Consider the following 288,358-nt stretch of genomic DNA (forward strand, 5'->3'; position numbering starts at 1 on the left):
TCACAGATATGTCCATGGTGTCACCAGAAATTGAGAAGGAGTTAAAGAAAACTTTTGTATAGTAGCCAAAGAGTGTGTTTCTAAAAATACCTGTAGTAGTTGAAAGGGATCTCTATCATAACTCACTGGTAGGCCTCTGGGTGCAGAGAGAGTGAAAGGACTGATCACTCTAATAATTTTAATCATTAAATGATATGTCCTCCCCCTCCCCAGGATTTGGGGGTTAGCTATGAATCTGCTCATTAGTTGTTCTACACTAGAGGAATCATTTTTTTCTCAGCCTCAACGCATTTTCTTACTACAAAGTGCTATCATTACATGAAATCTATGTATTGTCTAACCATTCAAATGCTATTAATAGTAAAGATTTGCTAAGCACACAAAATAGCAAGGGGATACTAAGATGCTATGAGTTATAAGGAAATGATCAGTCTCCTATCTGTCGTACTGAGTATAGCAAAGCTGGCATAATTTACAGTACTTTACTGGGGTTATAAGATAGCCATTGGAAAATACATCTGAAAGCAGTATATAAATACTATGATGTTTATTATTAGGCAATAGCTGTTGCTGTTATTATTAATGCATATAGAAAAGAGGAAACATTTATTCAGTGGATGTATGTTTAGATGTATCAGATCTCTTCCCCACAAGCTATTGCAATTTTGTTTTGTTGTAATTTAAGAATATGGAGAAAGATATGTTAAAAGAACTAAGGTTATAAGCATCAATACTGTTTAATAACATCCCCCAATATTTGCATTGAAAAAATAAGATTGTAAAACACTATAAATAACATGTTAGCAAATGCCTGTAAAACTGCACAAACAAGATTGTTCCAGAGTGAAATATTTTATTTGTACTTGGAAGTAAGAAAGATAAAAGCAAATGTCATTGTGAAAAGCTGTGCTGGATTATGTCCTAATGTACTGTAATAATCTTGTTCTGAAAAATCAGGCAGCTATGCTGAAATACACAATGCATTCAACAACTTTTGTCATACTGTATCAATTTTTTATATTCTTAGACTTTTGACAACTTCATGGCATCTTTTCCCACTATTTAACTTTGTTTTACCAAGTCTCTTTGTGTTTTAACAAGACATTGCCTTTCGTGAAATATGCATTTGAAAAGACTGTGAAATGTTTTAGACTACAAAGTGCACAATGCAGTGAGTTACTACAAAACAAACGGGGCATGAAATTAACTGCATATAAAAGGCTTACGAGTACAATTTATGCATTGCATTTTCCATTCAAAACATACCAGCAAAAAATCCCAGGCCTTAACTGAAGAAAACAAGTAGAATAAATACAAGTAGAAACATAAACTAAACCAAATGAAATGTGAATACTTTAACGTAATTTCTGTGGCAAACATTTATTTAGGATTCCATCTAATATCTGAGGTCATATTCAGAACCCCAGTTCCACAGTTTTTGTACTCTGCTGGTGCTTCTTTACTATTTGCAAAACTAGCAATAACATATTGTATACTTACGATGTTTTATAAAGGTAATGTAAAATACTTTCATGGATTTTTTTTCTAAGCTCTTTATTGGATATGTTTTCAGGGACTAAAATAATACAGAGTAGCTTTTCACATATATTGATATTGGTTCACTAATATTGGTTTGCAGTTCCAAAATCAAATAAATAAATTCCTAGTACCCCCAAAGAGACTTCTGACTGTGGAAAACCAGAAAAGTGCCATCTGTAGCATAGACTATTCTTAACTTTGTGCAACATCAATATGCTCCTTTAACAAATCATTTGTCACTGATCAAAAATGTAATATACATTATTTGTTTGTTTAAGCCTCTTATTTTGCAATTAACTTTATGCAAAGATAACCTTTAAGCTTCCAAGTTTTCATTTTCTGCATACTTGTGGGTAGAATTATTATCAGAAAGGAGGTCAGGGTATGGTGGCAGCCAGTTTTCATGACATGCCAGTAAATTCTGTTTCTAAATGCCTCTTCAGTGAACTCTACTTGCTGCAGCATTGGCTTCCAGGGCTTGGATTTTATCCATCTTGAAGAAGGACCTAGTGCAGCTGTGGATGGAAGGATGTGAGCTGCATGGTCACTGAAGCAAACACATTGCCAGAAGGGGGCTAAAATGGCATATGTATGCATCTGGGCCCCAAAGCTGATCGACTTGTTTATGCAATAAAGGAAGCGGAATCAAATAAGTATCATGAAGCCTTCATCAAAGTTTATTCTCCATCTTTGGATTAAACAGATGGGCCTTTTACCCTTGATGTATTTGTGTGTTTCGACATCTAAGAATATTTAGCAAGCAAGTTGTCAATATACTAATAAAAATGAGAAAGCAGAACACAGGTGTTTGAAGCCTATATATTGTACAAGTCCGCTACTGTATAGTATAGTCTTTATTGTCATTATACAAAATAAATACAATGAAATTGGTTTGAGGTCCACTATTCAAAATTCAACATTTAGCTGCAAACCTAAATGTTTTGTCCTATGCTCTGCAAAATGAACCATAGTCAGACCCATAAAATGAATAGAAATGTGGTACAGAATCTGCTAAGTGTCTATGGTCCTCCTGAAACCTCATACATATGGATGTACCTAATTCTGAGACACCACACACACACACACACACACGAGGAGAGAAAATAATATCAGGTTTGACAACCCAGTGCTCCCTCTGGCTGCTCTGGGTTAAGAATAATTCTGGGCAGAGATCAGCAGTGTAGCTATTGGGGGTCGGTTATTGGAAAGGAGGTTGACAAAAGAAATAGGAGGCCAGAGTATGTGAACGGGAGTTGTGGGTTTTGCCTGAGCCAAGGTTTGGAGCACTTCTGTTTCTGTTTCTCTCTTTCTCTCTCCTGGGCCGTTCACGTCTACTGCTACTTGCCTGACCAACGGGGGAGTGGCTGGTGATGCTATGAAGCCTTACTAGTACTGACCTAATGCAACATCTCATACCAGCCACTTCCTGGAAAAAAATGTGTGGTGACCCTGTATTCTCAGAATGGTAACTTTTGACCCAGTTAATGTGATCATGTGCTTTGGAACCTCAACCAAAGAGATGTGTCTGAATGATTGTGTGAGATGGGACAATAGCCAATATACCCAACTTCCTCTCTCTTGAGCATTCACAAACAGCATACAGCAGCTACAGAGAAGCTTTCTTACAGCTTTGGCTAAGTATATCCTTGCTCCCATTTAATCACAGCAAAATAGTCCTAACCTGAAGAGAGCAAAAAAGATTTGTAAGGTTAAGAAATATGTAGCATTTCCTATTAAATTGCAATTGATCAAAAAGCATGGAGAAAAAAATAGTGGCACTGAATAAAAAGGACACAGAATAATAGCACAAGTCTAAATAAAATAATAAGGTTTGCTTCATAGTTTAGAAGTAGTTACTTCATTGGATACCATCAGTGGAAAATACCACACTCAGGTTTGTACAATATTAAACTAAAGAGCCAATCAATCCAGTTGGTAAAAGACAGTTTTATACATTCCATCTTCTTACACACCACTCAAAGGTTCAGGAGATCAGTTATTCAACAAACTGACTCTGTTCAGTTTAGTCCACGCTTTCTATTGCCATGACTAAATATGGTGCAGTTTTCACCTCCTAGACAAGTAGAAAAGAGAATTAGGCAATACACTGGCTTATATCCTTAGTAATTAAAGTTTTAGAATGACAAAACACTATATACATTAAGAATGCCATGCCAAGTACAGTTTATCCAGAGCTGGGGGAGATATGGAGAAAGGTAATATAGCTATCACAAAAACACATACTTGATGGAGAAAAATACCTTCTGCACCAGTCATAACAGCTGTACTATTATTGTGCTAATGAAACTGGTTGTACACAAGACCTTGATAAAGCATTTTGGTCTCTTCTATATACAGTATTTTCTGTTTGTAATATAATATATGGGTCAGAGGGTTCCAGATGAGCACTGTATATTCTATTTAAATATTTCTTTTTCAAAATGTGTTTCAGAGTATTTTTTTAAAAACACCCAATAATCTAGCTTACGTTCATATTTTCAACAGGAGCCCCAACTGATGACTCTGTTATTCTGTATGATGGACCAGAAGGGGTTTGTCATTCCTCCCCATGCTGAGGTTACTGGTGATGCTGATGCTTTCCAAAGTAGTTCAATCCTCCTGAGAAAAAGCCACACGATTGAGTTCTGAACCAGCACTGAAGCTGCATCTTTCTCCCCATCACCAACTATTCCATTTCAGTGGGTTGGATACAATTAAAAGATCGGTCCTCATCTGTGAAGTCTCAAATTCTTTTCTTGCATTGGTCCTGAATCAAACTGACAATCTTTCTCTCTTTGCCTAAAATACCATGCCCAGCTTGGCTTGTTTCTGTGTCACTTTCTATTTACTTTCACACTCTCTTGTCCTATTAACTTGGTTGAGGATGCTGGTTTAATTGCTTTCTTTGTGACTTCTACGAAGCTACCATTATTTAGAAACCCTTTCTTGACATTATTCTATGCCTCAAGCTCTCTTGTTTTAATCCATCAACATACACTTCCCTGCATCTTCTTATTAAACTAAGACAAATGCCCACAAGCACACCAACACTCTGTCCTGCTCACTAAGGACTAGCATAAATAGTAGAAAAGTACATTGCCTAAAGGTTTTCTGTGAAGAACCAGAACTAAGACTAATAGGAGATGATATTCTACCAGTTTCAGCTGAATCCAGGAAGAGGTGCCATAAAACATGGATATACAATACTGGAGAAAACTAGTAACAACCAGGATGTGGTTAAAAATTGGACTAGGTGGGCAAGACTCAGGTTTTCACAGAACCAGGTGAGTTTAACTTTGTCTTTTTCAGTCCAACTTTCTTTAGAGGTTTAGTGTGGTGGGGAAACAACAGGCTTTGTACTGCACTTAGGCATAAGTAGATGCTAAATAAAAATACTAAAATACTACTACAACCTATAACTGGAGAAGGGAATCTGAGTTAAAAGCAGCATTAATTAAAGAGCTCCAGCAATTAGAACCCATTTCTTTGAATCCAAATTCAGTTGTAAATATGATGATTCGAGGCCGACCCTAATGCTTACTTGACATGCTAAACTTAATTCACCCTTATGTGGGCAGACAATTACATCGACACAAAACTTGTTCTTCCATTACCAGTACTTATTTCTCAGCTATTACTTCTCAAAGGAACCTTCCACATAATCCCCACAACCAGCAGCCCATTGGGACAGTGAAAGCTGTGGTCCACAGTCTCTGGGGGAAATGAAGAGGCAGCTCTTCTGAAGCCCTAAGGATAACTTGCAGTGCCAATGAGGCAGGAAAGCTCACACTTACCCATTTTCCATCAAGCGTTTTTCCCAGCGTTAAATTATCCAATCTCTTCCTTAGTCTCACTCGAGGATTCCCTGGCAACTTCAGCCTACCAGGCAGATTCCCCAGAAGGTGATTGGTTCTTCGTTGTTCATCGGTTCCTTGAAAAGGTTCGGAAGAGCAAAAATTGGGCCCCATCGCAATGAAAACGTGGCTACAGGGACCACCTAAGCTGGGCCTCGAGAAGCGACGGATCTCCCGCCAGCCTTCCAGAAGGGCATCTCGAACGCGGTTTCTCCTCGTCCCGCAGCCGCTTCAGCAGCGCCTCTTATCTGAGGCCTCCTTTTCCCCTTCTTCTCTTCACTGACTTTGCGCCCTGCCCTCCGAATAACTTGGGACATTTAGGAATATCCTAAAAAAAAGAAAGAGAAAAGAAGACCTCGTGTTAATGAGAGTGTTGCAGGAAGGGACAGGCCCATCTGGGTAGGTCGGTGCTGGGTTGCATTGGTCCAGGACCTCCCTGCTCTGCTTTTGGGTGTCCGTAATCCAAGAGGTCAAGAGTTTTTGGCATTCCTGGAACACCCATCTTAGGGTGTAGTTTGGTTCTTCCCACCCATACAGAAGTTCCAAAAGAAATTATGCAGAGGATTGGGACTGCTGCACCTGCCTCTGTGTAAAATAAAAACATAAAAAATAAAAACCAGAAGGAAACAAAATTTGGTAAAGTGAATAAAACGGACAAAAGGAGTGAAGATGAAAATGGGCCACATCTGACTTGGGGCTGTGGAGAAAAAGAAAAAAAAACCAGAACAAATCTAACAGCAACTAGATCAGTGTTGGCAACTGTTCCATTCATCCAATGCTCATTTCTATCTCAGAAGAGCATATGTTGCTTACTACCCTTTGCTTCCCAAGGCCCATAATTTTGATGCAGGGTGTCTCCACCTGTAAGCTAGGAATCCACTTTCTCTGTCCCTTTTGAATTTTTTTCTTTCTTGACCTACATTAAAGAATGAGCAATATCAGCTCCAGTCTCTGGCTCTGCTGCTGTCCTGTGTCTGCAGATTGAAAACATATTTACTCCAAAGCAGACTTTTTTTTTTAATACAGACTTCATATGCCATTTCGTTTAGTACAACATGAGACCAGAACAAACATTTTAGAAGTAAAGGTGCATAATGGTGCAGTCTTTTAAATACCCTTAATCTGGCTAATCATATTTTTTAAAGTATGAATAAGTCATAATTAGCTTGGTTGAATCAAGGGCAGCAAGCAAACATTGTGATTTAACACAATTCAATACTTTGGCTTCAGTCTTTGTGGAATAAAGGCTCCTAACAGAAGGTCAAACATGTATGACATAAAGAAAAAGCTAAAGAAAAGTACAGCTCAGAAAATTTCAGAACTCAGATGGTCTCTGGTGGAGGTGAGCAATGAGGAATAACAGGATAAATTCAATTATTTCATTTTATTCATTATATCTCCTGCCTTTTCTCAAGCATTCCAAAACACTTTATATAGGGGACCAAATTAAGAACTGTATACAGTACATAACAGTCAGTTTGTTGTAACAGTTAAACATCAGGCTAGAAACTGAGAAACCATGAATTCGAGCTCTCCCTCGTGTGTTTGTTTGTTTGTTTGTTTGTGTGTCCGTGTGTGTGTGTGTCCTAAAATAGTACATTTCTCTGGCTGAAAATCACTTGAACTTCGATATCGACAGCCTAGTCAATCACTATACCATCCTAATTTCTAACTCCCTGCAAATCATACTACATAGCAACTATGGCACATCTAATGGCCTCCAAGCAATCCTATACCACACATGGTTAGCCAGAAGTAAGTATTGAGTTAACTTGCTATTTGGATTACAGTATTTTTGAGAAGGAGGCACTTGGCCTTTGCCCAGATCTGAGGCAATGGGAAAATGGAACATTGTCCTGCCTGACTGGCCATTTCCATCATCATTTCAACAGCATTTGGACCCTGTTGTCTCCTGAGCCTTGTCTCACCCTGACTTCTAGCACAGACAGACCGTAGGAATGGCCTATCAGTTGGGATCAACATGTGCATGTGAGTGAGGACGGGTGTGCGGACTACTGTCAAATCAAGGAAGGCAAGCAGCCAGAAAAACCAACTCCAGTGTCAGACTGAGAGACCTGGCAGCTGCTTGGAGGGATGGTCGGGCAGAAAAGCATAGCATCGCAGCCGAGAACCTGCAGGTAAAATTAGACTTCAGCAGAATCTTAACGTGAACTCAGCTGTCACTTTTGGCTTAGCCAAAAAAGAAGCCCTGATCTCGACAAGCATCTTGAGGAGGTATGCAGGCAGTGCATCTTGGGAAAGTCATGATTTAGCGTCTGGGATTGACATGACAAATAACGTACCAATGAATGAGCAAGCTTTCTGATTTGAGAAGCAAAGCATCTAGAAAAATAATGCCAAGGAAACAGAGTGAAAGAGGCAATGTCTGCATTGTTTGATGGCTAAATGCCCCACCCAATTAAAATATCCTGGTTGCTGACACATTTGCACCTTATTTTAATTTAGTTGGGCCTCCTTTTTCCCCCTCCTTATGGCACACACAACAAATCTGCCAAGTGTAGGCGATGTTTAGCCAGCACTTGTTTAGATAGCTTTCTTCTTCTCCAGCTTCCTAAATCTGACAATAATATTGATATTGGCAGTATCCTGTGTAATCTTCCCCCTGCGGGAAACCAACGACAAGATTGTGGAAGACTGGAGTCTTTTGATTTTCAGCAGGCTTCTTTCTCCCATCTTCCCAGCTCCAAATGTGAGACATCTGAAGGAGGAAATCAGGAACTGTAAAAGAAGTGTAAGTAGATCTGAAAGGCCCTTCCAGCTCACAGTCTGTCATTCTCAAGGAACCATTCACTGAGTTTTCACTAACTTGGGTAATATGACAGATAGCTGAGATGTTTCTTGTAATGGTGGCCTTTTCTTCTGGGCTGTATTCTGTGGCTGGAGAAAGAAAGGAGGGCAATATGGGTTGAAAAAAACACAACTTTTGGTGATCATGTGACTCAGGCAACTGGATAGAATAGCAATCTTGAGGGGAATTTTTTTTTTAGCTACTCATCAGTGGCTAAATTTAAAGGGGGGGTTGATATATTTGGCAAAAAAAAAATAGATTTCACAGATAAATATCTTGATACACCTAAAGGAAACTTCAGTATGAGATTCTCAGGAAGGCTTTCTTTAAGCTTGAGCACTTCACATGGGATCTTATAATCTTCACAGTGACATGCTATTGCTTGCTGAAGACTATAGGAAAGATAGTACAAACCACTGGTATGAGGGTGTATTCCAGGATGAGGAAATTATCAGTGCTAATTTTGAAGTGTAGCAAGAATTGAAATAATTTGGTGGGATTTAAGGTAGTTAAAATGTACTGCATTATAATGTATTTATAGCACTATGAATCTCGGAACTGTGTATCTCCTTGAAACAACAGGATTTAAACATGCTTAATTTTTGCTGGTTGACAACTCTCTCTCATATAATTTGTTAATTCACACTCTTTACCATTTACTTCTTTTGCAGTGTTTATTCATCAGGATGAATAAGAGAACTGTGTGAGTAAGACTCAAATCTACTCATGATTTAGACTAGCCAGGGCTGAGTATCGAAGGAAAGCTTAAACATTACACATCATTTACACATTACTTCTTAAATGAAATCTCAATTCTAAAAGAAAATGGCAGTAACAACTATTGTTATTTCAGATGGAAAAATATATCCTTATTCTTCATATATAGCTCAAATATATCTCATTCCATATAGGTATTAGTGTACAGGTATGAATAAATGATGAATAGGATACAATATATAAGATGAAAAATGGCAGGGAATAGATATAAACTGTAGGCTGAAATAATGAGGGATTTATATGGAATAGGATTTTTATATTTCTTCTTTTATAACTCTTGAACTGCTGAAGAATTTATAGGATATAGCTGTTTAATATATTGTACCTCTTACATTAAAAATATGCTAAGTTTCTATATAGAGAAGTCTGTATTTGTAAGGTGTGCATAAAAACGGTTCCACCACAAATGCACGAACGACAAAAGCGCGCCTGACTAAACCGCGGTGACAAAACCGCGGTGACAAAACCGCGCCGACGAATGAGCGCTGAAGCGCGCCGACAACAGCGCACCGACAGAAGCGCGCTGTGACCTAACCCTAAAAATAACCCTAACCCTAACCCTAACCCTAAACCTTACCTTAACTTAAATCGCGCTTCTGTCGGCGCGCTGTTGTCGGCACGCTTTTGACATCGCAGTTTTAGCGCCGGTTTTGTCGGCGCGCTTTTGATGTTCGCGCTTTTGTCGGGTCACGCATAAAAACCAGTCCCTCTCTCTAAACCCAATCTACCTGTTGTGGGGAAAATAGGAGGAGGAACAATTATTACATATATTCACAACCCTGAATTATTTATAAAAAGTGGGATGAAAATAAATATTTAAAATAAAGAAATATCATTGTATAACAACATGTAAATAAAATGAGAGAGCCATTCTGATAGGGATGTGAATATTAATCTTGCCTTGAGTATAAAGCCAGCTGCGTGATCTTGGGCCAGTCTCTATCTCTCAGCTCTAGGAAGCAGGAATGGCACTCCACTTCCCAAATCTTGCCAAAAAAACCCAGCAAGGACTAATCCAGGCACTTGCCAGGAGTCAAAAATTGACTGACCCCCATGAACAAAAATAAATAATGTGAAGGAAGCCATGGTTTGAGCCTAAACACATGAATTATGTCTCCATTAGCAATCAATAAAAATTAACTACCGGTATTAGAATTAAGACTACGCCCAAGTTCCTATTTATTCCTAAGTATTTTCTCTTTTTTTTGGCCCTGGGCTTAGTTTCATATCATAGAAATGTGAAAAGATCAAAATAAAACAGATAAGATGGCATTTTCTATGCCAGTCAACTGCTTTTAAAATGGGCTATTCTAGAAGCGGGTTTTTCTTTTTCTAGAATTCCACGTAATTCTGCCTCGATTCAAACGGTGCAATTTTTAGTACCGTGTCCTCTGAAGCCCTTGCTACTTAGCACTAATTTATCTTGTAAAATCGGAAATAAAAATTAAAAGAACTGCCTTCTGTGATAATAAAGGTGGGGGAGTGATGCAAAGTTCCTGTTTTGCTCTAACCCTTGTGATTGAAGGTTAATTTATATTATTGTTTATTTTAGAAAAGGATTATTACTTCTGGCTCAAAACGGAAAGTGATCCGAAGAGCTGTAGTATTTTGTTTTAATCCGACGCATACGCGCATCTTGCATCTATTTGAACTCCTAATTCTTTTAAAGCATCTCTCCCTTTAACGTCCATCGGCCGATTGCTCGGACGAAGGAAAGCTTTTGAAACGGAGCCGAGGACGGGAAGAGCCATCTGTATACCGTGCGTGACAGAGTTTATGTTGGTTTCTCCCGTCCGTGACCGCTTGGTTCCGTAGTCCTGCAAATGTGCAGGCTTATCCTGCTTCTCGCGGGTGCCTTAATTGCGTGGGCCAGGAGCCTCGACAGCTGCCAAACAAGGAAGAAAGTGAACCAAGGCTTATGATTTGATCCTAAACAGATGAATTGTCTCTCAGAGCTCCCCCCCCCCCCCCCCGTCTTCACTTTACAGGTCAATGCGAAGCCGAGTGGGTGGCTGAGTCGGTCCTGCCGCCCGCCGGCTTGGTGAAGTCTTTACTGCTATTGCTGCTTACATCTTTGCTCTCTCCACCGAACGGAGAAAAAGAGGCTAACGCATGCGCAGGGGCACCTCTGACACCAGTGATTCCATCCACCATATCCCTTATCCTCTTCTCTATTATCCCAGCTTCGTCTAAAGGAGGAAAAATAGAAAGTCCTGTCCGGGCTGAGATTCTCACTGTTGGCTTTGTCTGGGAGATGCAGCCACCTGGAAAGTTTGATTCTGCAATAGGGCAGGGGGACCCAAGGAGATGAGGCCAACATCAGTGGGATTTGGGGAACAGCGATAACAATAGCACTTAGACTTATATACCACTTCATAGTGTTTTATAGCCCGCCCAATCTGGCTCCTCATTTTACTGACCGACCTCGGAAGGAAGATAGAAGGGTGAGTCGACCTTGAGCCAGTCAGGATTGAAGGAATGGAACTCCTGACAATCTCAAAGGTGCTTTTTCAGGAGGCAACTTGGCTTCCTTGTTTTTTTCTTCGAAGACATTTTGCTTCTCACCCAAGAAGCTTCTTCAGTTCTGACGGGTTAGTGGGGAATGGAAGGATTTATATTCCTTGCAGACAGCTGGTCATTTACATCCTTTCAAAGACCCTCGTCTTTGACCACTGTGTCGTCAGCGTCACCTCACCTGAGTATTGCTCCTGGTTCCTGTAGTCTGCAATGTTTTTCCTCTGGAAATCAATTCCTACTCTAACACCATTCCAAGGGTGTTTATCCCAAATTGTATAGCTAAAAGTCTGTAGAGATTCTCAGTCATTCAGGTCATTGTTGTATCAAAGGTCAACCAAACCTACAATGTGAGCAAGCCTGCAATACTGCATTCTAACCACTGCACCACCTGGGAAGGTGGGAGTTAGAGCAGAACAATGCCAGGGCCCCTGCATTCCCATGCAGAGTTAAGTGTAGTCTGCCTTACAGATAATCCTTGAATTATAACCACGACTGAGCCCAACATTTCTGTTGTTAACAAAGGCAATTATTAAGTGAATTTTGTCCCATTTTTTGACCTTTCTTGCCACAGTTGTTAAACAAATCACAGCAATTGTTAAATGAGACATGCAGTCGTTAAGCACATCTTGCTTCCCCCATTGAAGCAACATTTGTTTGTTGGAAGCTGGCTGGGAAGATTAAAAGATCACATGACCCTGGGACAGTACAACTGTCATAAATACATGCCAGTTGCCAAGTGTCTGAATTTTGATCATGTGACCACAGGGATGCTGTAATGGTCGTAAGTGTGAAAAGTAGCCATAAATAACTTTTTTTCAGGGCTGTTGTTCACTAAATGAATGGTTGTAAGTCAAGGACTACCTATATTTTCAAATAGCAATGGTAGGATTGGGCCCTGAGACTAGACTTCTGGGCTTCTTTGACTAGAAGTGAGCCGAGGTGGCGCAGTGGTTAGGGTGCAGTACTGCAGGCCACTTCAGCTGACTGTTATCTGCAGTTCAGCGGTTCTAATCTCACCGGCTCAAGGTTGACTCAGCCTTCCATCCTTCCGAGGTGGGTGAAATGAGGACCCAGACTGTGGGGGCGATATGCTGACTCTGTAAACCGCTTAGAGAGGGCTGAAAGCCCTATGAAGCGGTATATAAGTCTAACTGCTATTGCTATTGCTGAATTTAGTGTAACTTCTAAAACTGCCCAGGTAGGAGGCAGCAATCAGCTGCCCTTGGCTGATTGCAACAAGTTGAAGAAGAGTTGTTAGTGACCCCAGAAGTTGGTACTTATTAAGTACAGTAAAAGTTAGATTTACAGGTCTCCAAAGACTTGTTGATGTTTGAATAACAAATCTCCCATTAGCTAGGGATTATATATCATCAGAAAAATATAACATGTATTTAAAATACATAATTTAATATCTTTTCAGTTGAATGCATAAGTACACAATAAATCAGTTATATGAAGGAATGGTCTCATATAGATATTTCAAAAGTTTGTTATCTAACATTATCATCTCCCCATAAGTGGAAATTGTGTCCCATATAATGAAACACATGACGTAAATACTGTAGTTTTTAAAATAAATTCAAAATTGCACTTCCAGTTAAACATCAACTTATTTTGCGACCAAATGGTTTGCAGTTTAAAATATTGCTACTGGAAATGAAATTTGGGTACTATTTTTTAAACCAACCTGCCACCTGCCTGCAATTTGGTAGTTCGAATCTTACCAGGCTCAAGGTTGACTCAGCCTTCCATTGTTCCGAGGTGGGCAAAATGAGGACCCAAATTGTTGAGGACAATATGCTGACTCTAAACTGCTTAGAGAGGGCTGTTGTTTTTGTTGTTGTTAGTCACAAAGTCTTGTCACAAGACACAAGGCTATCTGGGACTTCAGTTATACCACCTGTGGATTGCATCTCTGTTTTTTTCTGGTTGATAAGTTACAGTGATATTGAGGAGGGGAATTCCAAAACAGGCAAGGATTAGTGACACAAATAAACATTTTAAAGATGATAATACAAAACATTTGTGAATGAAATAAAGGTAGTGGAAATGTTTGGATTCTTGAAAACAATGAACATATTAGGAGGTAACATACTGGATGCCCTTGGCTAATCCTAAACAGCTCAGATGAGGTTAAACTTAGATTTGAGAGTGAGGAAAACCCAGGGTTGAAAGATAGAGAAGTTTAAAAATGAGTAGATGGCAAAGGTGAAACAATTCTGCATGGCTATTTAAAAAAATCCTCCAGTAACACTAATATATTCATGTAGTCACGAGTTTGACTTGAGGGAGGTTAATTTTTCTTTAATGGAGCAAACTTCCATTTTAGGAGTAAATTTAATGTAGCAATCACATTGGTTTGATATTTGATATTGAAAGAAAATGAAATGAATTATCGTATTCAGTGAGTATGTGTTTATAAGGCAGATGCCATCATTTAGAATAAAGAAATATGATAAAGCGACAGTACACGTAACGTCCAATTTCACGGATAAGCAAAAAGAGCCCAGTGGGCTAATTTATCATTTCCGCAAGCGGAACTTGTCTGCCGCGGAACTGAGCGGCTAGCAAGCGACGAGCCGCCGGACGAAGAGAGAAAGAGCACAGAGCAGGGAGTGAGGTCGCCGCTCGTATGGGTGCTGCTGTTTTTGCAGACTCCTTCCTGCTGCTAAAGCTGTTCCTGTTCCTGTTCCTGGAAGGTGGGGGTAGAGGAAAGAAGAAGAAGAAGAAGAAGGAGGGGAGGAAGAAAAAAAAAGGTTTGCCCTGGCCACCGGCAAGCAGGAAAGAAAAAGCGTTCCCACCTTGACCCCTCTACATGGCAGGGAATTTCTGGCAGAGTTCGCATTAGTGAGTTGTCCTTGCAGTCTGAAGCTTCTGGGGAGAAGGGAGGGAGGGAAGGAAATGCAGGCGCCCGGGGCCGGGCAGTTGGGGGGGGGGTGTAAGAGGCTTTCTCAGTGTTTTCTCTGTAGGAAGCTGTTTTCTCAGTGCAGAGGGTGGGACGGGTATCAGTGTAGTGGGCTGTTGCTGTATGACTGGGAGAGAGATGCCTGTGCAGATTGCCTTTCAATTTTTTAAATGTCTGTCTGTCTATCTGTCTGTCTCTCCGTGTCTCTCTCTGTGTCTGTTTAGTGTTGGAAATAACCCATGTTATAAACATAATGTACACATAATGCATAATGTATGTGTGTGTAATTATATATACATACATACGCATTATGTTTAGAACATGGGTTCTTTTTAACAAGTCAACTTTTATCTTTTTTATCAATTCTAACCAAAAAAACCTGGATGTGTGTGACTGTGTGTGTATAAAGAAAAACTGAGGTTTTTTTCCCCAGCTTGAACATATTTTATTTACATTGAATGTTCTGTAATACTTACAGAAGTATTGACAAGTACTTATAAGTGCAAGTCCTTTGACAAAGAAAAAATACATACTGCCAGCTGCATATAGTACAGGACAGGTTTCTGTAGAACCTCCACTCCCCATCCCAAGGGTTTTGTGTTACTATAAATATTGATTTCCCCTTCATTGTAGCAGTGTGGTTCTACACCCTAACCTGCTTTTATATAATATCTTTAATATTTTCTTTGGTTCTTATTATAACTTTTGTACAAAATGAAGATTTACTTATTAAACTCATATGGAAGCAGATAAAATGAAAAACAAGTGTTCTGATCACACTGGGTTTAACATGAGGAAAGTATTGGCATGTGTATGTTTCTTTCCAAAATAGTTTACCGTTATTAAAATACTTTTGCACAAATGAATATTGTTCTAATTCACATGCATAGCACATTATGTTAAGGTGATTAAATTGTAATATTGTACTATGAAAGTGAAGAATGGCATACAGTAATCACATTGAATAACATGATTGTAATTCAAATATTTTTGATGCAATGTTATTTCTGAGTAACATAAATTGGAATCCTATCATATGGGAAAATCTTTAGGGGTATTTGTTATGACGGTAAGATTCTCCTCTTTTTTTGCTGCTTGAGTATAATTTGCAACCACTATTTCTAAAGAAACCAAGATTCATGGAGAATATATGAAAGTGTTGTATCTAAATATAACTTAAATGTGTTTTAAATGCTAGCTTTTTAAATCAGAAGCCAGACTTTTCTGTACTAAGAAGACAAATATACCTAGAATGAGTAATACCTAAAATATATACCGCCATATAACTCAAAATCATAGTATTACAGAAATGTTATTTGTAAAAGAGTTAGAGATAGAAAGTGGGGTTTATACAACATTTGTATGCAATTTGTCTGTGGAGATGGGTGGTCAAGAAATATGAAATATAAACAAAATAAATTAGAGCATTTAGAACTATCTAAAATTCCTGAGGCAACTTAAAATAATTATTGTTATGTATTAGTCTTATATACTGCCTTTACTTTAAGAGGTCAAGACAATTTATACAAGGTTCTCCTTTCATTTTATCTCGTCAACAACTATCCTGGACTGTTGTGAGTGAGTAAGTGTGTGCATGTATGCAAATAGTTCAAAGTCATTCTGTATTTGAGGGTAGATCTGAACTCTATTTGGACATCTATTACATCATCCTACTTTTCACATCATATATGTAAATACAATAACAAATTATCAGAAAAAGGAAAAAATTATTAGAACAAATTCACTATTAACAAAGAGATTGATTATAATCTTTGGATTATAGAAGGTCACATATAAAATGTTTTTAGTTTGAAATGATCGCCAAAGTCTGATAGTAGTTTCTTATTTCCCAGGATTTTGTTGCTGGCCTGTTATGGAGCTCTCAAATTCTGGTGGCAGCAAACATTGGGGAAATATAAGCATCATTGGAAGAAAAAAATTAATTCTGAATACTTTTGACTGAATATGTATCTTTGACATCAGGCCATATAATAAAGGATAAAAAGTGTTTTCTTTTTTCTGTGTTTACAATTTCTGTGTTACAAATATCTAAAAGTGGTCTCTCCTTTCTTTCTTTGTAGTTTACAATGGATTTTGGATAAACAAGATCTGCTGAAGGAACGCCAAAAAGACTTAAAATTTTTAGCAGAAGAAGAATATTGGAAACTACAGATATTTTTTACAAATGGTAAAAATGATGTCAATGAATCATTGATATATTCTGTGTGTATGCGTATGTGTGTGAGAGAGACGGGATAGATGAGTGAGATTGTCCTTATTTTTTAAAATACAATGATTTAACATTTTTAGAAGAAGCACATGTTGCCAAGGCCCTTGAACATGCTCCTATTAGACTCTTACTTGGGTTAAATATAACATTGATCAACATTTTTTTCTAAAGTTAGAGATATATTTTATTTTTGGAACATTACAATTCTAAACCATATGTGTTCCCATTCATATATAGGTCTTTCCTTGTTGTGGAGAAAGTTTTAATTTGCTTGAAATGGTCTTAGACCTAACTTTTATTCTAAGATTTTGGTATTCTTTATCAAAATGATGGAAAACTAAAATGGCAATTGAGGTTTTGGAAAAGCAAAATAATTTTCTAAAATGGTTTGGTTTGGTTTATTGGATTTATATGCCGCCCTTCTCCCAAGGACTCAGGGCGGCGTACAACATTTAAAAAAACCCACATATTACAAAAGTTAAAAAAATTAAATAGAATATCCCAAACAAACCCAATTAGGATTAACAATAACATTTTTTTAAAAAATTCAATTAAAATTAACAATGATCAATAATTTATTTTGTTTTGTTCAGGCTAGACTGGCTTGCTGGAAAAGCTAACTTTTTAGGGCGTGTCGGAAAGACCGGAGGTTGGGGATTATACAAAGCTCCGAGGCCAGCTCATTCCAGAGGGAAGGCGCTCCCACAGAGAAGGCTCTCCCCCTGGGGGTCACTAGCCAACACTGTCTGGCCGACGGCACCCTGAGGAAGCCAACTCTGTGGGATCAGACTGGACGGTGGGAGGCTACCGGTGGCAGTAGGTGGTCTCGCAGGTATCTTGGGCATAAGCCATGGAGCGCTTTAAAGGTCATAATTAGTACCTTGAATCAGGTCGCCTAAAAGGGGGTAACACGGGAGCACCTAGGTGCCCCCATGATAACCCGCGCTGCCGCATTCTGGACCAGTTGAAGCCTCCGGGTGCTCTTCAAGGGCAGCCCTATGTAGAGAGCGTTACAGTAGTCCAGAGAGATGATTAATTTCAGTAGTTATTTTGTATTGAAATTCAAGGAGGTCATTACTTTCCAGTCAGAGCCAATAATAGAAAAGATTGATAAATACAATTTAAGCCTGCATTTTAATACAGTACTTGGGTCTCATTGAAACTTTATTTTATATAAATATAAAATTCATGTGCAGGGAAGATTTGACTTTAATTTGTTTAATAAGAGAGGAAATCATGCTTAAATATTTAAAATAATTAAAATGTTAGAATATATTTTGGCTCAATCCTACAGCTAAAGTACAGCTTTCATATTTATAAATCAAAGTACTAAAATTTTATAAATCTTCCTAATAAAGGAAGTTAAGTATGCATAATTAAAGCTCAAAGAAGCTGCAAATCTGTCTTCTTAATATAGAGTTACTGAAAAATTTTGCATTCATCAAGCAATGCATGTACAAACTGTGTGTACACCTTATTTCCTTACAGGGAGTATGGCAGTAATATTTTAAAATATGCATATATATTCACAATTGGACTTTTCATAATGTGTCTGAATAGTCAAAGTTACTTGTTACAGTCAGAATCAGTATCCTCTGTGTTGGAGCTGGCAAGGTGAGATGGGGGAAATTAATAGTTGCTTTCTTAAAATTAAGAAATAGTTGTTTTGTATTTAAAATGGTTCATATTTGTAGAATCTTGGAAATTATTCAAAATGTAAGCAATGAAAGAGTACTGATATATGGACAACGCTATTATAATTCTGTTGCCCAAGTGTTCTATTGGTTTCCTGAATATCCTGTACTTTAAATAAAATCCCTGCCTCCACTGATCATTTCAGATTTATCCCAGTTAAAAAAAAAAAATTAGCTAACCACCTTGTGTACAAAGGACTTGCTTGGCTGTCAACCTTTATAATGAGCATTGATGTGTGAATTATCTTGGAAATGGCAGGAATATGATAAAGCATTGCCATGTTCAAATTATGAATGGATGGAAGGATTCTGGAAAAATATCAAGTAACCATCTTATGTTTTGTTTTGTCATTCTGTGCCTCTACCTCTGCTTGGTATTTTGGATGGATGTTTCCAACATGCTTGGAACATATCCTTTGCTTGGAAAGCCAAATGAGCTACCTGTACAGCTGACACCATGGTGGCTTTCTAGCCAACTGGCAGATAGAGCTTGTGTGGAGCAGCTGACAGTTTTTTTTCCTGATCTACCTTCCCCCGGTACCCTATTCCCTTTCCATAGATGAAATATGTCATATTTCAAGCACCTGCTGCCTTTGCCAACTCCATAACTGTGTTGAAACTGACAGCTTAAGTCATTGGACAAATATTTCTTTTGCAAAGTATTTAAATGCTGTGTATGATAACTGATAACTGAAAGCTTTGCATTTCACACAGAGTGAAGTTCCTAAGTTTCTGAATAAGAGTGAGTTGAGAATTGCATGAAGTTGCAGATAATAGACTAAATTATTTTTTCCCAGGTGTAGATTACACCTCAATATGCCTTGCATCTGTTTTGTCATTTTTGGAGAAGTTGAATAATGCCTCAGAATTAGCTACAAGGGCTGGAAATACCATCTGCCTGAATTTAAACAAACTCTGCTTAGTAGCCAATCATAGAAAAATGCTGGCATTATTCAGTTTCATATCTTACTATATACATTTTAGAAATCAGATTTAATAATACCAAATGTGCAGTCTCCTTTGAATTGTTCTTTGCATCAGAAATATCAAGCAGTGATTTAATGTTAGTTTTTCTAACTACAGTTTCAACTACAGTTGCTTTATGGTATTATCTATTGTGTCACAGTCTCAATTTGCAATCTTCACCTATAAAATAAAATACAACATATATTATTTCACCTTTAGGAAATGGGCCGATGAATGGGCTTTCAGTACCAAAAAAAGTATAAGTACATAATGTAACAATACATTATGGAACTTTTTGCAACTCAGTGGGATTCAGTTTCAGTAATTGTTGCAGAATACAAAACTGAACTACTAAGATTTAACTCATTTTTAAAAATTTTATTTTAAGTTATTCAGGCGTTAGGTGAACATTTGAAGCTAAGACAACAAGTTATTGCCACTGCTACTGTCTATTTCAAGAGGTTCTATGCCAGGTAAGATCATGAGCTCAATACAGTTTCATTTTTCCTATATAAATGTTTTTTGTGAATATAAGGTCTCTTTTCAAAAGTGGTATGATTAGTAATTTTCCCTTCTGTTTAAAACTATATATTTAGGTATTCCCTAAAAAGTATTGATCCAGTGCTAATGGCTCCCACATGTGTATTTTTGGCATCCAAAGTAGAGGTAAGTAGGCATTTTAGCATTCTCTTGGTCTTAATAAGCACACTATCAAATTTAGCAACTGCAATCCTTTCCAGCAGTTTTGTTGTTGGACAAAGTGAAATGGTCACTAAGTGAACATGTAACTAACACACACACACACACACACACACTGCAGAGTGTGTCTACAAAGATGTGTTTCTTTTTTACCCTCCCTACCTTTTCCTCCCTCACAGAGTGGAGAGATTGCTTAAACTAGCTATCGTTTCCTGAAATATTTTTCTTCAAGTAAAAGCATGTCCTTTAAAATTCTAACTGCAAGTTAACAATCTCAGCTCTCTGACCTTAATTCACACTGAAGGCCTTTGTTGTCAGCGGCATGAAAATTCGTGGTCAATACATGCATTGCTTGGAAATGAATTTTTATTACTGTTTATTACCATCGTATTTGTGAATGGTCACCAACCAGGATGGTTGCTAAATGAGGAGTGGCTGTAATTAGCACATTTAATATCCTTTTTCTGATAGGATTTTTCTGTTAGGCCTCCCCCTGTTCTAGCCTCCATAGCATTTTGTTGGTCATATCAGTCAGTTGATCTTTTCTGACTCTTGATCAGTTGGGCTTTCAGTGCTTGCTTTGCAGGTTGTTTTCCTGCCTTTTAGCTATGGGGGATTAACATGAAAATGCTTTCTGCCAATAGTAAAGCAGCCAATGGAAATTGATGAAAGGAAAGAAAATAGCTTTCTTTTCACACAGACAAAAATGTGTTTATTGTAATATAATCTTTGCATCCACAAAATACTGTGATTTTGACTAAAGAAGAAAAATTGGCAGAAAGGCAGAGAAGTGTTGCATCAGCTCACATGAGATATTGTGGAATTGGATGATTCTACAAGGTTGCCAGTTAGAACAAAATGTGCCCTTTCTTTTTTTCTCACAGATCAAGAGCACACACTCCCTGTAATCTCACATAGTAATTAAAGTTTGACATTTTGTTAACGGGTGCTTCTGGAATTGTGTATTTACCACCATTATTTTATTTTTGATGTTCTAGGAATTTGGTGTGGTTTCGAATACAAGATTGATATCTGCTGCTACTTCTGTATGTAAGTGGAATTTTTTGTAAAGTTGTCATCTTTCAAAGGAATTTTAAAATCAAATATTGCTTATAGTTATCGTATTCAGACATATGGAATGGCACATACTGTATGTATGTGTGTACATGAAAAACTAAAAATTATTAAGCTGTGCTTATTGTATTGCACGATACAATATGATAAAATGTGATACAATACAATACTATTGGGTAGTATTGTATTGGGGAGAGCCATTTGGTGTAGAAGCTAAAGGCATCAGGCTAGCAACCAGGACACCATAAATTTATAAAACCAGCTGCATGACCATGAACCAGTCCCTCTCAACCCTAGGAATGAGGCAGTGGCAAACAACTTCTGAAAAATCTTGCCAAAAAAACTGCAGGGATTTCCCCAAGCAGTTTCCAAGAGAACTAGACATGATTGAAGAAAAAGGATTATATTGGTACAGTATTTAATTTTTCTAAATGAATGAATGCTTCTTTACCATTTGATAATATTTGAAACTTGCAGAAACTGATAAACATTGTGTAAACTGGTTCTAATATATATTCCAAAATATTGAAACAGAAATATTTGCTTTGTCTCTATTTTGTATTGTAAATTTCTATAAAATATTGCTATCAGATATAAAAAATATGTATGCTTAATAGTTAACTCTTGTTCTTTTGTGCTTTCAAAAAATCCCTGCATTCAGCATCTAGTATTTTATTTAAATTAAGGTGTAGAGAGAGAAATCAGTATGCTAAATTAATTTTAATTGCTTTTATTTTAAAAAGCATTCTTGAATTTTCTTCGTTGCAGTGAAAACTAGGTTTTCGTATGCCTTTCCAAAAGAATTTCCTTATAGGATGAACCATGTAAGTATACTCTTAAGAAAACATTCCTTGCCTTAGCACTTCCCTTCCTCTGCAAATGATTTTGAAAAGACTTTTACATTTTTACTGTATGTGGAAGAATAGGGATGTTGAGAATATATCAAAGCATTATTTCCAGACAGTGACAGGAACTTTATGTTTTGCTATGCTCCCAACTATTTTAAATTGTTTTTAAAAAGTAGAAAATTGAAGTTTTTTAAAAAGGGTCTTGCTATTGTGTCATCAGCTGTGGCTGAGAGACTCTAGGAGTGTGATTTGGAGAAGAGGAAAACCTAAACTAGATTACTATCCGTTAAATGCTCTACGTGGGGCTGCCCTTGAAGAGCTTTCGGAAACGTCAAATGGTGTAAAATACGGCTGAATGGCAAAAAATGGTGCCGGCTGAATGGCATATGTAACACCACTACTCCGTGAGCTGCACTGGCTTGCTGATGTGTTTATGGGTGCAATTCAAGATGCTGGTTGTCACCTTTATAGTTTTACATGACTTGTGGCTGGGTTATCTTATGAGCCAAGGTGGCGCAGTGGTTAAATGCAGCACTGCAGGCTACTGCTAGATCAGCAGGTCAGCGGTTCAAATCTCACCGGCTCAGGGTTGACTCAGCCTTCCATCCTTCCGAGGTGGGTAAAATGAGGACCCAGATTGTTGGGGGCAATATGCTGACTCTCTGTAAACCGCTTAGAGAGGCCTGAAAGGCCTATGAAGCGGTATATAAGTCTACTGCTATTGCTATTGCTATTGCTATCTGACGGACTATCTTTTTCCAAGAGTTTCTACCCATTCAGTCTGATCCTACAGACAAGTTGCAAAGCCCGTCAGCCAAAAAGTGTTGACTGGCGGGAACAAAAAGTTGGGATTTATTCCTTATGGAATATTCTCCCCTCAGATATTAGAATGGTCCCAATCCTGTTAGGTTTTTGCAAAAGTTGAAAAACTTGCTATGTGTACCCAGGCTTGGGGCTGAGACTGTGTTTAAGAGCCCCATTACTTGGCTTTACTAATAGTTGATTAATCTTCATGGCTGCTGTTTGTATTATTTATTTTGCGGATGTTTTTTGTTTTAATGGTTTCTTTTAATTATTTTATAATTTTAGAATTGTAAACAGTCTAGGGTCACTTGGTTGAGTTGGCAACTATAGAAACTGAATGAATGAATTTGATTGCAGACATGAAAAAAATATGATAAATCTGTTGACCTCTGTAAAAGAGGTATTTGCTGGAGTACAAATTGTACAGTATCTCCAAAAAGGAGTTTCTTTTATTGAAGTGGAAATTTCAAATGTAATTGCTGCTGACAAAAAAAGTTTTATGTTTTCGTTCCCATGGTTTTCCAAGTTTAGAATTTTAATAGTTTAGATCCAGCTGATCATAGAACAGGATAATCTATGATGCACGTTACATACGTTTTGTCCATTTAATTCATACATTTTTTGTTCTTTACAGATATTAGAATGTGAATTTTATCTGTTAGAGTTAATGGTAAGTTCATTTACTTTGTACATTCTGTTCGATCTCTTGTATAGGTAGTCCTTGAATTATATCCATTCATTCAGTGACTGTTCAAAGTTACAGTGACACTGAAAATATGGACATATGATGGGTTCCTTGAAGTTCTGATGACCACAGCACATTCCCCTCCCTTTCACATTGTGATCCATCACATTGGATACCTTGTGTGTCATTGTAACATCACAGAGAGTTGGGGGTCATGTGATCACCATTTGTGACCTTCCCTGCTGGCTACACCAAGCAAAGTTTATGAGGAAGCCAGTAGGGAAAATTGAAAGTTACTTTGGTAAGTCACTCCTGCTTTTTCTCCCATCTTTAGCACACCCCTACCCATGTGGAGCCCCTCCAGCCTCCTGCAAATTGTGCATGGCCTGTGCATGACCTGTGCAGGCCTTCCCTGGCTCCCGTAATTCAGACACAGACTGTACTGACCTATCCAGGTCCTACTATGATTTCCTCCTATCCCCCCTTGGTACTCCCATGCTTCTTACCTCTTCCTATTAATGATTGAGGAATTTTGGGGTTATAATGGCAACTGGGACTGCCTGGGATTGTCATCACTGAACAGGGTAGTCATGTGATGTTGCACTTTTATCAACTGCATCATTTTGTGGCAGCAATCCCAGTCTCTATTGCTGTTGTAACACAAATAGTACAAATATAATTCCTTTGCATAATTATATGTTGATCATATCTGGAATATTCTATCATCTCCTGAAATGTTGCTACTTTTTGCATGTGTCTGTACTGGGAGGAAAGAATTTTGAGATGTAATGGGCTAAGTCTAGGAGAATAATCTCAGAGAAAGGATGAAGAGTTACAGATTGAGGAAGTGGTGTACTATTTCCTATTTTTTATGTGAATCCAATACATGAAGGTAGAAAGAACTGATGCCAGGTTTTTGAGAAGAGAAGGAATTTATATATCTTAAGATTGCATGAGAAAATAGTGTCCAATGTATCAACTGAAGTAGCTGGCTTGAAGGCCAATAAGCATACAGATTTGTTTACAAGAAAGTGTCCTGCCTTTTGTTTTAAATAGGAAAGCTCTTACAAAGGATACTCCACCCTGAGAGGAATTTTGGAGTTCTAGTGGACAATCACTTAAATATGAGCCAGCAGTGTACTGCTGCTGCAAAAAAGCCAACACAGTCCTAGGGTGCATTAACAGAAGGATAGTCAAGATCACATGAAGTGTTAGTACCGCTTTATAATGCCTTGATTAAACTATATTTGGAATATTTCATCCACTTTTGGTTGCCACAATATAAAAAAGATGTTGAGACTCTAGAAAGAGTGCAGAGAAGAGCAACGAAGATGATTAGGGGATTAGAGGCTAAAACATAACAGCTGCTGGAATTAGGTATGGCTAATATAATGAAAAGAAAGACTATGGGTTACATAACAGCAGTATCCCAATATCTAAGGGGCTGCCAGAAAAAAGAGTGGGGTGGTCAATCTATTCTCCAAAGCACTTAAAGGCAGGGGAAGAAATAATGGATGGAAACTAATCAGAGAAGCAACCTAGAACTAAGTATAAATTTCCTGACAGAAGAATTAATCAGTGGAATAACTTGCATTCAGAAGTTATATATGGGTGCTCCAACACTGGAGAGATTTGACAATAAATTGTCTGAAATGGTATAGGGTATCCTGCTTGAGCAGGGAGTTGGACTAGAAGTTCTTTCCAATTCTTATTCTGTTGATGTTACTCAAGCCAAACTTTATATTTACAAAATAAGTGAAACCACTAAAGGTTGATACTGTTTTCCCCCCACTCAGATTCTCTTTATATATTAATAGGATCCTCATAAAGCTTCTTATATACTGTTATTCTGTAATAGAGTGCACTGTGCCAGTGTTTATTTCCAGTGAGTGTATTGTTGGCAAATCGGGTTTCTGTGTGCTGCAATGTGTCAGCATTTGTGTCTCAGAGGGAGATAGAATTTGGTAAGCTGCCAGTCAGTCTAGAGAGGAATTACAGGTGAAACTCAAAAAATTAGAATATCGTGCAAAAGTTCCTTTATTACAGTAATGCAACTTAAAAGGTGAAACTAACATATGAGATAGACACATTACATGCAAAGCAAGATAGTTCAAGCTGTGATTTGTCATAATAGTGATGATTATGGCTCATGAAAACCCCAAATCCACAATCTCAGAAAATTAGAATATTGTGAAAAGGTGCAATATTCTAGGCTCAAAGTGTTCCACTCTAATCAGCTAATTAAGCCATAACACCTGCAAAGGGTTCCTGAGCCTTTAAATGGTCTCTCAATCTGTTTCAGTAGGAATCACAATCATGGGAAAGACTGCTGACGTGATTGTTGTGCAGAAAACCATCATTGACACCCTCCATAAGGAGGGAAAGCCTCAAAAGATAATTACAAAAGAAGTTGGATGTTCCCAAAGTGCTGTATCAAAACACATTAATAGAAAGTTATGTGGAAGGGAAAAGTGTGGAAGAAAAAGGTGCACAAGCAGCAGGGATGACCGCAGCCTGGATAGGATTATCAGGAAAAGGCCATTCAAAAGTATTGGGGACTTTCACAAGGAGTGGACTGAGGCTGGAGTCAGTGCATCAAGAGCCACCACATACAGACGGATCCTGGACATGAGCTTCAAATGTCGTATTTCTCTTGTCAAGTCGCTCCTGAACAACAATGTAAGAAGCGTCTTACCTGGGCTAAAGAAAAACAGACCTGGTCTGTTGCTCAGTGGTCCAAAGTCCTCTTTTCTGATGAGAGCAACTTTTGCATCTCATTTGGAAACCAAGGACCCAGAGTATGGAGGAAGAATGCAGAGGCACACACTACAAGATGCTTGAAGTCCAGTGTGAAGTTTCCACAGTCTGTGTTGACTTGGGGAGCCATGTCATCTGCTGATGTTGGTCCACTGTGCTTCATTAAATCCAGGGTCAATGCAGCTGTCTACCAGGAGATTTTGCAGCACTTCATGCTTCCTTCTGCAGACGAGCTTTATGGGGATTCTGACTTCATTTTCCAGCAGGACTTGGCACCTGCCCACACTGCCAAAAAGCACCAAATCCTGGTTCAATGACTGTGGGATTACTGTGCTTGATTGACCAGCAAACTCGGCTGACCTGAACCCCATAGAGAATCTATGGAGCATTGCCAAGAGAAAGATGAGAGACATGAGACTGAACAATGCAGAAGAGCTGAAGGCCGCTATTGAAGCATCCTGGTCTTCCATAATACCTCAGCAGTGCCGCAGGCTGATAGCTTCCATGCAACGCCGCATTGAGGCAGTAATTGCTGCAAAAGGGCCCCAAACCAAGTACTGAGAATATATGTATGCTTATACTTTTCAGAGGTCCGATATTGTTCTATGTACAATTCTTGTTTTATTGATTGCATGAATATTCTAATTTTCTGAGATGGTGGATTTGGGGTTTTCATGAGCTGTAAGCCATAATCATCACAATTATGACAAATCACAGCTTGAACTATCTTGCTTTGCATGTAATGAGTCTTATCTCATATATTAGTTTTACCTTTTAAGCTGCATTACTGAAATAAATGAACTTTTGCACAATATTCTAATTTTTTGAGTTTCACCTGTATTTCTGTGAAGCCAACTACTGTCTTTGTAATAGATGGCACAATAAACATCAGAGAAGTACTTAACATGTTGAGTATTGTGGAATGATGATGATACTTTTAACATTCTTCTTAAATGCAATTCCCCTAGGACTGCTGTTTGATAGTTTATCATCCCTATAGACCTCTACTTCAATATGTACAAGATATGGGCCAAGAAGACATGTTGCTGCCTCTTGCTTGGTAATGAAGACAAGACTATTTAAAAAGTCCTTTAGCCTAAATAGAAAACCTATGAAAATTATTGACCTGAATAAAATTGTTGCCTCGGGAATCTGCTTAATCCACTTAGGAAAATGCATAAAACATAAAGTTGTTTAATTTATTGATTTGAAAGGAGTGGGGTGGGGGTGGGGTTGACCGAAATATCATTTTTTTATGAATGAAGATAAACCAGCAGATCTTCTACTATTCATTCTTATAGTCTGAACATATAACTGAAAAGCTCGTGATGAAGCTTGCCTTACTGCATGGAAGATGAATACACCTAATATCTCTGCAGAGTTCTGTTATTTGAGGGAAAGAATGCCCATGCTCCACATAGAAAAAGACATAGAAATGAAATATATTGAAATACGTCCTCCTGCTCAGATTATACTCATTACATCAGATACTGTATTTAAAGTGGAAGTAAGCTCATGTCACGGTTTCATATTGTTTTGACTCCATCGTGTGGAGTCATGAATGACAAACTTGCTGATCTGTTGCTTTTGTCTGTGCAGGAGGATAGTGAATGACACATACAGAACTGATCTTTGTCTGCTGTACCCTCCTTTCATGATAGCCCTAGGTATGTAACATGTTGTGTAGTGTATCATTATTTGAATGGAATGGTTCAAGATAGAGTTGCATTCATGGCCATTTTCATAGAAATTGTGGTGTTATAATGAAAACCTCAACTATTTCATTTTTCAGTTTATAACTGAACTTTGTCCAGACATACAATAAAATAATGGTAAACTGGGAAACTATTCAACTATACATCCTAATTGAGCATTAATAATTATATTTGTAGAATGGTATAATTGAAAATCCAGTTTGGAGAGGGAGACAGTAGCACACAGAATGTGTTCTGACTGTGTTTTTCATTTAATAATGTAAAAGCACTTATACCACTAATTTTATGTCTTAATTTTGCCTTTCAACTATATGCTTTTTTTACAGCTTGTCTACATGTGGCTTGTGTTGTCCAGCAAAAGGATGCTAGACAGTGGTTTGCTGAGCTCTCTGTTGATATGGAGAAGGTAGTTATGTTTTGTTTAATAATTACAGATTTACCGAAAGTAACTTGTCTAGATTGTTACATTATTATGCCATTGGAACAAAATGGATAAGATGAAAGCTTCTTATTGGCCCAGCATCCCTTGGTGAAAAATTGAAAAACATATAAAGAATTTAAAAAGATAAAACTATTCAAGGTAATATTTCTATATCAATACCAACAAGATACTGCATAGTAATTACAAAATATTTTTTTTGATTGCATATTCTGTGTTGGGCACAGATGCTTTTGATTGAGCTTGATGTAGGATTGAATGGGTGCAATTATATAGTTGGTCAATAATATAAAAGCCACTATAAGTGCTTTATTCCAAGATCTGGAATTTACTGGTGGTCTCCCATCTGAGTAATAATCAGTCCAGATACTGCTCTGAGCCCAGTGCTGCCATTTGTTGAGACTAAATGGCAATAAATACGGTATTCTCTGTCTAATCATGTCCAATTCTAGGGCATAGTGTTCATTTTGTTTCTTGGTCAAGGGGGCCCACATTGTCCAAAGACCCGTTTCATGGTTATGTAGCCAACATGTTTATATGCCAAGTCTTTGGAACGCTGTTACCTTCCCACCAAAGTGGAGCCCATTTTTCTACTCATATTTGCATGTTTTCAAACTGCTAAGTAAGCAGGAGCGGGGTCAAGGAATCGGAGCTCATGCCGATTCCATGGCACTGGGGCTCAAACCCAGACTGTCAGCTTTCCAGCTGATAAACTCAGCATTTTTAACTGCTGAGCCTTTGCACCTAACTTCTAAATAATAGGTTTAAGAATGGGTGAGTGAGGGAAGTGTAAAAAAGTACAAGGGACTTTTTATGACATATGGTGGACCTGCCTGGAAACACAAAAATATTGGACAAAAATTTGGAAATGGGTGCAAGAAATTACAGGAGAACAGATAAAATACAAATTCTGCTGGGAATAATCAAAGGGAAATATACAAAGAAAATTAAGTACATATTAACACATCTGCTAACTACAGCTAGATAACATTTGCCCAATGCTGGAAACAAAATAATACCCCCTCGGACGAATTAATGATAAAAAAAAACTTTGGATTGTGCAGAGATGGACAAATTAACACTGAAATTAAAAGATAAAGAAGAGTCGGAATATTATGAAATTTGGAACAATTGGTACAAATGGCTACAAAACAAGAATAACATTAATTAAGCCGAAAAACACTATATATAAATATATATAGGACTCTGTATAAAGGTGTGTAAATATAGAAGCAAAATATTATATTCATGTACAGGTATGATGACATAACAATGTTGATATAATGACTAAGGTGTTGTAGAAGGGAAAAATAATAAAAATCTGCTACAAAAAAAAAAAGAATGGGTGCGTGAGATCATGAGTTTACATTAGACTGAAAGAAAAAGCTATGCTAATTTAAAATAATAACAAAAACTTTATAAAATGAATTTTAAGATTTAGAAACTAGGGCACTAAGGTAAGAAGTGTTTTGAGGATAGTTTGCACTTTTTTTTCTTCAAAGGATAAAAATAATAGTGGTCTGAAAAATGTTTTCATGATAAACTCCCAGATTCCAGGAGATTTTCAAATCTATCTTATGTTGAAGTACATACTTATTGCAATCACCATAAATCTACTTATAACTATTTTTCATCTATTTTATTTAGATCTTAGAAATAATCAGGGTCATTTTAAAATTGTATGAACAATGGAAAAACTTTGATGAAAGGAAAGAAATGGCTACAATTCTAAGCAAGATGCCTAAACCCAAACCGCCTCCAAATAGGTAGGTTTTCAAAATATTTTCATTTGAATAGATGATCCACTGTAAAACAAGAATAATTCATTTGTAGATAAAATAATTTTAGACTTTGATGTAGCCTTGCTGTTTAATACAGAAAATGCATCTCAGCATCTAGTTGGTCCATTTATTCACTAGACTTTTTGTACCCATTCTGTTTAACACCCCACTCCCCCCCCAAAATACTCTGCAACCCTGGAAGGCCAAAATATTTTTTTTTCCTGGGCAAAAATAGAGTACTTTGCCTTTGAGTTAGGGCGGTACTTCTCCATAGTGAACATAAGTAGCCAGCATTTTCCAGGGAATCTTGTTAATGAGCTGCTTTAGCAGTCAAATTCATTTTAATAGGTTAACTTTATAAAGCAATGGCTTATTTATAATAAACTCTATAAAGCAATGGCTTATTTGTACTGAATATATAGAAGCTACTGTATTTTTCAAACTATAAGACGCACCGGAGTATAAGATGCACCATGATTTTGAAGAGGTAAATTAAAAAAAAAAGTTTTTGCACTCTGAGGCCTCCCAAATCCTTTGCACACCTCGTTTTTTGCAAAAAATAAAAAAGGGGGGGGATGCAGAGCTTTGGGATGCTTGCAGAAGTGCTGTGGGGAGGGGCAAAAATGAGCGAAAAACCAGCCTCTTTTTCACAAAAATGGGCCTTTTTTGCAAAAAAAGGGGAGGGGCATACAGAGCTTTGGGAGGCTCTTAGAGTGCTCCTGGGGGCTGGAGGGGGGCAAAAACTAGCAAAAACAGGCCTTTTTTGCAAAAATAAGGGGGGCATGCAGAGGCTTTGGGAGACTTTTAAAGTGCTCTTGTGGGCTGGGGGGGCTCTTTAGCTCTTTTTTGCCCTCCCAGCCTTCAGGAGCACTTTGCAAGCCTCCCAAACTCTCTGCATATCCATTTTTGCAAAGGAGACAGGGTTTCAGTAGGCCAAAAATGCCTACACACCCAGATTTTCACCCTCTTTTTTGAGGGGGAAAAGGTGCATCATATTCCAAAAAATACGGCATATAGCAGAGTTCTCCAAACGTGCCAAATTTCTGAACTTCGTCTCCCAGAATTCCCCAGCCAGCTATGCTTTTTAAATTTTAAATTTGGAAACCCCCCGCTCTATAGTATACTTCCAAATCATTTTTGAAGCGTACATAGCCCTACCAGCAGTCAGTTATTGATATTGCTGAATTAAAAACAGCAGCCAGACCAAATGAGGATAGATGTCACCCCAAATATGATCTTGAAGGCCATTTCATCCTTCTTTATGTTATATTACAACAAAATGTTATGCAATCCTGAATATCAAAATAAAATTTTGTACTACCCTGATTTAAATTATATTACCTAATTAAATTAAATTATATTAAATACTAAAGTAATGCCATATGATAAGATATGCAGTGTGCCATTACAAAGTGGGAAAATTAGGATGAAGTTTCAATGGCAAGGTTGAAATCTGCTTGCATATTAATCATCAAAGGACACATCTTCTTCATGACTTGTTTTCCTTGTTAGCATCTGGAAGGAGGCTTCATGGTGTCCAAACCAGATAATTTAGATTCAGTCAGTTTTGTTCCATATAGTATCAACAGAGTGAACTAGTTTCCTTAATAAAGCGTATGGGTAGACATATACTTTGAGAGCAGGCAACAAAAAATCATTTTTAATGTATGCCAGTGTGCTCACAGTAAACAAAATGACAATCAAGATTATCTTAATTTTAAAATCAAATGTTTGTAATAATTTTAATAATATATAATGTAATACTTTCCTGCTTTGTTTCAAACAGTGAAAGTGACCAGGGTCCAAATGGAAGTCAGAATTCTAGCTACAGCCAGTCTTAGACATTCCAAAGAAATGAATTGTGGACCACTTTGGATTAAGACACATTGGGATCTTTTCATGTGTGGAAGACATGGACAGAAGGTTTCAACAATGTCTTTTCAGATAGAACACAATGTTTCTATCAAGTGTACAAAAGCTTTTCCTTAAACACACCCCTAGTTGAATTGTGATACAACAGAAATCAAAAATTTTGGATATAAATAATGTAATTCAGTATGGACAGACTTTAGTAAATGTTGTTATTAGAAAGAAATAGTGGTAAGTTAAACAAACTCTGTCAACACAAAGATGGATAACTGAATGGATCTTTCTTGCAACTATACTTGTTTAACACGGAATACAAGAAATGACTTGAGAAGTTGGGATTTGAGATCCTAATTTTCTAGATATATGGATGTTTTAAGAATGCACTGCTGTAGTAAATGCCTTAGGGAAGAGAAAAAAGAGGGGGGAAATCTTAAAATGTATACAATGTTGCATTCCTCATCCGAAGTTTAAGGAGATACTCTACAATACCTGTAGTTTGCTAGAGGAAATCGAGGATACCCCCAAAGTGCAATATATATAATGAAAACTGTGGCTGTTTTAGGAAAGAATGTGCTGTTAAGTCCCTGACATATTTTGCAATCCAATCAAGTAAATCTAACCTATTTGAGGTTATAATGGAGAATATGTTCTGCTTTCCCTGTTACTAGGAATGGCTTGTCTCTTGAGAAAACAGAAGCATTTGAGGCTACGATTCCATAATAAAATATAATAAATTACTGTACAAATTAACACAAGAATCATTCAAAGAAAATATGTCCCCTTTTTTTAAACTCAAGGGCCATATGCGTATTCTTTATTCAAACTTCCCTACTTAGTCGCGAGTCCTGAAATCTTCATGGACTATTTGTTTGGGACCCTAAAATGAGTTAACAGTAGCCTCTCTTTCAGGCTAAAGTAGCTCCCCCAACATGATGCCTTCTGGCTGTATTAGATTTCAGTTGCCTTCAGGCCAGCTAACATGGCCATGTTAGTGGAGGATTAGGGAGATTACAAAGTACAACGCATAGTGAAGATGCCAGTTGGGAAAGGCTGCTTTAAGATGCCTTTCACCCAAGGGAGCATTATTCTGCCATGATACAATCAAAGGAACATTGGTTGAAAAGAGTATTGTCAAATGGTGCTTGTTCTAAAACTTGATCTAAAAGCAGCAGTGCCTGCCTCTACTTGATATGTCACTGAATTAAGGGTAACCAAAGTGTTTTTGTATGCAAACGCTTGGGCTCTCTGCACTTACGTGTTGGAAGTTATTTTTTTACAGAGTGTTTGGATACTGAGTTACAAAAACAATTGTGAGAATTTTTTTTTAAATTTTAGCTTTTTCATGTTCCCTTTTCAGTTTGGCCAATTTTGTTGATGCTCGTCATGTTGTCCCACACATTTGCTTAACAGAATTGCTTGAGACACCACATCTGTTGTGTTTTGGAAATTACTTTGTTAACGTGAGGATTTCAACTTTATTTGTAATATGGACTAGCTGCCTAGGAATAAAACAATGGACATTAACAACATTGACTATTTTATTTCAGAACCATAAGCAATAATTCTTACAAGTACTGCATCAGAACACATGGGCATATCATAAATGTTTAAAAATTATAAACAAAATATTTCACTGGAGTGCCTTATCACAAGTGGCAAGTAATGTGTTTGCCTTTTCTCTCTTTGGCTATGAGAAGAGAAACACACACCAAAAGTTGGAAAGCCAACCCCAAATGATTTAACAAAATTTTACCAGTTTCATTATCTTAACATGGGATTATAATGGTCCTCGTACCATTTAGCATATAGCGCACTATACTGGAAATCCGAGTTTTCATGTTATGTAATCTCTCAGCAATTTTCCAGAAGTTGTTTATGTAGAAATAGATTGTGTTAATTCCACTTTATTTCACTTAAATATTTGTGAGGCGTGCCTCATTCAAAATTCAAGAAAGGAAATCCCCAACTCCATTATTTTAGAGAAAATGTACTTTTACTGAATATGAAGTGATAGCATCACAAGTAAAGTAAGGTTTAAGGCTAAAAGGCGTGAAATTGTACATATCAAAAGTTTACCCAAATCCCTCCCCCCAACTCCAAGGTAAATGTCCTATATGTAGCCCCCAAGGGTGCCATGTGGGGTGCATCTTCAGGTGGCCTCATCCATCTGGTATGCAGGGACGGTTGACCTTGACCAGACCAAAACAGGACCATTCAGCATGTACAGAAGATGGTGAGAACATACCTCCTTCGTCTTGAGATATCACCTCCAGCACAATTCCCCTCCCAAATGCCGAAACCCCCTCCCTCCCCGTTACTATGGCAGTTGATTGCAAGCAAAGTGATATAGAAGCTGACATTCGGCCCTCCTGTACAAAGATGTTAGTCCTGGAAGGGAAATAGAAAACACATAAAACAACAGGAAAAGATAAACATCAGTACAATAAAATTAAGGTTTATCAGGCTATTTAGAATGAAACATTTGTAAAGGCTTTGGGGCCCTGACATCTCGCTTGTTCACCCACTCAGAGTGGGAAGAGGGGAAATGTTTCCAAGCAACTAAATATTGTATTTTTCCCCTATGTTTCCTAGAATCAAGGATTTCTTTGATTTCAAAATGCTGTTCTCCCTCAACAGGAGGGGGACAGGAGGAGGGTTATGGGCCATTTGGAGTGAAGAGGATGTGATAAAACCTTATCACCAATGTGGTATTATTTTGGCTTAACTTTCTTCTTATCAGCTTGTTTCTTATGCGCTTGATGAGCTTCATCTAATGCTTTTCAAGTCACAGGCGAGATGACTTGTAGCTGTTTGATCCACTCGGATAGGGAAGAGTTTTGTGCTTCTCCCTGGGGCAATTCAGGGATAGGCATAAAATTCTGACCAAAAACTACTTTGAATCGGTTAAACCTGGTACTGCTATGTGTAGAATTATTGTATGAACCTCTGCAAAAGATAATAGGTTGGCCCAATTATCCTGTTGATAATTGACATAGCACCTGAGGTACTGCTCCAGAATTGAGTTAGCGGTTCACAAGCCTCATTAGTCTATGGATGGTGAGTGGAGCTTGGACCTTGGGCAGAGCCTAACATTTTTAAGAACTTCCTCTAAAAGTGGGAGGTGAACTGGACCCCTGTGAGATAATGCGTTCAGGAACACTATGTAACCTATAGACATGTAGGATGAACAGTTTAGCCAGTGTTTTCGCGTTTAGCCAGTGTTTTCGCTGACGGAATCTGGCAGCAGGGCATGAAATACACTTGTTTGGAGAACAAATCCGTGACCACCCAAATGACATTATTGCCATTACTTTCTTGTAGCTTGACAGTAAAATCCATGGATATCGCCTTCCAAGGGGCACCAGGTCTGGCAACATTCTGGAGTAATCCATGAGGTTTTCCTGGTGGTCTCTTTGCCACAGCACAAACAGGATAACTAGCAATGTAGGATTCTATGTCTTTTTTAAAGAAGGCCATCAAAATTGTCTTAACCAAATGTAAAGACTTCCTGAACCCAAAATGTCCAGCCGCTTTTGAATCATGAGCCTGTTGGAGGTCAACGCTTTCAAGACTAGCAGTCACATGCAACTTGGCCCCCACCCGTCAAAGCCATCCCACATGGTGAATTTGTTTGAGTGGGATTTGAACCAGTCATCAGATGCTCCTTCAGATGTTTTGTTAGCTCTGTGGGTACGTCTAGGTCAACTTTTCCTTGACTTCTGGTTACTACTGGAGCCCCTAACTGCTTGGAAGCAATGACGGGATGAATCACCTCCAGCCTGGTACTGTTATACTGGGGTAGCCTGGATAGGGCATGTGTCATAAAATTCTTCCCTCTCAGAGTAAAATTTAACCAATTAAAGTGTTGTGAACTTGCTTGGTGACAGTTTCCATGGCGTTTTCATAGCCTTGAGGTTCTTGTGATTTGTCCACACTTTAAAAGGGTGCTTGGCTCCTTCGAGGAAATGCCGCCACGTCAACAGGGCCCACCAGACTGCAAAAGCTTCTTTTTCCCAAATTGCCCACCTCCTTTCTGTCTCGGTTAATTTCCGGGAGGTGTAGGAGCAAGGCTGTAAGGTTCCATCAGCATTTTTTTTGAAGTAGTACCATGGCTGGCTCTGGGTTAACTCCTCCCTCTGCCTTCTCAGCCCCTTCACATGCTGGTAAGGTGTACCTTTCACACACTCTTCGACTCTCAAAAGCTTCATGCAGGAAATGTAAAGCTTGGGTAAGCAATAGGTCCTCCTTGTTGGCTTCCTGCCAGACAGCCTCTGCCCACCAGCACTGGATGGCTGTAACTCTAAAGGGATCTCCTCCGAAACATCCATCCATCCAACTCCCAGTTTCCCAGTTTCTCATCAAATTTCAGTTCAGCCATCTACTCCGTCTCTTCCCAGCCAGCACGAGTCAGGGGAGGAGAGGATCAAGCAGCACCGAGGTCCTCCAGGTCGCTGAATGGGTTAGACATGATTTTTGGCAGTCCCCTCAGTAGTTTCAACTCCGGGAGATCTTTCTTAATGTTAGGTGTGCCGCCTTCAAATTTCAAGAAAGGAAACCACCAATTCCATTGTTTTAGAGAAAAGGTACTTTTACTGAATATGAAGTGATAGCATCACAAGTAAAGCAAGGTCTGAGGCTAAAAGAGCCAAGGTGGCGCAGTGGTTAAATGCAGCACTGCAGGCTACTGCTAGATCAGCAGTTCAGCCGTTCAAATCTCACCGGCTCAGGGTTGACTCAGCCTTCCATCCTTCCGAGGTGGGTAAAATGAAGACCCAGATTGTTGGGGGCAATATGCTGACTCTCTGTAAACCGCTTAGAGAGGGCTGAAAGCCCTATGAAGCGGTATATAAGTCCACTGCTATTGCTAAAAGACGCAAAATTGTACATATCAAAAGTTTACTCAAATCCTCCCCCCAACAACCCGAAGCTAAATGTCCAATCCCCCCTATGTTGGATGCATCTTCAGGTGGCCTTATCGATCTGGTATGCAGAGACAGTTGACCTTGACCAGACCTAAAGAGCACCATTCAGCATGCATAGAGAACAAAATTCCCTCTTCGTCTTGAGATACCACCTCCAGCACGATTCCTCTCCCAAATGCAGAAACCTCCTCCCTTCCAGTTACTATGGCAGCCGATAGCAAGCAAAGCAGTATAGAGGCTGACAATATTATTTATTACTAAATGTATTGCAATGATCACTTGTAAGTTTCTTAAATCTATTTCAATTAGTTTTTCAAATTTAACCCAAAATTTCCATAATGTTAACCAGGTTAAACATTTGAAGTGTATCTCAAGTGTTTTTCTTTGTTGGCAAAATATCTCTGTCTTTGGCAAAATATCCCTGTCTTATTATGCCCAGATGCCTTTCATAACTTGATTATAATAGATTTAGCCATCATCCTCTCTGAATTTTCAGAATACCTAGTTTGTGTATTCTAGATATCATTTCTTCTTTGGAGATTCACGCTCCAGCCATTCCTTGTAGCCACCAGGAAAATGCTGAACTCTGAAAGCATATAAGACAGCTTTTGTAACACTTCTTATTGCACAAACCACTTTCAGGAACATTATCCTCTTAAGAGTACGCTGATCACAGATGTAGGAGAAATATTCTGGCATAGTAATCTAATTTTATACCAAGTAAGAGAACAAAAAATCCCATGCATAATATCTTCCTCAAAGAGTAAACAATGTTTAATAGAGATAAAGTAGTGAGAAAGTTTGAATCACACTAGTTAAATACTTTTGGTAATCAACCACATAATAAAGTAATTTTGAATAATAGCAAATATAAGAATGTAGATTAAAATATTTCTTTAGTTCTTAAATGAGACATTCTTAATACGTGGCCACTCTACTTGATATTGGTTAAGTATGATAGGATTTTTAAACAGATTCTGGCTTAGAATACTTTAATCCAAATGTTGAATTTTACAGGGTTACAAACATTTTCTCACAGTACTTCGAAGTTTGTTTGTTTGTTTTTTAATCGGCTAAGTAAAAAGCTGAATACTGACACCCTCTTTTAATTGTAGGGTAAGAATCATCTAGAAGCACTGTGTTTGATTGATATTGGATTGATATTCCTTAAAATATATTAAACCCAACTGGAAAATGGGATGCCTATATGAGAAAATAAATTGATGCAAATGTGAATCTTACCACAAGGTTTTAAACACCAAATTATCTTTGTCCTGAATGAAGTACATGATGGCATTATTTTTCCTTCTACAATCATATTGGTGGGGGTGAGGGATAATAACATTTCTATAGAATCAAATGGTTTGAATGCAAATTAGTGTTTGTTGGGCAAATTTGATCTCTTAGTAGATTTGGTCACTCCATATACATTTTTCTTATGTTTAGCTTTTCAGATATGTCATTCAGAAACTGTCAGATGCTATTTATTGGATCAATCCTATCCATTGCATTTTAAGAGAAAAATGCTAAATAATAAACACTTTCCCCCTGATTTCTATGTTTCCTTTTAAGTCCATAATATTTTTAAAAACAAACTAGAAACAATTCATTTGCAATAAAACTACACACACACACACACACACACACACACACATTTATACACACCTTTCCTGAATGCTTTATGCTTACCTGCTGAAGCCCAATGATTTTGCATCAGCTAGAGCCTGTTTGCTTCTCACTCCAACATAACAGGAAAACACTACATGATCTGATTTAGAAGGCATATCTTGATTGTATTTCTCTTTAAAAGATGCTGGGTCCATCTGTAAAGCTTTTGTAAGTTCTGCCACTGTAAAAAAAAAAAACCAATTGATTTAATTGGTCTTTTTTATGACACATTGGCTGGAGTGCCATTTTCATGCTAAGCATCAATTGAGTCATTACATAGGGATCCCATGTGCCACAATGGCACATGTGCGCCTATACACACAGACACACACACACACACACACACACACAAAGTTACATCACAATGCAAATCTTGTCCTTTTCTATTTGTATCCCAATGCTGGACACAAGTACACAAGTGACAGGACCTGTGTATGTATGGTGCATACAACGAGCTGGACTTTTGTTTTTCCCCTGCTCTAAATCACCCAACAGCAACTTACATGGAATATCGATTGAGCCAGGAATTTTTCCATACTCTTCAATTTCCCATTTTTCTCTAACATCAATAAGCCGGATGGCCTTTGATTTCAACAAATCTTTGAGCTGTTGATAGGAGACATTGTGATCCTCAGCTGTGGAAAAGTGGCAAACAATTTGTCTCCTGGTTTTTGGATCTATAAAATAAGTAAAGAAAAAAAGTTAACAATAATGTTACAGATACTGACATGATCATCCAAGCACTAATTTGCTTCTAAGTGCTGCTGGGCAACAACACCAGCTAGGTAATCAATGCATTGACCAAGCACTTAAATGGACAAGCAGAGTCCAGACATACTGTCTGTATATTTACCCCAGAGCACTTTTCCAAATCACATGAATTTCATATATTATTCCTTTACTCTGCTCAAAGGCAGCAATTTAGGATATGTTTTACAATAGAAAAACTGTGTTGGCTTAACCCATAAAGTTAAAGTATCAAACCACATGTTGGTTGAATAAGACAGACTGGTTCCTATGCTATTTTAATCAATCTGGTTTGATTTTGGCTTAATCTTTGTGTATTGTAAACCATTGTTTTTGTTTTAGCAAACTATGTGAACGTAGTGGAGACATAAACCAGAGGAAATCATTCCAATTCTCTTAGAAAAGTCTTTGACTTTTTTTTATAAAACAAAGAATACCAACCTTTATGACCGCTTTGTCAGACCATTTTGTCAGACTTATACCATTTGAGGAGCTAAATAAATTAACTTGTGTATTAAACAACAATCCATCGCTTACTTAGCATAATATGAATATTGGGTTATAGTACTTGTTTCTGTGTATTACTACAGTTCTTATGTAATATTCAAAAGTATCTTCTACCATAAGACCACTAGTCAGAACAAGAGGAAGAAATTTTACAAATGAGGAAGTCAGGCTGAAAAACAGCAGGGAAACTGCCAAACCCACTAAGGTAACATTAGAATTTGAACCGGACCCCAGTGACACGCCACTGGAAACTACACGGGGTCTCAGTCTTAAATATGCTCGTTCTGTCCACTTTACACTGATGAAGTTGCTACGGTACTAAAGCAATTGAATTCTTTAAAAGTTCAGTATTTTTTTTTCAGGAAGCAGGTACAAACAAGTTAAAGCATTTGCCCATCACTTAGCAATGAATTTAGTAATCCAGGAAGCAAGCAATCTCTTCTACACTCCGATTCTCCCAACCCCGCTGGAGCACTTACAGCCTGAAGGGTAAAGACGACCGATGCCAGCCACCGATTCAAATCTATGCAGGACGCTCTCATGGTGGCTCCATGTCAGCTGGCTTATCTTTCGTCCACCGCAGCCACTTAGCCTACTTGCAGCCGGCTGCGTAATTAAACCAAAAGTGAATTGACCCAGCCGTCTCCCAATTCCTTGCATGGTTCCTACTGCTGCGGAGCTCTCTTGCCTAGCTTATAAGGCCACCACCCAGTTGGGCTGGGCTTCCCGAATTTAGTAGGCGAGGCCCCTTGGTTCCTCTTTCCCAAGGAGGTGCATCTCTGCTTGAGCAAGAAATGCTAATTGAAAAAAAACAGGTTTACTTGCAAAGGATAAGATTATTCCTCTGACTGGAACCCAATTGCTCATCCAAAAAGCCAGCGTGGTTGTTGCAGGGCGAATGACAGTAATCCTGTTTCAAAAGGTTGAAGGGTTCTCTGGACAGTTAAAAAAAATAAATTAAACTGAATGTGATTTGCGGCATGGTTTGTAAAACGTGATATATACTGTAGTTTAGTTGGTATGGCAGCTACCAAATCTGGGTTGCAACAGTTCAGGTGACCAGGAAATGGAAACAAGGCATGGAATACTGAAGCTCTCTGCCAAAATCTGATAAGATACTTTAATTGGAAAATGAATATGACTTGGAAAACAATCCAATACGGGAACCAAAGGCTGACATCACAAGAAGCCATAATGTGGCTTCTTTGGATTTGTGTGATTTCAGACATCTTGCAATGCAATCCACCTCCCCCAGGAATTAATAGAGATCCTTTGCTTTTTGCTAAGTATATTTAAGAAAGCATTCCATGTAATTTGACATATTGCCTATGGAGAATAAATACTAGCTAACCTAAATCTCCAAAAATATCAATAGTATTATTTTTTCTATTAGTATTACACTATTATCTAGAGTTTTCTTTTATAAACTGAACTGTGATCATAAGCTTTTATGGAAAGGTATGGATATTACAGAATTCCTGCTATACTTAGAAAAAATATCACCCACATTCGTACAATCTGTATTCATAACACTAATGAACAAACCTTAACTAGCCAAAGATTTCAAATTTCATTAAGCTTTATAAATATATCAGCAAATTAAGATTATGTTAGCACCTCTTGACTTGTTTAAGGAATATTTCAATATTTGGGCACCCATGTATCTACTACTACCAGTGAGATTCCAAGCTGACCTTTGTGCAACAGCATTAACAAGGTTTCTTCTACAAAAATATTTCAAACTGCATTGATCTAGCACATGGATGTCAAACTCACAGCCTGGACTGGATGTATCATGCACTTGCCACGCCCACCCCGTTTAGCAAAGGGGGGAAAAGTCACAACACGTCACATGACGTGACGGCACGAGTATGACACCCCTCTGAAAAATATGATCAATTTTCATAATAAAGTGGGAATTAATTGATACTGTTCTGCTGTTTATCAAGTAATCTTGACCATTTTTAAACAGCACTGTTGCACCCACCTTCACTCCCTCGCTGTGTGGACAGATGGACGGATATTCATAATACTAGGAAAGTATTTTTGCAGCTATCTGAATGGCTTATGTTAACCTTAGATTTCTATATGCAAGACTTATTACTGTTTAAAACTAGTCATGTCATCTGATAGCTATTTAGTAACAGTAAAGCATTTCATAAATTCTTTAGCAACCGTGAATGAAATAGAACGCATCAAATTTAAAGCAAATGTAGATAATTAAGAATTTAATGCTGGAATTTGCCATTGTTCTTGTTCCAAAAGAATATGTTTTCACTGCGAACCAGATATTGTACCAAAATGTGACAATGATGTCATTCACCCATTTTGCAAGTGAATATATTGTTATTCTGGGACATTTTGCCTGACCGTCTTATTAAGAAATTGTTTTTGTGGCCAAGTCATTACAATTAGCTTTTTAGTGGAATCAGGTAAGTAGCTACTAGAATGCATCGTAAGTGTCCACTGATATGAAAGGGATTGTTTAAAAGACTGTTAGCCTGATCTATCAAGTGATTTCTTGCATCTGCCAGTTTCTAGTGTGTCCATATTGCTTCTGTATGTGCATGATTTTTTCATGGACATTAAAATTATATGTCTTAAGCAGTTATTTCTTTGCCATCAGGAAAATCCATTTGGTGCTACAATTCTATGAGATTTTGTATATTTTTTATTTATTCATTCATTTGATGTTTAAATCACTGCAATACTGTGACGTACTGTGATTTACAGTAATATTATTACCAGTGGTGGGTTTCAAAATTTTTTACTACCTATTCTGTGGGTGTGGCCTATTTTGTAGGCATGGCTTGGCAGTCATGTGGCCGGGTGGGAGTGCTTGGTGGTCATGTGACCGGGTGGGCATGGCTTGGTCATGTGACTGGGTGGGCATGGACAATTCACTGTCCATTTTGCCAATTAAGTCCATTAAACAATACACAGTACCCCCCTTTTCTCTTCTTCTTAATACATGAAGTTTTTGCTCTAGGTTTTTTTTTTTTACTAGAGGGAAGAGGTTGGCAATGCCTAGGGATTTCTGGGAATTTCTCCTCTGTGTTACAGCACCAAAATAACCAAGATGATATAAGGTCGTCTGCTGTGCCGTTTCAAAGCTGCATCTAGTGCCAGGGTTTGTGGTCCTTCCTTCCTCTCCTTTTTCTCACCCTTCCTCCCTCTATCCCTCCCTCCATCCATCCATCCATCCATCCATATCTCATTCACTTTCCCTTCCCTTCCCTCTTTCTTCCTTCCTTCCCTCCCTCCCTCCCTCCGTCCTTTCTTTCTCTCTTTCTCTCTTTTTCTGTCTCTTTCTTTTTTCTTTCTTTCACTTTAAGGTTTGATGAAAGCAGTCACAAGCTTAGGGTGAATTAAGTCTTTCTCCAAAACTTAAACCAGGATTCCAACAAACACCTCTAGGTCAGCATCAAACTCAGGTTTCGACTTTTATCCAGAGCCCACCAGCTTCAAACATTTGGACAGACCAGGTCTCTTCAGCTTAGATTTCCCAATTAGCCCTGGCAATCAGTAAACCATGGGTGTGTGCCACCTCTGAACCCTCAGCCACCCTTGATACTACAAAAGGACTCCACTATATGGGCTTTGGGAGAGTGGCCAGTGGTGGGTTTCAATTTTTTTAACTACCAGTTCTGAGGGCGTGGTTTATTTTGTGTGTGGGGGGGGCTTGGCAGTCATGTGACTGGGTGGGTATGGCCAAGTTAGCGGTCCATTTTGCCAATTTAGCAGTCCATTGAACAATACACAGCAGTCCCCTTTTTTCTTCTTTTTAATACTGCATGAAGGTTTTCCTCTAGGTTTTGTTTTACTAAGGGGGAAAGGCTGGCAAAGCCTGGGGATTTATGTGAACTTCTCCTCTGTGTTAGAGGCACCAAACTAATATAAGGTCTCCTGCTAGAGCAGGAGGTTGGACTAGATGACCTCTGAGGTCCCTTCCAGCCCTGCATTGCTGTGCTGCTTCATAGCCTCCTCTGAAGCTGAGTCTAGTGCCAGGCTTGTGGTCCTTCCTTCCTCTCCTTTTTCCTTCTCTCCCTCCCCCACTCTATCCATTCTTCCATCCATATTTCATTTACTTTCCCTTCTCTCTTTCTCCTTTCCCTATTTTCTTTCTTTCTGCCTTCCCTTCCTTCTTTCTTCTTTCTTTCTTTCTTTCTCTTTCTTTCTTTCCTTCTTTCTTTCTCTCTCTTTCTTTCTTTCTCTCTCTTTCTTTCTCCCTTCCCTCCCTCCCCCCTTCCTTCTTTCCTTCCTTCCTTCCTCCTTTTCTCCGTTTCTGTGAAGAACCCCAGAAGGTCGTTGGTAGGAGGAAGAAAAGCCAGACATTTTGAAACTGAGAACATGCCTATTGTACATTTGGCATTCTTAGAGCTCCACTACTGATTAGCTTAACCTGACCAAGGATCGCTAGTAGCACTTTCAATAAGCTCTGAACTCAAGCTCCGTGCCAGAGGTCTTCAAATTTGGCAATTTTAAGACTTGTGGACTTCAACTACCAGAATTCTTCAGCCAGCAGACCTGAATTCTTGGAGTTGAAGTCCACATGTCTTAAAGTTGCCAAGTCTGAAGACCTCTGCTCCATGCACTTGGGGATCTCCAAACGGTGAGGATTTCTTTTTCTTTCTTTTTTGTTCTCCCTTGAACCTCCACAAGCCCATTTTTGCTCCCTGGGGGCTGCAGGGAGGCCTGCTAGGCACCCCCATGTCCCATTTTGGGCCTAGCAGGCCTCCCTGAAGCCCCCTGAAGCCATAATGGGGCTCGGAACTCCTGGAAGGGGCGGGGGAAGGTAAGGTTGCAAGCCTGGAGGGGATGGTGGTGGTGGGGATACGCAGCAAGCGCCAGGGACGGGGGAGCTAGCGAGATTTACCTGTAGGCAGAAGGAGGCAGCTCAGCTGGGGTGCAGGGGTGCTTAGGCAACAGGCAAGGTGGCTTAGGCAGGCAAGGTGCCTGGGAGATGGGGAGTGACTGGGTGGGGTGGGTGGGTGGGGTGAGTAACAGGGAACCGGTTTGGGGGGTGTGGTAGGCCTGGGTCACTGCTGGTTTCAGTGACTCAGGCCACCAAACCACTACCAGTATGGCTGAACCAGTCTGAACCAGTAGGAACCTACCTCTTTTCTGTATATTCAGTATACAGACTATTTTTAAAAACTTACACATAAATAAATAAGCCATTGCTTTATAGAGTTGACCCATTAAAATGAATTTGACTGCTAAAGGAGACTCATTTTAATCTGACTCGCATTAACAGGATTCCCTGGAAAACACTGGCTACTTATGTTCACTATGGAGAAGTAAGAGAAGCAAACTACTCTATTTTTGCTCAGGAAAAACAAATATTTTGGCCTTCCAGGGTTGCAGAGTATTTTTTGGGGGGAGAGTGGGGTGTTAAGCAGAATGGGTACAATAAGTCTAGTCAACGCTTAGCCCATTTATTGTTATCTATACTTCCCTCTGCAGTAAAATGCAAAATCAAATAATGATGTAGGGAAAATAATAATTTATACCAAATTTCAATGGAACAACCATAGGCACTACAAGGGCTGAAAATGCAGCTGCCTTGTTCTTTACCTGAGTCAACCAAAATAAAAATAAAATGAGGAGCAGTCAAATTGCATGTGACTCTCAAAAATACCAAACATCGTCTATGGATGTTGAATAGTGATGGCTTGCTTTTATCTGAATGAGGCATGGCAGGCATCCAAGCTGTTCCAATTTCAAATTTTTCATAAGAAAATTTAAGTGTCCCATTTTACTTACAGTAATCACAACTTAAATTCTTTTTATGACTGCATCTTATGATTGAAAAATCATAATTAATCAATCCCTGTTAGATCACTAAACCAAGAGAGTAGGTATGGAATGAATAAATGAACCAACTACACGCTGAGATGAGTTTTCCATATTAAACAGCAAGGCTACACCCAAGTCTACAATTATTTTATCTACAAATGAATTATTCTTGTTTTACAGTAGATCATCTATTCAAATGAAAATATTTTGAAAACTTACAAAATCAATTTCTTAATAAGAGAGTCAAGATTACTTGATAAAGAAACTGCAGAACAATATCAATTAATTCCCACTTTATTATGAAAATTTGGCAGGGGTGTCAAACTCATGCCGTCATGTCATGTGACGTTTTGTGACTTTCTCCCCCTTTGCTAAACAGGGGGTGGGGGTGGCCAGTGCGTGATACATCCAGTCCAGGGTGTGAGTTTGACATCCACATGCTAGATCAATGCAGTTCGAAATATTTTTGTAGAAGAAACCTTGTTAATGCTGTTGCACAAAGGTCAGCTTGGAATCTCACTGGTAGTAGTAGATACATGGGTGCCCAAATATTGAAATATTCCTTAAACAAGTCAAGAGGTGCTAACAGAATCTTGACATGCTAATATATTTATAAAGTTTAATGAAATTTGAAATCTTTGGCTAGTTAAGGCTTGTTCATTAGTGTTATGAATACAGATTGTATGAATGTGGGTGATATTTTTCCTAGGTATAGCAGAAATAGTAATTCTGTAATATCCATACCTTTCCATAAAAGCTTATGATCACAGTTCAGTTTATAAAAGAAAACTCTAGATAATAGTGTAATACTAATAGTAAAAATAATACTATTGATATTTTTGGAGATTTAGGTCAGCTAGTATTTATTCTCCATAGGCAATATGTCAAAATACATGGAATGCTTTCTTAAATATACTTAGCAAAAAACAAAGGATCTCTATTAATTCCTGGGAGAGGTGGATTGCATTGCAGATGTCTGGAATCACACAAATCCAAAGAAGCCACATTATGACCTCCTGTGAAGTCAGCCTTTGGTTCCCGTATTGGATTGCTTTCCAAGTCATATTCATTTTCCAATTAAAGTATCTTATCAGATTTTGGCAGAGAGCTTCAGTATTCCGTGCCTTGTTTCCATTTCCTGGTCACCTGAACCGTTGCAACCCAGATTTGATAGCTGTCATACCAACTAAACTACAGTATATATCATGTTTTACAAACCATGCAGCAAATCACATTCGGTTTAATTTCTTTTTTTAAAAAACTGTCCAGAGAACCCTTCAACCTTCTGAAACAGGATTACTGTCATTCGCCCTGCAACAACCATGCTTTTTGGATGAGAATTGGGTTCCAGTCAGAGGAATAATCTTACCCCTTGCAGGTAAACCTGTTTTTTTTCCAATTAGCATTTCTTGCTCAAGCTGAGATGCACCTTCTTGGGAAAGGGGAACCAAGGGGCCTCGCCTACTAAATTCGGAAAGCCCCGCTAAAGGGGGCGGTGGCCTTGTAAGCTAGGCAAGAGAGCTTGCAGCAGTAGGAAGCATGCAGGGATGTTGCAGACGGCTGGGTCAATTCACTTTTGGTTTAATTACGCAGCCGGCTGCAAGTAGGCTAAGCGGCTGCGGTGGACGAATGATAAGCCAGCTGACATGGAGCCACCATGAGAGCGTCCTGCATAGATTTGAATCGGCGGCTGGCATCGTTCCCCTTTACCCTTCAGGCTGTAAGAGCTCGGGCAGGGTTGGGAGAATCGGATTGTAGGAGGGCGTTCCCTTGTTTCCTGGATTACTAAATTCATTGCTAAGTGATGGACAAACGCTTTAACTTGGGTGCTTCCTGGAAAAAAATACTGAGCTCTTAAAAGAATTCAATTGCTTTAGTACCGTAGCAACTTCATCAGTGTAAAGTGGACAAAACGAACATATTTAAGACTGAGGCCCCGTGTAGTTTCCAGTGGCGTGTCCTCTTGAGTCCGGTTCAAATTCTAATTTTACCTTACTGGGTTTGGCAGTTTCCCTGCTGTTTTTCAGCCTGATTTGCCATATAAGCATGTTAGCCACATAACCACGAAATGGGTTTTTGGACTCCCTTGGCAGAATGAACACTGTGTCCTTTTTTACTGCTATTTAGTCTCAACAAATGGCAGCACTGAGCTCAGAGCAATGTCTGGACTGATTAATACTCTGATGGGAGGCCACCAGTAAATGCCAGATCTTGGAATAAAGCATTGAACATGGCTTTTATATAATTGACCAACTATAATTACACCCCATTCAATAATATGTTTATTTTAAATGCGCTTCTTGTTTGTACAAGTTCATCAATTTAGATTCTACTGTAAATATTTTATTTCTGTAAACAATTTTGTTAAAATCAAGTTGCAAATGTTTTAATGTAACAATCAGAAGTGGGTTACGTAACCCACTTCTGATTGTTATATTAAAACATATATTAACCTAATATATTTATAAAGCTTAATGCAATTTGAAATCTTTGACTAGTTAAGGTTTGTTAAATAGTGTTATGAATACAGATTGTATGAATGTGGGTGATATTTTCCCTAGGTATAGCAGGAATTCTGCAGTATCCAAACCTTTCCATAAAAGCTTATGATCACAATTCAGTTTATAAAAGTAAACTCTAGATTATATGGTGTAATACTAATACTAAAGATAATACTATTGATATTTTCAGAGCTTTATTTAGGTCAGCTAGTAATTATTCTCCATAGACAATATGTCAAATTACATGGAATGCTTTCTTAAATATACTTAGCAGAAAACAAAAGATCTTTACTAATTCCTGGACCTGGGGGGGGGGGGGCTGTCTGTGCATTGCAAGATGTCTGGAATCACACAAATCCAAAGAAGCCACATTATGGCCTCTTGTGAAGTCAGCCTTTGGTTCCTGTATTGGATTGTTTTCCAAGTCATATTCATTTTCCAGTTAAAATATTGTTGGGAGAAATGTCCTTCTGGATTCAGCTCCAAGTGGGGAAAAAGACACTGGAAACATGGAGGCTACTTGGAAAGATGGTTTAATGGTGGACAGAACCACATGGCTTGAGGTCCTAGAGAAAAGTGATCACATGGTTCAAAGCCACGGCTTTCTTTCCCAGTTACTCAGAGGCTTTTGTATATGCCGCCCTCCTCCTCCTCCTCCTACAAATGAGAAGTGTCTCAGAGAAGCTAGATTTCTCTGGAAGCTAAATTGGGAAGTTGAAAACCTGGAATGGGGTACAATCATGCTTGATTCAAAGGCTTTAGCTTTGGATCGCTGCGCTGCCACCCAAAAATACCGTTACAGCGATCTCTGCAGAGCCCACTTCACCTGCCCCTTCTCAGGCTGTTTCCGGTGGCAGAGATCGCAGTAACAGCGTTTTGGGAAGGAAGCAAAGCGATCAAAGGAGCTTGATTGTATCCAATTCCAGGTTTTTAATTTCCCAATCTAGCGCCCTTAGAAAAGCCTTTGTGGAGAGGACTGTTCCTCTTTTCTTCCTCCACCCACACCTCCCATCTGCCTGGATCTGTCATGCAGCAACCAGAAATGGTAGCTGGGAGCCTGGCACCTGCTTTTGCACCGAGACTAAGGGTTGTGAAGAGGGCTGTGAACAAGCCCGTTTTTTCAAGGAGGCAGCCTGGCCAGGTTGTATTCTTTGGGCTTCCCTTCTGCCACTCAGGCACCACCATGAGGAACCGTTAATCCAAGTGGAAGGGATCCCCACCCCTCCTCGCCCAATGGGCCATTCCCGGTCAAGCGTAGCAGCAGCTGTTCAGCAGCTCCCCCATGTCTTTCTCTCCTCACTGAAGAGAAGAAGCAAGCCGACTGCCGCTCCTTCGGCAAAGCAGCTCTGCGTGGTTGCCAGTCAGAGGGAAGGGGGGAAAAAATAAAGCGCAGAGAGATATGTTTAGTCCTGCCCTGCCATGGAGAGGGGTAGAGAAAAGCAGATTTGAGATTGATAAAAGCTTTACCCTTTAGGATGATCAAGCCCCCACACATCATGTTTTGCCCTCCCAGGACGACTTTGCAGGCCTCCCAAACTCTCTGCAGGCCTCAGTTTTCAGAGGGTTTGGGAAGCCTGCAGAATGCTTCGGGGGACCGGGGAGGGCAAAAATGTTTTTTTTTAAATTTACCTCTTTAAAATCTTGGTGCGTCTTATACTCCGGTGTGTCTTATACTCTGAAAAATATGTTACATGCCAGAGGATGTTTTAAGAATGCACTGCTGTAGTAAATGCCTCAGGGAAAAGGGGGGAAAAATCCTTCAAATGTATACAATGTTGCATTCCTCATCCGAAATTTAAGGAGATACTCTACAATACCTGACGTTTGCTAGAGGAAATCCAGGATACCCCCAAAGTGCAATATATATAATGAAAACTGTGGCTGTTTTAGGAAAGATGTGCTGTTAAGTCCTTGACAAATTTTGCAATTCAATCAAGTAAATCTAACCTATTTGAGGTTATAATGGAGAATATGTTCTGCTTTCCCTGTTACTAGGAATGGCTTGTCTCTTGAGAAAACAGAAGCATTTGAGGCTATGATTCCATAATAAAATATAATAAATTACTGTACAAATTAATACAAGAATCATTCAAAGAAAATATGTCCTCTTTTTTAAACTCAAGGGCCATATGCGTATTCAGACTTCTCTACTTAGTCGCGAGTCCTGAAATCTTCATGGACTATTTGTTTGGGACCCTAAAATGAGTTAACAGTAGCCTCTCTTTCAGGCTAAAGTAGCTCCCCCAACATGATGCCTTCTGGCTGTATTAGATTTCAGTTGCCTTCAGGCCAGCTAACATGGCCATGTTAGTGGAGGATTAGGGAGATTACAAAGTACAACACATAGTGAAGATGCCAGTTGGGAAAGGCTGCTTTAAGATGCCTTTCACCCAAGGGAGCATTATTCTGCCACGATACAAACAAAGGAACATTGGCTGAAAGATGGTGCTTGTTCTAAAACTTGATCTAAAAGCAGCAGTGCCTGCCTCAAACGTATTTTTCAGAGTATAAGATGCACCTTTTTCCCTCAAAAAATGGGTGAAAATCTGGATGCGTCTTATACTCTGAATACAGCATTTTTGGCCTCCGAAAAATCCACACCCTTTGCAAAAATGGCTGTGCATAGCCTTTAGGAGGCTTTCAGAGTGCTCCTGGGGGCTATGGAGGGCAAAAATGAGTGAAAAATAGGCAGTTTTTGCTCATTTTTGCCCCCCCCCAGCCCCAAGAGCACTATATAAGCTTCCTAAAGGCTATGCATGTCATTTTTGATGAAAAATGGCCCGCTTTTTGCTCATGTTTGACCCCACCAGTCCCCAAGAGCACTCTATAAGCCTCCTAAAGGCTATGCATGCCCTTCCTTTGACCAAAAAAAGAGGCCTGTTTTCGTGAAAAACGGGCCTTTTTAGGGAGGTCTGCAGAGTGCAAAAACTTTTTTTAATTTGCCTCTTCAAAATCTTGGCGGGTCTTATACTCCAAAAAATACGGTACTTGATATGTCACTGAATTAAGGATAACCAAAGTGTTTTTGTATGCAAACGCTTGGGCTCTCTGCACTTAAGTGTTGGAAGTTATTTTTTTACAGAGTGTTTGGATACTGAGTTACAAAAACAATTGTGAGGAATTTTTTTTTTTTTTAGCTTTTTCATGTTCCCTTTTTAGTTTGGCCAATTTTGTTGAGGCTGGTCATGTTGTCCCACATATTTACTAACAGAATTGGTTGAGACACCACATGTGTTGTGCTTTGGAAATTACTTTGTTAACTTAAGGATTTTAACTTTATTTCTAATATGGACTAACTGCATAGGAATAAACTGCATAGGAATAAAACACTGGAAATTAACAACATTGACTATTTTATTTCAGAACCATAAGCAGTAATTCTTACAAGTTCTGCATTAGTACAAGTACACATAATGCATTTTTAAAAATTATTAAAAAATTAAAATATTTCTCTGGAGTGCCTTATCACAAGTTGCAACTAATGTGTTTGCCTTTTTTCTCTTTGGCTATGAGAAGATAAACATACACCAGAAGTTGGGAGAGCCAACTTCAAATGAGTTAACAAAATTTTACCAGTTTCATTATCTTAACATGGGATTAGAATGGTCCTCATACCATTCAGCATATAGCGCATTGTACTGGAAATCCAAAGTTTTCATCTTATGTAATCTCTCAGCAATTTTCCAGAAGTTGTTCATGTAGAAATAGATTGTGTCCCTAATTTAAAAGTTGCATATGGAAACCTTATCACAGAAACAATACGTAGGTCTCTAATCATTTCCCTCTGCATATACAAAAATAAAATTTCTTCATAATATTTCTGCAAATATTTAATATCTAGAGATAGTTGAAAGTCAAGAACAACAAGATGAACTAAGGCTTAATTCCTGAATATGAAGTTGAAAGAAAAATACACGTCCTTTCTATTACCTGGCTAAACATTTTAATGCCATTTTCCCAAGGGCTTAACATTTTTATAGTACATTTTTGTTTCATTTCCAAAGATACACATAGTTTCTCATGTGATGGGCAGCTATATAAATTTTGATTAATAAATAGCTACAATTTAATTCCACTTTATATTACTTAAATATTATTTATTACTAAATATATTGCAATGATCAATTGTCTATTTCTTAAATCTATTTCAATTAGTTTTTAAAATGTAAACAAAAATTTCCATGTTAACCAGGCCAAACATTTGAAGCGTATCTCAGCTTTTTTTCTTTGTTGGCAAAATAGCCATGTCTTAATACGCCTAGATGCCTTTTATATCTTGATGCACTTTATTAAATAGAATTAGCTGTCACCCTCTCTTCATTTTCAGAATACCTAGTTTGTGTATTCTAGATATCATTTCTTCTTTGAAGATTCATGCTCCAGCCATTCCTTGTAGCCACCAGGAAAATGCTGAACTCTGAAAGCACACAAGACAGCTTCTGTAACACTTCTTATTGCACAAACCACTTTCAGGATCATTATCTTCTTAAGAGTAAGGTGACTAGAGATGTGGGAGAAACATTCTGGCATAATAATTTTATTTTATACCATGTAAGGGAACAAAAAAACCCATGCATAATTACTCTTCCTCAAAACGTAAACAATGTTTAGTAGAGATAAAGTAGTGAGAAAGTTTGAATCATACTAGTTAAATGCTTTTGGAAATCAGCCACATAATAAAGTAATTTTGAATAATAGCAAATATAAGGATGTAGAATAAAATGCTTCTTTACTTGTTTTTAAATGAGATATTCTTAGTACTTGGTCACTCTATTCTATTTTGGATATTTATGCTAGGATTTTTAAATAGATTTTGGCTTAGAATACTTTAATCCAAACGTAGAATTTCACAGGGTACAACCATTTTCTCATAGTACTTCTAAGTTTGTTCTTTTTTTTTAAATTGGCTAAGTAAAAAGCTGAATAATGACACCCTCTTTTAATTGTGGGGTAAGAATAATATAGAAGCAGTGTATTTCAATTTAAAAATGGATTAATATTCCTTAAAATATCTTAAACCCAACTGGAAAAGGGGAAGCCTATAATAGAAAATAAAAGTGATGCAAATGTGAGTCTTGCCACAAGGTTTTAAATACTGAATTACCTTTGTCCTGAATAAAATACCCCGTTTTCCCAAAAATAAGACCCCTGGATAATTAGCCCAATTGGGCTTTTGAATGCATGCGCTAAAATAAGCCTTCCCCGAAAATAAGCCCTCACTGAAAATATTGTAACACAGCAGCAGCCCTGAGGTGATCATATTCGCTGCCTCCTGCACCTTTAAAATAAGGCCTAGTGTTTATTTCTGATGGAGGGGGTTCAAAAGAAAATAAGACACTGTCTTATTTTTGGCGAAACACGGTACATGATGGCACTGTTTTTCCTTCTACAATCATATTTGGGGGGGGGCAGGAATAAGAAAATTTCTGTAGAATCAAATGTTTTGAATGCAAGTTAGTGTTTGTTGGGGAAAAAATGATCTCTTAATTGATTTAGAACATCCATAGTACATTTTTTCTTAGTTTTAGATTTTCAGATTTAGATTTAGATTTTTACTTTATTTGTATGCCGCCCTTTTCCCTGAGGGGACTCAGGGCGGCTCACAATTCAAGGGAGGGGAGAACAGACAAGTTACAAACATGAAAAACCATACACCGTTAAAAAGCACAACAGTCATACCATTCGAGTGGGGTTGCAAGTCTTTAGCCCCAGGCCTGTCGGAACAGCCAGCTTTTAAGGGCTATGCGGAAGGCCTGGAGGGTGGTGAGGGTGGTGAGATGAGTTATTCAGAAACTGTTAGCTGCTATTTATTGGATCAATCCTATCCATTGCATTTTAGGAGCAAAATACTTAAGAATAAACACTTTCCCCATGACTTGTATTTCTCCTTTTAAGTCCAGAATATTTAGAAATCAAATTAGAAACAGCTCATTTTCAATAAAACTACACCAATTTATTTATATATATATATACACCTTTCCTAATTGCTTTATGCTTACCTGCTAAAACCCAATGATTTTGCAACAGCTATAGCCTGTTTACTTCTCACTCCAGCAAGACAGGAAAACATTACATGATCTGATTTAGAAGGCATATCTTGATCGTATTTCTCTTTGAAATGTTCTGAGTCCATTTGTAAAGCTTTCAAAACTTCCCCCACTGTAAAAAATAAACAATCTCCATTGATTTAATTGGTCTTTTTATGATGATCCATTGGCGGGAGTGCCATTTTCATGCTAAGCATAAAATTGAGTCACTAAATAGGGATCCCATGTGCCACAATGGCATGCGCACATGCGCGCGCGCACACACACAGACAGAATTACATCACAATGCAAATCTTGCCCTTTTCTATTTGTATCCCAATGCTGGACACAAGTACGCAAGTGACAGGACCTGTGTAGTGATGTATGTTTTGTTGCCCATTTTGTTTTACCTCGACTTCTCTGGATGATAACAGTTGGCCTGCTGCACAAATCCAAGTCCAGAAAGTACTGCACATAAGATAATTTCATGTTTCCCCCCCTTATATACAATGAACTGGACTTTTGTTTTTCCCCTGCTGTAAATCACCCAGCAGCAACTTACATGGAATATGGATTGAGCCAGGAATTTTTCCATGCTCTGCAATTTCCCATTTTTCTCTAACATCAATAAGCCGGATGGCCTTTGATTTCAACAAATCTTTGAGCTGTTGATAGGAGACATTGTGATCCTCAGCTGTGGAAAAGTGGCAAACAATTTGTCTCCTGGTTTTTGGAACTATAAAATAAGAAAAGAAAAAAGTTAACAATAATATTACAGATTCTGACATGATTAATCAAAGCACTAATTTGCTTCTAAGTGCTGCTGGGCAACAACACCAGCTAGATAATCAATGAATTGACCAAGCACTTAAATGGACAAGCAGAGTCCAGACATGCTGTCTGTATATTTACCCCAGAGGAGTTTTCCAGATTTGTGATTTTTTTTTTTTTTGTGATTTTATTGAGATTTGTAGGCCGCCCAGATCACATGAATTTCATATATTATTCCTTTACTCTGCTCAAAGGCAGCAACTTAGGATATGTTTTACAATAGAAAAACTGTGTCGGCTTAATCCATGAAACTAAAGTATCAAACCACATGTTGGTTGAATAAGACAGACTGGTTCCTATTCTATTTTAATCAATTTGGTTTGATTTTGGCTTAATCTTTGTTTATTGTAAACCGTGGTTTTTGCTTTAGCAAACTATGGGAACATAGTGGAGTCATAAATCAGAGGAAATCATTCCAATTCTCTTAGAAAAGTCTTTGACTTTTTTTTATAAAACAAAGAATACCAATTTTTATGACTGCTTTGTCAGACCATTTTGTCAGACTTATACCATTTGGGGAGCTAAATACATTAACTTTTGTATTATACAACAATTCATGGCTTACTTAGCATAATATGAATATTAGGTTGTAGTACTTGTTTCTGTGTATTACTGCAGTTCTTGTGTAATACTCAAAAGTATCTTCTACTATAAGACCACTAGTCAGAACGTAGTGGAGTCATAAACATTCCCATTCTATTAGAAAATTATTTTGACTTTTTTTTTTTAATAAAACAAAGAATACCTACTTTTATGACACCTTTCTCAGACTTATACTATTTGAGAAGCTAAATTAAATAACCTGTGTTTTATACAACAATCTATCTCCATAAGACCGCTAGTAAAAAAAAGAGGAAGAAATTTTACAAATGAGGAAGTCAGGCTGAAAAACAGCAGGGAAACTGCCAAACCCACGAAGGTAACATTGGAATTTGAACCGGACTCCAGTGAACACGCTACTGGAAACTACACGGGGCCTCAGTCTTAAATATGCTCGTTCTGTCTACTTTACACTGATGAAGTTGCTACAGTACTAAAGCAATTGCATTCTTTTAAAAGTTCAGTATTTTTTTTTCCAGGAAGCGGGTACAAACAAGTTAAAGCGTTTGTCCATCACTTAGCAATGAATTTAGTAATCCAGGAAACAAGGGAACGCCCTCCTACACTCCGATTCTCCCAACCTTGCCGGAAATCTTACAGCCTGAAGGGTAAAGGCGAACGATGCCAGCCGCAGATTCAAATCTATGCAGGACGCTCTCACGGTGGCTCCATGTCAGCTGGCTTATCTTTCGTCCACCGCAGCCGCTTAGCCTACTTGCAGCCGGCTGCGTAATTAAACCAAAAGTGAATTGACCCAGCCGTCTGCAACATCCCTGCATGGTTCCTACTGCTGCCGCGCTCTCTTGCCTACCTTACAAGGCCACCGCCCACTTGGGCTGGGCTTCCCGAATATAGTAGGCCACCGATTTGCCTGTCTCCTTGGTTTCGCTTTCCCATGAAGCTGCATCTCAGTGTGAGCAAGAAATGCTAATTGAATGAGAGCAATTTTTGCATCTCATTTGGAAATCAAGGACCCAGAGTATGGAGGAAGAATGGAGAGGGCAATCAAGCACAGTAATCCCACGGTCATTGAGCCAGTTTTTGGTTTTTGGCAGTGTGGGCAGGTGCCAAGTCCTGCTGGAAAATGAAGTCAGCATCCCCATAAAGCTCGTCTGCAGAAGGAAGCATGAAGTGCTGCAAAATCTCCTGGTAGACAGCTGCATTGACCCTGGATTTAATGAAGCACAGTGGACCAACATCAGCAGATGACATGGCTCCCCAAGTCAACACAGACTGTGGAAACTTCACACTGGACTTCAAGCATCTTGTAGTGTGTGCCTCTGCGTTCTTCCTCCATACTCTGGGTCCTTGGTTTCCAAATGAGATGCAAAAGTTGCTCTCATCAGAAAAGAGGACTTTGGACCACTAAGCAACAGGACTTTGGACCACTGTGCTTCATTAAGACCAGGATCAACGCAGCCGTCTACCAGGAGATTTTAGAACACTTCATGCTTCCTTCTGCAGACGATATTTATGGGGGTGCTGGCTTCATTTTCCAGTTGCCCACACTGCCAAAAGCACCAAAATCTGGTTCAATGACTGTTGGATTACTGTGCTTGATTGGCTAGCAAACTCACCTGACTTGAACCCCATAGAAAACCTATGGGGCATTGCCAAGAGAAAGATGAGAGGCATGAGACCGAACAATGCAGAAGAGTTGAAGGCCGCTATTGAAGCATCCTGGTCTTCCATAACACCTCAGCAGTGCCACAGGCTGATAGCTTCCATGCCACTCCACATTGAGGCAATACTTGCTGCAAAAGGGGCCCAAACCAAGTACTGAGAACATATGCATGCTTATACTTTTCAGATGTCTGATATTGTTCTATGTACAATCCTTGTTTTATTGATTGCATGTAATATTCTAATTTTCTGAGATGGTGGATTTGGGGTTTTCATGAGCTGTAAGCCATAATCATCACAATTATGACAAATCACAGCTTGAACTATCTTGCTTTGCATGTAATGAGTCATCTCATATATTAGTTTCACCTTTTAAGTTGCATTACTGAAATAAATGAACTTTTGCACGACATTCTAATTTTTCGAGTTTCACCTGTATATACTGTAGTTTAGTTGGTATAACAGCTACCTAATCTGGGTTGCAACAGTTCAGGTGACCAGGAAATGGAGACAAGGACACGGAATACTCAAACTCTCTGCCAAAATCTGATAAGATACTGTAGGAAGTTAGCACCCATCCCTCTCCTAGAAGAATGAAATATCTTAGAAAATATTGAAAAGGCAGAATATTATATTTCCCCGGATAAGAAATGGAGAAACAAGTTTTTAGGCGGGAGACAGACTCACTCTTAATAGCCCCATCTTTCTCAATGGGCCATTAGGGGTCCTGAGCTAGTTTACTCTGCATAACAAAGATAGGATTAGTTTTCTACAGAAACTCACCACATGGCATTTTGAAACTCAACCAAGCTTGGGACTCAAAACACAGCCTCCCCTGCATGGCACATGGGAGTCTGACAACCAATCAGAATACAATTCTTACACAGAAACAGGAAACAGTGAGGTGGGGCCGAACAGAGTATAAAAAACCCAGCAAGCCCCTTCTTCCTCTCTTCTTCTTCACTCAACACCTTGAAGCATGTGATCACCTTTTTTCCCAGGACCTCAAGCCATGTGGTCCTGTCCACCATTAAACCATCTTTCCAAACAGCCTCCATGTTTCCAGTGTCTTTTTCCCACTTGGAGCTGAATCCAGAAGGACATTTCTCCCAACAATATTTTAACTGGAAAATGAATATGATTTGGAAAACAATCCAATACAGGAATCAAAGGCTGATTTCACAAGAGGCCATAATGTGGCTTTTTTGGATCTGTGTGATTCCAGACATCTTGCAATGCACACACAGCCCTCCCAGGTCCAGGAATTAGTAAAGATCCTTTGTTTTCTGCTAAGTATATTTAAGAAAGCATTCCATGTAATTTGATATATTGTCTATAGAAAATAAATACTAGCTGACCTAAATAAAGCTCTGAAAAAATCAATAGTATTATCTTTAGTATTAGTATTACACTATATAATCTAGAGTTTACTTTTATTAACTGACCTGTGATCATAAGCTTTTATGGAAAGGTTTGGATACTGCAAAATTCCTGCTATACCTAGGGAAAATATCACCCACGTTCATACAATATGTATTCATAACACTATTTAACAAACCTTAACTAGTCAAAGATTTCAAATTTCATTAAGCTTTATAAATATATTAGTAGGTTAAGATTCGGTTAGTACCTCTTGACTGGTTTAAGGAATATTTCAATATTTGGGCACCCATGTATCTACTACTACCAGTGAGATCCAGACTGACCTTTGTGCAATAGCATTAACAAGGTTTCTTCTAGAAAAATATTTCAATTGCATTGATCTAGCACAGGGATATCAAATTCATAGCCCATGGGCCGGATGTGTCACTCACTGGCCACGCCCACTCCCAGTTTAGCAAAGGGGGGGGGAAGTCACAATCACCTGACATGACGTGAGTTTGACACCTCTGCGAAAGATCAATTTTCATAATAAAGCGGGAATTAATTCATATTGCTCTGTAGTTTCTTTATCAAGTGATCGTGACCATTTTTAAACACTGTTGCACCCACCTTTCATCCCTCCCTCCCTGTGCGGATGGATGGACATATGTATGTATGTATGTATGTATGTATGTATGTATGTATGTGTGTGTGTATATATATATATTCATAATACTATGAAAGTATTTTCACAGCTGTCTGTATGTCATATGTTTACTTTAGATTTCTATATGCAAGACGTATTACTGTTTAAAACTAGTCATCTCGTGATAATTATTTAGTAACAGTAAAGCATTTCATAACTTCTTGTGCAACAGTGACTTACTGTGATTTACATAAATATTGTTACATTGAAACATTTGCAACCTGATTTTAACAAAATTGTTTACAGAAATAAAATATTTAGAATAGAATCTAAATTGGTGAACTTGTACAAACAAGAAGCACCTTTAAAATAAACATAACACTAATTTTATTTTTTTAACTTTGCTTTAAATAAAGCAAAGTCAACCATATTTCTAAATGGGAAGCATGATAAATCTAAGTAGGCATACAAACTGGTTCTCTAGTTGCTGGCTGTCAACTTGGCCATATGGTAACCTTTTTCTATACCAGTTTCAAAATGGAAATATATTCATTTAAGATACGATTATCAATGGCACCTAGTCATGATGAGGGTTCTTCCAGGGTCAGAGGCAGTACCTGAATGCCAATCACAAATGATGAACTTTGGGCTTTTTAGAGCATCTGACTGGCCACTGTATCAATGACACAATAAATTAGACAGGCATACAATTTAACCCAGGATAGCTCTTAAATTCAGCGCTTTCCTACATGTATAGTTTTGTTAACACTTGAAGAGGGATGCTGGCAGATATCAAAGGCTTATTTCCTTCTTTACAAGCAGGATGGAAAGGAAAAGAGAGAGATAAAAAGAAAAGTTGGTCTCCCCTATTTTCACCTGTCACACTCTCTGCTCTATGAGGTGGGTGGGAAGGAGAGGGGAGCTTGCCCTTCCTGAGACAGATAGACAGACAACGTGACCTGCAGATCAGCTTCCTACATTTCTCTTGGATATTGCCAAGGAAGGGGGGGGAGGCAGGGCCGTGGAAAATCATGAAACAAAATCAAACTTATGCATTAAAAAAATCAGTCCGGGGGTGGGTTTTTTTCCCATCTGCAAAACGTGGAGGTGGCTGCGATGCCACCCACAGATTAAAGGCGCCTTCTCTCTTCTTCGGAAGCCCGTTTGGGCATGAAAGTTGGGACGACGCATTGCGCCCGGAGATCGGATTTCTGCTAGAGCCAGCGGAGACCTCGATCGGATCCTCCAATACTTGGGAATTGAAGGGCAAATAGCCCCTGACCCTTACGCGCCTAGTAGCTGTTTAAGCGCCGTTCGGCCAAGCAGCGAGCTCCAGCCGGACCGCAGCTGTGGGTGTGCGAAACGGGGACGGGACATCACCCTGCCGGGCGGCAAGGGAAGGTATCCTGCTGGCAGGAGGTCCGCTTCCTGCTCCTCCTCTTTCGGCTGTCGTTTTAACCGGCTGCCTCTCTGGGCGAAGCAGAAGCTCAGCGCGGTGAGTAGGAAAGGAGAATAAGAGGTTGGGGGCCGGCCGAGCCGGGGAATCCCCGGGAATGTCGCCCGCCGGTGGGTTGCCTCGCTGCGGGCAGGGGACTGTGAAGGCTCGCTCGACTTCTCCGGAAGGGGGAAAATTGCCTTTTGGCGGGCCTTCCTAGCCGCCTTTCCTGACCTCTAGTAGTCGTAGCAGCACGTCGCCCGGGTCTTCCACTCCTCCGTCTTCAAAGCTGGGGGCGGAGATGGGCTGGCGAATGACGGAGTCGCCCCCGAGACGAGGTTTCCTTCTTTCTTTGGTTGGGAGGTCGGTGGCCTCCCCCGTGACGCCGGCTAGAACTCTCTCTATCCTTAGCTCTATCGAGGTGCTGCTGCTTTGGAAAAGCCCCGGAGCTGGGAGCTTGCTCAGTCCTTGAGGCCGACCGTAGCCCCTCCCCGTTTTGTTAAGTGCTAGTGAGATTTGTGTTGAAGGCCTGGATTGTAAGGGTTTGGGGGGGGGGGGAGCGGGGAGGGAGGAAGGAAGCCTCGGTGGGTGAAACGGTGTTTTCTGGTGTGTGTGTGTGTGTATACATACACATACATACATATATATGAATCACACACCACACAAAATAAGCCCTCCCCCAAATATTGCAACATAGCAGCAGTCATGAGGTGACCATGCTCGCTGCCTCTAGCACTTCAAAAATAATAATAAGACCTTCCCAAAAATAAGGCCAAGCCCTTCTTTCGGAGGGGGGGAGAAAATAAGACCCTGTCTTATATTTGAGGAAACATGGTAAGTGTGTCTCACCGGCATTGACTTCTTAACCAATGATGTGCAGGTTTATATTGTGGTGTGGCCTCTAAAAATGTGGAAAGCACTGTTTTCGTAGGCAACATAAGGCCTTGGCAATCTAATGTTCCCCCTTGACAACTGCATGCTGGCTCTGCATCATATTCCAGCAACTATATTCCTAAGGGTTTTCTTAGGAAATTTGAGACGGAACCAAATTGCGCAAATTTTTATTTTGTTTGTCCCTTTCTTTAAGGAATATATGAATTATATGAACAATCTACTGGGAGAGATCTGTATCATAATCTTTGATTATATGAACAATCTACTGGGCCATAGTCTTTAAGAAGGAAATGCATGCTGTGTCCATTGGCTGTTTATCCGCTAAGCAGTGTCTTCAAAATATTCTCTCACTCTTACTTTCTTAAACCTGCCAGGCCTCTGCAATATGTTTTGATACACCCACTGATGGCTGCTCCAAGTAGCAGTAGCGGAAAAACAGCCTTCCAGAGAAATACCAATCAGAGTATCTTTGATTTAGACAGCTGTTACAGATTTGTAAGCTGACTTGTCTGATTATGTGGCCTACTGCTGCTATGCGGTAGGTAAAGTCCCAAAGCTGCTTTTTCAAAAGGCAACTAGACTTTTTTGGTTTTTCCCTAACCCTAACCCTAACCCTTTCACTTCAGCTCTGGCTGGATGGTGGGAAGGATTTACACTCTTTATACAAGGCAGGCCTTCCTAGGAGTATAAATCCTTCCATTTTCCACCATCCAGCGAGAGCTGAAGAAGCTTCTGGGATGAGAAGTGAAACGTCTTCAAAGAAAAACCAGAAAGTCCTGAAAAAGCACCTTTAGGACAACCATGACCCGGATGACTGAGAATCTCCATAGACATGTAGATAAAGTTAGGTGGTGAAAATTATTATAATCTTCTAGGTACCGTATTTTTCAGAGTATAAGACACACCTTTTTCCCTCAAAAAAGAGGCTGAAAATCTGGGTGTGTCTTATACACTGAATACAGCATTTTTTGCCTCTCGAAACCCTGCCCCCTTCACCAAAATGACCGTATATAGCCTTTAGAAGGCTTCCAGAATGCTCCTGGGGCCTGGGGAGGGCAGAAGTGAGTGAAAAATGGGCCGTTTTTTGCTCATTTTTGCCCACAGGAGCACTTTACAAGCCTCTTAAAGGCTATTCATGCCCTTTTTTTTTGAAGAAAATGGGCCTGTTTTGCCAAATAAAAGGCCATTTTTGGGAGGTCTGCAGAATGCAAAACCTTTTTTTTAAATTTGCCTCTTCAAAATCTTGGTGTGTCTTATACTCCAAAAATACGGTACTTCTCAACTTACAACCATTTGTTTAGTGGCCATTGGAAGTTATTGTGGCACTGAACAAAGTGACTTACAGCTGTTCCTCATATGTCTGTCACAACATCCCCATCTTGTGGTCAAAATTCGGGGGGCTTGTCAGCAGGCATATTTATGATGGTTGCAGTGCTCTGGGGTCATGTGATCACTATTTGCAATCTTCCCAGCTGGCTTCTTATAAGCAAAGTCAATGGAGAAGTCCAGACTGGCTTAATGACCACATGATTCACTTAACAACTGCACTGATTCTCTTAACCATGGCAAAAAAACATTGTAAAATTGGGTGTGATTCACTTAATAACTGCCTTGCTTAGCAACAGAAGTTCTGGTCTCAGTTATGGTCATAAATTGAGGACTACCTGTATTTATTGGATAAGCTGCCAACTGATAAAAAGTTAAAGAGGATATAAGAACTCAAAACATATCTGGAGAAATAGCTCCAGAATGTGCTTGTTAGTATTTTCCTCCCCCCCCCCCCAGTCATTGGGGAGTATCTGTTTATCCAGAATTTCAGCTGTAATTCTTGTAGTTAATTATTAAATGAGAGGTTTGTTCCTGTGATTCATGGATGGCTTTGTGTTCTAATAAAAAGTGTAGTGTATATAGCTAAACATTAGTTTGGGGAACATTCTGTGTGATAAAACTATTATGTCATTTCATATAAAGCATGATTTACCCTCAACTACCCCCACCCCAAATCCAGGCAGATCACCGTAAAACCAGTTTCCATCTGGAAGAAAAAAGTGGCAAAAATATGTACAGAACGTTCCATACTAAACTAGGGTACATGGGACTAAAAAGCAAAGAAACATTCAGCTCATAGGCAAAATACATGCTTCATTCCCTCACATTTCTTATGCCACAGGATGATAGATCACTTTATAGCATATATTTTTAAAATTCTTCCAAAGTTAAAAAAAAATAAGTTGGGGGAGGAATGAGAAAGCCTGATAAACTGCAAAAGAACACTCTATTTTCGGTGAGAACATATTGGATATTCTAGAGATAAATTGATATGCTACAATGTGGCACCCACTTCCCTTGAAGTAAAATGACACTTCATTACAAGTTAATTATGTGCAGTGTGACAGATCTGCAGTGATTGAATGAAATACTTCAAAATCTGGGTGCCAGATACTGAAATCTTTTAAAGATCTCTCTGGTAGCAAAGTAGAGGCAAGATTGCAACACAATGGCTTGTGTTTTATAGACTTGAGACATTTCTTTATAATGTGATTGACTTGTAAACATTTTGTCATATTTCTTTAGGAACTAATTCAAAGCTGGTATTCTGTAGTTATGTTTCCCCTTAAGTTCTGTAGCAGCATACCCTCTGCCTCTTGGGGTTAGCTGGTAATGTCCAAAGTAGAGCAATATATCATCATTGAACATTGAGAGTGATGTGTGTCACAAAGAACAAAGTAGGACAGCTTGTTTTATAGAGAAAAATCCCCCGAACTCTGATAACAATATTCTACTCTTGGCAATCACAAACTCCCTGGGAAGCAGAATGTTCATTATGTTGACATCTTACTTTCTTGTCAAACATTGTGCATTCCCTGTCAAGCTGTAGCAACACATATCTGAACTGATTATTTCTAGACACTGTGGCTCTTCTGACATCGATAGCCAGCATGCAATGTTTTGCCCTTATTAATTCTGTGCTTGAATATAGTTGTGATTATATTAATTAAATGATAGTGAACCTGTTAATGTTTATTCTAATTCTGAATTAAATGGTTTCACCATAATTGTCAACTTTGAATTGTTTAGTTTATATTGTCATTGCACCTCGTACAATGAAATTAAATGCCATTTTCAGTGTACATTATAACTATACAAATAAAACACAAACACACATCCTTCACATTCTATACAATTGAATTGAAAACCTGATATTGCATTAGTATTGCACTATACAATAGAATTCAATATGGTTACTGCCCTGGGATAGAAGCTGTTTTTCAGCCTATTTCTGTTTGTTTTTATTATCCTGTACCAGATGGTAAAAGTTAAAAAAGGATGAGATGGAGCTTTAAGAATGTTTTGAACTTTCTTAAGGCAGCGGCAGCTATAAAGCTCTTCCAAAGAAGGGAAAGGGCAACCAATGATGTTAACCCTCTGGAGTGCTGTCCGATCTGCCACTGTGCAATTGGCAAACCATACACAGATGCAGTAAGTTAAAATATTCTCTATGGTGCAGGGTAGAAGGTCACCAGCAGTTTTTCATCCAGTTGTTCAGCAACCAGTGAGTATGGAACATAAGCAAAGCTAAAAAATAATAATTCTATATCAGTCAGGGAAGATTTAATTGGTACAGGAAACTATTATAGAATGGGATCTATCTATCCTGGATAGTTTTATCATAGCAATAGTAGCACTTAGACTTACATACCGCTTCACAGTGCTTTATAGGCATCTCTAAGCAGTTTGCAGAGTCAGCATATTGCCCCCAACAATCTGAGTCCTCATTTTACTGACCTTGGAAGGATAGAAGGCTGAGTCCACCTTGAACCAGTGAGGATCGAACTGCTGGCAGTCAGCATAATTAGCTTGCAATCTAACCACTGCATGACTGTGAATCATCAATCACCACCACCACCACCACCATTTCTGTATGAGTTAATGTATACACTATTTTGGTACCTGAAGTGAATTCAGCACCCGAGGCAGACACATCTAAATGCTATTCATTTGCTCTACATCAGCTCTTGATACACTATATTGCCGAAAGTATTCGCTCACCCATTCAAATAATCAGAATCAGGTGTTCCAATCACTTCCATGGCCATGGGTATATAAAATTAAGTGCCTAGGCATTCAGACTGTTTTTACAAACATTTGTGAAAGAATGGGTTGCTCTCAGGAGCTCAATGATTTCCAGCGTGGAACTGTGATAGGATGCCACCTGTGCAACAAATCCAGTCGTGAAATTTCCTCGCTCCTAAATATTCCACAGTCAACTGTCAGCTCTATTATAAGAATGTGGAAGTGTTTGGAAACGACATCAACTCAGCCACGAAGTGGTAGGCCACGTAAACTGACGGAGCGGGGTCAGCGAATGCTGAGGCGCATAGTGCAAAGAGGTTGCCAACTTTCTACAGAGTCAATCGCTACAGACCTCCAAACGTCATGTGGCCTTCAGATTAGCTCAAGAACAGTATGCAGAGAGCTTCATGGAATGGGTTCCCATGGCTGAGCAGCTGCATCCAAGCCATACATCACCAAGTGCAATGCAAAGCATGGGATGCAGTGGTGTAAAGCATGCCGCCACTGGACTCTAGAGCAGTGGAGACGTGCTCTCGGAAGTGACGAATTGCACTTCTCCATCTGGCAATCTGATGGACGAGTCTGGGTTTGGCAGTTGCCAGGAGAACGGTATCTGTCTGATTGCATTGTGGCAAGTGTAAAGTTTGGTGGAGTGGGAATTATGGTGTGGGGTTGTTTTTCAGGAGCTGGGCTTGGCCCCTTAGTTCCAGTGAAAGGAACTCTGAATCCTTCAGCATACCAAGACATTTTGGACAATTCCATGCTCCCAACTTTGTGGCCCCTTCCTCTTCCAACATGACTGTGCATCAGTGCACAAAGCAAGGTCCATAAAGACATGGATGGCAGAGTCTGGTGTGGATGAACTTGACTGGCCTGCACAGAGTCCTGACCTCAACCCAATAAAACACCTTTGGGATGAATTAGAGGGGAGACTGAGAACCAGGCGTTCTCGTCCAACATCAGTGTGTGATCTCACAAATGCGCTTCTGGAAGAATGGTCAAAAATTCCCATAAACACACTCCTAAACCTTGTGGACAGCCTTCCCAGAAGAGTTGAAGCTGTTATAGCTGCAACAGGTGGACAGACGGCATATTGAACCCTATGGATTAGGAATGGGATGTCACTTACAATAAGTTCATATGCAAGTAAAGGCAGGTGAGCGAATACTTTTGGCAATATAGTGTAGTTGCTGATGCGAAGGATGAAAAGGATGGTTGAATCAGTCCTGCCGCAACATGCCCATTGAATCCTAATTCATCATGGTTAATGATAGGGAACAGTATTCGGTTAAGTGAGTGGTGGTGGAGGAGTGGTTTTCATTTTTGATATGTTAAGACTAAAAAAGACATTCTTCGTTAATATTTTTGTTTGTTGATGAGGATTGAACATTTTGCCTTCATTTCTCAGTAGTTTGTCATGAGTTTAGCAGTGAAGTTTGGGAGGCTGTAGAAGAGGATTCAGGGATTGGTTCCTGTTTGTCCTGAATCTCATTTCTCAGACTTTTGTATCTTCTGGGTATCTGAATGGATTAGGCATGTGCAACCTGCCAGCACCTCTGCCTTGTGGCAACCATGAAACCTCAAAGATGGCCTCAGCCTGGTTTGCTTCAGGGTTGACACCTTGTTGATCTCTCTAGGAATTCTTCACTGATGCTGTTTCTACTGTTCCTATCTTTTAACATGCACATAAAGTTTAAAAAGTTAGTTGCATATCTAGCATCTGTGTGCTGAGTGAAATCTCTGTAGAGCTTTACAAGATAATTTCAGTGGTGGAATAGGCTACCTTTTAAAAACTCCCCCCAAGATGCCATTTATAAGTGGAGCATGCCTCTAGTTTAGACTATCAAGGTTATGGGTTTTGAAGAATTTTGCATGACAGTTACAAATGAAAAGAATGCTTCTGTCATTACTGGTCTGTAGTTCTGGTTCTTTTATTGCTCCAGGAAGCATTTAGTGCTTGCATGCTTGAAAGGATTTCAAAGCTGTCATTGCGATGAAATTTCTGATCTGCTGATTGATGACATTGTTTACTTGCTAGTTATGATAGCAACAGTCCTCACTGTAATTGGATCAGCATTGATCTCACTTGGACATATCTAATGCCATAAAAATGGAACATTTCTGCATACAGCTCCATAAACACAATACTTTATAAACATTTCATTCCTAGCCAAGAGAGGAAGCAACTTTGCTCACCAGGCTTTTTGTCACTGCAATGTAATCTTGTGCTACAATTACTGTAAATTGCATTTGTCACTATGGATGACAGTTTTATTATAATTATTTTTAATATAATAATTAGAGTCAGCATAGCAATGAAGATGGATAGGGATCCTAGGACAATCTTTTTACTCCATTATGATCCATACTGAATAATGCTGATATTGGCTTTGTTACCATCGTTTCGTGTACTAAAGATTTATATAGGAAGCACATTGAGTTTAAGTCATTATTAAGTAAGATTTTTATGTATCAGTTAGTAGAGAAAAAAGTCAAGGAGTATGTGTGCTAAAATATTAAAGTCCAGACAAGGCTGTTTTCCAGTGACTTTGTAGACACAACCTGTGCAATTTTTTTTGGCAACTCTACAGAGGTGGTTTTTGGCTGCTGCCTTCTTAGAGATTATTTCTTTGACTTTGCAAACAAGCTGACAGCTCCAATATTTCTTAGTGATTTCTCATCCAAGTTCTAATCCGATCCAATCCTGTTTAGCATTCTGAAATCAGTTGAAGTTAGATGTTTTGCTGTTACTGGACATGATATAAGCAATTACATATTCTTTTCCTCTCATATACCCACCCTTCAATTCATCCTCCACCACCACCACCCCGCTGCTTAGTTACAGGGTCCACTTACTTGCACTGCACTTGCCTGGATCACAGCAACATGAAGCCTTCAGTGCATGCTCCTGAGATTAGGAATGAGATGAAGATCACCTAAGTGGCTTCAGTGCCCTGCTCCCAGCCCAACAGTTTAATCATTACACTATGATGCTCAGTCTCTCTTTTCTTCTCATATACAACCTATAAAAAATAAATCTTTTTGGTAAATTAGAATCTGTAAAGGCATACGAGAGCTGAAACTGGAGAAGTGTGGGCTGGTAGCTAGATAGTTGTTATAATGATAGGAGCAGAGTTGATACAATAGGTTCCAACCAGTTCTGGAGAACCGATAGCTGAAATTTTGAGTAGTTCAGAGAACTGGTAAATACCACCTCTGACTGGCCCTGCCCACATCTATTCTCTGCCTTCCAAGTCCCAGCTGATCAGGAAGGAATGCGGATTTTACAGTAATCCCCTGTCACACCCACCAAGCCATGCCCACAGAACCGGTAGTAAAAAATTTTTGAATCCCACCCCTGTTTAGGAACCTCTTTCTTTTCTTTTCTTTCAGGAAGAGACATTTTATAGACTTCATACTTGTTTTCCTATGGAGATTTCAGGAAGGAACCTTTTTAGGCATATAATGTTCATTTTGTGTGCATGCAGTCTTCTGATTGATTTTTTTAAATTCATTTTATTCTTGAAATCAAATTTGTTCAAGAACCCAGTATTTTTTTTTCTGACTTCTCTTTGAAACTAGATATTCTCCATGCTTTTTGATGTTGTTCTTTGTATAGGAGAAACTCCTTTTCCATACAATTTCCTCCTATGGAAATTCAAATGTATTTTCTCAGTCTTATGCAAAGGTTAACATTTATAATTATTTTAAGACCTGTCTATTTCGCGGGGTTATTGCTAAGATAAAATAAAGGGCAGAAACAATATATCACCTTGAACACTTTGTAAGAAATATGAAATAAAATGAGTTGAGTTGAATTTCAGAAGTTTTCATTCTGCTGTACATTCTGCCTCCGTGTAGTTGCCCTTCAATGCAGGGTATTAAAAGAGCCAGTTTGATGTAATAATTAAGGCATTGGGCTATATACTGGGGGGGCCATGATTTCTAGTCCTGCCTTAGGCACCAAGCCAGTTGGATGATCTTGGGCCAGTAACTCACTCTCAGCCTTAGGCAATGGCAAATCACTTTCGAAAAATCTTACCAAGAAAACTGCAGGTACTTATCCAGGCAGTCACTAGGAATTAACACTGACTTCAAGGCACACACACAAAATAATAGATATTAAATCTATTTAATATCTACAAGGAGGAGGGCCTTCTCAGCAGTAGCCCCAACCCTTTGGAACGAGCTCCCCGTGGAGATTCGTACCCTCTCCACCGTCCAGGCCTTCCGCATAGCCTTGAAGAACTGGCTCGCCCGTCAGGCCTGGGGATAAGAATCGCTACCCCGCCCGAATGATGAATGGATGTTGCTTATTATTTTATTATATGTTGTTGTCTTAATGTTGTATTCCCCTTTCCCTGGTTTTCTGTGAGCCGCCCTGAGTCCCCTCAGGGAAAAGGGCGGCCTACAAATGCTAATAAACCAAACCAAACCAAACTAAATAAGAGTCACTGAATTATGTTTTCAAATGATACTTGAGCTTAGGTTAGAATGATTCCATTTTGATTTTATTCCAACCATTTCTGGTTGGAATCACTGTTATTATAATTTACTGTCTGTTCTTGGTGTAGCTTATAATAAATATTTGAAATTGCTATGGCAAGTCAAAGAGAAGATTTTGCTAAAAAATCCGAGTTGGTATTTGTGCTAAAATTGGACTCTTTATGTTGCTTTGCATGTTTATAGTTTATGTTGCTTTCTATGCTTATGGGAACCAAAGTGTTTGCCTTTTACCAATGCATATCTCATTTATTTTTGCTCTATTCTTCCCACCCCTCTATTTTTTTCTAGCAAATAACTGATGAGGGTAAAAGATCCATCAAAGGTTACCCATGATAAAAATAAGAGACAAAAAAAGGCAAATCAGCATCAGGATGAAGATTCCTCAGATGACATTACAGGTAAAAAAGCTGGATTTGGGGAAAGCTAGAAAGAGAAAAAAGTGACAGAATAAAAATGAAGATGCTAAGAAATTTTAAAAAACAACAATCAGAAGTAGAATTATACTTTGAGAGAAAGACAGCAGAAAATGTATTAGCCTATCAAAAAGTTGCACTTCAAACTTATTATTGATGCTGCTTTATGTGGGACAGATATTGAATTATGTGAGGAATCTTAAATCTTATGTTCTTAAATCTTAAAACTTAATAATGTAGTTTCTTATGCTGCAATTTTAAAAATAAATTCTTATTAAATATTTCTTCCAGCAATTATATATGTCTTAATCATTTGAAACTTTTTTTTAAAAAAAATCTTCAATGTAGGATTAACATGCCAACATGTGGGCCAGGCAGTTGATGTCCACCATGTGAAGCGAGCAGTGGCTCAAAATGTTTGGTCAATATGCTCAGAGTGCTTAAAGGAAAGGAGAATATATAACGGTGAACCAGTAATGCCTTCTGATATATGGCTTTGTCTCCGATGTGGCATTCAGGTAATTAAAATTATAAAATAATAGCTTATGCATCAATCCTATGGAACAAATACAGCATCTGGGAATTGCTTTGCAAAAGGATGTTAAGGAGAGACAGAACAGAGGTTTTAAAACACTCATGCCTAGTGTGAAAAATATATAGAAAGTGTTCATTCTTTAACATTATTAGAACCCAGGGTCACCTGTGGAATGGGTGCCTAATGCCTAATTACAATGAGTTTTTGAACTATTAAAAAAGACACATTTTTTAAAAAATACACAAAGCATTGTTAAACAATGGAATTCACTGCCACCAGATATGGCACATGGTCCCTGTTGAAGTGAGAAAACAGGCGTTTGTGGGAATTTTAACAGGCTTTAAAGACACATTTTTCATCAGGATTTTATTGTTGATAATTTCATGAAGTATTTATTATTTTAATTTTTAGTATCAGTTCTGATTTTATGTTGACTTTATTTTATGATAGTTGTCCGTAAAATAAATATATCTTGGTGTGATTCAGTCATGTGGGTCTTAAAAGGGACTAGACAGAATCTTGACAGGTAATTCTGATAGTCATGCATTTCCTTCAGAAACAAAGGCAAAGTATCAGTAGTAAGAGAGGGATATTATTCTTCAGTTCATGTTTCTGAGCTTCACAAAATTATCTGGTTGTCTTTGGCATGATACAGAATGCTGGATTAGATAGGCTTTTGGCCTGCAGTCCTTATCCTATATGAATTGCTCTGTGAGAGATGTGCAGTCTCTTAAATTTGATAAATAAATAGATGTTTGTTATCTGGGTCATAGAGCATCTCATTGCTTTTGTAGAGTTCTGTTAAAGTATCAAAAACCAGGAATTGTGACTGGACCTATGGAATTTTATGTATTATGGGAGCTGAATGTAACACTTTAGTTTTTAGTTATGAATATGCAGCAGCTTCTTCTTTCATAGACTTTTCGGATCTCACTGTTTTAAGAAAATGCTAGTATACTTACAACTTTGCATCATAACCAGGAGGAAATGTAGCTGCTATTATATTTCTTGGGTGGGTCAGAAGAGTCATTTTATCTATGATGCTACTCATTTGTTATGGAAATGGTTGAGTATGAAGGAGACAATATAATGGTTTCCACAATTTCCATATTCAGACAAGCTATGCTTGTTGAAGTATGTTGATGTTCTTTTAAAAAAATGGATGGGTCTGTAGCTTGATGTAGAGCAAAACATACTTGCTGCTTTCATTGTAGAATATAATTATATATTTTTATCAATGGTCTTTAGGGCTGTGGTCAAAATTCAGAAGGCCAGCATTCTGTAAAGCATTTCCAGACTGCACGGGCAGATTCTCATTGTATTGTAATCAATCTTAGTACATGGATCATATGGTAAGTTAATACGCATTTTGAGAGAGAAAGGTTTGTACATGTAATGGTAAAGATATGCAGTTAAACATTTAGGTGTATATAAGTGAGTGTATACATGAAATGAAATAACTTTATTTTAGTTGCTATTGTAAGTAGCCTTAAGTGTCTGCGTGTATGTGTGTGTGTATGCCTCATAGTTTGTGCAAGTTATTATTACAAGAATTGTAGTTAAGAATGATTAAAGATGCAAATTAGCATCATATGAGTGTACTAGAATTTATATTATTTTATTTAATCATTCTTCAGGTTGGTTAGACCAAATGCTTGTTTCTTATTCATGTTTTTTTCAGTAAGTCAAACTAATTTATATACTACTAAAACACTTGTGTCTGTAACCTTTAACTCGGTGAAACGGTGCATCATAAGGCAATAGTTTTTTTGAGTGAAGATACATCAAATGGCTAACTTATAGAATGCATCCAAAATCTGGGACCCTTGACTTCTGTGGGATTGAACTTTGGCAAATTTCTGGTCACTTCAGTGCTAAAGTGCAACTGCACCACTGCCCAGAGGTTTAGTAAATCAATCCTGCCATAGTCTTCTGGAGACTGGGTGGACTAGTTATACCATTGGCTGCCAGAGATAGTCAAGCCATGGTCAGACTGGCAGGAAATTGGAACTTGTTCCTGTTCCCACTGCTTTTTTGACCTTGGCCATTCTGTTTCTCTGTTTAGATAAAGAAATACCTTTCAAAACAAGGACATAACAGGTTACGGGTTGTCTAATAGTTTGTTAAAATATATTTATATTTCAATAGTAGTAAGTACTTTTTGAAATTTGTTATATTGCCTTTAATAGTTATTAAAGGCAATATTACTTTAATAGTAACAGCCAATCCATTTTTGATTATTGTATTATTACATACTTTTTTGATGTACTACCCCTATTCATATTCTCCTGATCTCCAGATTTGTACTATGAGATCATTGCAGGATGCAAAAGCCAGTTACATAGCGAGTGAAGTGGGAAAGAAATGAATACCTTCCACTGTCTCTCTGGTCACTTATGGTTTCTTCTGAACTAAGTAATATATTCTTATTAGTGAATGGCACAAGCAATGTGTTTAAGATGAGACTGCTTCCTTTTTTAGTCTTTAAAATAAGCGAGCAAAATAGGAACTACAGTATTTGTTTAGTTCTAAGTTTCAGACTCCTCTAGGGCAACATCTGAATTATATTAGTGGAGTTGTGGCCTATCCAGTGCTCATCATGAGCACTCTAGATTTTAGAATGTCTGCATATGGCTAGTGTCATAAGAATGTCCTTGAGAGTTATTGTTACTGCATTTAAATGCTTTATTTCAGGTGTTATGAATGTAAGGAGGAACTCTCAACACATTGTAACAAAAAGGCTTTGACACAGATCGTTGACTTCCTCCAAAGGCATGTTACTAGAAATGAATCAAGTAAGTTACCTTGAGATGTTTTATGTTAGTATGATGTTACGTATCTTGTTAGATACATCAGAAGGATGAAGTAGAATAAAAAAAACCTCTGCATGATGTTACAACACGATAAGCAAAGTTTAAATAAATGACTGAATTATCTTTTGGCTAGTAAGCAAAGATCTCCTTTCAAAAATAGTTTGACCACTCATCACTTGCTAATGATGCAGTGGTTAACTTCTAAAACAAAGTTTCTAGTCTTCAATGTTTGCCAGATATATGAGTTTTGAGGGACACTTTATAATGCTTTATAATGATAGAATTTAACAGTAGAGAACAATATTATAAGGGTACATATTGGATTGGACCAGATTTAATTCTACTTTTAATAACAACTTGAATTTATGGGATTTAAGAAAGTCATGCTCAGATCCCATATAAATATTCTCTGCCTGATTCAACCGTTAGTCCATGTTTTGTCCTATTTATGCTGTAAATAAGAACATGTACTTTATTTGTTTGTTGAATCTGATATTTTGTCTGATTAGCAAAAAATTCTCACTGGTTTAAAATATACGAAAATAATTTTAAAATGAGAGATTAAATACAGTTAAAATAGCATTAAAATAAGTAAAACAAGTAGAATTAATACTTAAAATTAATACTTTTAATTAAATGTTCTAAAATATGGTTTAAAGGACTTGCCTAATAAAATGTTTATTCCAAAGATCTAGAGAGGCAACATAAAAGATTTGATCCTGAGTTGCTGCCAAAGAAATTTGGGACAACTATAAACATACTCCTTGGATATATTCAATAAGTATATAGAAGTTCATATAGAAGAAGGCATTCTTTCAAATAGTCTGAAATTACGCTGTGTAAGACTTTAAATACAACAAACACCACTTAATATTTGTTTTCACTGAAATTAATTTGCAGTTTTTATCCAAGATGGGATTAGTATTTATGTATTGAATTTGGATAGGATTTATACTTTCCCTCCTTCTTACTTTTCAGATAAAAAACTTGAGAATTAACTGGACAGGGCATTTGGAATTCCAAAGCATTAGAATAGGGCAAAGATAGAGAGTAGAATTCTGGGTTGGGACTGTGGACAGGATATCTGTCCACTAAGCCAGAGTGACAACTTTTAAAGTTCAGTTTCAACTCGCTTCCTCAATCAACTTGAGGGCTGTACTAGAAGAGGGGCAAGATCACAACAAATGAATAAATGAATGAATGAATGAATGAATATGGTGGTAGTCCAAATCACAGGAGTATTTTTGTTAAACTACTTTTTGTAAAAGAGGTTAGGAAAGAGTTCAAAAATTGGATATCTTGATGGAAGATGAAAGAGGTAGAGGGGAATAAAGTTGATTTTTCTAGATTTACATTATACTTAGAACAGAGATGGGTTGCTCCTGGTTCGGCCAAGTTCAGGCAAACCGGTAGTAGCGGTGGCGGGATGTGCGGAATGTGCAGAAGTGCCACGCGCCTGGGAGCACGGCCGAACTGGTAGTAAAAAAATTGCAACCCACCACCGACTTGGAATATCTGCTAGCACTGCAGTAGCCCATTGCTTAGAAATCCCAAGTTATGATTTCCTGAACATGAAATTACTCCATGGCAGAAAATGAATTAAAATGTGTTTTCTAGAATGCAACGGTTGTGCTAAATAAAAAGTGATAATGTATTTTGCAGAGATTTAGATATATCACTACTGATTTTTCCATGTAGTGTTATGCAGGAATGAGAAGTATAATTAGCTCCAAACCATCTATCTTAATATGTTATTTTTGTATGTAAGGTTTTATATACTCTATAGTTGAGGAATCAAGGATTGTAGTTCTGATAAAATGCTCTAGGGTTGATAAGTGACACTAATAATATAATAGGAAGTCCATTTGGCAATTGGCTGGAATTTTTTTCATAAAATATTTAATTCAGTAAAAAATACCTTAAGGCCAGATGAATGGATGCTACTTTCATATTTGGGTTGACTAGATGGAACCTGATTTATGGGGTGTTTAAAATGTTTAAACCCAGATACTAATAAAAAAATCCTGGTAGACTAGAAAACTTAAAGCACAATCTTATGCTTGTCTCATCAGAAAGAAATTCCAGCCACTTTATTAGATCTTACTTTTTAATAAATATCCATTAGATTGTAGCTTTTCCACAGAATATTCTACATGTCTGCTTGAAGTAAGTCACATTGAATCTAATAGAATTGATTTTAATAGACATCATGTTTGTTGATCAGTTATATGCATATTACACAATAATACCGAAATAAATTAGTGCATGACTCATCTCTTTCTAATAAGAAAAGCTCTTCTCTTTGTCTTAAATCTCTTTAAACACATAATGCAAAAAGACAGGATATAAATATATTTCATAACATACATACTATTTATACTATTTTATGTATTGTTTTAGAGATGTTTACTCTCATGAGTGAGTGTAGAAAAGCAAACTCTCCCTATCTGTGCATGTTATCAGAAGTTTTTATGCTTTAAAAAAATTTGATAGTTTTAAAAGTCCTAGCTGGTTTAAAAAAAATATTAAAATACAATTAACTGCCTCTCTGTCTTTTTGGGGGGGTTAAATATAGATTTAAATGCAGTCTTTCATTTTCTGTTGAATTTATTATTGATATTGGTTTTTTTAAAGAAGCTTCTTTATTGCATATAATAAAGAATTTAAATGTAGCATTATTCAAGCATAATCCAAAGAGAACAAAAAGAGCACTGAGCATAACCAGCAATTCAAACACTGCTTTTATGATGATTTTTAATTGCATATGATTTGTTCTTTTATTTTATATCCAGTAGAACATGCAAACTGCCAGTAGCTATTTTCCTTTAGATGAAAAAGATATTTTAGTGCACCATGTACAGGCGGTTCCTTAAAATAAGTAAAGAAACAAACAATGCTTGTTTTATAACAACATGCATTTGCTAGAAAAGGGTTATGATTATGATTCTTTCTCAAGTACCGTAGGCCTGTTAATAATGAGACACACTAAATCTATAGAGCTTAGCTTGCTTGTTCAGCTTCAGACTAATCAATTGGGAAAAAAAGTATGGAAAAAACAGCACAGATTTTCTAAGAAATATATTTTGAGAAATAAACCAAAAGCAAAATTTTTCTGGTTGCCAAGACCAAGCACAGCACCCTGATCTCTGCTTCCCCTGGCCCCCACTCTTACTCAACTTGCTCGCAAAAATGGGCAAATGACATTATTGCTCCATGACTGACCAGGAAATTAAATTAAGTAATTGAGTTAAGCTCAAGTGTGGGGTTCTCACCCTCCCCCCCCGCCCCCAAATGCTGGCAGTATGTGGACTTCCCATCGGATTTTATGTTTTACCCTGCCCAGAAAGTCTGCATTGTCTCTTTTTTTCCCTCTTCCCCCTTCTCTTCTCTTCTCCTTTTTTCTGAAAATCATCTGTTTGCTTAACAAGTCAGGTTTGACACAGTGTGGAAGAATAAAGCAAGTGTTTTGTAAAGAGTAACTACCCAGCATAGGCTAGTTTTTTTTTTTTTTTTTTTTTGCAAAAAAGGAACTGGCCCATTATACAGCATTTGCCAGGAAAGCAGGTGCAATATTGTCATGATGGCACACTTGTGAGTTTCACATGAACCTACTGCACATGTAGTACACAGGAACCATGCTGTGCTGTTACAGTTTTGACTGTCTGTTGCCTGGGAAAGAAGATTAAAAATGCAGGTTTGTTTGATCCCTGGAAGCAAACAGTCCTATCCCTCCCCTTAGTTATGCCCCCAGTGCATCTTTCAGTTAATGGGAAGAGAGGGGAAAATGTTAATTACCATTCAAAAGTAATTTCTACTGGTTGCTCTGAGATCTACAGAATCCTTTTATTCTAATTTTCAGTACCAATGGATTTCTACAAAGGCTGTACTTTATTTTATTTTATTATTTCTAATTCAGTAATTGCCTTTTTGCCAGGCTCTACGTTCGTTTTGTTTTTTTAAAGAAAACCAAGGAAAAAAGATATTAGACTATATCTCTGGTACCCATAATTACTAAGGTCTTTGTATGAATACCAATTAATTTGTGAATTAAAATAAGTGCTGGTTCATTTTAACAATATTTTGAAAGTTTGGAATATTTTGCATGGCATTTTATCAGGCCTTGAAGAATTATATAATTGCTTTGCCTAATTTTTATATATTTTAAATTACAAAATTAAAAAACAAAATAAAAAGTAAACCATTACATCCCAGCAGTTATTGTTATTTGTTAGGAATTATGAAACAAATTTGGCAGGGATGTGTTGTTTTGTGGTAATTAAATGTTCAAAGGAAGACAATGTCAGCTCATCTGTTAATTTTTTCTTATGATGAGATTAAAATTAAAGAGTAATAATTCCAGTAAAGGTTCTGAAACTTGAAGTTGCAGAATAGGACCTCAGCAGATTTTACAGGCAGTAGTTTTAGAATGGATTAAAATATACCAGGTTAAAACATACAGTTAAATTTTAGGATTAATTGCGCCATGATATTTTAAGCAAATTTCTGCCAACCAAATTGTTACACAGTTTTTTTCACATTTTCTGCTCACCCCACAGATCTACCCCACAGTGTTGAGGAATTGTCTGAAGCAGTTTTCTGGATACATTTGTGGCTATAAGAAGAGAAGTTCAGGAAAACTCCCCATTGTATAAGCTAGTTTTATATTCCATAATAAACCCATATGCCTCATGAAGTTGCATGTAGTGCCCAGGAAACAAGTGTAAACCCGATTAATTATTTTTCTTTATAAGAGGCAATATGTGAGGAACTCTGCAGGGATTATGTTCTTTAGTGTCTCTAAAAGCAGAGCATCAGGTTAACATTTCTGTGGTTTTGTTAAACTAGCCTAGCTATGACCATTGAAATCTTTCCTAGATCTCCAAGCCATTGAGAGCCATTTTAAGGGTGCTCACTTTGAGTTTCCCAAGTAGCCACTGTTTCATTTATTTAAATGGGGAGGAAGTTGTACTGGTAGACATCGACTTCAATTTTTCACACTTATGACCATTGCAGTATCCCCATGCTCATGTGATTAACATTCGGATTCTTGACAACTGGTTCACATTTATGACTGTCCTAGGGTCATGTGATCTCCTTCTGACATGCAGAGTCAATAGGGGAGCCAGATTCACTTAACAACTTTGTTACTAATTTAACAGCTGCAATGATTCACTTCACAAATGCGGCAAAAAATATCGTAAAATGGTGCAAACTTACTTAACAAATTTCTTAATAACAGAAAGTTTGGGCTCAATTGTGGTCATAAGTTGAGGACTACCTTATATAAGGCTATTTACAGTGATTTTCATTTTTGTCCTAGAAAAGATATGATCTTGCTTGGATGGAAATTATTTCATTCAATGCCACCACTTGGCATCAATCTTACAGCTCTTTTTTTCTCTCTTCCTCCTCCTTTTTATTATTTTATGATACTGATTCATTAATATAGTTCCTTATTATCATTGTTAATTAGTTTTGCACATAGATTATTACTTTTAAAGATCTTAGCAATGCACTCTAATGCTGTAAGATGTGAATTTTATAACAGACAAGATTGATATAATTTTGCAACTGAAATATTCAGTGGATAAAATATACTGACTTTTTAATGTTTAAAGATGGAAAATATACAATGATTAAATAAACCAATGAACAATTGCTTTTTAAAAAACTTTTGTGCCATCTATGTGTCCACTTAAATGTCTGTTTCAGTGAGATTTAAAGGAAATAAGAGTACAGTCAGAAACATTGCTGTTAGTTAAAATGGATTAATGCAGGCTTTAAGGATAAATATTTGGCTAAATACATGCTAAACTCACAATAACACAAGAATAGAAAAAAGATAGGTGAGAAGTTAAATGAATGTTGTAGACCTGCAATTTCATTTTAGACTGAGGAAACTCCAATTAATGCTGTGAGATTTGTTTTGAAGTAGCATACCATTATTCTTTTTTCAGTGCAAGTGACTGGAGCATGTGATTTTATGAACATTTATTTGAAAATATTTTTGGCTTTTGCATTGTTTCAAATCATATATATTTTGGGTTTTAGATCAATATACTGTGATTCTGACTATTGTGGTTTGTAAACAATGGTTTATGGCTCAGTAGATATGAAACCAGCCAACTGAGGTTTATTCAACAACCCATGACTATTCAAACACATATTTAGTACAAGTCATAGACTTCAGTAGGACTTACTACCAAATGCTTAGTTGATTTCCATATACCTGAACTAATTTCATTAAGAAATAGGGCATACTATTTTCAATGCACCTTCTCCCTGGAAAGTATGTTTGGGATTAGGCTTGAGTTAACAGATTGAAAATTTTGTTTTATTCATTAAATTTCTATGCTGCCCATCTCACTGATATAGTGACTGAGATTCGGATATGGAAAGATGAGATTTTATTAAGGTTGCCATTAAAATAATGTCCTTCTAAGATTGCATAATTATGGTTTCTTATATTTATAATTATATGAGCGCTCTGGTCTTGTAATATGGTTTGTTTGATCTTTGTGGTTTTGTGGGGAGGCAGTTTCAGGGGGTCGGTGTGTTTTATTTTTCTCCTGGATAATTCAGGGTTGGAGATTCAGTAGACAGAACCTCCCTACTTGTGTGAAGCTGTCATTTAACCATGAAATGAAATGCTTTTATTAAGTTTGCCCTGCGGATATGGTCCGCTGTGGCAGGGTTGCCCATATTTGGTGGCTGTGCAAGGAGAGCCAGGTGGTGCTGCAAAGCATCGCACAGTGAAGCGTGGACAGATCCAGATCTGACATTTGTCATCTTGCAGTGCTGAAGGGGAGTTAAAATCTGTTTTTCCATATGCTTCTGTTTTAATTTTTGCCTGCAGTTTTGTCCAGATGGCATACTGAGCATTGTTTACTTTAAGATGTTTTCCCAGATGTTGTTGAATGCCGATGGATAAATGCAACAACTGTGGTGCACCAATATACAAATTAAGCATACAATTTAGGCTTCTGTCAAAATATCCAAATATATTATATGTACTTTAAATGAAAATATCAGTTTCCTGTGGTTTTTTTTTTAAAGATGTGAGTCATGTTGACATAATAGATAAATGTCAGACTTGGTGCAGGAAAGAAAAAGTTTAAATTAGTCACAAAAGTCTTAAACTGATACTACCTTTCATATTATCTATATCATAAGGGATTGTTAAAAGACTATAAAATGAATGAGGAAAGGAAAAAAAATCCAAAGCAAGGGTGCTTGCTTAAGTTTATATAAAGATGAAACAGAATTATAATTAATCATTAATTTTCAAAGCACCAGTTCTATCTTTCTTGCTTTGAGAATTCTAAAATATTAAATCTAAAATTATGCAAGTGGATTTAAAGTTTTATGATAGGAATTACTTTTCAAATCTTCCTTCTTGCATGATTCCAAATATAGCAATAGCATTCAGTCTTATATACCATTTCACAGTATTTTACAGCCCTCTCTAAATGGTTTACAGAGTCAGCATATTGCCCCCAACAATCTGGGTCATTTTACTGACCTCAGAAGGATGGATGGCTGAGTCAACATTGAGCCTGGTGAGATTCGAGCTGCCAAACTGCTGGCAGCTATCAGTTAGCAGAATTAGCCTGCAGTACTGCATTCTACCCACTGTGCCACCACGGCCCATGCTGTTTTTTGTCCATCATTACCCTGAAGCAAATTTACAGGAGGGACCTGGGAACTTTCAGGGGCATTATTTTAGTTTTTCTTGTTATGAGGCATGTTGTAGACCTACATACAGCTGTGACCAGGGGGGCATTTGCCCAGGTTCGCCTGGTACACCAGTTGCGTCCCTACCTGAACCAGGAGGCCCTCACAACAGTCACTCGTTGGAATACTGTAATGTGCTCTACATGGGGCTGCCCTTGAAGAGCATTCGGCGACTTCAGCTAGTCCAGAATGCGGCCGCGCGAGCGATTGTGGGTGCACCTCGCTTCACCCACGTAACACCTATCCTCCGCGAGCTGCACTGGCTACCTGTTGATCTCCGGGTGCGCTTCAAGGTGCTACTTATCACCTATAAAGCCCTTCATGGTATTGGGCCTGGGTACTTGAGAGACCGCCTACTGCCAATTACCTCCACTAGACCGATACGATCGCATCGATTAGGCCTCCTCCGAATTCCATCTTCCAGCCAGTGCAGACTGGCAACTACCCGGAGGAGAACCTTCTCGGTGGCTGCTCCGACCCTTTGGAACGAACTCCCCGTGGAGATTCGGACCCTCACCACCCTCCAGTCCTTCCGCACCGCTTTAAAGATCTGGCTGTCCCGGCTGGCCTGGGGTTAAGATTGTAGCCCCACCCGAACTGTGTGACTGTTGTGCTCTTTTTTTTTAACATGTTGTATTGTCTACTGTTTGTCTCCCCCCCCCTTTTGAATTGTGAGCCGCCCTGAGTCCCCCCAGGGAAAAGGGCGGCATACAAATAAAGGAAACTAAACTAAACTAAACTAAACATTCTGAACAGAGAAATATATATTTTAGGTTGTTGATCTTGTTGCTGACTGTTTCTTTAGGGAGCGGTCCACAAGGAATGTACTGCTATTGTATAAAGATACTTTGGAATAGGGAGAGATTGCCATTGCCTTTGACAACATTTACCTATGAGTCACAGGGACAGTGGCCTAGAGGTGAAGATGCACACCTTGCACTTGGAAGGTTGACATTTCAGTCATAGGCAATGACAGATGTTTTTCTATCAGGGTGCAAAGAGAAAAATATCTGCTGCTTATTCCATGTAGATGTCAGGAAGGGCATCAGGCATCCATTAAGTCCACTACTAGTTACCATCGGCATGAATTGTTGGAAAGTACTTGAAATATTATATATGACGGTAATTTTCATATTTAGTTCAGGACCCATGAGACAATAAGAAAGTCGCAAGTTGAAATCTAGGCTGAATAGCATATTTTAGGATTTCTCATTACCTCTGCATTAAAAAATTTCTAATTTCACTGCAGGTAGCAAGTATCTAGATCAGGGATGTAAAATTCAATTTCATTGAATTTTACAGGGTTGTTTTACCTCAGAGGAGAGACCAGAAGTGGGCGTGGCCAGGGTAGGCATGGCCAGCTCAACGTCACTGATGTTGGGGGGGGCTGTGGTGGCCCAAGAGCTCTGCCAGAGAAAACGGGCTCCCGAGCTCCATTTTTGGCTGCGATGGACTCCTGCAACCCTCTGCCAGTTTAACCGAGCTTAGGAGGGCTGCGTGCGGCTCTACCGAGCTCTGTCTTCACTGATAGAGGCACCATGGGCCTGTCCTTTGCTGTTTCAAGGGTGGCCCCACGTGGGCCGGATCTGATCCCTTGCCTTGAGTTTGATACCCCTAGATTAAGGAGTTACAAGATTATGTCATGGAGACAATATAATATCTAGCCAATTGCTTAAGGCAGTGATGGCGAACCTTTTTTGGCTTGCGTGCCATAATCAGGAGGAGAGCAGGGGGGGCGTGCATGGGCGTGCCACACTCATAATGCAATGTGCAACCCCCCAGCATGCAGGTGTGCATGACAGGTGCAACCCCCCAATTTTTGCATGCTTTTTTCGCCCTCCCCAGGCTCCAGAGGCTTTATAGGGACCCGGGGAGGGCGAAAACAGCCCCCCCCGGAGGCCCTCTGGAGCCTTCAGCAGCTTCCCTGAAGCCTCCGGAGGGCAAAAAACGAACCAACGAGCAAACTGGAAGTCACTTCCAGGTTGCTCATAGGGCCGGTTTTAGCCCTCTGAAGCATTCAGGAGCCCTCAGGAGGCTTCCCTGGAGGCTCTGAAGGACAAAAAACCGACCCTACGAGCAAACCGGAAGTTCCCATTCCTTGTTCCTGAACTTCTGGTTTGCCCGTAGGGTGTTTTTTTGCACTCCGGAGGCTTCAGGGAGCTCCTGAAGCCTCCAGAGGGCCTTCGGGGGGAGGGGGGGCAGGGGAGGCTGTTTTCGCCCTTCCCAGGCTCTTATAAAGCCTCTGGAGCCTGGGGAGGGTGAAAAATGGCTTTAAAAAGGCTGAACTCAGCTTGCCAGCGCGCGCATGCACACTGGCCAGGTGACAGGACAATGCCTCGCATGCCCTGACAAATAGCTCCATAGGTGGCACGCGTGCCATACGCCATCCTGGGCTTAAGGTAATTAATTTTTGCTCACTTAGTAGGCAAAAATGTGAAGCTGTGGTGTTCTTTATTTACTTATCTTGGAGTAAGTTTGGCTTAATGATTTCATCTAGGGTGCTTAAGCTTCTGCTTCATAATTCTCATTTCCAGATAATGCTGACATGCTGTTTTCATAAAATAATTGTTTAGAACCTGGAATATACTTCAGAATGGTACAAATTTCATGCAAAGCTATTTGGTTTACTATAGGCATCTCCTCTTATATTGTGTAATAGTTCAAAAGCAGGAAGATGAATCTCTTGGGTATGTTAAGAAATATTCAGAAGTTAGATCCCAATAATTATTGGAATGTAGCTCCATTGAAAGCAATAATATTTTAGTTATTTATTCTTCCCATTTTCCAATGGGAATTAAGAATAATTACCTTGGTCTGAAACCGATCCAGAATATTACAGAATATCTTGGAAAGTAAAACTATTTTCTGAAGATTGTATGAATTTCTTAAACCAATCCAGTAAGTCCTTGTAGAAGTAAAGAAATTGCAAACTGGACTTGGGATTTTTAGTCTTTTTATATGTGCAAAATTAGATGAAGTTTCCAGGAAATATTTTTTGATCACAAGTTATATTTGGAGGCAGGATGTTAAGATACTAGTTGTTTTATGTGTCTTAAAAGCTGGAGCCTAATACAAAGAACATGATGTAATAGACTCAATTAAAAAGTACAGACTATTCTGTACCTCATTGTTCGGCAGATTTTTCATTTTTTCAAGAGCTGTAGGCTCAAAACTTGCTTATTCTGAGGAATTCTGAAATCTAGAGTAGCACAGGAAATTGGAAAATGAGTGGTTCAAATTAACTTCGCACACTCCAGCACTTTCTATATCTTAGAAACTAAAGGGCCAAACACTATTTGAGGTGGTAGTATTAACCCAAAAAGTCTTGTGTTCTTGTTGATCCATCCCATTTTACAATTATTTACGAAAGTGGATCTTATATTTGCTGTTAAAGAAAAACTATATGCCATTCTCTTGATCTTTCTAGTCGATTTGTTTATACATATCATTTCTATGTTACAGATGAGCATAAACATAGTCTATACAACATGAATAGTATCTTCCCAACATAGGAAGAGTTACCAGTCAGAGCCTGAGAACTGATTGACTTTAGTTAGTAGCTGTTTCCAAACTCTTTGAATGAATCTCTTAAGAACGTAGTATCATTCCAAACTGGATGTTTATGGTGCTTTTGATATTTTAGAGTTTTTTTTAAGGTCAGCGTGCAGTACCTTGTGTATGATATTTGATTCTTATCTTTTCTCGTTAAAGGTTCATCGTCAAAAATTATATGGTTACATGAAGAAAACAATGAAGCAAATGACATATTGAGAGGAAAAGGACTCAGTTCCAGCTGGGCATCTGTTCCCGTTAAAGGCATTAATAATTTAGGAAACACGTGTTTCTTTAATGCTGTTATGCAGGTAAAACTGCTCAGAAATCTATAACAAATCACAGAACAAAAAAGTAAGAGTGACTATGGCAATAAGCAGATCAAAGTATGATATGTTATATGGGTAGTTCATTCCCTTTTCAACACAAGTTGTGCAAAATTGTACAACTGGATATCTAGTTTACCTCTAATATTGCTCGAACGTTTTCAAGCAATGTCTAATATTTAAATGTATTTATAGAAATGCCTAGTATATACAGCTGTGTGAAAAAGTCCCACACACTTTCAGTTTTAAGCTCTATTTACTTGTTAATCAACTTTTCACTCATAGAAACCACACAAAATTAGTACTTTGATGAAAATTTCTGTAGTCTGATTGAGATGCATAATTTTTATTAATATAACCAAAGTCTTTTTAAGGTTTTGAATGAGTTTATGTGCTAAAACAAACACAAACATTGAAAGTAGCCAATTAGCAGCGAGCTTTGGCTGACCAATCAAAATGCACAGAGGCTAAATCTATGAGCCAATCAATGTTGTCATACACTCTGACTATAAATAGGCATGAAAAGCATCGAGAAATTTAATTTAGCTCTGGCTGCAAGCAAGGATGAAGGCCTTTGCTTTCACCAGTACTGAGCAGCGGCATCGCATCATTGTGCTTCATGAAGACGGTTACTCCTGTACAGAAATAGCCAAGAGAGTGAAATGCCATCGCCTCACAGTGAGCAGAGTGGTTGAAAAATACCAAATAACCAGTTCAGTTGATGACAGGCTCTGTTCTGGAAGACCAAGAAAGTCGACAAAACGACAAGATCGGGCTCTGCAATGCATTTTGATGGCTGACAGGAAGCTCACCTCCAGATTACAAGAATTTGGGGTGAAACGTGTGATGTAAAAGTGTGCACAAGCACAGTGCTCAAAGGCTGCAGGTATCAACTTCTAAAGCGTTGCCATAACTATTATCAGGCTGGCATGAAGGGAAAATTCCAAGCAGTATGTTGAAGTCCTGGAAAAGGGTTCCACCACAAAATCGCGGAGGACAAAATCGCGTTCGACGAAAGCGCGTATTTGACGTCATCACAGTGCAACGAAAACATCGTGCTGTGATCGAAAAATATAAAAATAAAGCTAAAACCTTACCCTAACCCCCCCAAACCTAACCCTAAACCTAACCCTAAACCTAACCCTTAACCTAACCCTAAATCTAACCCTAAACCTAACCGTTAACGTAACGCTAAACCTAACGCTAACTCTTAACGCTAAACCTAACGCTAACGCTCTAAACCTGACCCTAACCCTTAACCTAACCCTAACCCTAACCCTAAACCTAACCCTTACCTTTATGTGAATCGGCTTGCTTTAATTTTAATTTTATTTCAATTTTAAATTTTTTTCGTCGCGCTGTGATGACGTCACATGCGCGCTTTCGTCGAGCGCGATTTTGTCCTCCGCGCTTTTGACGGGTCACGCTGGAAAAGACCATGCTTCCTTCAGCTCAGCAACTTGTAGGGAAAGACTTTTACTTCCAGGATGACAACACTCCTTGTCATCGAGCCAAGTCCTTCCAGCAGTGGATGAAGAAGCATGGTGTAGGACTCCTGGATTGCCCAGCTCAGAGTCTGGATTTGAACCCAATTGAGAACTTGTGGGACAAGATTGGTTACAAAATAAGCAAAAAGCATCTGAAGACCAAGCAGGAGATGATTGAATCCATTATTGCAGCCTGGCACCACATTGTCACCAAAGATCACGTGCAAAGGCTTATACAGTCTATGCCAAAGTGATGCTACCTGGTGATAAGCAATAAGGGCAGGCCAATTTCATATTTGTAACCATGTTTGGTTACCTAAATGGTCCTTTTCAGAGCCACAAACAATAAAAATGTTAACAAAACACTAGCATCGGCCTTAGTAATTGCAACACGTATGCCACTGGGTATGCATTGGTTAATCTGTTTTCATAGTCATTGTAAGCATGCATTGTAAGAATGCAAGAAAATTCACAATCCCCATCCAAGCAGCCCCAAATTGCAAAGAGCTTATGCTTTTCATTTAAAAACCACCAGCATTTATTTAAATATAACAATATTTGCATAGCAGTTAGCATAAAATATCATAAAATCAATGGCCTATCCAAAAAATGTCATAAACCATAAAGCGTGCAGGATTTTTTCACACAGCTGCAGGTATAAACTAATCCACAAAGAAAATTTTCAAGCAGAGACCAGAGACTTTCAGTTAATTGTCATTTTCTTGGTCTTGAGATTGCCTTTGAAAAAATACATACTATGAGATACAGGCAGTTACACAATAATTAAAATATCAAAAATCTTGTTCAATGGATACAAGTACCACAATCCAGTCCAGCAACTGCCATGGAAGACCATTTACCGGTAGGCCTTGATTTAAGACCACAATTGAGCCCCACATTTTTGTTATATTCAGACATTTGTTAAGTGAATTTTGTCTCATTTCATGACTTTTTCCTGCCACGGTTGTTAAATGAATCGCTGCAGCTGTGAAATTAGTGACACGGTTATTAAGTGAACCTGGTTTCCCCGTTGACTTTGCTTGTCAGATCACAAAAGGGGATCCCATGACCCTGGGTCACAGCAACCGTCATAAATATGAGTCAGTTGCCAAGTGTCTGAATTTTTATCACATGACCTTGGGGATGCTGCAATGATCGTAAAACATGTGAAAAACAGTCATAACTTTTTTCAATGCTGTTGTAACTTTGAAAGCTCACTTAATGAATTGTTGTAAGTTGAGGATTGTCTGTATACACATTCTGTAGCTTGAAGCAACTCAATTTAAAAAAATCACTTTATTAGTCCAGTTGCTCATTATAGCTTTTTTTTCCATTTCTTTTTAGAACTTAGCACAGACACACATGTTAAGTGAGCTAATGTGCGAAATGAAAGAAAAGGGGACAAAACTAAAAATAGCTCAAAGCCCAGCATCTCAACTGGTAAGCATTCTCTTGAACCAATCTCTGAGCATTACATTGTGTGGACACTAAGAATGATAAGGAGCACTCTTAATATAATCATTTTTCTAGTGCATAATGAGCTGTGTCATTTTGTAGTTCACACTAGAGTTTGAATCAGCAGAATTATGCTCAAGGAGTATTGTAGCTGGGGAAAGATGGTTTTTCCCATTCCCCCCCCTTTGGATTGTGGGTTTGGGGGACCATCTGGGAAGGTGTGGCACCAAAGGATTCAGGAGAAATGTGGATGACAGAAATCATTTCCTTCCTTCCCTTTCTCCAAGCAGGAGTGTAATACATCACCATCTGTTCTCAGATAGAAAGTCTTTTTTTTAAACAGAGGATGTCCAGAACAGACCCTTATTCTGACTTACCTGGTTGCACTAAATCACTGCTCAAACCCAGTGATTGCTATTTGGATACTTTGCTGAATCAAGCTTAGTTTAGTTTCTCTCTTTTTTTTTTCCTAATGGAAATGTCATCCTTTCAATTCCTATAATCCATTAGTTTGTGAGTTTATATACTGTAGCTGGAGTTGATATACCAGATGTTTTTAGAAAATAAAGACTTAAAGAATTAAATTGAAAAACCCTTAATGGCCCTTGCATATGGCTAAGTATTTATTTATTTATTTATTTATTTGATATATATACCACCCATGTCTTCTAGAGAAAACTAGATATAGTTATCTAATATCAGTCTTGATTTTTTTCTGCATAATGTTTTTGTTAGATTTGTACTTTGTTTTTGATTTAGATTTGTATTAGATTTGTTTTTGGTCCTGTGTATTATGAGTTACTGTATTGTTCGGATATAAAATGTTCTGAAGTGTAAGATGCACCTAGCTTTTGGGGAGGAAAACAAGGGGGAAAAAAATCTGCTTCTGCCTCCCAGCAATTCGCCTTCTTGCAACAAACAGAAAACAGTACAGACAATATACATTGTTTGTAGCAGTAGTGGGTTTCAAAAAATTTTCGAACCTACTCTGTGGGTGTGGCCTCCTTTGTGGGAGTGGCTTGCTGGCCATGTGACCTGGTAGGAGTGGCTTGCCGGCCATGTGTTCTCTCTCTCTCTCTCTCTCTCTTTCCTTCCTTTTGTCTCTCTGTCCCTTTTTCCTTTTTTTCTTTCATCTCTCTCTCACTTTTTCTTTTTTCTTTTTTTTCTTTGTTTCTTTGTTTGTTTCTTTCTTTGTTTGTTTCTTTCTTCCTTTCTCTCTCTCTGTATGAGTCTCTCTCTGTGTGTGTGTGTGTGTGTGTGTGTCAGTGATGAGTTTCAAAAAATTTTGGAACCTCTTCTGTAGGTGTGGCCTGCTTTCCGGGTCCACTGGTGGAACCTCTTCTAACCAATTCAGTAGATTTGACGAATCGGTTCTACCGAACTGGTGCGAACTGGCAGGAACCCACCTCTGGTTTGTAATGTTACATTTCAGACTATACTTATACAGATGCTATTAAAATTGATGTGCTTTCTGGAAGTATAGTTATTCTCTGCTATTTAAAAGAAGATACAATAGCACTGGGCCTCTTCAGATCAAGCATTTACTTTAAAACCTTCTTCATTTTGTTAAACTGTCTAGAACAATAATAAAGCAGTCTTTAAAAAATAAGTCTAATAATTTGAACATTCTATTGGCATTTATAGGTATTGACTTACCTTCTTGCAGCAAACAGCCTGAATAGCACAAGAAAAAAAAATCTGCCCCTGCCTCCCAGCAATTTTCCTCCTGGAGCAAGCAGCAAGTTTCACTTTCAGTTTAAGCGCTTTCCCGATCATCAGCTGTTTCAGGCTGCAGGGATTGCAATAGTCTATTGCAGCTCCCATAAGCCCCATTTTCCCCGTTTGCTGCAAGGAGGTAAATTGCTGGGAGTCAGAGGCCAAAGGGTGAGGGACGGTGAGTGGGTGGGGCTATATTCAGTGTATAAGACGCACCCAAATTTTCACCCTCTTTTAGGTGGGGAAAAGGTGCATCTTATACTCCGAAAAATACAGTACTCTATTATAAATGTTGCTTCGCCCTAACATTCTCACTATGAAAATCATTGCCCATTGCAACAACAACACAAAATCAGCCTATTTTAAAGTTAAAATTATAGGTTTAATCAAAAGACGTTCTGGAGAAGATTCTTCTTTTGTTACAGGTTTGCGAGATTCTTTAGAATAGATCCGGAAAACATGCCGGAAGGGGCAAGCTGGAGGAGAACTAGCAGAACTCCTACTGTCTGAATAGAAGTATTTTCATATAATATTGAATTGCATGAAATGTTTAGTTTCAACATACATGCCGGGGTTTACGATCGTGTATTAAAATATGTTATTTATTTTTAAACCAAAGGATCCATTGGTAGTGAATCTTTCGAATCCTGGATCTCTGACTTCAGCCATGCTCCTGTTTCTTCATAGCATGAAAGATGCTGGAAAAGGTCCTCTTTCTCCTAAAATTTTGTTCAACCAGCTCTGCCAGAAGTAAGGATAATCTTCTATCAGTAGTAACTTTCAGGGAGAAAGTATTTACCCATATAAGTTGAAAGTGATTTATTTGATATGTCTTAGTAGTTCAAGCAACAGAAATGCATTGTGCTGTTTAAAAATAAAAAAGTAAGCATTTGCATTTTTTGTAAGAGTACTCTTTCCTAGATATTAATAACCTACAATAAATCTAAACAAAAAGAAAGAAATTGATAATTTATTTTTCCATAGCAACTGTTTAGTGTCTGGTACTAATTCATCTATTGTTAATTTTGTTAGTGTTGCAGCTGTCGGACATTTTGCGAAGACAGATTGTGCGCATAACTACAGGCTCCCTTCTGTTTGTTTCCACTATTCTGAATATTGTGGATGCAGATTTTTGACTTATCTAGAGACTTAGCGGCTCATCAAACATTTATATACTTTTAAATAAAGTATTCTTTTACTTGTTGCGGCTGACAAATCGTGAAGTTGGATACTATGGTGGTCATACTCCTGATTGTATAGATTTCCAAATTATGTGAAATGTTCACAGAAATAGAATGGGTTATTTCTCATCATTGTTATAATTTTACTGCTTTAATATTGCTAAGTAAGAGTTTCCTTAGTAAATGAATAATCATTAGGTTATTATTTAATGATTATCCTGGTATTAAAATATGTTAGTTATTTTTAACCCAAAGGATCCTTTGGTAGTGAATCTTTTAAGTCCTGGATCTCTTACTTCTTTCTTCATGAACCTGGAACTGAGAATTAACAATATAGTAGTTCCAAAAAAGAGAATAGATCAAGTAGAATTTTTCTAATATTATTCTTTTTAGATTAGGGGTATCAAACTGGTGGCCCATGAGCCAGATGCAGGCTATGCTCACCCCACCTCTGGGAAGGGAAAAATGTCACGATACGTCAGGTGACGGCAATGTGGCGCCATGAGTTTGATACCTGTGTTCTAGATCATTAGAGAGGGAGGATAAAAATATTATGATAAGTCTACACTAAATTCTCAATACTGTATCATCAGTCGTGGCACCATCCAGATGTGTGGATTCAATAATTTTCCCAATCATGATCATTGCTATGAATTCTGGGAGTTGAAGTACTCAACATTTAGAAGCAACTAATTAGGAAAGACTCCACCAAATGATTTGAAGGCCATGTTTCTGCCCAAGAGACATTTATCTCTTCTGAGATAAGGCTTAGAGAGATTCAGCCTTCCATCCTTCCGAGGTCGGTAAAATGAGGCTCTGGATTGTTGGAAATAATATGCTGACATTGTAATCTGCTCAGAGAGTGCTGTAAAGCATTATGGAGCAATATTTAAATCTAAGTGCTATTGCTATCTCAGTTCCATCATTATCAAAAGCATGTTTAGCAACTTTGATAATTACTTCTAGATCTGTAATTCCCTGCCAATCAAAATCCAGTTAGAACCTCCTTTGGTATCTTTCCACTGGCAAACACAAAACGATCTTATTAAGATCAATTGCTAAAATAGAACTACTGAAATAGAACTGCAAAACTCAAATGCAGTTATTTGCTGGATTGTGCAGTTAAATAAATAATGCCTAAAAAGCCGTTTTTCTGAAAGTAACAAAACATATTTTTCAGGCAGGTATGTTCTAAAGCACATAGGCCAGGCCTTTTCAGTATTCCATTGGAACTATGTATATACCATGAAATAGGAGACTATTTGTTAATGATAGATTAATCAATTCAATCTCTTAGTAATTAGTAGGATTCTTTTTTTTAAAATAATTGAAACTTGGGCCTGAGTTACAGCTGTAGATTTTAGGCTAGAGTAGATGAAGTGCTGCCATAAAATCAAAAGGTTAAACAGGATTTATTTTCAGTAATGCAAGATAATCTATGGTTTAATAGACATATCTCTTCTCATTCTTTTCGGTGTCCTACAATATCACTTTTTACTGAATTTTGCTTTGTAATTTATTTATCTTTTAGCCATAGTAAAAAATGTTGATATTAATCTTTTCAGGGGAACAAATAGAAATGGGTTTTTTTGCATTTAATTTTATTTATAGTTCATGTTTATACACCATATACTGCATATTTAAAAAGGAAATTGAATCATGGCATTACTATGCAACAGACAGGTTATCTAATAACCTTTTTGATTTAAAACGAGTAGACATTTCTTTATCAATATACAATAGAATGATCATATTCAGATAATTATATTTTTCATGAAGTTGAGTATTAAGATGATAAACATGAATAAGTGTGGCATAGCTGTCCTAATCATCCTTCACTGCTTATGGCCATTAACAGTAATTCAACCTGTTCAGTCATTTATTCTCTAACGCCATACAACAGGTTGTAGCATGTTGGCACTGGCTTCCATATGTCAAGTCGTCTGGGAGTGGTCAGTTCAATCAACCATTCCAGAGTCCTCCATTTTTGCCAAGGATTTTGCTGGGAGCATATTTTCAAGGGGAGAGGAATGCACATCTTTTAGTTGTCAAATCCAAACATATCAATGTGGACCACAGCTTCTGTTCCCCTGCTCCGCATGTTTCCTATTTTATTTTAGTTTTCTCTCAAGGTTTTTTAAAAATCCTTTTCATTTTACCTAAAACTTATTTAAATTATACTGGAGATTAAGATAATAATAGTAATAATCAAATTTGACATAATCAAAATTATTGCGGCAGAATACAGATACAGAAAACTGAGCCAGTGAGAGTGAGAGAGCCAGAAATAAGAGTCACTTTCCTCTCTTTCTGTCTTTTCTCCTCCTTTCTTTCCTTTCCTGTTTGCTCAGATGTTTTTAGAATTGTTTTTCATAGGACAAAAACTGCTGAACAAAGGGCTTGCAAAATATTATGAAATTTGCACTGAGTTTGCAAGTTAATACTCCTGGCCTCAACAGTTCCTATAAGCAATGTCTCTAGTGATTGTCAAGGATGCACTAGAACCATGTGGGTGAACCTATGGAATGCAGAGTCCTCTCTGCTGGCACGCGAGCCCTTGCCCCAGCCCAGCTCCACCACACATGTGCATGAGTCTCCCACCAGCCAGCTGGTTTTCAGGTCTCTGCTGCACATGTGCAGGGGATGGGGCACATGCAGGGGTCACGCATGCGCAGGGCACGTGGGGGATTGTGTGCATATGTGGGGGGGGGGTGGCGCACAAGGTGGCTGTCACACACGCATTGCATTATGGGTGTGCGCGCGTCCTATCGGCATGTGACGACAAAAAGGTTGCACTGCACTAGAACTTTTACAAAACCTGAGGAAATGTGAGAGCTATTTCTTCTGTAGCGTAGGACCTCCTTTGATTTCTGAAGTTTTCAAGCTTGGAAACTGCCCCATTTTCTTCTCCGGATTCTTTTGTATATATTATTTTCTCTCTTATAGTTATTAATATGTGAAGCTACCTAAGGTCTTTATTGGAAAGGTCCTCTCAGGGCAAATGACAAATGCAATTATTGTGTATAGGACAAGTTGCTGACATACATTAAAACTACTGTTCAAAACATCTTTCCTTAGGCAGCACATAAAAATTGGCCTCCCTGAAATTTTATTGGAAACTCCACTAAGTTAGCAATATGTTCTTTCTTCTCATAGTCTGGCTTTTTTAGAAAGCACCGTAAGCTCTGTTCTGTCAGTTATAGCCTACACCAAATATAGAAAAGGACAGACAACAGTTATACGCATATGCCATGCTCCACTAGTCAGAGCAAAGAAAGGGCAACTTGGAGATTTGCTGGTGATGGGCAAGAGGAGAAATGGTGGGAGGCAGGGATGGGTCACTCATAGAGAAAGTGGTGTTGGTGTGTATGCATTGGCTCCATGTTCCTGGCTCCTGGACTCAGCCCCAAGATCCAGTGGTCTGGGCTTTTAGCTGTTGATGAATTCCAGTTCAGACTGTAATGAGATCTCTCTCACCCATGGATTAATAGTGAATGACAATGTCAGGGTTCCAAGTAACACCCCCAATGAAAGAAGACTCTGAAGCTTGAGTTTCCTCAAAGTTCCATTTTATTAGAGATGTCATATCAGCATATCTGGGAAAACCTGAAAGTTTCCAGGTTTTCCCCACCCAAAAGAAGGTTTAAGTCCCTGCCCAGCACCCACATGTCCATACAAGATCCAATCAGGCACCATCCAAAATTGGAGATGCCTCCCAGTCACCCCATCGCAGCTGCAGGGCAAGATGGCCTTGACTTTCTGAGAAAGAATGTTATTTTGACTATATATCACCTACACTCTGTATAATCCCCCCTCCCATTTTCCCACAGTAGAAAATGTGGCACGCCTGAAGTCCCAAAGGTAAATGATGGCTTCCAGGTCTGTTGGACAGTATAACAGAGTTGGAAGGGATCTTGGAGGTCTAGAGCTGACCTGACATGCCTTGCTAAGACTTGGCTTAGTATGGAGGGGAAAGACCTCTTGGAAATGTGCCCAGTTGGGTGTGTAACCCATGGATCCAAGGGCAGGGGTGATAGAATGGCTATTGTCATCCTTGTGTTTCTGGTGGCTTTTGCATTATTTCCCCACATAAGCAGATATGAGACCCTGCTGATTAGATGGGAGTGCTGCTACTGCACCGGCCTTTGTGCTACGTGGCAGTTTCCTACTTGGCTGCTTGTGGTTTTGGAGGACTTAATCCTGCTCTTTTCAGGTGCAAAGCAGGGGAAAGAATTGCCACTGTACACCAGACCTAGACCTGACCTAGAATTAGATCAGGTTTTTATTTGGGGCAGTAGCAATGTGATCTGAAGTCAACGTTGCTATTAATCCTTTATCAGATAATTTTGAGTTCCCTGTGCCTGCTCCTCACCACAGGGAATGAGATTTGTTAAAGTGGCCCCTAATAGACATTTTGAATGGAACAGAAAAAAACAAGTTTCTGATTTAGGGTTTTGGTGATTACACAGAATAGCTTCTAGAAAACAGACAATTATTTTGTAACTGTAGAGTAAGAGGTAAAGTTATAATTATACTTACACGTGCTATAAAGAAGATCAGAAACTATTTCTTTGTATCTTTCTTCTTTTTCTATTTTTCTTTTACCTGTATTCCCCCCCCCCCGCTCGTGTGAGCTTGGGGTTTCACAGGAAATTTGGGGTGGTATTGCCGGCAATAAGGGGTTTAGATTAGCTGCATCTGAGAAAACTGTATATCTGTGATGGCAAACCTATGGCATATTTGCCGGCGTGGCGACTCTCAGCTCTGGCGCACATGTGCGCATGGCCAGCTGATTTTCAGCCTTCCGGAGGGCTGGGGGTGGCCGTTTTTCGCCCTCTGGAGGCTTTCCTGAAGCCTGGGGAGGGCGAAAAACAGGCCCAATGGGCCAACCGGAAGTTCGGAAGTGATCTGTTTCCCCCTTCCGGAGAGCCTCCGGGGAGCTGGGGGAGGCCAATTTCACCCTCCCCAGGCTTCAGGAAAGCCTCCGGAGCCTGGGGAGAACAAAAACTCCCCCGCCCATGGGGGGGGGGGGTTGCACACATGCACGTGCATGCACAGGTGGATGGGGCATGTGTGTGTGTGTGTGATAGCATGTGCATGCACAATTTTGGCACACCTTTAGAAAAAGGTTAGCCATCACTGCTGTATATGGATCTAGACAGTTCCTTAGTTTACTGGCAAATTCTGGGAGTGGAGGTAGTAGAAGAAGATGTACTTAGGGTGATAACAGCAACAAAACATGGTTATTTTCCTTCTCATTTGCCCATAAATGGCTGGCTGGCAGCCCTATTTTTCAGCCCTCTGCCTGAGAAAGGAAGAGTTGGGAGAACATTTTAATTTTATCATATCTTCATTTTGTACAATGTTTTTGAATTGGCTTTGATCATCCTGTCTTAGCCTTCCAGAGTCACAGTTTGTGAATTGGATGGTCATAAAAATTGATTAAATAAATAGTGACATCCATTCTTCCAATAAGAAAGCAGTTCAGGTTTTCAGGGACAGTTTAAAAAACTGTGTTGCATTTAGAATGATGTTACTGTCATATTAAACATGACTGATCTTTTCGGTTTTGCAGATAAGCTCAAAAGCTTTACTAGCACCTCCCCGATATATACCTTCATCAATCTAAAAATATTACCTCAACTTTCCTGCCTGGTCACCTTGAAGCATTCTTTATCACAAGTGACTATGAAAATATGTATCCCGTTTTCATCTTGCAGTTTTGTAGAAATGCAATGACTGGGCTAGTAGCTTAGTTTAAAACAGTGTATGCTGAATATTCTTTCATATTAATCTCCCAATAGTTACAAATCTTTTAAAAGGCTGTCCCTAAATTAAACAGTTGGGCTCTTTGATGCATTGCTTCCCAGCCATCAGGAAGGTTGATGATAATTTGAGTCAATGCCTGTCTTAAAAAATCAGAGTGATTCCGTTGATTCATGGGAACAAAATGAAAATAAAAACCACACATTCATAGCATGGTAGTAATTTTATTAGACTTTATCACAGGACAATATACGTTAAAATACTGTGTAACTTTTTGACAAGATGTTTGGGCAATGTGAGATATTTTGAGAAGGCTGAGAACTTAAACTTAAATAAATGGGAAAGAAAGGGGGAAGGAAGCCCAGAAAATGAGATTCAGAACATGCAGAGATTCCACCTTGATGAAATCCTTAGTACTGGGGTCTCCAAACTGGGCAACTTTATGACTTGTGGACTTCAACTCCCAGAATTCCCCAAATCTTAAAGTTGCCCAGTTTGGAGACCCGTGCCTTAGTAAAAGAAAGCTGGAAGTTTCCAAGGTTCTGTACCTTACCCCTAATTCTTGTACAGGCAGTCCTCAACTTACAATCACAATGGAGCCCAAAATGTTGCTCAGTGAAATCTGATTTCCTCATTGACTTTGCTTATCAGAAGGTTGCAAAGGGGGATCACGTGATCCTGGGACATTGCAACCGTCATAAATGTGAGTCAGTTGTCAAGCATCTGAATGTAAATCAGGTGACCATTGGGGATGCTGAAATGGTCATCAGTGTGAAAAAATGGTCACAAGTCACTTTTTTTCAGTGCTGTTGTAACTTCGAATGGTCGAATAAGCGAACTGTTGTAAGACGAGAACTGCCTGTATTAAAGCTCCTCAGTGGAGTGGTTTTGCTTTGTGGATTATGCCCTGAAGCATGGGGCTTAACAGGTAGCTGGTGGGCCACCTATGTAAATCACATTGTAAGAACACCTTATTCCAGTGTTTCTCAACCTTGGCAACTTGAAGATGTCTGGACTTCAACTCCCAGAATTCCCCAGCCAGCATTCGCTGGCTGGGGAATTCTGGGAGTTGAAGTCCGGACATCTTCAAGTTGCCAAGGTTGGGAAACACTGCCTTATTCTATGTTGTTTACATCCATGGTGCTCCAACTGGGATTTGCCATTTTGTCGCACATTATCCCAAGATAAGGTAGTTAAGGCCTGTCATCTTTCAGCCAGATTTCACATTATAGTCCAGTGATGGGGAACCTTTCCAGCACCGAGTGGCCAAATCGGAACACGTGCGCACATGCGCATGTTGGAGCACCAGAAACCCAAAGGCCAGCTGGCCGGTTTGCATGCATTGGCCAGCTGGTCTTCGGATTTCCAGCATGTGCACCAGCTATCTGGTCTTCACGGGCTCAGAACACCAGAAACCCAAAGACCACCTGGCTGGCGTGCGCGTGCCTATTTTTGGGCCATATTCATGCCATTTTCCGGCCAATTTTCAGGTCATTTTTGTACATTCCTTGGCTGTTTTGGGGCTGTTTTTCGGGTTAGGGTTTGGGTTAGGAAAACGGCCTGAAAACAGTCTGAAAAATGACCCCCAAAACAGCCTGGGGGCCATTTTCAAACTATTTTCTGGCACACCAGTGTGCATGTGCACACCAGAAATTAGAAAAGCAGCCTGGAGACGGTGCACGTACCCACAGAGACAGCTCTGCATGCCACCTCTGGCACCCATGCCATTAGGTTCGCCATCAGGGTTATATTATTTTTGGAAACTAAAGGTACTTCCCATGTTTTGTCAATCTCTCTCACACTTTTGATCTGTGTTTCTCACCCTCTTTCTGAATGTTGTTTTTCTCTCTGCCCATCACAGCACCATTGTTCTTGAACATATGTTTGTATGTACATGTTAAACCTCTACTTTTAAGCCTTATAATTCCTTCTCCAGAGACTATCCATTTTTCCCCTCTGCAGGGCCCCTCGGTTTAAAGGATTTCAACAACAGGACAGCCAGGAGGTGCTCCACTACTTGTTGGATGCAATGAGAATAGAAGAAACAAAGGTGACGTGTTTATTTTTGCAAAAAGAGCCGGTTTGACTCAAATTATTTATTAAAAAAACAAAAAAAAACACCTTGTGCTATTCTATGCTATATATTAAGAAAACGATTTGCTTTGGTCCACATCTTCAAGATGTATTGCAGGTCTACAGTGAAGCACTGATGATGATGTAGCTTTTGGCGTAATAGTCAGTTCTTCCAATTATTAATTTTAAATGGAGCTAATTATTAATTGGATACTGTCTGATTGCTGTGTGAATTTGTTTTACAAATCAAACCTAAATTTGCTCTTATATTTTACTGTGTTCATGGATTCACTCAAAGAAGTTTATCTGTTTTATATTGCTATTTTTACATTGTAATATAATACATATCATAATAATGTAATAAAAACATTTACTGATGGTAGGTAATTTCCGAACTATTATGTGCCCAACTTCAGCGTCCTAACAAAAGTATACTTATAAAACAATGATAAGCATCCTGATTGATTTCCTGAAGGAGTGTCCCTGTGCAGTGTATCTGTTTGTCAATCACATTTTAAAATATTTATTTCATACGGGAGTTCATAAAGCAGGACTATAGCAGCTTTGCTAACTCGTTAGCAAAATTTCACAGTATCTATCTGCACTATTTTCCCAGTCCTCCTCCCATCCCATCTTTTAAAAAGCATTGATAATTTTAACCAGAAAAAAAAAAAAATTCTCTAGTTCTGCAGGCCAGCTGTGAATTTATTTTGGTTTTATTTGAAAAAACACATTGGATCTAAGCTGTCTGAATATTACAGTGTATGATCTGTGACAGAGCACGGACCACACCCGGCCCTTTGGCTGTTCCTGTGTGGCCTGCATGGGTTGGCTTTTATTTTGAAAGTGACTGCTATTTATTTTATTTTTTAAATTTACATATGTGTGTATATGCGTCTTATGCACCTTCACGGCTCTGTTGGTTTGGCTTCCATAACAGCTCCGGTTACTCATGTGGCCCTTTGGGGAAATAATTGCCAACCCCTGATCTATGAGATTCTCTTTCCTTATAAACCCTTAAACAGTGTCGCTTGGTTACTACTCTATAGAGATTTTTTCTTCTGGATATGGACAGAAATATGCCTTACTCAATTGGTGGCTATTGTACCACTGGAGTTTTTTTTTACTGGTTTAATGGGAGTAGGTTGCTCTTCACCCTGCCCCTTATGTCCTCTCAACATCTCTTCCAAAGATTTTGAGGGAAAGAACTTATTTGAATAGTGTTGGAATCTGGAAAGAAAGAACTAGATCAAAATGCCTCTTTTGCCCATCAGTGGGAGAATTTTAGCAGAATTTTACTCAATGGTAGAATAAAACTCTGAATCCCAACCATTGAATATAATTGAACTCCTTAATTTAGGATATACAATACCATAGTTATTTTGATATTATCCAGGATTTTTAATTTCATATTGGCAATATGAATGTGATAATACATTACGTTGGACTCCTTTTGACTCTAGCACACGATTGTCAAACTTGTGGCATCATATTGCTGTTATGTGATATATTGAGACTTTTTTCCCCCTTTCCAGAGCTGGGGTGGGCATGGCCTGCATGTGATGCATCTGACCCACATCTAACTCCATAATCAGTAATAAAAATGTGGCCAGGAATGCTAAAGGATGCCTGACGATCTGAGGAAGTGATACCACTTTTGTGCCAGTTATATTAGATGCCCATCAACTTGTAGAATACTATTTAGAATACCGCCTTTATGTCGTTAAAGACCACGGACAGTCCTTAACCCTGTTTGAATAATCTAGATCAGGTGATCTAAATTACCGTTATCAGTTCAATTATGTATTTCCCATTCTGCTATTACGTCATGCTATATTCATCGATTAAAATAGCTGGATTGTCAAATATAAGATTGGCCTTATTTATCAATGTTTCGTGTCATATAGTTTAATTATACACTTTTGAAGATTCACAAGCTATATATTTAATTTGAGCAGAAAGTTAATACCCTCATTCTACTTTCCGCAGCCTCAAATTCTGTATACTTTCCTCATTACAATGAGCACTGTTTTAAATATGTTTGGGGCTGATAATTTCATTTGCAAGATCATATAGGAAGGCGAGAGTCTGGAAAGAGGCAGATAAATATCTTGATTTTAGCCCGTTGTGAAATTATATGGTAGGAATTTCCAAAAGAACACTGAGTTAGCAGAGATAAATCAAAACGATTGTATCACCCCTTGTCTTCATTGCCTCAAATCCCACATTCCTTTCTTCCTTTTCCTTTAAGGAAGGAAAATGTTGAGCCTGCATCAACAATTAAGCCTATATTTCTGCTCTAAAGGAGCAATATAGCAAACGGGATTTTATTACCTCAGGCTTCACAACAAGGGGCATTACTACTAAAAGCTGTTGCCCCCTCCCCTCCTTCCACTTTTCAGGTTTCTCTATGATCATGGCAAACAGAATGTCAGATCTGAGAATCTGGACCATCTTGTGAGCAGTGACAGTTGTGCCAGCCTGAACAAACCTGAGCAACATTGTCTGTCATGGGAATACCACAGCTGTTAATCGTGCTATTGTTAGAGAGTGTCACTACGGTGACTTTTATTTATTTATTGAAGAAAGCCTCCAGCAGTCTGTCTGCCACCAGAATCCTTTAAAACTGATTAGAACGACCAAGCGTTCTGTTCTCGTGTTTCTCTTAAACGTGGTTCCTATAAGGGTCAGCTTTTTTTAACTTTTGCAGTTCTATATTATTCCATCTCTCTAAGTTATCTATATTTCTGCACAAGTAATTTAAAGAAGGTATTTTTTTTAAAAACTTGTGGAGTTGTTATTATTTTCAATAATAAACAACCATTAGAAATCATAAGCACTTTGGTAAAATTATTATTTTTTATTTTAGAGGCACAGAAGGATCTATGATTACCCAATCTGTGTTTTGAACTATGGCGTGAGACAGTTCTCTTAGTGCAGTGTTTTTCAGCCTTTTTTGTGCAAAGGCACACTTTTTTCATGAAAAAAATCACGAGGCACACCACCATTAGAAAATGTTAAAAAAAATTACCAAGTTGACAGCGTGCGTTCTCCTCGCTGCTCCGGTCCTCCGCGATTGTTGCTATGGGCGTACGCATGGGACATCAGTGACGTCCCTGCGTGCGCTACCTCCCGGCGATCCCGCGTTTTTAAAGTAAACGCGGGACCGCAGGGACTTAATAGAGGCATCCCTGTGTCCCGAAAGCAACTTTCGGGACACAGAGATGTCCTGAGGCAAAAACACCCGGCTGGTGTTTTCCCCACGGCACACCTTACACTATGTCACAGCACACTAGTGTGCCACGGCACAGTGGTTGAAAAACACTGTCTTAGTGATATGTGTTGTTGGTGGACTTGTATTTCTAATCGCTTTCTCCTAAATTATTATAAATGTAGGGTTTGATAAATTAATACTTATCAGTTAACCAATTTTCAAAAAACTGGTAATCCAGGCAAAGTTGCATACAGCCTCCTTACCCCCTTATGGGAGTACTTTATACCAAGGCTGGTTAATTTATTAATGTCTGATGCACTCAAATCCTTCAAAGACTGTCTTTGATATAAATCAATGCAGCCATGTCAATAAAAAGAGAGTTTTTTTTGTGTGCATAAAAATTGTTTATGACATCATTTAGATGAGTGAAATGATTTAGTTTCATGGCTGGATTCTTTTTAGTACTATATGTTGTTGGATTTAAGATGAACAGAAAAAGTCTTTGAGGCATTGGGAATTAATAGCTAGGGCAAGAATTTATGAAGTAGACACTCATGTGGCAGAGCAGTTATAATATATTTAACTATATATTCATCATTGTACTATTAAACTTGAAATATATAAGCAGGTACCTGTCATCTGTTTCTTGATTATAAATACAATTATATTTTTTCTTTCTTTTTTAATGGTGATAGAGACAGATTTTATTCACGTACCTGAGAAATCACTTCATAGAGTCCTAATTATAAAATGCAGTCATGTATGACTTAATTACAAGCACAGAGAGCTATGCAATAATCACAGCCCAGTTGTAACATACATTTTAATGTTAAAACTTTTTGTATGGATTGGCTGCCCTGAATGTTAAAGTAATATATATTGATACCAAAAATGTTCAGGTGCAATTTTTGTTCTTGCCTAGTATTTTCCCTGCCCAATATTAGGACTTATTTTAGCTCCAAATATCACATTAATATTAATATTCTAATATTTTTGAAAAAAAAATGCTCAAGTAAAAGAGTTCAAGATTACATTTTTATCATAATTTCATTTTTTTTCATATTGGAATGACACAGTTCCAGTGCAAATATACTTAGTTCAATTGATCTTTTGTAATTTATTATCTTTGCTTGTCTTTGTAAAATTAACCCCATCTGTTAGCCAATTCAAAAGGATATATGTATATTATCCTGCAAAGTAAGGAACTTCTTTCCTTTTTCTAATTACCATAGAACTGAATTTAGTTTTTTTCTTCCATGGGGAAATCTTTTCCCTTCCTGCTGCTGATTTCAATATTTTCTTGTTTTTCTCTGTGTATGCTTGATGCAAGCAGCAAACCATTCCAGAAGTTACGCATTTTATAAAAAATACACAAATTACAACATTATTGAAGTAATGGGTTTTCAGACTACAGAAGGCTTTATAATAAAATAGGGAAATTTACTCCAGTTTAGATCTTTCCAGATGTTTTCTAATGGCTATAGATTGATGGCAGTTGCAGTCTTATTTGTGGGGAAACTGGGTTGGATCTGAATGGAAGCTTGAGTTTGGTGGATTGGTATTTTTCATGAACATTCCAGAGGCATAAAGGGTTAAATTTGGTCCACATAAGTTGCAATCCAGATTGCCTTGTTCCTTCCACAGCTGCTGCTTTAAGGTGAGTGGTAGACTAGGATAAACCTGATTTCCTAATTTCATATTGAGGCTGAATGAGTTTTGAAGTGGACACTTTCTGGTTCTACCTTAAGCACATCTTAAATTATAAAATATGTCAAAGTAAAATGACTATTGTAAAGATAGTTAATTTTAATTATGTGCAAATTGCTAGTCTTTATGTTAGAAAAGCAACAACAATATATTTAAAGACTTGGTAAAATCCTGTGTATATTTTCTTTTGACACACATACGTATATATTATTTGTATAAGAAGGGAACAGTTCATTATTCTGCTGTTTTCTGATTGAATTATTGCTGATAATATATATTTAATTTGTTTTAGAACTGTATTTTATTACAGCTCTTCTTAATGTTATATATCTCATAGCATTATACTTATTTTGCAATTATTTTGACTAGGCTTTAAGGACAAGGAAGTATAACAATAACTAAGTTTAATTAAATAAAAGAATATGGAAACAAGAGTAGAGGTCTTATTGTGAATGACTGAGACTATATTTCAGATTCTGTCATTAATATGAACCTATGTGTTTGAAAGAACGGTAATTTCCCTGTCTAATTAAAAGGCTGTTTAATTTTTTTTTTAAAGAGAGAGTTACCACTGGAAACGTTAATAAAAACATGTGTTAAATATATGTGTTACAGCGCATACAAGCTGCAATCTTAACAGCATTTAATAATCCAACAAGTAAAACAGCAGATGAAGAAACCAAACGAAGAGTCAAAGGTATGGTTTCCTTTGGCACAACTTCCCTGTATTATATGCACAAGAGTTTCCTTATTGCACAAATGAGCTTTCTTCATAATGTTGCCTAAAAGGCAATTCTAGCATTGTCATTTAGGGAGGAAGCAGAGCATTGTATAACACAGGTAATATATTTAAGCTGCATATTGAAGTACTTGATCAATAATTGAGAAGGAAAGAAGAGTATACAAACTGAAGACTGCAGCGCCTGTGCACACTTATCTAGGAAAATGTTTCACTGAATTCGAGGAGACTGAATTCGAGGATTGTACTGTGAGGTGTCAGGCACTACTTTACTTTTAACTAGAAAAACTGAAAAGTTGGCAACTTGATGGGTGCATAAAAAAGATTTCAGATATGTAGAATATAAATAGAAGACTAGAGCCCTGTACATATTAACCTGGAAGCATTTGAGCACATTTACATAGAACTTAAAGGGACACAGTGTCTCAGTGATTAAGATGCTGAACTTGTCAATCAGAAAGGTCGGCAGTTCAGCGATTCGAATCCCTAGCGCCACATAATGGAGTGAGGTCCTGCTACTTGTCCGAACTGCCAACCTAGCAGTTTGAAAACATGTAAAAATGCAAGTAGAAAAATAGGAACCACCTTTGGTGGGAAGGTAACAGCATTCCATGCACCTTCAACGTTTAATCATGCTGGCCACATGACCACGGAGACGTCTCTGGACAGCGCTGGCTCTTCGGCTTAGAAACAGAGATGAGCACCACCCCCTAGAGTTGAGAACGACTATCACATATATGCGAGGGGAACGTTTACCTTTACGTAGAACTTATAAAATTCATGCTGTGTAAGGAGTTGGGGAGATTATTTTCTGCTGATAAAACACCAGTTATATCATCAACTCAAGGCAAATAGTTGTGCTTCTCAGCTTGTTGTTGATGAATAAAGTTCACACAATCAGTGTCAGGTTAAAGTTAAAGATACCAAAACCCATATTTTTTGAATAGTTTTCAAAATTATATTAAGGGGGAAAGTAAAATCTACTGGAATTTACTGCTTCATCATACAACATGATAAAATACCTACCACATTCTTGTGAAGTACAAATGATATATCTTTATCTTATTAGCAGAAATAAAAACCAAAATTGAATGTAGTCATCGATAATTCATTTTTATAATCAAACTGTATCTGGATGAAAACATCCAACGACCTCTTTCGTCTTATTGCCATCTGGTGGCCACCCCAGTATTTGCAGCTTTGGTATGATAATTCCCCCCCCCCCCCCCCAATGCTGATGGATGCAAACTATAACTTATTTTGGATGTATATTTTCTGAATTAAATCCTAGAATTAATTCTGCTAAATTTAGAATAGAGATGCACAATTTTTAAATAAGTTCTTTTTCCCCAGCATATGGAAGAGAGGGTGTGAAGATGAATTTCATAGACAGGATTTTTGTGGGTGAATTAACCAGCACTATCATGTGCGAGGAATGTGAAAACGTAAGTATTATGGAATTTGATAAGAAGGGTGTTGAATAATCATTTGGATAATGGTAGGCTAATTTCTGATATTATCATGACATTGTGGACTGGCTTCTTAAACATTATGGAAATCAATTCATTAAGTTCAGCTTGGTTTCCACCTCTCTAATTTGTCATGTATTGGAGAAGTAAGAAATGCTTTTCTTATAATCAGCATAGATCTAAGAATACCAGTTAAAAAAATAACTAATATGTAAAGAGAAAGAATGTTTTCTCCTGAAAGATTCATTAGTGCATGCAGACCAACACTTAAGTTGGAGCCTGTAGCTTGAGCAGCGGAAGGAGGCACACCACAGAAGTCAATAGATTAGTCTCAGGTACTGGTATGAGAATTGTGAGGTCTTTAGGATTGTCCTGGTTGATTATTGGTTGGTTGTTGCTGTTGTCCATTCACTTGCTTCTCCATCCTATCTTCTTCGCTTTACGGGAAGATGAAAAAGCAAAAAATATAAATGCAGAAATTACATCTATATTTTTTGTTCACTGCCTATTTCTATTGGTTGAAAAAAGCAAGTGAACAAAAATTATGGTAATAATGAAGAAAAGCAACTTTAGGCAACAGAGTTGGTAGTGTGCCTGCTACCAGGGTGTTAGACTTTGGCATTCTAGCTACTAAGATGAGAGACAACTCAGTTGCTTGGTGCCTGATTCTACCAGCCAGTATACTTGGCCTTGTTTCATAGTATGCTTCTATTTAATTGGTGTCTCTGCTGAAGGAAGATTCTGTGATCCAGCTGAAGTTTATGCCTTAAGGAAAGAATGACAATTCTGATAACTGCACTTTGGCCTCGCTGCCTTCCACATTTTTTTTAAAGGGTTGCCAATCCATCAGAGCAGGAAGAGAGGCAATAACTTAGAATGATCTCTCCCCCATACTTCTAACAGTTGGCAAAAACTTTCTGTTAGTCAAGAGACGTTAGTTGAATATATAGTTAGGTGATTGGAGGTTTAATCACCTGATTAAGTATGATTTACAAGTATTTTTTATGAACAATACTGATTTAAATATATTTATTGATACCTGTGAAGAATCATATTTTAATAGCTTTCTGTAGGTTTCATTGGTGATAATGAACACTTCATATTTATATGATCTTTTCTAATGAGTCAGTATTTCTGAACTCACAGGCAACGAGGATTGTTTATTCAGTTTCCAAGATTCTCTATCCTGCTTCCCTTTTCTGATATTAAAGCATATTAATGGAATTCCATATGAATCTTGCTTCATTGCTTGTGCAGTGTTGTCAGAGGTTTGATACTACCTTTAGACATATATAGAAGTTTGTCGTTTTACTCTTCTTTGAGTGGGCAACATCCTGAAACTATCTATATAGTAGTCAAATTATGTGTTCCTGTTTGTAGAATTCAACAATATTCTAAAAGAATCTCTGTTCTCTGTTGTAATAGGATACTGTATTTTATGATATCACCACTGCATTTTAATGTGTCTTATCTGTAGAAAGAGAGATGAAAGCTGTTCTTGCGTACATAGAGAGTTATTCCTTTTGAAAAGCTTAACAGCAAAGCACACAGAGTAGAATCTCTTGCAGTGTCCCATGTGATTGCCATTTGCGTGGCTCACAGCTGGCTTCCAACAAGTCAAGTCAATGGAGAATCTGGCAGTAAAATTGCAAGCTGCGATCATGTGATGTCCAGATGTGATTTGCTTAATGACCACAGAGCAAGTATCACTGTAAGCCCATTCACATTCATGTGATATCTCACTTAATGACTGCCTTGCTTAGCAACAGAGTTACCAGTTCCAATTGTGGCCATTAAATAAGGACTACCAGTACAGCGGGGATTTTTTTTCACCTCCAAATCTCACTTTTTCCATTTTTGTGAAGTGTTCCAATGCCTAATAAAAATGTATTTACTATATAACTTTGTATGTATGGTGGAATCTAGAAGATAGTCACTTGTCATTTTCATTTTTTTCTTTTCTAAGATTTCCACAGTAAAAGAACCCTTCATTGATCTTTCACTTCCTATAATAGAAGAAAGGGTAAGTAAGTTCTTATTCTATAAAGGCTTCATTTTAATTGTCAGAAGTCTTCTTCATGCCAACCGATATAAAGAACTCAGCCAATTTAGGATGGAGAAAAGAAGAATATATTGATATGCATAGAAATTATAGCTGGTGTCATATATTGCTTTAAGTTTGTTTTTGGTTTAGACTAGATTACTGTGTAAATGCAGCTATTATTATTTTTAATTCATGATATACATGAAAATCAATTGTAATAAAATAATATCTTAGATGCTTTGCTAGTAACCCATGTTGATTTTTTTAGACCTCAAAACCTGTTTGTTTTGGAAGGACAAGCAAAGGTAAACAAATACAAGAAGCAGATACTGATCAATTCAGCTGTTCTTCCATATCTGCTCTGACTAATCAGCAATCAAAATTATCTAGAAAGTGTTCATTAACAAAGGATAAGGTAAGAATATGCTAGTATGGACATTTGTACATGAATTCAGATGTTCTTCACATAAATTTCATTGTTCTTTTTAAAAACCTGGATTACATATTTTTAACTTGCAATTTTAGGTCACAAGTGTTTGAATGTACTTTAATCACTGCTTTCAGAAATCGTAGTACTGCATTGATTAATTGGAAGATTTTAATATAAAAGAAATGATTGTGACTGAAATCTACAGTATATAAATTATATATAAGAGGCTGAATATATCTTAAAAATGATAGATTTAAAATATAATTGTCAGCGTTCCAAGTATCATGCAGAATTAAATCAGAGTCCAAGGCAAAACTATCCTTTTTGTTCCAATTTAATAAGACAGACATCTTAGGCACATCTGTGTTAATCGCAATACTGGAAATGACATCAGAATTCCACCCAGTTAAAAGTTTATGATCTTGTCCCCACACCCACAATCTATCACATGGTCCATTCTTCTTCTTCCACGCTGGCATCCACACCCAGCTGCTTCCGGTCAGGTGTCAAAGAACACGGAGACAAAGGATGACCTTGGCTTCTAGTAAAGAATGAAAAACAATACATTCCACAATCTCACTCCTGTCTATTCCCCCCTCCCATCAACTATACTAAAGAAACAGCATAATGAAATAAGAGAAAGTGTGGCAGGCCAAAATTCTAAAAGGAATATAAATGCAGGCCTGACAATAGTACTCGAAGGCGGACATTCAAATTTGATTTGGAAACCTTGCTGAAAAATGATTTATTAAATAATATCATTTAAATGCATGTATAAAGAAAGTAAGAATTTGTTTTCAGTGCTTCTATGGGATTTGAATAATGTGGGTTTCCCCCCCTCTTTTTTTCCCCTTAACACTTTGATGATGACATGGCAACTGGCAGAACCAGGTAAACCATGAAAGACGACTTGCCAACAAATCTGATGAAGAAGAAATAAGCCCTTTTATTCTCCCCGGAAAAATCAGAAACTCTAAAATGGAAGATATTGCCAATACTTCATGCACAAGAGAGAGCGGTGCCGTTTTGGACTCCCCAGGAAATGGAAGTCAGACTGAAGGCAGTGAGAAAGAAGTCAGCCGTTCTGAAAGTAGCATTGATGCTGATAGCGAGGCCTCTGAAAGCGAAAGCGCGGCTAAGCAAATTACGGCCAATAAAACTTGTCCCTCATCTGATTTATGCACAGACGGACACAGACACTTACCTACAAATACTAAAACGCAATATAGCAAACCCAGCAATAGCAATACGGAGGCACTTACTAGTACCTTGTCAAAATTTCACTTTGGAAGCACAGCCATTGAGAGTGAAGGGCCTCTCAACACTCTTTCGAGCCTGTCGAAGAACACTGCCTTTTCCACAGAGGTGCAAAACCCTCAAAATGCTTTCCAGACACTTTCTCAGAGTTACGTAACCAGTTCTAAGGAATGTTCGGTTCAGTCATGCCTCTATCAGTTTACCTCCGTGGAGCTGCTAATGGGGAACAATAAGCTGCTGTGTGAAAACTGTACAGATCAGAAGCACAAACACCAGAAAAAAGCAAATTCCACAGGTAGCTGGTAATAAAAATCTTTCTGATTCAAGGACATGCTCATTCAAGAGTGGTATTTATGCATTTTGGAAAGCAGCACCCTTCCCATATTTTATACCAGGGGTGTCAAACTCAAGGCCCAGGAGTTGGATCTGCCTCACGAGGTGCTTAGATCTGGTCCATAGGGTAGCCCTGGGAACAGCAAAGGACTGGCCCCTAGTGCCTCTGCTAGTGAAAACGGAGATCCGGAGGGTCCCGTGCAGCCTGCCTAAGCTCTGTTTTCGCTGGGGGAGGGTTGCAGGAGGCTGTTGCAGCTGAAAACAGAACTCGGGAGCCTGTTTTCGCTGGCAGAGCGCTAGGGCCACCATCTGCGCACCTGACATGAGTGGCGTCGAGGTGGCCATGCCCCCCGCCCCCTCCTGAGGTCAACTACAACTTTGATGTGGCCTGCAATGAAATCGAGTTTGACACTCCTGCCTTATACTGTCTGCTTTAAAAGTGAATTGAGGGATCCATTTCAAAGGTCTTGTGAAAACTCACCTAGAGGTTAGCTGTTCATTGATTCTTTGCAGATAAGATTGTTCAGGTTCATTGCTGGCTTTGATGTCACCCAGGGTGTCTGATGAACCATCCAGTACCATCATTTTTGAGACAGCTTTGCAGTTTATCTCCTGAAGAATAAGGGAATATTCTTGAATCTGTTGGAGCCAGTTGGATCTCTTCTCAAGTTGGCTTGGAGGGCCCTGTAAAAAAACAAAACCTAGCTCGCCAATGATCAGATTGTTGTTTCCTTCTTGCAGATAGAAGGAAAGAGTGAGGGTGTTGTTTAAGGAGGTAAAGTTTGGTCAGTTTTAATCACTGTTGGGTGATATCCAGTATTCCACACTCAGCTAAGCTGATGGGGAAGTAGTGGTACTACACTTTCAAAGTTTTCTTTTAAACAGAATGGATAACCTGATCATTCTGCGTCTGGGTTTAGCCACGGAGTTGCTCATTGGTTGGCCTGTACAACAAGGAAAACTCTTATTAATGCTACTTCTGGCTTTTTCAGTGGCTTGTGGTACTATTGACCAGGATATATTATTGGAACGTCTGTTTCTATCTCTATCATCTCTATCTCTCCATTTGTCTCTGTCTCTATCTTTATGCCTTGCCTTATATTTTTCATGTATTTTCAGATCATTTTCCTTATAAATGATGTATTTTTTTATAGATAAGAAGACAGAAAGTGTCTATACAAATGCTAGGAAGCAGCTGCTGATTTCTTTGGTTCCTGCTGTTCTGATCCTCCATCTGAAAAGATTTCATCAGGTAATGCACTGAAAAAGATGGGTTTTTTCCTCCTTAAAAGTTAATAGACAGGTATTTTTATTAGAACTACATTAAATATTTGTTTGGTTCACTCTCAGAAGTTGTCTAGGAATGGTGGAAGATTTGCAAAAACAAAGTGGCCTTTGTTGCACATTGGCATTTTAGTTTTTTTTAAATCTGTAAAAAAGCCTTTTCTTTTTCTAAGTATCTACTCTAAGACACTGTGAGTAAGTGTGTGTGTGTGTGTGTGTGTTATATACAGAGTTCATTGTCTTTCCACTACTTTTTGAAAAGTAGTACAGTATATCTATTAAAAGAAAAAAAAATAACTAAGTTTTGTTTCAGCCCTACTTGATTCCTACCTTAATAATATGCTTCAAATATAGCATTCAGATTCAGGTTTTGCTCTTGATTCCTAAATATTTTATGTTTCATTTTTCCTGGACTGGAGTGATACAAGGCAAGATAATATTTTAGGTTGTATTTAGCTCTACAATATCATTTGTTTTGTATATCACTTGCTACTGATTTATTTATTTCAAAATGTCCTATTTCAAATATTTATGCATTAAATTCAAATTCTACAAATACTTTTAATTTCTTTTAAAGGCTGGCATGAGCCTACGAAAAGTAAATCGACATGTAGATTTCCCACTTGTTTTGGACTTGGCTCCATTTTGTTCTGCCTTTTGCAAGGTAAGACATTATAAAAGCATAATGTCAGATTGTGTTTGAAGAAAAATTGGTAATGTTTCAGTCGAAAATTGAAGTGAGTTTCTTCTTACAAACATCACACATTTTTAATCATACATTTCAGTCAGATTCGTATTCAGCACAATATCATTTTGTTAAACTAAGCTTTAACAATAGCTGAAAATACCTTTTGCTACCTGAAATTAGAATAAATTGACTGTTTTCTTTGAATAACATTGCATTTATTTAACATGTATCAAAGAGTTGGCCAGTTGTAGTTTCTACAATAAAGCTTTTCTTGCTAGGTTAAACTTATTAACAATACATTTAGAAGAGAAAGAGAGAAATAAGGCAAATTATAATATAAGAAAAACTATGTTAGTTAACCAGTGCAGCAGAATTACAAAACCCATATTGAAAGTATTACAAAGACCCATACTACGTGACCCTCACTTCTTCCCTTCCTTTCCTAGAATGTCACTGATGGTGGGAAGGTCCTCTATGCGCTTTATGGAATAGTAGAGCATAATGGCTCCATGCGGGGAGGTCATTATGCAGCTTATGTAAAAATCCGATCATCGACCAAAAAACATTTGGAGCACAATTCTAGCAATAAAAACGTTCAAGGTATGTGTCTAAACAAAACTGTGTGATTAGATTAAAAAAAATACAGATGTCGTGTAAACAGGTAGTCCCCAACTTACCACCACCATTGGAATCAGAATTTTCATTGCTAAGCAAGGCAGTTTTTAAGTGAGTGACACCCAATCTTATGTCCTATTTTGCTCCAGTTAAGACATGAATCATTGCATTTGTTAAGTGATTCATGTGGTCATTAAGCGAATCTGACTTCCTGTGTTGACTTTGCTTGTCAGAAGCCAGCTGGGAAAGTTGGAAATAGTGATGATGTGACTCCGGGACATGGCAACTGACATAAATGCATGCTGGTTGCCAGGTGCCTGAATATTTTATTATGTGACCAGCGTATGCTGCTACTGTCATAAGTGCAAGGACTGCTTCTGCTTATTATTTTCAGTGCCACTGTAATTTTGAATGGTTGCTAAGTGAATGGTTGTAAGTCAAGGATTATATACATGTATGTATGTATGTAATCTTTATTATATTTTAATTTGCATAGTTCCCCTCTCCCCCCAAATATTGTTACAAATGCTAATAATTGAAGAAAACGGTTTCCTTTACATTGCATGCATCATATCAATTAACATGATTTTAATTTTAGCATGAGGTGGACATGAATTTAAGCAATCAGATATGGCTGGTACTCTCAAGAGGCCCATATATTAGAAAAACGTACTTTTTTATGGAGTCTAGATTAGGTATGCTATACTGTATCACTTTTTCCCCAGCTCTTGCCTCCTTGCTCAAGCAGAGAATGATAAGAAGAATATAAAAAGTACCCTCATTATTTACAAGAACCACTTTAGTCTCTTTCAAATGCTCTTGCTTGTTCCAAGCCGCAATTTGGGTGTTACTACCATGTGGTTTCCTTGTTTCACAGAGTCTTTCTCAAGCAACTTTCACAACTTTCAGTAAAGTTTCCAAAAGAACAGAGCCAAGATCCTAAAACAAATTTGTAAATGTTTTAGAGCAGGGGTGTCAACCTCACGGCATCACGGGGGCGTCATGTGATGTATCGTGATTTCCCTCCCCCCATTGCTAAACCGGGCGTGGGCGTGCCAGTGTGTGATGCTTCTAGCCTGTGGGGCGCGAGTTTGACAGCCCTGTTTTAAGAGTGAGATATTTGCTTCTGAATCCTAATGGTTTGCTTAGCTTGATTTTACCTGTTGATTCCAGCTAATGAATACTGGTTGTGTGCGTTTGTTTGCATTGCAGGTTTAAAAGAATCTCCGGGATCAGCAGTAGGACAGTGGGTTTATGTCAGTGATACCTATGTACAAGCAGTCCCAGAATCAAGAGTATTAAATTCACAAGCCTATTTGCTTTTCTATGAAAGAATCCTGTAGCCATGTTCAGTATGGAAAACAGAGAAGCAATTGATGTTATTTAACTTGCTTAAGTGCACAGAAAATTACAGTGTGTGTAAATATTGTGCCTTTATCTGTTCTTCTTCAATAGAAAATATACCCTGGTTTCAGACTCTGTAAATCATGCCTTGGATACAGAACAGCCTATGCATGCATTGTCCCCCCCCCCTTTTTTTTTTCATGCATTCAAAAATACAGTAGAGTGGCTAACATTTTAATTCAGTTGCTGTTTTAAAAGAACCCATAGCTTCATATGCTTTTATGAAGAGTTGAGGGCACAGACTGCATTAAAATGGAAATTAATTTTTTTTAAAAATTCATATGTGATTGTAATACGTGGTGTATGTGTGTGTTTCTGAATCCAAGCAGGCACTGATTTTGAACTTCTAAGCTGTAATGTGAAATAATACATTGTGAAATGAAATAGTCATTTTTTTCAAAATGGGCTAGTTAAAATCATGTGCTTTTTCAAAAGTGAATTGATAAGACTTGATAAGACTGACAAACTGATTTTTCCTCAGTCAAGAAAAAGCTGTTTAGGGACATCATGTTTTTGTAAAATATTTGGCACTGAATTATTCTTGAAAGGAATAATTTGTATAAATTTAACATGTTCCACAAATGGAATCAAAATGGTTCATTCTACAAAACTAGGATACTATGTTGTGTGTCCTAAGGGAATGTGGGAGTGCAGGCCTGATTTTAGTCCAGGATGCTTTTCTTTATTTGAATATGCCTTGAAATCTGATAATGTTATAGGTGAAATTATCAGAAAGAAGCAAGTTAAACAGACATTTGTCCTGTGATGTGCTGGCTTTCAAATTTAGTGAACCCCAAACCACCTCTGAATCCATCTAACTTGCACTGTGAAGCTGGAGCAAGCCATACCTTTTCAGAGCAATTGGATATTCTCCATATAAATCTATTGACAAACTATGCATGTGTTCGAGAGAAGAGATTACCGTATTTTTTGGAAGAGTGTAAGGCATACCTCCCCCCCCCCCCAAAAGTGAATAAAAATTTAGGTGCATCTTATAGACAGAATACGGCAGTAGTGGGGGTTCCACCACAAATGCGTGAATGACAAAAGCGCGCCTGACTAAACCGCGGTGACAAAACTGCGCCGACGAATGAGCGCTGAAGCGCGCCAACAACATTGTGCCGACAGAAGCGCGCTGTAACCTAACCCTAAACCTAACCCTAAACCTAACCCTAAACCTAACCCTAAACCTTACCTTAACTTAAATCGCGCTTCTGTCGGCGCGCTGTTGTTGGCGCGCTTTTGACATCGCGGTTTTAGCGCCGCGGTTTTGTCGGCGTGCTTTTGTCGTTCGCGCATTTGTCGGGTCACGAGTAGTGGGATTCAAATTTTTTTACTACCCGTTTGCTACTGGTGTGGGCTTGGTACGGCTTAGTGGGCGTGGCTTGGTGGCCATGGCAGGGGAAGGATACTTTAAAATCTCCATTCCCACCCCACTACAGGGAAAGGTTACTGCAAAATCTCCATTTCCTCCTTATCACTGGGAGTCGAGAGGCAGAGAATAGATGGGGATGGGGCCAGTCAGAGGTGGTATTTACCGGTTCTCCAAATTACTGAAAATTTCTGCTACTGGTTCTCCAGAACTGGTTAGAACCTGCTAAATACCAGCTCTGGAACACGGGCACTTTTGGCCTCCCGAACCCTCTGCGCATCATGTTTTCACCCTCACGGGTCCTCAGAAGCACTCTGCAGTGCTCTGCATGCCCTGTTTTTACTAAAAATAGGCTCATATTTGGGCTGCCAAGCCCTCCACACGTTGCATTTTTGCCCTCCCAGGCCCCCAGAAGCACTCTGCAGGCCAAAAATGGCCATGTTTTGGGGCAAAAACGGGTCGGGCGGAGCACTGCAGAGTGCTTCTGGGGGCCTGGGAGGGCAAAAATGTGACACAAGGAGAGCTGTGCGGATCACTGCGGAGTGCTTCTGGGGGCCACGGAGGCCAAAAACTATTTTTTTTCTTGTTTTTCTCCTGTAAATTTAGTTGCATAGTCCAGTTCATTTTATAGTCTGAAAAATACGGTACTTTCTCTGAACATTGAAAAACAATGTCATGCAGAATAAATCTCAGAAGCACAAGTATGTGTACTGTACATACGTTTTTACTATTTAATGCATGCTGTCATGGCCCTGTTTTTATAATAATGTTAAATAGGTCAAGAAGGGAATTAAACTAGGAACCCCAACAAGGAAAAGTTAATTTAACTTTATCCAGTCACATTGTGGAAATATATAAAGACAGGTAATTTACTTATCTACTTAATACTTGAAAAGAAAAAGACCAAAAGTAAAAGAGTAAATTAAAAAAAGCAACCTTCTCAGTGACAGAACTAATTTTTAAGACTCAAGCACAAATAATGTATGTACCATACACTGTTTAGTGGCACGGTTCAAGCCAGCCTATTCCCTGGGGAAGAGGCTAATGATATGATATTTGGGTAAAACTCCTGATATACTATATATTTCCTAGAGAAATTATATGGGACACTGTATTCTATAAATTGTTATTTGTGACCTTGTTAGGGTGATTGTGTGTTGCCAGAAACCATCATTTGACTGGGTTACAGAATGACTGGGTAAAAGTAGGTAGAAACACGACTCCTGAATTAAATACTACATATCTTTAAAGAAAACTACATTTTCCTAAAATATTTTATATTTTGTGTTTTTCATTATGTACATTGATAATATTTGAGTGGTTTTTCTATTAAAAATAGATATTACGGTGTCCAAATGTATGTGATTTAAGGTGACTTAAATAGAATTACCTCTCAGGTCTTTGTTGTGAATATCAATACATTGTTTTATTTTTATATATTAAATAACTGTATAATTAGCTTCCCATTAAGTGTGGCTTTTAATGTATAAAATATGCCTGTATGGTTTAGAATTTGGTTATTTATAAGTTTTGTAACTATGTCACTTGGCACAGATATAAGGAGGATTGAATCCATATTGAAGATGATTAATGACAATCACCTAAGTTCTGGTGGCGCAGTGGTTAGAATGCAGTACTGCAGCTAACTCACTGCTTACTGCCAGGAGTTCGATCTGACCGGCTCAAGGTTGACTCAGCCTTCCATCCTTCCGAGGTCAGCAAAACGAGGACTTAGATTGTTGGGGGCAATATGCTGACTCTATAAATCGCTTGAGAGGGCTGTAAAGCACTGTGAAGGGGTATATAAGTCTAAGTGCTATTGCTAATCATCCCATCATCCTCCAAAACCTATTTTGAGAGTAGAGGTCTCTCTTGAACAAGAAGTATTATTTTACAAAGCAGAGAGAAAAGTAAATATTGAGTAGAGGTAACTTCTGCTAGTGGGAATATGGAATATGTCTACTTATTTTGGGAAAGGAGGCACTTTCAAATTCCTGTATATTTCATGCAATAGCTTTGTTGAATTTATAGCTGCTAAAATAGAAAAGTCTGCATTTATCAGCTCTAGAACCAGTGTTATGAATTAGAGATCACTATTATAGGCCTGTTTTATTTTCTGTTTGTTTTTAAGCAGTATGAGGGGGAGAAATGTTATGAATGTTATCCTGCTGAATTTCTCAATGTTCTTCAGTACTATTAACCATGTTATACTAAAGCTGCTGTAAGAATTGGGAATAGAGAACACTGTTCCTCAGTAAATTTCCTCCCTGGATAATCTGGTTTTAGTCATTGGTGGTCAGGGAAAGATGGAGCCCTTGCCTAAAGTGTCCCAAAACTTGTTCCTCTCCCCATTACTATTTACAGCCATATGAAATCACTGGGAGAGATCATTGCCAGCATGGGATGAAATACCACCAATTTGCTATATATTAGATACATGCTCCTCTTAGTTGGTTAGGGGCTCCAGTAGGTAATATGTAGCTGGAATCAAGTAGCGACCACTCTACAAGTGGTGATTCTATTTGCCATTCCTGGAGCCAGCTGTGTGGAAAATTTTAATCCAGTATTCAACCTGCTATTTTTTAGAAAAGTTATTGGGGGGAAAAACATGGTAGATGTGCAGTTTCAAAAAATTCTGGAGGATACAGATTATCTGGACCTGTTGCAGTTAAGAGTTGCAGTCTTTCATTCTTTGTCATCTTGCAGCTAGAGCACTGCAGTGCACTCCACATGGACCTATCCTTAAAGTGCCTGTCGAAGCTTCAGCTTCTGCAGAATGCAGCAACCCACATTGACACACATAGGTTTATTCATGTAACACAACTACCATCCAATAATATCTGGGTAAGGCTTACCAAGGGACCCATTAGTGAAGGAAACCCTTCTAATGTAAACCTGTTTTCGGGACATAGTGCTATGAACGGGAATTGGGGAAATGACATCAATTCATTGTGGTGGTCAGATCATTTACCTTAGCGTTCCGTTCAAGCACTCCTTGGCACAGGGAGGAAGGCCCATTAGATTTGTCTGTCCCAGGCACCTGATAATCTCTACAGGTTTAAAAGAAGCTTGGATTGGGTTCATCTGAGGCCTTTGTTGCTATCTGGAATGAAAGGGCAGCCAAGGACTTGAGTAAAATTGTGCTTGTGTGACCTCTAGATCCCACAGAGTCACTGACGGAAAACAAAGTGAATCAGATTTAACAAGGTAAGACTACCTCATGGTTATAGAACAGAAAAATGCAATTTTTCTACTCTTATTGCATCTGGAAATAGACATTAGAGTAACCCAATCCCTCTTGGGGAAGTAGAGAATGGAGGAAGATCTACAGGGCTACCATAAAAACTAATCTAGGTGTCTGTTGGATGAAATCACTCCAAATTGCTGTGGAGGTCTCTTGGAGGTGACTGGCATAGCTATCTGGGATGAATTTAAAACTGTTAATCCCAAGAAAGTGGAAGTTTGGGGGAAAGCAATTGGCTTGTAGTTACAGAGAGTATGGATGAAGCGGATTATCTGGATAGCATTAATTGCAGTTATAGAAAGCCTGTGGTAGGATTGGGATGAGGTGGTACAATCCATTCTGGCCTTCCTTGATTTCTCATCCGTCTTTGATACAAGCAGTCACTATATATCTCTGGACTACTTCTACAGATTAGGAATGAGAGGCATGGTGGTGTAGTGGTTCTCCTTTCTTCCGGGGCATTTCCAATTAGTGCTGGTAGATAAAGGAGAAATTGTGCCCCACGTATCCATTCTGTGGGGTTTCCCAGGCCTCTACTACTTGGTCTCAACTACTATTGAATATCTACATGAAATCTCCAGGTAAAGTCATCCATCTGCATTGCCTAGTCAATCCCTGGCAGGATTATTGCAAAGTACCGTATATTAGATTAACCTTGAAAAACCATGCAGAAGCTGCAACTGATCTGAAATACAGTAGTGAGTAGCTCTGGAAACACTTTGGTGCACCCCTGTAGCAGCACTTTACTAGTACCTTATAAACGTCCATATGTAATTCAAAGTGCTGGTTACTGCTTGAAAAGCCTCTTGTAGTACAATGCCAAATTATTGCAGGACAACTTCTCTCCCAGTTATTTCTCTTCATCCTGGCAGAAGGAGCATGCTGTGGGTCCATTCTGTGAAACAGCGTCACCTAGTGGCATCCAGGGGATGTGTATAGTGTACTGAATCCATGGGCATCTAATCTCAAATAATTGGGGTGGGGGTGAGTTACATTTATTGTTTCATGAGTTCTGATATATGCAGGTACTTTTGTATGCATGACCATAAAATAGATTAACAGATAAATTTGTACCCGAGATTATCATGTACACATAATTTTAAATCCCAAGATAAAGATTACTTTCCACCCAATATATTTCAGATCTTTCATACAATCTGAAGTTTAGTTCCATAAATAAGAACTTTTAAGCAAAGTGAAGAAATTTGTCACTGAGATCTATGGTATATAAATATGCTACATTTTGACTGGAGCATGGCCCTTGATACTAAAAGAAACATTTGTCATTTTTCTCTATTTGTATTATAAAATCAATGCATTTACTGCTACTCCTGGCTGGAGTTATCCTACTGTGTTTTTCTTTAATTTAACAGAAAGAATTATATTTCATTCCTCTTCTTGTTCTATCCTTCTACTTGTTATGTTCACATTATAGCTATATGCATTGAATAAATAAATTTAAAAAAAATCTTGCTTTTCGATCTGTTTGAGTTATATTATACGACCTCTTTTCATAAGATGTACGGTACATTGTTTTTATCACTTCCCTATTCTTGCTTTCTCTGGAGATTAAACACTGACACAAATGAGTGGATTTATCTTAAATATCTACTTCCCATATCTGTGGAACATTAACCCCTGCCTGCATACCCATTGGTGATTCTGCCCTTGTGTCTGTAAAACATCTCAAAAATTGATAAAACCATTGCTAGCTGAGGTAGCACCATCTTCTGGTTTGATCTTGGAAATGTATATCTTATTTTACTGAAAACATGTTCTCTATGTTAAATGGGCTTTCAAAACAATAATATTGACAACCATGACTAAGATAATGTTTTATAAACAGATATTTTGTAAATGGGGTTTGTATATTCTTGGGTAATAGGAAGGAAGGAGGCAAACTCTAGTCAAGATTCCTAATAGTTTATTGTGTAACTGATCCCAATTTAGACAAGACTTTATGTACAATTGTTGCTTCATACACAGAGACACTAGTGCATAAATGCTCCAGTTTATCATTTTTGCTATATTTGAGATTATCTACTACTAAGTAGCAGCCTAGGAATTATTCCCTTTTTAATTTTTTTCTTTTAAAGTAAGTATTAGCTGATTTTGGCTTTTACATTTAAACACATTGGTTGTTAGTTTCTAAAACAGTACCATAGGAACGCATTTATACTGAAGTGTTTTGGTGTTCTTAGGTTCATGAACATACAAGCAATGCATTAGATAATCTGTATGTTGACAGATAAAATCCCATAGATAAATGGGTTAGGTGAAGCAGGATACTAAAAGGCTTTTAAAGATGTTAACAAAAATGATGGCATTTCAACACTAGTATTCTTGGATTATATTTGAAATGATGGTATATAGGCAGACAATAAATGTTACATAATAGCAAAGATAAATGCAAGCTGAATTTGCTTTGTATATGCATTAAAATGATCACTATTTTTACATGTAATATATAGAAAGTTTTAATATGTATTTAACAAAAAGACTAAGAAAATTACTTTTAAATATATTCCATTTTGGATGCAAATAGAAAATAAACTTTATTTTTCAAGATCAAATATCAGGTGTTTAGGAAAGTATGTTTACATTTATGTGATTGGGTAAAATAAAATACATACTTTGTGGAAATTTAGTGTTAAGTTTTGGTTTATTGTTGTTCAAACCAACTTTTTCATATAGATGAAGTCCATAAGGGCATTTATGCTTAATATGACACACTACATTTATTTTCGCCAGCGTCTACTGTATATTTAGTATACAGTAAATTGTTCAAAATCTCCAAAAGGAAGATTTGCAAAACATTAAATAGTGAAATGTCTCTTTTCTTTTATTAAAAGAAGGATAAAAGTATTGCCTTTCCTCATTTACCAGAATATTTTAAAATAATGAAACAGTAAGAATCTAGTTTCCCATAATCGTTTCTAGATTTATAACATCAGCAGTCTGCATCAGCTATGTCATAGCTTCTTTTTATCAGATATCTTACAATTTTATCTTGATTATTGCTTCATCTGAAGTAACCTGCAGATTACTTCAGTCTGCAGACTGATGAAATTTGCACCTCTACTGCATCCTGAGTCAAATTTGGTTCCTCCTGTTTGTCTTCCACATATCATAATGAAGTTTATCCTGGATATTAAGAAAACCTTGGAATGATATGGGATAAGTGCTATTTGACAGATGGGCATTCATATCTGTACTTCATGAGATCAGAGTTTTTGTGTTATCTCATTTGCCATTGTGCCTTCTCTGACCTAAGACAGCAATATTTTAATAATTGAGGACGTAACACAGAATCCATGAAAAATATATGAAAATTAAATTTTAAAACAAAATACCAAAATTCTCCCTGTACAATCTGCAGAATTCCTAATCCCACCTGTTCTTGTATCATGGCCCACACTTTTTTTTTCATAATTGCCCCACCCATAAAAATCCTTGGCCACCATATTAAATGTATCTCTTGGCCTCAAAATGTTGCCTTCATATACATTGCTGTTATCAGTATGCCTTTTCAACAAAGTTGTTATATTTTGCTGTGTGGATATGATGCTAACCCAATGTGCCAATTTGGGAAACCAGAAATGTTCTTGATGTCCTGTCAAGATGATCCAGCTCAACAGATCATCATATTCAGAAGTCTTCCCCCTGGCATCAGCCATAATATAATAAAGTTGGCATTTTTGGCACAGAATGCAACCACCTGTTCAGTGCAAGAATTCAGAGTAAGCCACTCCACTTCCAAGAATCTAGCACCTGCCCTCTATATAGCTATTTATGGATTTATTTAGTGTATGGCATCTACAGAGGTCATGCAATTACTGATGAAGTATGAATATAGACTACTGCATGATGGTATACCCTGGGCAATGTTCTGTCTTGAAGTCTATATTGTCTAGAAGTCTATACACAATGTATAGTTTGTATACTGTACAGTATATAGTATACAGTGATTAAACAATACAGTACAGAGGCAACAATTAGACTGATGGTTATAGCATACGTTTTGTTGCACTAATGCAGTGGTCTCCAACCTTGGCAACTTTAAGACCTGTGGACTTCAACTCTGGAAGTTGAAGTCCACAAGTCTTAAAGTTGCCAAGGTTGGAGAAGCATTTCATTAAATACACATACATATTGAACAGTTCTAAACCTTTAGAAAAGTTTACTTTAGAAAGTGGACACTGGCTGTTCTCCTTGCCTTAAAATGGGTGGGAGCTGTCTGAAACATGCCATGGTAATTTCCACTCACAAGAAGCATTTGAGTTTTGATTATTCTGCTGTTCACAAAATTATTCCATTATCATGTCTTTACTCTTTTAAATACTAAAGCATCCCAAAACATTACTGCAAATAGACTAAAAACAATTATGCCAGAAAGATTATTTGGATGTTGACTGTTGTTTCTCTTGTCATACGTGTTAGTATAATCATATCTATGTATGGTATATTGGAGGTGGTGACACTTTTGAGAGCTATATGCAACGAAATTTCATTTCAATGTATGCTGATTAATGTACATTTAAAGTGACAAAGTTATACCAAGTCTAAGTTTCAAGTATACAGCTCGTTTCTCAAGGAAAGTGTATTAATTAAAGGAACACTAAAATAGATGTAGTTTTCACGCGATGCACGCTTTTTTTAGAAGTTAAGCCTCGCTGTGTCTTTAAAAAACCCATCTAGTGTCTAATATTTACACTTAAGTGCTTAAAGCTACTAAAATTCGGATAATCAGAAGATGGCAACAAAAACCAATCTCTTTGCTTGCTAAATAGCGGATGTGCAGATTTTTGCAGCCGGTATTAAACTCGTTTTAAAAACGCGGAAGACTGTAGCCAGGACACAAGCAATCTCTGTTTCGACGGTGCGGACTGAAACGCTAAAGGTAGCGTTGCGCATGCGTCAATAAGCAGCTCCTCGTCCTTAGTAAAAATGGCGCCCACAGAGCACTTTCAGCCAGGCGCTTGTGCGAAACTTTCACTTGTTGGCAAACAAAAAAATTAAAATAAAACTGAGTTAAAAACGACTCTTCTTTCTAACCCTCGGAGATTCTAATGCCATGGCTGGGTAAATTTCCCAGATCTTTGTACTATCATTTCTATCAGCTGCTGCCGTTAGAGGAGCAATCGGAACCCTTCCCCTCCAGATGTCTCTCGGTCTAACGCCTCCGCCCTGACTTAAGATGGCGGATAGACTCAAAGGGCAGAGTTTTCTCCGCCGGGTTGCAGTGACGTAAGCTTGCTATTCCGGGTGAGTGACAGCGGGCGCCATTTTGTGTGGTTAACGCAAAGCTAACCGGAGGGACGGGGGCAGCCGAAGCGCTGCGAGTGTTACCGGTCAGCGCAGAAGGCGCGGGCAGGGTGAGTAACTGCCTGCGTAGCGGCTGCGTTTGAGAACAGGAGGAAGGCAGCCGGATAATTGATTATTCTTCCACCACCATTTGGATTCGGCGCTGAATTCCGAAAAGGCGGAGCTCGCTGCGGCGAGGCAAAAGGGGGTGGGGAAGAAGATGCAAGGCTGGTGCTCTGGGTTCGGATTAAGAACCTGGTGGAGAGGGCGCTAGTTTACTTCACTTCTCCGGGTGGCCGATCGTTTCCTTACAGGCGCATTCGCGGTAGTCGTAACCGGGCTGCGGGCGGGGGGGTAGGGGCGGGGAAGGCGGGGAGAGAGGAAAAACCTGATCCCTGTTGTGCGCATGCGCCCTGATCTTGCTGGACTATCCAGGCGGCGGGCTGAGATTGGGCTCGTTATACGAGCCTCATGTGCGCGTGCGTTGAGGGCCCCTAATCTCAACGGGATAAATAGCCTGGATTGACACTTGGGGCGACGGCTTAGTTCTGTTGCCATGGTTGCCACGTGAGAAGGCCAGGAGCCAGGAGCGCTCTCACATTGTGTTGTAAACATGCTGGGCCGACCTTGTGCGGCATTGCTGATAACTAGGAGATGGGTAAAAGTTGTGTGTGTGTGTCTCGCAATGGAATAAAAGAACTTCTACTTAATATATATATTCTGATGTGGTTAGTCTCACCCTATGGGTGTTTATTCAGCAGGAGGCTTTTTCCAGTTTCAATAGGAACCCCCTGTCCATAAATGATTTAAATAGTACCTGAAATTCTGCATTAGAGGATGTGTGTGACGTACAACAAAAAGAGCTGCTGTCTTCTGTTAGTCCCTGGACGGCCCAAAAATGGTCAGGCTGACAACTATTGGAAGTAGTTTGCCGAACCTAATATGAAACCTATGAAACAATAGAACTTCTCTGGGTCTGGATTTTGGTTTCAAAATGTAGAGTGGGATTCTGTCTTCGCCAGTTCAGGGAGTCCAATCCATAATGACTGAAAAAAGTGATAACCTCACTTCAGTTGTACGAAAGGTAACAAAAGCAAAAGATGAGAAACAAGCTAAGTTGTAAAGCAACCATTCCTTTAGTTGTCTCTAGATTAGGTCCCCCTGTTTTTCCTTGTGGGCTGCAGGTGACTAACAGATTTGTCATTTTAGTAGAATAAATAACCTTGGTCAATTTACTTTCAGAAATGTTGGTGTTGTAAACAAAAGCAGCATAATTAGATGTATTGTAGGTATCCATGTCATATTTATAACTTTGTAATGTAATGCCATTTTCATATCATATTTCAGACTGTACATTTCTCAGAATATGTTTTTAAAAATAATGCTTAATAGGAATACTCATCAGTGGTGGAGGGGACTATTTTTTACTTAGAATTTCTAAACGAAATCAGAAATACAGGCAGTCCTCAACTTTTCATATTTGAACTCAAAATTTCTGTTGCTAAACAAGACATTTGTTAAGTGAGTTTTGCCCCATTTTATGACCTTTCTTGCCATGGTCATTAAGTAAACCACTGCAGTTGTAAAGTTAGTAATACAATTGTCTCCATTGACTTTGCTGGTCAGAAGGTTGCAAAAGATGATCATATCAAAGATGACCACAGGATGCTGTAACTGTCATGAATATGAACCAGTTGCCAAGCATTCAAATTTAGATCACATGACCATGACAATCCTGCATTTTTATCATACCTCTTGTAGCTTCAAATGGTCACTAATGAACTATTGTAATTTGAGGACTACCTGTATTTGTTTTAGATTCATTGATGCTTTTGCATGAATCTGTCATTATTTCTGAAGCTTCCTGATTATACTATGTTAGGAAAATATGTATGTGGTGCTTAAGAGGTTTTTGCCCTTACAAACTTCATTTACCATATTTCCATCCAATGTTCAGTAAATTGAAGGCATTTTATATTAAGTTTATTGTTATTTTTTTTTGTAAAGAAACATTGTGATATGTTGAACCAGTCTCTAAGAGAACTATCATAAATGACAATAGCATGAACTAAGGGATTTTTTTCTTGCGTGCAATTACTGTATATGCACAATATTATTTTGGCAGTTGTTTCCTTTCCAAGTTTGTTTCAGTTTAGTTTCTGAATGTTTCGTTACTAGACTAGATAACATCAGCAGCAGATTTTTTGTCCTATTCTTAGCTTATATTTAATGTCTTGTGTACCAGTGTGGTCTGTTGGACCAATAAAGAAAAGTAATTTATTTATAGACAGAAAATTGCTAGAAGTGGCTATAGTTTTTGGAATGTGTGTTCTTGCTTAAATGTTTGAAGATTTTCTCTTCAACTTAAGAATTTTACATTTCTACTACTTCAATTTTCTCAGCACTTTCTGCTGTTACTGATTTTCCCAATAACCTGCCTATTTCAAAACTTTCCTGAAGCATAAAATCTAGATTTAACAGATTTTCTCCATTAATTCAGGGAGGTGTGCAGGCCCAAATGTTGTCTATTGCATCCAAATTTGATGTTATCTCCCATAAAAATGGAAAGTGGAAGCAGGAAGTTAAAGATTTTAAAGTTGTAGGCATCTAGTAATGTGCATGTTGTGGCACATATTTAGTTATAATCTTTTGGGGAGGGATATTTTAGGTGAGTCCTTGGTTTGCTGCAAAAATACAAAGAGAAAGTGCATGCCACCAAGAGGGAGAGGACAAAATCATAAATACTGACATTGTGGCATTGCAGCTATGTTTTATATCATAGGAGTTATAGTATTGTTCTTGATTCTTCTGGGTGTTAAAACACTTTATATATCCACCAAAGCTTTATTCACAGATATGAGCAAATTCTGGGATAAAGTAGTATTTTGATAATTAGAGGTGCATAACAAATATGCCTTACAATCAAATAGAGCCTGAATTCCATGATAAAACTTCTGTAGTGGAACCCAGAAAACTAGGCCATTTGAATATGATTTTAAAAGATAATGGGCAATATGTGAAATTATAAAACAAATATGTAAGAAAGATTATATTAGGATAACTTTGCAGATTTGTGCCTATTTGCCAGAAAAGTCTGTATACCAAATAAAACATTGTATTTCATGTATTCTGAATGCGGTATTTAATGGTGCAAAGGGATTGAAAATTAATTTTTTATACTATATAAAATGTGATGTAGCATTGTTCAGAGTTGTGTAATCTGCATAGGAACCATGTGAAGAGAGGAGAAAATAATTTTCTAACAGTGATTATCTGGTTAATGGTTATCAGATTTGCTTTTATGATATATAAGGCCACAGAGCTAAAATGGTGTGACTCAAAGTAAAGTATAGTTGACATTGTTAGCCCCAGTAAATGTTTTTTTCTACTTATTCTTTCTGTTTTCCAAAGATTTTTGTATAAATGATGGCTGTTTAAAAAATATAGTAGAAAATCAAATTAAAATAATTGGAAACTAAAACTTATGGCTTTTAAATTCTGAAGGTCAATCCAGGATAGCAGACCTTGTAGCACTTTACATTTGATAGACAATTTTTGCAATCAGAATGGTAAAATACTTACATTCAAATATTTTTGTTTGATGTTGCAAATTTCAGGGAAATCCTATATAATTTCTGTGGAATGTTTTGATTACAAGAATATCATAAAAAATCTTTTGAAACAAGGCTTGGATAGTTTTGAATGGGTAGTTTAGAAAAGGTTGGATGTCACTGTACACAGTTGAATGGCTTAAGTGAAGCTTGTACTCAAATTTGAAATGTTATTTTTGCTCCAATAGAGTACATATAAATAATTAAAGATGTGGGATCAAGGTGGGCAGCCTTGGCAACAGTGGCCTTTGAATCAGCAACAATGGATGCAGTCATTTCAGCATCAGCAAGACCCAAGTAAGTAAATAGCTGTGATTGTGCCTTCAGCATTAAAGTTAACTCCACATTTTATAAACTGGGTTAGAGTGTTTCTCTTTCATTCACATAGAAAAGATTGCTAGTGATGAGTTCACCAAAAAAACCCCACCTGTTAAATCAAAACCCAACAAACTACTCTTTAGTGTTTACAATCTTTTGAAAATTTTACAGATTGCTTCTATATTGCTTGTAAGTACTCCTTTAGACTCTTAAGTGAATAGGAGAAAATGCTGGTAAGCAGCAATATGTGCTGAGCTAATGATTTATTCTCTATCCCAGCATGCTTTTATTGAAATTCTTAAAAAACATCTTCTTCCAATGAGCATTTCCCAACTCGCTAATATACAATGAAGGTGTTTTGAACTATTATAATATCTATGTCAGCTGTTTATATGTAACAATACTGAGAAATACAGAAAGACTATTTGAGGTGATAAATCTTAAATCTTATGCATAATAAAAGTTCTGGTGATTCTCAAAAACCATATTTTCAAAACACATTATATTGTAAACTTTCTAAACACTTTTCTCTTTTAAATTTGAGGTATTCTTCATTTTATAGTCTTCAAACAAATTTTAAATTGTTCAGTATTTTGCCCAAGTGCGTGCTTACCGGTAGAAGCTGGTTAAAAGAGTTTCTTGCTCTTTGATCCTTACCCCTTTAAGACAGGGTTGTTTAAAAAGTGAGGTGTACCTCCCTCGGGGAGGAGGTGCAGACTGAACCCAGAGGAGGTATTAAGAACCTTTTAGTTACACTATTAGAACAAACCCACCTTTCTCCGAAGTTTCATTGTATTGTTTTCTATATAGTTCATTACATTAAGGTAGGTTTGATGGCAAAAAGTTAATGAGCTCCTTCTTTAAGATGAGGTGGGCAACTTTCTTGTGGCAGGAACTTTACTAATTTTTTGGTGTTTTTTTTTTTTTAAACTTGACTTCTGAGGCTTGGAAAGAATATATTCAATAATGTTGTGACACATATCTAGAATTGGAGGTTCCTCTTTTTCCCCCTTTTATTTATTGATGATAGAGTTAAGGGCAAAAGGGCAAAAAGGAGCAACCTGATACTCCAAGAAGCTTAAGTCACCCATTTTGCTATTTAAAATCCCCATACTCTTAAGAAATGTTGGGCCCACTCACTGCAAGTGGTGTGATCTCTTCCTTTTCTTTAAAATGTGCTTTATTTTAGCCAAACAAGTTACATGCATGCCTTTTCCTTTATATGCTTATGCTATCTTTCTGTTATGTTTTAATAGCTTTTTATTCTTTTATAAAACAAGAAAGTAGAAAAGAATAAATAGTCTATATATTCATTATATCCAGCAGGTCTGGATGTACTAACTTGAGGCCAGTGTTCCAGTTCTGTTAATTGTTACATTGTTGCAATAAACCAATACTCTGTTTGCCTGTCTAGTACAATTATTTCTTTCAGAAGTAGTGTTTTGTAGAAGAGTAAGAAGAAAAAAGCACATCTATGTCAGTGATCTCTCTCTTTTTATCTCTTTCATTCATTCACTCTCATGGGATATCAGTTTATATCTGAATGTTCATATAGGTGCTTACATTTTTAAAATACGCTGAAACTGGCCCATGTTCAGGATTGAGTTATAAAGCTTTGGATATTTTTTTCAGTACTAAGTTCTTAATTCAGAAAAGCTCAAATTTCTCATTAGGTCAGCAGAGAATTGCTATGTGTGGTGTGGTATGAATGTTTAGAGGCCTCCAAAATATAGCCATAAATGATGCAGATTTTTTAAAATGGAGGATTGGAGTATGAATAAAATTCAATTCTTGGTTGTGTTGTGGAAATCTATATATTGAAAATCTGATTCTGTTTCTAGGCCAAATTGACTGGGCTGCATTAGCTCAGGCATGGATTGCTCAGCGGGAAGCGTCAGGCCAGCAGGGTGTAGTAGAACAGCAAGGAATGATGCCAAATGGCCAGGAGATGACAGGAATGGAACCTGGTCCAAACAACCATGGTAATTTTCAGAATGATCCAAATTTCAACAGGATGTGGCAGCCAGGTATGTTGTTGGTCCTTTTTTTTTTCACTGCACTTGGAATCTTCCTAGTTGTGGATAACATTCTTACAAGAGCACTACTACAAATTAAATCTGATTTAGTTACTGGCCAAAATTGAGTTAGGACAAAATTTCTTTTCTTTTATGGGAAGAACAAGAACCTTTGATTCTCCCAAGTAACTGTTGCTTATAAAGATATATGATCTCTTATGGATTTCCCTGCCTCCAACTTCATATATTGATTCAGATTGTGATCAGAAAATAATCTGCAAATGCTTTGAAAATCAAGCTTTGTAATTTGATTATACTACAAATTATTAGAAAGGTTACATAAATTCAAAGTTGTTTAGGCAGGCATAAAAATTGAAAAGGATTAGCAATAAACCAATAGGACAGAGTTATTCTCATAGTTCCCCAATAATTTTATTCAGTTCAATGCTTGCTCCCAAAAGCATTTTAGAATAGTATTCATTGAAACAGTTTCTGCTGCTTAAATAAAAAAAAACAAAAAACAAATTATCTTTCTGAGTGAAAGTAAAGAATATTCATTGGTTTTTGAATTGAACAGAAATTTACAGCAGAAACTACCCTTGATAAAGGAATATATGTACTGTAAAAAGATTGCAATAAGCAATTGAATCAATTTTTAAAAATACATTTTAGACAATAGTATTTCAAAGAGCAGTTCATCTTCAAATGGGACATAATATCAATTTATGGTAACATAGATGTGAGGAAATTTTTCACTGGGTCAGCCAACTTGTTTCAGACAAGTTGCACATTGTCATGTTTATGATTTATTTTATACAAATACCTGCATGCCTTTTAAAGAACTTGCAAAAACTGGGCTTGTTCTCTTTGGGCTGTTTGTGTGTGTGTGTCCGTTGATATCTTAGCATTCAACGTTATTCTTCCTGACTTTTTGTCATTTTAGGATTAATTGTACCAATTATAGAACAGGTTTTTCAAAGTGTTCACTGGAAGAAGACAATATAGTCATTTTAAATATTGTGATGATGTTGCAGCAGCTGGTCTTACTATTTTAAAATTTTAAATATGTCCATATTCTGTAACATAAAAAATTGTGGCTTCACAATTTGATTGAACTTCAATTTCTGATATCCATTATTTTACTATACTTGCTAGGACTCTTGTGAGTTGGGCTTCAGAAACATGGAGTACCATAAAGTCATCAATTTCTGCTGTGTAAGATAACCAGTTTCTACAAAAAATGACATTCTTTTGGGCCTCTTTTTTCAACTAAAGTTGATCTCTAGAAAGTGTTCTCCAGATTCATTGAACTACTACTTTGTCAACCATATCCAGAATTGCCATTGGTTATATTCACTGAAGATGCTGAAAGTGATAATCCACAATAGCTGGAGATGCTGACATAAATAATTATTCTCCAAAGGGATATTGTGCCAGCATAAACAAGAATTTTGTGGCAACTTAAACACTAATAAATATATTATTACATAGCTTTTGTAGCTCACATCCATTTTATTTGACATCAATATTTTCTTTGATGTGGGAGATTATTCTTATCTTTGGTCGCATTGATGGATGATCTCTGGAGAGCCAGAGATGAAGGACGTTCCTCCATCCTGGTCCTCCTTGACCTCTCAGCGGCTTTCGATACCATCGACCATGGTATCCTTCTGCGACGACTGCGGGAGGTGGGAGTGGGAGGCACCGTGTTACGGTGGTTCTCCTCCTACCTCTCGGACAGGTCGCAGTCGGTGTTAGTGGGGGGGCAGAGATCGTCCCCTAGGCCCCTAAATTATGGGGTGCCTCAGGGTTCGGTCTTATCCCCCCTACTATTCAACATCTACATGAAACCGCTGGGAGAGATCATCCGCAGGCACGGGATTAGATACCATCAATATGCGGACGATACTCAATTGTATCTGTCCGCCCCGTGCCAACTCAATGAAGCGGTAGACGTGATGAGCCGGGGTCTTGAGGCCGTTATGGACTGGATGAGGGTGAACAAGCTTGTGCTCAACCCAGAAAAGACCGAGTGGCTGTTGTGTTTCCCTCCCAAAGATTTGGCTATTATTCCACCACTCAGGCTGGGGGGTCAAATTTTATACCCCTCAGAGAGGGTTCGCAACTTGGGAGTCCTCCTGGATCCACAGCTGTCATTTGACCACCACTTAACGGCTGTGACCAGGGGGGCATTCGCCCAGGTTCGCCTGGTGCGCCAGTTGCGACCCTACCTGAATCGGGAGGCTCTCACAACAGTCACTCGGGCCCTTGTGACCTCTAGGCTGGAATACTGCAATGTGCTCTACATGGGGCTGCCCTTGAGGAGCATCCGGCGACTTCAGCTAGTGCAGAATGCAGCCGCGCGAGTGATTGCGGGTGCACCCCGATTCACCCGCATAACACCTATCCTCCGCGAGCTGCGCTGGCTACCTGTTGATCTCCGGATGCGCTTCAAGGTGCTATTAATCACCCATAAAGCCCTACATGGCAGTGGATCTGGATACTTGAGAGACCGCCTTCTGCCAATTACATCCCTACGACCGATAAGATCTCATAGATTAGGCCTCCTCCGTATTCCATCGGCCAGCCAGTGTCGGCTGGCAACTACAAGGAGGAGGGCCTTCTCAGCAGTAGCCCCGACCCTTTGGAACGAGCTCCCCGTGGAGATTCGTACCCTCTCCACCGTCCAGGCCTTCCGCATAGCCTTGAAGAACTGGCTCGCCCGTCAGGCCTGGGGATAGGATAGTTACCCCGCCCGAATGATGTGTGTATGTTGCTTGCTATTTTATTACATGTTTTGTCCTAATGTCTGTATTCCCCTTTCCCAGTTTTTGTGTGAGCCGCCCTGAGTCCCCTCAGGGAAAAGGGCGGCCTACAAATTCTAATAAAATTCTAAATTCTAAATTCTTTATCCTTGAAATTGCATTTCAGATCTAAAAGACCAGATTGAGGGGGGAAATTAGCTGATATAATATAGACTTTCCCTGTAATAGATGTGGTTTGCTTAAATACTGTTCATACAAAGGACTACTAAACATAATTTGGGTTCATACAAAAATGAAAACCAGATATGTTTGATGATACATCCTTCATTATAAAAATCAATACAGGCTGATTAAACACTGATTAAAATGATTATTAACATTTTTTTTGTTATGACATCAAAACAGAATGGAACATCCCCCACCAGCCGCCTCATCCGCCTCCAGATCAGCCCTGGATTCCTCCAGCCCCTGGATCAATGGATATTGTTCCTCCATCTGAAGACAGTAACAGTCAGGACAGTGGGGAATTTGCCCCTGACAACAGGCATATATTTAATCAAAATAATCACAACTTTGGGGGACCACCACCTGATAACTTTGCAATGGGGCCAGTGAACCAGTTTGACTATCAGGTGAAACTTTTGTTATTTTAATATAAGCATGTGGAGTTCCGGCAGCATTGCTCTAAAGCAGATTTCAACAGAGTTTACTTGTTTATTAAAATAGATTTGTTTACAAACATTACAAACAGCTCAATTAGTTGTTCTATCAACTGTATTCTTTATCAGATTGGCTGTGATACTGTACATATGTTGAGCTACACTGGATTAGTGTGATGTGTTCTGTTTGGGATCACTTATGAAAGGTCAGAGAAAGTTCAACTGCAGGCAAATGTAAATTTTATTTACATGATACTTCCTTTTATCTGCTTTTATACTTTTTACTAAGTTTTTTTTGGGGGGTGCCTTTTTGTTTTTGTTTTGCTTTTGAACTTCCCATGTGATATTTATATATTAAAAATATATAAGGGATAGCTGTGTTTATATAAAACAGATTCATGTTTTGTAAAGGAGAAATATATTGACATCACAATGATGAGATTAATTACTTATTACTAAAACTAAGAAAATAAGCCTGAAAATATGTTGAGATTCTCCCTATTTTCTGAATAAATAATACTTTTGTAAATAAAATTATGTATAAAAAATACAAAAGTTAACATAAATGTAAATGTTGTATAGAATCATGATGCATACATCTTTAGCCATTCTGAAATTGGAGTTAAATCAGAACTGTAGAATACAATTTTATTTATTTCATCTATTTTGGGCTAGTTAGTTAAAAAACACACTGGATCCCTTTGATATACCTAGGCATTCCCATTCATTTTGGTGAAAGTAGAGAATTAGTCTCTAGATTGAAAGGAGAGTGGGGCATGAGAATTTCTGCACATCTGTTATCTGTGCATGTTTCTGGATGTTATATTTATGAATGAAGTCCTTGGTATGACCTAGACAGCATTAAGTGTATTTGTTTCAGGAGCACAAGGTATGGCTACATTTTTCTCAATTATGTGTTAGTGCTATACTAACTGTTGGCGTTACATTTCATAGATATTTACAAAGTAAATGAAGAGACTGTTCATAATAAGTTAATTTTTATGTCCTTATATAGTTTGTTAAAAGTTGCAAACTATAATTTGGTAGATTGGTCATCTGAAGTTTTGAATAAAGTATATCCCATCCCATAGACCCACATTGATGTATTAATGGAACTGAGATTGAAGACACAATTGATGAAGAATCATGATGCATACACCTTTAGCCACTTTGATATATACACTATCTAACAATTAGATATAATTTAGGGAAGGTGGAACAATGACATGATTGACTAGCTTTCTGTAGCAGCTTTTCTTTTAACAGTAACAACATGCAACTGAAATATTTTATTTATTTAGTGTATGGAAAATATATGGATTTATAGCAGTTCTAATGTTAATATACAGACTACCCAATGTGATGGATATTTTGTCGAGGAGCACGACAGTCACACACGGATCCTGTTCAGAGTTGACCAAAGCTGGCGAGGAAGGTCAAAACCTGGCACCTTTTGTGTAGGGTCATCTATGTAACTGCCTGTATCTGGGCATTCAGCAGTCCATGTGGCTTTTCACTGTGTGTTGTCAAAGTTGTTAGATAATTTTGTTGCATTCCTGTCGTCGTAGAGCTGATGGTGCAATATGGCTCAAGACAGGGAGCCACCAGGCAGGAGTAGATTTTAATCCCTTGCCATGTATATAGAGAGCCAGAAGTTCTACAAAGATGCCTGGTTGCCAACTGTCGTTAACTGCCAATTCTTCAATGTAGCCTGGCTGCCAATTGCTGCTAGTCGTTTGGGTCACACGACTGTGCTATCCAGGGTGCATTGCGAGGACACAAACTAACATCACACCCCACAACTGAAATGATTTCATTTCTTAAATCCACATTTCCAGAAGAGCTGATAGCACTTAAAACCCAAATCATTAGGAAAACATTAGATCGTTTTATTTCTGATAATGAGTAGATTTTACTTTCTGAAATCATGATTCATGTTTAAAAGAATGCATGTTCCCTTCTCACACATACTCTGAAAAACAGTTATACTCAATTTCAGTAATATGCAAATACTTTTTTTTTTAAAAAAAGTTAAAAATTGCTTGATTGTACAAATCCTTTAAAAAGAGTATGGGTAGTTTTCTTACAATTATCTTTCAATTAAAAAAAACCAATGTTTTTTCATGCATATCATGCTCTATTTCTGATGTTAAACATATCCTTTAACCATAAAGAGATTATTTACTTACTTAAATAAAATATGCTACTTTTTGCTTAGAAGTGAGAATTGATCATGAGAATTTGACCTAATAATTTACTTAGATTTGTTTGCTTGGACATGCATGACAATTCATTTATATAATACAAAAACCATATAATATCATAAGCTTATTAGAAATGCATGTGATTTAATTCCCTATGCCTGTCAAAATTACTTCAGAAAAATAAGATAAGAATATTAGGTATATCCTGATGACCTACAAATAAATGCCAAACCCTCAATAAAATAAAAAATTTATGTTCCTATAAATCTCTTGGGTCTCTATTTCCTCAATGGAAGATTCCAGTATATTATATATTGCTCTTAAAACTTTCTAATGTCATAGTGTAATACAGCATGGGCTTCTCTTACAAAATTGCTTTTTAAATGGTAAAAATCCCTTTTTTGTTTCATTAATCTTTGCGTTCTCCCTAAAGTACTCCAGACTTTCTAGAAGATACAGTCCTTTTTTCTTTTCTTTTCCTTTCCTCTTTTCTTTTCCATTTCACCTTTTTACTGAGAAACTGTTAGGGGAATCTGTAGCATTGAGTTAAAGAAAAATGAACTTCATTACTTTTTCAGCATGGGACCACTTTTGGTCCACCTCAAGGTGGGTTTCATCCACCTTACTGGCAGCCTGGACCGCCAGGGCCTCCAGGACCTCCAGCACCTCCTGCACCTCCTCAAAATCGAAGGGAAAGGCCAGCATTTAGAGACCGCCAGCGATCACCAATCACATTGCCCGTGAAACAGGAACCCCCTCAAATTGGTATGTCTTCAGTATATTTAGTTTAATGTACGTGATACACACATTTTGAAAATACATGTTGTTGGTCACTGAGTGCCACGTCCCATAATGGAGTTATGTGTACTGTACTTAATTTCACTTATCTGTGCTTCATCTTAAATAGAACAACTTATGGACCTTCAGCTACAGCCTAACAAATGTTCTCCGATATGGCCCATGGAAAGAATTATAAAACTTATTAGAGACGGTTAACTTTTAAAAACCCTGATAGGGCTCAGAAAGTATGCATTTATTAAGTAATTTATTTTATGATGCTGTAGATGCTGTTAAACGTAGAACACTACCCGCTTGGATTCGTGAGGGCTTAGAGAAGATGGAAAGGGAAAAACAGAAGAAGCTAGAAAAAGAGAGAATGGAACAGCAGCGTTCTCAACTGTCTAAAAAGGAAAAGAAGGAAATTACAGAACCAGGAGAAGAGGGTGGACCTCGGTTACCACAGAAAAGTAAATTTGTAAGTGGGAAAATTCCTGCACAGTATGTACATGTTTGCATATTTAAAATGCTTCATTTTAATATTTTTTTAGAAAATAAAGTTGTATTTTACCAACAATGTTGGTAGCACAGGCAGTAGTTTGTCCATACTTTTCCTTATTTGTCAGGCTTCTAAAGCAGATGGGTAATTTTAATTACAAGGTCCTGCCCAAAATACTGGCTTTGTTTTGGCAAAATGATGGAACGTGTCAGGCAGTCTTGATCAGGCAAAATAGACCTTAACCTTGTCATTTCCTTTTGCATCAATATCTTTTTTGATTTTGTCAGTGTGACTAGTCAACATTTGAAAGATGAAAGTTCCTTGTTGAAGAGCTACATTTCTTGTTTTATAGGATAGTGATGAAGAAGAGGATTTTGATAACGTAGAGGCTATAAGTAGTGGAAAAGTCACCAGAAGCCCATCTCCAACTGCTCATGAGGAGCAGAGTGAACCAGAAATGACAGAGGAAGAAAAGGATTTTCAGATGGTACAATTCATTTTTGGATCACTGTATTTACCATACATTTGACTGTTGATATAATAGGCGCCATAGTTAAGAAAAATAATTTCGTATTAAATTTTAATTTTTTAAACTTAATTGATAAAATGTAATTATCAATTTGTAATTTGAAAGAAATATATTTAAGCTTAACTAGGTTTCTTTTGATTGTTAACCATTATTGAAGTAAAGCAGTTAAAGATTTCATCCTTAAATATTCAGAAAAGCTGCTATTCTTTAGTCAAGTTATTCTAATGGAGACAACAAGCAACTGTTGCTAGATAGAAATTTTATTGGTGTGCTGATACATCTGTTGCATTAAATGTGTTAAACTGAGATCTGTTACAATGAGGATTTACTGTGGAACATATTTTTACTTGATATTTTGCATAGGACGCCATATAACTATTGTTGGCATAAATATGCTGTTTATCTTACTGTTACCAAATCCTTTGCTATTTTTTTTTCAAGAAGTGAGATGCCTTGAATTGGTGTAGTTGAGCATCTGAATGAATGTTTATCTTTAAATTTGTTCAGATGTTGCTGACAAAAATGTTGCTGACAGAAATTCTCCTAGATGTCACCAATGAAGAAATTTATTATGTGGCTAAAGATGTCCATCGTAAAGCAATAAAAGGTATGTTTAGGCTTCTAATAGGTTCATTAATTGTCCTTGTGCATGTCTTGTAATAGTTTAAAGTATATAAGCATATGTTCATATATAATATTTGTACCTAAAATAATTTAAATGTAAAGTTCCAAAAAATCATTTGTAATCATATATAGTTGTTCTGCATAGTTTCTAGCATTAAATATTTCATTTTTTCAATTTAACTTTTTAAAAATTGTGTTGAGTTTTTAAATAGAATTTTCTAGTTGAAATTTAGATGAGGAAAAAAACTCCTATAAGTCAAACTTGTATAATTAAATGTTTTTGTGATCCTGCTATTCAGCTTTTTTTTTAAGAGCCAGTAATCTTATTTCATATAACTGAATAAATTAATATACTGATTGCAGGTAAAATGTATTGATCTGTTAATGCTTTATTCTAAAGAACTGCCTTTTTAATTGTATCCCTTAATTAATTTCTAAACAGTCATGGCCAGAAATTACTGGGCTTTCAATGGATGATATGTGTTTAATGTTTTTTCTCTCCTCCACAAAACAGCAATAGTAGTAGATTTAACAATACCATAGACTCTCATGACTATGAAAACGTGGCTATTTGTGTTAACATGTTGTTCCTGTTGTTGATGTGATACAAAGCTCCTGCAAAACAGCTGGCACAGTCCAGTGCATTGGCTTCCCTCACTGGACTTGGTAAGTATGCTCCTGATTTTTGAGAGGGACTTAATGGGGAGAGCTGTCGCTTGCATTCCTAAATATGTATTGAAACAAGTGTGAAACTACCCAATATGCATTAGGCAAGCATCAAGTAACTTAGGACCTATCTCCCCAAAATTATACTGAAATCTGTGAAAACTGTAGTATTCTTTCTGTGCAAGCCTTCCCTGAGGTTGGAGGTTGGGTGTTTTTGGTCAGATATCTAATATGGTATCTAAAATACAATGGACTTGAATGATTTGTATTATTATTTTAAACTTTACTGTGTTAGTGTATGTTTAAATTTAAAAACCCACAATAACAACTACTACTTTGTCTTGCCAAAAATCCCACACAACAAAATGCATATTTTGAATTCTCATAGCTAGTGCTTTATATTAGAACATGCTAGATATGAAATTCAGAATTGCATCCTATGTTGTAATAGATTGTGTAAAAACTTTGCATGTCAGTGTAAATTGATAATGCTGCCATATTATTGTGACATTAAATAAATATATTATTTGACCACTATGATGAATTCTTTTGTTAGTTTAAATGTATTTGGAAAATAATTTTTAAATTAAGAACCTGGGAAAGAAAGTAAAGATGCTTCTGAACCAGATGCTCAAGATTACTTTCTACCAGCTTTTCAGATCTATCTTTTGGGGGAAGAGAAGTCCATTCCTATTGCATATCTGTACCTTTTTAATGTACAGTCTTTTCTGAACACTAGACATTTGATTGGCATTGGGACTTTTTAAGCCCTGGATATTGAAGCTGACTGAAATCACTGTAACTATATCTTGAAGGATAGATCTTAGGCATTGCACTTCAGAGTCTATTTTCTTGCTGATGTATTCTAAGCATTTGGTACTGGCTCTGTAAAGAGCTTTTTCACTCATATTGAGCAGAAAGTATGTAATCTTAGCGATTGCTTGCTGGAAAACATGGCAAGCTATTCCGGATGAAGTAAAACCAGATACTGAACAGCAGGTCAGATGTGTGGGCCTTGAACACTCCAGTCAACCAGCATTGGCACTTCCTCCAGAATAAGTGGCTTCTTCAGTGAAGAAGTGAAAGATGGGCAATATGAACTCTTCTTTGCCCTGCAGAAATATTAAGAACCAGGATTAATCTTTCCTCGTGATAGACTAGGCTTTATGCACGCAGGTGGACTGGGTGGTTATGGATCAGGAGACAGTGACGATGAGAGGAGTGACAGAGGCTCTGAGTCATCTGACACTGATGATGAGGAACTACGACACAGAATCAGGCAAAAACAAGAAGCATTTTGGAGGAAGGAGAGAGAACAGCAACTACTGCTAGAGAAACAGCTGGAAGGTATGTGTATATGCATAGGGCGAAGGACTCTTATGCTTATAGAATATTATTTTAACCTCTTAATATATGTTAACTATGTGTAGCATTTCATGTGGCAGTTAGGGCAGCAGCCTCTTTTGTGCACACATGCATAGATAAGGCCTTGAAATAGCCTGCCATGCTATGTGCTTGCTTTATACCTTAGTGATACAGATCCATAGAGACCTTTCACAACCACCTAATCAGATGATCTGCACAGGTCTAATTTATTATGTAATACTATATACCCAAGTAAAGCTATTGAACTTATGGTAAACTAATTGTAAGAAATCATGTTATGGTTTCTCCTGCATCTGTTGTATGTTCTCAAGAGAGTCATCCAGTGATTTTTGCTGCCATGGAACAATTGTGGAAGAAGTACTATTCTAACACATTTTATCTTAACATTGTTATTGGCCAGAAGAATAGAAATAGTTATGTATCGGTTCCACTTTATTTGTATGATTTGGGATCTGTTTCTCTTTGGCACATATTTTACAGAAGAAAAGCTCCAAAATGAGAGAATTGCAAAGGAGATGAGTGAACTTGCCAGTAAGGAGCAAGACAGCAATTCACCACTAGAAGATGTGAAAGAAGCTGAGGAGGAGGATGCATTTGGTGAAAAGAAAAAGTCTCCAAAAGAAATAACACCAGACATCGAACCCAAAAAAGAGATTAAAGAAAAAGAGAGAGCAGGAAGGAGTAGGTCAAAAAGTTCAAGTAGTGTTAGTTCAAGTAATAATAGCAGAAGTAGCAGCAGTAGCAGCAGCAGCAGCACAGCTAGTAGTTCATCTTATAGTAGTAGTTCAGCTAGCAGTCGCAGCTCTACACATTCTTCCTCCCCCAAAAGAAAAAAAAGACGTAGTCACAGTAGGTCACCTAAAGTTAGGCGTAGCAGAAGTAGGAGCTATTCACATAGAAATAGAAGAGAAAGGAGCAGGAGCAGGGGTAAAATAAGAGAAAGACAGAGATCTAGTAGACACAAGAGTATAGAAAGAAGGGAGAGGAGACGAAATCATAGTCCTTCCCATGACCGAAACTGGGAGAGACGTAGAAGTGATAGTCACTCAAGAGATAGACTTACTAGCCATTCCACTTGTAGTGGGAGTCGAGATAGGCATAAAAGTGAAGATCAGCACAGGAGCATAAGCGGGAACAGGCACAAACATAGTCACGATAGCAAAATTCAAGAAAGAAAAAAGGAACGCAGTAGGAGCATAGAGAAAGATAAAAAAAAGAACAGGGAGAGGGAGCGAGATCAGGAAAAACGTAAGGAGAAACAGAAAAAAGAAGACAAAGACAGTAAAACTGGCAATCATGAAGAGAGATTAAAAAGAAAAAGAGATAGCGAAAGAACTTTCTCTCGCAGTGATTCTTTGTCTTCAAAAATGTTACGACGTGATTCTAGGCAGGAAAGCAAGAAAAGTTCTACCAAAGAGAGCAAAAAGCATTCAGGTTCAGAATCTAGCACAAGGAGCAGTTCTGAGTCACGAAGCAGCAGCAAAGAAAAGAAGCCGAAGAAATCAAAGCATAGTCGGTCACGGTCCGTGGAGAAATCTCAAAGGTCTGGTAAGAAGGCAAGCCGCAAACACAAGTCTAAATCACGATCAAGGTAGTATTCTTTTAAGTATTTTGCTTGATTTATATGTTTCTTTATATTTCAATTCTTCTTCATGTTTGCCTGCAACATATATACATATATATATCAATATTTTGCAAATTAAACTAATTTCTGTAGATTATCCTTCTGGTGGGATGGGGAGATACCTTTGATCGCTTTAAAAAAAAGAAATATAGTTATTAAGCCTAACGTGTATGCTTTTTATGATTCTTTTCCCTTTAATTTTCCCCACTTTTTCTTTATTTTTCAGATCAATGACTCCTCGTCGTAAACGCTGAGGAATGATATGACACTAGTCATAATGATTTAAAAATTCCATGAGTTTTTAAGGGCTTGTCTCATTATAGAGGCTCATTATAGAGGCTACAGTTGTGGCTATGTAGATGGAAGCTGACCCCTTTTTTAACAAAAAGATCTGTAAATAGCTGTATTTTTTGGAAACACTGCTCGGAGTTAAGTACTTGCTAGGAATTCTTTGTATTTACATTTTTCAAAACAGTAGTGCTTACCTAAGGCTATGAAATATGTCATTCTCTTCCAGCTGTAATGTTCTTAAATTGCTATTGAATGTATTGTGATGTCAATAAAGTTCTTTAGTTCATTTTTTTGTTTAAATTCTTCTATGTTTATTTATTTTAAATATTTATTTGCAAGGCATTTTTCTTTTGTAAAATGCTTAATAGTAGTTTAACTTCTGGGTTTCATCTTTGGATAAATCTGAGTCAATTCTCTGATAAAAGAACTGTTTGGGAAAAACCCCAAAGGTTTTTGTTTTATTTTAATGGTATGCTTCATCATACTGTGAGTGAATGAAATGTGGATAATTACTGTAAGACGTACCAAGACTAGCCAAACAAAAATAGTAAGTCCAAGTAACTCATATGAAACAAGTTTATAGCTTTGCAACACTCTTCCTTGTATGATCAGAGAAGTTAATACTGCTTTTGACTCAGTTTTTTTCTGTAATTATAACAATAATTACACTAAAATAACCTTGTGTTAATAAGTTTAACTAGTCCAGTCTTACAACTTACCATCTAAAATGATGATTGCCAAATAAAAATGCTGTTTATAACATCTTAGTAAATGCCAAAGTAAGCAGTTTTTTGCTTGGTAAACATGAATTCTAAAGAGATCTTGGCGTTGAAAGTAGGCTTAAGCATCTTACATCTTCCTATCAGAGATGGGAACTTTCATTTTGATTTCTCATTTATTTTAAAGAGTTAATGGCATATCTTAGTATTTAGCTTATAGTTACGCAGACTAAATTTATAGGGTTCATGGAAGTAGAGTTGGTACAATCCTAATGAACATAATATCTGAAAAAATAGGAATTAAGATGTCAATATTATGCTATGGACTTTGAGTAACCACCTTCATGTATCGTATTTTCCAGGTGCATAATACTGATAGTCCTTGCTTAATGACTGGTTGCTAAGCGATTGAAGTTACAGTGGAACCCCTGTAAGCTGCTTACAACCTGGTCCCAAAATTAGAGCTGCTGCAGTCATTTGCCTTTACAACCAATTGCAGGGACACTGCCAGCTCCCCCTATTTTATCTCCATCAAGTCCCGGCAGGGCTTGGACCTCTTTTCCATCCCCACCTCCCCAATCAGGCATCACATACTTACCTTTTGAAGATATTCAGAGCTTTCTGCCGCTCTGTGTGATCTGGGCAGCCATATGGCATGATTCCAGAAGTGACCACAATTGTTTGAACAGTCTTCTAGTCGCTTGGTTGAGTTGGTAGTTTCTTGATTGATGTGTTGTTTACCATTTGACAAACAGTAAACAACAGTAAACAATCAAGGAACCAAGAAGAAGAAAACAACACTCCCATATTTGCAGAGCATGCCACTTACATATAAACCAAGAGCAACCCCTCTCCTTTCTAGCCCTGATGATGTTATCTAGTTAAGTAATGAAACGTGTGCAAGAAAACAACCAAGCTCAGAGCACCAACCACCCACACACATCACTCTTCCAGGACAAGAAAAATGATATTTTTTTAAACAAATACAAATTTGAAGCACCCAGTGTATATTAATTATAGGTGAACATAATACACATTTTGTAGCATATTTACAGATAAGTGTTTCCTCTATTTTATTTCTCCCATTTTCCTACTTAGAAAAAGAAAATAAGGCCCAAAAAGAAGAGTTCTGTAATAATGGAAAATTAAATGTTTGTTTCTGTATTTAACTTGCTCCAATAAAAGAACTACAGTACTGTTTCAGTTTTTTCTTTTTAACATACCAACATATGCTTAACATTTTAAAAGAAACTAATGAGATTATTAGATTATAAGATAACGCAAGAGAAACAGCGTCAAGGTTATGTTGACTCATAAAAGTAGGAATCTTTGAACTTCTCTAACCTCTCCCTTATGTAATTGTTGTACAATATTGTTTGAGGAGACATGACCTTTGGAATGTACAACATTTGCTTTGTCACAGAAAAGGCATTTGTTTATAGGTAATACTTCATTTACACATATTTTTATATATCCAGTTTCAAGACTCCGGTAGTTTACTATATCCCAATAGATTCTATATCTTAAATCAACCCACATATCAGTAACTTATTAACGAAAATCTTCCTTTTTACGACCCTGTAGTCCCTTAATTCGAGATAGAATCAGCAGATGGAGCAGAGCATTTACTTGCCGGATGCCCTTCCAGACACCCTGCCGAGTTGGCAGCAGATATTTTTTGTTTGGCTCTACAGGATAAAAATCAGAGAACGATAGTACACAATTTATTGCATTCCTTAATGCATCTTTGCCTGTCTCATCCACTTACCCTCTGTTCCAGCGCTGAAATGCCTTGCTAGCTTAGTTTTTTTTAAATAAAAATTGCTGTGCCCTTATATATATTCCCTCCACCCCATCCTGAGGAAGGTTAAGCTGAGGGCGACCAGCCCAAAATTACTAATGAAACTTCTGTGAGTGAAATGGATCCAGAAGATGAATGGCACTATTTAACCAGTGCACCACATTGGCTCAATTCTCTCAATGGAGATTCTCAATCATCCAGATCATGGTTGTCCCAAAGGTCCTTTTCAAAAAGCAGCTGGACTTAGTTTTTTTTCAGTTCTGAAGAAGCTTCTTGGATGAGAAGTGAAAGGATTTCAAGGAAAAAAACTCCAATTGGAAAACCACATTTAGGGCACACTGGCTTTCGCAAAAGCTCACAACAATGCCCCCAACTTTTATGCCAGCTTACTTCTGAGCTGGTCTAACTTGAAGTATTTACCCACTGAGTAACAAAGCAATCTCCTCAGAACACTTAATTTGCCATGGAAGAGTCTGGGAAGCTCAGCCACCTCCAGGTTGTCCTGGACTGACTGCAGGACTGCCCCCTCTCATTTCCCCAAGGGGCTCTGCTTTAACTGCTGGAGAAGATACAGCCTCACTAAGCTACCTTGAGAGTCCATGACACTTCTTCATATTGCTAACCTGCGGAGCTATATCCCACCGAGTAATCCCTGTTGCCCTAGGTCTGTGATGGTGAACCTATGGCATGCATGCCCGAAGTGGCATGTAGAGCCATGTTGCCTGGCATGTGCAGTCACCCGTTCCTCTTCCAAGCTTCTGGTGTGCATGTGCGCCCAATGATCAGCTGGCCTTCGCGCGTGCGGCATTGCCAGAAACTGGAAGATCTGGACGGTCCTCCAGTGTGAGCATGCCAGCTGACTGTCATGCGCGCATGTGTGCTGGTAACCGGAATACTAGCTGACCAGCACACATGCATGCATCGAAAAACAAGTTCATTTTCTGGCGAGCGCATGCCCCTTGGGCAGCTCATCTTCCGGGTTGTGGCCCAGCCGAGCATGTGCGCACACACTCCCTTTTTGGCACTCTGTCAAAAAGGTTCGCCATCAATGCCCTAGGTCAGTGATGATTAATCTTTTTGCCATCGCATGCCAAAAGCAGGGGGAATGCGGGGAGGGGTTGTGCTTGCATGTGCCCTCCCCCCATGCATGCATGTGCAACCCCCCTGCCCTCTCCCCCTCGCTTTTGGCGCGTGATGGCACGGTGGACCTGTTTTGTGCCCTCTTCAGACTTCAGAGGCTCTTTAGGAGCCTGGGGAGGGCGAAAATGGCCTCCTCCCCCGCCATGGACCCTCCAGAGGCCGAAAATAGTCCGTCTTCCAACTTCCGGTTTATGTGTTGGGCCATTTTTGCCGTCTGGAGGCTTCCTCCGGAGGGAGAAAAATGGCCCAATGCGCAAACCAGAAGTCCGTTTCCGACTCTCGCTTTGTGTATTGGTTTTTTTTGTGAAAACGGCCAAAAATGAAGGCCGAAATCTGACAGGGCAATGTCTTGAGTTCCTTAAGAAATGGCTCTGCATGCCACATGTGCCATAGATTCACCATCACTGCCATAGTTCTTCCTCCTCTCCACAAAGCACGGCTCCTTTGCGTGCCATGCGTCGATTTAAAGCCATGGTGACCAAGTGGTTAGAGAATGTGGCTAGAATGCAGGGTAGCCGGCTAATTTTGCTGATGGCCTGCATTTCAATTCTCACTGGCTCAAGGTGAGAAGCCTTCCATCCTTCCGAGGTGAGTAAAGTGAGGACTGATTGTTGGAGACAATACAGGTAGTCTTCAACTTACAACAGTTCATTCAGTGACCCGTCAAAATTACAAAGACAATGAAAAAAGTGACATAACTATTTTTCAGTTATGATCTTTGCAGTATCCCCATGACCATGTGATCAAAATTCAGATGCTTGGCAATTGGTTCATATTTATGATGGTCGTAGTGTGCCAGCGTCATGTGTTCACTTACTGTGACCTTCTGACAAAGTCAATGGGGAAGTCAGATTCACTTAATAACTGTTGATAAGTTAGTAACTTATCATCTGCAGCGATTCACTTAATAACTGAGGCAAGAAAGGTCGTAAAATAGGGCATAACACACTGAACAAATGTGTCACTTAACAGCAATTTTTGCCTCAATTGTGGTGGTAAGTTGAGGACTACCTCCACCCTGACTAAACCCCTTAGAGGGGCTGTAAAGTAGGTGAAGCGGTATAAGTCTAAGTGCTTTCCTTATTTAGAAGCAAGCAAAATTCATGGCGGCAGCTCCCCCTCCCTTTTTTTTTTCCTGGAGATGTGGAGAAAACTCCGACAACGCATTGCACTACAAAGGATCTATCGTTTCGCTTTGCAGGGTCGCTTTGTTTTCATTCCTTCATTGCTGCATTTATAAGACGCCTTTTCTGTCCAAAGGCGGACGATGCGGGTGCCTCTTCATTTTAATCTCGCAACAATGGCAACAGGCTGTTTGGTCCGAAAGACTCTAAGTTCCCCGAACACTGCAGTCCCGGTGCCCCGCCATCTCCCACCCCCTATAATTACATTTTTGGTCTCCGGTACCCAGAGCCGCTGCAGGCGGGCTCTGGTCCCGTCCTCCCCCCTTAAAACTGTGCATGTTTGCTTGGCTTGGGAGAAGCTTTGCTACGCTTAAGCTTCTGGCGCCCAGCTCGCTTCCCAAACCGAAGTCCGGTTGAGGATTTGGAGGTCAGAAGAAAAGCTTGCGAGGATCTTCGGTCTGCTCCCCCTTCAACGACCGGCCGAGGCGCTTCCACTCTCCCACCGAAGCTATTTCGAGCAAGGTCAGGTCAAAAGCGACGAAATATCTCCTCCCCGGAACTGGAGGCTGGAGCCGAGGCGGGAAACGGCCAGGCCTATTGGCGAGCGGGAGACAAGGAGGTGGAGCCGCAGTCGGCCGAGCCAGCCCGCCGCTCCTCCACTCCGGGTACCCGGGAAGCCGCCGTAGCTCATGGAGGGCTGGGCTAGGAGCTCGCTATGGGGGGCAAGGCGGCTGTGGGCTCCCCACGCCCACATGACGCGAAGCCGGGTGGTCTGTGGGCGCCCCTTGAATCTCTGGGCGTCACCTGGTGAGTCCAAGACCTTTTTCCTCGCCTCTTAAGCTGAGTGGCCCGGCCTCGGCGGGGTAACTGCGTGGGGATTTGGGGTTGTTGTTGGCCTTTAAACTCTTTGAAGATTTTTCGGAGGAGGAGAATGAGAAAAACCCCTTCGACGAGTCTCTGGCAGCCTTTGCCGAGTTTACCGCCACCCTTGGGGGGATTACGGGTGCTGATCTTCGGCCTGTCTTAAAAGCATCAGGTGGGAAGGCTGTGCGAGGTATATGGAGTTAGGCGGTGATCTGTTTGTCTGTCTATGGGCGCTGGGCTTTAAAATTGAAAGAAATCTTTCTCTCCCCCACTCCCCACTTTAACAAATCGGACATAAACTGCATCTGGTGCATTTCTGCCTAATTGCTGCTTGTTTGTCTGCTTCTGAGCCATTGTATTCCTAGGTGAAACTTATGCAGATCCATTGGCATTTGCAGACCCTCTTCTTACATATCGTTGTATTGGTTAAAAATATATTATTTCACAATTATTTCTCATGCTGAATTATAAGACTGATCATAATATACAGAATGTGGCATTTTGGGATGTGATGTCAGACTGGAATAAAATTTGCACAAATTTGCACAACTTTCTTTTTTAGTTGCAGCCATAGACAGGCAAAAATAAAACAACTGTCATAACAGAATTAAATTCTTACAAGCTAGCGATGGTGACACAAAGAATATAGAACAATTGTTCCATTTTCAAATTAAGAAAAAGGTCCTTACTTGTAAACATGGTCATCAGTCCAAATACTTCTGAAGAATATTTGGACTGACTAGCCATGTTTATCATTACTAGCAGGTAAGAATTTAATCCAAGTATTGACTGACTTTTAGACCTCATATAATCCTGGGATTAATGTCTTCGGGCAAAGCTAAATCTTCAGAGCAGAGTCCTATTTATCCTGCTCAGTCAGTGGTAGAGATACATACCAATAATAAATGAAATAGATTAAGAGAGATAAATAAGTTTGCGTTTTGATATGTCTTTTTACACCATTAATCTGTACATCATTAGTTGATTAATTTTGTACATATACCTACCTACATACTTAGATATGTATATAATACATTTGTAGATAAATAAATAATTTTATTTAATATTAATAATTTTAATATTAGAAGTGAGGGTGAGTGAGGTGGAACTTGACCAAGAATGCTAAACACTATAGAAACAAACATGTATTTGTGACATTAGGTAAAATGTCATATTTCTTGATAATTTTTGTTCAATTTTTGTTCAAAAATGAATTTAAAATGTAAAGTAAAAATAAAATTGGAATGCATATGAAGCAATACCTTAAGTATTAAGATAATCACTTCACAGTGCACATATGTAATCCTGATATTTCCTGCATCCAGTATTCTATAAACAGAATTCCATTCACTCTCCTGTCCCCCCCCCCTCTCTATATATATCCTGTAAACATCTCTGCAGATCTCAGGGATGAATGGGAAATTGGGGAAACGAGGAATCGGGTTTGCTAATAGATTTTAGTCAACCAATACTTATTATTGGAATTAGTCTGTGCTCACAAACAAATTTATTATGGCATTAACAAATGTGCCCTTAATAATATGTTTCCTATAATAACTCTTTGGAAAACCTGTAAGTTAAAAGTATTACTTTTTATCAGATAATCGCAGAAGTCAACTTCATCAAATATTTCAAGAAACCTTTTCTATTAAAGTTCAGTTAAGCGATGGTGACCTTGTAAATTTGACTAAAGTGAGAAACAAAATGTAAGTATAGTATTTTGATTTACTGCTAATTATTATTTTTATGGAAAATGTGCTTCCTAATAAATTACATTTGTAAGAACATTCTAATAAGAATGGCAATTCAAGTTGTTCTTTTTAAAATAGTGTACATATGTAGGAAATTATAGTGGACTAAACTAAAGCCCCCTGGATGCACTGGGACTTCCAATTTTGGTCACCATGATGTAAAAAAGATGTTGGAACTCCAAAAAGAGTGCAGAGAAGAGCAACAAAGATGATTAAGGGATTGGAGGCTAAAACATATAAAAAACGGTTACAAGAATTGGATATGTCTAGTTTAATGAAAAGGATTAGAACTGACATGATAGCAGTGTTCTAATATCTAAGGGGCTGGCAAAAAGAAGAGGGGATGAACTTATTCTCCAAAGCATCTGCAGGCAGGACAAGAAGCAATGAATGGAAACTAATTAAATTGAGAACTGACCTAGAATTAAGAAGAAATTTCCTGACAGAGTAATCAGTAAAACAACTTGTTTCCAGAAGTTGTGGTGCTCCATCACTGGAGGTTTTAAAGAAGAGATTGGAAAAACATTTGTCTGAAATGGTATAAGGTTTCCTGCTTGATCAGGGGATTGAACTAGAAGACTTCCAAGGTCCCTCCCAATTCTTCTTCTGCTAACTTGAACTTTCACTTCTTCCAACAAACCAACCATCACACTAGATAAAGAACATTATTTCCCCAGCATACGCCTTATAGCAGTGATGGCTAAGCAGTGATGGCTATTAGAAAGAGAAACTTTTCTTTTGCTGTTTCAATTCTCTCATTCATATTTTTATATATTAGTGTTGTGTTGTCCTAAAATAAAAGCCCCAAATGTCTCCGCATTTTCTCAGAAATCACTTTCATGCCTAGAATGAACATTGGTTCCTGCTACAATCTAAATTTATCTACTTCTTCCACTTTTTGAATAGAATGAAAATTATAGTATTGATATTATACTATTGAAAATTATATACCTGTATGGGTTTGACAAATCCATATTTTCCGTAAACAAAGTTACTTGTTGTTGCACTTTTCAATCATTTTTGCTAATTGTGTTTGTCCTGATGAAACTTTTGTTTAGAAAATTTACAGGTCAACCATACAGCACTTGGCAAACAGTAGATCCAGAAGAACTTAGAAGATTCCAACGGCTGGCACACAAGTGGTGGAATGAGGATGGAGAATATGCAGCCTTGCATTCTATGAATGATATTAGAGTTCCTTTTATTAGGTAAATTTTTAAAATACGTTGATATTTTCAAGCTCTTGCCAGAAATTTGATATTAGTAAGAATTATCAACTTTTGAAACTGAATCATAGCCTTAGTTGCTACTATTTAGTTAAAGCTTGTGTGGATCCCAAAACTAAAATATAATGGATAGAAAATGTCTACACATCCCTGTTAAAATGCCAGTTTTTTGAGATGTAAAAAAAATCAGACCAAAATAAATCACTTCAGAATTTTTTCCCCACCTGTAAAATAATGTAAGCTGTACAATTCAATTGAAAAACAAATTTTGAAAATTTTGTAGGAGAATTTTTTTTAAAAAATCTTACATTTACATAGTAGCATAAATGTGCACACCCTTAAACTAATATTTTGTTGAAGGACCTTTTGATTTTATGACAGCATTTAGTCTACCAGTGTGGCACATCTTGCCTTAAGAATCTTTGCCTATTCTTCCTTGCACAAGTGCTCCAAATCTGTCAGATTGTGAGGGCATCTCCTGTGTCCACCCCATACATTTTCAATTGGATTCAAGTCCGGACTCCCTTTGTTGGTTTCGATGTATGATTTGAGTACTTTGAGTAGTGTTGGTGTTGAAGGTGAATTTCTTCTTTCTCTTCAGCATTTTAGCAGAGTCTATAGGTTTTGTGCCAAAATTGACTGAGTGGAACTGTTCCTAATTCCCTCCACCTTGACTAAAGCCCTAGTTCCAGCTGAACAAAGCAGCCCTGAAGCCAGTGATGGGTTCCTATCGGTTTGGACCAGTTTGGCCGAACCGGTAGTGATTTGGAACTGGAACCGGCAGCGACCCAGGCCTGCCATGCCCTTGAACTGGTTCCCCAGGTGCCGCCATCTTGTTTTTCAGTTCTGTGCATGTGCAGAACAATTTTAATTGCACTTCGCATGTGCATCAAGCGTGTGTGCCCACAAAGCACACAGATGAGCGAACCAGCAGTAGTGCCTGCCGAAACCCACCCCTGCCTGAAGCATAATACTGCCATCATCATACTTCATTGTGGATATGGTTTATTTTTTGGTGATGCAGAGTGTTCTTTTTGCATAAAACATACTTTTTGGAATTATGGCCGTTCAACCTGATGTCTTCAGACCATAACACATTTTCCCACAAGCTTTTCTCACATTTGATGTAGGTTTTTGCAAAATGTAGCTGGGCTTGGATGTTTTTCTTTGTAAGAAAAGACTTCTGTCTTGCACCCTACCTCACAGCTCATACATACAAAGACTTTGGAGATTGTTGTCCCATGTAATGCACAATCAGTATTTGTCAGAAATTTCTGCAGCTCCTTTAATGTTGCTGTAGACCTTTTGGCAGCCTTTTAGATAAGATTTCTTCTTTTTCATCAATTTTGGAGGGACACCCAGTTCTTGGTAATGTCACTGTTGTGCCATCTTTTCTTCATTTGTTGATGACTATCTTCACTGTGTTCTATGGTATATCCAATACTTTGGAAAGCTTTTTGTACTCTTCTCTGACTGATATCTTCCAACAATGATATTGCATTAATGCTTTATAAGCTCACTTTCATTGATGGCAGGTGTGTACTGATTACTATTTAATATCAGTTTGAGTGTGATTGGTTAATCCTGAACACAGCCACATCCCTACTTATAAAATAGTGTGCATACATATGCAACCATGTTACTGTGTTTTTATTTAACCTTGAAATATTTGTTTGTTTTTAAATGAATTGTATAGCATATATGTTATATGAAAGGTGGAAACAATTCTGAAGTGATATATCTTGGTCTATTTTTTTTTTATATCTCAAAAACCTGCCTTTTAGGAGGGATGCGTAGATTTTATATCCACTGTATGATTAATGGTAAATTAAACAAGTAGTACAGTTTTCTATATATGTCAATACATGAGAAATCAGTCCCTGAATTACCATCACCGTTTGCAAGATGGTGACAATATTAATTAGACAATATTTTAATCAGTTACAGTACATTTTTCTGAGTAAATGTTGCTTCTGGAGGTATGCGGTGGTAAAAATAGCATATGTTGAAAACAAAGGTGTTGATAATAAATTGATTTTTCTCTTTATGGCACTTTGAAAGAATAAAATGTTGCAGTTGTGGTAATATGCAAGTGTCTTGTTTTTTTTGTTTTAACTGAATCGTATTTGTTTTCTATTTTGTGTAAGAGATACTATATTGAATCTGAAAACTGAGCATGAGCTAGGAAGCCCACTCTTTAACATGAAGATCCTAGACGTTGGCTGTGGTGGTGGACTACTTTCTGAGGTAGCAATTGTACATTTGATGATGATGAAAGTCCTTCTGCCTTTAATTAATAGGAGGAAACGCCAAGCTTTTAAATATTTTTTATTTCTTTAAAAACCTTATTTAGTTAAAGTTAACTCTCCTTGAAACCACAAAGACACTTGCTTTCAGCATCATGAAAATTGCTATTATATTTTATCCAGATTAGGTAGCTAGTAAGAAACAGGCTACACGTTTTATATTGCCATTTAGCACAGGAAACCTGACCCTTACCAGCCAGCAAAACACTTCATCAGGGGCTGGGTAGCTGGTTTCACCATTGCTGATTATAGAGGGAACTCCACCATCTGCAGTAGGTTATTAAGATAGAAACTAAGAAGGGAGAGATCAGGGTTGGTGTACACTTATCTTCCCTATTGGTTTGCAAATGTGAACTTACATGCGCATAGGCTTCCGCCTATGTGGGTTTGGTGAAAAAAGAGCCTAAATGGGATGCCATAGAGCTGGGGCAGATGGGTGAGGCCACCCGCAATTTCCGCTACCGTTTTGGGTGAACCGGTCCAAACCGTTAGAATACTACCTCTAGAGAGTATATGGCAAATGCAAGGGGATTTAATATGCCTGTGCTTGTGAAGATGTGCCAGCATTAGAATGACTCTATACAACCTGTGTGATTCCTAACTCAGAAATTGTGCATCTCTTGGCTATGATAGAATGTTTCCCAAACACTACAGCATGGAATGTTGGCTTTAAATCTTTCTGCTTTATTGAAACTTCCACCACATTTACCATTACTCCATGAGTGATATTAAATTTCAGTTTTGGGGAGATGTCCCTTTTCCCTCCCTAAACCTTTAAAAATGATATTAGTATACTTTAATACTGTAATTTCAATTTAATTATAATTATATATGTCTCATTTAATCAATTACAAAATAAGAGGCAGAATTAGTCTAAGCCAAAGGAAAATGTAACTGTTAACAGGTCTAAGAAACATTTTTTTGGGGTGGAGGGCAGGGGGATCACGCCAACATTTTAGGAATACCCAACTTGAGGCTAATCAATGAAAAAGTTCCATAATGCAATATTAGGATTCATATTTTATTAGTGCAATATTTATTTTTAGAGGGCAAGGAAGCATGAGCATTAAGCTTAAGTAACTTTAGATATATTTGTCAATGATATGAAGACTTCTTCATAGTTTAATACAGGATAAAATGATATATTTATGGTATTAGCCCCTTGCTAGACTGGGAGCTTCAGTTACTGGAATTGATCCTTTGGAAGACAGCATCCGGACAGCAGAACTGCATAAATCATATGATCCAGCCCTTACCGAAAGGATTCAGTACAGAGCCTGTGCACTGGAGGATATTGTGGAAGAGGGATCAGAAAAATTTGACATAGTTGTTGCCTCTGAAGTAGTAGAACATGTGGCTGACGTTGAAAAGATCATCGAATGCTTTGGAAAAGTATTAAAAGTAAGTTTTAAAATGGTAAAGTAGATCTCAGTGCTATACTTTCTTTTTACTATAAAGATCTTTTTCTTTTCTTTTTTTGCATTTATGTTTTTTTTTCATTTTAATGGCTCGTTGCTCTAAGGTAAAATTTAGCTCATAATATATTCTGATTATCTAGACTGAATGCAATCAGGAGTGTTCCCTTCATAGTATTCCCTTTCTATTCTGAAAATATTTATCTAGGCAATCTAAATAGGGAATATATATGAATTTTATTATTTTATTTTCTACAGTACTCACTTTTTTCAGCTACATGACTTTTTCAGTAGAGTCCTTTTATCCATATGCAGATGTCATTGACTTAAACTTTTTGTATTAACTTTTTTTAACCAAATCTTGTAATTATATTCTTTATATGTTTTTATTGATAGTTGTATAAATAACCAAGTTGCAAATTGGCTTTTGTTTTACATTAGCCCGAAGGTTCCCTCTTTATTACCACAATAAACAAAACTCAACTGTCCTATATTCTTGGCATTATCGTTGCTGAAAAGTTACTGGGTATTGTTCCGGATGGCACTCATGACTGGGAGAAATTCATATCACCTGAAGAGTTAGAGCGTCTTCTGGAATCAAGTAGGTATTATGTTTCAAGGAGGAAAGCAATCATGTGGCATCCTTTAAATATAACTACTTGTTGACTTTGAGTTATCTGTAACAAAGATGTTGCGTAAAGAAAACACACTTCGGTCAGATGATTTTGAAAAATGAAAAGTTAATACTCTGGTAGTGCATCTTTGCTCAACCTGGTCTCTTCCAGATCAGCCAATTCATTGTTAGCACTACTGGTTGAGAATTTAGGGAGTTGAAGTCATAAGACATCTGGAGAATTCCAAGTTGACCGATAGTGTAACAGCAATTTGGTGCCTTCCTGATAAGTTGATCTGTAACTTTTATCATTACTGATTCATAGGAGACTTGAATAAAACTGATTATTTTAGAGAGGAGATTTAAAAAATGTTCCTTTGGCATGAACCTGTTTTCAAAGGGATATTTCATTCCATGTTAAAATTCTCTGATTAAATACTTTGCAATTTTAACATCATCTTAACTGCTACTACTACTATTTCTGCTGCTACTACTACTACTACTACTTTATATATATATATATATATTCGCCATTGTGTTCATGTTTGTGTTTTCATAATCCCTTCCTCTTCAATTTCTTCATTCTTCAGTGGGAGGAGGGGAGAATAAAAAAAGTCAACATGCAAGAGATTGTTTTCAGAAATTGCTTGGGTCCCATGTCCCCCTTCCCCCGGTACCCCAGGGTGGAGAGATTGGAGAGGAAGGGATAATAAAAAAGTAAGACATTCAATGGAGAATAGTGTTCCATGGTGCACTTGGGAATTCCTGTTTGCATAGTGTACTTGGGACTCCCAGCACCAGCACATTGCTTGCAATGTGTTTTCCCCACTGTCTGTTTACTTTCTCTCTTGCCAATTTATACGAATACAAACATTAGTTCTCCTCCTGCTCTACCCAAATGCCAGTGTGATCACTCCAAAGGAGAGGGAGTGAGTTTGGAAGCAGACAAAAGCCAGATGTGTAAAACTGATTAGTCTTTATCATGTTCAAGCTGACTATCACGGCAGGACCAGCTGAGCTTCCCAAAGGGTGGAGGAGTTGAGAAAAGGAAAGCACAGCCATGGTCACATGGTTTCCCACGTAGTGACCTCTTCACTTAACAGAGCTGCTGGTTCCAATTGTACTCGATAAACGAGGATTACCTATGGTAATTTCACCATTGTGTCAGAATTATATTTCAGGAGCTTGGAGGCATTCAGTATAAATGATAGCATTCTAAAAAATAAATTGTCTTCAATCTGTCCCCTTTCTTTTCCTTATCTGCAGATGGTTTTTCAGTTAAGATGGTGAAAGGCATGTTATACAACCCCCTTTTTGGATCCTGGAGTTGGACTGAAAACACTAGCATTAACTATGCACTCCATGCAATTAAATCAAGCATGCAAGAACAACTGGATCTGAAGGAAGCCTCCACAGAGCATCAACAAGCAGAAGCTAACATCAGAACTGCTAGCTAAGACAAAGTCCATAGTTGCTACAGAAGCACAGAAGATGTGATAAATAGCTATAATAAAGGGGCAATCAACCTTGTTTTCAAAGTGTTGGCTAAAGGATTTGCTGCCATCTCAGCATACATGGTAGAGGAATTATTGTTCATAGTATCATATATTTGTGGATAAACATTCTGTGCAACATGCTGGAAGTCTGAAACAATTGTCAGAATGATTGCTCTTAAGACTTTAGAATTATTGGCTTTTATTGACATTTGCAAAATCATTACTCAAATTCAACAGGTGGCCTGTTTTTAAATGTAAAATCATATACATCGCTAACTTGTTTTTTTTTTTTCCTTGAGCATAATGTTACAGCTCTAAAGAAAGAGAGGCCAAATTCTATGTAAAGACCAATTTTTTTGAGCCTAGAATTCATAACTGGAAGTTCCAAGTTAGCCATTTATTCAGATACTATAGGGCAGTGTTTTTCAACCTTTTTTGTGCAAAGGCACACTTTTTTCATGAAAAAAATCACGAGGCACACCACCATTAGAAAATGTTAAAAAATTTTAACTCTGTGCCTATTGACTATATATAAAGTAATTTTCCCACGGCACACCTTACACTATGTCATGGCACACTAGTGTGCCGCGGCACAGTGGTTGAAAAACACTGCTATAGGGCACGGGTGTCAAGCTCAATGTGTCATGTTGCTATCATGTGATATAGTGTGATTTTTTTTCTTTTTGTGAAGCTGGAGTAGGCGTGGCCTGCACGTGACTCATCCGGCCTGTGGGCTGCCAGTTTGACACCCCTGCTATAGGACCACCAAATCAAATTCAAAAATTCAGATGACCACTAGAAGGCAGAAAAGCCATGCAAAATAGTTAACTCTTTGCTGCCTTCTAGTGGCTATTTGGAATTTGAAGCCCAAATCTGGTAATGCTAATTGCCAAGCCTCATCTGCCCTTTCCATCCCCCTCCCTCAAAAACTCCTTTAATTAAAAAAAGAGTGACATTGAAATGCTACAGAAAGCACCTTGTCCCTACCATCATCTTTATTTCTAAAAATGCAGTGGGAACCAAACATGTTTCATGCACTTACATAGTAATAAAAATAGCGGATAGTTGTAGACATCTACTCAGAAAAAAAGAACTGAAATAAATAGCGGTAGTAGGGAATCTCCTTTGTGTGCGGGGAGATAAATGGGTAGCCTGCTAATTTGGTGCTTTATTGCTCAGTTCATATGTATATATGTATGGATTTGTGGATAAATCTCACAAAAGTCAGTTGCAGAAATGCCCATGGCAGGTTGTTGAGGTTTAAAATGTATGCGCCGCCCGGAACGCTTAAGGGACAAATTGTGACTAGCTAGTACATTGATACAATGATTTTAAAACAGGTTTTATTAAATAAATAAAATTGAAGTTCACATATCATGTAAGGCAAAGTACAAAGATCACATGGTTTAGTGTGATGTACGAGTCTGATTCTGTTACAGCTTTGCTTCATGACGCTGATGCACATAAAGAGCCTAAATATGTTCTTTGATGTAGAAAAGCAGAACAAGGTAGTGTGAATTGTCTATTGGGAATATAAATCCTTCATATTTTTTCTTCCCTTCACAGAGATTTTCTAGGTGTTAAAAAGTAACCTTCACTTTTTCTATATCTGCTATATGGTGGAAGGTAGTAACGGAGTGTTAAATGAGGAAATTTGGGGTGGTAGGAGGGGAGGAAGTGATCATAACTGGTGGAAGATGATGATAGCTTGCTTCTTTGAATGCATGGTTACTTTACAGGCAGAAAGAAACTATGACACCAGCAAATAGATCACTGATGATCTACTCAGACTTGCATCATTGAAAAATACTTTTGAAGTGTTCAGTCTCTTGAGTTTTGCCACTGTTTCATCTTCACATTGTATCTTCGCTACAAAAGTGCTCGGAATTATTTTGTTGGATATTGATGTCACCTACTTTAAGAAACATGGGCTGCAAAATATGCTTCATAATGGATGAAGCATATTTTGTACTGAAGGGACAGTATTTACAGACCACTTCAAAAATGTTTTGAAATAAAAATAGCTAAGGTGGAATCTTAGAAGATCTAAGATCTGCATTGCACGTATCATGTTTAAGAACAAGCCACAAACATTTTAAGCATTAGCAAGCATAAATATTTTATATGAGGCTATGATAGAACCATTGATGCCCAATAGTTAAGAGTAATGGCCCTCTTTCCATATATAGCAAGAACAAGACAATGACAGCATACTTCAGTAGTTGTTTGCAAGGAGAAACTGTTTGCCAAGTTTAATTTATTTGTTGAACTTCAAATTACTATATTCTATTTCTTGAATGGAGACTTCTACAATGTCCTCTGCTCTGCCCTGTTAAAGCAGCTAAGCTCCTGCATCAAAAGGATCTCATGCCTTGCCAAAGGTTGTCTTCAACAATGATATCCAGAAACTGATTTTGGAGAAGGCGCATGAATATTCCTTGGACAGCAAAGATGACTAACAAGTGCCAGAGTGCATAACACCAGACATGTCAGTGAAAGGCTATAATCACAAAAGTGCATCTCACTTATTCTGGCTATGTCACACAGAGGAATTCACTGGAGAAAGCAATCATGTTTGGAAGAGTTAGCAGTAAAAAAAATCAGGCCCCCAAAGAACATGGTAGTTGGACACCATCAATGATGACACCAACCAAAGCATAGAACAACTCAAAGATGTAGTGCAAAATTGTAAGATGCGGCGAGACCTTAGAATTGCCAAGAGTCGGACACAACTGAATGGATAACAACATTGTCATCATAATTTATATTTAAACAATAGCAGTTCAGGGGCTGAGCAGATAAAGCCCTTTCTGTTTCTTCCCTAAATAGATTAGCTTTTAGGATTTATGTATGTGAGGAAGAACTACTTCATACTGGCAGTTCTGCTATAAATCCCCTAAATTCTCAAGAGCAAGGAGCAATGGGGTCTCACAGGAGTGCTGTACAAAATTCTCTGTTTGAAGTTTGGCTTGGAAGCAGTCCTTTCCAACTGAGTCTTAGAAATGGTTTCAACTATTTAATCCTGTTTGGGATGAACAAAGTGTTCCAAAGATACCTGAAAGCTGGTGATTATTTCATTGGGTTATTTTTGAAACCAAAGTAAAATCCATTTTGGTAACCCAAAGAATTAAATCTTTTTATCTTTCAAGTTCTTATTAAGATGTCACTAGGTAAAGGTAAAGATTCCCCTTGCACATATGTGCTAATTGTTCCTGACTCTAGGAGGCGATGCTCATCTCCATTTCAAAGCCAAAGAGCCAGTGCTCTCTGGAGAAGTCTCCGTAGTCATGTGGCCGGCATGACTAAACACCAAAGGTGTACGGAACACTTTTACCTTCCCATCAAATTGGTTCCTATTTTTCTACTTGCATTTTTACATGCTTTCGAACTGCTAGGTTGGCAGAAGCTGGGACAAGTAACGAGAGCTCACTCCATTACGCGGCGCTAGGGATTCAAACTGCCAAACTACTGGCCTTTCTGATCGACAAGCTCAGCGTCTTAGCCACTGAGCCACTAGTATGTCACTAGAGAGTATTAAATACTGTGTGTATTTGCTAGGTAAAGAAACACCGTCCTCCATTCCTTACTTTTATTTTATTTAGAGCGCTTAAGCTGACACAAAGATGTGATAGCAGAGACAGGTCCCTTATTAATGTATAGCTTCTTGTAGAATCTATAATTGTACTATGAAATAATGAGGTTAGAACAACTTTCCGTCATCTCAGTAACGGCTGGATAATATTAGAAAATGCTTTTAAGTCAGTGGTCCCCAACCTTTGCGGCTTGGTGTCCTGGCTCGGAGAGGGGGGGGGGGAGAGGAACTGGGCCACTTGAGTATGGCCCAATTCCAATAGGCCACGGCCTGGTAGTGGGCCTCAGCCCAGGGCTTAGGGGTACTCCTGCATTAAGTCATAAGCAGGGATCCTGCTATAAACTCAAGAGAGGCAAGAAAAGGAGAGCAAGTGTTCTTGGGTTTGTCTTTGACAATCTTACATACTCCATTATTTCACCCCAAATTTGGCTAATTTTTGCAAAAAAAAACCGATATGTACATTCAGTTGTAAGTAATAATGGTTTTTCCATGTGCAAAGAATTACAGATGTGAACTTTCTTAAACTGATTCTTTTATGTACAAGCATATTTCTTATGCAAAAATAGGGAAATGTGGGAATTTGATTATAGAAAAGGCCAGTTGCCTTGATAAGAGAGAAATGGCTGCAACCAGTCCTGATATTGGAACTGGAGAATGGCTTACAATATTTCCTTGCTGTTGTTGAAAGAAATGTCCTTCTGGGTTCGGCTCCAAGTGGGGAAAAAGACACTGGAGACATGGAGGCTGCTTGGAAAGATGGTTTATTGTTGGACAGGGCCACATGGCTTGAGCCTTGAACAGAAAAGGTGATTGCATGCTTCAATGTTGGTGGAGAAGAAGAGAAGGGCTGAAGGAGGGGCTTGCTAGGCTTTTTATAACCTGTTTATCCCACCTCTCTGTTTCCTGTTCCTGTGTACGAAATGTGTTCTGATTGGTTGTCAGACTCCCATGGGGCCATGCAGGGGCTACTCTCTAGGCTGTGTTTTGAATCCAGGGATGGATGAGTTCTCAGATGCCATGTGGAGAGTTGAGTAAAGTTCCAACATTATAATGCCTTTACTCCCATCCTCCCTGGGGCTGCAGTGGAGAAGTCTTTATTATGTAAAGTGGACTAGCCTGGCCCATTCAATGGTCCATTGAGAAAGTGGGGATGGGCAGGAAGCTACAGGCAACTGTTCTGTCCTTTAAAACATGTTTCTTTTCATATCCAGAGAAATGTTCTGCCTTTTCAATATTTCCTAGGATATTTCATTTTTCTGGGAGAGGGCTGGGTGATAACTTCCCACACTGTAAAGAGATTTGTTTTCAAAATTACCCCTTGTAACTTTACAGGCACAATGACCTTGGATCCCCCAATTCCCCGATGACATTGTTTTCAGCCAAACAAAGCCTGCAGAATGGAAACGCCAATCTCTAAAAAGATGAAAGCAGCGATTAAAACTTGAAGGGGAGAGAAACAGAGGGAGACGGAGTGCTATAAAACGCGGAAACACGTAGATGCTAAAACACAAAGGTCGGTGTGTACCAAACGGAAGCGATTATATTTTTGCAGCTCACCGCTTGGAGGGGAGACCACGTGACACAACCCTGGGCTGATGCCACCAAAGATGCAGGACACAACAACAACAACAACAAAATGAACCAATAGAACAGAACTCCGCTTCCACCCGGAACGGTATATATATATATGCTAATCTTCCAGCCATCCCGAAGGATGCCTCCCTTCCCGGTGCCGGGAGCCGCGCAGCTCCCCCTTAAATCGTGTCCTCCGTTTAACGAGTGACCTCCGCCTTCCTCTCTCCGCTAATCTCGTTGCTTTCGTGTTTCATTTCCCACGGACTGGACTCTCCCGCGGGTTTTTAAGGCAGATTGAAAGCCATGACATCACCTCCCTCCCTCCCTCCTCCGGGCGAAGACATAAAGACCGAGAGGTAGCGGCAAGGAAAAAGTACCGCTGCCGGTGATGTTGGTGCTGATGTTGCAGAGCTCGCCAAGGACACTCGGCAGAGCCTTCACTGCCGCCGCGATCTCCCTTTTCTCTTCTGCCTCCTCCTCCTCTTCCTCTATTGTCGAACTCCCGGCTTGCCCCTGCCGCCAGCACCTTGACGCCGCCCGGTTTCTCCCCCATGCAGACGGCCCTGGCTTCGATCCGTGGGCAAACGGGAGCTAGCAACGCCCGCGTCGCGCAGCATGCCCTGGGGGGTTGGCTTCGCCTCATCCAGGTCGTGCGTGGTGGATCTAAGCAGGAATCAAAGCCTTTGGTGCGAGGGGTCCGACGGTCACTTTTCCTTTTATGGGGAAATCCTTGCTTTCCCACTGCAGGATTACGGCGGGATCATGACAGGGCTGGGATCTGATTCGTGGTGGAAGAAAACCCTTTATTTGACTGGGGGGGCCCTGCTCGCCGCTGCCGCCTATCTGTTCCACGAACTCCTGGCTATTAGGTGAGCGAGAGACCCGGGTTATTTTTGGAAGGAAGTCATAGATGCTGATGACACAAGCAGGGGCCCGATCGCGAGGATTATGTTTTCATTAGAGCAAGGTTTCTTTGATGTGGGCCGGGGAGGGGAGGGCAGGATTATTGGCCGACCCGGATAGGAGACAGATAATTGGATTTTAAGAATGCAGGCCTTAATTTAAGGCCTGTTCTGTTCTGCAAAATCTACTTTGGATGCCAGCATTTAAGCCCCTGGGCAAGGCCTCTGAACATAGGCAGAGTGTTTTTCTAGTGGTGGGCCAATGCATTCTGGGATTAAATGGTAAACTGATTTGCAGACTGCCATGATCTCTTTTGAGCGATTACCCTCATAAAACTGGGATTACACATTTACTTCGATTAGAAGGGAGATTTCTTATATAGCCTGCATATTTTAAAATGGAAGATCAATTATAAAAGAAATCACATTGCCATAAAACATTAGGAGTTGACATTCAATTATGATCTAGTTTAGAGGACCAGTTTTGGTGATGGAGTTATGAGTACTTTGTTACACAAAATGAAGTCTTCTGGTCAACCTGCACTTCTGTGACAATAATGAACATGTTTTTAATCCCTCAGTCTAGGAAACACCTATTGTATTCCTCAATGTCTCCCATGCAACATACAAATTAAGCCTAGGCCTGTTTAATCTGCCATATTGGATAGATGTAGAAACGGGCCCACTACAAGGTTTCCCACGATCTTCACCGAGTTAATGGAAACACCACAAGAACAGTTGCACAGAACTGTGGCAATGTGATTTGTACAGACTTTGCATACTAAGCAAGTAATATTTATGCTGAAATATATTCAGTAAATTGAGATAGGTGGTGATATTTAGCAATAGCTAAATATCTGTTTCCTTTAAAATAGAGTGAGCTGAATTTGATAAACGAATAAATAGTACGGGGAGAAAAAGTGGGATGGTGGTGGGAATAGAAGATGGTAGACTTTTCAGCTGTTGTACATGGCTTTGCAGATTTGGGAATGATCAGTCTTTCCTCATTTTAAAGACCACCAAATATGTTGGCCTACACACCCAGTCACCAAAAGTTAGTACTGTACTGGGGAAGCCTGTTTTCTCTTTGTATGAGAATTGCTAATCTTAATAGGAAACTGTTAAAATGCTATTTCCAACCTCCATTATGACCTGCCTCTTTCTCCAAGGGTTTAACATTCCTCTTGAAAAATATCTGGGCAACATTGAAACCTAGTTTTATTGTTGCTGATAAAGGTTTGTTGTGGTTTTCGCCACTCTCAACTCTGGATCAACCAGCATGAGTAATTAACTTTTAAAATACATTGCAAATGCTAAGACAAAGAGCTCAGCCACACAATTACTTAATATCGAGTATCAGTTCAGTTACTGCTCACAAATCACAATGCTTTAAAGTTCAGATTTCTCTTTATAAACAATTTTCTCTTCATTAACCTTAACTTCATTAAGGTAGTTTTCCCCCTATAAGCTGCAAATATTGGAGACAATATCTCATAAGAAAAAAAAAATCAATCTTTTTTTCATACCAAGAGTCATTTTTTTGGGTTTGGAGTGACCTGCCAAGAGCCAAATTCCAAAAATAGGCAGGACCATGGCAAATAGATACAGCTAGACAAAAAGTAAATTTTGTTTCATTAAACTTGCATTTGTTTGAGTGGAATTGATAATGACTTCCTATGTATGTAAATAATTTTGTCTTTCAATCACATTAAAATTGACAGTATTATGGAAATTTTGGAGAGGCACTGAAAAACTATCCATCAAACTCTGTGAGGAGGCTGAAACTAACAAAAGAAAACTCTGCCTGTTTTCTGTCACAATTCAGACTTTATTGTGGTCAATGTTTTGCTAAAAGCAATAAAAATTTAAAGCATACAATATGAAATGAAGAAAAAAAATAGAAATAGCGGTATGATGAGGTCATGGCAACTTTTACAAACAGTAAAATAGAATTTGACTATATGCAGTGAAATTGAGTTATATACATTGGAGAACAGCAATATATATCCAAATGATCTGAAAATGTAAAAAAGAGAATTCTAAAATATAGCTATGCAACAAAATGTTTTCAGTATTTTGAAATTCTCTACCAGTGCAGTCTTAATATAAATGATTTCCCCCTTAAATTTCCCTTCAAGAACACATTTCCATCGATGCTAGCGTTAATGTCCTTCTGAATTTGGAGATAGTTATTTAAACATTTTGCAGGAACAGCTATTGTACTCAAAAACACATCTCTAAAAAAGGCTGAGAGATTTACCAGTAAGTGCCCTTCTGTGCCCATAACATGTAAAAGAGTTTAACACCGCTTACTTGTAGCCCAAATGGCACAGCTTTCCTTTGGGCACCACAACACCTCATGCATGCACAAAAGGGTTAGAGTTGTGGCACAATGCCACAAGGCTTTTGTCATTTTAATGGAAGCAGCACTAATTCATATCTCTTCAGAAGAAAACACCTCTAAACTCAAGAATTACCAAAATCAAGCTCTTCCATCTTTTGATCTTCCAATGTTTGATAGTTTAAAAAATCATAGTAAATCTGAGGATCAGTTTATTTGGAGCTGATTAGATATATTTGTTTTGTTTCATTTATATTATACTTGTCCTGCATTTTCCCCCTCTTGGATTTTATTTACACAATTATTCTGTGCAGTAGGGTAGACTGATAAATAATGATTGCCCTAAAAGCAATTAAAGAGGATTATATAGCTGGGCAGAGAATCAAAACTGAGTCTATCCAGATCCAGTCTATATTAGCATTGTTTCATATAGTACATTCTGAATAATATATTTGTGGTGGTTTTGATGTTAAAAGTTGGCTAATCAGGTCTTGAACTCTCAACAATGATACTTTGCAAAGTAAGATTAGTGACTATCATAACTGCATAACTACTAAATTATCTCCCTAGTATAATAAAGTATAAAAAAGGAAGTTGATATTAATTTAATCAGTTAATGCCTAAATGTGAATTGCTTTATATTCTCTTGACCTGGTTATAAAATTATCTTAATACGGTGTCAAAACTTTCACAAATTTCTAGTGGAGACATCAAAGCATATTTTGTTACGTATTTGATTAATTAATTGTTTTACAATGACTAAACTTCAAACCTAAAAGATTATATATAATTGTTTTAAAGGAGATCATCGTATTTCTTTCTTACTTGGGTAGTATATATCTTCCATAATGGCTCATGGAATTTAAATTTTGTTATAGAAATCTCTTAAATGTGTTTTTTAAGGCAATAATCTGAGGCTTGTTAGATGTGTTTCATCATAAATCAATATTTTTTAAATATCTGAACAAAATATGGGGGGAATTAGTACAAGTGGTTATCCTACGTATAATTGATCTGATTTATGTACTGGTTGATTTTTAAATCCTAAGCAAATGCATAGTTGATAATATATTTGAGAGTAAGTCCCAATAAATTCAGGGCTTCAGCAATTATGTTCTACATTTAGGCAAGAAAAACAAAATGCACAGGTACAGTATAGGTGGTACCTTGCTCAATAGTAGTAACTGTGAGAGGGATTTTGGAAGCCTAGTGGACAACCATTTAAATATGAGCCAGCAGTGTGCAGCACCTGCCAAAAAAGCCAACACAGTTCTAGGCTACATAAACAGAGGGATAGAATCAAGATCACGTGAAGTGTTAATACCACTTTATAATGCCTTGGTAAGGCCACACTTGGAATATTGCATTCAGTTTTGGTCGCCACAATGTAGAAAAGATGTGGAAGCTCTAGAAAGATTGCAGGGAAGAGCAACAAAGATGATTAGGGGACTGGAGGCTAAAAGATATGAGGAACGATTGCAGGAACTGGGTATGTCTAATTTAATGAAAAGAAGGCTAGGGGAGACATGATAGCAGTGTTCCAATGTCTCAGAGATTGCCACAAAGAAGAGGGAGTCAAACTATTCTCCAAAGCACCTGAGGGCAGAACAAGAAGCAATGGGTGGAACCTAATCAAGGAGAGAAGCAACTTAGAACTGAGGAGAAATTTCCTGACAGTTAGAACAATTAATCAGTGGAACAGCTTGCCTCCAGAAGTTGTGACTGTACCAACATTGGAAGTCTTTAACAAGATGTTGGATAGCCATTTGTCTGAAATAGTATAGGGTTTCCTGCCTAGGCAGGGGGTTGGACTAGAAGACCTCCAAGGTCCCTTCCAACTCTGCTATTGCATTGTATTGTATGTCTAGCATTCATTATTACCTTGTAATAGCATAATCCTAATCATGAGTAAATCCCACTTAATAGGTTCTTTTCTAAGGAGGTATACATGTACTGCTACTTTGAATTTAATTACTTCTGGTGAATATGTTTACTGTATTGAACTCAGACTAATCACTTGTTGTGGTTGTTGTAAAGCTGGAAAGAACTTAAAATGAACATAAGAGAATAAGGAATGTTCTGGTTAGGTAAGCCCTTGGAGGTAGATCAGACTTTAGAGGAATGTCTGGAGGTAGGCTATCATAGCAGAATCTTAAAAGCTTGACTGTGTTTTCCCTTCTTTCCTTTTTATACCTCAGGGAGTTTGGTGTTTTGAAGCTTGAAAGTTGGATTTTGAAGCTTGCATTAAAGCAAACCCCCCTCCTTTTTCCCTCCCTCCAGATTTTAGGGTATTTCTGTTAAGGCTGTGCTGATTGAGCAGAATGTTGGACTAGATGACCTCCAAGGTCCCTTCCGATTCTGTGATTCTGTAATGTTGTCCTCCTGGAGCAGAAGGTTGGACTACATGATCTCTAAGGTCTCATCCCACTCTGTTATTCCGTCATTCCATAATGATCTCCTGCTTAATCAGGAAGTTGGACTACAAGACCTCCCAGGTCCCTTCCAACCTTGTTACTCTATGATTGTATGAGTTAAAAAAGAATCACTTTGAATTTCTTTCTGATGTTTTCTTTGCTTTTCAGACTTAAAACCAGAGGTGGTATTCAGCAGGTTCTGACCAGTTCTGGGGAACCGGTAGTGGAAATTTTGAGTAGTTCAGAGAACCGGTAAATACCACCTCTGACTGGCCCCGACCCCATCTATTCTCTGCCTCCTGAGTCCCAGCTGATCGGGAGGGAATGGGAATTTGCAGTAACCTTCCCCTGGAGTGGGAGGGAATGGAGATTTTATAGTATTCGTCCCCTGCCACGCCCACCAAACCACGCCCACAGAACCGGTAGTAAAAAAAAATTGAATCCCACCACTGCTCAAAACATGTTTTTGTAATCAACAAAAAGTCATCTCTGAGACTCTCCATAGATTAGTTATGTGACTCTGGCTGCTATACCCCAGGGTATTGTTTGGTCTATTTAAGGTGTTAGACTAGCAGGAGAGAGATTTACGCTTAAATCCAACTTCAGTCCACTGGATGATTAGGTGCTGATGGTTCTTTTTCAACCCAACCTGTGTATCTCATGGTGTTACTGTGGGAAGAAAGGGGACAGGGAAGGTTATGTATAACAATTTGAATTTCGGAAGCAAACTCAAGTTTATGAATACAATTAAAATATCTCCATAAGGGATAGTAGTTTTATTATTGCTATTAACTAGCATTCACCAATTCCGAGTTCTTTAGATGAGTGTGGACAGTTACAAAAAGAATTCCCAAATGTGTGACCATTAATTATGTTGGGTGGGAATTTTGGGAATCCCATTATTTCAGGACAGCTCTATATCAGAGAAATTTGCTCTTTGAGAACCATAGCTTCAAATTTTAATTGTTATGGGGTGGTACCTGATGCAGCAATCTACAGGTAAATGTATTGATTAATGGGAGCAAATGGTCCTGGAGATTGTTCTGACAGATTAATTCTGCTAGGAAAAATGGCCCTTATTTAAATAAGTCAGATAAAACAGATACCTGTTATATCTCAACGCGTTGTTCATCTATGCAAAATAAAGGCAAATTTAGTACATATAATATTACATGAGTTATCAGCTATTGATGGAAATCCCATACTCTGGCTTGTGCTTGGATGTTATTTATTTTTATAGGCTTAGTCTTAGTCTAGAACTTAATCTAGTTCTGTTATTTTTTTACACTGTTCTAACTGAAGAATCTTTCAGAGTCTTGTTGGATTGGAGTGGCCTTTAAGCACCAGTAAATATATAAATAAAAAAATAAATATAAATTAAAAAAGGGACGTGGTGGTTCAGGGGCTAAGATGCTGAGGTTGTCGATCAGAAAGGTCAGCAGTTTGGCAGTTCGAATCCCTAGTGCTGCGTAATGGAATGAGCTCCCGTTACTTGTCCCAGCTTCTGCCAACCTAGCAGTTTGAAAGCACGTAAAAAATGCAAGTAGAAAATTACTTGCAGAAATATACCTTTGGTGGGAAGGTAACAGCATTCCGTGCACCTTCGGCATTTAGTAATGCCGGCCGCATGACCATGGAGTCGTCTTTGGACAACTCTGGCTCTTCAACTTTGAAATGGAGATGAGCACAGCACCCTAGAGTCGGGAACGACCAGCACAATTATGCGAAGGGAACCTTTACCTTTACTCACTGAAGAAGGGAATGTGAACCTTTCAGAGTCTTGTTGGATTAGAGTGGTCTTTAAGTTCCAGTAAATAAATAAAAATAGATAAATAATCGGAAATAGTTAACTCAAAGTAGGGAAAACATGTCTTTATGCTATATTTTCCACAAGCTTGTAGAATTAATAAGATGGATTGATCCTGAAATATGATTTGTGTTGGCCTGAGTCATCATAAAAGCATATTCTTGTAACAACAACAATCAGTCAGTGTTTCAAAATATCATTAGCTACAGAGTGTGTTTGAGAGCAGGAAATATAGCCATAAAGCCACAGATGTATTCCCTTACAGTGTAGATACCAATACTGCAAGATCCCTCGTGAATCACCTATCCATTGTGAGCAGCACAGATAAGAACACAAAAGCCTTCTTTGCTTCTTGTTGGCATCTGCCAACCAGAAGGAGAACCTGATGGAGAGTTGTGTTCTCTAGATCCCAGTTCCTAAACACAGAGAGATTGTGTCCTCAGCCTCAATTAATATTCTGTTGCAAAGCAGAGCTCAGAAGCCTGCGGATCACAAGTTGTCCTAAGATTTCTCAAGGTTCCACTGCCGACATTTGATGCTGTATTTTCGCCTCTTTTTCTTGTTATTAACAAATTAAGCCATAAGATGGATTTATTAAACCTCTATAGCCGTGATGGCACACAGAGCCCTCTCTATGGGCACATGCGCCATTGCCAGCTGCTCTTTTGGTTTCCGATATGCCGGCCAGCTGGTCTTCGTGGGCCCCAGAGTGCCAGAAAATGGTTCAAAACCTGGCCAAAAATGGCCTTAAAATGGCCCAGAAAACAGCCAGAAAAACAGCCTGAAAATGGCCCCAAAATGCAGGCCATTTTCAGGCCATTTTTCAAGCCAACCCCCCCCCCCCCCCAAACAGGCAAAAAACAGGAATGTGCATGTCGGCCAGCTCATCTTCGGGTTTCTGGCACTTCGGCACGCACACATGCACGCACATTCTGGTTTGGCCATTCGGTGCCAAAAAGGTTTGCCATCACTGCTCTATAGGGTTGTCAGGCATGTTTACTGAGCAAGCTACTACTCATCCCTCCCCAAAATATAAAAATAAAAATAGTAAAAAAATAGCTCTTTGAGCCAGTAAATAAAAGGGCTTGACCAGCTGAAAGAAAGTTGGCCCTGTTATAGGAGATGGAATCTCTAAAGCACCAAGTTTGCCCCACAGAATCATGGTTATTATGAGAGTTTCTCTTAATGGCCTGCAAAAAGGAAATGGTTCCACAGGAGAATCTAGAACAGGTGTGTCAAACTTGATTTCATTGAGGGCCACATCAGGGTTATGTTTGACCTTGGAGCGGGTTTGTGTGTGTGTGCATGGCCAGCTCAACATCACTTGTGTCGGGGCTACCTGTGGTAGCCAAGTGATAAGGCAGGACTTCCCTCAGACCCTCCCTCCCTCCCTCTCATTATAATTGTTGTGGCCTACCAGCGGCCAGTGGAGCTGGCAGCAGATTCGGACAGTGAGGAGGTTGGGGAGGAACATGGGCCAGTCTTTGAGTCTGGGGAAGGCTCTGATGAGGGCTGTGTGTCGGAGGCAGAGAGGAGGCCAGAGCCGTATGCCAGTTGTCAGCTGTCTTCAGAATCAGACATCAGTGAGGCAGACGAACAGTTGGAGCCTGTTCCCAATGTGCACATTCGGAGGGAACAGCTAAAGAACAGACTTGGAAGTAGACTTGGGAATAAGGCCACAGGTGGACGATGAATGACCCCTCCCAGAGAAAATAAAAGAGGAGCAAAAGGGGAGTGGAGTTTGCAGGAGACAGTTAGTTCACTTAATTGGCTTGTGATTTTCTGAGACTCCTTTCCAATTTGTGCAATTATCGGCTTATCAGCTCTCCAAGCCAGATAAGGTCTGTGACTGTAAATCCTCCCTTGAAAGACTTTGCTAGAGGTGAATGAGCAGAATTCATAGTAAATTAATAAAAGGTTTTTTTGTCGGGACAAGGAGCCTGCTTCATGCTCTTGGGAAGCCTAAGTCAGAACAATAATCTTTCTTTCTTCCTTCCTTCCTTCCTTCCTTCCTTCCTTCCTTCCTTCCTTCCTTCCTTCCTTCCTGCCTGCCTGCCTGCCTGCCTGCCTTCCTTCCTTCCTTCCTTCCTTCCTTCCTTCCTTCCTTCCTTCCTTCCTTCCTTCCCCTCTTTCCTTATTTTTCCTTCCTCACGCTCTTCCCATCTTTCCTTCTTTGTCTTTCCTCTTTCTCTTTCTCCTTTCCTATCTTTTCATGGATGCTCAAATGCAAAAGGGGAAACTTTTCTCCTTTTGTTTTTAGTTTGTTTTGCTAGTCCTCTTCCTGTGAAAATGGAGATCGGGGACAGTGGGGGGCACATTTTCTCTGGCAGAGGACTGCAGGACACTCTTGCAGTTGAAAACGGAGCCTGCGTGTGGCCCTCCCAAGCTCCGTTTTTGCTGGAAGAGGCACAGCAGGCTGGTCCTTTGCTGTTTCCAGGGTGGCCCCACGGGCCAGTTCCAAGCACCCTGCAGATCAGATTCAGCCTGCGGGCCTTGAGTTTGACACCCCTGATCTAGAACAAATTATTTTTGTTTTTGCAGCCTCAGATAAAGTTGAAGAATCCATAGGTTGGTGTGACAGAACTCCCTAAAAAGGATGAGAGAAGGGAGAATAGGAAAGGAATAGATTGTTTTTGCTTTCCCTTTCACTAGTCTTGTTCTCTTTGTGGCTTTATTTTTTAGAATTTATATTTTAGCCTAAAAGCCAATGTCTGCTCATAGTCTCTTGGTATTGATGTAATGTTTATTTTCTGGAATTGAAGCTAAATTTTGGTCCGGTCTCCTGGAAGTTGGCTGGAACATATCCATGTCAAATTTTGAAACTGGGATAATGCATTATTAGCCTATTCTGCGGGAAGAAGATTTTTCCCTAAGTGCTGAGTGGAGGGAGGGAAAGGGACTCAAGAATTAAGGCACATGATGACAAGGGTGTTGTGGCTGAAATGCAGAATCATGCATATGATGTTTGTAAATAATGGAACTGATTGTAATGACAAAGTGTTTATATACAATGTCAAATCATGATAAATTTTGCCTTTTTTCTAGTTGGGCACTGATTCAAAATGAAGGCTAGGATTATTAAGCAATCTGAATAAATTACGGTTATTTTGCATTATTTGAGCACAAATAGAAAGGACCCTCAAAAGCTGGTACTTGGCTATTGAATTTCAGTATGAAGGCTTGGAAGACTTACATAGCCCTTATGCCATGGATAGTTCATCCTTGTACTAAGTCAAAATAAAAGGAAATCACATTACAGGTAGTCCCTTGACTTACAACCACTTGTTTAGTAACCATTCAAAGTTACAGTGGTACTGAAAAAACTGACTTACAACCAATCCTTGCACTTATAACCATCACAGCACTCCCATGGTCGTGTGTTCAAAATGCAGACACTTAGCAACTGGTAATTTTACAACAGTTGCAGTGTCCCAGGATCATGTGATCACCATTTGCCACCTGCCCAGCTGGCTTCCAATAAGCAAAATCAATGAGAGAATCCAGATTTGCTTAAACAACTGCATGATTTGCTTAACGATTGTGGCACAAAGGTCATAAAATGGGGTTGACTTTCAATAGTCTTGGTTAGCAATGCAAATTCTGGTCCCAACTGCTGTCATAAGTTAAAGGCTTTTTGTATGTCATAGCATAGTGTGTGAATCCAACAAGAGACTCAAAGGCCGTACTGGCAGTATGGAAACAAAGGTCTATAATTCTCCTTGAAATGATCTTCTAGTTTATGAAGACATCTGTCTTGGTATCAGACCAAGTGAAACAATTGGATGAACAATGCATAGTATTCTGATGACTTTGTCAGGGTGATGTCTCTATTTATCAATAGTTCAAGTAAATTCTGCATGTTTTATCTGGAATTTGAGAGTTATGCAACATAATAATTACACTGTGCTTTTGGTGTTTGCTTTCATTTTTAAAATTAGGATTACTTCTTTTAGTTTTTCTTTATTATGTAAACTTGGAAAGGCTTGTAATTTTCCATACAAATTCAGTTTGGCTTATTGGCTTACTTTGCTATTGCTAAGTGCCTTTTAGAAACTTCAGAAATGATGAATAACAAGGGCAGTAATCTCTGACAAGACAAATAGAGTTCCTGTCTGAGCAACTGCATTGTAGTTTGTGTGTGTTATGTACTTCAATGCTCTCCAAGATGTAATGTTTTCTGCTTTTTAAACCTCCTTGCTTATTTTTCTTCTAGGAAAGAACAAGAAGTCGATTCAAAAGATGCCATCATCCTACATCAATTCTCAAGGCCAAATAATGGCATTCCCAGTTTATCTCCTTTCTGCTTGAAAATGGAGACTTACTTGAGGATGGCTGATTTGCCTTACCAGGTAATCTGGTGCATCAGGAAATTTACACCAGAATTATTTAGCTTCCCTAAATAGATGTAATTTAATGTTCTTTTTGGTTCTAAAGATATAATCAGAAGCAGCAGCATCTGCAGTGTGGTAGTGTCAAAACTAGCAAAGATTGAAAATAAAGGAATATGATAGAAGTTCCACCCCTTTTTCTGAATGTCCATGTGAGAGTTACTGATGGACAAAAAGAAAAATTCCATCACAAACTTTGTTTGCTATCTTCCTCATCCAAAAGGTGCTGTATAGAAAATTACATTATTTGTATCTTTAAATTATATGAATGAGCATTCATATAAAGCATAAAATATCATATGGAAATATCTATGTGTTATGTACACTTTTCTGGGTTCCTGTATTATTATTGCAGGATCCAATTTGGGTTGGTCACTGGGACCAGAGGTTTTGTCATCCGAGCTTTTGGACTTGTGCTGGAGGCCATCTTTAGGGAACTTCTTTCTAGCCCATGTACATTCCATATTTTTCAGAGTATAAGACGCACCGGAGTATAAGATGCACCAAAATTTTGAAGAAGCAAATTTTAAAAAAAGTTTTTGCAATCTGCAGACCTCCCCAAAATGGCCCACTTTTTGCGAAAACACGGCATGCATAGCCTTTAGGAGGCTTATAGAGTGCTCCTGGAGGGTGGGGTAGGGGGCAAAAATGAGCAAAAAACAGCTCATTTTGCCCTTCCCAGCCCCAAGAGCACTCTGCAAGGTTCCTAAAGACTATGAATGGCCATATGGTACATACCCTAACTTTAGAGAGAAGTTCCCTGAGGATGGGCTCCAAGATGCATCTGAAAGTTTGAAAATATAACCTCTGGTCCCAGTTACCAACACAGATTGTATCCTGCAACATTATTCTGGGACACGTATATTTGTCTTCATTCATGTATTATTATTATTATTACTACCGGTACTTGTTGTAATAGTAGTAGCAGTAGTAATAATAGTGGCAGTGATACTATTACCAATACTCTCGTAAGATCTTATTTCTTAAAACATTATTGATGGTGTATTCTTTCTGTCATCCTAGCAACCACATGAGAAGCATATTTTAAATTTTTTAAAATAGAAATGTTTTCATAATACAAAAACCCAAATAAGAACACCTGTCAGAACTCTGAAGCAGCTTCTTTGATGAAAAGTGAAATGTCTTCAAGGAAAAACAAAGAAAGTCCCTTTGCCTCTTGAAAAAGCACCTTTGATAAGAAGACATGGGTTGCCCTCTTAAGAGTGGTTCTGTGAGGGAAACGGCTCATAAATATGATTGGTAGATAAAGCAATGAATAGATAGATATTTAAATAAATAAAAAAGAAGTGTTGTTAATTCATTGATACCTAGCAGAGTTTTTAAAAGCCTAGGGAATGAAAAGGTTTTGTACTTGCATTATAACATTTGAAAAAGATATTTTTCCTGTTTTTTCATGTACAACTCAAGGTGATGAACATACCACACTCCTTCCTTCTCCTATTTTCCCCAGAACAACACTTTTTGTTAAGTATTGTCATCCCAAGATATTAAAGAGACTGTAGCAGAGCCCAAATACTGTATCTTTCCTTTGTCTTAAAACTTATTGAACTAGTCAGAGAGACGTTTTGCCTTTCCATCCTGTCCTACCTCCCAGATGTGATTTGAAATAGGTTGCTATAGATGGCTTCCCTATGCTTCATGTTAGAACCTACCTCAATCTTTAGGGCAGTTTGGTTCTTATATCTGGGCTATGAAAATCCAGATGACCACTAGATGACACCAGAAAATCAGTGTTTTCTATAATATTTTTTTGATCTTGCAACCCCAATATCAAAACTTTAAGAGAGGGAGAGAGAAAAAGAGAGATTTTGACATTTGTGCCAGAGAAAACCTGATTTAATATGCAAACAGGTTTGAGATGCCATTAGGTGATCATGCCAACTTTATGGAGGAGTGAAATTGAATTCATTGCAAGAGCAGAACCTGTCTTAGCTTCCATGTGATTGCTTTATTTTTGTTTTGTTGTTTTGCTTCACAGAACTACTTTGATGGAAAGCTTTCTCCCCAAGGGAAAATGCCATGGATCGAATACAATCGCAAAAAGGTATCCGGCACAGAGTTCATTATTGATTTTTTGGAAGAGAAGCTTGGAGTGAATTTAAACAAACACCTTGGCCAACATGAGAGAGCTGTTTCTAGAGCAGTAACAAAAATGGTGGAGGAGCACTTCTACTGGTAAGTTGACATAGGAATAGGAGTGCTCTTGAAAGAATTAAAGGATGTAGCTGCATTTAATGGCCCTGTGAGACATTTACAGTTTTTGTGAGGAGCACAGGACTGCATGCAGTGTGTGCAGTGGGCCAGCTGCCAATGTGTTTGTCCCTTTAGCTACCTGTATGGCAAGACCTTAAGGGAGATTTTGCTCAAAGTACTTGAATACACTTAGACTTAATGCACATTTGGGAGATTTCTCTTGTAAGAGCCACTAACCCCATGGAAAGTTTTACCCACTTTCAGAAGAAGACATTCATCTCTCCAGTTTAACCCTTGTTAACTCAGCATGGTGGTGTCTGGGCCTGTTAGTGCACATTAGCAAACGTTTTGTAGCCACAGTGGGCAGGGACATAATAAAAAGTGAGATAAATGAGGAATAAACCCAAAATGAAGAAATTAAAATAATGGCTCACCCCTATTTTAAAGGAGAAATGAGTGCAAATGTGTGTGCGCGTGCGCACACACACACATCTATCACTTTTTAGATTTTGCAATGATTCTCTAAACATTGTGCCATTTTCTAAGTTTATATCCATTTAGTTTATTTAATGGGCTACAAAGTGATGCAATAGTTATAAAACGGGTGTCAAACTCAAGGCTCGTTGTCTGGATCCGGCCTACGGGGTGCTTAGATCTAGCCTGTGAGGCCACCCTGGAAACAGCAAAGGACTGACTTCCGGTGCCTCTGCTAGTAAAAACGGAGCTCGGGAGGGCCATGGACAGCTCTCCCAAGCTGTTTTCACTGGCAGAGGGTTGCAGGAGGCCATCGCAACCTAAAACGGAACTCAGGAGCCTGTTTTCTTGGGACTCCAGAGGTGCCCCGACACAAGTGATGTCGAGCTGGCCATGCCCATCCTGACCATGCCCAGCCCAACTCCTTGTGGTCAAACACAACTCTCATGTGGTCTTCAATGAAATTGAGTTTGACACCCCGTTATAAAATGATTAGGTGAAAGCATAATAAAAGTGACTGAAAATATATAACTTAGTTTCCTCTCATTAATTTGCACCCAGATTATTCTTTTAAAAAAAATAATTCTCATTGAGCCAACATAATGTTTTCTTCTTCCTGATGTGGAGGATTGATGATAATGAAATAAGTAAAGCACCATCGAGGGGTTTCATGTTCCTAAAAATACCTTGTCTTATGTGGAGTTAATTTTCCTTCCCACCAAAGTGTTTCCCAAAATAGGCTAATGCATCAATTAGTTGATGGGGTAGAAGGAGGAGATAAAAACACAAAACACTCAGCTGAAGGGAGGTTGGCTTTCAGAATATATAGTCGAGGGTTTGAGACAGTAGGTACACATTTGTCTTTAACAAAACTAGCAGGTGGAAGTTAAAGAACACAATTCAACTTTTGAAATACGCTTGCAGGCAAACGCAGAGTCTTTCTCTTGGTTTGTTTGAAAGGATGGCTTTTTGGCAAAAGCATTTGGAACAGTTTTAGAATCATTTTCTAGGATCCTGAGGGCTCTCATGCCACATGTATATAAAGTGAATAAGGGGCGGGGAGAGATAAACGAGGCAAATACTGTATAGGGAAGAAAACAAGAAGGGACAAAAATACCTGCTTACAAATGCAATTGGTAGGTTACTGGTAACTTTAAGGAAAACACATCAGCACAGGTCAAATGTAAAATACTTTTACATCTTCGGTACCTTTCTTAAGCCTTCCTGTTCAGCAGCAGAGGCTCAGGCCACAGGAGCAAAAGACAAACTACTCCCTTGTTATCTGCTTTGTACGTGCCTCTATTGATGTGTTTTTCCCCCCTTCCATTTGAATGAGATGCTTCTCTTCGTAAATAATTAAGACACAGATCCGCAAAATCTGCAGCAAAGCATCTGCTCTTTCTCCTGGTGTTTTTCTCTCTTCTCTCCAAGCTCTCAGCAGCTGTAATTTGTATGGGTCATTGTGCTCTATCCTGGATGAATCCCCTCCCACCCCTAAATATTTGCTCATCTTTTATTTAAAAAAAAAAAACCAAGGAAATAACTTGGCTCATTTTGTAGCTGTTCCTGAATGATTTCTGCCAGCACTAACCAAACTACTGAGCTCTCAATATCAATATTTTCAAGAGTTCTCAAAATCACCTGGCGGGAGTGCCTGATAGGTGTATTTGGTGTTACAGGTAGTCCTTGGCTTACAGTAATTTGTTTAGTGACCATTTAAAATTACAATGGGATTGAAAAAGGTAACTTGTGATTGTTTTTCACACGGCCGCTGACTATCCCCATGGTCATATGATCAAAATTTGGATGCTTGGTAACTGGTTCATATTAATGATGGTTGTAGTGCCCTAGGGACACGGTGGCTCAGTGACTAAGACGCTGAGCTTGTCGATCAGAAAGATTGGTAGTTTGGTGGTTCGAATCCCTAGCACTGTGTAACGGAGTAAGCTCCCGTTACTTGTCCCAGCTTCTGCCAACCTAGCAGTTCGAAAGCATGCAAAAATGCAAGTAGAAAAATAGGAACCACCTTTGGCGGGAAGGTAACAGTGTTCCGTGCACCTTCGGTGTTTAGTCATGCCAGCCACATGACTACGGAGGTGTCTTCGGACAACGCTGGCTTTTTGGCTTTGAAACGGAGATGAGCACCGCCCCCTAGAGTTGGGAACGACTAGCACATATGTGCGAGGGGAACCTTTACCTTTATCTTTAGTTCCCTGGGGCCATGTGACCTTCTCACCGGGAAAGTCAGTGGGGAAGTCATATTGATTTAACATCCATGTGACTAACTTAACACCTGCAGTGGGTCACTTAACAACTGTGGCAAGAAATGTCGCAAAATGGAGCAAAACTCACTTAACAAATCTCTCGTTTAGCAACAGAAATGTTGGGCTCAATGGTTGTCATAAGTCGAGGACTACCAGTATTTAGGTTACACAAAGTACATGTTGTGAGAAAGACCTATCATCAACCATTATGGTCACCTGATAGCCTGCATTCTGTTTTCCTCATTCCAGGCCAAGTTCCCTAATATCAGCTGAGGTGATTTAACTTGATTCAGAAGTTGTGAGCAATGGGAAAGGTAGTAGATAAGCTCTGTCAGGATGTGACCTGAACTGATCCCACTTAGAAAATACTCTGGGCTTTATAAATATTTTATCCCGCATATTGCTGGGAAACTACTGAGCCTGTTTTCATGGCAGTCTCTCCCTCTCCTTTTGAAGCTAAGGTTTGTTCTGCTTTCCTAATAGTTATGTACATATTCAGGAGAGGGCTGTGTGAGGTTACTGTTGTGAAGGAGAATTAACAATCCCATGCAACATAATTTTCACCCTCAAATATTTGTCCCATCTGTTATTATCAATCTGCATGACAATTCCTTTGCTTCACAACTTTTCCTTCATCATTCATTTGCAGTTGCTGATATTGGAAGTGCAAAAAGGGACCAACTCACTTTTACAATAGAGGTTGTACTTTCATCAGTTTTCCATAGCTAGAGTGTTTATTTTACATCAAGCAGCTTCACCCTGCTCTTCCACCAATAATCACCTAGAATGGCGTACAAACTGTAATAAACACGAGATACTTAATGTTTACAAGCCAGAAATCTAAACAATATGATTTTTGAAAATGAAAAAAAGGGATTGGGAAGAAAGGGAAAAGGAATATATGAAATAGGAGCATCAATCCTTAAAGTTGAAAGAGAACATGAGGTGGCAAGTAGCACTAGATGGCTCCAAAAAGTGACCAAGGGCAAACATTGTAAAGTGGACATAAAAAGTCCTTTCACGAGAATTACAACCATGACTTCTCCAACTTGCACTCTTCCAGTTGTTTTGGACTGCACTTCTGCAAATGTTCACCTTTTTAGCTGTGGTTTATAGAGAAGTCCAAGGTATCAATAGGGCATTAGTTTGGAGGAAGCTGCAGTAGGCGGTGGAACCATTTCTACTTCTGCATAAAAATCCTTTAGACAAGCCTCAGTCTTTTAAAAAAATGTTGCACATTTTATTAAAGCAAATGATTTCATAAATCATTTAACCACCTAGTTTTTCCCCTCCCTTTTTGAAAGTGCAATCAACAGTAAGATGTTGTAGTCCATTCTTCCCTCAACTGGTATTTGCCATGAGAGCTTGATTGCTAAAGTTTGTTTCTGGATGCAAAGATAGGTTGATGTTGCCCGATATCCAGTTGGTGCTTCTTTGAAGTACGTTTCCTATCTAGTACAATAAGGTCAACGATGGGGAAGCTGCCGTCTTCTCATATTCTGTGTTTCTTTACTGCAGTTATAGCACTGCTGGAAATCAATGTTGTGGTTGTCTTCAATGTTTAGGACCTTAGCCTATTGCCAATGGGTGGACAATCTCCATGAGACCCAGAAGATGCTTTCTCTTGGTGGGCCCTTTAGTGACCTACTGAAGTGGATTCTCTGCCACATAACCAAAGGAATTGTGAAGCGGGAAATGTACGGACATGGCATTGGCCGCTTCTCTGAGGAAGAAATATACAAGCTGATGGAGAAAGATATGCGCTCGTTGGCCAATCTTCTGGGTAATGAACAGTACATTTCATTAAGTTCTCTAGGCACAATCTTTCTTCCTTTGCAATTTCTGGTGTTTGGTTAAACTTCAAATTATTACTTTTAGCTAGTCATGTGACTGTCGTGAACTTACTGAATTTACATGGGCCTGCATGACTAATAACCCATTCAGTTAAACTGGTATGAAGTACAGAGAATCCTTGACTTATTGTTTCCACAAAAAAGGTTGTAGAAACCAATAGGCCACATGACTGACCCATTTTACAACTGTTAAGACATAAGACCATAATGGGCAGGCTCCATTAAAGTTCTTTGTTGAGGATTATGTATATTATAGTACAACTTTTCCTGTTCCACTGTGAACAGTTCTAACTAAAGCTTCTATTAAGTCAGTATTTCTCTGTTATACTGGTTTGGTTAAACCAGGCCAGTTAATGGAGTTAGTAGGCCATGAGCTGAGCAGGCTGTGTTTTAACATGGAATTGATAAGTGACTTCAAGAATAATAATTTCTTTAATAATGAATCCTCTGCAAGGATCAGTTTGACTTAGTACCTACCCAAATTGTTTGGCAGTATTAGTATTCTTTGTGCAGTTCCTTGTGTAGCTTACAGTACTGCAATTCATTGGAATGGAATGAGTTGAAATGTACACATTCATTGAAACTTGAAACTTCTAATTTAGAATGAAGAGTTGGCCCAAGTCAGAAACTGTCAAATTCCTTTCCAGAAACCTCTTCATTTCTTGAAAGGATGTGAAGGCTCCTGGCTTATCATTATGGCCTATGTTCACCAATACTCTAATGCACAGTTTCAGTATTAGGGTTTCATATGAGACATTATAAGAAGCATTCGTTCTATTTAACAGTACAATGTTTGGAAAGATTTGCATCTGTCAGTTGTATTTCTATAACTGTCTGGATTGGTACAGCAACCAACAGATAATTAAGACTGCAGAAAAAAAAACATTGCAACCAGCCTGCCTTCCATAGAAGACCTGTATATTGCGCAGGTCAGAAGGAAAGCTAAAAAAATATTTGCAGACTCCTTATATCCTGGACATAAACTATTTCAATTCTTCCCCTTGAGACAGCGCTACAGAACATTGCATGACAAAACAAAACAAAACAAAACAAAACACAGGAGCAGTTTTTTCCTCTTGTGCCATCACTCTGCTGAGCACTTAATTCATACAGTGCTATCTAATGTCTGTGTATATTTACCCATGTAGTATGGCAATAGTATTACTATTTATCCTTCTTGTTGTCTTCTTTACTATCCCCTCATATTGGTATTATTATTATTATTATTATTATTATTATTATTATCATTATTCTGTTGCTTCGCATGTACACTGAGAGCTTCTGCACCAGAGGTAAATTTATTATGTGTCTAATCATACCTGGCCAAATAACGTATTCAATCCAATCCAATCCAATCCAATCCAATATAGTGTTGCCTATTAAATCTGAATCACATCTGTGCAAAGTAACTTTCTGATGAAAGAGACAGCAAATTAGTTCAGTTACTGGAGGCCTGAATCAGAATTCTAAGATTCAGATTGTCTTCCGGAAAGTATATTAAGTTATTATAAAACTCCCCTCATTAAAACTCATTAAAAATAATAGCCTGTTTGAGTCACCTAAATGTTCCATCCCTCTTGAAGCCCTACTGGAGAAGCTCCATGGCTGAGTTGAGTCACAAGAGTTGTTCATTGAAGATACATTTCTATCAGCAAGGTTGCTGAATTCCGTTCCATTCCAACAATGGGCGAGGGATTGCTATTCCCATTTATAGAGCGAGTTTGCTTGTCGTGATATCATCTCCACTGCAAAAACTGAACAAGGAATTTCTTTGGGCAGGAAATACATAGCGAGATATTGAATTGCCATATAATCTCATACTGCATAAGCTCTTACCTTTGTTGAGACATTGGAGAAATGGTATGTTCCTGGGATTGGGTATCATCATCTGCATTTTGCCTAGCCACCTGGAAAAATGGCTGCTTATTGGCTAAAAAAATTGTTTGGAATTTATGATTTTTGCCATAACTAAGAGTCAACTGCATTGGGGAAACAAATTGTCAAGCATAGGAAAACCAGGAAGTCCAGACAGTTTAAAATGAACATAAAAGTTTATTGCAAGCCCATGCTTTGTACAAGAATATGAACTACTAACTGTCAAAGGAAATTGGCGGTAGATAAGTCAAAGGAATTCAAGGGGGGGCTCGGCTTAGATCTCTTATGGGTGTGAAGGGAATTGAGACTGATGACGCGTTTGACCCCTCCCTCGGGTTCAGCCTGGTCATCTCCTACACAAATCTTATCAAATGCCACAATGCATATGCAACAAAGTGTGTGTATATGTGTGTTTTTATTTGGCTGTGAAAAAAACTGTGTCAACACAAATCTGTAAAAATTTTAAGAGCAACAGACTTCAGATATAACCAAACATATACTGAAAGTTCCATTAAAAAAAGGTCAATTAGTGAAACATCCATGAAGGACTAGAGATCACAACAACTAGTTCCATTTTACAGAGTAAGTGTATGTATCAATGCAAGCTGTCATGTGGTGACTGCTACGTTTATTTTTTTGAAGGTATTAGCAAGCATGAAGCAATATGAGACCGAAACATAGGGCATGCATTAAGAAAGACAAGCAAAATAAAATATCACAACCCGCTTAAATGTTTTTTGACATCTGTTTATTTTTCTAGGCGATAAAAAGTACATCATGGGACCTAGGCTTTCTACTTTAGATGCTACGGTGTTTGGTCATCTGGCTCAAGCAATGTGGACGTTGCCTGGAACTAGACCGGAGCGACTCATTAAAGGTATGAATGCTTTAAATCCAGCAAGAACATAGGATGGTGATAAGGAAAAACAACAACACCAGCTCCTGTTATGGGTCACCTTCAAGCCTTAGTCATGCACTAACCAAAAATGTGTGAATAAGGAGGAAGGACATTTCTGCCATAACTTTAATTAGATTATTTTAGAGTATATTCTGATTGCTTTAGCTAGCATAGTGCTTTGATGGTTAAGAAAATATGAATCCAGAACTCCTCATGTGAGAGTAACATCTACTAATACAGTAAAAGGATGCATAGGTTATGAGCTGTGGAATGGATGATATAGAATAGATCAGAATTCTTTATTGGCCAAGTGTGATTGGACACACAAGGAATGTGTCTTTGGTGCATATGCTCTCAGTTTACATAAAAAAACATTCAGGAATAATAATAAGATACAACCCTTAGTGATAGTCATAGGATGCTAAATAAGCAATCAAATAGTGTTAGTTGCAAATAAATCCCATTGGAATTTCCTGCTATCTCCAAGCTTTTGCTTTAACAGCCTTCCAGAGGGCCGTAGATAATTTAGACCACTTTGTTCAGATTGATATTGGAATCCATGCTCCACAAGTCCCAGTTTATCTGATCAATGCTAATCGAGTTTCCTGGGACTTATAACTCAACAAATCTAAAGGCAACAGTGTTGTATAAAGTGAATTTATTTAAAAAATGTTAGGGTGATCCTCACAAATAATGCACGGGAGGCAATATGGCAAGGCTTCTCATTAACCTGTCCCAAGGGCCATGAATTTACTGGTTAATGGGATTGAGTGTTGCACAAGGACAAGTATGTGTTCAAGGAAGTGTGACAATATAAAGAACCAGCACCATCACTGCTTTTGATATAGTTCCGATGTTGTATTTCATTCATTTATTCTGAAAGCATATACCTCATTTTTTTCTATTAAAACTTGACAGCTGCCTTTGATAATCCTAGCAACAACTGTTTGCAATAGATGGTGCATAGGCTGCACATTAAATGTATGCTACTATTTCTCTAAAGTGAAACTGAGTCTTACAGTATTATGGGCAAATGTAACAACTCTTTAAGACTCTACATCACAGGCATACACCCTTACCCTATTCCCCCAAAAGTTGAATATGTTTGTGACTTATATGTTCATTTTCTTTTTATATGTGTGCTGTTTATTTTTAGCAACAAGACTTCAGCATCACCTTTGTTCATAAATATTACAATTCTATTTGAATTGAATTGAATTAAATTGAATAATTTGTCATTAAAAGTCCTATGTTCTAGAATAAGAACATGCAAGTCATAAATAACACGCCCCATTATGTGGAAACCAACTGGCCTGGTGTCAGACTTCCATGAAGTTTTTGGATAAGACCCAGAAACTTTATGTAAGATATCTGCAACTGAGTATAGTTGTTTATCTTCGAAAGGGCCTTTTATAAAGAATGGAAAAAGAAACCTGATATGATTAAAGAACTGCAATTATTTATAGTGGTTCCTGTGACCTAAGAGGCTGAGTAATAAGTCTACTAAGATAAATAAGTCTGATCTTGGGACATTGGTATATTAGGTCCTCTCTTCTTTTTCACTGGAAAATCTGGCATCTAGACATTTTGCAGCTAAAAACTTCAATGAGAAAGCTATCCAAGTCCAAACACAACATAATACCAGTCTTGGTCTGGATAAAGGAAAACAATTATAATACCTAATACAGGTGAGGCAAATGGTTACTTTATGCCATTGTGAAGAGAAAGAGAACTATAACATGAATACATAAATAAAAGCCTTTTTTTTCCAGTTTCTTTCACCTAATAGCACTTGATATGGCTTGCTGCCTATCATTAAGTTCTGTTCTCTTGTAAAGATTAGATGTTTCCTCAGAAAGTTGTGTCCTACCTAGAAAAAAGTTCCTCAGGCTGACCTCTAATTGTGGTGACCCCAAAACAACAACATGGAAGAGCGATCCTTTGGCTTTCTCTTGGGATTTTGTCACCACTTCCCAGTGTAGGCCTGACTCTGGAATTTTCCAATGGTCTCCCATCCAAACACTTAGCAAAACTTCAAATCATCTAAGGACAGCTAGTTGTAGGAAAAGAAATTAATTTATGAGCTAAATTCACCTTAGCACCAAAGAGGTGGAAAATCCTCACTCAGGAGGTGAGAGAAAAGAAAATTTAATGCCTTGTTAATTCTGCTCATAACAATACCCCCACCCCTCCATTACTGTTCTAGTCAACTTCATTGTATAAATGACTCCCATATTTCTATACAAAAATGTAAGACTTTGTATGGGCACGTATAATGAAATATGGAAGTCATTTATACAAAATATAGTATAAGAGAAAAAATAAATGTATTAGAAAGATACATATCCTTGAACAATATTTGCATTAGACAAGTATACTGTATTTTTCAGAGTATAAGACGCACCTTCCCCCCACAAAAAGAGGGTGAAAATATGAATGCATCCTATACACTGAATACAGCATTTTTGGCCTACCGAAACCCCACTCCCTTTGCAAAAATGGACATGCAGAGCAGTGGTGGGTTCTGGATCCCATTGCAACCGGTATGCACCATATGAACATGCGCAGGGTGCATGCACACATGCGCAGCACACACATGCATGCTTACCTCTTGCGATGCCTCCGCAACACTCTAGCTGCTTGGTGGAGCGTCGTGCAGGCACCATACGCTCTGTGTGCATGCACAGAAGCGCCAAAGAGCTGAAATACAGGTAAGGAGCTCGGGTGGCCGTGTGGGCCCTCCAGAGCACCATACCGGAACGGTACCCGGGCAGGCACTCCGGGCAGGCACTGGTATGCCCGTACCGGGGCATACTGCCTGCAACCCACCACTGGTGTAGAGGCTTTGAGAAGCTTGCAAAATGCTCCTGGGTGTTGGGAAGGGCAAAAATGAGCCAAAAGTGGGCCATTTTAGCTCGTCCCCCCCCCCCAGGAGCACACTACAAGCCTCCCAAAGCTCTGCATGCCCTTTTTTTGTTTTGCCTGCAGAGTGCAAAAACTTTTTAAAAAAATTTACCTCTTCAAAATCATGGTGCATCTTATACTCCGGTGTGTCTTATAGTCCGAAAAATACATTATATAGAATTGCAATTGTTTATTGTTGTAATGACATATACCAGGGGTTGGCAACCGTAAACACTCAAGGATCCACAAAGGTCCTAAATTCAATTCTGGAGCCAACCGGAAGTCCGGTTCCCTCACCATAGGGGTCTCCTGCTAGTGCGGCATCCTTTTTCCTCTACCTGTCCTAACTGAAAGCCGTATCAATTGTGGAGGCGACCGGTGACAGGGAGATGCAGCAGAGGGATGAAAGAGCCACATGCGGCTCCAGAGCCACGGGTTGCTGACCCCTGACATGTATTATGGGGATTTTTGTTGTATATTTTTCACTTTTTGCTAGAGCACTTTTTATGTTGTTCTCCTCCCTCCCCCTTTTTTTAATAATGGATGTATCACTATCATTTTTATGTTTTGTTCTTTTGCTTCTTCTTGTTACTAATTAGAAAACAAATGCATAAATAAATAAGTAAACCTCATAGTATCCCCCCACCCCCAAAGCCCCAGGATATCAGGAGGCTAAATTACAAGCACTAGAGGATTATACAGAGTCTTCATACTCCATTCCCCACCCTCCACTTGAAGATGATCTTTACCTAATTGGATTAGCTTGCAGGACTATCATAATCTTTCACTCACCATCCTGCTTTTTGCAACAAGAATATTACACTGATAGATTTTTCTCCACAGGTATTGGAATAGAACCCTATGCATGTTTAAAAATTCAGAAAAAAACCATTGGCCTTTTTTAAAAAAAAGTTCAAGCTAAAAAGATGAACTCTTCTTTCTTTGACTTGGCTAAACACAATACTGAGTTATCACAGCAACACCACACTGTGGATCTCTGAATTGTTTTGCAGGAAAAAGCAATTTCTTCCCAGCAGGAAGATTAAAACCCTTCTTTAGACTGGTTCTGTGTGAATCATTGCTAGGACTCTTCACTCAGGAGCTAAAGACATTGAAAAGCTTCCAAAACCATCAGAAGATTGATTATATGTTTTCTTTTATATTTCTACAGGCTAGCTCTTTTTAAAAATGAAAAGAGGGACATTTGGGATTTATGGCTTAGTAGGAGTGGGAGGGAAGTACTCGTTCCCCATGGCCCTCCACCATAGATGCTCATGCTACCTTTTCCCCTCTGAGCAAACCAAATCATTATGCATAAAACTAAAGCTGTAATTTTGGGCTCATAGCAATAAGACAGTTCATACTGTGAAGACAATGCATAAAACAATGTTCATATGCAATGCATCCTGCTGTTTTGAGAGAAATTTTTGTAGCTATTCTTTTCTTTTCCTGTTTTCTTTCCATGCCCTTCTCTCATGTTCTTACACATTCTGTAGAAGAATGGACAATGGAGGATCTCTCTCTCTCTCTCTGTCTCTGTCTGTGTGTGTGTGTGTGTGTGTGTGTGTGTGTGTGTGTGATGGAATTTTTAAACAATGCTGCCATCTGGCGGTTCAAATATATTACTAACGTATTCTCTTACTCTTTTTTGAGAATGTAAATACAGGTAGTCCTGAACATACGATCACAATTGAGCCCAAAACTTACGTTGCTAAGTGAGAAATTCGTTAAGGGAGTTTTGCCCGATTTTACGACTTCTCTTACCACATTTTGTTAAGTGAATCACTGCAGTTGTAACACAGTTGTTCAGTTAATCTGCCTTCCCCATTTGACTTTGCAGAAGGTTGCCAAAGGGGCTCACTTGATCCCACCTGACACTGTAATTGTCATAAATATGAACCAGTTGTCAAGCATCCAAATCAGTGGTGGGTTTCAAAAAAAATTTGGAACCTCTTCTGTAGGTGTGGCCTGCTTTACGGGTCCACTGGTGGAACCTCTTGTAACCGGTTCGGTAGATTTGATGAACCGGTTCTACCGAATAGATGCGAACTGGTAGGAACCCACCTCTGATCCAAATGTAAATCACACGGCTGTGGGGATACTGCCACAGTCAAAAGTGTAAAAAATGGTCATAAGTCACTTTTTCAGTGCCATTGTAACGCCAAATGGCCACTAAGCGAACCCCTTGTAGGTTGAGTACTACCTGTATTCTAGTTTGAAGATTCACAGTGTGGTAACTATATTCTCTGTCCCCTCTTGGTGTTTTTCCAGGAGAATTGATTAATCTAGCTATGTACTGTGAGCGGATAAGAAGGAAATTCTGGCCAGAGTGGCATCACGATGAAGACAACACGCTGTACGAATCAGAAGAGAGCAGTGAAGCAAGCAAAAGCCACCCACTGCTGGACTTCAGCTTTTATTCAAGGACAGAAACATTTGATGACGAAGGACCTGAAAACAGTTTTTCCCGAACGCCTGATACTGATTACACAGGGCACTCCCTCTTTGATTCTGACGTGGATATGGATGACTGCACAGATCATGAACCGTGCAAATGACGTATCTAAAATACCCTGCGCCATTTTGTGTCAGAAGCATCAGTACTTCTTGGGACTCAGGCAAACTGACTCAGGTTTCAAAGAGCCCCTTGTTGGTTGGGAAGAGACTGTTACGCGCAACGCTATCTTCATCTGTTCCTTGGACCATTTCATCTTTTTTCCATCGTAGGAGAGAGTCCCCGTGGATCCTAGGCAAACCGGTTTTAATAACGGTCACTGTGGAATTGAAAAGATGACAAGGAAGGTAATGCGGGTGGGAACAAGGATTCAGGTTTAAAAAAATAAATACGCAGAACTTCCCAGAATGACGTAGGGAAGCTAAGGGTCAAGAAAATCTCATTTGGATGTTCTAACCTCCTCCTCAGTGGACTTCCTGTCCCCCCCAGGGTACGTTGCGGTGAAATCAGCGCAGTGAGCAACAGTAACGTCTTTCCACTGTGGGTGTGCCAGTTGACCCCTTGCACAGATGGTAAAACAGGTTCTTCGGAGACGTGGTCTCGAGGAAATGTTTCGCAAAAGAAAAAAGTAACGTTTGTTTTTGCATTGAAATCAATCATTTATCGGTCCTCTCTGATCAAATGTATTTTTTTAATTTTTAAATGTATTTTGATAGCCTTGCATTTTTGAAGGAGAAAATGCATCCTCCTTGGTTTGTTTCTTTGTATCGATTCTGCTGCTGTAATTATTCAGACTAGAATATAATAATTATACCAAAAATATTGCAAGATCAAGTTATATGAGGGTGAAGAATTGGTTGGGCATATTGAAGCAGACTTGATTCTCGTTGGCCACCAGAACGCAGAAGCAGACAGTCTTTACCCAAGAGCAATTGCCAACTTTTACTTTCTTTCATTGAGATGTATGATTGCAGTCATTTATTTCTGCCTTGGATTTATGCCCTGCCTTTCCACTTGCACAAGGAGCCTCTTAGTAACATCTTGCAATAGACTGCATCTTCCCACTGATAGCATTCCAGTCCGTGAATGTCTTTCCATGCAACACCTATTGATTATAATCATAGCAAGTTTTTTGTTTGGGGGCCAATCACCTGGACAATCAGGTTTGGCTAGATGCATATTGCAAACATCTACTATATAGCGGGGTGTAGTATAAGAGTTTATATGTAAAATACAGGTAGTTCTCGACTTGCTACACTTTGTTTAGTGACCCTTCAAAGTTACACAATGACATTGAAAAAAGTGGCTTATGACCCTTTTTTGCACTTATGATTGTTGCAGCATCCCCATGGTCTTGTGACCAAAATTCAGATGCTTGGCAACTGACTCAAGTTTATGACGGTTGCAGTGTCCTGCAGTCATGTGATCAGCTTTTGCTACCTTCTGACAAGCAAATTCAACGGGGAAGCCAGATTCAACTAATAGCCGTGTTACTAACTTAATGGCTGCAACTGAGTCCATTAAGACACGTGGCAAGAAAGGTCGTAAAATGGGCAAAAGCCACTTAATAAATGTCTCACTTAGTAACAGAAGTTTTGGGCTCAATTGTAGTTGTAAGTCGGAGACTACCTGTATTTTGTTTTTAGTTCTTTTGTCTAAAACATTTTCAAAAACTATCAATGTTACTATATAACTATGCAGGGTTTCATTTGGGGGAGAGAAAATGCTGCTAGGAGCTATAATGTTTGCTCCTTGGGTCGATATCTGGTAGGTGTGTTTACAGTTATTTAAGGGAAATGAAATTTGTTTAACTGTAGGATCCTATTTATTATGCCTTTCATTGCAAAGCACATCCCTTTGTTTTGTGGAGATTGATTCTGGAGTTTATTTGATTATATTGAACCCAAAACAGTTTTCAAGAAGCTTTAGTATCTGTTAAGCTTTACTGTAGGATTCCCTCCCCCCTCATTGTCCTAAAATGAGCTACTGCCTTTCATCAGACGTAGATGCTGTCTCTTTTTTCCCTTCCACTTTTAGTGGGTTTCGTTTGTTATGTCATCTATGTACTTGTTGCGTGAAGTTCTGAGATCAGTGCTTATTTATTGTTTTATCAATATGTATAATCCATCCTAATCCTAATAGAGTCTGGATGGGGTGTAACAAAATCAAGAGCAAAAGAAAAACACAAAAATGAAAGCTCTGTTGCTAAAAAAAATAAAAGCTGTTAAAATAATATCATTCAAAATCAATAATAACCATCATAGTTGCCCTTAGACTAATCTAATCAACTGGCTCAGTGCATGCTGCAATTAAAGTATTTTAGCCTGTTTACTAAATGCCAGCAGGTTTGGGGGCCATCCATTCTTTGGGTGGAAGGTGGTTCCTGGTCTGTGCCCACATATCTCTGGAGAAGGGGATCTACATCAGATTCACTCTAGGCAGGTTCAATTCTAATTAAGCATTTTGAAGTGAGCTTGAAACCCTTCTGGCAACCTGTGTAGTGACTTCCCATCAGGAGTTCAGCTGCTGTTTTTGTACTAGCTGTAACCAGCTATAACTAATGTAGAAAATGTAGAGCATGTCTCTATTGTATGGACTGTTATAATTACCCTACCATCATGTGGTGAACAAGGCATGGATTACCATTACCAGGCACCTTGGCTCAAGTAAAGTCACAATAGACTTGTCCAGATGAAGCTGAGCAAAGATTACTCTGACCCACAGTTATTCACTATGTAAACAGAAGTGAAGAGTCTAGGTCAGTGGTGGTTAACCTTTTCAGCACTGAGTGCCGAAACTGGAGCGTGCCGGAGCACCAGAACCCGGAAGAGCAGCTGGCCAGTGCAATTGCGCACGGTGGCCAGCTGCATTTCCCGGTTCCACCATGCACAGCCAGCTGCTCTCTTCCAGGTCCCATTGAGCACATGCACAAAGATCAGCTGGCTGGCATGCATGCATATGACGGAACCTGGAAGAGAGCAGCTGGCTATGTACACATGCACACCAGACCAATTGGTCTTTGCGCACATATGCGATAGAACGCGGAAGAACAGCTGGTGATGGTGTTTGCCCACAGAGAAGGCTCTGTGTGCCACCTCTGGCAAATGTGCCATAGGTTCGCCATCATGGGTCTAGGTGAAACCCCCATCCAGATCCTCCTAACAGTCTCCAGGATCTAGTTCAAGACCTTTAGGGCTTGGGCTAGGGTGACACCTCAACCCCCCCAAATGCTATACTGATGACACCTCAACCCCCCCAAATGCTGATTCACCTCCTCTTTCATTTACACCCCACCAGGAGATGTTAAAGAAAATGGAGTCCTGAAGAACCTTTATTGGAGTTCCTGGAGCTTGAGTGCAGGCCCTGACTTCTGAAAATGCCCAATGAAGTGGGAGCAGAACCACCATAAAATAATGTCCCCAGTTCCTGCAAGTAGTATAGAAGAATAGTATGTTCCATGGTACTGAATAACACTGAAGAGTCTAATAGGCACAAGAAGGACACACTTTTCCCATTTAGTTGCAAACAAAAGTAATTGACAAAGCATGCAATGTCATTAAACCATCGGTTGAATCACTGAATAATCCATATCTTTTTCATAGTATAGAATATGAATAATAGCTGATCTTAGAAATCTACAGAAATTGGGTTTCTTCTGTTAGATTTCAAAATTTGGAATAATAATAATAACATGTGCCTATCTCAGGTCCTTGAGAACGACTCTATGGGTGGATAAAAATGCCAAATCCAGTCTAAACCTCTGGCTCACTCTGTGACCAACCTTAATAAGAGTGCAGCATTCTGGAATTTTCAGTGAAGTTAACAAGACTTCTTTCTTTCTCACCTTCCTTCCCTCTTGTGTTCTGTTTTTGCTGGTTTCACATAAACCCAAGAGAACTGAAAGGTTGACAATTGTATTAAATCCCTTGTGCCTTGTCGATGGTCTTATTATTTGGAGATGGCTCCACGGAAGCCTTAAATTTTGTGAAGGAAGGAAGCTTCTTTCCTTCCTCTGAAATACTGTTGCATTGCAAGGGCCAGGTAGCCTTTGACATGCAGATTAATATCTTTATTTTACAAATATCCTTCTCTTTAATAAAATAACATGGTCAGCTGGACGTCACTCATGTTGGGGTTGCCTATGCAGGCCCGAGCATTCTGCCAGTAAAAAACGGTACAGCCTCCTGCAACCCTCTGCCAATGAAAACGGAGCTTGTGACTCCATTTTCACTGGCAGAGGCACTGCAGGCTGGTCCTTTGCTGTTTCCAGGGCAGTCCCGCAGGCCAGATCTAAACACCCAATGGGCTGGATCCGGCCCCTGGGCCTTGAGTTTGACACCCCGGCTTAGAAGATCCAAATCTATCAGCACTCCTGGCCTCTCTTTAGGGAAAAGGATCTAGAAGAAGCTGAATACCCTATCTCAGAACAGGACTGATGAAAGAGATGCCCTTTTCACATTTTCTCAGTGATGAGAGACAAATATCATAGCAAAGCAGAAGTAAGCTTTCTTGCACATGCCAGAAACAGGCTTCTGACAATTGGGGGCATCTTTAAAATATGGGTGATTATTGGATGGGGTAATTTGAAATGTGATGTGGCAATGTACAGTTGTTTCCTTTTCTTTTGCATTGTGACAAGTAGGTGTGAAGAAGAGGTTTTGCTGTTTTGATTGAACTTCATTTGCTATAGCTTTTTTGTATTCTGCAAGGGCCTCTGCTCCTGATCTTAACAATTGGAAGATTTATAAGGAGACATGGGGTCGCTTATAGTCAGGCCCTAAGCTACTTAGGACTTTAAAGGTTATTTCCAATGTGCAAAGTTATGCCTTGTAAGCAGTTGGCAACTACTTCAATTGTTTCAGTAGAGGACCAATCATTCATTTCATATTTCATTTTTGTAGATGCCAGCCCACCCTTTCACCCCTAGATATTGGGCAGCAATCTGTCACTATGGTCCCTGTACCTTATATCAATCAGCTGCATCTTTCAGATGCTTATCAAGGGTAGCCTCATACAGGGGACATTGCGGTAGTCAAGAGGGATCTATTGTAAGACATGGTAGAGAACTATTCTTGAATCTCATCAGCGTAGGAAAGGAAATAGCTGCTATGCTAGACAACATTTTGCCAACGTGTTCCTTGTCAAAGCAGTCCTACTAGCAATAGCAATAGCAATAGCAGTTAGACTTATATACCGCTTCATAGGGCTTTCAGCCCTCTCTAAGCGGTTTACAGAGTCAGCATATTGCCCCCACAGTCTGGGTCCTCATTTCACTCACCTCGGAAGGATGGAAGGCTGAGTCAACCTTGAGCCGGTGAGATTTGAACCGCTGAACTGCAGATAACAGTCAGCTGAATTGGCCTGCAGTACTGCACCCTAACCACTGTGCCACCTCGGCGCCTTACTAGCAAATCTCGCCACAGCCGAGGATCAAGGAGCACTCCCTTGCAGCAAACATCTTTCAGGAAAGCTTCAATTGCACTCCAAACAGACAGAAATGCTGAGAATCTCAGAATTTCTGAGATAATTTCCTGACTGATCCCCATTTGCATAATTGCTATAGACAAATAGTTGGGCTAATGGCTCTTTAGATTTTATGTGGGCTCAGTGAGCATCATTTGCTTTATTGGGTTCCTTTCTATCCCGAAGGAAAAGAAAATCTAGGATAGCTGTATCAAAATGTGTTTTAAAATATATAGCTGCAAGAGAAGTTACATTTGGGGAGGGGAATTAATGCAGAAACATACACGGATATACACATATTTATATATGTATAAATATATATGTTTTTATACAGAAACTGCAGAAAGTCTGTGTAGCACCCCCATACTCACTGCAGATTACTCAATTTCAATACATTGCCTTCTTTGCATATTTTTTAATTAATAAACAAATAGCATCATTTTTCTTCAAATATCTTCACATCTCTCTGTATAAATAATGCCCCATTGTGCTAGTTTAAATTAGAACACTACCAGTGCATATATTTTACTGAGTTCTATGTCACCTGCTATAGAACTATGCATATGTATTTAGTGTGATCTAGTCTAGAGCAGGTGGTCCTAAGCCCTTTGGTGTTTGGCCCATCCTAACTTCCACAGTTATTTTTCCTAGACCCAGAGTCTGAAAAACTGGGCATTTAATTTGGATCTTGGTGCCTTTAAATCTCTTTATGGAGGGATCTTCTTACTTTTCCTCCTCTTCTTTCTTCTCTGAAAAAATAGAAATAAAAATAAAAATTGCCACATATTTTTCAAGTCTTTAATATTTTTAGCTGCCAGCTTTTTAAAAAAAAATTGGGGAGAAACTTTGGAAAGTTCAAGTTATAATGAAAGTTTTTTTAAAAAAAAGTTATTTTCCTCTATTATTTAAATTGATAATTAAAATTTAAAAAGAATTACAACATGGAACCTGAAGGTACAATGTCAATATATCACTCAAATACCTATATTTATCCTTAAATATCATTGGAGAACTATTTAAGAAATGTAGTTTTTAAAGAATGCTTCACATTTGATTATAAAGTCTTTAATAATCAGATTCAGAACTTCCTATAAGTTTTCCCAGGCATAAATTGATCTGGTTAATAATTGTCATTTAGATAAATTGGATTACCTCAGCCAGACCCCCCAAAAATCTGTACTCCGTCCCCACTAAATAATAAAGCAAAATAATTTAGTTTTTTTAAATTCTGAAAATATTTGAAATATATCCTAAGAAAAAAATGTTCCAAATTAACCCATTGAGGAACTGGAAACAGCCCCTCTGGTTTGAGAATCCATTACTTGTTTATGAATTTATACTCTGCCTTTCTGTCAAAAGTGGTTCTCAAGGATGGAAGTCAAATCTGAGAGAAAAAAATCAATATAACATCTGTCCAAGTAAATAATATTTTTTTCAAAGAAAATCAAGGGAACAAGGAAGTTTGATTAAGATAGTAATCCTATTATAACTATTCTTTTTTCTTTTTCAATTTTCTTCTTGTCATCCATAATCAATGATGGGGAAGTTGACTTGTCTTGCTCTCTACAAACTCAACATAATAATTTAATTTTTCACTGTAAATCAAAGGTTTCAGGCAAATTATGACCAATTCAGTAGTACGTTTCCTTCACCAAGATAATACTAAAGAAGCAATTTTGGGTTTGCAAACCTAAAAGAGGGCAGGTTGTATCTTTACTAATACATGTTAACTTAAAGTTAGCAGTAGCTTGGCAGATTTTTTAAAATGTTTCCAGGGTTTCTATTTGTTCTTGTTCTTGTTGCTGTCCAAGATTAAACCTCTTTGAATTTTCCATATTGACATCTAGAATATAATGGAATTTTGTCTGGAGCTGTGATATACAGTAGGTTGATAACATACGGTAACTGCTCAATATACATCACATTAGCTAGAAGCATTGTGTATTTTGCTTTTATGCCATTAACAACTACAGATATCCTATCACCCAGCAAGAATGAATGAATGAAATTTCCTGTTGGAATGAATTTTAAGAGAAAAGCATCACCTTAAATTGGAATTTTCTTAACTGTATGAGTTAATGGAAGCCTCCTTAAAAATCTTTCCTATTTGCTCTATCTTTATTCTCATTAAATTATGTTCCTAATGCCCTCCGATATACAGTTATATATAAATTTAGCAAATGGAGATATATACGGATAAAAGTTTAGTTATACATATTTGAAATACCTTTCCTTGGTAACATGAAATACCTTTCCTTGGTATAAATGAACACATCAACTGCCTGAAAAGCTGATGTCACCATTTGTGCTGCACAATATATATATATAGTTAAAACAAAGTTTGCTGCAAGTTATGTAAGGGATCATTTCAAGGTCAAAAAATTAATTTAGTAATGTATGTGTAAATTCAGTTAAATGTATCCTGTCCAAATACCATACTTGCTGTTGTTTGTTTGCTAAATTTATATCTTGCCTTTCCTCCAAGACCTTAAGGCAGTGTAAATGCAACTCTCTCTTCCCCTTTTCCCTGTAATGTAGTGATTGTTGGGTTAAAAAAAGACAAGATAAAGTGTCTGGTGAGCTTCTATGCCAGAAGATAGGCTAGAAGTTGTTCTCACTCTTAGTCAAACAATTAACCGCTATGTTACATTGGCTCCCATATAAAATGGATCTTACATCCATTTCAGTAATGTTTTGATGAATTAATGATAGAACATCCTTCATGTTCATTGGTCAAACCATTGAATGTGATGCCTGTATTACAAAATAACCAGGATTTTGACTGCTATTATTTTGGTGCTATTGCTTAAACCTCACTAAAGAATGCAGGAATTTATGCTGTTGCACTGTTCTTTTTTTTCCCCTGAGTGTTTTCTCTCACAACTCGTCTGAATTTATTGTCCTAATAACTTGTTCATGATTTCAATTTTAGGAACATTGAAAAATGACAGGGTCATTGTGATGGTGGAAAGAATGCGATGCACATAGCTGGTATGAAAATAGAAGCCAATATTGTTTTACTGAAACTATCAGCAGTATGTGTAAAACTACCAATCATACATTGGTATGCGACCAACCAGTGCTGTTGATTGTTAACATGAGGCATTCATTATTCTAGCACTGTTATGACTACTAGTTTTTAAAGCCATGTTTAAACTTGTGCACTTGAGTGTAACATACTTTTAAATTGTTCACTCTGTTGATTAATGTGTGTGTGTACATACATATACATATATGTGGAATTCTGTATATTTGGCTTCAATGCATATGTAGTTGAAGTGTAAATTATAATGAATAGCTATCTGAAATGTTGCTTGTCATGTTTTTCTTCTTGTCTCAAGTATTGAGAAATAGAAAATTGCACAACCTACAAGTCTTAGAGCTCTCCTCTCTCGCTTTCTCTCTCTCCGTCCCTCTCTCCCTCCCCCCTTTCTCTCTTCCATCCATTTATCCAGAGATGGGTTTCAAAACATTTTACTACCAGTTCGGTGAGCGCGGCTAGATGAGGGGATGTGACTCAGTGGGCGTGGCCAACTTGACATCACTCACGCACACTCAGTCTCATGACCCCTTCATCAAGCCATGCCCACCAAAATGGTGGTGAAAAGTTTTGAAGGGGAGTGGGCTCTCCAGCCTCACCGGAGCTAAGGGAGCGTCTGCAAACGACCCAGTAAGAAAAAAAAAGTGTTCGGCCCCAGAAGCATTCTGCAGGCTTCAGCAGGGCTTGGGGAAGGGAAAAATGCCCCCATTTATGTGGAAATTGGGTGGAAAATGGGCCATTTTTTACCAAAATGGGGGTATTTTTCCCTTCCCCCAGCTCTGCTGAAGCCTGCAAAATGCTTTTGGAGACTGAGGGAAGACACAAACACCTCTGTTTTTGCGAAAAACAGCCCATCTCTGGGACCTCTCTGGAACTGGTATGCGCGCACCATTAAAATAAAAGGGGGGGGGGTAGAATTACATTTTTTCAGTGAAGATTGTTCTGCGCATGTGCAGAACAAAAAATAAAGATGGCGGCACCCAGGATAGAACCGGTATGGTCACGTGTCCGGCCAAGTTACTATCTATTCAACCGAAACTGTCCGAACCAGTAGGAACCCATCTCTTCATCACATCACATCATGTGTCATATGTCAATTTATCTCTCTTCTCCATCAGACATGTTCAAAAGATGCTAGATAGCCACCTGCCAGAATGCTTTAATCTGGATAGAGGACCTGCACTGACAAGAGATTTATATCTGATGGTGTAAAATGACCTTTTCAAATTCTGTGATGTTACGCAGTGAAAATAGTAACTAACAAAACAGAAAATCAAAGGCTCAGCGTACAGTATTTTCAGTTTCAAGGTTTTAATGAAATTTACATGAGTGAAATCTGAAAAACTTCTGTTAGAGCTCATTATGTTTTATTGAACGAAAAAGCCAAAGTGATTGGTTTATTGGTCTTAACATTAACACATCCCTCCTCTGAGGCAGTGATGTCTGTCTCTTTGATAGCTCTGAAATATACATGTCTCCTTTTCCTTGTTTAAGGCAAGTTTACTCTTCTGATTAACTTAGATGTATGAGAGCCTCAGGCAGAACAATATACTTATTGCTCCATCCATCCATCTATGCATCCATCCAGTATGCATCCATCCCTTACCCAGTACACTAATGTTTTCAAAGGAAAAAGTCAAAGAGCAGGTTGTGGATGTTTTCACAAAATGGCAGGGATGCTGAATATGGCTAGTCACAATACAGAGATTCATTAGAAGACGAAGTGGTGAAGAAATTTGGCAGCTTCCTCAGGACTTTTTGATGACGATCATGCCTTCAAGGAAGCATTGGTATTACTGTATATACTTATTAACAAAAATAATTCTGGGATCTGGTGCTTGTCTTTGCAGCATCCCAGCGTCTAATTATAAACTCATCTTAATTTTTTTTAATCAGTTGAGGCAGAGTTTGGCAGGGGCTAACTGAGGGGCCTATAGGATGTAAATGCCTGTAGGTGCCATGCTGAGAATCGCAGAAATATTGGAAGGGTCTGATCCTCTTGCTAGAGATCTGTCTTGTTTTCATACAGATAATATTTGAATGTGGTACCAAATTTGGACTAGATGACCTACAAGGCAACTATCTTAATCTGTTTAATTCGGATATAAGGACAGACTGCTCCTCAGAGCATTCACATACACACACACACGGATTTCATGGCTGCCTCCTTCAGTTGCTGTAAGTTCTTAGGAAAATGTGTTTGATTTAAGGAACATATTCTCCTTCCTACTCCATGGACTTCAAATTACTTTTTGCTTTCAGGCACAAGGACTGCTGAGCCCTACTGTTAAGCCCTACTGAGCCCTCATAATACTTGGTGCTTTTATTTTAGCCAATTATAATTTAATATCATTTCCCAGCAGTGCCAGGTCCTTGTCAATAAACTGGAAGTGTCAGGGTTTTTTTGTTGCCACAAAACATTTTTAGGAATTAAAAGAAAAAATAAGTATATTTTCAAGATATATTTAATGCACAGGAAATCTAAAATATTTCTAGTAAAAAAAAAAAGGAAATTGGTGCAAAATAGTATGACTTGTCTGTGCTGGCACTGTCATTTGTTATCAATTTGTGTCCCCTCTTCTACCCAGATCAGCAAGGATTCATATAAATCTGGATTGGATAAAGGTAAAGGTTCCCCTCGCACATATATGCTAGTCGTTCCCAACTCTAGGGGGTGGTGCTCATCTCCGTTTCAAAGCCGAATCAGCGCTGACCGAAGACGTCTTTGTAGTCATGTGGCCGGCATGACTAAACATTGAAGGCGCACAGAATGCTGTTACCTTCCCACCAAAGGTGGTTCATATTTTTCTACTTGCATTTTTACATGCTTTCAAACAGCTAGGTTGGCAGAAGCTGGGACAAGTAGCAAGAGGTCACTCTGTTACGCGTTGCTAGGGATTCGAATCGCCGAACTGCTGACCTTTCTGATTGACAAGCTCAGCGTCTTAGCCACTGAGCCACCACATCCCTGGATTGTGAATACTGCATGCATATTATTTTAACTACAACCTCCAAATATTTATCTCTGGGTAAATTTATGTACATATCTGTATCTCTTTGTCTGCCTGCCTGCCTTCCTTCCTTCCTTCCTTCCTTCCTTCCTTCCTTCCTTCCTTCCTTCCTTCCTTCCTTCCTTCCTTCCTTCCTTCCTTCCTTCCTTCCTATAGTGTATACATTATACACTGACCTTCCAACTGACCAGAGTTTCGGAGCACACCATTCGCTTTTAGAAAAATCTGCCTCTGTAAAAACAACAACATAGTTACAACTATTGCAATCACCTCAAACTTGGATAATTGTAAATAGGCTGCCCAAGTATGTAATCTGAAGAATTATAAATTCCTTTGTTCTCCATTATAAATTTGACCCAAATACACAGATAAAAACCCTAAACTGGCTCTTTTTAATTCTTTCCAACTCAGTCAAATATTGGAAAGAAATTGTATGAAGTGACTTAGGATTCCATCTATTTGTCTGCCAGTCTGTCACTCACTTTCCTTGGGGGGGGGACCAATATACGGTACTCTATGGAAGAAGCAGTTGGCTAGAAATTCTATTTGTTTGTAAAATTTATTGGCCACCCATCTTATCACAGGATAACTCTGGACAGTTTGTTAACTTCTCTATTCAATGTTCTCTTTTCCTTCTTCATTCTGGTCATGTGATTCAGAGCAGAGGGTAGGTACCCCATGTTTTCCAATGTGTACATGACACAAGCATTCAGGGACACAATACAAGGTCATAGCAGAAACACAGGCATAACAAGTCACTCTGTTACACAGAAGAAAATGTTATAATTGCTTATGGACACTGTTGCTCATGGTGTTGGAAGGAATTCCAGAAGCCATACTCTGCATCAGTGGTGGGTTCCTACCAGTTTAGACCAGTTTGGCCGAACCGGTAGTAATTTGGGAGCCTGGGTCGCTGGAATCGACAGTGACCCAGGCCTGCCACACCCCCGAACCGGTTCTCCAGGTGGCGCCATAGGCGCCGCCATCTTGTTTTTTGCTTCTGCGCATGCACAGAACAATTTTTATTGTGTTGTGCATGTGCGTGCAGCGCGCCCACAAGCGAACTGGAAATAGTGCCTTCTGGAACCACCCCTGCTCTTCAATCCAATAGAATTTGGAAGGAATTGTCTTATTCTCTGCCTCCCATTTGCTAGCAGGATAACTGTCCTAAACCAGAGCAGAATGATACCAAATTTGTTATGGCAGAAGAGGCTGGCAAAAGAAAATTCAGGTTAGACAAATAAGCCAGATCTGGTCAAGGCCTAAAGAGCAAACATTTCACCAATGCTTCCCCATGGAGGAGACATAAATGGAGAGAAGCTTGGAATGCTGCCAGATCTTCCATTCTAAGTCACCCCTATTCCTTTTTGGTCATATGACCCAGAATAGAGCAGATGCTGTCTGACCCATGCTTCTCAGTGCACACCCACAAACCCACAAATAGACACAACACATGCATCCAAACTCTCTCAGGAACACAGAGGCAACACATGCATGCATCCTGAGGAGTAAGTATCCATGTGCTTATACATGCATAACTACTTGATTGCATAGAACATGTTAGGAATATAATCTAATGGTTGGGTTGGCAATATATAAATCATATAGCAATGCTGTACCTGTTTCTTTAAATCATACTGTAAAATGTGATTGGTTGCTATTTTCCTCAATCGGCCATAAGAGGGAGCCAGAACGACTGTTAGTTCTCTGTTTCATTAGATGCTGATCTGATCTGATCTGAGTGTTTTGGAAGCTGGCTGTTAGAAAGTGCTGTGAGCTATTGTAAGTTTTGCAACTGCTAGCAAATTTTGAGTACTGAACTGAATATATGACACTGGACTATGTTATTTGGATTACCCCTTAACTGAAAGACATTGATAATTGACTGTCTTAACCGTGTATGACTTGGACTGTTTGATGGACTCTTATACCTCTATTTCCACGAAAGTAAAAGCCTACTTAAACTGAAGTGTCTCTGTATGCTGGTTTGTGTGTTCTCCAACAACGCTATCACAAAGCTTCGCTGAATGTACTCCCAACAGGGAGCTTACCTAACAGAACACAATTTCTATCTAACGGCCTCTGCCAAGAAGTAGTTGGAAAGAATTCTGGAAGATGTGCTTCACCTGCCTTCCCAAACTTGCCTTTTAATTTAATGAAATTAGTAAACAATTAAAAAGATTAGCTCCCTTATTTTTGCTCCTTCTTTCTTCTTTTCCTGACTATGGTTCATAACTGTCTCAACTAAAAAGAACAAAGGAAGAAGGCATAAATGGAAGAGAACATACCAGGGTGTTGGACAGGTTCAAATTGGCATCAGTATGGATTTTTTTTGTGTGGGTGAAGGCGCTGGGCAGATATGCCCTTCCCTTCAGAGAAGCATTGTTAACTGAAGGCCTTCTTCTATCATGGATTTTCCATTTCTAGCTTAGGATGAAAGATAAAACAGAGGAATAGGACTTACAAAGCGTTTGAGGCTGTCTTTTACAAAGCATGCTGATTCAAGTGAAAATCCTTCTCGTGATCTGTTCAGCAGTCACATCTTCTGCAAGGCTTGGCATGGTTGCTTTCAAGACATTCTGGTTGTCTGTGCACTTGACTCTGTACACAACTACTTAACTTTGCCAGCATCCCAGGATTGAGATGTTTCTTTCAAACCTTAGGAAACATTTCTATTCCTGGTATGTAACTTTGCATCCCTTAAAGAAGGGCAGGTGACTTGTTCTAAAAATTGCTGGACAAAGGACATTTTTGGCCAATCTGCAATGCAGAGGTCTCATGGGGAATGGAGAGGACCAGGTTTTTTTGAGTGAGTGAATTTTTAAATGCTATGTTTAAAGCTACAGGTAGCCCTTGCCTACTGACCACTCATTCAACAATCATTTGAAGTTGGACACTGCTGCATGAATGGTAGTCCCAAAGGTGCTTTTTCAAGAGGCAACTGGACTTTCTGTTTTTTTTTTCTTTAAAGACATTTCGCTTTTCATCCAAGAAGCTTCAATGTTGACTGGATGGTGGGAAATGGAAGGATTTATACGCCTGAATGGTACTTGTAACCAGTCCTCAAAGTTCTGGCCATTGGGGCACCCCCTACTGTCATGTGATCACAATTCAAGTGTTTGGCAACCAGTTTGCATGTATGAAGGTTGAGGAGACCCACACTCACTTGACTAACATTCGCAATCTTCACTGTTGGCTTCCCACAAAGAAACTCAATGAGGACGTTGGCAATGAAAGTCACTAGGTAATTTTCCCATACCTTCTGTACGTGCACTCACCATCCATGCCCCAGTCTTCCTGCATTAATGCCATGCCATTCTATTCACCACTCCAGCCTTCCTATGCTTGTACCACACAACACCTATTACTTGGTGCTAAGGAAATTCAATGACGTTGACTATCCAATCCTCCTCCCCACCTGGTCTTTCTGTGCTCACATTCCTACTCTTCAAAGTCCTGCAGACAGAATAGAACAGAACAGAATAAGAGAGTTGGAAGGGATCTTTTAGGTCATCTAGCTCAACCCCTGCCCAAGCAGGAGGCCCTACATCATTTCTGATACATTGCAGTCCAGGGTCTTCTTGAAAGCTTCCAGACTGAGCACTTCTGAAAGCAAGCTGTTCCACTGGTCAGAAAATTTCTAGATTGAATGTCTCCTTGATCAGTTTCCATTAATTATTCCTTGTCTGGCCTTCAGGTGCTGTGAAAAATAGGTTGACCCCCCTCCCCTCTGTCATAGAGCCTCAAATATTGGAACACTGCTATCATATCTCCCCATGTCTTCTTTTCACTAGACTAGCCATGCCCAGTTCCTGCAACCGTTCTTCATATGTTTTAGACTCCAGTCCCCTAATCATCTTTGTTGCTCTTCTGTGCAGTCTTTCTAGAGTCTCAACATCTTTTTGTAGTGTGGTGACCAAAACTGGATGCAGTATTCTAAGTGTGGTCTTACTAAGGCTTTATAGAGTGGTATTAGTACCTCATGTGATCTTGACTGAATCCCTTTGTTAATGCAACTTTGGATTGCATTGGCTTTTTTGACTGCCGCTGTAACCTGTTGCCTCATATTTAATTGGTTATCCACTTGGACTCCAAGATCCATCTCACAGTTACTGTTACCGTATTATGCCTGGTTCCTGCTATAAAGCCTGAAAGCTCTTGAAGGCCAGCTGCTACCTGAGAAGAGAGCCTGCTACCTATGAAGCCTTTTTAATGCCTCTATTGACCTTCTTTTACTTTCATTCTCATTCATACCTTTTGCCATGCTTTCCAAAAGTTATAATCAACAATTTGCAGCTAAATACTAAACTGTACAAACCATTATTTTGCTGCTGCTGCTAAGGTGACATAGACTATTAACCTGAAAATGTCCTTTGTATTTTGGTTATTAATTCAGACCAATGCTTGAATCCCATGCATTATTATATAAATTGCTTTTTAGGGTTTTTTTTTAATACCTTCTTTTTAATTTTGCTTTTCTTACAAGTAAACTGTCCTATGCTATTCTGATAGGGACCACTGGAGGGTAGTCAAACACTTGAATTAAGTGAACAGACTCCAGTATATTTATTTCTATATTGTAATCAGTTGGCCTCTTTCCCTCCTTGAACTTTTAATGTTAGAAGGACTGATGCAGAAAGGGGATGTGATTTTTCAGTTCTGTACCATGCTTTACACTTTCTCTGTGTACTTCAATTGGTTTCACTTCTCACATGACAAATGAAGGCTAGCAGCACCATCTCTGGTCCTGTTCACTGTGAAAATTTGCACAGAGTAATCAGGGCTACAGATTGTTCAAGGTCAGGATTTGCTCCTCAAAAAGAAAGTAAACAGCTAGGGGGAAAAAAATCTAAGCTATACCCTTGCAGTATTTTCTTTGTTGTCTTTTCCTTGCAGAGCCCTTAGGCTCTATGGCTTTATTTCTTTAACATCACAAACCAGGTGATAGGTCACTGAATAATATCAAAAAAGAGCCAAGAAGGATCTTCAGTTATGAAACATATATCAACACACAATGTTCACACTGACACCTTTCAAAATCTTGCTGTTTATCTGCCCAACTTAAAGTATATCATTTATATTCTTCATGTCAAATCTAGTCCTCAGTAGAAAAAAATACAAAGAAGATGGAAACATAATCCTTCACTTTAGTGTACAAGGCTTTAACTTGACCTTTTTCCAGTCCTGATGATTCCCCCCCTCCCCTTACTGGTTATATTTCCACCTCTAAATTTACATTTATTAAGAAGTCATTAAGCATCACCTCCTGAGTTTATTCTGCCTTTGTCTAATGACACAGAATTTCTATTACAGAAATTTTATTTTACTTTTCAATTCATATCTAATAGTACTAATAAAACAATTTGAGTCTTCTTAATACTGAGGTTACAGCCTTGTACTCTTTAAGCCTCAAGGTCAATTAAGCAATTTCGGGTTTCTGTTTCCTTTTCCCCCCTTTTCTACCAGGAAGGTAATTCAATATACCTAGTTTTCCCCCCCTACCCAATGCCACTGTTGTCCTCTGTCAACAAAGTTTTGTGAAAGTCTTCCTCAACTATCCCCCCCCCCCAAATTCTTTCTTTCTTGCTCTGTCTTCCTGTATCTTTCTTTTTTTTGTCTTTTCTGAGCAAAATCAATTTTCATGAAATCTACTAGTACCAACTAGATTTTCCCCCCTTCATTTAGTTTTGTGTTATGTGTCAGACAATAATAATAATAAAAGGATTAAATGACATTATTGGAACAGCCTGAGTCCTCAAGAAGGTCAGGCACCCAAACCATAAACATTATCCATGCTTTAATTTAATTCATCCCATCTTTTACTAGATTTATTTGGGGAATCTCATTCTCAAGTGCTGGTCATCGCATCAGAAGTGGTATTCAGCAGGTTCTGACCAGTTCTGGAGAACCGGTAGCGGAAATTTTGAGTAGTTCGGAGAACCGGTAAATACCACCTCTGACTGGCCCTGCCCCCATCTGTTCTCTGCCTCCCGAGTCCCAGCTGATCAGGAGGGAATAGGGATTTCGCAGTAACCTTCCCCTGGAATGGGGAGGGAATAGAGATTTTACAGTGTCCTTCCCCTGCCACTCTCACAAAGCCACGCTCACAAAATCATGCCACGCCCACAAATCCACGCCCACATAACTGGCAGTAAAGATTTTTGAATCCCACCACTGCATCACATACAGATTTGTGGTGCTACTGTGCAGGGGTATTGACACGCAGTCTAAAACAGTGGCTCTTAAAACTGGGATAATTTCCCCCAAGAGGATAATTTGGCCATATTCTGGGGGTAAAAAAGCAATTTGTAATTGCTTATTTGTGAGTTGACAATTTCGGCCTGCTGTTACCAAGAGGCTTGTGCAAAACAACAGTCTGAATTTTCTATATGTAACGATATTAGTGAAGATTGAGAAAAAGGATGACAGGGTCAAACAGTTTAAGAACCACTGGCTTTGTGAAATTTAAAAACATGCCTTCTATATTAAATTGGTCCAGGCTAATATGCTGTCCATAATTATTGCCACTCGACAGGCTGTTTTTGGAAGCTTCCAAGCTGTTTATGAAGAAAGAGTATTGTTTCTATACTGCTCAAGGTATATTGCCTTCAAGTACAATGGCTTTATTTCAAGTAAGCTTCAAGTAATTGTTAGACCTATTTTCCTCCTACTGAACCACCACTGTTTTGTAGAAAGAAAAGATAAGCCAGTGCAAATTTCTCTCCGACCATGATTGTGATGCATTGATTCTGGGCACATGGAGCTTGAATCTTTCAGTTTATGACCTCACAGGCGAAATTCATGTGAGTCACAGAGGTGAAATGTGTGAGTGTAATGCCAATGGTATAAAAGTCAGGTAACCCTGTAGTATATGTGCAACTGTTATGCTACAGGCAGAGAAAACTGAACATAATGGATTCAGCTGGAAAAAGCTGCTCCGGGCTATTTTCTTAGATTAGCAATGTACTGCACATGTTAGCTATAACGTAGAGAACAGAGCTCATGAAGGAATATTCATTATTTTTCATAAATTCATTTGCTTTGAAATGCCTTGAAGAGATGTGTTTTATGTGATGTTCTCAAAGTTGTTTCTTGAGCAATCCTGATCCACTGTGTCATTTCATTTCCCCTGTTCTATGTTATGGCCTGCTGAAAATGGCACAATGTCCCGTAAATGCTAGGATGTGGCTGACATTTTTGGATATGACCTCCTTATTACATATTGTATATTCTGCCCTAGTTCTGGATTGCACTAAAATGAGAACTACCAATCCTAGGCTGGTCCTTCTATGAGATTGACCTAGACTGAGATAGGAGATACTGAATGGCAATAAGGGGCTTGCACTTATTTTGTTTTCACTGCATTTTTCATTGCCATTAATGGGAAGATATCACAGGCCAAAAATAATTCGACAACCTTTTGCTACTTTGCACCCTGACTTGAGTGGACAAAATCCCAGCAACACCTTAAGTGGGACAGATACAATGGTCTACAACATGGATCTACCTGCTTCCCTGAAAATAAGACTTCCCCAGATAATAAGCCCAATCAGGCTTTTGAGCGCATGCGCTAAAATAAGACCTCCCCTGAAAAAAGCCCTCCCCCAAAATATTGCAACAGAGCAGCAGCCCGAGATGACCACGCTTGCCGCCTCCTGCACCTAAAAAATAATAAGACCGCCCTGAAAATAAAGCCACGTGCTTATTTTGGGGGTCAAAAGAAAATAAGACCCTATCTTATTTTTGGAGAAACACAGTATCTATTTCTGTAGCTTTCAAGAGGAAATATCAGAGCTTAGTAGGAAAACTCATGCTTCATGCCAGCTTTTCAGGTTTAATTTCCAAAATCTCAAGTAAAAAGGATCAGGGATGCAGGCATCTGCTCCTAACAACAGGGGTGCCAAAATGATGAAAGCAGTGACATGACACTATATCGAAAACTCTAACACTGCTTTGCACTGTAGCACGTAGGAACTTATATTGTGATGTTGCTATGTGTGTTCGACACTTTCCCTACCTGGCCCCCTTCTTGGAATGCTATACCAGAAAGGAGAGGGTCAACATGAGCACTGCATTGTTGCTCCTCAGGTGTCAAAACACAAACACACAAGGCTTGCATCACATCATTGTGCTGATCATGTCTTCATCTGATAAAATTGTTAAATTATTTGGGATCACTTGCTCACATGTCAACAAGGTACTAATTATGACCTTTAAAGCGCTCCATGGCTTAGGCCCAGGGTACCTGCGAGACCAACTACTGCCACCGGTAGCCTCCCACCGTCCAGTGCGATCCCACAGAGTTGGCCTCCTCAGGGTGTTGTTGGCCAGACAGTGTCGACTGGTAACCCCCAGGGGGAGAGCCTTCTCTGTGGGAGCGCCTTCCCTCTGGAATGAGCTGCCCCTGGAGCGTCGTATAATCCCCGACCTCTGGTCCTTCCGACGCACCCTAAAAGGTGGCTTTCCCAGCAAGCCAGCCTGGCCTAAACAAAACAAAATAAATTATTGATCATTGTTAATTTTAATTCAATTTTTTTTAAAAAAAAATTATTGTCAATTCTAATTGGGTTTGTTTGGGATATTCTATTTAATTTTTTTAACTTTTGTATTATGTGTTTCTTTTAATGTTGTCCGCCGCCCTGAGTCCTTGGGAGAAGGGCGGCATATAAATCTAATAAACCAAACCAACCAAACCAAACATCCAAAATATTGCTTCCAATGAGCTATGTGTATCAATATTTAGTGTGAATTTAACTAGTGGTTGATTTTGTAAGATCCGACCTGAAATAAAACTTCAAATCTGCAACGAGCTCTACAACCGAACTAGGAGACAGGAAATACTTTGAATCTTTATCAGAAATGCGATAGATGTCCCAGAACAAACCACATTCTCTCTGGGCGCCGTTATTACCAGCAATACAGTGTTGGAAGAAATATCCATCTGGTTCAGTTCCAAGACAGGAGAAAGGCACTGGAAACCAAATGGAGGCTGCAGGCTGATTGGAAAGATGGTTAAAAGGAGAAGAAGAACCACATGGATTCTGATACAGCTGATCACATGGAGTTGAGAGTGAGGAATTTTTATACCTTCTCTTGGGCTTTGTACTTCAGCTTCCTGTTCCTGTGCAAGGACATGTATTTTATTGGCTATTGTCCAGTGGTAGGTTCCGGATCTGGTATGGTTGGAACGGGCCCGACATCATCCACTTGGATGTGTGAAGTGCGCGCATGCATCTTATTGTCCAGCGACGCAACGCAAGCCTCTGCGATGCTCCAGCTGCTCAGTGGAGTGTTGCACAGGTGCTGTATGCACCGTGCACGTAAGTGCCGAAGACTTTAAAGACAGGCAAGGAGCAAGGGCAGGCGGGTGGGCCCTCTGGAGCATCGTACTGGAATGGTACCTGGTGCTCCGGGCAGGCTCCTGTATGTCAATATCAGGGCGTACTGCCTGCAACCCACCACTGCTAGTGTCAGACTCCGATGGTGCCATATAGGGATTATGTAGGGGTCATAGCTGGCTCTATAGGCAAAATACAACTCCTAGGTGTTTGTCTGAGCTAAGTTTGGTTGACATTTGGAGGGTGATGCATTGAAGGGGTATTGGGCAATTCCTATTGTGTCTGAAGGCTAATCCTACCTTGGGTGGATTTTGGGTGAGGGGATTTGCCTATGAATAGAGCTATCTATCTCTTTATCTCTTAAGTGCTGACATCAGCTGTGGGCTATTAAGGAAGGTGGGGGCTGCTTTCCAAGAGCACGTTTCTCAATTTCTAATCCTAGGAAATATAATATTCTGCCTTTTTAATATTTCTCAAAATATTTCATTCTTCTAGGAGAGGGGTGAGTGCTAACTTTCTACAACAGCTATTATGACATATTTCTTAATCAGCAAAAAGCCTTACCAAGAAAAATGGTATCGTATTTATTGTTAGATTCACAGGCCACCTTTTTCTCCAAGAACTCAAGGCAAGTTACACGAGGATCTTCTTTCAGTTTATTCCCCACTAGAGAAAGCTTGTGAAGCAGGCTGGCTGAAAGAGAACAACTGAATAAATGAAAACAAGGTCAACGTGAACTTTTGAGGTTTAGGAATGGATCTGAAAAGGTGACTTGATCAACAACTTAGCCAATACACTGTGTTGGCTTTCACATTTATTTTCACATGTTAAGAAGGCTACACCTTATTTAAAGTGAAATGCTTAACCTTTCTACTAAATGTGTTCCTTTCTCACTTTCACTAGGAACAAACAAAAATTCTCTCTATAGGACCAAACCAGTTCAATATCCTTTTTTTTTCCACATGGATCCCCCAGAGTTGCAAAAACAACAATGATTCAGGGGTGAAATCAACTTACCTTCACTACCGGTTCGCAAATGTGAGTACGCACACGTTCACCTCTATGCATGCACAGGACCTTCCATGAATGTGCAGAACATCAAAAATGGGACGTGATGATGTTTGGGTGGGTGGGCGGAGCCTCCTCCGCCATTGCTACCGGTTTGCCTGAAATGATAGAACCGGCTGAATTGTACCACTGCAGTGATTCTATTAAATGTAGATGAAGGCAATGTTTGGTCGGGCTTTTAGGAGGTGCTTGGCAGGTTTGCTTCTGATGTCAAAGACCTTAAACTGCTTATTAATCCACTTCTGGACCAGGAAGTGTGAGGGTTTTTCTGACAGATAATAGAAAATTTATTTTGAAGCATCACTTATACAGGGCAGGGCTTTTCTGATTTAGATGGAAATTTTATTTTCAACTACTGCCTATTATTCCAGAGAAAGGATTGTTTTATTTAGAAGAGAGATTTTATTGTATAAGTACTGCTCATTAGGGCTTTGCAATGGTTTGGATTGATCTCCAAATGGTGCCTCAGAATGTGAATGTAGCACTCACAGGCAATAAAGCATCTTTCCCCAGCTTTCCATATTAATTTTCAGGGAAAAGGTGCAGCTTTTGGCGGGTGTTATAGTCAGGTGTTTTGTTCAGGCTCCTGCACCCTCCACTTTTTCAAGATCAGCACCAAAGGAGCATAGCTCCAACACATTGTGCTCCTCCTGATATAAGAGGCAAAGATTATTCTGTAACCTGCCTTCTTCCCCTCCCCCACATCTCTTTTTTGGGCTTCATATTTATAAATATTGTAAACAATAGGAAGAACACAATGTTTATGTTGCTCATGTTATATCCTTCCTGTTACTTATTCCTTATGCTTAGACTTCATTATTATGTCAGATATATTATACATAACAAACAGATAACAATAGCACTTAGATTTATATACCATTTCACAGTACTTTTACAACCCCCTCTAAGCGGTTTACAGAATCAGCATATTGCCCCCAACAATCTGGGTCCTCATTTTACTGACCTTGGAAGGATGGAAGGCTGAGTTAACCCTGAGCCATTTAGAAATGAACTCCTGGCAGTGTGAGCAGTGTTAGCCTGCAATACTGTGTTCTAACCACTGCACCATCATGGCTCTTAATATATAACAAGCAGATGTATGAGATAGGCTATTATTTCTCAAGCATGGTCTAAAAAGATTCCCGAAAGTCTCCCAAGAATGTCTCGGTGGTCAGAGAAATGGTATGTATAACTTGAACCTTTAGTCTAATAAAAAAGTGCTACATCATGCCACTTACTTACTATCTGACCTCCCCTCCCTTTTGATTCTTTCAAAATTGTTGGAATTCTGGAACAAAAATGTATAAACAGACCTATGATTCTAAAACTGTCCATCTGTTCATCGGTAGGATGACTCTCTAAATAGATGGACCCAGATTTGGTACAGTAGAAGCTGGCAAAAGAAATATCAAGGGCATCAACAGCTTAGATTTGATTGGAGAAGCAATGAGAAACCACCAAGCAAAATAATTAAAATCCTTCCATTGATCCCTATGAGATAGGCAACTGGGCAACAGCTTAGAATGCTGTCAACTGCTCCATTCCAAGTCTCCCTCCCTTCTCCCTTCTAGTCATGTAACTTGGAAGAGAGCATGTGCTCCCCTGTCCCAATCGTCCCAGAGAACACATACCATACACAGATGCTGCACAACACACATACCTGAACACACATTTTCTTTTATTATCTGGAGAAAAGAGAGACACCTTACAACTAGTGCTGGTCAAAAAAATTGGAAAGAATTCTAAAGGCCATATTTTGCCTGCTTTCCTTGATTGATTTTATTTCTTCAAAGTGTAATTGGCAGAACAGGACAGGACAAACACCATGTTGAGAACTGAGGCTGTCTTGAAGCTGAATTGAATTTTGAATTGAATTGAATTTCCTTTATTTGTATGCCGCCTTTTTCCCTGGGGGGACTCAGGGCGGCTCACAATTCAAAAAGGGAGGGGGGGGAAAGACAAACAGTATTCCAATATGGAAACAATACAACATATTAAAAGAGAGCACAACAGTCACACAATTCGAGTGGGGTTGGAATCTTAACCCCAGGCCAGCCAGGACAGCCAGATCTTCAAAGTGGCGCGGAAGGATTGGAGGGTGGTGAGGGTCCGAATCTCCACGGGAGTTCGTTCCAGAGAGTTGGAGCAGCCACCGAGAAGGCTCTCCTCCGGGTAGTTGCCAGTTTGCACTGGCTAGTAGATGGAATTCGGAGGAGGCCTAATCGATGCAATCGTATCGGTCTAGTGGAGGTAATTGGCAGTAGGCGGTCTCTCAAATACCCAGGCCCACTACCATGAAGGGCTTTATAGGTGATAAGTAGCACCTTGAAGCGCACCCGGAGATCGACAGGCAGCCAGTGCAGCTCGCGGAGGATAGGTGTAACGTGGGTGAAGCGAGGTGCACCCACAATCGCTCGCGCGGCTGCATTCTGGACTAGCTGAAGTTGCCGAATGCTCTTCAAGGGCAGCCCCATGTAGAGCACATTGCAGTATTCCAGCCTAGAGGTCACAAGGGCACGAGTGACTGTTGTGAGGGCCTCCCGGTTCAGGTAGGGACGCAACTGGTGTACCAGGCGAACCTGGGCAAATGCCCCCCTGGGCACAGCTGACAAATGATGTTCAAAGGTCAGCTGTGGGTCCAGGAGGACTCCCAAGTTGCGAACCCTGTCTGAGGGGCATATAATTTGACCCCCCAGCCTGAGAGATGGAACACTTGGCCAATTCGCAGGAGGGAAACACAGCAGCCACTCGGTCTTTTCTGGATTGAGCACAAGCTTGTTGACCCCCATCCAGTCTTTAACAGCCTCCAGACCCTGGCTCATCACATCCATCGCTTCGTTGAGTTGGCATGGGGTGGACAGATACAACTGGGTATCGTCCGCATATTGGTGGTATTTTATCCCGTGCCGTTGAATGATCTCACCCAGCGGTTTCATGTAGATGTTGAAAAGTAGGGGGGGACAGGACCGAACCCTGCGGCACCCCATACGTTAGGGGCCTAGGGGTCGATCTCTGCTCCCCAACTAACACCGACTGCGACCTGTCCGAGAGGTAGGAGGAGAACCACTGTAGAACAGCGCCTCCCACCCCCACCTCCCGCAGTCGTCACAGAAGGATACCATGGTCGATGGTATCGAAAGCCGCTGAGAGGTCAAGGAGCACCAGGATGGAGGCGTGGCCTCCATCCCTGGCTCTCCAAAGATCATCGGTCAACGCGACCAAAGCGGTTTCTGTGCTGCAGCCAGGTCTGAAGCCTGACTGGAAAGGATCGAGATAACTGGCTTCCTCCAAGGACCGCTGGAGCTGAAAGGCCACCACCTACCAAGCTACCAAGACATATTCAGATAAAAGAAATCTAAATCCAGAACAGAACTCTAATCTGTGTGAGCATCTGTGTGACAAGACTCTCCCTAATTCTCATGAAAATAAAGGTATGGAGGCAAGGATGGGTTCCTGCCATTTCTAACCTCTTCCATAGAAGAGGTTCCACAAATCTACCGTGCTGTTTAGGTTCCCACTCCCTCCCCCCCCGTCTGCACCACGCTTGCCCCGCCCACTGCTCACTGATTGGCTGGCTCACCAATCACCCCGCCAGCTTCTAAGAGTCCTATCTAATCCTTAAAGTCTTAAAGTTGTCAAGTTTGAACACCCCTGGGGTTTTTTTCTAAAGGGTTATGGGTGCAAGGGTATTGTAACTTGACAGCTTTAAGACTTGCATGCTTCAAATACCAGAGTTTCTGAGCCAACATTTTGGTTGCTAAGCAAGAGCGTTGTTAAGTGAGTTTCACCACATTTCACAAGTTGGCCACACCCACCCAGTCACATGACTGCCAAGCCACTCCCACTTGGTCACATGGCCAGCAAGACACTCCCACCCAGTCACATGGCTGGCAAGCAGGCCACACCTACAGAAGAGGTTCTAAATTTTTTTGAAACCCACCATTGTATGGAGGGGGAAACACATTCAGATTTGCAAGATTCTGTTAGTGTGATCTTATAATAGAAATAGTGATAACATTTATGAATTTGGTGTCCTAGTCTGTTTACCTTGTAGGCTGACACAACATCACAAATTGTCTTCTCTTTTTCTTTTGAAAGTCCATGACTAATACTTCCAGATATAGACTCAGGCATATGTAGGTGCAAGGTATTTTTTTAATGTGTCCATTCTCTGCTAGGAAACTATGTGAACCCACTAATACACACTGTATATTCTTTATTTCTTATGGTTGTGTCTGTAGAATTGTTCCATGCAGGGCATTTTACCATACTCCAGTGATGCAATATTAATATTTTCCACTCTCTTAATTTTAATTGTATTTTACTATCTGCTTGCAACTTCCATAATAGCACTTGAACTACAAGGAGGCTGGAGCTTATTATTTTTTGAAGGCTAAATTGGAATATTTTATTTAACTAAAATAGGAGCATATTAGTGAACAGGTTTTGTGGATGTTATTAAGGTTGCTCAATCTCGTCTTCCATCATTTGCATAGGGCTTGACTTAGACAAGATGTATAGAAAATTAAAAGAGAGAGAGAGAGAGAGAGAGAGAGAAGAAAAAGTAGAAAGAAGTTTTTGAGATTCTGTGTTTAGATAATGTATTCTTTTTGCAGAAAAGAAAGGGAGGCACTCATGGCAAAATGTGAAAGCAATTTATTTTAAACTACAGAGAAGAGGTTGAATCAAGAAAGAGAAAAAAGGGGAGAAAATGTCTAATCAAATAATTGGTAAATGGAGAAATAGCTTTTTAATAAATGTCAGGGAAAAATTGTAAGTGAAAATATTTTGCCATTTCTAGTTAGAGTGGCTGGTTTCTGAGGTGTCTCTGAAGGCAGTTTAAAGAGACAAAGAAAGAGAAAAAAATGTCCATTTCCCCCTCCATTTTCAGGGGAAAGATGAGACAGAAATCTAGTGGAATTGGAATAAGACAGTTTAAGAATTTAGGAGGTAATAGGATGTGGGTGAGCATGTTTCCTAGACAACTGTGTAAAATTATTGTTGTCGAAGATCGGAAGACAAATAATTTTTGCCAGGGAATTTGTTTTCTCCCACTCTCCCACTTGAAGCCACTGTCTATTTTCAGCAGAATGCTACCATGTTCATTCCCTGGGGAAATGGAGTGTCCAGAGGAGCATGTGACTGCCTAATTCAGATTCTGCCCAGAATTACTCCACACAGCTACATTTTGTTCCAGATGCCTCTTTTCTAGTGCCTTTTGCAAACTTAAGATTTAAATCCTTCCCAAGACCATAGAAAAGAAATGAAAGAGAGAGAAAAAGAAAGAGAGAGAAAAAAGAAAGATATGGATTCTTTCTTCACGCTTGTATATTCTCAGAGTATTTTATAAATGTACTTTTAAAGGGATATTGCATGCTTTCCCTTCTGGTCTAAAAAGAAAATGCTCAAACTATTGCTGCTATCTTTTAACTTTTCCTTTCATTCTTCCATGTTATTATTACTGGTAATGGACATTTAAAAAACCCAAGAATAAACAATTTTTGAAGCAGAAGGAATTTTGGTTTATGAGATGGTTTCACCAATGTGGGCTTGACTACATCTTTGAGGTTGTGCATATTCTAAAAATCCATGTCTTAATAGTCTTGATAGGTGGTAAAAAGGTTCAAGGGTGAAATATGGACACATCAATCCAATCTCCCAATCCATACTAGACTTTTATATTTAGATAACCTTATCCACAAAGAACAACTGTAAATTCTGTTTTATGTAGAGACTTAGCACAGGTAAAATCCTTGACTTATGATTGGTTGTTTAACTACCGTTTGCAGTTGTTATGGCCTTTGCACAGGGGCACTGAGCATAGTGGTCATGTGCCATCTTGGTTAATGTCCAATTTATTCAACGACTAAGATTCCGGGATTATCAGGGGTTGTGACACTAAATGTATACCTTCTTCCCTGGCTTCAGCTGATAAGGAGGAGAACTTGTGGCTTAATGGCTAAGACGTTTGCCTACGATGTAATATAGCACAGGTTTGAATCCCAGTAAGGGTATGGCTAGCTGATGAGAGCTAAATAGCTTGAAATAGATCTATACTAGTCTCCCTTTATTTATTTATCAGCACAAATATAACATACATATATATATATATATATATATATATATATATATATATATATATATATATGTGTGTGTGTGTGTGTGTGTGTGTGTGTGTGTGTGTGTGTGTGTGTGTGTGTGTGTGTGTGTGTGTGTATACATACATACATACATACATACATACATACATACATACATATATATATATATATATATATATATATATATATATATATATATATATATGAAGTAGCTATGAATGTTTTATCTTGTACCAATCTAGAAATTCTGGCAAAGTTTAAAGGAAATACAGTCTGATTTGTAGATTGTCAGGACTACAGGTAGTCTTTGCTTACTGAGCACTTGTTCGACAACAATTTGAAGTAACAAGAACATTGAACAAATAATACTTACAACTGGTCCTCAGAATTCTGGCTGTTGCAGATCTCACAGTCATGTGATCGCAGCTGGTTCACACTTATGATGGCTGCAATATCCCACTGTAATGGTCTTGCTACCCTGTTTCCCTGAAAATAAGACCTCCCCCCGGATAATAAGCTCAATCTGGCTTTTGAGCGCATGCACTAAAATAAGCCCTCCCCTGAAGTTAAGCCTTCCCCCAAAATATTGCAACATACCAGCAGCCATGAGGTAACCACACTTGCCACTTCCTGCACCTCAACAATAATCAGACCTTCCCGAAAATAAGGCCAAACGCTTATTTCAGGGGTCAAAAGAAAGTAAGACCCTGTCTTATTTTTGGGGAAACATGGTACTTGTTACCTTCCTTGTCAATTTCCCACAGGCAAAGATGGTAGGAGGAGATTGCAAGTCATTCCATTAAATCCCCTGTGCCTTCTTGCACTTGTGCGTATCCTGTGCTGTTCCTCTCAAGCTTCTTCCAGTCTCTTCCAACTCACATGCAATACACGCAGGTCCACCCAGGGCAGCTCCTAGCATCTCTCATTCCCCACACTTCTGTAGCACCTTGCAGAATCCCTATGCTTCCTATCTGAGACACCTTCCACTTCCCACTTAATGTCTGTCAAGTCTTGAGCTTACAACTGCAACCGGGATCGCCAGGATTATTATCGTTAAGTGATGCAGTCACATGACATTGAGCCTTACAAACACCTCAGTTCACGATGGCAAACCCTAACCCAAAGACTATGTATTGTCGATCTACTACCTAACCAGGACAGAGAAAAATCAGCTGGATATAGGGAGCGTGCAATACTACTTCAGCAATGGACTGAAGAGATATTAAATAGGCATTTTTTATGAGTGTTTATGAAGTGTTAAGATCTGTCTCCTTTGAGAAAGGAGATTGCTTTAAAGAAGATAGACCTGTACTCTCAGATATTGGCCCTAGTAGATCTAGGGAGCTTCCTGTTGGTATTATGATCACAGAGATCTTTCATGAACTGCTTAGGGATCTGATTTGAATGGGTTTATGTGAATGACAACATTGTCACTTGTATGACTATTACAGTTTGTGTAGAGTTCTATGACTTCCAAAGAATAACGTAATGGTTAAGGCATTAGATGAGGACTCAGGAAATGCACCTTCAAGTTCCTCCTCAGCCATGTAAACACTGCTACCAGATTGAGAAAAGCTATTATAGAAGAAAGATTTAGATACTTTGAAAGGAAGATATAGTTCTGGAAATAATGGTTTAAATTATCCAAAGCATCTACAACTGCCTGAAAGTGACAATGCAGCCAATTCAATGCGATGGCAGTTTCTTCTCACAGTGGGAGAACACTTTCAGATCTATTTGCAAAAGTTAAATCCAAAATCCAGAATATGCCAGTTAAAGGAGAAAAATATCACGAAAACATTGGTATTCCCTTGAACACAAGTCACCGTACTGACATACTCTGAATAAGAACATGAGATGGAAGATATACCGTATTTTTCCAATTATAAGATGCACTTCCCTCCCCCCAAAAAGTGGGTGGAAATGTCTGTGCGTCTTATACTCTGAATATTGCGGCAGGGGAGGGGGAGGGGAGTTGATGCATCTCCGATCAGCTGTTCTAGAATGAGTGGTGGCAGCAGCAAAGGGGTGGTGGCAAACGTGTCACGGTGAATGGGCTGTGCGAAATGGGCGGTGGCGAATGCGCTGCGGCGGCGAATGGGCTGCAGTATACAGGCCAGATGAATACCAGATGGATGCTGGGAGGCAGAGGCAGGTTTCCCCCCCTTTTTTTTCTCCCCAAGAGTTAGGCGCGTTTTATAGTCCTAAAGATATGGTATGCGTCACCCATTACTGCCCTATCTTGGAAAATTCTTGTGGGAAAAAGAGTTGGGGAAACAAGACTAAAAGATTTGGTGGAGACATATTCTAAAAGACTAAGGGCAATCTCAATCACAATCAGAATAGAGCCGAACCTTGGATATCTTTTAATCCAACTCCCTGCTGAAGCAAGAGACCCTATACCATTTCAGACTAGTGACGGTCCAGTCTCTTCTTAAAAGCCTCCAGTGCTGAAGCACCCACAACTTCTGATGGCAAACAGTTCCATTGGTTAGTTATACTCACTGTTAGGAATTCCAAAACTCTTTAAACTCACAACACATGGACAGATTCAACCATAGTTCCAGCGGACAAAGTGTGAGAATCCTAGACTAAATTAAATCCAAAAGTTTACAGCATTCCTAGAAGTTTGGCACTCAGAAGCATCAATTCGCTATCAATAGACACATAGCAAAATTAACCACATTTAAACATTAATTAACATACAATAAGAAACCAAGGCAATAAGAAAAGCTAAGAAACACATAAAAAGACCAGAACACATCCTCTCCAGGAGCCTACAGTCAAATAAGCAGGGATTAACAAAGGCAAAAACTGAACAGAAAAAAAAATACCATAATCAAGGAACTATCAAAAGAGACAAAAGCAAACAGACAATCAATCAAATAAATAAAAAACCCCAATATCTTAATCAAGGAACTACCAGAAAAAAAAATACACCTCCATGAATACTGGCAAAGCAAGGTATGGTATGCAAATAGGGAGAAAACCCCACACTTACTCACACTGACAATGTTACCCAGTTGGGTAATGAAACATCTGCAAAGTGCAAACGAACAACCAAGCTCAGAGAACACCAGGTATTTCACAATTTCAAAAATCTTTTGAGAAAGACACATTTTCATTATCCTCACTCACTTAACAATTAAGTGAATTAAATAAATAAATTGAAACGTGGATGAGCATTAAATATTACTAAAAATTGTTTCTGAGAAGACTTTTAGGAGGAAGAAAAGCCATTTTAAGCGGACTGGTAATGTTTCATCACAGGATGGCAGCAAAGAATTAAACTTTTTTGGTGTATCCCTTTCTTGCAATCGAATGATCTGGATTTTCACAACACAGATTATTATTGTTATGAACATTTTTTGAAATTTATATTCCACCCAACTCCCAATGACTCTTTGAAGATATGGAAGTCCTAGAAATCAGGAAACTCCACTCCTACTTTACGCCTGAAAGCCAGCTGGATGACTTTGGTCCAGTCACTCCCTCCCAGCCAACTCACTTCACATGGTTGTTGTTGTTGTAGGCTTGAATTATTTATAAAAACAATGAAGTTGAGAAACAAAAAACAAAGAAATGTAATGAAAAATGTCTGTAGGCCAATTGTGTATTACTTTAAATGTGTAGTTAGCAAGCAGGTTACCATCTTGTTTACAAACAGTACTGGATGTAGGATATGTATCATAGTCATGAGATCACACCCCATCTAGCGGAGGTGTAACCCTTTCCCTCACAGTCATGTTCCTGCTGTTTTTTTCCCCCTCCCTGTTCATGGCAATCAGTCAGCACCAGGGAACGAGGACAACAACAAAAAAGAAATGCAGTAAAAATAAGATCTCCCTTTGGTGTCAGTGACCTGGGGCTAAGGGAAGATTTTTACGTTTCTGTGGACAAAGCCTATGACACAAAAATTGGGCTATCAGATCTGAGCTGCAAAAATTATCATTGAGGACAGAGAACAGATATGAACAACTCTAACTCTGTAAATTTATTTAGGAAACTTATTTATTTATTTATTCATTCATTCATTCATTCATTTAAGCATGAATTAGATAACAGATATAAGTATAAACATGATTATGAGTCGACAGTAGACAGTCTAAGGTTAAATTTTTGGGGGTTTGGAGAAGAAACCATAGTTTCAGGTAGTGCATTCCAAGCATTGACCTCTCTGTTACTGATGTCGTCTTTTCTGCAATCAAGTTTGGAGTGGTTTACCTTAAAGTTGTATCTATTGTGTGCTTGTGTGTTGTTGTGGTTGAAGCTAAAGTATTCATTATCAGGTAGGACATTGTAGCAGCTGATTTTATGTACTACGCCTAGGTAATGCCCTTATTACGCTTATTATTATGACTACTTATTACTACTACTACTAATTATTATTATTCTTATTGCTATTTTTATGCTTAGGTATTACACCTAGATAGTGCCCCATCTAAGCTACCATGTAAATTATACCATATGACACAACTCTGAGAGTCTCATAGCAATAACAATAAGATTGTTAATAATAAGGAAAATTTGCCCCACCCCCAGCATCTCAAAAAACAAACCAAACCAAACCAATAAACAAACAATAAAACCACGTCCTTCACCTGAGGCCCTAAAGCAACAGTTTCTAACCATAATAACAGCAGCTGTAGGCTTCAGCCTCATCTCATTCCAATGCTTGAGAGAAGAGATGAGGGCTTGAAAGTGGACACCAGTCCCACCTCAGTGAGGTGAGGTGTTCCATGGCTTTTTTTGTGAATAAAAAGATACGACTCTAGTTAATTTTATGCTCTCGTCAAACGGCCCATATTTGACAATAGGGCTTCATGAAGAATTTCTCTCTCTTTAGCCCTTTAGAACAGTTGGATGGAGTATAATTTGCATCATTTCTCATAATCTCAGAGAAGTGTAACTCAGTATAATTCAGCTTCATTAGGTATGGACTATTAGAGTGGGCTGTCAGCACATTGTACAAAACATTAGAGTGCTCTGCATCTCTTTTTGCTGGTATCTAGTGACCTTCTGGAAGAGTCAGTTTGGGCTAGTGGTTAAGGCATCAGGCTAGAAACCAGGAGATGGGAATTCTAGTCCCATCTTAGGCACAAAGCCAGCTGGATGACCTTAAGATGGTCACTATCTCTCAGCCCTAGAAAGAAGGCAGTGGCAAACCATAACTGAAATCATAACTGCAGGGATTAGTCTCAAACATTTCTTTGAGCCTGAGTTCCATGGCAAATGTCTACATTTATGCAAGGTTCTTGTTATACTCCTTAGCCTAAATCTTCTCCTTTGTTAAAAACATCAATGTCTTAATGTTCACAAAGTTTGGAAATCGTGTCTTTTGTTCAAACGTGAATCTGAATGTTTTTGGCATGGGCTTTTCTGGGATTCCAGCTAACAACAAGATAGCATTTTTTCCTCTTTCCTCTTTAGCACTATTATTGTTTTTTGAGATAATATAGCACAATAGTGCGCAATTTGAAAAAGTCTGGTGATAAAAATCTAAACGCCAGGGCAGGATGAGAACATGCCCTTTCTTCCAGCTCCCTCTCTTCTGTTGAGTGTGTTGTCTAGATCTGTAATTAGGATGGCATTCAGAAAATGCGAACAAAGTTGGTATTCTTTTCATTCCCCCCCCCCCCAATCTTTGCATTGCTGCATGAAACTTTTGGCTCTGACTTTTCCCTGTTCATTAACCATGCCAAAATTTTTAATCTAACACCACTGTTAAAGAGTGGCAGGCTTCCAGGGAAATATATCAGCCAGGCTTATTAATTTCATGCCAAGTGCTGGAGGCGTGAATGTAGAAAACGCTGTTTGACTTTGGATAATAGGAATCAGGCAGCTTCAAGGCAAGGGATAAAGATCAGGAGCCCTCCGTCTCTGGGGAAGGAGCAGGTGCAGGCTTTAAGCAAGGCCTGCAGGCCCAAAGGGGCAGCCTAGGCTTAAAACAATCTGCAGTGCCTCTTTTTTTAAATATTTTTTTTTTAATTTGGCATGTGCCTCTCACAGCTTAACAGACCGCTGCTCCACAAAGAGGGGTAAACAGAGAAAGGAAAATTAAAAAGGGAAGTCCCTTGACAGACAAAAACAAATTAGGGCAAACAAATTACACAGAGTCAACAAATAAACAAGGGAACATCTGTGAATATATTTCTTGGATTTTTGGATTCTGAAAGCAACCTGAGCAATCGTGTCATGGATGTAGGAAGAAGCCACCCTCTCTCTGCTTTAGAAAATGGGGTAAATCTAACAATAGAGACCTATCTATTATCTATCATCTATCTGTCTATCTGTCTGTCTGTATCATCTCTATCTATCATCTATAGCTATATCTGTAAAATGTGTAAATAAATCTAAAAGTAAATAAATAAATCTATCTATCTATCTATCTATCTATCTATCTATCTATCTATCTATCTATCTATCTATCTATCTATCTATCATCCATCTATCTATCTATCTATCTATCTATCTATCTATCTATCTATCTATCTATCTATCTATCTATACCATCTATATCTATATTCAAATCTGTATCTACATCTATCTATACCAGGGGTGTCAAACTGTGGACCGGATTCATCATGTCCTGGCCACGCTCACCCCTGGTTTACTGAAGGGGAAAAAAGTCGCAATACGTTACGACAACGTGATGCCGTGAGTTTGACACTCCTGATCTACACACACCCATCCACTCTTTCTTCCACATCACAGTCTCACTACACGGAAGGCAACAAAATGGGAATTCCTCTACAGCCTAGTTGAGACTTATTGTAACCTCTTTGTTGGTTGTAGTAAATAGTCACAGTTTATATTAGCAGGTGAGGAACTAGGCTTCATGCACTCTGATACAGATGGAAAAATATTTAGAGGAGAAGGCGCGGCTGTGACTACTGTTTTGTAATTCCTTGTGGGGTTGCTTTTTTTTGGCCTCTGTAGCTGCTGTTTCACTCTGTAGTCAACAGGAGCTTCAAAGGCAAAGACCAGCTATAGGACATGTATAGTTGTTAGTATGTGCACTATTCAGGGGGAAATGAACCAGGTGAAAGGTTTAAACTTCTTCTGAGATTATGTTCATCTTTCAGACTGCACTGAAGTTAAATAAAGAGGAAAATACACCAACAGCAGGTTGAATGTCCTATTTCATTTGATTGCATAGTTAAGCTTCATTTGAAAGGCTAAGCAGAATGAAACCTAGAAAGTACTGAGGTGGAAGGTCAGTAGGAAATCCTAAGGCTGTAGATTATACTAGAAAGAGGAAAAAGTCATCTGAAAAGGAGGTAGTGAGAAACCATTTCCATAATACAGCAAAAGAAGTCATCAAGGGTTGAGTGCAACATGAAGGATGCTTCATTTTTATTCATTTGGGCCTCACGTTTTCAAGAAAAAATGTGTACCTTGGCAGCTCCATTAATATCACTGTGGGGTTGTCAGCTTAATATAGCAAAAAAATGCATACCCTGCTGAGATAGGTTCTAAACAGGAGACATCTGAGCCCTTGCTAAGGTGACAAGCAGCTCTACAGTTAAAGTACTTCATGCCATGGTACTACAGCCATGATATTGTTCCATTGTCCCTATACAACAGCTTGTACCCAAGAGTATTAACAGATGTCAGCCTTCATTGATACAAGCATGAATTAAAGATTTAATTGCTGGGGTCACTCAAGATGCACTGCTAAGTAGCAGCTCTATAGACATGTTGCCTAGATATCAGGAAGATCCAAAGGAAGTTGCTTCTTAGCCCACATTTCTAGCATGTCCCTAATAACATTTTCATTCGACGAGAGAGTTGTTCTGTTCTGTTCTATTCTGTTGCTTAGTCAGGCTCTCTTTATGAGCTGATGACTTTGTTACTGATTATCTTATTATGACTTTTGCAAAAATTTGTAACACTTTCCAACATGTTGGAATCTTTTTCTTTTCAGCTGCTTCTGCTTAAATTATTGAGTGGGTTATATAATGAATTAAAGAAACGATACTTACCAACCTTGTGCAGGTTTTATAATTGCCCAAAGGTCATTCTTTCCATCCCATGCTCCTTCTCTACCAAATCAATGTAGACTTCACTAGCCAGCTGAGTTGCTTAACCAAGATGATGGAATAGATTCACTCTTTACCTGTGGTTGCAATGATAAAAATCATATCTGAACTTTGTAATTTTTTTTGGGGGGGGTTATGCTTCAACTTCTGGAGCAGTGGCCCTCAACCTTTTGTGCACCGTGGACCGGTTCCACGGAGAGAGGTTTTTCCACAGACCAAAGGGAGGGGGGTTTCATGTGCTGCCTGCATCATGCGGATGGAGCTTTGGTTGTTTGTCTGGCCTGGTTTCTGGCATGCCGTAGTCTGGTGCTGATCCATAGATTGGGGGTTGGGGACCCCTATTCTGGAGGACATATTGTAGTTAGAGCAATGGAACTATCCTTCATCAAAGGATTTCTAAAGTTTATTAAAAAAAACTTCCTATACAAAAACAATAACACCAAATTAGCTACTTTTTCTTTGTAGGCATCATCTATCTATAGTTGGTTGGCTACTGATGGGAAGAATGTGTTCTACAATGCATTCATTTGAAAGAAAGACAACCTCTTTTCATAAATATTATATTTTTAAAAAGAGAGGTCATCTTACATCAGATAAAAATAAAGCATTACATTTTTTCTTGACTAATTTTCCATTGCAGGTGTATTTTCATAAATTCGCGTTCATTTTCCTTTCAAAATACTGTGTGTGCCACAAACAATCTGATTTTAAAAAACATTCTTGATCACACAAAAAGAAAAGAAGTTAAAGGACATGCTGGTTTAAACTTTTGTCCCTGCGATGCAAAAAAGTAAAACAAAAACGCTTTACATCTCAGAGATAAAGGTTTAACTTATCCTCACCTTTTTTTTAAACAGCAAGGTTAGTTTTTCTGTTTGTTTGCTTTGAAAAAATGTTCACAAATGTGATTCTGTCCTTGCAATCTGAAGTGGTAGAGCAGAGAAGCCCTTTAGTCCAGTGAGAGAATTAAGATGACGCCAATATTACAGCTAAGAGCTTAAAAATTGTTTGGGTTTAAAAGAAAGCATGGCAGAAATAGTGACCTTTTTGCTATTACGTGAAGTATTAATTCCACTTTATATACAGCCTTGATAAGATCACATTTGGAATATTGCATCAAATTTTGGTTGCCGCAATATAAAAAAAGATGTTAAAACTCTAGAACAAATGCAGAGAAGAGCAACAAAGATAATTAGGGGACTGGAGGCTAAAACATACAAAGAATGATCGCAGCAGCTGGGTATGTCCAGTCTATTGAAAAGAAGGACTAGGGGTGACATGATAGCAATGTTCCAATATTTGAGGGGCTGCCACAAAGAAGATGGGTGGTCAATCTAGTCTCCAAAACACTTGAAGACAGGACAAGAGGAAAGAACCAAGATAAAACTAAGTAGAAATTACAACAATTAATCAGTGGAATGACTTGCTTCCAGAAACTATGAATGCTCCAACACTGTAAACTTTTAAAAAGAGATTGTCTGAAATGGTAGAGGGTTTTCTACTTGAACAGGGGTATGGACTAGATTCACTAGAAGATCTCTAAGGTCCCTTACAACTCTGTCATTCTATTATTCTGCTATCAAGTCCTGGAATCATGTCCTCAAGAGACTTAGAGTACAGATAATATTTTCCACTTGGTTAGCACCACAGGGACAGAGACACTATTCCACTGAACATTTATCAAACCTTCCTTTGAGGTATGTGGAAGGTTGATGTAAGAGACTTCCTCAGTGAAGCATTAGTGATGTTGGCTTGATATTGGAAGAGACTTTTGTGAAAACCTTGAAGGCTGTTCCACTGTAGTGCCTCCATGGAGATCTTATTTGAAAAGCCTGAGCAATACAATGAACAAATGACAAAATTGGACATGTTCGAATGTAGTATGCATTTTTAGGATGGTGTTCTGTGGGTAAAATTGTATGTGCAATAACTTTGTAAGGTCAGATTGACTTATAGAATGATTGGCCCAAAATTCACCCAGAAAGCCTCTATGACTGAGCAGGAGCTAGTACCCCACTTGTAGTCAAATACCACGACCCTCTCACATTTAGGTAAACAGGGGAGTCTGGATAGCCCACCTGAAGACTTGTTTGATGGGAACTGCTGGGCCAAAGTTTAACAAAAAGATCCTGTCCCTTAAATTCATTCTCAACATGGCTACTTCAGCCATTCATACAAGTAATTTGCCCCCTGCACTGGATTATTAATCTTGAAATCCATCCATAGAATTCCATTTATATATTTTGGATAGCTTGCTAGAACCTTTGAATTCCCATTCAAATGCATCAAATGAAGCATGACCTTATAGATGATTGATTGCCCCCTTCTGCATTAATAAAATAGTTTTTTTAAACACACACACACACACACACACACACACACACACACACACACACAGAGATAACTTAGTGCAATTTGGTACCACAGGCTAGGCTGCTTCTCTCCTGTGTTGTCCCACCTATTTCTTAAGTTAGTTTCAGAAATTCTGTATTGACCAGGCTGGTGCTCAGTCCATACTATTAACACCCCAAGACCTGGCTGATAATTCTCATGCTTCTTTTCATTTCCATCCATGCAGGGAAGGCAAACCTTAGTGGTTGACTTTTGTATGAAATGGTCTGTCAGTGACGATCTTCTCCTTTATGGATTATTCCCTCCTCACTGGGGATTCATGCTTTTTCTTTGCTTTTCCAGATGTTTGCCTTCACCTCCACAGTATCTTCTTTAAGTCCTTTCTATTTTTATTTTTTTGCCTTATGCTTTTTGTCATGACTCCAGTACTATGATAACCAAAGACAAGGAAACAGGTCCTTCCTTCCTTCCTTCCTTCCTTCCTTCCTTCCTTCCTTCCTTCCTTCCTTCCTTCCTTCCTTCCTTCCTTCCTTCCTTCCTTCTTTCTTTCTTTCTTTCTTTCTTTCTTTCCTTCTTTCCCCTCTCCCCCCTCTCATTATGTAGCAACTGATAACTGATAAACTGATAACTGTTAAAATCAGATAGAAATGTCCCTACATTACAGCTTAAATGTTTCATTTTAAAAAAAGAGAAGTTATGTAAAGGGCAGAGGCTGAGAAAGCTACAGGAACAGATCTCACCTAGTCTAAGTAGAATGGCTGTCCAGGAATGGAAAGGTGGAAAGGAGAGTAAGAGTCTAGACTTGAGGACATTTTATTGACCTAATGAACTTACATGGATCAAATTCAAGATTTGACCAGCAGAGAACATAGAAAATCAGCAGTCCAGGATGAAATGACCAAGAGTTGATGGGAAGCTCCTGTCATACTCCCAGGGGTGGGCTGGTGGGGATTCTCAGGGGTTCAAGAGAACATCTGGCTAAGATTCTGTGCAGTTTGGAGTACCCCCAAATCCCACTCTTGACTGGTTCCGTCCACCTCTCCCACCCCTCCCAAGAGTCCCCATGCAGCCCATTTTGGATGTAGGTAAGTGCAGGGCACACACAGAGGCTTGGGGAGGGTGAAAAACAGGCCTACTGGAAGTTTGGGAAGTCCAGAGGGCCTCCAGAACCTGGGGAGGCCATTTTCACCCTCCCAGAGGCTCAAGGAAAGGTCCTGGAGGTCCCAGGGAGGGCAAAAATGGTGAAAGGAGGCCGACTAGGCCATGCCCACCATGGCCATGCCCACCCAGCAACTGGGCAGAGAATCCCGTAGTAAATTTTTGAATCCCACCCCTACATACGCCGCCCTCAATCAGAGCTGAGGCTGTTGTTAGAATGGGAGGAAGCACTGGAGACCACTTTGGAGGGCTTAAGATGGATCAAGGTTGACTCAGCCTTCCATCCTTCCGAGGTGGGTGAAATGAGGACCCAGACTGTGGGGGCAATATGCTGACTCTGTAAACCGCTTAGAGAGGGCTGAAAGCCCTATGAAGCGGTATATAAGTCTAACTGCTATTGCTATCAGGTTGGAAACAACAGTTTTGAATCCACACTGGAAAACCCAGGTTTGAGATGCATTTACAATGGGGCTGGCCGTGCAAGGATGATGATGTCACGTGTTCCTGGAAGCAGTGAGTGGCTCACACGTGTGATGGCTAAACAGAAAGTGTTCAGTAGGAAATGTGATCAAACTCTCCGGTGATATAAGTAGAAATATTACTAGTCAGAAGTTGGCATACTTCACTTTTTAAAAGTCTTCGGAAATGTAACCTTGCGGTTGTAAACATATGTCTGAATAATTATCTTGGTGCTATATAAAAAAGTCCACCTCTGCCAGCGCAGCCGGATTTTTAATTTAGCAGCCTCTCCACAGCTACAAAGGGCAAGGTGGATGATTACAAGGGCAGCGCTTCAAGGGCTATCTTTATTTGCATGAATGAGTAACGGGAAAGCACACAAATATCTTTAAGTAAGTTCTGCCTGTCACCGACAGCAATCTAAATAGAATTACAGCTGTGTGAAACCCTTTCTTTCTCTGTATTGGAACTCCTTGTCCCAATTCCTTCGTTTTGAAAGCACATATAACTCCCAAATCCTGTCCCTTTGTTTTACAGCAGAGGCAAATAACTTTTTAATGGACATGGCCCGTATTGAATCAAGAGGTGCTAGTGACGGGGCAGTGATGCAATCTGGATGAGGTCCCAGCACACACACACATGAGTTGAACCATTTCTTTCTGTGTTATATGGGACATTGGAAGGGGATCTTTTGTTTGTTCGTTTGTTTTTAAGATGTTATTTTAGGACTTACATTACAGTTGTTTTGTGCATCGACCTCAGGCAGGAGTCTTTTTTTTTAATGAAAATTTTGAAAAACAAACATTTACAAATATTTACTTCCCTCCCCCCACCCTCCCCCCACCCCCCACCCTCCCCCCGGACTTCCCAGAACCAATACATGAGCCGAGGTGGCGCAGTGGTTAGGGTGCAGTACTGCAGGCCACTTCAGCTGACTGTTATCTGCAGTTCAGCGGTTCTAATCTCACCGGCTCAAGGTTGACTCAGCCTTCCATCCTTCCGAGGTGGGTGAAATGAGGACCCAGACTGTGGGGGCAATATGCTGACTCTGTAAACCGCTTAGAGAGGGCTGAAAGCCCTATGAAGCGGTATATAAGTCTAACTGCTATTGCTAATGCTATTGCTAGTAGGACTGCTTTGACAAGGAACCCGTTGGCAAAATGTTGTCTAGCATAGCAGCTATTTCCTTTCCTACGCTGATGAGATTCAAGAATAGTTCTCTACCATGTCTTATGATAGATCCCTCTTGACTACCGCAATGTCCCCTGTATGAGGCTACCCTTGATAAGCATCTGAAAGATGCAGCTGATTGATATAAGGTACAGGGATCATACTGACAGATTGTTGCCCAATATCTAGGGGTGAAAGGGTGGGCTGGCATCTACAAAAATCTGTGGGGGCAATATGCTGACTCTGTAAACCGCTTAGAGAGGGCTGAAAGCCCTATGAAGCGGTATATAAGTCTAACTGCTTTTGCTAACTGCTATTGCTAATACAGGGTATAAATCTTTAACAAAAACTTTCTAAAATAAGCTTAAGAAGAAAAAAAGTTAATAACATCTTTCACTTGAGCTTTAACTCCTCCTTGCAAGGCTAGCTCTAAACAATTTATATCATTCCTGGTTTCTTTAGTCATAAGCTATCTGAAATTTCTTAGTCCCGTATTTATTTTGAGTATAGTCAATCCATCTTTTCCACTCCAGTTTATATCTCTCGTTTGAATGGTCCTTAAGATATGCAGATATCTTAGCCAACTCAGCTAGGTTTGTTACTTTCAATGTCCATTCTTGAATAGTAGGCAAATCTTCCTTCTTCCAGTATTGCGCCACCAACAGTCTAGCTGCGGTTATTAAATGCAAAATCAGGTTAATCTCTACAACTGTACAATCAGTAATTATACCTAACAAAAATAACTGAGGGGTAAACTTTATCCTTTTTTTAGGCGCCCGAACAGGGACTTGAACCCTGGAAGGGGTTCTTTTGTTTGTTCATTTGTTTTTAAGATGTTATTTTAGGACTTACATTACAGTTGTTTTGTGCGTTGACCTCAGGCAGGAGTCTTATGGCAGGAAGCTGATCCATCAATTTTTGGCCTTCGAGGGCACAGCTCCAAGTTGCAAAAATGGAGACTCAGGGCCACAGGCTGCCCATTCCATGTTTAGAGCTTAGGGTTGTTATATAGTTTTTCAGCCCTTTGCAGAGCTTTGCAAACTGGTTAATATAATTTCACAAGAATTGCCTCTTAGTAATTGCTTCATTGAAGTCCTAAACTCACACCTGTGTTATTAATGATACTATCCAGCCATCATCCCTTTGGTCAGCCCCTTTTTCCATTTTCTGCAACATCAAAGTCTTATCCAACACTTTTTGCTACCACATTGTTGTTGTTGTTAGTTGTGAAGTCGTGTCCGAACCATCGCGACACCATGAACAATGTTCCTCTGGGCCTTCCTGCACTCTACCATCCTCTGGAGTCCATTTAATCTCATGCCAACTGCTTTAGCGACTCCATCCAGCCACCTCATTCTCTGTTGCCCCTTCATCTTTTGCCCTCAATCGTTTCCAGCATTAGGCTCTTCTCCAGTGAGAACTTCCTTCTCATTAGGTGGCTGAAGTACTTGAGTTTCATCTTCAGGATCTGGCCTTCTAAAGAGCAGTCAGGGTTGATCTCCTCTAGGACTGACCAGTTTGATTGCCTTGCAGTCCAAGGGACTTGCAGGAGTCTTTTCCAGCAGCATAGTTCAAAGGCCTCAATTCTTTGGTGCTCAGCTTTTCTTATGGTCTTATGGCTACTGCATTACATGACCCAAACATTTACGCTCCAATTTCATGCTTCTGGTGAGCAGTTTGGTTTGATTTCCTATAATACAGATAGTCCTTAACTTACGTCCACAATGGAGCCCAACATTTCTGCTGTTAAGTGAGACATTTGTTAAGTGAGACATTTGCTTGCCCCATTTTATGATTTTTCTTGCCACAGTTGTTAAGTGAATCATTGTAGTTGGTAAGTTAGTAACTCGGTTGTTAAGTGAATCTGGCTTCCTCATTGACTTTGCTTGTCAGATGGTTGCAAAAGATGATCACATGACCTTAGTACACAGCAACGGTCACAAGTATGAGTCATCAAACCCTAACCAGCTGTATTGCTTAAAATCAGCATTTTAACTTGCAGGGCATTGGACTAGAAGTCTTCCAAGGTCCCTTCCAACTCTGTTATTTTGTTATATTGCTCTCTGTTAAGTAAGTAGAAATCTGTAAGTAAGTAAGTTTCTCTGTAAGTAGAAATGATCTTTGGGGACTGGCAAAAGAGATGCAATCAAGGAAACAATAAGATAAAAGACCACTTAGCCCAGAGCAGGAATATGAATGGGACAAATAGCTCAGACTGAAATCCTCCCTAGTTTCTTGGACAAGGAAGAAATGCATGTTCAGAAATGCATTTTCAGTTTCTTGGACAAGGGGAGAAATGCACTTGCAATATTCTGCTAATATAATCTAACACTAAAGTAGAATTAGGTCATCCAAACATGTTTCCCGTCCAATCCACCTCTCAAAGCTGACACACTTGGAAGGTGTTAGGAAGCCATATATTAGACACAAAATACATATTAATATAGGCGTATCTGCAACTATTCATAAAAATCTGGGCCACTGTTTTTTTTTCATCAATTGAAGGTTTTGAGTGGTCTTTAAGGCTTCTCTATGTAGTGTATGTTGCAATAGTCTACGCATGTGAGAGTATGAGTTAAGGTTCCACCCCAAAATCGCGGAGGACAAAATCGCGCTCGACGAAAGCGCACATTTGATGTCATCACAGCGCGACGAAAACATTGCGCTGTGATCGAAAAATGTAAAAAATAAAGCGAAAACCTTACCCTAACCCCCCCAAACCTAACCCTAAAGCTAACCCTTAACCTAACCCTAAATCTAACCCTAAACCTAACCGTTAATGTAACGCTAAACCTAACGCTAACCCTTAACGTAACGCTAAACGTAACCCTAACGCTCTAAACCTAACCCTAACCCTTAACCTAACCCTAACCCTAACCCTAAACCTAACCCTTACCTTTATGTGAATCGGCTTGCTTTAATTTTAATTTTATTTAAATTTTTAATTTTTTTCATCGCGCTGTGATGACGTCACATGCGCGCTTTCGTCTAGCGTGATTTTGTCCTCCGCGGTTTTGACGGGTCACATGAGTTAACATAGCCAGGTCCTCTTCCCAAAGTAAGTCACAACTAGTATACTCATTACAGCTGGGTAAACCACTCCATCCACAACTTCCACCTGCTGATCCAGTAGGAGCTACTAGTCCTGGGAAGATACCCAAATCATGGACTCACTCCTTGAGTTACAGCACATTCCCATCCAGACACAATACAGAGAACCTGGATGAACCTTGATACAGAAACAATAGTTTCATTTACTAGGATTTAACCAAAGCCTGTTTTCTCCCATCCAAATCGCGTGAAGTATTAGTGCCAGTTTATAAAGCCTTGGTAAGACCACACCTGGAATATTGCATTCAGTTTTGGTCACCACATTACCAAAAAGATGTTGAAACTTTGGGAAAAGTGCAGAGAAGAGCAACTAAGATGATTCAAGACCTGGAGGCTAAAACATATGAAGAACAGTTGGAAGATTTGGGTTTGGCTAGTCTAGAGAAAATAAAGACTAGGGGAGACATGATAGCAGTATTCCAGTATTTGAGAGACTGCCGCAAAGAAGAGGGGTCAAATTATTCTACAAAGCACCAGAGGGCAGGACAAGAAAGAATGGATGGAAACTAATCAATGAAAGAAGCAACCTGGAATTGAGAGGAAACTTTCTAAAAGTGAGGACAATTAACAAATGGTACAGCTGGTCTTCAGACGTTGTTGGTGCTTCATCACTGGAGGTTTTAAAGAAAAGACTGGACAGTCACTTGTTTGAAATGGCATAGGGTCTCCTGCTTGAGCGGGGGGCTGGACTAGAAGACCTCCAAGGTCCCTTCCAGCTCTATTATGATGCCTAATGGACTCTTGGCTTCTGTGAACAGTATCTCCAAAGGGAATACTGTACACAAGATATACAACTATTTGTATCTTTTAGCACAATGTTGGTGGAAATGTGTATTGGTCCTTCTAATGTATGCGAATCTCTGCTACTGCATCGACAGAAAGAAACATTTTCCTTGATTCTGCCTGCAGCTGCACTGCTTAAATACAAATAAGCAGGGGTCATGTAGCTGGTATTATTATGGTGGTGTTTAAATCACACAGAAACAGACAATTTTATCTCCTCTGGTTGAGTGAATTTTTGAAGTGCATAAAATTATTAAAGCCCAGTGTTTGGCTGGTGACATATGCATGCAGGAAATTTTGTGTATCTCTCATTCATACTGTATCATTGTGTGATATAGTAGCAGCTGGATGTTGTGGGCGGTTTTGTCTTTTGTATTAAGCATCAAAGTCTTCCTTGAATCTCAGTAACTCTGAAGAGCCTTTTGTTCTATGCATGCTGTATATTCTTCCACTATTCTGCGTCAAGAAATGCTGGCTGTCCCCTGCTTCTCTTAACACATTCTTTTATTTGGGGTAACTCTTGCATTAATATTATGCACCTGTGATGTTCACATATGTGTGGGAGTGCACACGATTTTGAGAAATCAATGGCCTTGAGCTATTCTGTTATTAAATACTTCCACGGGCTTGCTTCAGAAAGTGTAATAGATCTTATGCCAAGTTAAGTGAGGGCAAATAGAATTTCAGCCAGTTTCCACATAATTCTGGCTCTACATAAGAGGTGGGAGGTGGACGCAGCTATTTACTCTTGGACTTAAGGCTGCGAAATTAAATCTAGTGACCTGAGCTGTAGCAATGTGGCTCTGAGTAGGTGTTGGTCAGCTAGTTAGTCAGGACAAGTTGGGTTTGGTGACCCTGACAGCTCTGTTTTTTAGAAGAGCAGATGCCCTCCAATAGGTCATTCGGTCCTAGATCTCTAGTTTTCATAGTCATTCTGCCTATGTTACATTCCAACCATTATTACAAAAAGAGGGGGATGAGGATTCTCAGTCAAGTTTGCCAGGTAATAAAACACCAACAGGGCTCCGACAGAACACAATTGATGTAGCTTTTGTTTTTACCAATGGGAAGCTTCAATCAGTGATCTGAGAGAACGGGCTTCACAAGTGAGTACAAAGTTGACTCCATAACTGAGAACTCTGCCACTTGCAGGATAAGCCAGAAGCTCACTACAAAGAAAGGGGAGAACTGGTCATAACATTCACACATCATGCTAAGCCATAATATGGTTTGGTTGTTTCCGTTTGATGTGTTTGATGTGTTTCAAAGCTCTAGAGCTTTGAAAAGTATGATGTGTAGCTAGTGGTGGGATTCAATTTTTTTTTACTATAGATTCTGTGGGCATGGCTTGATGGATATAACATGGCTTGGTGGACATGGCAAGGGAAGGATACTGTAAAATCTCCATTCCCTCCTCACTCCAAAGGAAGGTTACTGCAAAATCCCCATTTCCGTCTGAACAGCTGGGACTCGGGAGGCAGAGAATAGATGGAGGCGGGGCCAGTATTTACCAGTTCTCTGAACTACTCAAAATTTTCACTACCAATTCTCCAGAACTGGTCAGAACCTGCTGAATAGCACCTCATAGCCATATGAAAGTCCAACCCATTATGGTTCATTCAACAACCTCTGGTGACAGAATTGTGGTTTAATGCAGTGGGAAAATCCAGACACAGAGTGAATTTTACAGAAACGTCTGTCACCTTGAAATCCTTCATTTCAAGATAGGAACATTCAGTCTTGAAATTGTACTTAGTGACAGCTATAGGAACCCACTTGAGTCCAAAATTTCTGTTGCTAAGTGAGACATTTGTTAACTGAGTTTTCCCTCATTTTATGATATTTTTTGCCACAGTTGTTAAGTGAATCACTGCAGCTGTTAAGTTACTAACATGGTTGTTAAGTGAATCTGGCTTTTCCATTGACTTTGCTTGTCAGAAGGTTATAAAAGGTGATTATGTGACCCGAGGATATGGCAACTGTCAGAAATATGAATCAGTTGCCAAGCGTCTGACTTTTGATCACATCACCATGGGGATACTGCAATGGTCATAAGTGTGAAAAATGCTCATAAGTCACTTTTTTTCAGTGCCGTTGTAACTTCAAATGGTCACTAAATGAACTATTGTTAGTTGAGAACTGTGCTGAAGGTGATGAATCTGAGATGCAGATGAAGTTACAGAGTACAAGATAATATGCTCTCTAGAATGCCATCTCCCCTTCCCTGATTCATACAATCCCCAAACTAACCCTAGTTAAATAGGCCCTGGGTTAGAGTGGGTGATGATGGATGATGTTCTGTTTTTCTAAATGATTGATACAATGGTGGGATTCACTTACCCACCCGACCGGCTTGCAAATGTGAGCACACACACTGTGTCTGTACATGCACACCACCTTTTGCGGGGAGGGATAGCAGAGCCTCCCACAGCTGCCGCTACTGGTTCACCCGAACCGGGGAGAACCAGTTGAATGCCACGTCTGGATTGATAGCATTTTCTGGACTTTCTGATGATATTTATTTCAGTGTTTTCTTTTCAATTGTATTTTTACCATGTATTTGTAAATTGCCCAGTGTTGTAACAGTTTGGGATGGACTAAAATTCCATAAACAAACAAACAACAAACAAACAAACAAGCAAGCCAATTTTCTTGAGGCAATATGAGCAAAAACATTTCACGCAGCTCTGTAGCAAAAGAACGACCCAAGAATTAACCTTTTATTTTGACTTCTTTCTTCTCAGGTTATATAAATAAATTTTGTCTTTCACTTGGGACTAAAATGGTATTATAACCATTTTAACAGATTTACTGACTTTCATTTCCATAAAATATCACTCGGTAAATTTCCGTGACAACTGTATTCCAAGTTCATTATCCTATTATTGACCCATCTAATCTAAGTACTTCTTATACTGATGGAAAACCCTTAGTAAATCTGATTGAATTACTTTCTTTTTTGGGGGGTGGTGGTGGTGGTGGGGAGGAGAGTATTCTTTGAAGGCAATATGACTGGTTCTTTCATCTTGAGAACTTGAAAGATGTATCTGCTTGGTTGACAATGATGCTTCAGTCATGATGCTTTCTGGAATCTGCCTATTATTACTGTTCTCCTTCCCCTCATGCAGGGGTGGGATTCAACCAGTTTGAACCTGTTCGGGTGAACCAGTAGCTCCGATAGTCAGCTGAGAGCAAACTGGATCACTCCGCTGATCAAGTTTGCCCGCCCACCCACCCTCGCGCTTTACTTACCCATATCCTCTCAGCTGATTAGCGCGGCAGAGCGGATTGCCGTGTTTCAACTGTGTTACTCCTCAAGAAGTAACGTGGAAGGTAAGTTTTGGTAAAACTGCGCACATGTGCGCAGCAAAACACGCAATCACCAAACCAATAGTTAAAGTGGCAGGATCCATCACTGCCCTCATGCACTCCCCCTTCTCACTCAAACAATACCCATATTTAATTGGTTTTGTGCAATCATGGGTTTACTACCCCATTTCCTACCCAAGGCACCTGATAGGTGGAGTTGAACTCCCAGAATTCCGCAGTCAGTACAATTTGGTTGAGAATTAGGGGAATTAATCCAGTGATGAAATTCAATTTTTTTAAACTACTGGTTCTGTGGGTGGGGCTTGATGGGCATGGCAGGGGAAGGATACTGCAAAATCTCCATTCCAACCCCACTCTTGGGCCAGCCGGTATTTGCGGTTCTCCAAACTACTCAAAATTTCCGCTACCGGTTCTTCAGAACCTGTTGAATTTCACCCCTGAATTAATCCTAACCAAGAATCCTGATCTTGAACTGGCCTGAAATCCTAAGCCTCTATCTGAAGTTTGGTATATAAACTTAATCTCTTACTGAGTGAAAAAAAAAACCTGACTTGCTGAAGATAAAACAAGCAGGAAACATTTTCAAGTGTTATTCTCAGAAAGTCAAATTTAGACCTGAAATCCTAATTTAACACTGAAGCTACAAAATGAGAGCAAAATAAAAAAATTAAAAAGAAAGAAAAGGCAAAGGCAAAAGAAAAAGAATGCAATCTGTGAGCATAGATAAAAAAATAAAACTTTAAGGAGAGATAACTGAATTTTACATATTCATATTTGGTATTTCTGCTCAGAGGGCATTAGTATAGACTAAAGTAATTTATGGAGATTCTTCAAGAATTCTTTAACTTTGGATAGTTTTATTCATATGTAGTCCTCGTTTTTAGTCCTTTTAACAATGTACTTAGGGGATGTGATGGCTCAACAGTTAAATATGATGAGATTGTCAGCTGGAAAACTACAGTCCAGTTTTGAGGCCCAAGTGCTGTACATTGGGGTGAGCTCCTGTTATTTGTATCAGCTCCTGCCACCTAGCAGTTCAACAGCGTGCAAAAGCAAATAGATAAATAGGTACCATTTTGCATTCCTCCAGCCTTGTTATATAGCCATGCTGTCCACATGACCACAGAAGTGTCTTCTGACAATACTGGATCCCTTGTCAAAGAAGTAGCGATGAACACCATACCTAAAGTTGGTAATGAGTAAACCTTTACCTTTAACAATGTGTTTAATAAGTTGATGGGTCCTTGTGCTCACAGCAACTATGGCTATTTTATTCCTTCTTTAGCTATGGAAAGTCTATTTTTTATATTTGTAATGCAGCAATATCATTACTGGTTTTCTTGAATCACCTAGATGACTGAACATTCAGGTTAAGGTATCTTTATCCATGAATCTGTCTGGGCAATATGTCAACAGGTAAAAGTCTTGTTAAAGATGACTCTGACTTCAAAGACCAATTTATAGGACGAAATAGGAAAATAATTTCCCTTGTATTATCATGCCAATCAAGTGCGTGCATGCACTGAAGAACTGCAATTCAACTGCACATTCTTTGCATTTAGGAAAGGAGTTTCTTTTCATCCAGGATCTCTCTCTCTCTCTCTCTCTCTCTCTCTCTCTCTCTCTCTCTCTCTCTCTCTCTCTCTCTCTCTCTCTCACACACACACACACACACACACACACACACTCACTCACTCACTCACTCTCTCTCTCTCACACACACGTTTGGGTAAGGCTGTGTGTATATGTGTGTTTACTGCCTTGAACATCCAAGGAGTGGATCGACAGTTGCAATAGCAATGGATGTACCATTGGAAGTGGTCGCTAAGAGTCAGCAATGACTTGATTGTACATAATCAATATGAACGCTGGTCTGGAGGAAGCTTAACTAAGAGTGGTTGTCAATTCAATTTCTTGTAATTGATGATACCCAAGAATGAATCTGGGATCTTTTGCATAAAATTACTTAGCTCTGCTTATTCCTTCTTTGTTGATTTGCATTATTTGGTTGGTTGGTTGGTCCGAGACTTCTTTATGCTCAGTCCTTAAAAGGACTGTTTTCCTGAGGTCTTCTCATAGTGATGTGTTTTAAGCCAGGGGATCCCAGGGATTGTCTGTCTGCCATTGTGGAAGAATTAGCTTTCTAATTTGCCATATGCTAAATAAATAATTAATCCATAAAAACATATACCGTCTAGACAAGAATTTGGTGGTAAACTAGAACTATTCTGACACACAAAAAATTGTACTTCGATGTCTTACTGATTGAGGAATGATGAAATGTTTGTTTTAAAAGAAATAAAACTTTTGAACCGAAAAAAAAATATATACCGAATACTGTAGTTGGATTTTGGTGAATATAAGTAAAACAGTTTCTATTAAGCAGAATAATAAAATAAACTTCATCAAATATGGATGAAGTAAATCAGAATTTTCTCCCCTTCCTTCCTTCTGTCAGCTTCTACCTTTCCCAGACTTGCAAAATAGAAAGGGAATAGCAGAAAAATCTCCATGTTTGCATGGGAGCGCAAGTTGAACTATGAATGCCTAGTTATGGCATTTTGGGGGGCTACGATTTCGGGCAACTTATATATATCTTACCATCGGAATAATCAGGACTTGTTCAGCTGTGTGACAGAATTTGGTGGCTACCAAAAAAGGCTACCATTGCTATGTTGTTCTCATTATACCCGCTGTCAAAGAAGCAAATCTGATCGTCCTTGTGGCACACTGTGGGGCCTATAGGAGAAACAAGGCAGTGCTAACTGAACTTCTCTGTGTGTGTATATCTGTGTGTGTGTGTTTCCTTTCTGCTTATCTCTAAACACATTAAAATAAAATAAAAAGCTCCAAGTTCCTATTGGACCTTTGGATGAACCACAGCAAGCATATTTTCCCTGTCTCTCCTGAAGCACCATGCTCCACTTTGGGGATCTTCATTTATATGCACATCATATACAATCTGACTGACTCTGACTGTACCTTTGAACAGATCCAATCAGGCACCCATATGCATGTAAATGAGGCTCCTGCAGGCCTGTTCTCTGCGGCGGCGGGAGAGGAGTTAAAGAGCAGCTGGGGGGGAGGGGAGGGGAGGGGGAGGGACTTGCTCCTCTGACAGTCTCCACAAAAAAAACACACCACACTTTAATTCTTCCGTTTCTTTCTTTCATTTTTTTTCAACTTCCCATTGTGCAGGCCCAGCGAACGGCCTGGATCTCGCTTTTTTCCAGACAGACGCAATTTTATTTGGACAAGGATTATTTATAAAATGGGAAGAGCTACAAGACTAGGTTGTTAATCCTCTTGCACACAAGGAAGCGACATTCTCCTCCTGCTTTAAAAGAAAAGAGAGAGAGAGAGAGAAAAGGGGGTGGGAGAGAAACAAAACCACCGCAGACAAACAAAAACAGAATGCTTGTGTCACAAGTCAGTGAGTGTAAAAAAAAAAGAGAGGAAAAAAAAGCAGCAACTATTGTTTTGAGAAACAGGCAAAAATAATTAAAATGATTATGGAATAATCGCATATCACAGAGTAACCTCCCCATCTTAGGAGCAACAATCCAAAACAGCTCCCGCACGCAGGCCCAAGGGCAGAGGTTCTGTATATCATTCAAAGACCATCTGTCACTCAGTGGCTGGGCTCCCTTTCCAGTATTCAGAGGGCAAGCTTGAAGAGGGAGGCTGGCACTTCCTTTTCCATTTGCTCACAAGCAGCAGTGATGGCAGATAAATGCGGTGCACAATAGGCCCTCCTAATGAACTGGAAAGGGATACGGCTGTTTTGGATCGGGCACCAAACGATTCTGGTTCCACGTTGGGCTCGGGGGAGCCTCGTAGGCTGGTTCTGCCATGTGACTCAACAGGCAGACATCTGTAGTGCTGGAAAGCTTAGCTTGCTAAGGGCTTCATTGAAAGAAGATCAGATTCAAGCACACAAGCAGAGGCATCTACACACCCGTGCGAGCACTCACGCAAAGTAAAACCTGGTTTTGTAGTGAGAGAGAATAAGAGCGAGATGAAATGCCACAATGGGAATTACAGTTTAAAATCTCTCTCTCTCTCTCTCTCTCTCTCTCTCTCTCTCTCTCTCTCTCTCTCTCTCACACACACACACACACACACACACACACACACACACACACAGACTTATTGTATTTTCATAGCTTTATCTAGGTTCTTTGCCATCCCTATCTGTGCATTCTCCCTCACAAAATCTTATTCAAGACATTGCCTTTATTTTAGGGCCTTTGAACATAAATCAGGATCAAATTTCAGAGGGAGTGAAGTACAACTTCTATCTCAAGCTAGAATAAATATAGCACCAGTTAACACACTGGGGAGAAAGAATCTCTAACATATTTAAACAGCCATTCAAACTTGTTAGTGATCTAAAATCTTGTGACATGGGAAAGAGTAAAAAAAAAGAGATACAAACAATGTAAAAATAAATGCAGTCTTTCCCCAGTGCTTGCATTTGAAGAGTCATTTCCCTTCTCCCTTAAGATTTGCCCAGAACTGTCAAGAACAACAACAATGGAACAGGAGAAAAACAAGAGGTTGACTGCTTTCATTTAAAGTATCATTTCTGAAATTTAGCTTAGCATCTTCCTTCAGATTACTGTGGGCTTAGCTTTCAGCTCCCTTCCCAGCAGCAAGGAGAAGAAGTTAAAGAGCAGCTACTCTGGGATCTAGGTTGACTCCAAACTTCCACTCAGGCCAAGAGGTGAAGTTAAGAAACAGGCAGTGACAAAAATATACCTAAGATCCTGAACAAGGCATCTGTGGATACCAGTTTTTTTAACAGACATTTCTCTTGATGCCTTATAACTTTCCTCCCTATCTGAAACAGGAAGAAGGATAGTTAGAGGCAAGCACAGATTATGAACGAATGAACCTTGAATGTGGAAACCAAAATGACTGACTTGAACATCACTTTTCTTTCCAAACACGCTCCTGATTGTTTTCTTTCTTTTTTTTTAAAAAAAGTGGAGGGTATTTCCAACCTAGTCCTTTAGTTGAAAATAAGCCTTTTTGTCCAGACAAAAGGTAAATTAGAAGACACTGAATGTCCTGATCTGACATCCATTTTGTGAACGAGCGAGGTTTTCAAATTCACAAGAGCATCATGGCGCCACTACAGATATATGGACCAGGCTGTCATAATGCAATACAGACTGCCATAATTGAGGAATCTTGGACAAAATGGCCTCTGAGATTCTCTTGCTCTATATACCAGCACCTCCCTGCCTTGTTACCCTTCTTGATCCTCTTTCTTTTCTGCCAAGCAAAGCTGTTGTACTGGGAACTTTCTCTCTCTCTTTACTTTAACATCTAAACGAATTTGGGGCCAAACAAGACAGGATCTCCCTTGAGTTGTAAATACTCAATCACTGGAGATTTTCAAAGAAGAGAAGACCATTTATCGGGATGGTATAAGATCTCCTGCCTTCGTTGGACTAGAAGACCTAATGTTAGTTACCAGTAGGTACAGAAGAACTTTGGGTCACAAATGCTTCTGACCACAACCAAAACGTGGGCCGACCAAAAAAATCCGCTAAATGTTTCACTTTGATTGCGAACATATCCTCGGGTGGCGATCAAACACAGCCACGGCAATTTCCCCTTCCGCTCTATTTTTTTGGGTATGCGCATGCGCAGTCAGTCTTGCTTCTGGTCACGACCAAATTGAGTTCCAACTGAAGTCCTGGAACAGATTACAGTTGTGACTGGAGATTCCATTGCATGAGATAGGCATTCTCTGCATGATGACAACATCATGTTCATAAAGATACATTCTCTTCTTTGTGACTAGTCCATCACAGCTAATCCTTTTTATGCGATAAGAAATAAAAGCAATATTACGTTTTTTTTTAAAAAAACTTCATTTATTTCAGTAATACAATATATTGTATTACTGCAAATTACACTAGGACTATATTTTGATAATGAACCAAAGTAGAAAATGTTAGCATTCCCGGAACAGATTAGAGAGGATTAAAGATCAAGGGAAAAGCAGTAGGTCAGATTTTTACTCTCCATGTTGAGCTGGAAGTATTCCATAAGGAGAGAGTATGGATCAGAGTAATGGACAAAATACAGTAATTATTTTAAATATATAATCATTTTAATTTAAAAGGACCTATAAAGAATTATTAGAGTAGATAAAGTAGAAAGGATTCTCTACCAAATTAATGCAAAATAAATCCAGCCAAACGATGGTATGGTATTATAGTGGCTAATGATCAAGAATGTAGTAAAGAAACAATAGACCAGAACCAACTGAGTCTCTTATAATCTGCTTGGAAGGCTTAAAGTCGAATCACCTCTGTTAAGAGTTATAGCAGATGCACCCAAGAACATGGAAATGAAACCCATCTTCCACATCTTATTACAGTTGACTTCAAGCATGATAAACAATGAATTATCATGTGACGTGTCAATCCCTTCCCTTCTGAATTTAATGGAAAAAAAAATCTTAATTGGTAATAAACTCCCCCCACTAACTGTAGGAATTAAGGGTCAAAACAATATTGCAATAGTTGCATAAATTCATTAGTTACTTAATTCTACAGTTATTTATAGCCCAGGCATTCTTCTGTTCAGTTTATGTGAGCAGAAAGCGTAGAAGATGAAAATAATTCAGATTTTGGTTATAATTATAATAACAAATTATTTACAGCTTAGCACAAGGATAGTCTTTTTTTTTTTCAAATGGAGAGCCACACTTGGTCTCTTCTAAATAGGATGCTGAATGCCACACTCTAAAAAGTAGTAGGCAAGGTCAGGATGAAAACAAAAATTAAATTCATTCTCATTGTGTTTGAATTAAACTAAAATAGTGTGGCTTACCTTATTAGTCATTCATTGTGCATTTAATTATTTTTGCTCTGGGTCATATTAAAAATGAAAATTAGATGAACAAAATTTAAGGACCATATATTAGGCTTTTGCATTCTGGTCTTTAAATTGTGCAAAATTGGCCAGCACATCCGGTGTTAAACATCACTATTATCCCACAGGTTATAAAATATCCTTTAAAATCATTTCTTTTTTTTAAAAAAAAAAACCATATGCCTACCTTTTTTACTATCTCCAATGAGACAGAACATTTCTTACTGGGCAAAAGAACTGTTCTATTTCTTGTTTAATGCATAAATGTATTGAAATCTTGAAAAAGAAATCTGGTAGGACTCAATTTTGACCAGATAGTCTTAGCTTCATCCCATGTTTGTTTATTTATATTTGAATTCCATCCAATAAAGGTAAACTTTATGAGTGGTTTTCACTAAATATACATGGATGATGGCCAATAGAAGCTTTTCTTCAGAAAACAAAATGCATTTTCATTTTAAAGGTGATTTCTTCACCTTGGAAGAATTTGTAATGATTGTTCATTGTATGAACTTCATGTGCATTTTTACATATGGAACATACGTATATGAATTTTCATTGTATCTCAGTTTCTCCTGGCTGAGTTCTTAAATTGAACTGGTGCATCATTTCAACTGTAGAGTCTATGGTTAGTTTAGTTGACAGTAATTCAAAGTAGCTCACTGTTACTTTGCCGGTTTCCAAATGTTTTTCTTGCTATGTCTACATTTTGCAACTTGAGGTCATTCTTAGGATAATGTATTTAGTTCTATCGAGTTATGGCTTTTTAGTGGTTTATTTTGTTTTTTTTTGGCATATATATATATTTGTTTGTTTGTTTGCAGGGTCAAATGGCTCTTCACCTCCTTCTCATTTTTTTTAAGATTAAAAATGCTGATGGTTTCCTTTCCTGTGTTATAGAAGTGGGAAAGCATTCCTGTCGAATGCTACCATGGCAGTAACTCTTAAAAATTGTACTTGCCTGCATAAGTCTACTCTCAATTGTTCTTCTGTGACTGCTGAGAATGATTCAGGATGCTGAAGCAGCTCATTGCCATATAAATATGCACAGACTTTGCAGCACTTGCAGTAAATACATCAGACTCCATAGCTGCCCTACCCAGCTGCCATATTATGCCTAGCTAGTACTTTTACATATCATAAAAGTTAGGAAGCCTTGGACTTGGGCAAGCTGGAAGGCATCACTAGATTGTTAAAGAACTGCTCTCAGTCCTAGAGAAGGATCTTTCGCGGGATCTGGGTACCTGGTGATGGTCCTGCTAACATTTATAGGAACTTCACCCCACAAGTAAGGTTTAAAGCGCTGATCACATTCAGCATTGCAATAAAGGCTCATTGGAAGACATAGATCTACATTCTAGCATGGTACTTTCCAGGTGTCTTAGGATTTGCAGCTCCCAAAATTCGTGATAAATATGGCCAACAGTCATATCACCTGCTGTAGAGCACATAAACTATCTTTGATTTAATTGCTTCAAGTCTCAGTTTATTTATTTGTTTAGTAAATTTATATGCCACCTGTCTCCAGAGTAACCTGAGCGACTCTGGCCAGCTTACAATGGCATAATAGCATAAATATGAAAGCATTAAAATTAACATCAATTAAATAAAGGTTCTCTTGGGCAGCAGGGACGCACATGCTTTGTGAATTATTCAATAGAACTTTAGATCTTGTGTGTCTAAAGCACTTTCCCACTATAATCAGTTGTAGATAAAAATCAGAAAAGGTGCAAGAGAACATTCAGAGATGATTTTAGCAGTCCCCCCCTTGCTGGACAATATAATCATATATGGATAAGCAGGAACAAGCTAATGGACATAATGTCTGATGATATAGATCCAGTTTCTCAGATAGGCACCAAATTGGAAGGTTATTGTGTCAGTTATAGGAGGCATGTTCATAACATATAGACATGTATTATACACACTGGGTACCCATGTTTATATTATCTGCATATAATACATGCTGCTTGAGTGTTAAAACTACAATGGGATAGTCAAGTATGAAGTTTCAGGTGGGGGTGGAAGTAAGGTGTAAAGAATGTCCTTCAAAAAGCAAAACAACATTTCTTTTTGGGAAACTCATACAAAGCAAGGGGAAAAGAGCAAATGGTTAATAATAGAAGAGAACACATGTAGCTCAGGGGATGAACTGTGAAGTCCTTGGTGCTCTCTGAGCTTGGTTGTTTGCTTGCAGACATTTCATAACCCAACTGTACCTAAAAAGAGAACACCAAGGACTCCACAAACAGTTAACATTCCAAAGCTCAATTTGTATGCTTTGTTGAATTACATAGTAGACGTTTATTTATTAAATAAATGCATTCATATAGAATTTCAGTATGTCCAAGAGAAAGAAAGCCAAGCTGAATTTTCTTTGGAAGTCTCTGATGTTTTAAGAAGCTTAATTTTTTCCTTCCTTCCTTCCTTCCTTCCATCCATCCTTCCTTCCTTCCTTCCTTCCTTCCTTCCTTCCTTCCTTCCTTCCTCCCTCCCTCCCTCCCTCCCTCCCTCCCTCCCTCTTCCCCAACATACCTGGAGCAGAATCGTGTGATGTCTCTCGGTGAGCTCCCTCCATGTAGAATTTGAGCTTGTGCCGGGACAAATAAGAAGACAACGTGAGGAGAAGCCCCATTGCATAAACAGACATTTGCTCAGAGAATATTCGATTCAGTCCCCACAGCCTGAATTTATACAGTCTAGAAATAACCTTTAGCATCTATTCTGGGGAATTTAAGGATAAACTCAATCACAGCTTCTTCTCATGCCTGTCTCTGGTAAAAGCATCCGGCCACCTATATACATACTACTTTGTGTTACTGTCCACTGGGCTTCCTAACTTCGTCAGTTTTATTTTATTTGCACAGCAGCACTGGCAAGGTTTATGCTTACCAATTACATAAAGCTCAAGTAATCTTTGAGAAAATAAAGCTGCCAGCACCACAGGTGAGCAGCTCGCACACTGAAGTTTTGACAATTCATATATTAGAAGTTGATAAGCAGGGAGAGATGGTTTGGTGCTCCTGCATCTCAGGGGCTCTTTGTATTCCAGCACTGACGCTATTGGTGCATCACAGTGCATCAAGCAACAATCTCTCCTGATTATGCCAACTTGAAACCTAAAACTATTTACGGCCATACACAAATGTGACACTAACGTTGCATTTATTACAAGAAGCTATAGGGATTTATCTGCATCACTCTAGTCTCCTATGTAGGCTTTATTTTTGTTTGGAACGATTCCATGTTGTTATCTCAATATGTACAGTAAAAAAACAGCATGAATGGGGAATCTTTAATCCTCATTTCTCCAAATGATATCATGCCTCCTACTTTATTTGCAGTCTTTTAAATATATATATAAAAATTCCACTCGTATAGCAAGTCACATTGACACTGCCTACACACCCTCTCTAATCTTATTCAATGGCATTTCACATCTTAGCTGGATAGAAGGCCATGTATGTAAATCTTTCCAGGAGATTATAGGGGTCACCTCCAATTACCTTTCTGGTGTCCCTTGAAGAATTCATTTAATCATAACTGGTAAAATAAATGCCACACAGCCCAAAATTAAATTAAAAAATCTCTTTGCAAAAAGGAAGATAACATTAAGACATATCCATTTTGGTTCTCTGTACACAAGATAAACAAAGAGTTTTATAAAGCTGGAGTTATTGCTGTATTAAAATAAAAAACCCCAGCAATATTGAATTAAACTTTATGTATTTGTCAAAGGCTTTGCAAAATGTAGTTAGAGGCCATTCTGGATAGCCTTTACCGAGGTTCAAGATGTATTATAGAAAAAAAAATACCAATGTTGCACTAAATTTTAAGTAACTGAGAAACAGAACCGGTGTGTGTTTTGAAGATACTCAATTAGTTCCTGTTGTGATTCTTTAGGTCATGGATTCCTCAGGATTCTCTAGTAACATATGCCTGGTTCTCACAGGATGAAGATGATTCATAAGAGCTTTCCAATTTCACCTCAGGGAAAATTGTGTTGTGAGAAATTAAACTGTAGGAATCATGATCCACAAATAAGCCCTGTTGCTGTTTTGTTGCGATTACATCATTCTGCTGCATTGGCTGTAGAAGAGAAACCAACGAGCGTTATTAAATATGCTTCTGCTTCAGATTACAGGATATTAGATCAGACCCTGATGAATGGGCAGGCAAGGGCCCCCTCTACTTTCAGTGGCAGCTCAGACATTCAAAGGTAATGTTTCTCTCCTTCAAGCCAGGTTTTCCTAACTGAGGACGCTTCTGCACTGCATCTTTATGCTGCTTCTGTCCTGGACTCTTGTTGGCTTGAATCTAACCTGGTTAGATAGAATCCGATGTGGACGGAGATCCCTGGGCAGCAGTTTGTAAAGTTTTCAGTCCAGACCAAAGGCTACTAGGTCTTCCCACTGGATACGTCCTCTGCAGTTGGCCCGTCTCATTTTCCTGTTCTGGAAAAGCAATTTCTAATTGTGTATGTTCAGAGGTGGTATTCAGCCAATTCTCTCTGGTTTGAGTGAACCGGTAGCAGTGGCTGAAGAAGGCTCCGCCCGCCCACCCCAATGTAATGTGTGAGCACTGTGCATGCGCAGAAGGAGGTGCACTTGCACAGATGCAGTGCACACGCTCACATTTGCAAACCGGTAGGGAAGGTAAGTAAATCCCACCACTGTGTATTTTTGCCTATATTGTATGCCTGTGTTTGTTGTGTAAATTATATGCAAACATATTTGGACCTATGTTACTTTATGTAGAGTTTAAGCATCAAAATGCACATATATGCACACACCACAATAAAATATTTTTCTAGCATTTTTCTTGATTTCTTGAATACGTTTTTTTTTGCTATAGGGAGAGCTCTGTTGCAAAAGGTCTAACACTTCTAACACTTTTCTAACATGCAGAATGTTCCCAGTTGAAAACCTGCAAAACCTTTAAAATCTCTCTCTCTCTCTCCCTCCCTCCCTCCCTCTCTCTCTCTCCTTCCTCCCCCCTCTCTCTCCATCTTTCTCCCCCAACTACAACAGACCTTTTTCAGGAAAATGAACTTGATTTGCCAAGTAGCCAATCAATGCTTCCTAGAAGAAAGTTAAGGGTAAACTGAACACAGAGCTTGAGCTAACAGAAGCAAGAAAACACTATTTTGAAAGTCGAGCAGGAACGTGTGCAATTAGACTTCATCTACTTAGATTTTTCAAAACCTTTGATAAAGTCCCTCATCAAAGACTTCTCGGTAATCTTTTCAGCCATGGAATAAAAGGCCAGATCCTCTTGTGGATAAGTAACTGGTGAAGGAATAGAAAACAAAGAGTAGGAATATATAGAAGGACACAGCTAGGAGGATCTCCCAGACTTCTGTCCTAGAATCAGTGCTTTTAACATGTTTATAAATGATTGGCAATTAGGGTGAGTAGCGGAATAGCCATGTTAGCTGAGATCACTAAATTGTTCAAAGTGGTAAAAACAATAAGGGACTCTGAAGAGCTCCAAAGGGACCTCTGCCCTTTAGGGGAAGAGGTATCAAAATGGCATGTGACAAATATAAGATAATATTAATATGAGCAAATGTAAATGTGAGCAAATGTAAAATAATGAGCATGGGTACTAAAAAGCCTAACCATTCATACACATGAGATGCACCAGAACTAGCAATGATGGAAGAGAAAAGAGATCTTGGAATAATGGTGAAGCATTCAGCGAAGTTGTCAACATAATATGCATCTGTAAAAAAACAGCCAACAGCAAGTTAATAAAAATGGCATGGAAAATAGAGGTGCCAATATCATAATACCATTATGTAAATCAATAGTATGGCTGCCTGGTATTGTGCGCAGTTCCAGGATTATTAAGCAGTTGGAATAACTTCTTTCTAAGGAAAGTTTGTGACACTTGAAGGCTTTTAGTCTAGAAAAGAGGTGAAGGGACCAGGACATGATTGAGTGGTACAAAATTATACCTCATCTGGATAAAGTGAACATGGAGAAGCCATTTTCCTCTTCCTAAAATTGAATTTTGGAAGAATCAGGACAGGCAAAGGAATTTTTTGTAATTCCTTTACAAAAAGGAATTGGGTATGGGTGTGCTTTGCATGGACATGCACAGTTCAATGGAAATTGTTCTGCACATGCGCAGAACTCCTAAAAAAGATGGCTATGGTGACGGCGGTGACCGTGCAACCAGTTCGGGGGCATGGCCAGCCTGGGTTGCTGCCAGTTCTGAGACCCAGGCCATCCTACCACTACCGGTTCACCTGAACCTGGCCGAACTGGTAGGAACCTACCCTGCAATATATATACAAACTGAATTCCTTTGCTGCATACCTCCGCAAATATTTTAAAATTGTGTGATGAGTTGAATTGTCAGCCACTATGCAGGTAGATATTCCCCATGTTTGCCATATGTTTTAAAAAAATACTCATACCCATCTGGACATTTGTACATGTGAGAGCTTACGATTTTGTATAGACAGAAGAACAGATATCTATGTTCCTTCTTTTGTACTGTAATGGCAACCTTATCTCAGACTGTCATAATGCTTTGATATGGTGGTGAATTGCTACAATGGTTAATCCAATGCTTTTTATCGTGCGTAAAGATTCTGATACCATTTATTGCAATTGACCTTGTTACTGTGCTCATTAACTCTAATGTCTCTTTCACAGCCCCTTCTCTTGCAGAACAATTTAATTTTACAAATCCCATCCTCAGTGGAAGCATTTTCTGGAGCTGTGATTCCTTTTTTCAAGGTAGATGTATCTGACTGGTGCAGTCACTACTGAGACCAGATAATACTGTATAGGTTATAAGAATGTGTATCTGAAATGAATTAAGGTGAAAGAAAAGAGGAAGGAAAGGTGAAAGCAAAGCCAGCATTCTTGCAGAAGTTAGAATGGCTGAGCAGTGGGTCACTAATTAGCTTGGACAACTATGAGATCTGGCAGGGTGAGAGCTGTGAATCATAAACACAAAACTTTTGCTGTGACCCAGCATAACAGATATAGCGCCCTTGCTGACCTTAATGGGGACACTAAAGAGACAGGTCAAGGTAGTTGTGATAACGATGACTCAAATAAGCAGGGGATCGTGGTCCAAAATGAAGAACTTTCTTTGGAAAGGCGAAATGGGGACCCAGGTATCACACATCAGTCGCACAAGAAGATCAAGGTATGTAAAAAGAGAAGTCAACTTCTGGTTGGTGATTCAATCGTAAGGGATGTAAATTTAGGAAAGGATATGGAGGTTTTAAAAGAGGTCAGGTGTCTGCCAGGTGCTACTGCCAGCAGAGACAAGAGGCGTATTCTTAAGATAGTCAAGAATGTAAGTAAGGACTGTGATGTTGATGCTATTATACATCTTGGCACAAATGATCTGTCCCAAAAAGATGTACTTTCTGTGAAGAATGATTTCCAGAGCTTGGGGTATGAACTTAATAGTGTAGGTTATAGGCTTTTCTTTTCAGAGGTTTTACCAGTATACAAGGAACGAAAAGGGAAGGGCCAGCGTGTAGCAGAGATTAATGTGTGGCTAAAGGAGTGATTTGGATGAGTGAATAAATGAGGAACTCATCAAATTTGCAGATGACTCCAAGCTGGCAGGAATAGCCAACACCCCAGAAGACAGGCTTAAGATACAGAAGGATCTTGACAAACTTGAACATTGGGCATTATCTAATAAAATGAAATTCAATGGTGAAAAGAGTAAGGTTCTACATTTAGGCAACAAAAATGAAATGCACAGGTACAGTATAGGTGGTACCTTGCTCAATAGTAGTAACTATGAGAGGGATCTTGGAGTCCTAGTGGACAACCATTTAAATAGGAGCTAGCCGTGTGCAGCAGCTGCCAAAAAAGCCAACACAGTTCTAGGCTACATAAACAGAGGGACAGAATCAAGATCACGTGAAGTGTTAATACCACTTTATAATGCCTTGGTAAGGCCACATTTGGAATACTGCATTCAGTTTTGGTCACCATGATGTAGAAAAGATGTGGAGACTCTAGAAAGAGTGCAGAGAAGAGCAACAAAGATGATTAGGGGACTGGAGACTAAAACATATGAAGAACGGTTGCAGGAACTGGGTGTATCTAGTTTAATGAAAAGAAGGACTAGGGGAAACATGCTAGCAGTGTTCCAATATCTCAGGGGTTGCCACAAAGAAGAGGGAGTCAAACTATTTTCCAAGGCACCTGAGGGTAGAACAAGAAGCAATGGGTGGAAACTAATCAAGGAGAGAAGCAACTTAGAACTGAGGAGAAATTTCCTGACAATTAGAACGGTTAAAGTTCTGAATGCCCCAACACTGGAAGTCTTTTAGAAGATGTTGGATAGCCATTTGTCTGAAATGGTATAGGGTTTCCTGCCTAGGCAGGGGACTAGAAGACCTCCAAGGTCCCTTCCAACTCTGCTATTGTATTGTATTGATTACTTTATAATTATGAACAGTAGGATGGGCATGATACCTGCAAACATCTTCCTAGCAAAACCTTCTTTGCAGAATGGAAAATAGATTGAAGCTAAGAAGAAGAAGAAGAAGAAGAAGAAGAAGAAGAAGAAGAAGAAGAAGAAGAAGAAGAAGAAGAAGAAGAAGAAGAAGAAGAAGAAGTAGTAGTAGTAGTAGTAGTAGTAGTAGTAGTAGTAGTAATTACAATTCAGTTTGCAAAGCTGAAGGTGGGACACCCTATCCAGGGCCAAAAGAAAAGGCGGGAGGCTCTCTAAAGTACTCGTGGTACTCTCAGAAGTATTCAACTATATGCTGTTTTAGGATGACAAAAATAATGATCTTCCTCGTACTTTCAGGGTTAGAAAACCAGGATGGGCTTCAGAGTCTTTGCACAGACATTTGCTCTTCTCGGGCAGTCCATTTCAAAGGCAACATTAAGCAGATGCAATTCAATATATGAGCGTATTTAAATCAGGATGATGGGTCAGAATAAGCTGCATCCACAGAGCCATCAGAAATGACCAGGTCACCGATTAAAAATACATACCTTCCCCTGCAAACATGCTTATCTCATGGTATGTGATTGCAAGTCTGTGCTGGAAATGCTTTGGTTACACGCTCCTCGACACATGATTATGTCTTAAAAAAAAAGGCCTGCTGAATAGTTTTTAGTTGGGGTTCTGTCCTAGATGAGTGAGCAGCCTCCTAAGAGTGGTTTGGTATTAACTGGATAGCATCTTGAAGATGCCAATTTATTTATGTGAATGGGCTTTGATTGATCTAGTCTTCCATTGCAAGTCTCAAAACAATAAACAATTTTATGCAAAGATCTCTTTGCCAGAAGGGCTCCTAGATCAATGACTAGAAATGTAGTTATCTGGAAGTTAAGATTGAAAAGCAGTCAGATGTACTTACTGGTAAATGCATTCAAAGGCGGGCCCCAAATAAGCCAGTGACTGAAAACGCTTTCCGAGAAAGCGGGAAAGGTAGAAAGACTATGCCATTTATTATATGATTGACTAGTTCCCCCCCCCACATCTTTCTGCATTCCATCTCCCACTCTGTGTTCCCATGTACCTAAGTGTTTATATCTAAGCATTATAGGCAACTATTTGTTCTGTAATATGTTAAACAGCAATTTCAGTTTAACATCTGGCCACTACTGAGCATACAAAAAGCCACATCAAGGTAGTGTGTGGTGCTCTGAAAGGTAACAAAATGCATAATCCTCATTTAGAGACCACAACCGGGACTGGCAAGTTGGTCGTTAAGCGAAGTGGTGAGTTTGCGGCTGTGTTTATGATCTTGCTTCGGGTTTTCCTTTGCTTTACAGACCTGCCAAGGTCATAAATGCAAGGGCTGGTTGAAAAGTTAATTTTCATCATTGTTGTAAGTACAAACAGTCGCTAAACGAGACAGGTGTCAAACAAGGACCACCTATTGTTTCCCTCTCCTACCCCACTACTGTCCCTATCAGCTCCAGTAATTTTCTGAGAATAGTGTAAGGAACTTTGACTGCTCTTACCTTTGTCTAATAGTCACAGTTCTCCTAATGCTCAAATGAAAAGGCCTGTTCACATTACTACAGGAAAAAGGGGAAGTATCCACAGGCCTCTCCCACTTTCTGAAAAAGTGGAACTATATTAAACCAGCCAAAGTACCCAAATATGCCCAGTACACAGAGCAAGAATCAAGACAAATCTGTAACATTCCCAGCTCTGATTTCTAAAACGGCTCTTTTTGTCAAGTCTCGATCTGGAAACTCACGTAAATACTTGCCAATATTTTATATGGTGTTAATACACAGTGGCACTTCACAGGAGGGCAAATTATTTTCAAGGGCAGGAATTTTTCTATATTATGTGGCAGGCATTATGATACTTTCTGTTAGATATTAGTTCTAACTACAGTGGTTTCCACCAAGGTCCTCTGTTCTGGCGGGAACAGATATTTAATCCTATTGGTCAAAGGAACTGACAGCTCCCTATAAAAGGGCTGCTGTCAGACTCAACCTTTGCTGGATTGTTCTCACTTGTTGTACTTAATAAAGAGCTGTTGTTACCGTTAAGCCTGTGTGTGCCTATCCATTACCCAATCTAACACTGGCAACGAAGGTGGGATTGGGAGGCAACTAGGCGAACCAAAAAGAGCATAGCAATCCAGCAAGTACATCCAGCCCGGAGCTCAGCACGGCTTCAAGCAGCCATTTTTGAGTGGCAAACTCAAATCGCCCTCTGTACACAAAATGGCTATGCACGCCCCACCGACTCCGTATGACCCACTCACCAAGCACTGGGAATCGTACATGCTACGATTTGACTGCTTCCTCAAGGCAAACGACCTCATGGGCCTCCCTGATGGCCGCAAGAAGAACATGTTCCTCGGATACTGTGGCCAGTTGCCTGGTCCGTGCTCCAGCAAACATTAAGGACTCATTATGCCCCAAAGCCATCCAAGCACGTTCGCTGGCATGAGTTTAACATCAGGTACCAGAAAGAGGCCGAGTCGATTAACGAGTATGTTGCGGCACTTCGCAAGGCCGCAGCGTACTGCGAATTCCGAGACCTGGACGAGCTGATTCTGGACTGCATAATTCGCAGCGTGTGGGACATTACCCTGCAGAGGAGGTTACTCACTAAATCTAACCTCACTCTGCAGATCACCCGACTACACAAAAAATTAAAGCTATTCAGGATGCCCCCACTCCTCGCAATCAAACCGAGCTGCAGGCGTTCCTCGGGCTCCTTAATTTCTACAGCGTCTTTCTCAAACAGAAAGTGACCGTTGCTGAACCCTTACACCATCTCCTGGCTAAGAATGTGAAGTGGTCCTGGGGCAGAGCTGACACTGCTGCATTTGCCGCAGTAAAACAACTCCTGTCAGCGGACTCCTTTCTAGTTCAATATAGCCAGACCCTGCCATTGGTACTGACCTGCGACGCTTCCCCCTTCGGCATTGGTGCTGTCCTCAGCCACCGCATGCCCCTATTGCATTTTACTCCAGGACCTTGTCCACTGCACAGCGGAACTACAGCCAGCTGGACTGTGAGGCTTTGGCTGCAGTGGCCGGAGTAAAGAGGTTCCATGAGTATCTATATGGCCGGGACTTCGAGCTGGTCATGGACCACAAGCTGTTGTTGGGCTTACTGGCTGGGGACTGACCTACCCCAGTATCACTTTCACCGTGGATGACAAGTGGACAATCTTCCTAGCTGCCTACTCCGACCAGGCTCATCCACCGACCAGGCTCCACTTTGGGGCACACTGACGCATTGAGCCACTGCCCACTGCCTGAACTTCTCACTGACCCTACCCCCGAGACACCAGTCCTCCTCATTGACTGCTTTGAGACTGGGCCTATCTCATCCAGTGACGTTGCCCGTCACTCTGCAAAGGACTCCACCATCAAGCAAATTTTGAACTGGGTGTGGAGGGGGTGGCCCAAGGGGCCTGTTGGGGTTGATTTCAAAATGTATTTTGCCAAACATGATGAGTTATTAATTGTAAATGGCTGTTTACTATGGGGGACCGGGTCGTTGTTCTACCCAAACTGCGCATTGCAGTATTAGAGGCTTACACGTAGGGCATCCTGGAATTGTCAGGGTGAAGTTTTTGGCTAGGAGTTACATTTGGTGGACAAACATGGACAGAGAGATCGAAGAATGGGTGGCTACCTGCACACCATGCCAGGAGTCCAGACCAGCTCCCGCAGAGGCGCTCGCTAAGGAGTGGGAGCGACCTCAAGCACCATGGTCTAGGGTGCACATTAACTTTGCTGGCCCAGTTCATGGCCAGACATTTCTCGTAGTTGTGGACGCCTACTCAAAATGGTTAGAGGTAGTCCTGATGACCTCCACTATGGCAGAAGTGGTCATCAAGATGCTACAGAGACTTTTCTCCACGCACGGCCTGCCTGACGTCTTGGTCTCAGACACCAGGCTCCAATTCACAACCGTGCAATTTGAGACCTTCCTAGCAGCTCAGGGAATCAGGCCTGCCCTAGTAGCGCCATTCCATATGGCCTCCAATGGTCAGGCGGAGAGAATGGTGAGATCTGCAAAAGAGGTCGTCTCTAGGATGAGCCCAGGGGATTAGCAAACATGGGTTGACCACTATTTTCTAATTCAGCACATCACACCCAGTGCCACAACAGAGAGAAGCCTCTCCGGGCTTCTCATGGGTCACCGGCTAAGGTCCCACTTAGACCGGCTACACTCCAATTCTTCTGCCTCATCGCCCCCAGACTCCACAAGCAAGATTTGGACATTTAGCTTAGGGGATTTGGTATACGCCCACAACTACACCGGGGGAACTCTGTGGATTCCTGCCACAGTGATAGGCATCACCAGCCCTCGTTCGTATCTCTTAGAGCTTGAGGACAGTAGGAATTGGAGAAGGCATATTGACCAACTCTGTGGTCGCCTCTCCAACTCCACCAGAGGTAACTCCTCCATGAGTTATCCAAAGCCCTACCCAAATGGAGCAATCATTCACTCCTTCCACGGCCAGCTCAAGCCCGAGGGTACCGGGAAACTTATCTGGTTTTGTTGCAGGCCTGCAGCGAGCTCTGAGCGAACTGGCTCTAGAAGCTCCAGCCGCAGCCTGTGAAAGATTCCAGGAGCTTCCACCAAGCGGAGCTGCGGAGGAAACCCCTCCTACTGAACTGCGAGGTCAGGAAGAGCTACCCAAAAGCCCGCCTACCTGCATGACTACGTCATAAGTAGGATTGTTCCAACCAATAGGGGAGGGGTGTTAGATATTAGTTCTAACAACAGTGGTTTCCACCAAGGTCCTCTGTTCCGACGGGAACAGAGGTTTAATCCTATTGGTCGAAAGGTCTGACAGCTCCCTATAAAAGGGCTGCTGTCAGACTCAACCTTTGCTGGATTGTTTTCACTTGTTGTACTTAATAAAGAGCTGTTGTTACCTTTAAGCCTGTGTGTGCCTATCCATTACCCAATCTAACACTTTCCCCATTGGTTTTAATGTTTTGTAAGTGGATTGTATACTGATATAATATTAGTTCATTCGGATTTGCAACTGGCTTGACCTATGGTTTTTCAGAGAAGGGATATATAAGATCTCTGTCTGTCTGTCTGTCTGTCTGTCTGTCTCTCTCTCTCACACACACACACTATGTGAGCATGCAAGCATTTGAGTATAATTTTATCATTGTTCTTTGTGTAGCTGAATTGCTATTGCCCCCAGCAATTAAATAAGAACCCAGGGAACCTTAATTCTTATTAGGGTTTTTGTTTTGTTTTTTAAGCAAGAAAGACTCTTAAGTGGAGCTGTAAAACGGACTTTCGCCGTCTTTTGCTTTCTTCTCCACCTGGGCTTTTCCCATCCGGCCACCAGGGGGTGGTCTTGACATAGGTTTGCTTTCCCAGGAGGCGATTCTAAATCTCCACTCACTTGGCTGTCTTCACATAAAGAAAAGCCGTCTGAACCAGGACAGATCTTGCTACCTTGATGAATCAGAGCTGCCATTCAAACGGTAGTGCTAAATTATATTAGCACAAAGGCGACCACTCAGCTATTTTTAAGCGATGTCTTTTTAGCTGCCGATAAATGAAATGAAATATAGCATTATATCTTAGTCACAAGTGTTCTTATTTCCTAGGCACCTTCACATCCCGTCCTTCTTTTCCATTCTCGCAATCACTGGGATTTGTTTATTTATTATGTTATTGGGTGGGTGATTATTTTAGTTTCAGTGCATGATGCTATTCTCCTCAATTGAAAAGTATTTTTGCCATTAATTTACGTACGTGTGTGTGTGTGTGTGTGTTGGATACATGTTACAAGCGGTTCCTATTTCTTTTGGCTCTCTTGCTACCTAATTCTCTGTCTACTTATCCATTTCACACCCTTCTCGGTTTCTATCCTTGATATTTCAGAATTATTGATGAGGGTTTATTTTTATCCAGCTTGGTCCTGAAATTCCAGTTTATCTTTTGTATTATATATCATATACATATCAAGTACATAAAAAGTCGCACCAAAATAACTCATTAAGACCAGATAAGGTAAAGGTAAAGGTTCCCCTTGCACATATGCGCTAGTCGTTCCCAGCTCTAGGGAGCGGTGCTCATATCTGTTTGAAAGCGGAAGAGCCAGCGCTGTCCGAAGATGTCTCTGTGGTCATGTGGCTGACACGACTAAACGCCGAAGGTGCACAGAATACTTTTACCTTCCCACCAAAAGTGCTTCTTATTTTTCTACTTGCATTTTTTATGTGCTTTTGAACTGCTAGGTTGGCAAAAGCTGGGACAAGTAACAGGAGCTCACTCCATTACACGGCGCTAGGGATTCGAACTGCTGACCTTTCTGATTGACAAGCTCCGTGTCTTAGCCACTGAGCCACCGTGTCCCTTACCAAGTGGTGCTTATTTTCAGAAGCATCTTATGCCCCTTTAGAAACTGGGCCTCCATTCTGCCTATTAGGTTCTTTGTTCCACCTACTATTATTTTATTGTAAATTGCTTTTATTTAGAAACTAAATGGCAAGGACCTATCTGCCATATCATCTTTATTTCCAAGGGTGTCCCTCCATAAATTACAGCGAAGTTCTTAGAAAATTAAAACGACAGAGATCTAGTGTTCTGTTTAAAATTGTGCCTACCTATATATTTAAAGCAAGGATGAGCAACCTTCAGCCTACCTGGGAGCCTCCCACTCGTCCAAGTTGAGTAGCAAACTGACAATATTTGGTAGTTCAGTTCTTTCATTTTAGCCTTTATGACTAAAAATACAAGTTTAGTTGCTTTATGACAAAAATACAACTGTATTTTAGTCTTAGAGCAACTAAAAAACATTCACCACCACCATCCTGTTTTTGCCTGCCTGTCTGCCTGTCTATCCTCTCATGTGGCTCATGCTTGTCATAAATAGATGGTACAACTATAAACTATTCTGCAAATTGCTTGCATTTTTACTCATCCAGCAGTTGGGCAGATGTATACCTGTAGAATAGCCATTGAAGCTGGTATCTCTCAATACACAAAAAGTATGAAAATCTATGCTGGCTAAGCTGAATGAATTGCTTCGCCTGTAACCCTGGAAAGGAGCCTTTATGAGGTGCTACCAGCCGGGCCAGCTGGACCAAGGTTTTTTAAAGGAGGTATTACTCCTCCATCACTCTTTTGCAATATGTGAAGCATTAACTTATATATTCTGTATACACAATGCTTCTTTGTCCACTCATATGAAAGATCTATCAGGTGGCATTCCAAACTTTGTTTTAGAGGCTAGTTACTTTATCCATTCTCTGATTGTGTTTCTCTCTCCCTCCCAGCAGTCATTTGAATTTTTCCATTGTTTTCTGATACTTGCTTGCGAAAGGTCGAAATGTCTGGTTTAAAAAGTAACTTATGCCTGCATCAGAATGGATGTATTCCTCGCCTTGCTTTGTAGACAGATCAAAAACAAACAAATTATATAAGAGGAATATGCTGACACCGTATTTTTATTGGCTTCTAATGTACCAAACATGCAAAAAAATTGGAGGAAAAATAGATAACCATAAATAATTTAAAAATGCAGAAGAGGGACCTCACAGTTTTCAAGTATTGATAGCCAAGTGTCAAAATCACATTTACAACTTTTGAAACTAGATGAAATGTTCAAGTTGCTGCTCGCAAAACTCAAAAAATTAATAAATAAATCCAAGATTACAATACCATTCATATTTCCTTGGCAGGAAATCCCACTCACATTTATTTGGGGGGTAGTGGTAGAGAATTGGACTTTATATATACAAAATATAACATGATTCAGTGGTTGGTTGGGGTGACAATCATTATTTCAATGTGGTTCAAACTGACCAGTGATTCTGGTTTAAGTAATCTAGAACCATTCTAGATGTGATATGAAAGTCTGTCTACTTTCAAAATGGAAGAAAAGAAACTGTTCTCTTTGTGGTCATATCAAAGAATAAGGGAAATCGCCAAGCCTGAGGTAGTTGTTGCTCCTTTTGGAAGAAATAATTTTCTGGGTTCAGTTCCAAGTGGGGAGAAAGACACTGGAAACATGGAGGCTGTTTGGAAAAAATGGTTTTTAATGGTGGACAGGACCACATTGTTTGAGGTCCTGGGGGCAAAAGGGGACCACATGCCTTGAAGATCTTGAAGAAAAGGGCAGAGATGCTGAGAGTCCCTGCGTTTTATACCCTCTCTGACTCTCAACTTCCTGGGGCACAGGAAGAGTATCCGGATTGGTTGCTGTCAGAGGTCATAGCTAGCTTTTTAGGTGGTCTATGTGCTAAGTTTGGTTGAAACTTGGTGGGTGATCAATGAAGGGCAATTGAATGGCTCTGCCTGAAGGAGGTAGATCTTTGTTAGGTAGAATAGACTGACTGGCTCAGGCCTTAAAGGGCCATTGACAAAGGTGGGGGTGAAACTGCATTTCTGCCTTCCTTTTAGGGGGAAATATTCTGCCCTTTCAATATTTCCTAAAATATTTCATTTTTCTAGGAGAGGGGTGGGTGCTAACTTCCTACACTCCGGTATGGATGAGAGGTTGATCTGCAGGTAACATCTGCCTTCATATTGATCACTAGTGTTAATTTGGCTGATCCAGGTGACAAAATAGACATCTTTTTCCTCCATCTTTGTTCCATGCACCTCCCCCCCTCTTGAAGCATTTTTTTGAGTATTTGAGTATTTTATTTGGATTTATAGGCCGCCCTTTTCCCTGAGGGGACTCAGGGCGGCTTACAATCATTAGGGAGGGGGTGTAATTCAAAACAAACAATATGTGAACAAAATAAATAAAGTAATAAAAACACAACTTGCATTCAACATTCAACACTCGGGTGGGGCAAATTAGAGACTTATCCCCAGGCCTGTTGGGATAGCCAGGTCTTAAGGGCTGCGCGGAAGGCCTGGACGGTGGTGAGGGTGCGTATCTCAATGGGGAGATCGTTCCACAGGGTCGGAGCTGCAACAGAAAAGGCTCTCCTCCGTGTGGTCGCCAGTCGACATTGACTGGCGGATGGGATTCAGAGGAGGCCCAGTCTGTGCGATCTTATCGGTCGGAGGGAGGTAATCGGCAGAAGGCGGTCTCTCAAGTACTCAGATCCACTACCATGAAGGGCTTTAAAGGTGGTCAACAAGACCCTGAAGCACACCCGGAGATCAACAGGTAGCCAGTGCAGCTCGCAGAGGATGGATGTTATGTGGGCGAACCGCGGTACGCCCACTATCACTCGCGCGGCCGCATTCTGGACTAACTGCAGCCGCCGGATGCACTTCAGGGGCAACCCCATGTAGAGCACATTGTAGTGCTTCCACAGCAGTGCATTCTGTGGAAGAAGATGACCATAGGAATATTGTTCATGTGTCTAATGCCAAACCAAGCGAGTATTTAAATGAAATGGCCATATTAAGCATTAATTTTGCACCTCCCAAAAAGAAGGCATACATTTGCATGGGTATTTTCACCAACATATCCAGAAATAACGTGCATCCATCATGGGCTCATTTATTTACACAAATTTATATGCCTCATAGTCCTGAGACCCTAACACATGTATGAAGAAATCAAGTTGGACATAAGGATTATGATTTCAGTAAAAATTCAGTACTTTTTGCCACTGAAGAAAAGGAAAATCACAATTAGCCGAAGTGCTTACTTAGCTTATTATCTTAAGTGCTGGCAGTAGATGAGCAATTTCCAGTTTTTTAATCTAGATTTAGACTAACAGGCTCAATGTAGCAGTCTCAATAAAGTAGAACACATAGTGTCTCAAGCAGATAGTACTTTGTGTAAGGGTACAATCCATCAAGCATTGTTGTTCTGCTCATTTAAGTATGCACACTTTTTGTCCAAATCTCACTGTCATATGTATTAACAGTAAGCTTAGCTGGAATTGGCTATTATAATCACATGGTTATCCATTTAAAAAAAGAGGTGTGAGTTGTGAAGAATCAGGATCACACATAAGTCCCAGTTCAGAAGATGTATTACTCAAGCCTATACACAAGAATCTTGTTAACTAGTGGTCAGCATTAAATTTGTGGTAGATAAGATTTAACAGAGCTCAAGGAGAGGGGCTGGACCTGAAGTGTCTGTGGCAGGGGTGGGTTCCTGCCAGTTCTAACCTCTTCCATAGAAGAGGTTCCACAAATCTACAGTGCTGTTTAGAACCGGTTCCAGCTCCCTCCCCCCGCCCGTCCACACATCATCAAGATGAAGAGCGAGAGGAGGAATTCTGGGAGTTGAAGTCCTCAAGTCTTAAAGCTGTTAAGTTTGAACACCCCTGGGGTTTTTTTCTAAAGGGTTATGGGTGCAAGGATCTTGTAAATTGACAGGTTTAAGAGTTGCAAACTTCAATGCCAGAGTTCCTGAGCCAACATGGCGGGAAGAGGAATTCTGAGAAGTCCACAAGTCTTAAAGCTATCAAGTTTGAACACCCCTGGGGTTTTTTTCCCTAAAGGGTTAGGGGTGCAAGGGTCTTGTAACTTGACAGCTTTAAGACTTGCATTCTTCAAATGTGAGAGTTTCTGAGCCAACATTTTGGTTGCTAAGCAAGAGCGTTGTTAAATGAGTTTAACCACATTTTCCAAGTTGGCCACGTCCACCCAATCACATGCCAGCAAGCCACTCCCACCCGGTCACATGGCCAGCAAGCCACTCTGACAAAGCAGGCCACATCTACAGAAGAGGTTCTAATTTTTTTTGAAACCCACCACTGGTCTGTGGACATAATGATTCTAGGCTGAGTCCTTTCCTGACTCTCCCTCCAAGCTCAGCCTAATCTCCTACTGTATATCAGGTTATTTCTTTGTATAGGTGCTTGATAGATTACATCTCTGCTGCTGATACAACTGATTACCATTGTTCACAAATGAATAATACTTTATCTATGAAGGGAGATGGATAAAGAAGACTCCTCATCTTAAACTCTGTAGGAAAGGTGTTGAGCAAGGTCACTAGAGCTGTAATGGCGAACCTATGGCATGTGTGCCACAAGTGGCATGGGGAGCCATTTCTGAGGGCACTCGAGGCATTGCCCTGTCAGTTCCAGCATGCATGTGCGTGCTGGCCAGCTTGATTTTTGGCCGTTTTTTTGCCTCCTGGACGCTTCCCTGAAGCCTCCAGAGGGAGAAAAACTGTCCAACGGGGAACCCAGAAGTCAGTTCCTGAACTTCCAGTTTGTGTGTTGGGCCGTTTTTCACCCTCTGGAGGCTTTAGGAGGCTTCCCTGAAGTCTCCAGAGGGTGAAAAAGAGCCCAACGCACAAACCAGAAGTCAGAAAAATGGGTCATTTCTGGTCTCTGGAGGGCCTCAGGAAGGGAAGGCAATTTTCCCCCTCCCCAGGCTCCAAGAAAGCCATATGCATATGCTCGGTGCAGTGGGGTGGGTAGTCATGTGTGCGTGCGAAGGGGGCAGGGCATGGGGGGCATTAAATTATGGGGTGGGCACACTAGCACACGTGATAGGGCGTGCATGTGTGCGTGCGTGCTTTTGGTACCTGAGGTGAAAAAGGTTCACCATCACTGCACTAGAGCAATGAAAATGAGCTGTAATAATTTAAATATAAAGAAAGGAGCTGGAACAAAGTTGCTACACTGGAGAAGAAGTGCCAATGTCCAGGATTGAGACTAAGGTTCCCTGTCGAGTTCTACCTGCCCTGCTGTCCTGCTGCCCTTCTGCCATGTTTTCACAATAAGAAAACAAAAATACCATTTTCTGTCTCCTCTGCCATTCTCAGAGCTGGCAGATGCTTTTAATTTTCACCTTGCACCTTTTACTAACTTGAATCCAGTAGGGTGAAAATCCAACTTCGTGCCAAGTTTCTTCAGGGTTTAACTACGAAGTTTGTTTTTGACCTCTTCCAATTCCCTCCCTTTTCTTTTTATCTTCTTTGCCTTCCCCGCCTCTTACCATTTCTCTTTGAATCTCGTTTCTTTAAAATTTTTACAAGTAGCTTGTGTTCCCGTATTATTCATGCAGACACTTTAGAAGACTCTTTCAAACAGGCTGTGAAGGATGGAGTTCACTCTTGGGCAAAAGGGTTCCGGAGAAGGTGACTTTATTACTCAGGCAGGCGCTCTGCAGAATACAGATAAATGTCTTACAGCAAGCTCGCTGCTTCTTCTTTCCTAGTAGTGCTGGAATCTTTGCATTCCAGGCTGGAGGCAATTCAGCATTGCTACCTAAACTGCTTCTCTCCCATGTTGCTTTTGGCTGTGTCTTAATTTCAGAAATTCCAGCTCAAACTCCAGTGGTTTGTCAATGAGTCTGGAGTGGTGCCTCAGTTTGCAATCTGGCCGTCACAAAGGACCTGACCAGTTGTTCCCCTGCCTCTTGCCTTTTCCGTCCATGCAGGGAGACCAAGACTCATTGGTTCACTCCTGTCTAGAGTCCAGGGGCGGGCTGCTGTAGGTTCGCATGGGTTCGGGAGAAACTCTAGCTAAGAATCTGCCCAGTTCCCACCCCTGGCTGGCCCCTCCCATCCTGGCCCACCCCGCTACTCACACCCCACCCGCCCCTCCCAGGAGTCCCCACACTGCCCATTTGGGATGCCAGGTAAGTACAGGGCTTGCATGGAGGCTTGGGGAGGGTGAAAAATGGGCCTCCCGGAGGGGCTCCGGAGCCCAGGGGAGGCCGTTTTTGCCCTCCCAGAGGCTTCAGGAAAGCCTCCGGAGCCCAGGAAGGGCAAAAATGTCCCCCACCATGGTGCAGGAGGCTGACTAGGCCATACCCACACAGCAATCGAGCAGAGAACCTATTGCTAAAATTTTTGAACCCACCCCGGTCTAAACCCATCTAGTGATCCTTTCCCTTTTAACAATTGTTCCTTTTTCATTAACTCCCATGCCTTCCCTTTGCTTTGCCAGAGCTTTGTACAAGAGGATGACTGTCTCTTCTCTTTTTCTCCCTTAAGGTTCCTTCCTTGCTCTGAGGTTACAATAATCAAAAGAACTGGGCACAATAGAAACTTGCAGTCTTGAAGAAATATTCGTTCGGGTTCATGCAAAACAAATTAACAACGTTCCCACAATGCAGGCTAAAGATTCATCTTAAAGGAAGAGAAGGGAAGGTACGCAGAATACGATCCCAGCATCTTCTATGGAGAGTCATTTTATTGTGATTTTACCTGCATTTTAGACAATCAGAACTTAGGTAGTAGGCTAGGTGTGAAGTTAAAAAAAAAGAGGCAATGATTAATTACTTTTGCACTGTTGCTAGAACACCGGATGGATGTGTCTATGTAATGTCTAAGAGCTGAAATGAACTGGAGAAGGAAGAAGAAGGTTTAATTAACACTTAAATGTGACTTCTTTGGTATTACTTCTCTATTTCTTTTAAACTGCACTAACTGTTCCAATAGGAGAGAATGTCTGTAGCTCAGGTTGAACTAGGGAGTTCCCAGGTGATCTTTGAGCTTAGTATTTGCTTGCAGATGCTTCATTATCTAACTGGGTGACATCACCAGTCCATAACACTGTTTTGACATATTGTCCATTTTTGCTTTTAGACTTATTCTTTGCCCACTTATCAGATTGTAAGGGCCAATGACCACAGTGGGACTCCTGAATCAGCGAGCAAAGCAAAACACTGTTTACATAAAGTGGTGAATGAAAGCCCTTTGAAGAGAATGATGGAATGTAAATCATCGTTCAGAATAATAATTTATTTATTTATTTTAAAATTTGTAAGGCCTTAATTCTATTTTAAATGATTCCAAGTAGCCCACAATTATAATAAACCCAACAACTATAGCATTATCAACCATAAAACAAAAAGCCAGCACCTCAGTCATCCCCTTTGGATGCCCCACAGCTAACTATCCTAACTATTAGGAAGAAATGATATCCTTATTCCTTCCTAACATCTGGATAAAAGCTGGCTGCTACTGATGAAGATCTTTGGAAGCTGATGATCATCTGAAAGGCTTGCAGAATCAGGAGGAGGAGAGTGCTCCCTAAGGTAAAGGCATACTTTGGAGATACCAATAAAGGAAAATATTTGTATCTCAGGGATGAAATGAGGCTGCTTGGTGCTCTCTGAGCTGGGTTGTTTTCTTGCTGATGTTTCATTACCCAAACTAGGAAACATCATCAGCACTGGATTTCAGGGAAGGAACCTGGAGCACGCCTATCCTACGCAATCTGACAGGCACTAATGAATTGTGCAAATATACATTTCCTAGGCTAATGTTGAAGGATCCAATATGGTGAGAGAGAAGTTCCCTGAGGATGGGCTCTTGCACAAATCCAAAAGCTCAAAGACTAAACCACTGGTCCCAGAGCCCGACCCAGTTTGGATCCTGCAATCTGGCAGCCATCTCACAAATATTGTCATTGACATCATTATATCATCATCAGCAGCAGCAGTCATGAGACAAGTATATATTAGGAGGAAGGAAGTTTGCCATGTGTATCTAGCTGTGATGGAATTTACCACTGCAATAGCAGAGGGGAGGATTTGGCTAACTCAGAGCTTTCCCAGAAAAAGACTTTTAGTTCTGAGGTGCACAGGGAAGGGGGGGGAAGGGTTTCAGAGTATCCATAATCGCGCCTTTCTCTGGATATATCTAGTAGCTTAGAAAGCTACAACTTTAGTTTGGCAAGATTCTGTCTATAAGACATAAGCAAATAAAGAATTGGATTCAAATGGATTTCACTGTCTCATTTCTGGGATCGGGGCCGATGCAAGCAGAATAAATGCTGATTTCCAGGTAGATAGTATTTTTTTTAAAAAAAATACTGATAATGCTTGTGGAAATGGTATAACATCTTTTTTTTCCAAAATTTTTTACATTTTTTGTTCTCTTACATACCATTTTAGGTATACATTCACATAATTCTTCTTCTTCTTTACATTGTCATTCTTATACATTTATTATTTCATTTAATAGGTTATAATATACAGTTTGGGGTGCTTTATTTACCATCCCATCCTCCTGCTGTAACACCACCTTATTTTCTCTTTCTTTTCTCCCTCCCCCTCTTCCTTCTCTACTTCCTTCCTCTTCTCTTTCCCCTTTCTTCTTCCCTTACCTTTCTCCTACTCCTACTCTTCCTCTTCCCCTTCCTACACTATCCCCTTCTCTTTCTCTACCTTCCATCCTCTTCTCCTTACCTCTTTCTTCTTTCCCCGTCCTCCTTTCATTCTCAAAATGGTTTGAGAATCTTTGGTGTCCTGTGCAAACCCATATCTGACCCAGTCTGCAATGAATTTGTTACAGAGAAATAATAACAGAAGATGATTTCAAGTGCCCATTTTCAGGGAAGGGACCCCAAACACTTGCTGTGACACGTGTCTCCATAAGCTGCAGGGCAGAGCACTGTTGACAAGAGTGCTATTTTCTCTTTCTGCCATTCCATTTTAGTCAGAAGCAGGCTAGGCTCTATCAGTGCAAAGTGCCCATGAAACCAGTGAATGAAAGGAAATCTGCATCTAATGTTTACATTGTCCCTGACAAAGATTTGCCATGAAATATTTGAAGTACTCTTCTGTGTCACAGTTCAAACTTGGGGGAAAAGTCATTCCCCCTCCCCCCCAATCTGTCTGAGGCTCAGGTATACTCTTGTTAGCATTTTTATTCTCTGCTTCAGCTGAAGGCACCAATTCCACCCCTGCCAAATCTCCAAAACCCCGTCAAGGGGCTTTAAAAGGTAAAATAAAACAAAATCCTGCTCAAAGCAGATACAATATAAGGGCTGCCACGGCAGTAGAACTAGCACATCCCCAAGTATTTAGTAATAAAAAAAATCTGTTGTTCTTTGGTCGCCAGGATTTAACAAGCCTAATCCCTGAGAGAGGTGATAAAAATTCATTAATCTAATTAAATACTTCTTATTGCCAAAGTGACTTTGTAGAGTAGCTTTGCTGAAGGATAAGTGCAGAATAAAATGGAGTCCCAGCAGAGAAGCGAGCGTTAGACTTGAGCAAGCTACTACATGCTTCATTAAACTCATAATTATCCTTTGGTTCTAAGTAGCTGATATTATTTAATGAACATCCAAGATAATTTAAAGAAAATGTTTGTTAATGAGAAACAAACAGTGGTATGGAGCACTGATATCTGGGGTGCAATAACCATGTATCTTACCTGATCACTGTATACAAGTTGTTGGAGGTGAAGAAGGGCATTTTGATTTAGTCCGATGTTTTTAGTTCTGCAGCATGTATGTGTTCTCCCTGTAAATTTGTATCTGTATACACCCACACACAAAATCCCACTGAAGATAAGTAGAATATTTTAACAGAAACGGAAACTAGAATTGGAAAAGTGCTATACACTCAAATATCTTCCTGTGAAGAAAATTCTTGCAAACTAAATTTTACAAGGTTGGTCCTAGGCTCTGCTTCCAGAATGCTGCTCTTAAACTGTTGGGAAAAGGCAGTGAATAGGTGCCAGACCTGCCCTCGTAGAAAGACTTTGTGATTAACTTGTAAACCTTTTGGAAGCTGATAGTTAGACTGTGACTTTGGATGATGGGTGAGAAGCTGCAATGGATGTGAGATAGAAACTCAAGAGCATACTTTATTTCAGTGGTGGGTTGCTTATCCCGTTCCAACCGGTTCGGTTGGAACAGGGCCGGCGGTGTCCTCGTGCACGCGCGCAGTTCACGCATGCATTTTAGCACCTGCGGATTGCTCCAGCTGCTCGCAGAGAATCGCGCAGGCGGTGTATGTGCTATGTGCCTGCGCGGAAGCGCAGAAACCTTCAAAGACCGGTAAGGAGCGCGGGCGGGCAGGCAGGTGGGCTTTTTGGCATTCCTGGACGTTATTTACTTCCAGGTTCGCCGACCAACTGGTTCGCGGGGACCGCCGTGAACCAGTTGAAACCCACCCCTGCTTTATTTATTCTTGGCCACCTGTCTGAATCACTGAAACTAACCATTGCCAAGTAGTTGTAGCAAAACCTTAACTTTTTCTCTGTTACACACATATATACACACACATCACCTCCAGAATTACAGAATTTCAGTCAAAATATGAAACTTGGAAAAAAATATTAACCTGAAAGGGGGGAAAAGGTCTTTGTGGCTATTTCATGTACATTGCAACTGTATACAGTGTACAGAGTAGAAAGGTGGTAGTGGTCAGCGATTATGTGGGTCTTTCATTATAAATATTTAGCATTTCCTGTTTACCTACAATAAGTCAAGATGTGGCAGGATCACAATAGTTGAAGTCCGGACATCTTCAAGTTACCAAGGTTGAGAAACACTGTCTTAGAGTCTTTTGGAAAAGCAGCAAGAAAGGTGTTCTGTTGAGAAGGAGCCACCAACAAGAAGGTCTGAGGCACAAGTTCATTTAGTGACTGGTCGAAGTTACAACGGCACTAAAAAAGTGACAATTTTTCACACTTATGACTGTTGTAGCATTCCCATGGTTACTTGATTTACATTCAGATGCTTGATAACTGACTCATATTTATGATGGTTGCAGTGTCCCGGGGTCATGTTATCCCATTTGGCAACCTTCCGACAAACAGTCAATGGGAAAACCAGATTCACTTAGCAACTGTGTTTCTAACTTAAAAACTGGGATGATGGACTTAATGCATGTGGCAAGGAAAGTTGTAAAATGGGGCAAAAATATCGTAACAATTTTCTCACTTAGCAATATAAATTTTGGGCTCAATTGTGGTCATAAGTTGAAGACTATCTGTTCATCCCCAGGAGTGGGTTCAGTGGGCATGTCTAGATTGGGGGGGGGGCATGTGACTGAGTGGGCATGGCCAACTTGACATCACTCACACCAGTGGTGGGTTTCAAAAAATTTTCGAACCTACTCTGTGGGTGTGGCCTCCTTTGTGAGAGTGGCTTGCTGGCCATGTGACCTGGTGGGAGTGGCTTGCCGGCCATGTGTTTTCTCTCTCTCTCTCTCTCCTTCCTTTTGTCTCTCTGTCCCTTTTTTCTTTTTTTCTTTCATCTCTCTCACTTTTTCTTTCTTTTTTCTTTTTTCCTTTCTTTCTTTTTCTCTCTGTGTGAGTCTCTGTGTGTGTGTGTGTGTGTGTGTCTTTGCCTCTCTCTCCCTCCCTCTCTCCCTCCCTCCCTCTGTGTCTATGTGATTCTCTCTGTGTGTCTGTCTGTCTGTCTGTCTGTCTGTCTGTCTCTCTCTGTGTATCTCTCTCCTCCAGTGGTGGGTTTCAAAATTTTTTGGAACCTCTTCTGTAGGCGTGGCTTGCTTTCCAGGTCCACTGGTGGAACCTCTTCTAACCGGTTTGGGAGATTTGATGAACCGGTTCTACCGAATAGGTGCGAACTGGTAGGAACCTACCTCTGACTCACACACACTCAGTCACATGACCCCCTCACCAAGTCATGCGCACTGAAACGGTGGCAAAAAGTTTTGATGGGGAGGGGGGGCACTCTGGCCTCGCTGGAGCTAAGGGTGTGCCTGCAAACTATGGAAAGAAAAGTAAGGAAAAAAAATCCCGGCCTCCAGGAACACTGCAGGCTTCAGCAGGGCTGGGGGGGGGGGAAGGAAAAATGCCCCAATTTCTATGAAAAATGTATGGAAAATGGCCCATTTTTTGCAAAAACAGGGGCATTTCCCCCTTCCCCTAGCCCTGCTGAAACCTACAGAGTGCTTCTGAAGGCTGGGGGAAGGGGAAAACGCCTCCATTTTTGCAAAAAACGGTCCATTTTTTGGAAAAAATGGAAGTGTTTTTCCTTTCCCCCAGCGTTGCCGAAGCCTGCAAAGTTCTTCTGGAGGCTGGGGGAAGGGAAAAACATCTCTGTTTTTCTAAAAAACAGCCCATCTCTGGGACCTCTCTGGGACTGGCATGCATACACCATTAAAAAAGGGAAAAAATTACAATTTCTCAATGAAGATTATTCTGTGCATGTGCAGAACAGAAAATAAAGATGGTGGCCCCGAGGATAGAACCACTATGGTCACGTGTCCGCCAGACTTACTATCTATTTGGCCGAACCGAATCGTACTGGTAGGACCCCACAATCCCTAATAGATGTCACCTGCAACATATCAAGCTTTCCCATTCTGATTTTGATCTTTAAAGAACTGTGAATTTTCAGAGACTTGAAGTGGGCTGAAGGATGATGTTTGCCACAACCGGGAAAAAAAATCCTTCCAACAGCTGCCTTGACTGTTTCTGAAAACAGTGTTACAGATGTGTTGCCTATAATCTTACATGAAAGATGTCAGCCTAATGATCAAACATCAATATTTTGAAAAGAGGCTGACTGAAAACACAAGACATATAAGGCTCTCCTAGTTTATATTTTACATTTTCTTGGCACGAGATAGACTCTGTGTTGCATTTACAAGCATCTTGAAGAGAACAGCCACATATAATGTGATGAATTTCAGAAATGTGGGCTGCACCATTTAAAATGTCTGGTTTGCCCTTTTTATTTATTAGAGTCAAAGCACCCTTTTCAAGGTAGCTTTTAGACCTCTAGTTTTTTTTTTTTCATGTGAAGCAAAATAACCAGGGCTGGGCTTCAAAACTTTTAGCAAGGGGTTCTCTGCTGGGTGGTCATGGCCATGGTGGGTGTGGTCCAGGGGTGTGTTTCTTCCAGTTCTAACCTCTTCTACAGTGCCGTTTAGAACCGGTTCCAGCTACCTCCCCCCCGCCCATCCGCACATCATCAAGATGAAGAGCGAGAGGAGGAATTCTGGGAATTGAAGTCCACAAGTCTTAAAGCTTTCAAGTCTGAACACTCCTGGGTTTTTTTTCCCTAAAAGCTTAGGGGTGCAAGGGTCTTGTAACTTGACAGATTTAAGACTTGCATGCTTCAAATGCCAGAGTTTCTGAGCCAACATTTTGGTTGCTAAGCAAGAGCATTGTTAAGTGAGTTTCACCACATTTTACAAGTTGGCCATACCCATCCAGTCACATAGCTGGCAAGCCACTCCCACCCAGTCACATGGCTGGTAAGCCACTCCCACAAAGCAGGCCACACGTAGAGAAGAGGTTCTAAATTTTTTTGAAACCCACCACTGGTATGGTCTAGTTGGCCTCCTGCACCAGGTAACGGGCATTTTTGCCTTTTTCAAGCCTCCGGGAGGGCAAAAATGGCCTCCTCAGGCTCCAGAGATCCTCTGGAGGCCAGAAACAGGCCTGTTTCCAGCCTTCCCAAACTTCCAGTAGGCCTCCCTGAGCCTCCGCATGTGCCCTGTACTTACCTGCATCCAAAATGGGCCATGTGGGGAGTCCTGGGAAGGGTGGGGCCAGCCAGAAGTGGGATTTGGGGGTTCTCCAAGCTGCAAAGAAACTTAGCTAGAGGTTCTCCCAAACCCCTGCGAACCTCTAGCAGCCCACCCCTGAGAGATAACCATTGCTTTTCTGCTCTGTTGCCTGAAGAAAGGTGTTTCAGAAAGAAGATGGTTTATGGGAAAGTGGAGTTTATGGTGAGAATAGATAGATTTTATAGAAAACTGCTCCAGCAATTATTTCTCCTAAAATAATGGACTGCAACCTTTATCATCCCTTTTCTGGGAGGATGAATGGGGTTAGTTTGACATAGTGGCAAAGATTTCCTCAGTCCTTACATGCATGTTATTCAGGCCTTTATGTTAATATGTCATCTTGTCTCTGTAGGTGATACCACCTGATCAACTCGTTTGTCTAAAAAATCCAGAGAGTACTTCTGAATCCAGGGAGTATGAAAGTTATAGGCTGGATTGTGAAACTGGGAAAAGATCTGTAAGAAGGTAGTGGCAATCCTCCACAGATCTATCCACGCAGGAGTCAAGCAAAATTTGAAGATGCCTTTTTGCCTTTTAAATTTAAATGGGAAATACTGAAATTCAAATAGTGCTTGGTTCTAATCCCCATTCTATGAAAATTTTCTACAGTCAAAATTTATAAAATTTGGGGGGGATGAAATGTTTGTTGAGTTGGACTATGTCCATTTTCTCAAGTTTCTCTATAGAATCCTTCATGCTCCACAGTTCCTTGCAGGCATTTCAGCAGCAAATTAAGTAACATGTTGGTGGAGGTATGCTTTTCCCCTTGGTGGTTTTTTACTTATGGTGTTGTTTTCTGCTTGATTGTCTGATATTAATACCTGTCTGTTGGGTGGATGGAGGGTGTTGGCTACTAGAGGGTGTTGGCTGCTGGAGGGGATATGTTCTGGTCTTTCTTCCCCTTTTTTCTTTTGGTTTTCCTTTTGTCTCTTTAAATGGTGTGTAAATATGGTTTATTTCTATGTGCCAATTCTTGGCTGATTTGTTTAAATGCCAAGCTTCCAGAAATTCCCTGGCATTTTTGGATTTGGCTTGGTCTAGGATGTTCCGAACTTCCCATTTGAAAGTTGACTTGGCTGAATTTGTCTTTATGTTGTGAGATTAAGAAGTTTCCATTATATGTATAATGTCTAGTAACCCTTAATGTAGTTTTGCTGGACTGAATAACAAACCTTTCATGGTATTTTTTTTAAATTAGAGATGGGATAAAGGAAGAAGATATTTATCTCATTTTAAGAGAAGCTGATAAGTTACTAAAATTGTTTTGATTTGGGATGAAGAAATCTTTTATTTTTATATTTCCTTCTTTTTTCTTTCTTTTCTTTCTTTTCTATTTTCTTTCAATTTTTTCTTTTACAGTATTCTTATATTGTTTTAGTTTGTATTCATTATCTTTTAAATTGCATTAGTGTATCTTTAATTGTAAAATTTTACTTTTTAAATTAAATTTTAATTTAATCTTTTAAAATGTTACTCATATCTTTTGGTTTGTAACTTAATACATTGCCATCAAAATGCTTTAATTTGGCTTGTAAAGGAGAAGTGGAAATAAATCAAGATGATATGATATGATAGCTTTTTTCATATTGTATTTTAGTTTAGAACTTATAGAATAAGTTACCAAGATGTCATCTATTTTCCGTGAACATCTATAATGATCTAGTATCCTTATAAAACCAAACAAATATTTTGTTATTCTAATAAGAATATGCCTAAGTGTACAACAATAATCAAAGTTTTCGCAAACTCTTTGCACTGATGACACATTTTCACAGATTCTGATGAGTCCATCCACAAATAGTTACCAAATCTGATGTTGCCAATTGTAAAAGAAACACTATTACTGGAATCTTTTGACCCAACTCATATTTTCTTTCTTTTTCTGGGTGGGTAGATAGATTTCCAAACAAATTCCCAGAATGTATCTACTCACTATTACCGTTATGATTATTACTATTGAAGGCCATTTATCTACATTGGACCCAGAGGCATTGTTGAAAGTATAGTTTTGTTTGAAGCTGGAGTTCTGCTGTGCAGCGCACTTCATTTTCATTTATTACAGTAAAACCTTTTTTTAATACACTAATTTGGGGGAAGGGATCTCTGTTATTCATGAATATCCATTAAATACAAAAATACACAATTGCAGTGATTTACATCATTTGCATGATAGGTTCATTATGCAAATGAAGTAAATTGTTGTGGAAATTTGGTCCATTGCATACAAAATCCATTGTGCTCAGGTCTGCTAAATTAAGGTTTCACATTATTTATTTTGAATGGGTTGTTAAGCACCTTTTTGAAAATTGCAATAGTATTAGTATTCTAATTCTACTCATTGTGTATCACAGCCAGCGATGGCTGATTTTAGTCTTCCTGATTTGAGCCCTATCCAAGGGTTTGGGAATCATAAAGGTAACATCTAATTATGTACATATGAGATGCTCTACAATATTATTGTTTGCAGTTAGGGTGTTATTTTAAGTTAGGCAATCCAAATTATTTCTAAGCCCTTATGGTTTTGTATTGTGGCTGGTACTCCAATTGACCACTGTTGACAATGTCTTCCAAATTTTTGTGATCTCTATTTGCAAGTCTCACTATTTTGTAATCGTCTCCAATTTTTTGTCCTCAGTATTACTCTCTTTGGGAGTCAATACACCAATAAATCAAATGTGGTAATTTTCAGTGATAGTAGTATCTGGTGTGTTATGTTCCAAGTGGAACATAATCAACTGGAATGTTAGTACTTAAACAACATTTTTGTTATTATTTTTAGTGTCTTTATTTGTGGTTTCATATTTACTGGATGAAGATCAATTTTTTTAAATATAAAAATGCCAGTCTAATGTCTTCCCAACTCAATCATGCCTTTTTTTTGGTAATCAGTCTCTGCAATTTAACTGTATTCGATTATTATATGAATATCTCTTTCATCTTTATCTCAGTACTATTGACATTTACTATCCAAAGTGTTTTTTATTTTTATGCCTTGATGGCAATTATGCATAGTGCTTTTTCTTGAATAATTTCTTCTGTTTCCTTTGTTAGCATACCATTCTTAAATCACTGCTATATTCTGATGTTATCTGATTTTCCTTCAATAATGTTCAGAAAAAATCCATGGTGTGTTTTGGTTTTCTAATTTTCTAATGTAATATACTGCAAAAATAGTTAACTGGACTTAGATTGACCATGATATTGACCATGATCATCAACCAGAAGATTGATGATTATTAATAATGCTCTACAACTTTATAGTGATATCAATAGATTAAAACTTCTAATGGATTACACACACACTCACACAAACACACACAAACTGTAGAGGAGGAAAACGGAAATTTAGGGAATATATTATTAATCTTAATGGTCATAAAGTTTTTTGTTGTGTTTTTGACATAAGTATTTGAGTTGTACAAATTCTTCTTGGAATCATATGGCTTTAAAAATTCATTCATTCAATCAATAAATCAATAAAACAAACAATCAGATAAGACAAATAAACTTTATTGAAATAATCTCAGAAACAAGAGCTGTCTGCAGAAATAAATCTTAATATGACTAAAATAATAGCTTAAAATCAAAATTAGAAAACTGACTAGATGGATTTGGTGAAAAAAAAAAGAGGAGAGATGTAGCTTGACAAAATCAAGCATGGTTTGACCAGATAGGGAGTTATGGAAAGGTCTAGCAAATGAGATGGGAAACCAGTTTAGCTATGCTTCCTTTTCTTATCTCATGCATTTCATTTCTCTCCCCGGCCCCCATATGTCTTATTTCTTTTCTGCACTCTTCACAACAACACAGTTTATCTAGAAAGGGAAATAGCATGGAGAGGGTCTTTGAATAAACTGCAGTGTTTAGCTCATTTATGCAGAGGCAGAAGCCTGCAGAATTTAGCTGGTGACTGTGTTTGTGTGTGTGTGTGTGTGTGTGTGTGTGTGTGTAGACGTCTGCCTGCCTTTGCCTCTCTCCTCACCCCTCCCCCTTCCCAAACTTACCATAGAGACATTGGATAAGATATCACCTGGAGATCAGGAAACCCAGAATTGTGTGCTAGTTTGGAAAGTGACAATGTCTTTGGAGACAGACACATATACTGAATTTACACCGAGAAGCTATTTTCCAGTGTAATTTCCTTTGAACGACCCTGCATTGGTACAATGCACCATATGCCAACTGTTTCCCGGCAGACTTTCCAAGATCAGTTACTGTTTTCTTTCCTGTATTGTGTAGTGAAAGCTCTGCAGGGAAAGCAGGTGGAAAATGACATCTCTTGTAAAAGAGGCTACCTAGCCTGGAGACATAGTATTAGGCGTTGTGTTTTGTGCATGTTTTCACTCAAGCACAAGCGGAAACACCTTTCCCCGGGTGTCAGGATAAATTCTCTCTCTTGCATTCTTTTTCTTCTTCACCTTCCCACCTGCTTGCCTTCCGAGTGTCAACGTGTCATTCCTTCCACACAGGCTACCTGTAAAATATTGATTTGTAGCAGGCTGCTCCTGTCAGGGTTAGACTCTTTCTTCTTTGACAGTAATTATAAGCTGCTATAGACCATGCAAACTCAGGACCAATTTCATCATCACACCAGGAGTGCATCGTGCTGTCTTTTTGCATGACTCAACATAAGGAGAGAAGCCCTAGAGAATAATGAAACAAGGATCTGAAAAAGTAACTGAGCAACAACTCAAGAGGCATCAAAGGAACCCAAGAAGGTTGCAAGTTGATAAAACGGTGGCTGACCCCAAAAGCAGAAACAACAACTCTACTTCTTCAAAGATGATTGTCAAAAGAACCAAAACCCCTTCCTAAATGCACAAAGACTAGGAAGACAATCCAAACAGAGGCTTGTCTTCTCACTCCCAGTTTCGTGTGGTGAACATCACAAACCCAAAATGTCTTGGGGATTCTCTTGTGGTTGCTGAAGCAAGAGTTTGGTTATAATTTCAGGAAAGCAGGTGGTATCTCAATTGTAGGTTGCAGCATGTTGGAGAGCATCTTTAGGGTGATGGCAACCTGGTACTGTGGTGCAAAATATATTCCTTTATTGGGGGCTGAATGTTTGCTTGGTTTGTATGCCGTAAAAGAATTGCCAACGTTTATGATCTCATGCTGAGTCTTCTGGATATGTTTCCCCACCCCCATTTCTTTATACTCCCAGTGATTTAAGATTATAATAAATTCTGCCTGAGAACCTTTTTGACAAGCAAACTAGAAGCTTATAGGATGTGCCTCAGGGAACCCGAAACAATGCATACTTCTTTTGTTTTTCTGTAGCTCCCGTCCATATTGGTTTGTTTTGCTAAATATGCATTTTTTAGATCAATCCCCGACTAGCTATTATAAACCATTCTTAGGCATGCAAAAGCATTAGAAATTCTAGCTTTGCAGTAATTCCTGCTTCTCACACGCCTGCTCTTTTAAAGAAGATGGGAGGGGAAAGAGAACAAACAAATCAGCATCAATAAATCAATAGAACAAGATGATGGTTTAGTTTTACATTTTTTTTTCTTGAAGCTTTCCAGAATGTAATGAAGGTGATGGTGATCACGGTTGCCTCCAAGTACAAATTTCTGAAAAGCTAAATTCCCAAATGTATTTAGTAATACGGAAGATTTGGCAAGACACAAAAACAGGGTACACTTTTGTTGCCTTATTCAGTGAATTAGATGCACTGCTAAAAAAAAACCACGCTCTGCTACAAAACAGCTAAAGTTGCTTAGAAACCTTTTTATGGATTCAAATGTAAGTCACCTTGTGGTGTGTTTGAGACCAAATGGGGAAAGTTTTACTGTGTTGTAGCCAGGTAAGACACTTGTGACATATTTATGCTGAAACATTCATGCTGACTACTGCAGGAATGGGCAAACCTACCGTCCCATTTCCAGCCCTTTGAGCCCCTTCAAGATCATGCTGTTAAAATTCAGCTGCAAATCACAATTTTTGGCAGCAGACTTTTAAAGATCTTCCTTGAAAAAGTAAAAAAAAAAGAAAGAATAAAAACCTGAATAAAAATAATAAAATATATTATAGTTCTGTTGATTTTTCAGTCAGCAGGCAGTGCATTTCTTTTAAGTAAATATAACAACTTTCATAAAGCCACAGTTCCAATAAAGGAGAATATTTGTAGCTCAGAGCTGAAATGACGGGACCTTGGTGCTCTCTGAGCTTGGTTGTTTTCTTGCAGATATTTCTTTACTCAAAAGAAGTAACTTCATCAGTGCTCCTGATGATGAGCACTGATGATGTTACCTAGTTTGGGTAACGAAACGTCTGCAAGAAAACAACCAAGCTCAGAGAGCACCAAGGACCCCACAAAAATAGTTACATCGATACTTTGCACTGACATCATTCTATCACTATTATTAAATGATCAATTTTTTCATTTTAGTATCTTAAATTCTAGAATTGCCTTCATCATATTGGATCAGGGCAAGACAGGTAAATGTAGTTTAGTTCTTACCCAGTTGACATAGATTAAACAGATGAAATTTTGGGGGATTTGAATCACTATATTTTGCTATATTGATATTCTGGATTCTGGATTAGTGTGCCATCAACCAGTGTCTAGTCTAGTCTAGTCTATTCAATTTCTGAATTCCCACAATGCTGAAACCATACTCTGTCTCTGGGTCTCTCTCTCTCCCTCTCCCTCTCTCTCTCTCTCTCTCTCCCCTCCCCCTCTCTCTCCCTCTCTCCCTTTCTGTCTCCCTCCCTCCTACTCTTTCTTCTACTCTTCTTTTACTTATTTCAACTTGCCAAAGAAAGATGAGTCAAATTGAAAGCCAGGAAAAAATGCTCTTGAGATTTTCATAGTCCTTAAACTACTAAACTGTACAGAAGTCTCACTGGCATTACATACAGTATACCCTGTTAAGATGCAGTTATACTGCTACAGAGTTAGTATAGAAATATCTTTCTAATTTAATACTTACTTTATTTGTGAAATTTATATACCACCCTTCTCTCTACCACCCTATTGTTGAAACTTGTGTTATCTTTATTAATAACAATAGAACAGCAAGGGAAAATGGTTCTTCTTCAATCTCTCTTGTCCCAATAATGTGCATGCTTAGCCTAAAAGGTTGCTACACCTTGCATACCCCGCCTTATTGGTATTCTTATGCATTATATGGTACCATGTGGCATAATATTTCACCAGACAACTCAGATTTTGTGGTTTCATTGCCAAGGTACAAAACTTCACAATCCAGGAAAGTGAAGCTTTCCTGGACATTTACCATCTAGATTCTGTGCCATGGTATCCCTAGGCCTACATGAAATACTTTGATGCTTGCCTGTATATTATTCTTGTTTGTGACAAATTGTCCAAGAGTCTCCAGTCCCAAGATTCTTACTTTGTAATTCATGTGTACTATTTTCCAAGAGTTTTCCTCCAGGGACCCACCAAAAGTAATTCTTTGGGGAGAAAGAGATAATGAATTTTTCCTTCTTATTATATTTGGAAACAGAGAAAGATGTGTGAGCCCATCTCATATTTTCATACAATAGAAGAGGACTTGTTAATAGTATGAGAATAATCACTGCAACATTACTGGATAGCTAGACACTAATTCAACCTGTCATTTAAGCAACAGATATGCATCAAGGCAAATATACAACAATAATGACAAGAATCATCACTGTTGTCCTTTGGTACTGGAATCTGGCACAAGTGTCAGTCAGCAACAGTGTCATGTTTCCTTTCCTTTTAATGAATGGAAACGTGCCAGTATTACTACTATTATAAATTACATTTTATTTATTTCATTTTTCTCTTTTATTTTCTAAAAAATAAACTGAATAGATTAATTGTAGGGATACACCAAAGTGAGGAGAAGAGGGAAAGAAGAGGGAGAAGTAAAGAGGGAGCGAGAGGGGAATGTAAGGAGGGTGAGATGGAGGGAGGGGGAGATGTCTGAGGGGGAAGGGAAGTAGAAGAGGGGAATGCTGGAGGGGAGAAATGAAAGTTGGAGGGGGAGAAGAAAGGGTGTATGGGGGATTGAAGTGTCATGTTGGGTTTTTTTTTTTTTATGGTGGATTTTTTCCTTTTTTTGTTTTTTGTTACGCACAGTATATAAGTGATTGTATAAAATGAAAATGAAAATGAAATGAAAGTATTACTACTATTATAAATGTAGGCTCCAAATCAGGGGTGGGTTTCAACCGGTTCGCGGCGGTCCCTGCGAACCAGTTGGTCGGCGAACCCGGAAGTAAGTAACTTCCGGGAACGGCGAAGGGCCCACCTGCCTGCGCTCCTTACCTGGTTTTGATGAGTTCTGCGCTTCCATGCATGCGCAGGACGCATACAGCGCCTGCACGATCCTACAGGAGCAGTTGGAGCCTCGCACAGACACTAGTATGCATGCGTGCACCGCACGCGTGCACGAGGACACCGCCGGCCCCGTTCCAACCGAACCGGTTGGAATGGGGCGAGAAACCCACCCCTGCTCCAAATTGACATCTACAGGGGATAACAAGGCAGGGATAATGTTGCAATATTTCCATCACTAACTTATGATGCAAATTCCAACCTGTGCCTACTTGGGTCTGATACTGTGACACAACTATAAAAGGGCAGAAACTGTATTATAGAGCCGAGGTGGCGCAGTGGTTAGAGTGCAGCACTGCAGGCCACTTCAGCTGACTGTTATCTGCAGTTCAGCGGTTCTAATCTCACCGGCTCAAGGTTGACTCAGCCTTCCATCCTTCCGAGGTGGGTAAAATGAGGACCCAGATTGTTGTTGGGGGCGATATGCTGACTCTGTAAACCGCTTAGAGAGGGCTGAAAGCCCTATGAAGCGGTATATAAGTCTAACTGCTATTATGATGTCATAACACATATTTCATCCTTTCAGCATCTTCATTGTGGAGAATAGTTCCTATTTTACCTCAAATTCTGTCCTGGACTTCAAGAACTGGTTGCTTCAAGGACCTCCCAAGCAGAATCCTTCCAGCTCCTGCCCACAAAGCTAGCTGGTGAAACTTGCTGTTCTCTTTCTGCTTTTCCATTGGCCAATCTATTAACTGATACTTTTGGATTGATACTTTCCCGAGCTACCCCTTTCCCCTTGTAAGTTTGTGCATCCTAGCATTGATGATGTTAACTAGTTTGATAATTAAATGTTTGCAATGAGAATGAGAGAGAGAAGTCCTGCCTTAGTACCTGGCCACTGCAGGTGCCCCTGACATGTGTCCTGTGTCATGCCCACCATGGCCACACCCACCATGGCCACACCCACCCCAGCCACACCCACCATGGCCACACCCCATCCACCTGATCCATGCTCCCCATGCCCTCCTAGGTCAACACAACTTTAATGCAGCCCTCACTGAAATCGAGTTTGATACCCCTGTGTTAGATGCTCTCTGCAAAGCTTAAAATCTAGCAACTAACAGTGAGGAAATTTCTGTTTTCTCCTGAGTCTTCTATTGGGCTTTTGTAACCTTGGTATGTAAGAGAACAACACTATTAGAGATGGGTTTTCAAGAATCAAATATTTTACTTTTCCACCCCTTGAAGAAAACCCACAACGAGAGGCATCTGCATCCAGGCTAGGAATATTAATAGCGCTGTGCAGAGACTCAAATGGTATTCTAAAAATTTATTATCAGGTAAGCCTTAATCATACTATGCTTCAACCATCTAAAAACAGTAACTTAGTATCCATGGGCTTCCCCTGAAGACTAACAAAGCCTCAGGCAAATAATTTCCATCGTCCTTAATGAAAGAACCTAAGTGCTCTGGGCAAATGCTGCCAATGCTGTGCTTCTGAGAATGAGATGGATTTGAACCACATTGTAAGAAGGGGAAACCCATGCAAACCAATGAAAAGTTCAATTGCAGGGGAAACAGTAATTCTACTATTGAACTCTTCCTACCATTAGGAAGCTTTTTCTAATTTTGAACTTAATCAACCTCCCTGGAACTGAAATTCATTATTTTGGATGGCGAGTTCTGGCATGTCAGAGTCTGTTGCATAAATTCAAATCCAGAAGCACACAGAGATAACTGATGCAGCAGGATTCATTAACTTCTTTATATACATAAGAATAGATGAATGAATGTACAATGCCAACAGGTGGCTCTTCCAAGTAAACACAAGTCAGGAGAGTTACAGGTAAACACAAGCAATTAGTTTCATATCAGCAGACAAGCCCAGACAGACTGCTAGTGTACTTCTCAGAACAGCAGACTGCTTAAGTTTCTGTTCTCAGCTAAGCCACACCTAGACAGCAAGCTTAAATTTCTGTTTCAGTTCTCTGCACAAACTCAGATCTGTTTAAGCTCCCATTGGCTGACTTAGTTGCTATGTCTATTCATCGGCTGATCTTCCCATGTCTCTCCTAGTCATGAATATTTTAACATGGCACAATGGCTTTGACTGACACTTGTGTATTATTTCAGTATTGGAAGAGTGTTATCAGATCATCCCTCAGTCTTCTCAGAGCCAAACATGTTTCTTTAGTCACTCTTCATAGGTGTTTAGTTTCTATTTCTTGATCATCGTTTCTGAATCTCTTCCATTCCCCCCCCTCCAGAATCCGTCTTAATTTGTAATACACAGAAGTTAATGCAAAATTCAATATGTGGATTGAGCAATGTAGAATAACACAGAACTATTACTTCTTCTGATCTAGAAACTAGACTGCTGTAGATGTACCCTAAAACTGAGTTTGCCTTTTTTGCAGCCATATCACTGTGCTGATGAATACTTGATTTATGATAAATTACTATTTCAGGATCTTATTCACAAGCATTATTACCAATCCAGGCATTACTCACTCTATTCTCATTTCTTAAGTGAGGAATTTTGCATTTGTCTGTTAAATTTCATTTTCTTATATTCAGTCCACTTCTCTAACCTATCAAGAGTATTTGAATTTTTTTTTTTATAAATTTTTTTTATTTTTTATTACATAGACAACAATGGGAAAGGGAGAGGATGGAGAGAAAAAAAAATGGGGGGGGGGAGGGAAAACCCATCTTCACATACAATATGTCGTTTAATCACAGGTGCATCCCTACTAAATTTATACATCCCGTATCTCTCTATTGTATATTTAATAAGCACCACAATAAGCTAGGGTTTAAAAAACAAAAAACAACAAAATAAAACAAGGGAGCGAGGAAGAAAAAAAAAAGGGTGGGGAAAGGGGGGGAGGCCAAAAAGGACAAAAAAAAAGGTTCAAGAAGAAAAGGGGAAAAGAAAAAAAAAGGGTGGGGGGAGGGGGGAAGGCCAAAAAGGACAAAAAAGGTCCAAAAAGGAAGGGGGGAAAAACAAAAACAAAAACAAAAAAAGAAAAAAAAACCATCATCACATGCAGCATGTCGTTTGATTACGGTTGTTTTAACATCTACATCTTCAAATAATGTTTACCATCTCAGATATTTCCTCTAATGTAACTAAAGGTCTCATTTTCCTTCTACCATATATATTCAGTTAACATTAGCATTGTTTTCCCCCAGAGAATATACTTCTATTCATTGTTAACCTTGCATTTCATACCTTCAAACAGAGATCTTATTCCTTCATTGTTCAATAAGGCATCGCTGCCTATATATACCAGTTTTCATTTGTTCCCCTACTAGAATTGCCTTATCAGCAGCGAAATATCATTATAATAAATTCTTAACCTTATACATTATATCACCAGACCTTATATTAGTACTTCCTTATATCATTGTTGAATTATTTCACAGCATAATTATATCATCATTTACTTTTTCCAATTAAGGCATAAGTATATCATTTTTCATTTCCAAAATTTTGTTCTTTTTCCCTTAGCCATTGATAAAACAAGTCCCATATCTTATAAAATTGTTCATCCTCTTGCTCTCTAATTTCAAATGTCAATTTACTCATTTCGGCACAGTCCATTATTTTTCGAATGATTTCTTCCTCTTTTGGTATTGTTTCATTTTTCCAATTTTTTGCAAATACAATTCTGGCTGCTGTTACAACATTTACAATCAAATATTTTAAGTCTTTGTTGTAGGTTTCTGGTAAAATTCCCAATAAAAAGACCTCTGGTTTAAAGTCTATTTGTTTATGTATCATTTTCTCCAACCACATGTGGATTTTAGTCCAGTATCTTTTGGCTTCAGTGCAAGTCCACCACATGTGGTAGTATGAGCCAGGTATCTGGTGACATTTCCAACACTTTTCTGATTTATTCTTAAACATTCTTGCGATTCTGGTCGGGGGTAGATGCCACCTGTAAAACATCTTATACAAGTTTTCTCTATATGCAGTAGACATTGTCATTTTGTAGTTTTGAGACCACAATTTCTGCCAATTCTCTAAATCAATCCCATACTTAAAATTTTTCCCCCAAGCAATCATAGTTTCTTTAACTTGTTCTTCATGCAATTTAAACTCCAATAAATATCCATATAGTTTTTTAATTACTTTTTCATCGGTACCTGTTAGAATTTTGTCTAGCTCAGTCATTTTATTATATAGACCTTTAGTTTTTCTATCTTCATTATATCTAGATTGTATCTGTACATATGAATACCAGTTCATTTCCATCCCTTCTTGCTTCAACTCTTGACTAGATTTGAGCTCACCCTCTGCATTCAATAATTCTATATATCTAACTGTTTGTTCCTTTTTATGTATTATCGGATACGAGAATGCTTCAATTGTTGATGTCCAGACTGGAATTTTTAAATAATGTAATTTTTTAATCTTTTCCCAATTTAACAACAACGCCTCCCTTATATAATGTCTTCTAAAGTAACCATGTGGTTTAGTTCCCTTATACCATAAGAAAGCATGCCATCCCAACAGCAAATCGTGACCTTCTACGTTCAATAATCTAGAGTTTTTTAATGATATCCACTCCTTAATCCACATCAGGTTTGCTGCCTGATAGTATAGCTCCCAATCGGGTAAACCAAAACCTCCTCTTGATCTAACATCTTGTAGTAATTTAAGCTTTATTCTAGCTTTTTTCCCTTGCCAAATAAATTTCAAAACTATTTTATTTAAGTCTAGAAAAAAATCCTTACCCAGTCTAATTGGGATTGTCTGAAACAGATATAAAATTCTAGGTAGAATGTTCATTTTAATTGTGGAAATTCTTCCCATCATTGATAAATGCAAGTTTCCCCATTTCTCCAAATCGATTGCTATTTGTCGTTTTAATCTGGTATAATTATCCTCTTTAAGAGTGCTACATCTAGGTGATAAATGTATCCCCAAATATTTAATTTTACTTGTGTTTTGAATCTGCAACATTTCTGACAACTGATCCTTTTGTGTAGCTGGGATATTCTTTGTCATGATCTTTGTTTTATCTTTGTTTATTTTCAAGCCTGCTACTTCTCCATATTCCTCTATTCTTTCGAAGAGTATTTGAATTTTTAGGTGTCTTCTAGCTATCCCATCCAATTTTGAGTGAACCGCAAAGCTGATAAGGATTTTTCTCCACTTTTTCATACAAGTCATTACTAAAGGGTATGAACATAGGCCCTTCCGTCTTCCTAGGGGTGGAAAGGCCTAAGGCTCCTTCCTAACCCTTACCTGCTTCCCAAAGTCTGAAAGAGAGTGACTTGCCCCCAAACAATCAACTTTATTTTTTGTAATCTAAAAAAAGGACTGCATGCACAGTCACCAAAATTCAAAATGGCGACGCCCAAGTGGCAGTGAGGGAACTGGTTCAGGAGGGTGTCAGGCCTGTGACCCAGGCCTGAGTTCCACTAGCGGCCCAGCTGAACTGGGCCGAATTGGCAGCAACCCACCTCTGGTTTAATCATGCCAGCTACATGACCACAGAGATGTCTTCGGACGGTGCTGGCTCTTTGGCTTTGAAATGGAGATGAGCACCGCCCCCTAGAGTTGGGAATGACTAGCACATATGTGCAAGGGGAACCTTTATCTTTACCTGTTCTTTTAGTGAACTGTATTTCCCAAGCATAAGTTATAAAGAATGATTAAAAGTAATTTCAAAGTATAATAACTAAAGACAGGAATTTTTTTTAAATTGCAAGGCATTGCTGTATCTCAAAGCATCCTCCATAAGCCTCAAAAGACTCCCCTCTTCTTCCTCTGAATCTTATCTTCTCATCTCCCAAACCTGCAGTCCTCAAAAGTTGTTAAAATGACAACGCCTATAATTTCTAGCCATCCTATCTATTAGCCAATGCAGGATGGAAATTATAGAAGTTATACTACAACACATGTGGAGAATAGGTGGAAATAAGTCATTCCTTCTGCAAAGGAATTCAGGAGTAATTTTTGTAATTTCTACCTGCCATTGGTGTATAAATTCCCTAATGGGCAAGGATGCTTTTTGAATAATGACACTATTTATAGCCCCATGTCTGTATTGTAGTCTCTGGGCTGCGTGTGTATATGTGTGATGTGATGATTTTGGTGTACTTCCTGTAACTACAGCTATCTTATGCATAGAAAATATTCCATGTCTTATTCATCCAACCAGAAAGCTCTGTCAGTCTTAAGTTGTTTGTGTATTCCTTTCTTGGCCATCCACTTGGCAGCTAGAGCGAACTAGTCAAATTATTTCAAAGAGATGTTGGATTACAGTCCTCTCATTCATGAAATCCTCAGTGTAATTGCTGGCAGATGCTATCAGTCCTAGAGTATCATGCTGTTACCGAGGTTGTTGGTTTTGGTCAGAGAGGCAAAATTTGCCTTGCAAAAATTGTTGGTGAATTATAATTTTTAATGTGACTGAGAGAAAGATGTATGAAATAGATCTGTAATAGTCAAATAGATTAAACTGCAATTAGATTTAATTAATTAAAAGAAAATGTAATGCTTGTTTTAGATGTGCTCCATTTGATGTTTACAATATTACAAAATTCTGGTGTGTCCTTCACTTCTTACCAAACAACACCGTCCTGAGAAAAAGATGAAAAGGTGCCTCCCACTTTCATTCTGATCTCATCTGCAACACTTATGTCTTGATTTCACTCTCATTCTCTTATGTAATCCCTGTTTACTTGACTTTCAGCTAGAATTTCTTAGCTTGCATGATGCCAAGATGCTATTTTGTGCACCCTTTAAAGGGAGGCAAACTCAGGAAACAAGTATCACTTGTTTGATTTCTGGAAATACCAATTTTGCTAGCAGGGCAATGTAACTGTATCTTGACAGCTGTCAAAACAATTATCCAGTTCAACTTATACCTAGGATAATTAAGGTAGAATAATTCTATGTATTTTTTTTACCTTAACCCCATCTCCTGAACTCAGGAAAATATTTTCTGTAACAGCCCTGCTTCCTTCTGTAACTGTTGTACTCCCTCTTCTGCTTTCTCAAGGTCTGTTAGTGATACCATCACATATATTTCAAAAATGGCCTAAAGCTATGTAATCTGCATGAACTTAGACTTTCCAAGAGAAATCATTTGGGATGGCTAATTTTTTAAATTAATATTTCAATTTAGCCAATTCTGGTGGAAAGCACAAAAAATATCTACGTAAAGATTCTTCTCCTTCGTTCTTTCATTCTTCTATGCTTTTGCTTGTTTTTAAAAAACAAAATCATTTTTAGCTAAGGAAGCTATCTTTGAAGTCATTTCATCTCCTTTCCAGCATAACTTCTGGAGAATGATTACTAGGAAGGAAGGGTGAAATGACATGGTAACTGCTAAATGATGTGTTACTGCCTCCTAATGTTTTGTTCAGAAGTTGAGTTCACCTGTGGGGAAAATGGATTGGAAGGGGTGGTAAATAGTCTTCTTGATGTAATGTTGTGAGTGGCAATATCTCCCAACTCCATGGAAAGTCTTTGTGACAA

The 288,358-nt window shown here is 39.2% G+C and overlaps 7 protein-coding genes across 7 annotated transcripts; 5 read left to right on the forward strand and 2 right to left on the reverse strand.

Moving 5' to 3' along the window:
* The first annotated feature begins 14,182 nt into the window (after positions 1-14,182).
* Positions 14,183-33,489, forward strand: CCNC (cyclin C). Its single transcript, XM_014051829.2, has 12 exons — positions 14,183-14,343; positions 16,483-16,589; positions 19,680-19,764; positions 19,888-19,957; positions 20,989-21,040; positions 21,833-21,888; positions 23,351-23,386; positions 27,127-27,218; positions 27,758-27,825; positions 28,200-28,279; positions 29,960-30,078; positions 31,880-33,489. The coding sequence occupies exons 1-12, from the start codon at positions 14,312-14,314 to the stop codon at positions 31,932-31,934; spliced, it is 852 nt and encodes a 283-aa protein (XP_013907304.1). The 5' UTR covers positions 14,183-14,311; the 3' UTR covers positions 31,935-33,489.
* A 14-nt stretch (positions 33,490-33,503) lies between these two features.
* On the reverse strand, positions 33,504-40,466 carry LOC148045155 (thiosulfate sulfurtransferase/rhodanese-like domain-containing protein 3). Its single transcript, XM_087718721.1, has 5 exons — positions 40,286-40,466; positions 39,056-39,229; positions 38,574-38,733; positions 37,386-37,470; positions 33,504-34,350 (listed from the first exon to the last, which is right to left on the reverse strand). The coding sequence occupies exons 1-4, from the start codon at positions 40,464-40,466 to the stop codon at positions 37,407-37,409; spliced, it is 579 nt and encodes a 192-aa protein (XP_087574847.1). The 3' UTR covers positions 33,504-34,350; positions 37,386-37,406.
* A 10,981-nt stretch (positions 40,467-51,447) lies between these two features.
* LOC148045156 (thiosulfate sulfurtransferase/rhodanese-like domain-containing protein 3) lies at positions 51,448-56,378 on the reverse strand. The gene is made up of 4 exons (XM_087718722.1): positions 56,162-56,378; positions 54,695-54,868; positions 54,106-54,265; positions 51,448-52,523 (listed from the first exon to the last, which is right to left on the reverse strand). Exons 1-4 carry the CDS (start codon positions 56,340-56,342, stop codon positions 52,460-52,462), a joined length of 579 nt encoding a protein of 192 aa, XP_087574848.1. The 5' UTR covers positions 56,343-56,378; the 3' UTR covers positions 51,448-52,459.
* Positions 56,379-60,605: 4,227 nt separating this feature from the next.
* USP45 (ubiquitin specific peptidase 45) lies at positions 60,606-115,333 on the forward strand. The gene is made up of 18 exons (XM_087718723.1): positions 60,606-60,689; positions 70,392-70,501; positions 70,865-71,034; positions 72,300-72,403; positions 73,746-73,846; positions 85,310-85,461; positions 88,308-88,403; positions 90,754-90,884; positions 99,044-99,131; positions 104,691-104,772; positions 106,168-106,259; positions 108,250-108,306; positions 108,596-108,742; positions 109,643-110,309; positions 111,502-111,599; positions 112,209-112,295; positions 112,766-112,919; positions 114,147-115,333. Exons 2-18 carry the CDS (start codon positions 70,402-70,404, stop codon positions 114,275-114,277), a joined length of 2,457 nt encoding a protein of 818 aa, XP_087574849.1. The 5' UTR covers positions 60,606-60,689; positions 70,392-70,401; the 3' UTR covers positions 114,278-115,333.
* An 8,884-nt stretch (positions 115,334-124,217) lies between these two features.
* Positions 124,218-142,512, forward strand: PNISR (PNN interacting serine and arginine rich protein). Its single transcript, XM_014051830.2, has 12 exons — positions 124,218-124,329; positions 128,058-128,166; positions 130,029-130,214; positions 133,373-133,599; positions 136,409-136,595; positions 136,895-137,085; positions 137,459-137,593; positions 138,143-138,242; positions 138,872-138,925; positions 140,102-140,272; positions 140,792-141,902; positions 142,162-142,512. Exons 2-12 carry the CDS (start codon positions 128,079-128,081, stop codon positions 142,187-142,189), a joined length of 2,478 nt encoding a protein of 825 aa, XP_013907305.2. The 5' UTR covers positions 124,218-124,329; positions 128,058-128,078; the 3' UTR covers positions 142,190-142,512.
* Positions 142,513-147,655: 5,143 nt separating this feature from the next.
* COQ3 (coenzyme Q3, methyltransferase) lies at positions 147,656-156,715 on the forward strand. Its single transcript, XM_014051832.2, has 7 exons — positions 147,656-147,817; positions 149,475-149,580; positions 150,684-150,833; positions 152,999-153,098; positions 154,316-154,558; positions 155,014-155,173; positions 156,452-156,715. Exons 1-7 carry the CDS (start codon positions 147,700-147,702, stop codon positions 156,640-156,642), a joined length of 1,068 nt encoding a protein of 355 aa, XP_013907307.2. The 5' UTR covers positions 147,656-147,699; the 3' UTR covers positions 156,643-156,715.
* Positions 156,716-162,020: 5,305 nt separating this feature from the next.
* Positions 162,021-193,648, forward strand: FAXC (failed axon connections homolog, metaxin like GST domain containing). Its single transcript, XM_014051833.2, has 6 exons — positions 162,021-162,717; positions 173,526-173,661; positions 175,700-175,896; positions 180,218-180,435; positions 183,141-183,257; positions 188,454-193,648. The coding sequence occupies exons 1-6, from the start codon at positions 162,464-162,466 to the stop codon at positions 188,738-188,740; spliced, it is 1,209 nt and encodes a 402-aa protein (XP_013907308.1). The 5' UTR covers positions 162,021-162,463; the 3' UTR covers positions 188,741-193,648.
* Positions 193,649-288,358: the final 94,710 nt, after the last annotated feature.

The sequence above is a fragment of the Thamnophis sirtalis genome, unplaced genomic scaffold, assembly GCF_051295495.1.
Source record: "Thamnophis sirtalis isolate CommonGarterSnake01/CBP01778 unplaced genomic scaffold, rThaSir2_p1.2 scaffold_6, whole genome shotgun sequence".
NCBI lineage: Eukaryota > Metazoa > Chordata > Lepidosauria > Squamata > Natricidae > Thamnophis > Thamnophis sirtalis.

Coding starts and splice junctions, on each gene's coding strand:
- COQ3 (XM_014051832.2), top strand. CDS start 147,700: ATGGAGGGCTGGGCTAGGAGCTCGCTATGGGGGGCAAGGCGGCTGTGG. Junction 150,834..152,998: donor ATTAGAGTTCCTTTTATTAG/GTAAATTTTTAA, acceptor ATTTTGTGTAAG/AGATACTATATTGAATCTGA. Junction 155,174..156,451: donor AGAGCGTCTTCTGGAATCAA/GTAGGTATTATG, acceptor CCTTATCTGCAG/ATGGTTTTTCAGTTAAGATG.
- USP45 (XM_087718723.1), top strand. CDS start 70,402: ATGAGGGTAAAAGATCCATCAAAGGTTACCCATGATAAAAATAAGAGA. Junction 71,035..72,299: donor GTCTCCGATGTGGCATTCAG/GTAATTAAAATT, acceptor AATGGTCTTTAG/GGCTGTGGTCAAAATTCAGA. Junction 88,404..90,753: donor AAAGCCCAGCATCTCAACTG/GTAAGCATTCTC, acceptor TTTAAACCAAAG/GATCCATTGGTAGTGAATCT.
- CCNC (XM_014051829.2), top strand. CDS start 14,312: ATGGCAGGGAATTTCTGGCAGAGTTCGCATTA. Junction 19,765..19,887: donor TTCAAGAGGTTCTATGCCAG/GTAAGATCATGA, acceptor CTATATATTTAG/GTATTCCCTAAAAAGTATTG. Junction 28,280..29,959: donor TCTCTGTTGATATGGAGAAG/GTAGTTATGTTT, acceptor TATTTTATTTAG/ATCTTAGAAATAATCAGGGT.
- PNISR (XM_014051830.2), top strand. CDS start 128,079: ATGTGGGATCAAGGTGGGCAGCCTTGGCAACAGTGGCCTTTGAATCAG. Junction 137,086..137,458: donor TACCACAGAAAAGTAAATTT/GTAAGTGGGAAA, acceptor CTTGTTTTATAG/GATAGTGATGAAGAAGAGGA. Junction 141,903..142,161: donor AAGTCTAAATCACGATCAAG/GTAGTATTCTTT, acceptor TTTATTTTTCAG/ATCAATGACTCCTCGTCGTA.
- FAXC (XM_014051833.2), top strand. CDS start 162,464: ATGCCCTGGGGGGTTGGCTTCGCCTCATCCAGGTCGTGCGTGGTGGAT. Junction 162,718..173,525: donor CACGAACTCCTGGCTATTAG/GTGAGCGAGAGA, acceptor TTTTTCTTCTAG/GAAAGAACAAGAAGTCGATT. Junction 180,436..183,140: donor CTCGTTGGCCAATCTTCTGG/GTAATGAACAGT, acceptor TTATTTTTCTAG/GCGATAAAAAGTACATCATG.
- LOC148045156 (XM_087718722.1), bottom strand. CDS start 56,342: ATGCAGGGATGTTGCAGACGGCTGGGTCAATTCACTTTTGGTTTAATT. Junction 54,266..54,694: donor TGGCTCAATCCATATTCCAT/GTAAGTTGCTGC, acceptor TATTTTTTACAG/TGGGGGAAGTTTTGAAAGCT. Junction 52,524..54,105: donor AAATCATTGGGTTTTAGCAG/GTAAGCATAAAG, acceptor GTGTGCTTTCAG/AGTTCAGCATTTTCCTGGTG.
- LOC148045155 (XM_087718721.1), bottom strand. CDS start 40,466: ATGCAAGGAATTGGGAGACGGCTGGGTCAATTCACTTTTGGTTTAATT. Junction 38,734..39,055: donor TGGCTCAATCGATATTCCAT/GTAAGTTGCTGT, acceptor TTTTTTTTACAG/TGGCAGAACTTACAAAAGCT. Junction 37,471..38,573: donor AAATCATTGGGCTTCAGCAG/GTAAGCATAAAG, acceptor ATATGCTTTCAG/AGTTCAGCATTTTCCTGGTG.